General features: G+C 37.9%; 1 protein-coding gene across 1 annotated transcript; it reads right to left on the reverse strand.

Annotated features, from left to right (window-relative positions):
- Positions 1-34,254: 34,254 nt before the first annotated feature.
- dkk2 (dickkopf WNT signaling pathway inhibitor 2) lies at positions 34,255-140,816 on the reverse strand. The gene is made up of 4 exons (XM_039759215.1): positions 140,150-140,816; positions 81,359-81,509; positions 59,774-59,920; positions 34,255-36,792 (listed from the first exon to the last, which is right to left on the reverse strand). Exons 1-4 carry the CDS (start codon positions 140,363-140,365, stop codon positions 36,542-36,544), a joined length of 765 nt encoding a protein of 254 aa, XP_039615149.1. The 5' UTR covers positions 140,366-140,816; the 3' UTR covers positions 34,255-36,541.
- Positions 140,817-288,358: the final 147,542 nt, after the last annotated feature.

A 288,358-nucleotide genomic window follows, 5' to 3' on the forward strand; every position in this document is an offset into this window, starting at 1 on the left:
TATCATAAAAGATTTGTTTGTTAAGTAATAAGTTCCATCAGACAATTCCCAAATAGTACTGTGTATTGATTAGGGATAAATGTGATGTCAAGGTTGTTATATAAATAAATGAAAATTTTATTTCAGTAAAATCTAACCATGAGTCAGTTCCAAGACTTGTAACCCAGTGAGGCAGGTGCCTAATGACGTTGCACACAATTTTAAAATAAATACATTTTGAATCAAGTAAGTCAATAAAAATATGTACGAAATACAATTTTGAGTTACACTGATTATTATTTGAAAATCTCATTGAAAGGTCTTATTCACCACTTATCTTGTGGTGCACTCTTTTGAAAACACTCTTCAGTATACCTCTATCTTTATTCTACAGCAAAAAAAAAAAAGAATAAGTGTTCTTTTTTCTTTTTTTTTCTTTGCTCCTGTCAAAAGGTGTGGTTTTCTTTAAAGATTTGACAGTACTGATTCCAGAATTACCATTTCACCTCCAGTTTTGAAAAAATGAAGACATAAAATGAATACTGTTGCAGAGAAAAAAAAGTAACATTTATAAATGTATTATTTAAACTTTTTAAAACAATAATTCATTCCTAGTTTTTCCTCTTATAATCCTTGGAATGCGTTTCATGGTTGAATGACCTGTGCTAACACAGACTCACTCCATTATCTTCTATAACATCTCTCTATCTGGGTGAAATCCTGGTGGAACTTCTCCCCATGTTCATCACTGACTCCTCCCATGTTCTTTATTTTCTGTTTGCTTACCTGTTACTGCATAAGACAATGGATGGATCAATTTAACCGTGCATGCATCTGAAAAAAAGTCTAAACAACAACTTTCTCTCCTCTTGACAATAAAAAGGCATTTGAAGTTCCTGCCTATTTTGAAGGAATAAAAAGAGGAAATAACAAATTGATTGAGAGCACAAAATTGCAGAAATTACTTGATTTGGGGTTGTTTTCACTTTAACTAACTTTGAGAACAAGGCACACTGTCAGTTTCCAGCTCAATATCTTTATCTTTTCAGTCCCACATCAATAACATCTCCCTGTCTGCATATTTTCACTTGCTTAACATTAATCGTATTCTCCCCTCCCTCACTCCCCACACCACTGCTATCCTTGTTCATAGCCTTCTCGTCTTGATTATTGCAATTCCCTTTTCTTTGGTCTTTCTCACAAATCTCTTTATAAGCTTCAACTAGTCCATAATTCAGCTGCCTGCATCATTACTAGAACCCCCTCTATTCACCATATCACTCCCATTTTGCAGCAGCTTCACTGGCTTCCAGTTCAGTTCCGCATTCAATTCAAAATTCTTCTGTTAACTTTTAAGGCTATCCACAACCTTGCCCCTCCATATCTGTCTGACCTCCTCCATGTTGCCATTCCCTCCCGTACCCTCGGATCCTCTTCCTCCATCCACTTGACTGTCCCCTTCGTTCGTCTTACCACTATGGGGAGCAGAGCATTCAGTTGCTCTTCTCCCCAGCTCTAGAACTCACTACCATCTGAGCTTAGAAATATTGAATCATTTTCACTTTTCAAATCTAAACTTAAAACTCATTTGTTTAAGACTGCTTTTTCTGTTTGATTACAATTGCTCTGTCTGATTTTAATTTTTGTATTTTAGTTTTGTTTATAATGTATGTTTTATCTATTGTTCGGTATCCTTGAGTGTTTAGAAAGGCGCCTACAAATAAATAAAATGTATTATTATTATTATTATTGATATACACTTCAAATAATATTCTGAGCATGGAAATGCTTATACCAAAATGGAGTTTAATTGAATCTGGTAATTTGTTGGAGGAATTCAAATTTCAGAAATGGATTTAGATCACCTATATCTATAAAGTACTATGATTTCTTTTACGTGGAGAGATTTTGGTGCAGACCATTGTTGTCAGATTTCTTGGAGCAAAGTCTCTAACTGGCATATAGTGAAGAATTGTGTTGATGAAAGGTTACATTTGCGACACATCTTTTCAAAGATTGTTAATATACAAATCAAGAGTAAGTATAATCTACAGTATATGCTTAAACACTGTGTACTTCAGGGACGGTGAAAATGCTAGTCTGTTTTACCTAATTTAGTTCAGTTAATCAGGGTGAATTTTTAGTGTATCTTTTGCAGTTTGGTTGCAGATTATAAGGCTGGAGAAACCCTTTATTATTTTGCTAAATAATGAAAATCCAAAAAAAAGCAGGATAGAAAGATTGCAGGTTTTGCATTTGATTTGTCTGTTTGTTTTATGCTTTTATAATTCTCTTCTAAAAAAATAATATTAAAAAAAAAAAATTTGGACTGCTGATATTGCCTCCACTATCCTTTGATCATAAGCTGAAAATCATGTGTTGGAAATTCTTTTACTAAAATGAGGGATATGTTTTTTCAGACTGCCTAAATCTCACACTACTACTTCTTCTGCTAATCAACATTATGAAACAAAAGCAAGATTCCTGAATGATGTATCTGAAGTAACCTATATGGTCAGATATTCATTTGTAATTTCATTGGGAGTTGCTAAAGAACGAGAAACGATTTATCACCTGAGCCACTGAATGCAGTAAAGAAATGTGGGCATTCAGTCTTCATAACACTTCATTTGTCCAGAATACATATTTACCTTTTTCAGATGAAATTAGACAGCATGAAGTCAAAAGTAATTATCCTTAGATTTAGGAGTCTGTGACAGGGTATGTATTTAGACGCTACAGGAGGCATTTTGTAAACACAGCATCAAGGCTTTATTGGTAGTTGACTCAAACAAAAAGCAGACAACACAAAGACTTCAAAAGAAATAATAAATTCAGAGGCCCTACTTAGTATTATTTTGCTGATAATGTGTTCAATGAATCAGATGGGACATTAAAATACTAGGCAACTAGCAACGCTAATAGAAATCTGCAGCTCTTTAAGGACAGAGTAGATGTTTTTTGTTCATTGTTTGTACCACACTATGTTTTCAATTGTTTAGTTGTTATCTGTACAAAATAAATGTATAAAACAGTATAGTTATATTACAAAAATTGTAGAAAAAAATGTGCACTAATTAAATTAGTTACTTCATTTACTGTAGCAGATACAATTAACAGCAATATGATTACAACTAATTAAACAATTTACAATAAAGTACCTAACTTCTATCTAAAACAAGAATTTTTTTTTGTCGCTTAGAAGTGCACATTTATCTTGTGTCAGAAGACCCAGTTGGGGCTGCAAATGCAACTGTAAACTAATTTGGGTAATGCAGGACACACATGGGACCTTGAAAGCCCTGGTGATAGCTGCACTGGTAGTTACAACATTGCCTGTGACACCAGACAAATAATAGCCAGGAGGATGCCCCAAAATAATAATGAATGGTGCACAGGAGTTAATTATAATATGGCATAAATATGGTTGTAATATATAGTGGAACCAGAAAATGTAGTTAGGGATTGTCTAAGCCAGTAGGTGTCTTCATAATCTGCTCTGTGGCTTTAAAGGAGGTATGGGGTTCAGAATTCCAACGACATCTGAGTTTGCTGAAAAGAGCTATAGGAGGAATTTCCACAACTTTTGACCCAGGAGGTAGTCTAGAATCAGAATCAGAATATCTTTATTGTCATTGTAACAAATACAATGGAATTAGGTGCAGTCCCTGCGGTTTCAAAATATAAATAAATATAATTACAAAAGGATAGGAAAGGATAAGAGAAAATGAAGTAGAATACAAACATTCAACATAAGACCTTAATTGCACATGAAACACTATTGCACAAGATGTCATCTATTGCACAAGATGTCATCTATTGCACTGCTACATTGGAGGTGATTAGGTGGCATTCAGTGCCCTAATAGCAACAGGGTAGCTATTAGATGTTATTCAGTCTCTTAGTCTTTATTTTGATGCTCCTATATCTTTTGCCTGATGGCAACAGTTAGAACATGTCATTAGCGGAGTGTGAAGAGTTTTTTAAGATGTTTTCCACTTTCTTGAGGCAGCGGGAGCTGTGCAGTTCATCCAGACAGGGTAAACAGTCGATGATCTGCTGGGCACTCTTTACGATCTGCTGAAGTGTTTTCCTCTGTGCTGTTGTGCAGTTGGAAAACCACACACAGAGGCAGTAGCACAGGATACTCTCAATAGAACAGCGATAGAAAGACACCAGCAGTTTTTGGGAGATGTTATTTTTCCTGAGGACTCTCAGGAAATAAAGTCTCTGCTGAGCCTTCTTCGCCAGCTCAGCTGTGTTCACACCCCAGGACAGGTCTTCCATGATGTGGACTCCCAGGAAGCAGAAGTCTGACACCCTCTCCACACAGTCCACTCTGATGTTTCCTGAAGTTCACAACAAGCTCCTTGGTCTTAATTGTGTTCAGGAGCAGGTTGTTGTCAGTGCACCATGCTGTCAGCCACTCCACTTCATCCCTGTAGGCGGACTCATACTCCCCAGAGCTGAGCCCCACCACAGTGGTGTCGTCTGCAAATTTGACAATGGTGTTGCTGTGGTGTGCGGGGGCGCAGTCATGTGTGTACAGCATGAAGAGCAGTGGGCTCAGCACACAGCCCTGAGGAGAACCGGTGCTGATGCTGATAGCCGAGGAGATGTGAGGGCCAACCCTAACCCTTTGTGCGTGGTCTGTCAGGAAGTCTTTAATCCATACACAGGTGGAATACGGGAGTCCAAGGGCTAGCAGCTTGCACACCAATCTGTGAGGGAGGATGGTGTTAAAAGCAGAGCTAAAAAGCTCTTTATCAACAAAATTTTGCCGTCTGCATGGAAAAAATTAAGCAAGACTTGCATAGATGGTCAACCCTTCATCTTACTCTTGCTGGAAGAATTAACACTGTTAAAATGAATATTCTTCCTAAGCTCTTCTTTTTATTTCAAACATCCCAATATACATCAATAAATAATTTTTTAAGCAATTAGATTCAACAATAACCTCATTTATTTGGAACTCAAAACATCCACATATCCAAAGAGCGACCCTACAAAGACAAAAGGCAGAAGGTGGCATGGCTCTACCTAACTTCCAGTTTTATTACTGGGCAGCAAACATACAAGCTATAAAAACCTGGACACAAATAGAAGAACATACACAGGCTTGGTCCGCAATAGAAGTAAAATCCTGCAGTACTCCTTTATATTCCCTGCTCTGTGCCCCAATTAATGCAAGTTATCGGCAATATACTAATAACCCAATTGTGTTTCACTCACGTAGAATATGGAACCAATGTAGAAAGCATTTTAAGATGGAGAAGCTTTTATCTGTGGCACCTCTGCAAGAGAACCACCTCTTTCAACCTTCGCAAACATATGCAGTTTATAATATCTGGAAAAAATTTGGGATTAACTTGCTTAGAGATCTTTATATAGACAACGTCTTTGCATCCTATGAACAATTACATTCCAAATTTAACATTCCAGCTACACATTTCTTTCACTATCTTCAAATTAGGAACTTTGTTAAACAGAACTTTCCCGATTTTCCTCATCTTGCACCCTCATCCATGCTGGAAAAAATCTTGCTCAATCTCAAGGACTCAAACACCATTTCTGCAATACAGTAATCCCTCGCTATATCGCGCTTCGACTTTCGCGGCTTCACTCTATCGCGGATTTTAAATGTAAGCACATCTAAATATATATCACAGATTTTTGCTGGTTCGCGCTTTCTGGACAATGGGTCTTTAATTTAGGTTACATGCTTCCTCAGTTTGATTGCCCAGTTGATTTCATACAAGGGATGCTATTGGCGGTTGGCTTAGAAGCTACCCAATCAGAGCATGTATTACATATTAACTAAAACTCCTCAATGCTATAAGATATGCTTCCCGCGCGGTGCTTGTTTGCTTCTCTCTATCTTTCTCACTCTCTCTTCCTGACGGCGGGGGTGTGAGCAGAGGGGCTGTTTGCACAGAGGACACGGACGCTCCTCTACAAAATGCCGCTTTATCGCGGTGCTTCTGTATACTTAAAAGCACGTATTGATTTTTTGATTGTTTGCTTTTCTTAGTGAGCGCTCTCTCTGCCATTCTCTGCTCCTGACGGTGCACCTTTATGACGGAGCTCCTTTGAAGATAAGATATGTTTGCTTTCTTTTAATTGTGAGAAAGAACTGTCATCTCTGTCTTGTAATGGAGCACAGTTTAAACGTTTGACTAAAGGGTGTTATTTCATGTCTAGAGGGCTCTAATAATGTTAACAGGGTGGGAGAGTTTATAAGGGCTTAAAATATATAAAAATAACCATACAAACATATGGTTTCTACTTCGTGGATTTTCACCTATCGCGGGGGTTCTGGAGCATAACCCCGATCGAGAGGATTACTGTATATAAAATCATTTTACAGTCCCTCCCTTTCAAAGATCCAAGAGGACACTGGGAAAAGATCTCTCAATTAATATAACAGAAAAGGAGTGGAAAATAGCAATACAGAGAATTCACTCGAGCTCCATATGCGCAAAGCTTACAATTATTCAATTCAAATTATATATCGAGCACATCTGTCTCGCCTAAAACTCTCCAAAATGTTTCCAGGGCAAGATTCAACCTGTGAATGCTGCAATCAAGTCCCAGCCTCACTGGGTCACATGTTCTGGGCCTGCACCAAACTAATATCATTCTGGACCAAAATTTTTAATTACCTTTCAGACAGCCTTGGGGTCACAATCCCTCCTAACCCATTAACAGCTGTATTTGGGGTTCTTTCAGATGAGTTTAAAGTGGAGAAGGAAAAACAAACTGTGATTGCATTCACTACACTTTTGGCATGCAGACTTATTCTGCTAAACTGGAAGAATCCAAACTCTCCTCTTTTAAGTCAGTGGGAAACCGATGTTTTATACTATTTGAAATTGTGAAAAATCAAATACTCAGTTAGAGGATCTGTACAGATTTTTTTTCAAAACATGGCGCGATCTAATCAGTAATATTTTAAAATAAGCTCTTAAAGCACAGAGGAAGCAGTTATTTCTGTATTTCTTTTTCTTCTCCATTAATCTCTATTGACTTATCAAACTTATCAGTTTAGGTATGTTTACAAGCCTTAAATTTTACTCCGTTTGGCTTGCTCCCTCTCTCTCAGGGGTGGGGGTCAACTTGTTCTTAATTCTACTTTTTGTAAAAATTTATTGATTTGTATGGAATGATTGCAATAAAATTAATAAAATTAAAAAAAAAAAAAAAGCAGAGCTAAAATCAATAAAAAGGAGATGTGCGTAGCTCCCCTGGTGCTCTAGATGGGACAGGGTAGCATGTAGAGCAGCAGCAACAGCGTCTTCAGGCAGCTGTGAAAGTTTTTCCTGGATTCAAAAGCTCTTTCCAGTTACCAGACCAGTTAGTTTGGAGTCAGGAAGATTAAACTTGGCAAGAGCTTTGCTGGCAGGAAGCCAGTGTGCTGTGTCAGTAGAAACAGAGGCAGTTCTTAACTAGAAGACCTGGGGGATATTTTCCGTACGTCGCTTAAATCATCCGAGATCAGATGCCTCATCTTGGATGAGTTAATGCCGGTGAAGCTCATCCAGGATAAGTCGGTTTTTCAAACACAGCGGTGTAGTAGATTAGTCTAGCTGGATCTAATCATCTGTGATGAATGTGTGCACCTGCACTGATTGAAAAGCCCATGTATATTGAGTCTAGAAAACATGATCAGCAAGTCATTGATAGCCTGTAACAAAATTACGAAAGAACGGGAGCATTTTTTCCCCCACACAAGCGGAGCAAGACCTTTTATTCGAAGGATATGAAGAATTTCAAGGTTTAATATGCACAAGGGGTAATACTGCAAAAGCTGCCCAAACCAGAAAAGACGGCCCAAAAGTGACCGACAAATGAAATGTTAAGTAGTATGCATTGTAATTACTGGATGCAGCATTTCATTTCCTATGTGTCAGATTAATTATTATTTATTATGTCATAATTCCAGATCAAACGTGAGCACAAGGAGAACATAGGAACATATTAAAGTGAAGTACAAGAATATAATTTAAACTGGTAAATATTGGTATATAACTATTTAAAGAATTGTTCACATAAAGAATCATATATAATATAAAAAACATTAATTTCAAAGCTAATAAGAAGGCAGACATGCAAAAAAACAGGTGGAGGTCCACGCGGTCCAGACCTAACCCCTGCAGAAGAGTTGGCTCTCCAGCAAAATGCCAATCGCTCTGTTTCTGAGGGCATTTTCTTTGTTGGGTCAGTTGCAGGGAATGTCATATCCCTAAAACTTGTGTCTGACCAACGAGATATTGACGAAGGTCAACTATTTGATGAAGACACTGTGTCTGAATAATTATTCATCAGGAGGAGAGGTACATTTTCCAAATAATGTTTGATCAAACTCCACTATGATCAGTCCCATGTGCCCCAATCACATTTGGAAGTCCTGGGTAATGAGAATGTTAGGTTGATCGTGAGATTCTTTATGGAACTACGAGTGTTTTTGCCTGTGTACCTGCAATGGCATGAAACGCTTCCTTTATTGTCTTCACACGCAGGTGTCCAGGAAAAATTATGAAAACCCGAAGGAAATATTTCAGAGCCAAACAGACTTTACGAATTGCCTAGCAAACTGCACTTTTAGATAGATTTTCCGACGCCTACAGTATATAAAAAAGTGCCGCTTGCAAAAAACCTCAAGGCAATGCATACTGTCTGTGTGGTTGTGAGAGCCAAACTTCGTCTAGTTTGACTTCGAATATAAGGTGCTAATAAATCTTTGAGGTACAATATTCCCTCTCAGCTAAAACAGTATCTTTCGAAAATAATTTCCTCCAGGAGCAATAAAGGATCTTGCCGATTGCACAAAACCCTCTCTATGTGAAATTCACTTCTTATAATTTGCGCACCGATAGCAATTGGTCACTCATTCATGAACGGCGAAGCTATGACTGAATGAATTTCATGCATGGACACTGATTAAGTGTGTGAGCTAATCCTTGTTTACATAGAACAAACCTGCTCCAAGCAGGTTAGAGGATTTGGATGTGCTGCTATGACAACACATCCAGCAAGAGTTTCGAAAAACCGACAAATCCAGGATCATGCCAAATCGTCAACAATTACATCCAGCTAAACGAGTAATCCACGTACGAAAAATACCCCCCAGGAAATGAGACACAGTCAAAACACACGCTAGGATTGTAACTAGGAAAGTAAGGTTCACTTTCAGAGGAACCAAAAACACAAAGCAAAATTCAAAGTTACTACCAACCAAAAAGGAAATCAGAAGTTCAGTAGATGGTAAATAGTCTTTAGGAATTTATCTGCAATCTCGAATAGAAAATGGTCAAAAAAATTACTTTTTAACCCGTCTTTGTAATTGTCATCAAGGTTGTTACATGTGTGATCACTCCTATAACAACCAACTAGCATCATAATGATAAATTCATAAAATGGTACTTTTATGTCTAGGAAAGAGAGACGCTGACAGCTGGTAAGTGCAACAACTTCAAAACCTTTTTTTATTGTCCTCTCTCCTTTTCCTCTCTCAGACCAAAGCAATCAAGCTCATCTCACCAAACAACAGACCTACCGCACATGGCTGCATAATCGAACCCTGCAATTAATATCACAGTGCAGATATATAACAGGTACCAAAACGAATCTGAATATTGTAAAATAAATTTTGAAATGTTAAACAGAAGCCTGAAAAATGTAAAATGCCACTACAGGATGGCACAGAACAAGGATAAATCTCACAGAAAAGCTTCAGAAACGTGAAAGAGCCTCAAAGGTTTGAATGGACAGTTGGAATCATCTCCAGACCGATAGACGTCAGCACATGGCCAAAAGTAATGTATAATGGAACATGGCTGCAGGACACCAATAATAAGGTCACTTTGGGGAGTATACAGTCCTGAGCTGAAAGTACTATAAACATTTTTCTCTTTAATTTAAGGTACCATGGAAACTGCTTTGAGGTGAACACTTTTAAAAGGCATTGAAAGACTCAGGAGTGAAGGAACAATAGCAGTAGCATGGTCAAACTGAAGCAAAAACAGAATTACTCCAAATCATAGATTTGATGTTGGGTCCCAGGGAGGTGTATTATTGTTGCATCAAAAGTGAAGAGGTAAATGGGTGTACAATCAAAAAACAAGCTGGTGTGAAGAACTGACTGGCACGAAAAAGTAAAACCAAGTTTGAAAGTGAAAAAGCAAGATAGAGGGTGTCAAGAGGGTGTGTTGTGTGGTACTTTGAAGAAGGTGAGCCATCCCATATACATATTGGATCAGAATTTGTCTAGTCCAACCTATTTTAATTCTGTTTGACTTTCTATTTTCTTTACCCAGCCATCATTCATCGAAGCTCAAAGGATCATTTCTGCATTCAGAAGGAGGATAAAAAAGGTCTGAGTTGGTCAGAGAGGGAAGAATCAGAGGACTTAAAGGAAAGAGAAAGAAAAGAAAGAAAAATAAATCATTGAAAACACCGCTGAGAAGGGTGATAAATTGGGTCGGAGAACAAATGAAAGTTGAAGCAGATGAAGTGGTTGGGATGTCTCATGGGGAGCAAGAGGAAAAGCATTCCAGGGACAGACCAGTCCAACTGAGCTGTCGTTCTGCGGACACCAAGGCATTGTGGCAGGACAAAGGAGTAGGGCTCAGAGCATCCAAGCAGGTACTGATGGAGGTGGCTGTGACAGGAGTTAATTAATTTGCCAGTATCTCTGCCCTGATAAGCATGTGAGTGAGAAAGTGACAGGAGAAAAACACTGGGAGGATGAAGAAAGGATGTTTCTTTCTCTGTTGTTTCCTGGTTTGGATTTAAATATTAATTTTAACTTCCTCACAGTGACACTGTTTTTACAGATTATTTCTTAAGATCTTTTTACATTGCACTTTTATTTTGGACACAGTTTGCTTTTAATAAAAGCACTTTACACTTTTTACACCATACCTTGTTGTTTGCATCCTCATTCGCCCTTATCCATTCTCGTTTAAGATGTCCATAGACTACAGGACCCAAGGGAGTCACATTCCTGTGTTCATCTTTTCCTTGTATTGTTTATTTTAATAAAGACACATTTTTGTCAGCTTTATGGCATCTTATGAGTACTGAGGGTTGCCACACCATGTATTTAGAGAATATAGTATTAAATTACTTTTTTAATCTGTGAAATACAAAGCATCTGAAATATTCAATGAATATATTTTAGCCTGCTGGACCTGATATGAATTTTCAAAAACTATTTGACCAGTTGCATTTTGGAGCATTTTTTCACATTTTTAATAGACTGGCATAAAAATGCATGACTATCCCAAATATAGCATTGCAGCAAAATGAAGTACAGTTGGATAGATTGATGTGGAGGTGATATTTAACAAAATAATTAAGTATGAAGACTTAAAAAAAGATTTTAAAGTGTTGCATACTGTACATGTAGGGATATTCTCAACATGGATTTCCAAATGGTCGAAAAACCTGAAAACCTTGAAGCTGAGAGAACATTCACCAAGAGTTTGCATTCTGTTTTATGAGACGTTGGCAATAAAATGACACAACACACCCAAGGCTGTCTTGTAAAAAGTTATAGATTGGAGGAAATGAAGAAGTCCTGGCTGTTGATCCTATTTGACAAACATAACACATGATCTTACTTATGTAACAATGTGATGAGCAGTACTATGAGATATTAATTTCTTGAGATGTGAATGTTGTCACTCACGCGCGATTCGGAGTCAGCCAACAAGCCGAAAGGTAAGGCAAACATCGCGCGATAAGGGCTTGTTGAACGGTACTAACGCTTCTCTCCCTTTTTTCTCAGCCGGAAGGAAGAAAAATAGACTGCCCTTACCTGTTCCAGCACCCAAGATGGACACTTACTTTCCCTTTCCCGTTTTGATGACATCACTTCCTTTGTTTCCTTCGAAGGCATTGCTTCCTTTGTTTCAATTTCCTGTCCCCATTTTTGTTTGTATAAATAATCCCTGTGTTTCTGTAGCGGGTGTTAAATGTTTGTTTTGAACCTTTGTTTAAAACGTTTTTTTTTGTTTGGAGTGTTTAATTTTACCACAATTGGTGTAGTCATCAGGATATATTGTTCCAGTTATGACGAAGGAACAAGACCTAAACACCGTCCTGGGCACCATAGTGTCGGAGCTTGCAACGGAAAAAGACTCTGCTGGGAGAAACCAGGTCCCAGCTGGTGGAAGCAGAGGTTTGGGCGGCCATGGTAATAAGGTTGGAGACTGCTCGGTCTCTGCCTCCTCACTTATCTTACTGAGGGGGATGATGTGGAATCCTACTTCCTCATCTTTAAGTGCACTGCAAAGCGCAATGCAATGCTTGGCCAAGGTCAGAGTGGGCATATATCCTGGCGCCGTATCTGAAAGGGGTGGCGCAGAGGGCTTACTACGTCTCACCGAGGAGCCGGCAGCCGATTACCTCACCCTGAAGTCAGAGGTGTACAACCGCTATGGCATATCGGCGGCACAGCATGCGAGGAACTGCTGGGAGTGGCAGTTTGACCCAGAAAGGCCAATAAGATCACAGGCTTTCGAGGTCTGGGGAAAGCTGGGGCGCTGGCTAAGGCCGGATGTTAATACCACCCAGTAAGTAGTTGAACAGCTGGCCTGCGAGACCTTTTTCAATGCCCTCCCAGATAAACTCGCCCAGCAGGTCCGCAAACAAAGTTTCCTGAATATGGACACCCTGATCCAGGTGGTGGAGCGTCATTGGGCGGTCTGTAAATCAGGGGGATTGGAGGGGTCCACTCGTTACTCCAGACAGGTTCATGCTGTAGCCCCTGAGCCCACCCAACAATACTCAGAATCTCAGAACAGGTGGAAGGAGAATCTGGTCAATCCTCCCCGCTGTTTCAAGTGTGGGGGGATTGGGGATATGTTCCTGGCTCGCCCTGTCAAGCCCATGGATTGCTCCCACATCAAGGGAGAGAGGTACTGTGCCCTGACTAACCCTTTACCGCTCCCTTATAAAGGAGTTGTGTTATTAAATGTTCACTGGGTTATGGATATGCTTGATTCCGGGAGTAAAATATCTATTGTTGCTCGCTGTCTTGTCCTACCGTGCCAGTAGCTTGATTTTAAGACTAGTTTAAGGTGTATTCATGGGGACACCAGGTTCTACAAGTCCGACAGATGCATGGTTAAAGTGGACAGTTTTATGACCCAGTTGATCGTAGCGTTCCTGCCAAAGCCATCCTATCCATGTTACTTGGAAGGGACTGGTCGAACAGTGTAAGCGGTAAAGACAATGCTCCTGTACCAAGGCTGGTTGTTAATGGATTGGGAAAGCTTTGCTCCGGCTGCCTCCACGCCATGTATGATGGCTACTAGGACCCAGGAGTCAATTCAGGACCCCGCGGTGGGCTTGAAGTCATCAGTACAACTGACCCACTGGTGGACCCTGAAACCCCACCCCTTGAGGTCAGTCCAAAGCCTATCCAGGAACTGTCTTCGCAGTTCAAGCTGACACCGTCCTCCTTTAAACAGGAGCATTGGAATGACAAGTTCCTGAAACATGCTAGAAATGCAGTTGTCTCACTTAACAGACACTCGTCTTTGAATCCCAATCCACGAATGCCCTACTTTGTTAATATAAATGATCTCCTGTATCGAGTGGCGGAAAACGAGGGCGAGGTGAGGTCTTTATTGCTGATATCATAGGCCTACCACCGCCAGGTTTGTGAGTTGGCACATGCCCACCTACTCAGAGTCCATCTAGGGTCGGAGAAAACACGTCAGCGGATTAAACTCCAATTTTTTTGGCCAGGGATAAATGAGGAGGTCCGACGCTTCTGCATTTCGTACCTGGAATGTCAGTTGCGTCAGCTTCCTAGGAGGGACCAGGCTCCTCTTATTTCCATTCCATTAATTGACGTGCCCTTTGAATGGATCGGCATCAATCTCATTGGTCCACTTGAACCTTCAAACTGGGGCCATAAATATATGTTGATCATTCTGGATTATGCCACTCGGTTTCCCTTTGTGTTCAGTGACCTCAAAAAATATTGCACGGGATCTAATAGGGCTTTTCGCTTGTGTTGGGATCCCCAAAGAGGTTCTCACAGACCAATGGACTCCCTTCACTCTGGAGACGTTCAGGGAGGACGCTAAGTTACTGAAAATCAAGCATCTGAAGACATCAGTCTACCATCCCCAAACAGATGGTCTGGTGGAATAATTTAATCGGACCTTAAAGCAGGTGCTGTGCAAAGTAGTTAGTGAGGACGGGAGGACCTGGGATCAGTCACTCCCACTCATAATTTTCACCTATCGGGAAGTCCCTCAGACCTCCAAGAGGTGTTCTCCCTTTGAGTAATTGTACGGAAGACAACCAGAAGGTCTTCTGGATGTGCTTAAAGAAGGATTGAAGGAGGAGGTCCTCCACTCCTCTAACATATTAGAGTATATCGCACAGTTATGCGATAAGTTGGCCAAAATTTGACCAGTACATATAGAGCGTGCTCAAGCAGCGCAGGAGCGGTATTATAATAGAAACATGACCCTCCGGGAATTTCACCCTGGGGATCGGGTTATGGTGCTCATTCTTTTGTCATGTTCCAAATTGTTGGCCCATTGGAAAGGCCCATAAGAGATCAAGGAGTGAAAGGGCCTCATTGACTATTTGGTAAAAAAGCCGAATAGACGACCGAGTGAGCGTGTATATCATATAAACCTGCTGAAACCATGGAAGTACAGAGACGGAAGTCTTCCCTCCAGCCAGCCACGCTCCCTGTTTGTGGAATTTGGACCCAATCTGTCTTCAAAAGAGAAGCAGAAGCTGACCTATGCATCCGACACAGGTCTGGGTGCTGTGTTGAGCCAGTGCATTGATGGTGCTGCACCCCGTGATGTATCTAAGCCGGAAACTGCTGGACCGGGAGACCAGGTATGCAGCGGTGGAACGTGAGGCCTTGGCGATCAAATGGGTAGTGACGTACTTGAGGTATACCCGTTGGGGTGGGAGTTTACCTTGGTCACGGATCACGCTGCCTTGCATTGGATGGCCGTGCACCGGGAGTCCAACCCCCATGTCACCCAGTGGCTTTTCGACCTTGAACCTTATAGATTCACTGTCGTTTATCGCAGGGGTTCCTTACAGGCCAACGCTGATACTCGGATTCACAACCTCTCGGTGCAGATCACCTGACCCGATGGGTCTGGGCTGAGGGGGGGTCATGTCACGCACGTGCGATTCAGAGGCAGCCAACAAGCCCAAAGGTAAGGCAAACCGCGCGATGGGGGTTTGTTGAACTGTACTAACACTTCTATCCCTTTTTTCTCAGCCGGGAGGAAAAAAAATAGACTGCCCTTACCTGTTCCAGTACCCAAAATGGCCTCGGCTACACTTCCTTTCCCATCCCCGTTTTGATGATGTCACTTCCTTTGTTTCCTTTGAAGACATCACTTCCTTTATTTCAATTTCCTGTCCCCATTTTTGTTTGTATAAATAATTCCCGTGTTTCTGTAGCGGGTGTCAAATGTTTGTTTTGAACCTTTGTTTAAAATGTTTTTTTGTTGACCTTGTCCATCATTATTATACAGGGTATTTCCCCAACTCTGACACATTTGGAATGTTTCATTTTACCACAATGTGTTTAACCTACTTTAGACTAGTAATTAAAGAGAAAGTACAGAAACAGAATCATACAGTATTTCATCTCAACAGTGGAGGCATTCGCTGCACATTGCTGAGGTTTGGTACTTTGAAGCTGACTGGTAGGTATACGTCACAAATGAAGTCATACTAAATTAATTATCCTTTTACTCATGAATATTTTGAGTATATGACATACTTTATCAATCTTTTTCTAATGATTATGTCTGTTTAATTAATGAAATTTAATGTGTTTGATTAAAGCATATCATTCTCTGCCAATAAACTGTCATTTATGCAGCACTAGCAAAATACCGGCTCTTTGCAGCGGAGAAGTAGTGTGTTAAAGAAGTTATGAAAAAGAAAAGCAAACATTTTAAAAATAACGTTAAGATGATTGTTAATATAATTGTTTTGTCATTGATATGAGTGTTGTCATATCTATCTATTTATATATATATATATATATATATATCTGTATATATATATATATATATATATATATATATATATATATCTATACTAATAAAAGGCAAAGCCCTCACTCACTCACTCACTCACTCACTGACTCACTGACTCATCACTAATTCTCCAACTTCCCGTGTGGGTGGAAGGCTGAAATTTGGCAGGTTCAATCCTTACAGCTTCCTTACAAAAGTTGGGCAGGTTTTATATCGAAATTCTACGCGTAATGGTCATAACTGGAAGCAGTTTTTCTCCATTTACTGTAATGGAGATGAGCTTCAACGCCGTGAGGGCGGAGTTTCGTGTGACGTCATCACGCCTCCCACGTAATCACGCAGTACGTAAAAAACCAGGAAGAGGCCCAAAAAGCGCTGAAGAAAACATGCATTATATAATTGAGAAGGCAGCGAAACAATAAAAAAAATAGGAAAAATAATTCCTCCACTTCCGTGTTCCAAAATGGCCGCGATGACGTCACTTCCGGCCAACCATGATGACGTCACTTCCGGCTCCATCAATCCACCTCACTTCCGTCTCATCATGAAGACGTTGTTTCCGGTTCCTGTTTCCAACATTACTTCTTGCCAACCATTTCCTGTCCCATAATCCTTTTCTCTATAAAACCACCATTTTGACTGAAGAAAGTTGTTCACTGTTTTGATTTAAGACATTGAATCACTTAATTCTTTATTTGTCTGGACGACAATATATGGGGACGGTCCCCAAAACTTTGTTTTGTTTTGTGCAGTATTATTTAAAGAAGAATAATCTCCACAATATATATATACTAGCAAAATACCCGCGCTTCGCAGCGGAGAAGTAGTGTGTTAAAGAAGCAATGAAAAAGAAAAGGAAACATTTTGAAAATAACGTAACATGATTGTCAATGTAATTGTTTTGTGAGTGATGAGTGTTGCTGTCATATATATATATATAAATATATATATATATTTACACACACACACATAAACATATATATATACATATCTATACATATACACATATATACATACATATATATATCTACATATATACACATACATATACATACACACATACATACATACACACACATATATACACACAAATACATATATATATACATACACATACACATATATAAACATATATATACATATACATACATATCTACATATATACACACACAGCTATTTCGTATCAATGCAATACGCTGCTTGTTAAAACGGATAACTCCCGCTCTTACGTGCAAGTCTGCGTGGATATTATGAACTATCGTATTTGTTCAAGTTCTATTTAAATTTTAAATAGAAGGAATTTTTATTTAGTCGACAGAAATATCTTTGGTAGGAATGGTAAAAACAGACAGGAATATTATTCCTGAATAAATCAACTCAAACCTTAAACAACTTATAATATTTTGCTCTCCATAAAAATATATCCTGTCTAAATTATACAAGTTAGAAATAAAGTAAATGTTAAAAGAACAAACATTCAAATTTCTTTACTCTTATGTAATTTTATATAAAAATAAACTTTTAAATATCCCAAAAGATTTTGCTCTAAATAAAAATATATCCTGTCAAAATGATACAAATTCAAATATGAACATGCTGCATAACAAAACCTGGAAATATAAATAAAATGTGTTCCTTTCAGCAATAACAAATCAAATCATTCAGTTGTCTTTGCTCATATGTCATTTTAGAGCTGGACGCCTGGCATCTTTTTTTGGCAACAAGTTCGTTTATGTTTGGTGTGAGGTTCTGTGTTGTGGAGATTCTCAGGATGGATTGCAGGTGCTCATCAGTGAGGCGACTCCTGTGTGCTGTTTTGTTAGTCTTTATCACTGAGAAGAGCTTCTCACACAGATATGTGCTACCAAACATGCACAAGGTTCTTCAAAGTCACCAAAGCGGCGTGCAAACTCAGTGCGCTCAGTTTATCAGCAAAGTGCGTATTTTGGGAACACCGTAGTGACGATTTGGTTCAACATTACTTGGCAACAGGGAAAGTGGGGCAAGTTGCACTGGTGCATTTGTGTCTCCCATAAAAGCAGCTTCACTTGAAATCACTTTGTGATTGTGCACGGGTAAAAACGTCCGCTGAAGTGTCAGATTCTTATTTAATTCTTCTGCTTTCTGTATCTTGTGCATTGCATTCAGGTGTTTCAGGTTACCCTGATGTTTTGTCTCATAGTGCCGTCTTAGATTAAATTCTGTAATTACAGCCACATTAGCTCCACAAATGAGACACACGGGTTCAGTAAACATATACTCAGCCTCCCATCGGTTTTTAAAGGCTCTATTTTCAGAATCAACTTTTCTCTTCAGCATCGTGTGAGCTAGCTTCGCAATAACTTGCAGCATCATAAGCTAGACTTGATTAACGCGTAAGTGTTCGCAAGGCAGCTGAAGCTGCATTATGGGATCTGTAGTTTATTGTGTTACCAGCGCTTCATATTAATCGTATCGTATTAATAACAATAATATATAAAATGATCTCGGGCCGGATATAATTACACCCGGGCCGGATGTGGCCCGCCGCCCTTGAGTTTGACACATATGGACTAAATAGAACTTGAAAAGATATATTTTTTCAAATGTGATCGCAATTCAGATAGAGTTGACGCGACTACAGCCTGCATGCCTCAATAAGTCATCCTCCCTCGCTCTTACTTTTTACCGCTCATCTAATGAATACACTGAGTATGGCTTTACCAAAACAATCATTGATGGCGAATAAAGTATCCATTATTCGAGTATGTAGATCGGGTATATATATACATATATATATACCCGCGATCGCAGCGAGACGTAGTGTGTTAAAAAGCTATGAAAAGAAAAGGGAACATTTTAAAAATAACGTAACATGACTGTCAATATACAGTAATTGTTTTGTGAGTTTTACTGAGTGTTGCTGTCATCAAGGATTTGATTATCATTATTTCTTTCAATCAGGTTTGTATTTGTAGGATGTGTTGTGTTCAAGTTACATTCCGTGTTTGTCAATCGTTGTAAAGATGACAGGTTTCATTTATCGATTCGTTTCTTACTGCATCAATAAACAGCTCGTCTTCTTCTTTATCTGAGACCCAACACACTGCATGTACAGGTTTTTTTTTTTTACACTGTCTTCCTTTAGCGGGACATTGACTTTTTCCACCGTGTGCTTTGTTTCCACAGTAGCTGCATTTATGAATATGCTTGTATGTATCAGACGCTTCATATTTTTTGCTGCCTTTTCAATTGTGTAATTCGTTTTTTGTTCAGTGCTCTTTGGAACTGTTCCTTTTTGTCTGTGCACTGCGTCAGTTCACGTGAGCCGCTCGGTGTACATGCATCGAAGTTTCCCAGCTGTGCTGGTGCCATCTCGTGCTATGTCCATGGCTGTATCTAATGTTACCGAAGTCCCGGCACTTAAAACTTTCTCTCGCAGTTTCGCTGAGTTTGTGCCAAACACCACCCTGACCATCTCATCTTCCTCTGCATAAGCACAGTCCTTCATCCGTGAATATTTACCCATGGCAGTTTGCTATTGGCAGCCTGTCTATGAACTTAATTTAAAGTTTAGGTTTACATCGTGCTTTGTTTCCGAAGTAGCAGAACTCATGAATATGGTTGTATATGTCACTCGCTCGCTTCTTATTGTTTCGCTGCCTTCTCAATTATATAATGCATGTTTTCTTCAGCGCTTTTTGGGCCTCTTCCTGGTTTTTTACGTACTGCGTGATTACGTGGAAGGCGTGATGATGTCACATGAAACTCCGCCCCCACGGGTTTCAAGCTCATCTCCATTACAGTAAATGGAGAAAAACAGCTTCCAGTTATGACCATTACGTGTAGAATTTCGATATGAAACCTGGCCAACTTTTGTAAGGAAGCTGTAAGGAATAACCCTACCAAATTTCAGCCTTCTACCTACACGGGAAGTTGGAGAATTAGTGATGAGTCAGTCAGTCAGTCAGTGAGTGAGTCAGTGAGGGCTTTGCCGTTTATTAGTATATATATATATATATATATATATATATATAACATCGATATATATATCTATATATATCTATATCTCTCTCTCTATATATATACACATACATACTGTACATACATACACACACACACACATTATATATATATATCTATCTATCTATCTATATGTATATCTGTATATCTATATATATATATACACTCACCTAAAGGATTATTAGGAACACCTGTTCAATTTCTCATTAATGCAATTATCTAATCAACCAATCACATAGCAGTTGCTTCAATGCATTTAGGGGTGTGGTCCTGGTCAAGACAATCTCCTGAACTCCAAACTGAATGTCAGAATGGGAAAGAAAGGTGATTTAAGCAATTTTGAGCGTGGCATGGTTGTTGGTGCCAGACGGGCCAGTCTGAGTATTTCACAATCTGCTCAGTTACTGGGATTTTCACGCACAACCATTTCTAGGGTTTACAAAGAATGGTGTGAAAAGGGAAAAACATTCAGTATGTGGCAGTCCTGTGGGCGAAAATGCCTTTTTGATGCTAGAGGTCAGAGGAGAATGGGCCGACTGATTCAAGCTGATAGAAGAGCAACTTTGACTGAAATAACCACTCGTTACAACCGAGGTATGCAGCAAAGCATTTGTGAAGCCACAACACGCACAACCTTGAGGCGGATGGGCTACAACAGCAGAAGACCCCACCGGGTACCACTCCTCTCCACTACAAATAGGAAAAAGAGGCTACAATTTGCATGAGCTCACCAAAATTGGACAGTTGAAGACTGGAAAAATGTTGCCTGGTCTGATGAGTCTCGATTTCTGTTGAGACATTCAAATGATAGAGTCAGAATTTGGCGTAAACAGAATGGGAACATGGATCCATCATGCCTTGTTACCACTGTGCAGGCTGGTGGTGGTGGTGTAATGGTGTGGGGGATGTTTTCTTGGCACACTTTAGGCCCCTTGGTGCCAATTGGGCATCGTTTAAATGCAAGGCTACCTGAGCATTGTTTCTGACCATGTCCATCCCTTCATGACCACCATGTACCCATGCTCTGATGGCTACTTCCAGCAGGATAATGCACCATGTCACAAAGCTTGAATCATTTCAAATTGGTTTCTTGAACATGACAATGAGTTCAGTGTACTAAAATGGCCCCCACAGTCACCAGATCTCAACCCAATAGAGCATCTTTGGAATGTGGTGGAATGGGAGCTTCATGCCCTGGATGAAATCTCCATCAACTGCAAGATGCTATCCTATCAATATGGGCCAACATTTCTAAAGAATGCTTTCAGCACCTTGTTGAATCAATGCCACGTAGAATTAAGGCAGTTCTGAAGGTCGAAAGGGGGTCAAACACTGTATTAGTATGGTGTTCCTAATAATCCTTTAGGTGAGTGTATATATATATATATATATATATATATATATATATATACATACATACACACACACACATTATATCTATATCTTTATATATATATATATATATATATATATATATAGCAAAATACCAGCTTCGCAGCAGCGAAGTACTGCCTTAAAAGTTTTATTAATAAGAAAATTAAACCTTTTTAAACTGAGGGAAAATATACCAATAATTATTTGTTAAGGATCTCTTTGTATACCACATTGTAAGTTCGGCCCTCCGGTTGTAATATGACCAAGCTGTGCACTGAGCGTACTCTTGAGTATGCAACGTACAGTTGGCCATGTGAACAGTAATCTTGTTTCAAATCTCACAGCTTGGATTGCTGCTGTCATAATCGGTTTGAGTTTCATGGTTTGTTTCAATTACGACAGTATTTGTAGGACTTGTGTTGAAGAGACATTCGGCATCTGTCAAGCATTGTAAGTATACAACCAGTTTCATTGATAACTTCACATCCAGCTTTTGAGAGTTTAAACATTTCTAAACATCAATGTGTCCACTACTGAAATCGTCACCTGTGAATCTAAGATATTTAAGAGGCATTGGCGGTTGTCCAAAGGTGTAAAATATTTGGCCATTTCGGTACACTTGAAAGCGACAACCGAACAATTCAGCGGCAGCCATCAACTCACATGCAGAACCATAGGTGAAGGGCTTAAGCATTTCACTCTTATAGTGCTCCTGTGTAGTATAATTATCTCCTGTCCCAGTCATTCAATAAATAAGACACAATGTTCCTCCGGATATCAAGAATGAGCCTGATATGGCCGTGCAATATGTAACACAGAGAATGGAAAAGATAGGTGCCATCTCCGGGCATGGAAACCACTTGGTAAGTGACAATTCTTTGATCGATGGTGATCACCTCGATAGACATGTTAATGGGGGTACGGTTGGAATGATAAAGGAAATGGGTACCTGAACAATGTAAATTAAGTCTAAAATACCTACACAATAACTATAATCGTAATAAATGAACAATAAAACAGTGGAGAAGCCATGGATTAAATAAAAAGGCTGTAGTTATCAGCAGGGAGACGTGAATATCGTGGCGAAGCAAGAAAGGGAATGTAGAGACTGGAGCGACAGACGGCCTTATATAGGCAGGCAGCCAACAACGTGGGAGGCGTTGGGATGGGGGACCCAACGCCGCCTCACGTGACCGAGCTGCAGGCTATGGACGTATATATGTACGTAAGTAGGATTCAGTTAACATTTGGAACCCGCGTACCAAATTTCTTGAAGATGGGCCCATAAGTAACAAAGACCGTTGAAAAGTTGGCAGCCGACAGTGGCATCATACCACCGAAATAAGTACCAAATTTCAGCCTTCAACCTACACGGGAAGTTGGAGAATTAGTGACGTTGGAAAGTTCAATATGGCGGCTGACAGTGGCGTCGTACCATCGAAATAAGTACATAAATCGGTTTCGGTTAGCGCAGGGAAGCCGCCTACCAAATTTTGTGAAGATGGGGCCATAAATAAGAAAGTTCAACATGGCGGACGTTGTCGACCATTATCGACCCTTATGATCGTTACGTGTAGAATTTTGAAACGAAACCTGCTTAACTTTTGTAAGTGAGCTGTAAGGAATAAGCCTGCCAAATTTCAGCATTCTACCTACATGGGAAGTTGGAGAATTAGTGATGAGTCAGTGAGTGAGTGAGTCAGTGAGTCAGTCAGTGAGAGCTTTGCCTTTTATTAGTATAGATTAGTCTGTGTAACAAGTAAGAGTCCAAGATATAAAGTTTTGGCCAGCCACCCGTATATTGTTTTTCCCAGCTGCAAAGGGTTGAAGTAAGTAGCATGATGTGCATAGAAGAGTTTAAAACAGAACTGACTACAATAGACAAAGATGGAGGCTTTACAGGCCCATAGAGGAAATGACATAATTAAAAGGGCTGATGTGATGTCGTCTGGACTGGAAGTGATGTTAGCAAAGGGGCCGGCTTCAGAAGTGATGTCAGCAAAGGGGCCGGCTTTGGAAGTGATGTCAGCAAAGGGGCCGGCTCCGGAAGTGATGTCAGCAAAGGGGATGGCTCCGGAAGTGATGTCTTCTGAGGCACCAGAACCTTGCAGGATTTCCCGGGAAAGTTCTGTAGGGAACTGAGAAAGACGGTTAGCGCATTCCACCCTGGTTTGATGTTTTATTACAATTACTCAGACCCTTTAGCTGCCTCCTACTCACACATGTGTGACACCTGGTACTAGCAGTCTGTGATTAACAACAGAGAATGATATAATGCTTACTTCTTTTACAGTATATATTTACTTTAAAATTTGGTTGGCACACACTGGATTTAAATTGACCTGGTAGTTAAGTTTCCCTCCCACATACCAAAAGCGAGATGGCTGTCATTGGTCTGGTGTGAATGAGTGAATATGTGATTGTGGACATGTGCCTTGTAATGGACTAGTGGCTCATCCAGAAGTGGTTTCTGCGTTGTACCTACATCATCAGAAAATGCTCCTTCTCTTTCCAACCTTGGAATAGAATATGTTAATTTGAAATCTTAATAAATGGCTGAACAGACTCAAAGACATCTAACATTTTCAGTCTTTATTTAAAACTATCAGATAATTACGCAAACATTTTTCAAAGACAATACAAAAAGATGTGCTTTTTTATCTGTACATTATATATTGAAATGTACACAGACTGGGCCTAAATAACAAATACAGCTCATGTGCCTATGGACTATTAGAAGGGATAAAGCCATGGGTAGAAGTTGGTCATAAAAGAAACCAGAGAACAACATGTAGAGGATGGATAGATAGACAGCACTTACCTACGAGAGAGGCACAATTATGAAGCTAAAATCCATCAACCTTGATGTATGGCTCTGAAGGACTATTGGTCTAGACACAGATTGCTTCAAGGTGTTGAGGAGCAAAATGCATTTGTTACCTCAAACTCCATGTGAGCACAATAAGACTTGGGATCAGATGGAGTAGTGAACGTGGAAGAGTAGAGTGAAGCCAGGTTGAGCCATTGAATAATCCTTATGAAGGCCAAATTTCACTAATGTTACCTGGGTGCTAATCCATTATTCCATCTCCTACGATTCCCCCATACTGCCCCCAGCATCAACAGGGCATGGTGTGGACTAACATTTGTATTGCATTAGGAGCACATTTAATGTACGTTGGCCACATCCCCTTTATGCTTACCTGTTGCCATGGTACTGGGATTGTTTCATAGATCCATTTTTTCTGTTCACTTGTGAGAAGCAGTACACAGTTATTCTCAAATATTCTTAATCCAATTAAGGGTTCTGAAGGGCTGGAGCGTTTCCCAGGATAACTGGGATCAAGGTGGGATTCAGCTCTGGGCAAGGCATCAGCCCATCAAAGGTAGTCACACATACATACATCCACACTTACTCACCCACTCACTCTGCGGCCAATTCAGAGTCTCCAATTAACCAGAATGCCTGAGGGGCAGAATGATAAAATCTACATAAATAACATGTATTATCCAATCTGCCCTGTGCTTATTCATCTTTACATAAAATTTAAAAAGTATCCATCCAAACATAATGGATATACACAATATTCATTACATGCATAATTCCGTTTTAGGAGTTAGACAGAGAAAGGGCTATTCTGACAGTAGCGTTCACAAAGCAATAACTAAGCATAGACAAATCCATCACAAGAAACATTCACACACTAAGACAAGTTAGAGTCACAAAGTCATATGCCTTTGGGATATGGTTGTTAAACCATTTGAACAATGCAACACTATCTAGGGAGGTCATGATAAATCTACATAAACAAGTATTATGTCAGGATTCAAATCCTATCCTTTGTTTCTTGTTATTTTGCTGAAAATGGTCATTTAGGTTTCCTACATTACAGTTAATGTTGTTAATTAGGTATCCTTCAGCATGTCCAGATTGTAGGTATAGTTTTGAACAGCATGATGATACTGATACAAATGTGATGTGTTGGTTGAAATTTAGTTGAAATTTGTGATAACCATGCAGTTAAGTGTAAGCTTGATGTTATACAAGATAAAATGGTTTGGTGTGGCTCAGCCCATGGCTTCAGCTATTTGATCTTTTTGGTAGACCCCTCTGGCCTGAAACTACGTCAATTATGATGATTTGTTTATTAAGTCAATTATTTTGAGCTGTTTTAGGGAGCTCAGACCTCCTGCTCTTTTTCCTCCCCTCGTAAGTGTAAATAACAATCCATCTAAATTAAATTACTTAATAAATAACACAATGGACAATAAAAAGAGAGCCAATCCCTACTTACATTGCTTAAGAGTTTTTGTCTTGTGGACTCCAGGTTCAAAGCAAATTATCTCACCGCCTTATAGTATACCTGATGGAGTTTGGATCTTATTATGGTTTCTTCTGCATGTCAACAGTTCATTTCTTGATTTTTAAATTTATCAGCCTAAGCTTGGAAAACATTTTGCCAGCTGGTTGTAATTTCTAGGATTGTTCTAGTTTTAGAGATTTTGTATTCTTTTTTTTTTTGAGTTAGTGTTCTGTGTTCGTTCTCTTAGAGCAGGTTATCTCTTACTTTTGTTAAAGATTTCATTAATAATTATTTTTGAAGCCTATCATATTTTGTGCTTTTGAGAGTTGTAACTTTATTCAAGTAATCTAGTAACTAGTTTTTCCTTTTGTTATTCTTATCCCCAAAAAACAAAACAAAAATTTGCTTCTCTAAATAATCCCAGAGTCAGTAAACACTGGCATGTGCAAAAGTGAACTGGCAAGTGTTTCACATTTGGTTTGTGCTCTAAATCCTTGTAATTTCTTTAAGGAAAAAATCAGTTAAAAAATTAAGGGAATGAATGTTTGCTGTCTGTCTGGTTAAAAATGAAAATCTCATTGATTCTATATATGAATTCACATTTTATTTGATGAACATGTGTGATTTAAATTTAATAAATACAGTATATACATTGTCATGATCTGGCTTTAATTTTACATTTTATACAACTATTCCCTATTTTCTAAAAATATGTGAAACATTGTTTGAGGGTTTTTAGAGAACAAGGGACCTAATGGTTGTATTTTAGTGTTTTGTAACAATATTGAAAACATACTGTATTGCGTTCTACTATGGCACGATTTTGCTTTTCTTGTGGGTGCTGACATTTTGAGATGTTTTGTGTCATAGTTGCTATGTCATTGCTAGGTAGGACAAATGGGAGTGTGCAACAGGAGGTATCATTACAGTGACGGTACTGTATTTATGGTCAGCATAAATATCCAGGCTTGTGGATATGACCAAAAAACATAGTTATTACTGTTAAAAACAGATCTTTGCTACAAATCACTTTATGTCTTTTGAAAATAATTTGTATCCTTTGTTTATGCTTAGGTTACATTAACTATATTCCTTTATTATAATTTTTTCACATTGTATATTTTTTACCTAGATCTTTATGTTCCCAGTACTGACTGTTGCCTGTTAAGTACATGTATAAGTACACTGAGAATGATATTTTACTCTCTGGGTAGACAACCAATCTTAATGCAGTTTCAATAAGACCTTTGTTAATACTTTCTATTGTAATTTATCTACAGTACATTGCATTACCAGTATAAGAGGTCTTACGGACGTGTGCTCCACTTTGATCATGTCCATTTGTTGTTTCCTCATAGAATTCCAGCATGTTAGTAAAGCATGGCCTTCCTCTTCTGAACCTATGCTTACTGTTCAGTAAAACTCTTGTTCTTGTCATGTGTTGGTCAATCATTTCCTTAATAAATATTTCCATTAATTTACATGTGATTATAGGCCTATAGTTGCTTGGATCTGCCCAGTCACTCTTTTCCATACTAAGTAAGTTAGGAAAGTTAAAGGATCTTTGTAGCTGTAAAAATAAAAGCACAAGAAGAACAGAAAGACATTTATTTGAATAAAGGGTAGAAATGTGTCTTTTGTAATTAATGGCAAGGATGGACTGGCTTTGCCTGGCAGGAAGGCATATACATTGAATAGTTTCTAACTGAATGGATGGTTGGTTCTCCCTTTCCCAGTCAGAACAGCAAAGTGGAAGGACAGGGCTGTTTGACTGTCATGGCTAAATACTCCATCAAGGAGCTGTTGGTTGGGGTTGGGGTTGGGGTGTTGGGGTTTTGGGGGGGGGTTGGTGGAGGTCAGTGTCCCTTCACTGGAGAGTTCATGTGCATGCTCATCGGGTATACTGGGAATTGTAGTTTCATTTGGACAGCCCTGCTGGGTCCAAAAGTGGCTGCCCCTACCATGAATCACTTCAGCTTGATCCAGAAGTGCCTTCACCATGTAATGTTGTGGTTCCAGAAGCACTCCGGAGTCCAACATAAAAGGAACTGCCTCAAGAGAAGCTCATTTGGCAGAGGTTGATAATTAAGAAAGAGAAAGAAGAAGAAAAGGATGAAGATGAAGAATGCAGAGAAAGAATGAATTAAAAAAGCAAGTGTTGTGAAAATAATTTTCTGAAAATTAAAAATAATTTATTTGAACCCATGATTGTGTTGATATAGTTTGTGTCTAGAGTTTGAGGCTCTGTGACACACCTTACAGTCCATCATTTATATGTAGGCAAAATGTTTAATTAAGGCATTTATGTTTATAACAATAGGATAATATCATGTAAAGTAATTTAATTAAACTCAAAATGCTTAAGAAAGTAGCACATAAAAAGAAAATTAACCTCTAATTGACATTTTTACTGGTTTAAACTACCAAAGTAAAGTTAATATAAACATAGATATAATCCCATGTGTGTCTGAGCAAACTAAAACTGATGCTATGAGTCTGAAAAGTATTTTGGTTAATAATTAGTTCTTTAATCAAAAGTTATGTTCTACTTGGAAAAAAAAATAAGAGATTCATACAATATGATGCAGAAGTATTGTATTGATTTGTTCAGTGAAATAAAATAAGACATCAAAGACTATAATATTTTTGTTGGAGTTCAAAGTTGGTAGTTAGCAAGTTATACTTTCTGAAAATAATCAAGAAAGCAACTTCAGAGGACATCATATCTGATTGCTGTGCACAAGCCGTTCCAAACTCTTCTTTAGTTTTTGTACTGCAAAGATGAGTTGCAGATCTAAGGAGGAATGTAATATGGTCTCATCAGTATTGCTGCTAATTAATGTCCATGTGAATGTGTGGCAACAGCCCAAAGTAATGTACTGGCCAGAGTTTCTGGGTTTGATGATGCTATGGAGGCATATTTTTATTTCATGACCTGGGTTTATTTATTGCCTTACACATCAAGGCATATTATTATCTTGAATAATCATCTGGATTCTAAGCTAAATTAAAATAAACAGCGTAGTCAGCTATTCAGTTGCAGGACTTTATTAATGAGTATGACGGCTTTAAAGATGATTTGAAATGTAACAGAAAAATAATACCTGCAAATTTGGTGAGTTGTAATGAAATTGCAATTGATACATGCTGGTATACCTAAAAGAGTGTTTTAACAGAAGAACAACTCTAGATAGCATTGTATCGAGTATTGTATTGTATTGTATTGTATTGAGAGAGAAAAATACTAAAGACATTACAAAGCATGTGTGTAGGAAAGAGGTGCCTCTTGGTATCACTTTAGAATAGGGGCTACCTATAAATAAATCCTAACAATTGGTTTCTTTAGTTTAAATGGACTTACAACACACCACTGACAACGCTTCGGATGATAAGCTGTCTGTAGTGCATCTTTTAATTTCTTGCTACAATGTTACATTATCTTTAGAAAGGCTTTTAATTCTATATAGGTTAGTAACTGAGGGCCTGTTTCAAACTCTTATTCTATAATGTTAATGTTTTATTATAATCACTGCTTATTTGGCTGATGACTTTGCAGAAGGAGATATATGTTTAGGACACAGTACAGCTGTGCACTTATATTTTACATATTTTTCACTTACAGTATATTTGGAGCGCCGACAGGTTAAGTGACTTATTGAGTTTCAGACATGATTTGAACCAACAACTTTGAATTTTAAAGTCCAGTGTCATACCCACTTTACCTGGAGCTAAAATCTGAAAGTCCTTCACTCTATTCTGTACAATTGTGGAAGAAGGAGGAGTTTGACTTGATTGAGTATCAATTGTAGAAAGCTTTTTGTCCCCCAAGCTTGAACATTTTTGAGGCAGTCATGGATTCATCCAAATGGGAATTTCTTGCCCTGTTTTACTATGAAACATTCATATCTGTCTGATAGGCATAAGTGTCAGTGTTGAAGATATGAAAGCCAATTGTATACCCTTAATGTAATAAACTATAGGAAACTATTTTCATTTATAGAGAAAAGAGACTGAATACAACAAGAAATGTAAGAACTCATTCAGAATTTGCACATTTTGGTTAGTCCACAAAGATGATGTGATTAGTGATAAGGAAACCTCCATGGCTTCAAGTGTTCAAGTGTGGTGATACAACTTCAACAGTTAGCCATTAACTGAAGAAACATTCTAAGTATATATGGTGCTACATTCCTTCTGAACAGTTCCAGAGATTTGGCACAGTAGCACTATATGTCCTTCTTGGCTGCTGCAAGACTTAACATTCTTATTTTATTTCCCTTCCTTGCCCAACTACCTCCATATAGATGCCAGAAGAATTTATGAATGATGATTATGTTTAATTTAGTTTAACCAGCTATGCAGTGTAATGCCTACTGTGATTGAGCACTGGAGTATTGATGAATGTCACACTATTTTATTGCATAATAATCCATTTTCTGATGATTCTCATTAAATTTTTATGTAGATTAGTTAAATGAGTTATTAGAAAGACTGAAGAAGCCTAACCTTAACATCTGATGTGTCAGACATTGAAATCTTTACTCTGTCTTTTGTTATATGATTCTGCAAGGCCAGCAAGACATTTGATGACTATTTACCACCGGTTAATTTGTGTGTGACCCTGTATTCGGATTCAGCGGGTTAGACAATGGATGGATGGATGGATAATTTGTGATGGAATGCTCAGCTCCAGAACCCCTTAATTTTACTGTGCCTCAGGATATCCAGGTGAACTCTGGAACACCAAACTCTAAATAATATGAGACAGAGTATAGGGGTCAGGTGGATAAATTTAGTTCTTGATGTAGAAAGAACTGTCTTTCGATTAACATCAACAAAACCAGAGAACTGACTATTGACTTTCGCCACACCAAAGAGCATCTTTGTCCAGTCACTGTTCAGGGAATGGATGTAAAGATGGTGCAGTCCTACGAGTACTTGCAAATCCACATCAATGGCAGGCTGAACTGGTCTTGTAACACAGAGAAACTATATAAGAAAGGGCAAAGCCTGCTCTTTTTCCTTAAAAGACTGTGTTCCCTTAATGTGGGATGTGCCCTGGACCCCCTGGAGGTCATAACAAAGGAAAGAATTAAAACAAAACCGTGTGTCATTATGGACAATGCTGTGTATCCTCTGTCTGACACACTAACACTGAGTTCAGTTAATGAATTATTCAGAAGAAATATGTGAAGAAATGCTACTGGAGCACATTTATACCAACAGTAATACGTCTGCATAATGCCTCACTGTAACTATGACAGCCAAGTCAGAAGCTTTCTTTTTTTAATTTTCTTTTTTTTAGTCATTCTAACACTATCTATCTATCTATCTATCTATCTATCTATCTATCTATCTATCTATCTATCTATCTATCTAATGTTAACAGCACTGTGCCCCACTGGCCAAATTGCCATTATTGCCGTTACCCCCATTCCACCACCCCAAGATTTATACAAGGTTTTACTTCCTTCCAAGTGTCATACCCATTGCAGTTTCACAAACTAACATAAGATAAGGAGGCACTTGATGGAAGTGTTTCATATTTAAACAAAAATAATTTTTATTGTATTAACAAAGTTATTCACTAGAAACACAGATGTAGTATATATAGACAAGCTGTCTCACATTCTGTTGAATATCAGTTATATTATAAAATCTGTGTCCTTTCAGGGCAGCTTTTAATTTTGGGAATAGCCAGAAATCACAGGGAGCTAATTCAGGTGAATAGGCAGGATGATCTAATTGGTAATCACTTTTTTCACCAGAATGTCTCTCATAGTGAGCGCAGTGTGACTTGGTGCATTGTCATGATGAATGATGCACTTGTCAGGCCATAATTCGGGTCTTTTTCTTCAAACAAAATATCATAATCGCTTCAGTACCTCTAAATGGCATTGTTGGTTGATTGTTTGTTCATGTTCAATAATTTCTTGGTGGACTATTTTCTTGTGATCGAAGAAACACACCAGCATGGTCTTAAATTGTGAGTGTGACATGCATGCTTTTTAAGGGCGTGGCGAACCTGGGGATTTCCATTGCATGCTCTATCATATCTTCTTACCCATCTTTGAACCTCTTATGCCATTCAAACATACTCAACTTTTTCATAGCATCTTCATCATATGGCACTTGCAACAGTTGTAATGTTTCAGTAACGCATTTAGTGATTTTTACACAAAATGTAATAATAATACAATGCTCAAAATTTCGATCACCCATTTTTACGCTAAAGTGTGCACACAGATATCTATTACCTTCCCAATATCTAACTAACAACTGGCTCTATCAGCTTGCAATTTACGCAAATATTAGTTCAAACATGTTGAACATGTGATTTTGATACAATTGCGTCACGGCTGACACTAAGTGGCCTTTGCAGGAATTAAATTGTCACACCAGGTATACTGTATATATATATATATATATATATATATATATATGTGTATATATTGTGACAGATTGGGTCCGCTATCGCTCCCTTGAACCCTTTTCCAACACGTCAGACACCAGATAAAAGTCCAAATATTGACTTTATTAATATTGTACAGTGCACAAAGCACCCTTCTATCCACAATGCTCATCAAATACAATTCACTACAATAAATTAATCCTCCACTCCCAGATGCGTTGCCACCCTTCCACCCAGCTCAGCTCATTGTCTGGGAGTTCCCACAATCCTTTTATAGTCCGTGACCCAGAAGTGCTTCTGAACTCTCAGTTCTTGTGACTACTTAGCACTTCCGGGTTAGATCAAAAACTCTTCTTTTTCTTCACCCCGGAAGCACGTCATTCATCTTTGTCCATGTGACTCAGACGTACTTCCGGGGCATAAGGCAAATAATTGTTGTCCCTCCCTGCAGCGTCTCCTAGTGGCCCCCATGGTATCCAGCAGGGCTGTGAATAAAGACTCCAATGTCCATGATGCCCTGCTGTCCTTCGGGACATTTCCCTGCTGAAGGGAGTGCTCCACCTGGCAGTGTGGGAGTATTGGCCAGGATGAATGGCCGGCCATATATCACTCTATATATATATATATATATATATATATGTGTGTGTGTGTGTGTGTGTGTGTGTGTGCAACATACTGCCAAGAAGTGCATCATAATGCTGTGGAGAATTTTGTACCATAGTAATATTACAGGATCATTTGTTGAACAGGAATATATTTGAGCTGTGCAGGACTGAGTGGCATAATTTTAGCTTTTCTTGCTTTGTGCTTATAATTGTAGGTATGAGGGGTAATCACTAAATTATAAGCCTGAAACTGAAACAGTCATTCTACAATGCTGATTTCCTTAGTGGCCAAAGACTAAAATACATGAATTATGAAGCTTTTTGTTTCAGAACCAAGTCAATATGGATGCCGAAAAACACAAACTCAAATATTGTGATATCTTTACACATTTCTCACCGCCCTAATATGCCACAGTCAAGAGTTGGGCTACAGAATTACATGGAGATGGAAAATCTCTTAAAGATGACCCAAGGACTAGCCAGTCTTCAATATGAAAAAATGAAGCAAATTTTGCCTTCATAGAGTAAGTCATACTATGAGTAACAGTGTGTGAAATAGCAGACACTTGAGAGTTATGTATGGGTCGGCTGACTCACTCTTCATAATAAAATCCATGGTCTCTTCATGCAGGGTATCTAGAATATGACTCCAGAAATACAGCACCAAAAACTCCATGGACTATCTTGTGCTTACCAATTTCAACAATCAAACAATGAAATCATGGTAGTTCAGTATTCAAATCATTTGCACAAGTTTTTGTGATCTTGATGTTGTAGCCTATACTGATTAACTTTCTCATAAGGTACACATAACCGGTCAATATTAAACCTACTTCATATTGACAATTGTGGAAATCAATAAAGGGAAATCAGCGAACAAAGCTTCTTGGCAATGTTTCTGCTCACAATAAATGGGCTGCAAATCCTGCTTTGTGAAACTGTGGATCTGAAGAGATGTCACACTGATCCTATCTACTGACTTAGAGACTAAACTTCTAGACTTAGCCCTGTGTGACTACAGCCAGATTTCCAATCTGAAGGATCACTTGTTTAGGGCCTTCTATGATACAAATAAAGATATTATGTCAGCTACAGTAGAGTAGTTGCAGAAGCAGGACAAAACAGTTTATCTGACTGGCATATAAAAGCTTTGTGAAAATTAAAATAACAATGTTAATGGGATTAACATTGAAACTGGTGCTTCTTCTAATAGGGCAGGCTCAAAACATGGTGGTTACTCTTTGTATCTTATACAACCTTTTTATAAAAAAACTGTAGAAACTAGACTATATTAAACAGGCTCTAGGAAAAGCTTTATCTATGCTTTAATTGATTGTGAAAATCAAATTGATACGCATGCAGAATCTGTTTCTGTTATCTATTGTGAGGACCCTGAACATTTAATAAGGTTGCTCACCCCATTTAATCATACACACTGTTTGTATTACAATTGAAGGTCCATAGAAAGATCTGTTTAAAAGTAAATATAATATGTAATTGAAAGACAAAATAATGCATAAGACAGGCAGGAGTACAAAATAAGGAAACTTTTATTCAGTCTTAACAGAAGCAAATAAACAAAAATAAAATAATCATAAAATATTAACAGCTCTAGAGTTGGCGATTTCCTAACAAAATGCCAATAGTCAAAATAAAGGTGTTGGAGGGAATTTACAACTTTTCTATATACATGGCAATAGTTACATCCTTCCATATCCTTCTCTTGTGTATAAATACCAGTCCAGTTCTGATTGTGTATTTTCCAAACTGGTATTATTCAGCATGCTTTTTTGGTTTCCCTAATGAAAAATATGACCTATAAGAGCACAACATGCACAGAAGTGAAATGTGAGACATTAACTGATCACAAGAATTGGAGGCAGATTTGAAATTTTATTTCTATAAGTAATGAGCAGCATTCCATTTCAATGTGGAAGAGAAAATCTGAAAAGATTAAATTCAATTTGTAAATTATCATTAGTGTGAGTTCTTCCATATTCATATATTCGACAGGACTGCCTTTTCACCTTCATTAAGAAACACTGCACAAATGAAAGCAATCCACAGAGAAGGTATATACCAAACTTCATCAGCTCTCTCCAAGCAACAATAAAATGCAAGTGCAAATCTATACACAATATACTCTTTTTCCATAAATACACTGGCAATAGTGGACATTTTATTTACAATAAAAACACTTTCAATTTGAATAAGCCAGTTAAATTCCAACAAAGGCAGAAAGTAAATGAATGGTAATCTTTTCAACATATCATACAAAATAAATTTAACATTGTATATATAATATTTTTGTAAAAAAAATGCTGTTTTGTACAACAAAATCTTTGTTGCTTTTTGTAGGTTTCCATTTCAGCTGGGGAAAATAATGCCTCTACACTCAATGTATGACAGGTTAATGCAAGTAGTAAAATTGCAGAGAGAATGACTAAAAAGTACCACAGTATGGTAGAAATAATGTGGGAGCCGTGTAAGTTATGAAGAAGAATAAATTATTAAATGCTGCATGAGATCATTGTAAATATAAAATATTAGCATAAATCATATGTGCATTGCACAGTGTCATTAGTTTGTATGTAAAAGAATATTTTTCAATATAGCTCTGAAATTTCAAGGAAGTATTTAAAATGGCTAAGTTGAATATAGTGAACTATTCCATTTCTTTCTTTCTTTCTTTCTTTAAAAGAGTGATAGTGCTACATATTAATGTGTGGTATCAAATTAGATGTTTCCTCACGTATTACACCTTGCAGTAATGTATTAAAAAACCCACCAGCTTTATTTGCTAAATGAGTTCCTCAAAGTGGAATTCTTCTCAAGGTTATATGATGATGCCTGCTTAAATAAATTTCATTTTCCTTCAGATGCTTGCCAACATTCTTTATCCTTGCCCAAGAGGGTCACTTTTGCAATGTTAGTCATTCGTACCCTACCTGTCCTTTAATCTTTAAAATATTGCATCACTCAGTGCTCTTTATGTATCATTTAAGAAGCATTACCCAGCTTAAATATAATTTACAAAATTGTCTGGATAAAAAGTTAACATTAAAATTGGACATACTGTATATGTTGATATACATTTTTATTTAATTTAATTTGAAATATTGCAATGGTTATTTATTTTTGTTAATCTTTTTTATACCTTTTCTTTGTCATTGGAAAGCACTTTGTGCATATCACTTGAAAAGTACTCTATAAATAAATGAAATAAGTGAAATTCATCTTGTTTTTGCCCCTTAAACTGAATCATTTTTTAAATTATTGTAACAGATTACCCACAGTTTACATTAAAACAACTGACTCCATAGTTTCACTCTACAAAATGATAAATGAGCTTTCTGCTACCTTATGAAAATTGCAAACGGATTTCAGTTGTAGTGTTTTTATTTCATTTTAGTTTGTCTATTCTGCAATAATCTCTGGTGAATAACTAGGTGTCTCTATTAAATGTCAACACATAAGGAAAGACTAACAGTAAAAATGTATGAAAAACAACTGATTTACATAGTCAATGCGGTTATTTTCTCCTTTTCTGTAAGACAGAATTTGCATTTAAAAGTATTGTCTTACACCAAAGCAGCTACATTTATCCTCATTATAGATCATGTCACAATAAAAAAATGTCTTTTGAAAGGGTACCAAATCTACGTTACATTTATTAGTACACTTATTGCCACGTAGAGTAGACCATTTGGATTCCTTCTATTATCCATGTTCATACTTTAGTGTCACTGTAAAGTCCTTATAGGACTCTGTAAAGTAAATACTTGAATTTCACATTTTCAAAGCAGGATTTATCTTCTGTTATATTTTCTGACACACATGGAGTCTCGATTTGGAGGAAGAAGTGGCGTCTTTCCAGATTTTACAAGAAAGTCCCTTGGCGCAGTCACACCGCTGGAAAATCTCAAGACCATGTGACCCTTTTTTCCTTTGTTTTGTGCAGACCTCCCCCTGCTGAAGAACTGGTTTGCAGATCTTGGTCCAGAAATGGCGAGCGCAGCAGAAGCCTTCTGCACAGTCAGAGGAGCGAAGGCAAGAATCTCCTTCATGTCCTGTTAGGACACACAAAAAAAGCATCATGTTATTAACTATAAAATCTGAGGATTACCAATGATTAGATCTGAGTATGAGAAGATGGTGGAAAATTTAGTATCATCCGTGACTGAGAATTTCCGTGACATGACTTGCACCTCTGACAAATACTCAGGCGACTGACTGACGCCCACAAGCATTCTTCGGCTCAAACCTCATTTGAAGAGAGGTAAGCCTGGAAAAAAACTTATTCTTTCATCCTGTGGAGGCCTTCCTTATAGGTCATCATGTTTATAACCAGCACCTGGGTTCCCAGATTTTTTAAACATTATTCTGTAGACCTTAAGATAAGCTGTTTAAAAGTCATAAATTCATTGATGGTGTATCACTTGGTTTGAAAAATGTGCTAGTAGACTACTGAAAAGCCACATTTAAAACTATTCCTTACTACAGACAGTGCAGTCATAAACTAAATTCTTATTTCCTGTTTACAGAATAATCACTGTTGTGATGAAATGTCTTCCATTAAGGCCCATCAGAAAATAATGGACTAGACCTTTTGTTTGATGATACAGTATATTGCAATTATCAAGCAGCCAACCTGCAGGGATCTAAAATGCCAAAGAGGACAAAAAGGGAAAAAAAGACACAATAATTGTTTGGAATACTTAAAGTTTCATGCTGTGTAGGAGTCTTTGGGAATTTTCACAACAGGGGACTAAAAATAAAGCCCATTTAGTGATGGCTATTTTAGATCTTTTGGCAGCATATACTACTGAAATACTTTGCTAAAATAATAAAATCAGTAAAATAATATTATACTTTTTTTGAGACTGAATAAATTTAAAAGTGCCTTTCATTTGTCTTCCCCAATTCATGTGATAACTGTTTCTAAATATAGATGACCTCCTCGAGTGGCTAGGACATGCCAAATTTTTGACTACTTTAGATATGACTAAGGGGTACTGGCAGGTTCCCTTAACAGACTCAGCTAAGAAAAAGACAGCGTTCAGCACTCCTAGCAGTCACTGGCAGTATCGTGTCCTCCCATTTGGATTACATGGGGCACCTGCGACCTTCCAACATCTGGTGGATAAAGTGCTTCGTCCTCATAATTCATATAGTGCTGCCTACATGGATGACGTTGTCATCTATTCCAACACCTGGGAGGAACACATACTGCAGGTTGAAGCTGTATTGCGGACACTGGCAGAAGCTGGGCTTCGTATCAACCTGAAAAAATGTTATAAATATTTAGGCTATCTAGTGGGCCAGGGTATGGTGAGACCACAGTGTTCTTAAATAGATGCCATTGTAAATTGGCCCCGTCCGATAACCAAGAGGCAAGTTCAGGCATTTCTCGGCTTAGTGGGTTACTATCGACGGTTTGTACCCCGGTTTTCTGAGAGAGCTATGCCCTTGACAAACCTCACAAAGAAGGGTCGACCTAATCATGTGGTATGGGATGAGATATCAGAGGCTACATTCAGTGACTTGAAACTTGCCCTTACGGCAGCTCCTATATTAAAGGCACCAGATTTTTTTTTACCTTTCATTCTCTAGACGGACGCTTCGGACACAGGTCTTGGAGCCGTGCTGAGCCAGAGCGTCGAAGGAGTTGAACACCCCATTATGTACCTGAGCCGGAAACTGTTGGATCAGGAAACTAGGTATGCGGCAGTGGAGCGGGAGGCTATGGCTATTAAATGGGCGATTACTCAGCTAAGATACTACCTCTTGGGACGTGAATTCACTCTTGTGACGGACCATGCACCCTTACAGTGGATGGCCTTGCACAGGGAGTCCAATCCGCGGGTCACAAGGTGGTTTTTGGATCTACAGCCATATAAGTATTCAGTCGTTTTTCGCCGGGGTGTTCTGCAAGCCAATGTCGATGCCCTTTCCAGATGCCACGACGTCTCGGACCGGTACGCCCGACCCGATGGGTCTGGGCTGAGGGGGGGCTATTTCACACACGTGTGAATAGGAGGATGTTGTGTGGACCAAGTAAAGGTAATTCCACGCCAGGCCAGGGGAGGGCGGGGAGCATTAAACCTTCTCCTGCTATCTCTACAGACCAGCCGTGGGAAAACCTATCTGAATCAAGAACGTCACTTCCAGTTCCGGCACCTAGAAGAAAGTCACTACCAGTTCCGGCGCCCAGAAGATTGTCACTTCCGGTCCTGGCTCCCAGACTGATGTCAGAGAAACATCACTTCCAGTCAACCTATATCACTTCCTGTCGACATACATCACTTCCTGTCTGACCATTTAAAACCGCCATCTTTTCAAACCTTCACCAGTTCTGTTTTGGACTCCATACTGTCAACATCATTGACTAAACTTAAAAAAGAATCCTTTGCAGCTAGGAATATTATACGGGTGGCTGCCCCAACCTTTTCTACGTGTGTCGAGTTGTTTCTTTTTACAATGTTTATTTTATTTGTACTAGCATGACATAACATATGGTTTACATAAGGGTATGTCCTTCCAAGCTCATGTTATGGTGTAACACTGTTGGAGTCAATTATATGTGCAATGCTGCTGTCTGTGAACATAGCTGGTAGTTGATACAATTATTAATGTTCCTATGGTCTGAAAACATGGCCATATTTTGTGACTGCAGATTATTTGGTTGCTAACATCAGTTAAAAACTTTAATATGATCAGGGTTACAATTGTAAAGTTTGGAAATATGAAAACAAAAATATAAACAATGTTTGTTGCAAAATTAATTTTGTATATGATGTAACGGTAATGTTTCGATACATTATTATGGTTTGCAACCACTTTCCTAGTTATAGAGCAGAAAAATGCAGAGATAACAAAAAGAGTGCAGTATGAATAGAATAATTAGAAGAAGGTATCTGGTGTATTGTGTGACTGAAGAAGGTTAAAGATAAGGCAAAGGTTAAAAGGTGAGGCTTTTATGACAGGTGTAAGACCAGCAATGAAGTATGGAGCTGAAACATGGGCATTAAATGGAGCACAGGAGATGAAGTTAGATGTGTCAGAAATGAGAATGTTGGAATGACAAAAAAGGACAGAAAAGAAATAAGACAATCAGGAACCACCAAAGTGAGACAAATATCTAAAAAAGTACAGGAAGTAGGTTGAATAGGTATGGACATGTGATCAGGAGAGACAATGAATATGTGGGAAAAAGTGTGATGGGGACAGAAGTACAGGGGAAGAGAAAGCGAGGGGGACCAAAGCAGAGGTGGACTGACTGGGGAGGAGGTGCAGATGTGAGCTGGTGTGGAGAAGGTTGATCTAGCATCTCGACCCCATATAGAAGTGGAAAAAGATTAAGATGAAGGAGGAAAAGAAGACGGTTGAAATTTGGTTTGTGTCTAGAGTTTCTGGAAGATTTCTAGAAATATATGTGTAGTCTCGGAGTTTAGCAACTAAGTGTCTTGTAACATATTGTATTGTGTTTATAAGTGTATGTGAAACATGAAATTTGAAATGGGTTAAACAAACTGTTAACAAGCAGATAAATAACACGTGCTTTTATCTGGTTAGTTTTGTGCTGAAAGGTACTAAAAAAATAGTGCAATAATGTAGTGTATATATAAGAAAAAAAGAGAGGCCCACCAACATGGAATAAAGAAGATGATCATTTTAGCATGGGGTATGGTCTGATGTTGCTTCACTTTATTTCAGTGCACTCAATCCTACATTCAGCTTACAGGATCTGTTCCAGCATAGTTTGGTTGAAGAGCAAAATGCATGTCTGTTTTTCTCCAAATGGGATTTGGTTAACTGTTAAAAACACTATTGTCAAAATTAAAAATAAATCAAGCTGAGTGCAGTCTTTCATATTGTTTTTGTAAAGGACAGGGATGAAACACTTTACTGCTTATAAATACGACTTTTTAATATAACCTAATTCTGAGAGAGAAAACACTCCTTGTTAGATACAAATACACATGATAGGCTCTCTTATATTAAATATACAGTGGATTCAGAAAGTCTTCAGACCTCTTTACTTTCAGCACACTTATAAAATAGATAAATGTGCCATTTTTTCTAGTAAAGCTACACTCAATCATCCATAATGACAGAGTGAAAAAATATTTTAAGAAAGGTTTGCAAATTTATTAAAAATCAAAAACTGAAATCTGTCATTCATATAAGTATTCAGTACTTTGTAGAAGACCCTTTGGCAGTAATAAGAACTTCATGTCTTCTTCAGTAAGTCTCCACAAGCATTGAGCCACCTAGATTTGGGCAGTTCACCCCATTCTTTTCTGACAGATCCTTTACACTGGATGGGAAATTTCTGTAAACTGCCATCTTCAGGTCTCTCAACACATTTTGTATGAGATTTATGTTTAGGTTTTGGGCTGGGGGTTCAATGACAGTCAGATACTTGTCCTGAAGTTATTCTATCATTGTTTTGGCTATATGTATCAGGTCATTATAGTGCTACAAGATGAACTGTCATGTGAGTCTGAGGTTGTGTGCTTCTTAGAACAGGTTTTCTTCAAGGATATTTTTGTATTTGGCTGCATGCATTCTTCCTGCAATTCTGACAACCACTAAGAAGCATCCCCATAGCACAATTCTGCCACCATCATGTCTCACTGTATTAGTAAGGTGATGAGCAGGGCCACTGCCTTCACCAGACATAGTGCTTGGAGGTCTGCCCCAAAGAGTTAATTTTTTATCTCATCAGACCTAAGAGTCTTTTCCTCATGCTCAAATGTCTTTCACTCAATAATTGCTTCTCTTTCCTCACACTCAAATGCCTTTCACTCAATAATTGCTTATCTCTTTCCATTCTACCACAAACACCTGATTTATGGAGTGCTGCTGAAATGGCCGTAATTCCAACAGGTTTGCCCATCTTAGCAGTGGACTTCTGAAGCTCTGTTAAAATGACCATTGGGCTCATGGTCACCTCCCTGACCAAGGTCCTGCTTGCCTGGTTATTCAGTCTGGCTAGACGGTGAACTCTAGGCAGAATCCCAGTGAATTAAAACTCCTTCCATTTCATAATTATTAAGGCGACTTAGCTCCTGGGAACACTCAAAGCTTATACTCTTGTCCTAATCTATGCCTTACCATAATTTTATCATGGCTGTCTACAGAGAGTTCCTTGCAATTCATGGCTTTGTGGTTGTCCTGCCATCAAGTGGGATTTTAGACACACAGGTGAGAGCCTTACTAAACTATGCCCAATCAATTCAATTTGCCACAAGAGGAATCCAATTAAGTTCTAAACACATCTTAATGATAGTAAACAGGATTCATGTAACCACAATTTGGGTTACCACAAAGGGTTATATGGAGGATAAATTTCATTGTTAGACTTTTGATAGATTTGCAGACCTTTCTGAAAACATGTTTTCAGTTTGCTGTTATGGGTTACTGCATGTAGACAGATTAACAAAAGTGACAAAGATATCCATTTAAAACTAAATCTACAACACAATAAAGTGTGCAGAAAGTGAAGGGGTCTGCATACCTTGTGAATCCACCATTTGGGCAGAATGTAATACCCTCATGTTGTTCCTAAGGTCAGAGTTTAACATGTTCATTGTATTCATGCGGGAAAAGAATAAAGTGCTCAGTAAGCCAGTTTGAAGAATAATGGAACTCACAAGGGTTGGTCGTAGCAACACAAATTAAAGTGCTCTCTTTTGATGTCTTTCCACAAGTGGATGTCATTATACTACATGGTAGACACAAACAGTTTTACAGTGTATGGCTATTTGGAGATGCAAACAGACCTGCCAGAAAATTTCCTGAAAAACTGGAATCCTCTACAAGAAGTCATTTGCAAACACAAATAATCCAAACTATGCATCTGGTCATGAGACCTTGGGCCTAACTAGTAACATGGACCCACTGCCTAAAACATCACCTTTGAAAATTCTTTGAATTACCTAAGTTACCTTGGCATCTTCAATATATTTGCATGTGGTAGAGGGGTGTAAAGTAACTTCACTGTCTCATTAGAAAGTGAGAAGGTTGAAAGTGAGCCTAGAGACTGCATTTCATATGATTTTTATTCTGCTGGAATTTTAAGTTATTTATTTTGTATAGTCACTTTTTCATAATGCTGATATTAAATACTAACATTCCCCTTTTAATTAAATTAATCTATGGGGATATGTGAGGCACAGTTTGTAAAAATACACTGCTGGAAACTCAAATTATTGACATTTATTATTTTTTAGGTAACCCTTTAGGTATGGCAAAAATGCATCTATTACTTATTTACTCTTATAATAACGAGACCTTAAAAAAGTTTTTTTAAGTGTTCATAACACTTATAAAGAGTCAGTAAAGCAGTTATTCATTTGCGCAATGTGGCCTCCTAAAATAACTTCACTTTTGAGCAGCCAGAACTGGCTTGAGTGAGACATAGTGTCTCTTGATATTGCATACTTCAGTGTAAGACTTGTGAATCCTTCATATTCATAAGTGATTTTACTAGCATATCAAATGCTACATTGCACAAAGAAGAATAACTTATCTACTGATGCTTTGTAAGAGATATAAAGAGCAAAAGAAGCCTTTGTTAAGGTCTTGTTACATAACAGGAAATGAGTAATTGATGCATTTTTGCAGTACCTAAACTAAAGAGTTACCTTTTTTGATATGACATAACAGTCCAAAGCAGTGGACCTAAATACCTACTAAAGTTGTTAAGAGATACAACATGTCCTAGATGTGTCTCTGATCCAAGCTTCATTGAGCTGCTCTGAATACGTGGGGAAACAGCAAAGGAAATCACACTGCTTTGATGGAGCTAGACCAAGCGCTCATAAAGATACAGAGAGGAAATGCTGGCATGTGATATTCAAGGTGGAAGTGAGTTTAACAAGCTCTGGCGCCCCAGCAATCACAAATAGGAAAATATGAGTGTTGTAGACGGATGGCGAGAAACACTTGGACTGATTATTAGAGTTCTAATCAATGTCACAAGTTCAAGCTGAGCCTCACTAATAAGTGAGTTTCACAGCCTAAGATTTACATTGTTTAATGGCTGTTGGTGAAAGAAATGTATTCATATATTCACAAAAATGTCCTTATTAACAGAAAAGGACTGTAACTATCTATGGACATTCTGGTGGAATAATATATGCTGGATGTGTCAGACAATCCCATGCCTGACCTTACTGCAATTATACTTATTTTAATAATAATTATTGTATTGTATCATGGGATAACATATTATGGTGTCAATGTGATAGGCATTTTTTGAGGACAAACAGAATAAGGCGTTTTGGATATGTGAAGTGAAAGGCAGAGCATAATTGGGGGAGAAGGTGGATGTGAAGGGGATGAGGTCAAGAGGGAGGCAAATAAGACGGTTGGAGGGGGTGTAAAATGATATGAAAAGTGTAGGTCTAGTAACACAGAAAGCAGAGAAAAAAAATTAGAGGGCAGTGAACTAATGGAGTTAAAAATAGCCTTTAAACTGATGGGGATGATGATGATGATGATGATGATGATGATTATGGGGTAATACAGTGGAGCTATTAGCTCAAGAGATTTGGGTTTGATTTCCAACCTGGTTATAGTCTGTGTTTTTTATGCTTAATATGGGTCATGGGTTCCCCCATTCTAAAGACATGCATATCATATTTGGTAATTAGAGCTCTGTAAAGTTTAATTTAGGAGTCAGTGGATGTAAAGTTGGATTTTTCCTTGTGCTTCATTCTACCAGATCCTTGTGTTCCAATTGGAAAAAGGATTCTTAAGAAATTAATGGATAAGTGCAATGCTTAAGATAAGTAGGTGGTTACAATGTCTGTCATGTTTAGTTCTAAATAATCTGTACTGCAATTCTGTTTTCAGTAGACTGTTTAATATGCATAAATGAGCCTGGGTTTCTCTGGCATTCTCTTGTTATTTAATTTCTTTCTTTTTGTCAGAAATAAATGAAAACAACACTGAAACTTACCAGCCCCTGTTTTGAGGTAACAGGAAGTTTGCAGAAACATTAAGATAATCTTTTAAAACCTGCCTGGATTGTCATTGTGTCCTTGATCACTATTAAATTTGTATGGAATCTGTCAAACCCAAACAGTGACTTGACTGCGCCTCTCCTAATAACTCTGAGTAGCTCGTAGTGGTATAAAAAGCCCGCTGCCGGATTTGACTAATGTTTTCTTTGTCAATTAACTAATTATAACCTAGTTAAACATAACTTAATATTCCTGTCGGATGGCTTTCATTATCCTACCAAAGGTCATAATTAGGAAAGAAAATATTTATTAAAGAACAAAATCAGTCATGCTGCTTCTTAGAAACAAAATGGTACTTTGTCTTCCTTTGCCAGAGGCTAATTCACACACGAGACAGACGAGTGGGCCCGACCATTTTCATTACAACAACAAAAAAGAGATATCAGTTGAAAGCCCTGTGTTCTTATTATTCAGCTATCAAAAATGAGTCACACACTTTACATAGCAACTTCCACTTCTGATAAATAGCCCTTACTTTGGAAACCTATGACATGATTATTTTTGTCTTGTAAGAGAAAAAGAGTGGCAAACCAAAAAAGAAGAACTGTCAGATTTAATTTTGATGTCCAAGTATGGATGTGTTGCAAGTCCACCACAGCCAAAATGCTTGCAATTAATTTAACACACACGTAACTGGGATGAGCAAAAAAGAAAAATGGAATACACAGAGATAGGGAGACTGTGCAAACTCTAAACATACAATGAAGAATGTGGATTCAAACCCATGATGCAATGCTAACCACTGTGGCACTGTGGATTATACAATATATTTCACTGGTTAGCACTGTTGCATCTTGAAGTAGAAGCATTCTGGGATTGAATTCTGCACTTGACCATTAGATGCCCAGAATTTACATCGTCTGCATGGGTTTTTTTCTCTGTGTATGACAGTTTTCCTATCACATCTCAAAGAGTTACACGTTAGGGTGAATATCTCTTATGTGAACCTGTGAACCTTTCAACATACTGGCACCTCATCCAAGGTTGATTCTTGTATTTGCCCAGCACTGCCAGGACAGGCTTCAACAAATAAAGCAGAACTGGATTAAGAGGGTTTGATAATTTGATGTAACCTAATTTAAAGCGGACTGCAGTAAGTACACTCTAAGTTCTCATTTAAAGGGAATGTAATATAAATCTACATTTTTGAAACTATTGAGTCAGTCACTTTTAAATTACTGCATATAACATTAACTGACAGGAAAAAAAGATAATTCTGTTTATAAATGTCACTCTGTGAAAGCAGTGTGAGCTTCAAATAATTAGTGTAATCTCTGTTTTTTTTTTTAAACGAAAGTTTAAGGTGAAGGTTTAAGATGACTGATTAAGACTGGCTGATCACCTTCAATCAGAAACCCATTTAATTACACTCCAGCTATTTAAACCTAATACAGCTCTCTCTTCTAAGGGAGTTCCAGGCTATATGATGAAACAGATGGGATGCCAAAAAAAAAACACTAATGCATTTCAATTACACACCAAAACTGTAGCTCAAAATCTACAAAAATCGTATTTCAAATTTAGCTCATAAAGTTTACAGCTCCAGTTCTTACATTTTTGGTGTATCCATACAATCTGATCTTTTGTTTGTCTCCCTTTATTTTTCCTTTCAACAAATACAGAAGTTTATTTTCCTTTTAATTTCAGACAATCAAGTAAATAAACAAATGTAGCTTTTATATAATTTTTGCTTCTTCAGCTTTATGGATATTGTCACACACCTAGTTATATTTTGTTTACTTCAAATTGTATTCCTTTTATAAAAAGACTCAGTGAAAGTGTGTAAATGGATTTTATAAGAATGTTTCCACCCAGGCAATGAAAATCTCAGACACTGCTGATCGACACATTGAGCTCAGTAGACTTGTCACTCATTTTGAACTGCATGTAGGGAGATGGAATGTGCACTGTGGTGTAATCATGTCTCCCAAGGGGGTGACCTGTGTGACCTGTGACCAGCACCGCATGGAATTTGCACATTTTAAACATATTAACACAACATTCTCAAAAAGAATTAAAAAATGCAGAGAACTGGAGTTCATCCAAATAGCACTGGGCATAAGGTGGGAATCAACCCTGAATGGAGTGTTAGCCCATCAGAATTTTGAACATTATCTACAATTTGAAATCATATACTTGTAAAGAATATTGAAATTAAAATGAAAAGTAAAAAAAAAATGTATTAATGTGCATTTTCTGATTCTATATAAAAAAACTGAATTAATAAAGTGATTTAAAATTGTTAATGGGAGTTACGTAATATAAAAATAAACATTTTAAATGTAATAATGGCCGTCTAATGACTGTGACTGTGATTGCCAAGTCAGAAGTTCTCTTTTCTTTCATTTTAAATTTTTCTTTCTACATGGGTGTGTTCCTACCATAGTGTGCATGTGTTTATATATATAGTCACATACGTGCACATGAAAGACAGACTAAGGGCTTAACCGATGGCAGAAAATGAGGGCAAGGGTTGACGAAGTGCATTAACCTTTCTTCTCCTTCTTCTGCAGATTGCCTGAACAGAAACCCACATAAAGTTTCTCCAGTTCCTGCACTTCCTTCCTAGACACACCTCCTTCTGATCTTGAACCCTCACAGACCTGCCTCTTCCTCCCCAGGAAGTTCTCTGAAGCAATATTTTTGCTTGCAGTGTACACAATATACGTGGTGGATCCCCATATCTTGTTCCTGTCTTCTCTTGTGTTTTACAATATATATATATATATATATGGAAGAGAAGGTCTGTGATACGGTTTGCATATTAGCAGTTGGAGATCCACAAAGGGAGAAAATGAATCACGTATCATTAAGTGGTTTTTATTCCTGAGCTTTCAGACATACTACACCATACTACACCTAATATCACTCTGCCAAAAAACTCACTTTCATTTTAACGGCAAATACTATACTCAGAAAGAAGGCATGCCAATGGGATCGCTGTTATCAGGACTTCTAGCAGAACTGGTAATGCAACGATTTTAAAACATGGCTCTATCTCAGTTCACACCCAAAATCTGGATACGCTATGTGGATGACACATTCGTCATAATAAAAAATGATCAGCTGAATGAATTCTACAAGCACATCAACTCAATATTCCCGGCAATCCAATTCACAATGGAGAAAGAAATTAACCGACACATCAGCTTCCTAGACATCTACATTGAAAGAAGTAATGACGCCACCCTGACTACTAGTGTTTACCGTAAAGAATGCTATGCAGACAAGATATTACACTTCGCCAGCAACCACCCGATATCTCATAAACGGAGCTGTGTTAAAACTCTATTCAGAAGAGTCCACACCCATTGTAATACGAAGGAAACAAAAATGAAAGAGAGACGCTATCTCTTCCACCTTTTCACTTCAAATGGATACTCGAAAACATTCATTAATCGAAGCCTACACAGAAGACGCCAAAAAACTCAACAAACAATTGACTCGAATCATAACCCCCACCCAACCTGGCACTCACTCCCTTATCACCACAATGTGTCTGAAGGTGCTGCACGCATCCTAGCCAAGTCAGGTGTCAGAATAGCACACAAACCCATGAACAATCTGCGCACGGTCCTCTTTAATGCCAAAAACAAGAAACCGACAGCAGAAACACTAAACGCAGTATACAGCATTCCATGCAATTCGTGCTCAGCGGTATACATAGGACAAACTTCAAAAAGAATCGCAAAATACAGGAACACATAGCGCCGTCAGAAGAAAGGAACTGTCATTGATCTATAAGCATACTAAATCAACAGGACATACATTTAATTGGGACGATGTACAAGTAAAATTTAAAGCCAATAATAAAAGTGCTAGAGAGCTGGCTGAATCCTGGTTATCAAATGAGAACGCCATCAACAGACACTTGGACATAAATCCAGCATATACAAACTTAAGAAGAACTTATTCTTAATAAACAAGACTTTACTCCCAACAACCTCACCCCCACCCCCTCCTCCCCCTGTAAGGTATTGCTATATATTGCCTTTGATTCTTGTATGTCTAAGCATTATCCTCTGATGAAGACCCCTGGTAGGGGTTGAAAGCTCAGGAATAAAACCACTTTATGATAATGTAATTCATTTTCTCGCTTTGTGGATCTCCAACTGCTAATATATATATATATATATATATATATATATATATATATATATATATATATATATATATATATATTTATCTATATGACTGACAACTGCAATGTGGTGTTCAGTGGATGTTCAAACTGTTCTTTATACAGCCACCAGTTATTCCAAAATGCTGCTGTAAAAATTATTACAAGAACAAGAAAATATGAACACATAACTCCAGTTCTTAACTCCTTACACTGGCTCCTGGTTAAGTTTAGGGCAGATTTCAAAATCCTCCTTTTAACATATAAAGCATTAAATGGCCAAGGTCCAGCTTACTTGCCTGAACTTATCATGACTTACAAACCAGAGCGCACATTAAGATCTCAAGATGCCGGTCTGCTTATGATTCCAAGGATTAATTACATAACAGTGGGAGGTCGAGCTTTTAGTTACAGGGCCCATAAACTGTGGAATGGTCTGCCTGCTACTATAAGAGATGCCCCTTCGGTCTCAGCTTTTAAATCCCGGCTGTTGTTAGTCATTAGCACTAAAACATAAGTATCACGATAGTTATAATTGGATACTAACCCTCACCTATTCTGTTTCTCTTTTCGGTACTCAAATGTGGCCTTTGGTGCCATGGCCCACCTGCCAAGTTGTTTTGTCTGCCTAAGGTAAAGTCATCCCTGATGGAGGATCGCAGGAATCGTGGGGTAGAGGGGTCCTTTTATTGGATTGGCTGGCCCAGCACTGTTTCAGCTGTGGAATGGCCAAATGGGGGAGGCAGCTTGATGGATGAGGTCTCCAGGACTCTAAACAAATCCAAATCATATTATGTGATATCATCTACTGTTAAATCCTGCTCCATACTTGTAAAATGTTTATTTTTATACTGCATTGAGGATTTGTTCTGTTCTGTGTATTGTACTGTATTGACTGTATTTCTTTTTGACACCCACTGCATGCCCAACCCACATGGAAAGGGGTCTCTCTTTGAACTGCCTTTCCTAAGGTTTCTTCCATTTTTTCCCTACAAAGGTTTTTTTGGGAGTTTTTCCTTGTCTTCTTAGAGAGTCAAGGCTGGGGGGCTGTCAAGAGGCAGAGCCTGTTAAAGCCCTTTGCAGCACTTCTTGTGTGATTTTGGGCTATACAAAAAAATAAATTGCATTGTATTGTATTGTATCTATCTATCTATCTATCTATGTATTTATTTAAAGAGTTTCTGTAAAAACAAATTTCCCCCCATGGACAAATAATGAAGTTCTAACCCAGGCACAGGGAATGCACAAACCAGTGTGTTCCTTCGTGCCAGTCCCAAGCCCGGATAAATGGGAAGGGTTGCATCAGGAAGGGCATCCGGTGTAAAAACAACAATACAAATTTCCATACCGGATCAGTCGAGCCCCGGCTTAACAACAACCACCACCAGTACTTTTAGCCAACAGGGTGCTGGAGGAAATTGGGCTATGTTGGCCGAAGCAGAAGAAGGAGAAGAAGAGGGGGGAGATGTGTCCGAAGGCAGGAGGAGAGGAGGAAGGTAAAGAGAGTGGAACTGAGGATAGAAACTTTGAATGTTGGCAGTATGACTGGCAAGGGGAGAGAGTTAGCAGATATGATGGAGAGAAGGAAGGTTGATATATTGTACGTACAAGAGACTAAATGGAAAGGGAGTAAGGCCAGGTGGATCGGAGGTGGATTCAAATTGTTCTATCATGGTGTGGATAGGATGAGAAATGGGGTAGGGGTTATTCTTATGTCAAGAGTGTTTTAGAGGTGAAAAGCGTGTCTGATAGAGTAATGATTATGAAGCTGGAAATTGGATGTGTGATGATGAATGTTGTTAGTGTATATGCCCCGCAAGGTGGGTGTGCAATGGATGAGAAAGAATATTTTTGGAGTTATGAACAGTGTACCCAAAGAACAGAAAGTGGTGAAGGGAACAGAGAAGATGAGGAGGTGAAGGGTAAGTGTGGTGTTAAGGAGAGGAATGAAGAAAGTCAAAGGATAGTGGATTTTGCCAAAAGGATGGACATGGCTGTGGTGAATACGTATTTTAAGAAGAGGGAGGAACATAGGGTTACGCATAAGAGTGGAGGAAGATTACATCCTATGCAGAAGAGTCAATCTGAAGGAGATTGAAGACTGCAAAGTGGTGGCAGGGGAAAGTGTAATTAAGCAGCATAGGATCTGGTCTATAGGATGACTTTGGAGATCAAGAAGAGGAAGAGAGTGATGGCAGAGCCAATGATCAAATGGTGGAAGTTGAATAAAGAAGACTGCAAGGTTGAGTTTAGGGAGAAGGTGAGACAGGCACTGGGTGGCAGTGAAGAGTTACCAAACAGTTGGGAAACTACCACAGATGTAGTAAGGGTGACAGCAAGAAGAGTGCTTGGCATGAAATCTGGACAGGGGAAGGAGGAAAAGGAAACCTGGTGGGGAAATAGGAGAGTATACAAAGGAAGAGGATGGCAAAGAAGAAGTGGAACAGTCAGAGAGATGCAGAAAGTAGACAAGAGTACAAGGAGATAAGATGTAAGGTGAAGAGAGAGGTGGTGAAAGCTAAAGAAAAGGCATATGATGAGTTGTATTAGAGGTTGGACACTAAGGAGGGAGAAAAGGACCTGTACTGATTGGCTAGACAGAGGGACCGAGCTGGGAAAGATGTGCAGCACGTTAGGGTAATAAAGGATAAAGACGGAAACGCACTCACAAGCAAATAGAGTGTGTTGAGCAGATGGAAAGAGTACTTTGAGAGGCTGATGAATGAATAGAACGAGAGAGAGAAAAGGTTGGATGATGTGGAGATAGTGAATCAGGAAGTGCAACGGATCAGCAAGGAGGAAGTAGGACAGCTATGAAGAGGATGAAAAATGGAAAGGCCGTTGGTCCAGATGGCATACCTGTGGAAGCATGGAAGTGTTTAGGAGAAATGGCAGTGGAGTTTTTAACCAGATTGTTTAATAGAATCTTGGAAAGTGAGAGGATGCCTGAGGAGTGGAGAAGAAGTGTACTAGTGCCGATATTTAAGAATAAGGGGGATATGAAGGACTGTAGTAACTACAGGGGGATAAAATTGATAAGCCACAGCATGAAGTTATGGGAAAGAGTAGTGGAAGCTAGGTTAAGAAGTGAGGTGATGATTAGTGAGCAGCAGTGGTTTCATGCCAAGAGAGGGCACCACAGATGTGATGTTTGCTCTGAAGGTGTTGATGGAGAAGTATAGAGAAGGCCAGAAGGAGTTGCATTGCACCTTTGTGGACCTGGAGAAAGCATATGACAGGGTGCCTCGAGAGGAGCTGCAGCATTCTTGAATGAAGAAGTTGGGATGGGCCCAGAAGTACGTAAGAGTTGTACAGGATATGTATGAGGGAAGTGTGACCGTGGTGAGGTCTGCAGTATGAGTGACGGATACATTCAAGATGGAGGTGGGATTACATCAGGGATCGGCTCTGAGCCCTATCTTATTTGCAATGGTGATGGACAGATTGAAAGACAAACTAGACAGGAGTCCCTGTGGACTATGATGTTTGCTGATGACATTATGATCTGTAGAGATAGTATGGAGCAGGTTGAGGAGACCCTAGATAGGTGGAGATATGCTCAGAGAGGAGAGGAATGAAGGTCAGTAGGAACAAGACAGAATACATGTGTGTAAATGAGAGGAAGGTCAGTGGAATGATGAGGATGCAAGAAGTAGAGTTGGCGAAAGTGGATGAGTTTAAATACTTGGGATCAACAGTACAGAGTAATGGGGATTGTGGAGGAGAGGTGAAAAGGAGAGTGCAGGCAGGTTGGAATGATTGGAGAAGATTGTCAGGAGTAATCTGTGACAGACGGGTATTGGCAAGAGTGAAAGGGAAGGTCTACAGGACAGTAGTGAGACCAGCTATGTTATATGGGTTGAAGACGGTGGCACTGACCAGAAAGCAGGGAAAAGAGTGAGTAGCTAGGACAAATAATGAAGTTCTAACCCAGGCACAGGGAATGCACAAACCAGTGTGTTCCTTCGTGCCAGTCCCAAGCCCGGATAAATGGGAAGGGTTGCATCAGGAAGGGCATCCGGTGTAAAAACAACAATACAAATTTCCATACCGGATCAGTCGAGCCCCGGCTTAACAACAACCACCACCAGTACTTTTAGCCAACAGGGTGCTGGAGGAAATTGGGCTATGTTGGCCGAAGCAGAAGAAGGAGAAGAAGAGGGGGGAGATGTGTCCGAAGGCAGGAGGAGAGGAGGAAGGTAGAAACTTTGAATGTTGGCAGTATGACTGGCAAGGGAAGAGTTAGCAGATATGATGGAGAGAAGGAAGGTTGATATATTGTGCATACAAGAGACTAAATGGAAAGGGAGTAAGGCCAGGTGGATCGGAGGTGGATTCAAATTGTTCTATCATGGTGTGGATAGGATGAGAAATGGGGTAGGGGTTATTCTTATGTCAAGAGTGTTTTAGAGGTGAAAAGCGTGTCTGATAGAGTAATGATTATGAAGCTGGAAATTGGATGTGTGATGATGAATGTTGTTAGTGTATATGCCCCGCAAGGTGGTGTGCAATGGATGAGAAAGAATATTTTTGGAGTTATGAACAGTGTACCCAAAGAACAGAAAGTGGTGAAGGGAACAGAGAAGATGAGGAGGTGAAGGGTAAGTGTGGTGTTAAGGAGAGGAATGAAGAAAGTCAAAGGATAGTGGATTTTGCCAAAAGGATGGACATGGCTGTGGTGAATACGTATTTTAAGAAGAGGGAGGAACATAGGGTTACGTACAAGAGTGGAGGAAGATTACATCCTATGCAGAAGAGTCAATCTGAAGGAGATTGAAGACTGCAAAGTGGTGGCAGGGGAAAGTGTAATTAAGCAGCATAGGATCTGGTCTATAGGATGACTTTGGAGATCAAGAAGAGGAAGAGAGTGATGGCAGAGCCAATGATCAAATGGTGGAAGTTGAATAAAGAAGACTGCAAGGTTGAGTTTAGGGAGAAGGTGAGACAGGCACTGGGTGGCAGTGAAGAGTTACCAAACAGTTGGGAAACTACCACAGATGTAGTAAGGGTGACAGCAAGAAGAGTGCTTGGCATGAAATCTGGACAGGGGAAGGAGGAAAAGGAAACCTGGTGGGGAAATAGGAGAGTATACAAAGGAAGAGGATGGCAAAGAAGAAGTGGAACAGTCAGAGAGATGCAGAAAGTAGACAAGAGTACAAGGAGATAAGATGTAAGGTGAAGAGAGAGGTGGTGAAAGCTAAAGAAAAGGCATATGATGAGTTGTATTAGAGGTTGGACACTAAGGAGGGAGAAAAGGACCTGTACTGATTGGCTAGACAGAGGGACCGAGCTGGGAAAGATGTGCAGCACGTTAGGGTAATAAAGGATAAAGACGGAAACGTACTCACAAGCAAATAGAGTGTGTTGAGCAGATGGAAAGAGTACTTTGAGAGGCTGATGAATGAATAGAACGAGAGAGAGAAAAGGTTGGATGATGTGGAGATAGTGAATCAGGAAGTGCAACGGATCAGCAAGGAGGAAGTAGGGACAGCTATGAAGAGGATGAAAAATGGAAAGGCCGTTGGTCCAGATGGCATACCTGTGGAAGCATGGAAGTGTTTAGGAGAAATGGCAGTGGAGTTTTTAACCAGATTGTTTAATAGAATCTTGGAAAGTGAGAGGATGCCTGAGGAGTGGAGAAGAAGTGTACTAGTGCCGATATTTAAGAATAAGGGGGATATGAAGGACTGTAGTAACTACAGGGGGATAAAATTGATAAGCCACAGCATGAAGTTATGGGAAAGAGTAGTGGAAGCTAGGTTAAGAAGTGAGGTGATGATTAGTGAGCAGCAGTATGGTTTAATGCCAAGAAAGAGCACCACAGGTGTGATGTTTGCTCTGAAGGTGTTGATGGAGAAGTATAGAGAAGGCCAGAAGGAGTTGCATTGCACCTTTGTGGACCTGGAGAAAGCATATGACAGGGTGCCTCGAGAGGAGCTGCAGCATTCTTCGTAATGAAGAAGTTGGGATGGGCCCAGAAGTACGTAAGAGTTGTACAGGATATGTATGAGGGAAGTGTGACCGTGGTGAGGTCTGCAGTATGAGTGACGGATACATTCAAGATGGAGGTGGGATTACATCAGGGATCGGCTCTGAGCCCTATCTTATTTGCAATGGTGATGGACAGATTGAAAGACAAAACTAGACAGGAGTCCCTGTGGACTATGATGTTTGCTGATGACATTATGATCTGTAGAGATAGTATGGAGCAGGTTGAGGAGACCCTAGATAGGTGGAGATATGCTCTGGAGAGGAGAGGAATGAAGGTCAGTAGGAACAAGACAGAATACATGTGTGTAAATGAGAGGAAGGTCAGTGGAATGATGAGGATGCAAGAAGTAGAGTTGGCGAAAGTGGATGAGTTTAAATACTTGGGATCAACAGTACAGAGTAATGGGGATTGTGGAGGAGAGGTGAAAAGGAGAGTGCAGGCAGGTTGGAATGATTGGAGAAGATTGTCAGGAGTAATCTGTGACAGACGGGTATTGGCAAGAGTGAAAGGGAAGGTCTACAGGACAGTAGTGAGACCAGCTATGTTATATGGGTTGAAGACGGTGGCACTGACCAGAAAGCAGGAGACAGAGTTGGAAGTGGCATAGTTAAAGATGCTAAGATTTGCACTGGGTATGACAAGGATGGATAGGATTAGAAATGAGTACATTAGAGAGTCAGTTCAAGTTGGACAGTTGGAAGACAAAGTCAGAGAGGTGAGATTGCGTTAGTTTGGACATGTGCAGAGGAGAGATGCTGAGTGTATTAGTATATTGGGAGAAAGATGCTAAGGATAGAGCTGCCAGGTAAGAGGAAAAGGGAAGGTTTATGGATGTGGTGAGAGAGGACATGCAGGTGATGGGTGAAACAGAACAAGATGCAGAGGACAGAAAGATATGGAAGAAGATAATCTGCTGTGGCAACCCTTAATGGAAGCAGCAAAAAGAAGAAGAAGGACAAATAATAAAGTTCCATTTATTCTATTCTAATAGTTATATTGATTGTCAGCTCTATATTTAATTCAATTTATATAATTTCAATTTATCAATTTATATACTATATATATATAAATGTATGTATATTATATACATATATATATATATATATATATATATATATATATATATATATATATATATAGTTTTTGTGAGACAGGGTTATGATTAGTAAAAAAATACCTGCTTGCCTATCAAGTATGCTTTGAAAGTTTACAAATGCTCATAATTATGCTTCTGTATATAAACGTTTTTTTAAATTTGCACTTGTCGAGAATGAATGATTGCTTGTATTTTCAAATTACAGGCAAGTGTGCCTCTATATATGAATTTCTATGCTTCCTTTTTCTGTTTGGTTTCTTATTACAGATCACTGTTCTAAACTGGGATGTGACCAGTAAGCATCCTAATTTGTATCATATTCCATATAAATCTAGTGTCAGTTTTCAAACACTGATCCATGATTCATTATGGCTTTATGAAGTAGGCAATTACAGTACACGCATAGCGAGTCAATAATAACATGAAAGCTAAACTAAAGTGTCAAAAGAAGACAATGCTTTGGCAGAACTTCAGCACTATATAAATGTTTATGAAAGGAGAATCATAGCATTCAATGGTAAATTCATCATTATAGTGCACAACTTTACAATTGATCAAAATTGGATTTCTTTTCACCTATAATTTAAAGGTAAATGCACACAACCAGAAAAATACTGTCTGTATGTCTGATGTCTAAATTTATGAGCAGTAATTCTGTTAGCAAGCTTGCTTAATGTATATAGATACCTATAAAAAGAGAATCTGCCATTCCTTCATTTCTCTTGATATAATATAACATTGTATTTTGATAAAAACTCACTAGATGCTGAAATGACTAAAGCATTAAAGTTTAATAGGTTTTGTTTTCCATTTGCATGGTTACGTTGAGTAGTAAAAAGCTGCCTGGCAATGAATCACTCGACACGTCTGTGTTTAAAGAAATATAAAAATACCACCTGAAGTGCATTTTATAGATACAGGAGATACTTTGCAAAAACATTTTACTAAGGAAAAGATTAGATCATTAAATGTGCTATGTGATAAGAGCAAACTAAGTGGTTTTGCTTCCACCTCATGCAGTGCTCTCTGCTACAGGGATACCGGTATAACTGTAACTGTTAATTAATATTACGGTTCAGAGTTGATGTCAGTAGAATAATGTGCATTTATTTCAGTAAGAATGTGTGCAAGAAAATAATAAACCTATCACCTCTGTTTCTGTAGCACTTGCGCTAGTGAGAATCTAAATAATAAGAGGTCTATTAGTCTAAACTTTCCTCTACGTAGTATCAGACTCTAGGTTCTCCTGAGAGAATTTTTAGGCACTCCCGGGCCATCCAAGAGATATAATCTCTCCAGTGTGTGCTTGGTCTGCACTGGGTCTGGTCTCATTGAAGGTGCCCTTGGAATTTACCCATCATTTTTGGACAAGACTCCATACTGAAGTTATTTTAGTTCACAGCAACTACAGTTCCCTAGGTGGAAACTATGGACCTTAGATTGTGATTATCATCTTGACTGTTTAATAGTTGGTTGCAAACTGTGATAGTGTGTACTGGACAAAAAATGCAAAATCACCCACAAGCCAAAGAGGTGCAATCCTTTGGCCTCCAAACTGTATCGAATTTGTGCTATTTTTTTTTTTCTCTGAAAAAATCACAAAAATGGGAGGAAGACAAGGTGCACCCTTAGTCTACTTCTTTATCCAACATAAAGAAATTTAGTTAAATGCCAAGAATGTTGACCACTCCAGATCTGAAAATACAATACAGGACACAAATGGCTTGCAAAAATGAGGCGGAACTCTGAACTTTTTCAGCACAAGACTAGATACTTTGTATTACATGGTTACAGGCATTTTCCAAGTCAATAAAACATATGCAGACAAGATTAGAATCATCTCCCACATTGGAAACACAACCTCTCATCTTTCTTTTTGAAAATGAAGACTAATTTTCCAGTTTTCCACACCACATTAACTGTTGCAGTCTTTCACACGACATTGAAGTGGTGAATTAACCAAGACTCTTCAACAGCATGCATTGTAATAATCTCAGCCACAGTAATGGATCCAGCCCCACCAGCTGCTTCCAGAATGGCCACTTTTGAAGAGGGTGTTTCTTCTGGGTTCAGAAGTTCCTTATTTAGCTGTTTTCTCCCTTGAAATATCTTCCAGTCATTGAGAACATTTCCTTACACTTTGTAGACACTTTCCTACACTTGCAAACAAATAGCATGTGCAGTATGCAATTGCATACTTTTTGTAGTTTGCTCTGTGATTAGCTACAAGCTATTTAAATGTACCTGAAAGCCATTCACCAAGGAGACCCCAAAACAGTACCATAACTAGACAATCACGTTAACTATAAGTGGTGTCTCCTTGGCTGCCGGATCATCTGCTAAAAATGTCTGATTTGCCTCCAGCTTTCTATTGACTGTTCTGCAGTAGAAATGTCCTGGAAGTAATAACAATAAAAATAGTAATAACAAGAATAATTCTTTACATGCACTTCAACCACCACCAATATGCAGCATCCATGTGGATGATGTAAGGGCAGCAATTTTGTGTCTGTACATTCACTGCACATTAGCCATTAGGTGGTGAAGTGCTGAGAGAGATAGCCAATTAAAGATAGAGGATGGTCAGGGGTCCAGAATGACTAGGCCATGGTGGCAATTTAGCCTGAACATTGGGATACACCCTGATCTTTATAAAGGATGCCAGGGATCTTTTCTATATAATCATTTCTATAGCAGGTTTCCGACTCACTGCACTATGGGTATTGCCAACAGGGTAAGCACTCCCTGATGACCTCACCAACACCTCTTTCAGCAGCAACCCTAGCTTTTCCTAGATGATCTCCCATTCAAGCACTGGCTCGACCCACATATGCTTAGCTTTGAGTGGATTACCTGTTCTGAAATGCAAAAGTTATGGCTGCTTGCCATCAAATACAAGAAGAATTAATAAAAAACTGAAGCATATGTCAGGCAATCCTTGGACACCCTCACTAACTTTTAAGTGATCACTTGACAATTCAACATCTACCTTAAGCTGAGTGTCCAGAACAAATTTTGCTTCTGACCAGATAACACAATTACACAGTTATTCATTGACCTGCTATGATATTGGTGAACTTATAAGTAATATTTAAAATCCATTATGAGCACATCAATCCACTTTAGTTCAGACATGCTTTGAAGTCATGATTTCTGAAGTCTTGTTTTCACAAGAATCAAGAGAGTAGATGGTACATATTTGTACACGGCACCTTCAGTCTTTATCAGTGTTTTTTTACTGTGCCTCCACTGAGGTACCCACATAATGGTCTAAATATGTTTAGAGTAGAAATGAAACTGTTGTAATCACAATAAATCGGACTATATCTTACTGCTACTTTTCAACATTCTGTATTGGCTTTAGCTCCTCCTTTGCCATTTAAGTGACAATTAACTCCTGACAAAAACAGTTTTGTCTGCTTGAGCCTAGTCTGTCTATATATGTTACTTCATTTACCAGGCCTATAGAGGGGTAAAATTATTGATGAAATCAAACAAAAAACAGTTTACCCTATCATTTTGATAAACCATATCCTGATGTGGTTAACGTGGTCAAGTATAACACAATTCTAGAAAGAAACTTTACTCATACTATTGGCAAAACGCAGTTCAAATTATTTGGCATTTTGATTTTGGTGATGACATGGAGATTAAGTGGACAGAGATAAATTAAAGTTGAATTGAAAGTTTCATCAAAAATGAAAGAATAAGGACAATGCAATGGAAGAAATGATTTGAGTGTTATGAACAATATAAAGAAGACTGAGAGTATTAACAATGATATTTACACTAATTTTCTTAAACTCACCTTTTACGTGCGGTAACTTTGATTGTGTTTTTCCTATGTTTTGCCACCCCATATCTCTGGTGGTAAGCTGCCCATTCTTTTTGTTATGACCATCTATAACAGGAATGTGAGCAGTCAGAATACTTTCCGAATTTGCAATACAGATACCTGAAAGAAAAAAAAAAAAAGCAGCTATTACATAAAGCAGCAGAATGTAAAAAATAGACTAATGCTGTTTTTTTTATCAATATTTAAAATATAAATGCACATAGAATTTAAATGAAAACTACTCATTTTAGCATTCAATTTTAGTGAATTATCTTCATAGTTACTCAAGGTAGAGTGCTAGCTTCAGTTTTAATTAATTATCCTTTTTATAATAATCACCATAAACCTAAAGTGTATATGAAGGCAAGAGAAAGTGAGATATTACAATCCTAGAAGGTTTTGTCAGTCACATAAGAGTAATTGCAGGTGCACAGCAAAATCACCAATGTTAAATTTACATTTAATGTACATAAATGTTGACCATGTTTCCACATATATACTTGGAAGGGTTACTTTAAAACTCATAGGGTTAACATAATATTAGCAATTTTGCTGTGTGGATGATGGGTACAAAAAAGACATGAACTGTACTTTGTGTGGTTCCTCCATCCAGCATGTATCAATTACTGGACTCATTTAGATATTTTTTCTTCTTTCTAGCATGTGTTCTTACAGAAATCAGGCTGACCATTTCTCCCCTAAAAGCACTACAGACAACTTGTTTTTCTAGCAGAGTAGGGACCACTTCCTTAAGAATCAATTAATAGTGCAGTATTCCAATGTTGCTTTTTTTTTTTTTATTTTGGCATGCCAGTGGCATTTATCATTTATCTTATTATTTATTTTGATCAAAACAGTACTGAGATAAAGGGCATTTTTAAGAAGATCGGCTTGAAGTAAAACTAGAAGGTTACAAGAAGTTTTGATTTAAACTTTGCAGCTTCTGAAAATGTCATTTATTTTATTGAAATATTTCATTATTAGGTGGCACGGTGGCACAGTGGGTAGCGCTGCTGCCTCGCAGTTAGGAGACCCGGGTTCACTTCCCGGGTCCTCCCTGCGTGAAGTTTGCATGTTCTCTGCGTGGGTTTCCTCCCACAGTCCAAAGACATGCAGGTTAGGTGCATTGGCGATTCTAAATTGTCCCTAGTGTGTGTGAGTGTGCACCCTGCAGTGGGTTTGTTTCTTGCCTTGCGCACTGTGTTGGCTGGGATTGGCTTCAGCGTACCCCTGTGACCCTGTGGTTGGGATATAGCAGGTTGGATGATGGATTTCACTATTACACGATGTCCAACATAAAGTATACTTAATATTTAGTAAGTGTTATTATTAAATTGTTATTGTTTTAAAAATAAAATTACATATAATGCAGCAATAGAAATCCTATTTTTTTACCTCAAATAAATGTCCCCAACTATGCTCCAAATAATTATTATTACTTTGCTGTTTTTTGATTGGAAAATATTAAGCCTTTATTTTACAAGATGGTCTTTATGAATATATTGATAGTAGATATAAAAATTGGACTAACGCCCCATCCATGATCCTGACTTGAAAACAGAAGATTCACTTGCACCTACATTTTGTAACATTTATTACTAAAATAAAACAAAGTTTCTGTTTTAACAATGTGTTTACACAGATTACTGTAGAAACGGAACACACATGAAATGCATGTTTTCCAAATAGCGATCTATTATTTCCACTATAAAACTCCAGTAGTTGAGTCACTCCCAGATAATCAAATAAGGCATGAGCTGGGAAAACTTAGTGAACGTTCTGTGACGGTGGGGGATGGAATAGCCAGCTGCTTGCTGCTCGTCTTAATCGGCACATTTAGAAGACAAAGGACGCTGGCGGAGAGGTGAGAACGGTTTTAAGGTGGGCCGGATCTACGAGTTTTTTCATAGACTCTGGTAATTCTAGTGTTAACACTCTAAACCTGGCTTTGTTTGTTGTTTCAAAGTCACATCTTTCATACTAGTATCAAGGAAGTCAGCCATTGCATTCCTTAGTGACTACATTCCCATAGCACTCACTCCTAATATGATGAATTGTCTTGAGAGTTTTTTCAAGGTCCACATAACATCCAGGCTCTCTCCCATACCAGATCTGTTCCAGTCGGTTGACCGTCCTAATTCCTCCATCACTATAGGCATTGCAAACCATCTGATCCTGACACACCTGGAGGGTCAAGACATTTGTGTTCTGATGCCAATCCTTAAACTTCATCTCCACATTTAACTGTTTAGGGACTGAATATTTTTTCAAAAAATTCAAAAAAATTTTCGGAAAAGCACAGAAAGCAATGATTTCATACATAAATCAATATAAAACATCTGGTGTTGCAGTTGTCATCGGCGTCTGTTTGCTGTTTCTGGCAGCAGGAGCAGCACAATGGCCAGTAGAAATTAGAGGTGGGTTGCCTGGCTGGTTGTCTTCACCCGGTGGTGGCAGGACAAACGTTCTTGTAGGCACATCAGCTGGAGACCAATCAACTCATGCTAGTACCTCTCTTTCCTTTTTAATCTGCATCTCCAGATCACTTCCATCAAAATCGCAGTCCGATAAGTCAAGAGTGCGATTCAGTGATAATATGCAAAACGTTGTCCATGAAATATTGCACTTTGCATATTCGTTTTGGTCTTTTGCCAGATGTTGATGACATTTTAGAGGTTGTTTGCTCTTTGTCACTTACGCATGCGTAGGAAATTGAGGTCAAATCAAAAGGCTAAGTTTTCTTCTAGCAAAGAGAGTTGAACTAAAATGTAATGGCAAGTTTTGTCGCAGTTTACAGCTAATTACTTTTCTCTACCCCTCAAATTCAACAAATGTCAACATTCACCCTGAGAGAGTTATTATAATTATCTCTCAGCACCTCGTGGACAACCTTGCTCTGCAGGGTTTGGAAACTCATGACGCCCCCTTGACACCCCCCAAAATAGGATATTAGATGTCCTGACCAACAGACCCCAGTTATTCCCAGTTAGTAATACATGAAATACCATCCCTTTAAGCACTGGTGTTTCGCCCAAGGCTCTGTCTGGACTGCTCTAATCTTTACCTTGATAATCTATGACTGCACATCATTAAGTTCACAGACAACACAACAGTGACAGGTCTCATCAGTGGTATTGATAAGATGGCTTATAGAGAGGAGGTGAAACAAAGCGTGAATTGCTCTAAGAGCAAGAATGTGACCTTGAATGTTGATAAAACAAAGGAGATCACTGTCAACTATGAAGGACCATGCCATCCAACTTCTCCTCTCTGTCAACAACTCTACTATAAAGTCAGTCAGGAGCACAAAGTTCCTGGGACGGTTGATAACATGATCTCACCTGGGACCCAACACACCTCCTTCCCTATTCATGAAAGGACAGAGGTGACTGCATGTCCTGCAGCACATGGGAAGAGATTGCCTCCCCACTCCCATCCTCAGCATTTTCTACAGATGAAGCATGTATTGACTGCCTGCATCTCTGTCTGGTATCAGGAATGTAAACCCTTTGGCTGGATTTTACTACAGAAACTGGTGAAAGTAGCTGAGAAGCTCACTGGAACATCCCTTCCTAGTAAACAAAGAACTCTACAGCAAACATTGCGAAAACAGAGAGACCACACTTACCCCCAAAATGGACTGTTTGCTCTTCTGCCCACTAGCACACGGTATAAAAGTATATGGTGTAGAGCTGACATATTTCATAAAAATATTGTACCAAAGCCATTAGACTCTTAAATAATAACCATTTTGATAATACAGTTTTAATCTGTTAGTACAAAGCAATATATACAGTAACTCAATCTGTTGGTCATTATCTGCTGTTTAATGCTATTATTCTTGTTTATTTTTGCTGTCCATTCTTGCACATATGTGAACCAAGTGTAACAATATAGTTCTGCTGTGCACTTTTGTGATTGGTTTCGAATGACAAATAAGGTCAAGGAGGGATAGGTCTCTTCCAGGACCAGTTCTAGTTCCAGCAAGATAAGATGGCATGCATGCAATGTAATGTAAACCACTAATTTTTTATCATATTGCTCTTAGAGAATTAGGAATTATTGTTAAATAAAAGCTATCTGAAAGATAAGGGAACATTTTATTCAAATTATGTCTTAGGACGGGATACATTTTATAACCTAAACTTACTAGTATTAACTGAGAATGTTGAAAAGCACTCTAAAGATACATTAGTACATTTAAAACAGCAAAATAGAAAAAAAAAACATAATAACATTTGCAGAAACAAACATTGTCCATGCATTGAATCAACTGTCCCATTATGAATGTCATCATTTTAAGAATCTTAATCTTTAATGTTTAAAATTTTAAAATAAAAAAATTCTTGTCCTATTTTTGCATTTTCAAAATGCTTATATTAACTTTTTAATTTTTAGCATTTTCAGATATCCTGCATCCTGTGATTGTAGAGTATGTTCTGACATATAGTTCAGTGAATAAGTTAGATAAGGCCAAAGGAGGGCTGACAACTTTACAACAATGAGAAATTGACATTGACTCTAAACTTAAGTTTAAACTGAAATAATACAATTGTATACATTATTTTTCTGTTTTGATTTAACCAATTTTACTATTTAAGTTTTCTTTTACCTAGATTGTGTTATTGAAGCAATTCAGTTTTAAAGACAGTTAGTCTGAATCAGTCTATGAATGATATGAATCATTTTCCATGCACAGTTATAATCTTACTATGCAAGTTTCTAAGCCACTTAATCCAGATGAGTGTTTTTTGTCTGATGCGGGCTGGAGTCTATCCCAGCTAGCATAGGTCACAAAGCAGGGATAAACCCTGGACAGGGCGTCAGTCCATCATAGGTCCAGGATGATATTCAAGTTGAAATGTTTCAAAATTAAACTGATACTGTATGTCACAAATAACATTTAACTTAAACAAATCTCATGTTTTATGTACAGAAAAGGAAAATATTATATATATTTACACAATATATATACATTAAATAAAATAGACTAATGAGGCATAGTACTTACAGCAAGTCATTGTCCACAACCAAAACATGTAATTACAGGGTGTTTTAATGTGTGTATTTTAAAGAGGTTACACTCGGGCTACGTAACATACAGGTCTGGACCATACAAACAGAAGAATGTAACACATTTATAAAAGCAGATCAGACACGTAATCATAGATTTACTACAGGGGTTTTAATCTACAGTGAAGCAAATGAAGACCTGAAATGATGAAGGGAGTGAGTAAAGCTGACGTCAGCTTTTTACTTCAAATGTGTTATCTTTTCTTTGTTGACTTCACAGAAGTAATCAAATAATTCAAACTACTACTTACTGTAATATTGTTTTATTTGACTACTGCTGTTGTTTCAAGGGTGTTGGAGTATTGAAGAAATACTTGATCATATAGTATAATGAAAATGTTCCTGTAATGTGGGGGATCATGTGGCTCCTGAGGTTATCAGACATCATTCGACTCCTACCTAAATACGCCGAGAGGCTGCTGCTGCAAAGTCTGTGTTGCGACTGGAGGAGGGATTGCAGGAAATACAAACAGATGTGGTTTCAAAGAGGTTTAAATATTAAATGGTTGATTGTGCCTTGTCCTTCCTCCTGAACCCTCATTATTAAGGATCTGATTATTTTCTTTCACAACAAAGATTGGAAATATAAGAGACCAATTACCTAAAAAAGAAGCACCCTATTGGACCTTTTCATTTCAACACAAGGTGAACTTCTATATTGTTCTTTTTCCTATTCTTCTCTACCTAGACAAACGCAAATTTGAAGAACACATTTGTGCATCATTTTATATTTAGTGTGCATGTACAAGTTCAAATGTAGTGTACACACTATCAATAAATTATTAAGTTTATTGCACAGCACATTTTTCAATGACAGTTCTGACTGAATGTAGGCAATGTGTACATTTATAGATTGGTAGAATTAATATAAATCCATTCTCTGGAGGCTTATATGCTGTATCAGTGAAATGATGATTAGGAAAATGTGTCACATTGTTTCAGTAACCTTTTGCTTTCCTAACACTGAGCAAAAATAAAATAAAATCTGATGGATTACTTATTGTATGAAATGAGAAAATAATGAAACACTGAGATGGACTGGCGCCCTTGTCCAGGATTTGTTCTGCCTTGTGCCCTGTGCTACCTGGGATAGCCTCCAGCACCCCCTGTGACCCAGAGCTGGATTAAGTGGGTTAGAAAATGACATGACATGACTACTGAAATATCTCTGTGCAAAACTGAGGTAAAAATAAAGTTGTGTAGAGACTACTTGAATAAGCTAATCAGAGAGCTGTTATAACATTTCAAAGTGGAGAATGTGTTATTTCATCACATTACAGTTAGAGCTTGACATGACCTGAACTTATAGTTAGGATGTTTGAATTTTGGGAATAGTGAAGCAATATGTACAGCACTCTGTGGTTGCACTTAGTGAAGAGTGCTATACAAACTTAAAACAAATTGAACTGTTTATTAAGTTACCTTAACTTGTTAAGTCTCTATTGTAGGAATAAAGCTGGACAGTTTAACATCTGTAGCAGAGTGACGGGCACTCAGCAAACTCCTCTCAATCATGAAGAATCCACTGCATCCACTTAACAGTGTCATCTCCAGGCAGAGGAGTAGCTTCAGTGAAGACTTTTGTCACTGTCTTGCTCCACTGACAGACTGAGGTGATCGTTCCTCCCCTACACTATGCGACACTTCAATTCCACCCAGGGGAGTAAATGCTAACATTATTCAAAGTTATTGTCTGTTTTTACATGCATTTTTATTACTCTTTAATTTATTTTTTTTTTTGTATCAGTTGTGGTCCCCGGCCGGGGCTGGAGCCCGGCCAGGACGCCCAGGAGGACGTGAGGAGGGCTTGTGCCTTCTCCAGACCGTGAGGGGCGTCCGTCTTGGTGTGCCTCCTCAAGCAGGGGCCTCTTGGGTACAGGGCTTGGAAGCCCAGCCCTGTAGGGACCCGTGGCTACCGCCAGGTGGCGCCCCAGTGCCTGTTTATCCCAGGAGCCCGGCACTTCCGCCACACCAGGAAGTGCCGGGAGGAAGACGACCGGGGAGACACAGATGGCTTCCGGGTGCACGGCCGGCACTTCTGCCACACAGGGGTGTGGCCGCCGTTAAGTGCCGGGAAGCAGCTGGAGCCCATCCGGCTCCCCATAAAAGGGGCCCTCCCTCCAGTGATTGGTGGACGTCAGGAGGCAGTGTTGGCGAAGCTTGAGAGAGGACAGGAGGCGGCCAGGAAGGCACAAGAGACGGTGGGCCTGGACATTGGGGAAATCGGTGCGAGAAGGCACTGGGGGTGCACGTGAGCATAAAAAACTGTACATAGTGTAAACGGTGTGATGGGTGAAAACATGTTGTCTGTCTGTCTGTGGCGGGGCCAGCGTTCACACAGTATGATGCTGCTGGATTATATGAATTTCCCCTTGGGATTAATAAAGTATCTATCTATCTATCTATCTATCTATCTATCTATCTATCTATCTATCTATCTATCTATCTATCTATCTATCTATCTGTTTTTGTAATAGTAAGTAAACAGCATGAAGGGGGCACACTCTGGAGTGAATTTTATCATTTGTGGATGCACATAATAAATACTTTATGTTGTATTTCTTTATTTTTTTTCTTTTAACTTTTATGTCTATTGTTACATTTTTTCATCTACTAAACAAACAAAGCCCAGTTTATTGTATTCCTTATAAATAGGCCTTTCCAAATAAAATTAAATGTGGCTATTATACCAGTAAGAATTTATTAACTTCGAGCTCATGGAGTGATGAAGACAATGCTTATTAATGCATTTCAAATCTGCATTTAAATAACAGTATATTCAGTTTGTGCTCAGATTAATTTTGTAAACAGTATTTTTTTCCATTCTGTGTAAGTGATTGACATTTGCAAACAAAGCAAAAAGAGAACAGCCATTAACTATTGGCAAAAGTCAAGTTCAGCCATTTTCAGATTTGAGTTAAATTCATTGAACTAAATTAAATTAACCTTCCAAAAACAATACTATTGAAGTTAATAGCACAGTGAGTCAAAGCAAGTTAGAAATTATGCAATGGGATTGTACAATAGTACAGTTAAAGCGCAAGACAAAATAAGATTGGGCAGCATAGATCTTTAAAAGATCCTGCAAGGGATTTGCATCCAGTATCCTAGGTTTACATTTCATATCAGGTTGCTCTCTGTGTACTTGTGCTCTGAACATTTTTCCTGAATATGTGACATTTTCACTTTCCAGTGATATCTTAAAGAGATAGTAATGTAGTTAAATGGCAAATTAAATGAGCCCTGAGAAAGTGGGTGTGTGGGCGAGTGCTCCCTGCAGTAGACTGGCTCACCCTCTCAGTGGTGCAACACAATTGGTCCTGCCAGCTATCGGTTTCAGACCATGTGACCATGAATGGGATGAAGCATGTTTTAAAATGTTACGTTATGCATATTATATATTGTATTCAGAAGTAAAAATGATTAATTATTATAAAATATGCCACATGTACAGTATTCATTCAGTAGTTTGTTTAAGGATATATCACATTGATTGGTGTGTATTTTGAATAGAATGCACTACTATTCTGCTAAAGGAATGTGAACTGCTTTTGTCCAGCTTATGTTCAGTTCTCCTTTTATGGTGCAACGTCTTCACAAATCATGGAGAAGAACTTAATTTCACTATTTTATGTCACTTATTTCAGTGACATAGCCTTAAAAACAATCTATTTAGTTGTGAATGAATATATCAATACCCTAAGTTAAATGATAAAACAGAGCACTGCACTTAATACTGTATCACCACCTCACAGCACTTCAGTTCTGGTTTATAAATTGGATTTTGGTTTTCTTGTTCTTAGACTATAAATGATTTCTTCACTAAACTGAGACTTCTTCATAATAGGCAAGACATGGATTTTTCTAGCACTAAACTAGAAGATTATTTTCACTTTGTGAGAGACTAATAAGACATATAAAAATAAAAAGCAATATGTGGAGTTTTTAAGAAGAGTGATTTAGTAGGTTAATGAATCCTTTAAGAAACAATTTGTCAATACAAGCAAGCAACATTTTCCCTAATGAGCTTGTATGCATTATGTTCTTAACAGTGACCAAAGTTAATTACCACTATTTAGGTTTGAAAATGATGCAGCTTTTCTGGATGCACTTATGGACAACTACAAACACATTGAGATCATTCAACAAATATGGTATACAATGCTGGAAATTGGCCCAGTATCTAATAAAGTTACCTTTTTCTTTTCTGGCCAAGGATTATCTGCTTTGTTCAGCATTTCTGTGGCTTGACTTCAGGATTGAAATTTGTGTTTAAAATGCTTACAGACGAGACAAAAAAGAACTGCCTTTTAATCATCACTAATTACTGATGAGAGAAGCTATTTTTAGCACTGATGGAGGTCAATTGCTAGAAAAAGGCACTCATACCACAATAACCATGTTTGGCTCTCATGTGGTCATTGCAGATGCTGTCCATCTTCTGCTGTGCAACTATGAATTCAGTTTTGTTATGCAACACATTGCTCAGGTGAGGGGCATCCTCCATAAAAATAAGATGTTTTCGATATTATATGCTCTGAGGTTTATTGGATACAGTAAATATACAATAGACATGCATTCATATGTTATAAAGTAACATAAAGTATTAATATTTCTACATACGCTAACATTTTATACTTTTGAAGCATGACATTGGACAGTGGTGGCATGTTGCATGTTGATTAGCACATGCAAGTAAGAATTTCACTCTACTCTGTACACATGACAGTGATAATTATCAATAACACTGATGATTAATTTGGATATAAAATTTAGATTACAGGTTGTTTTTTTGTTGCTGTTATTGTTTGTTTTGATGTTTGCAGAGCTTAGTCTACTGTGCACTAATAATGTAGCTTCTGTGCTCTCAGTGGATGTGTATCTAATGAGGTTCTAGATAGACAGATAGAACTTTATTTGTCCCCAGTGGGAAATTTGTCTTTTTACAGAAGCTCTTTAAATAAATAAATTACAAAAATAAATAGATTAATCCGTGTGTATATATATATATATATATATATATATATATATATATAGTCAGATAGTATATATATATATAGTCAGATAGGGGGCGCTATCGCTCCCTTGAACCCTTGTCAAAGACGTCAGACACCAGATAAAAGTCCAAATATTGACTTTATTAATACTGCACAGTGCACAAAGCACCCTCCTCTCCACAATACTCATTAAATCACTACAATAATCACTAATAAACAATCCTCCACTCCCAGATGCGTTGCCACCCTTCCACCCAGCTCAGCTCGCCGTCTGGGGATTTCCCATATTCTTTTATAGTCCCTGACCCGGAAGTGTTTCCCATCCTTCAGTCCATGATTCCTTATCACTTCCGGGTCAGATAAAAAAGTCCTCTTCCTCATCCTGGAAGTACATCACTTCCACTGTCGCTTTGCCTATGATGCACTTCTAGGTTATAGGACACATGTGACTCTCTGGGCCTCCTCTGTTGGTCACTGGGGTATCCAGCAGGTTTGTAAGGGAAAACTCCATAGTCCATGATTTCCTGCTGGTATCCAGGGGCCTCATGTACTGTATAAACGGTGCGTACGCACAGAAATGTTGCATAAGAACTTTTCCACGTTCAAATCGCGATGTATAAAACCTACACTTGGCGTAAAGCCACGCACTTTTCCATGGTACCTCATGCCTTGTCGTACGCAAGTTCTCCGCTCGGTTTTGCAAACTGGCGGCACCCAGCGTCAAAGCAATGGTACTGTTCTTGTGTGATTACTCATTATTTTCATGACGCGGCTTTATAAATACACAGAAACTAACCACATATTGTTTATTAGTGTAATGCATCTGATTGTAATTAACTCGTAACAATATAATGGTCCAGGGAACAGCCATAGTATTCCAAATACCATAACTGCTTTAGCGTTGTTACTCTCACTTCTTCTTCTTCTTCTTCTTTCAGCTCCTCCCGTTAGGAGTTGCCACAGCGGATCATCTTTTTCCATATTACTCTCACTGCACAACTCGGAGTATTTATATCACTGTATCTGAGTGTGAATCACAGCAGCAGCTGATTGGAAAGAGAATTATCGGTATACAGCTTCAAGGACACGCTGTCTCAGCCACTGCAAAACGTTTTAAAGCCTTTCCTGTACGGACCTCGTGGTTCAGAAACAGTTTAATCCCAAGAACTTTAAATGCACTCAATCAATTGCTCCTTGTAGAACTGTTTGTACTTATAAGTACAATCACCCCACTGTAAACTTGCACTACAGTTATAATATCTCACAACCTGAGCCACTTTATAAAGCGTATTTACATATGATGACGATATCATTTTTAAGGTGAAATGCAGCAAAATATGTTTGTTAAATTATACACATAAAACTTTAACTTCATTTAAATAATCTATATTCTTCACTGGGAGTGTCGTGAAGGATAGAATAATTAAACATGTACTACGAAGATATTTCAATGTTCTTTAAACGTTTTGAAGAATCGGCGCTAAGCTTACAGATGGCTTAACGTCTATTACAGAGCTGATTGTGTGGCAATCGGTTACTTGGGGAAAGAAAAGCAAGGACTCTTGGGGCGGCAATATATATTGAATATAAAACAGAAAGAGAAAATAACAACACAGCAGCGACAAATTTCGACAAAAGATAAATGCTTGTCATGAGCACGAGGCTCATGAAACACATGTTTAATAATGTGCTTTAGCTCCTATCATCATGAAAATGACATCACGTATACATCTCAGTATTTTAGTTATTCAGAGAGCTGTAATATCACAAATGTAATGGACTCTGTGTCCAGTTGGAGGAAGAGAGCCAGTTTAAGAAGCAAGTAGTGATTCACACACATAGATCACATAAGTAGAAGATCAAATACAAAACAAAGCATTTAACGTGCTACTTTAATTACGATGTAATTTTGAGAAACTGGTTAATTAAACGATTTTAAGATGAAGTTTATAATGTTCTACTAAATGACAAAATAAACTACGTGATTAAAGTGGAAAATTCGAGATTAAAGTTGACATTTCATGCTTTTTCCCCACTGTGTGCCTTTTTTCTCTGTACCCTAATAAGCTTTCATATGACACTCAGACAGTGGGCTTACAACTCTTCTTTTCACGGCAACTTTGATATGTGACTTCTTTTTTATTTCCGGCACTGTGCGATTTTGTGAATGTGAGCTTTCAAGTTTCTCCAACACGCTATGTCACTCGATCAACTTCATTTTGTTGATTATACCACGGTTTATTTGAACAAATAGTATTTTTTCCTTTGCCTCCACTTGGTGTTCGCTGAAATTCTTATATTTTCCCCATGCTTTTCCCATTGTCTTTTCACAGAAGGCTGCGCTTAAGGGCAATTTATATTGATTTGCATATTCAAAAGGCGTAATTCTGGGAGGATTTGGGCGTTACAAAATGCGCGTGCACGAGCGTTAGTTTTCACGCTGATCGGGATTTATGTAACGAAAGAACGTGGAAGTTGGAGTACGCACAGATTCCTGCATCTGGATTTTTCTGTGCGTAAGCACATTTCGGCTTTTGTGCTTACGCCATGTTATAGTGCAAGTTCTACGCACGGCATTATACATGAGGCCCCAGGTCACCTCCATGCTGCAGGGAGAGCTCCATCTGGCGGCCTGGGGGTATTGACTGGGATGACAAACTGGCCATAGACCACTATATATATATATATATATATATATATATATACACACACCAGCCACTTTATTGGGTACACCTGTTCAGCTGCTTGTTAATGCAAATATCTAATCAGCTAATCACATGGCAGCACTCAATGCATTTAGGCATGTGGACATTATCAATATGACCTGTTAAAGATCAAACTAAGCATTAGAATGAGGAAGTAAGGTGATTTAAGTGACTTTGAATGTGGCATGATTGTTGGTGCCAGATGGGCTGGTCTGAGAATTAAATAAACTGCTGATCTGCTGGGATTTTCACACAGAACCATCTCTAGGGTTTACAGAGAATGGTCTGAAAAAGAGAAATTATCTAGTGAGCAGCAGTTCTCTGAGTGAAAATGCCTTGTTGATGTCTGTGGTCAGAGGAGAATGGCCAGACTAGTTCGACTGATAGAAAGGTAACAGTAACTCAAATAACCACCACTCATTATAACTGAGGTATACAGAAGAGCGTCTCTGAATGCAAAACATGTGAAACCTTGAAGTGGATGGGCTACAACAGCAGGAGACCACATTGGGTGCCACTTCTGTCAGCTAAAAACAGGCAACTGAGGCTACAATCCACACAAGCTCACTAAAATTGGACAATAGAAGATTGGAAAAACATTGCCTGGTCTGATGAGTCTCAATTTCTGCAGTGACTTTCAGACAGTAGGTTCAGAATTTGGTGCCAACAACATGAAGGCATGGATCCATCTTGCCTTGTATAAACGGCTCAGGCTGCTGGTGGTGGTGTAACGTTGTGGGATATTTTCTTGGAACACTTTGTGCCCCTTAGTACCAACTGAGCATTGTTTAAATGCCACGGCCTACCTGAGTATCGTTGCAGACCATGTCCATCATTTTATGACCGCAGTGTACCCATCTTCTGATGGCTACTTTCAGTGGAATAACACGCCATGCCACAAAATTCTAATCATCTCAAACTGATTTCTTGAAAATGACAATGCGTTCTCTGTACTCAGATGGCCTCCATGGTCACCAGATCTCAATCCAGCAGAGCTCTTTTGGGATGTGATGGATCAGGGGATTCACATCATGGATGTGCAGCCAACAAATCTGCAGCAACTGCGTGTTACTAGTATGTCAATATGAATCAATATCACCGAGGAATGCTTCCAGCATTTTGTTGAATCTATGCCATGATGAATTATGGCAGTTCTGAAGGCAAAAGGGGATCCAACCTGGTACTAGCAAAGTGTACCTAATAATGTGACCAGCGAGTTCAATATCTTAATCAATACTTTATTTAAATCAGTTAACATTTCATACTATGAGTGGGTAGGATAACCACCATATCATCTTTAAAAGCCTGATGGGCTTCTTTTGATAAAAAGCGCAGCTTTTCTTTGGGGTGAAGTTTAAAAATCCATATGAACAACACACCTACTTCAGCACTAAGGGTGAGTAAAGCATTTTAAAAACTTAAGAAAAAGAAAAACAAAAGTAGATCTCTGCCCTCCTCCATCTAGTGTTTCAATTCATGTCATTTCTATCAGCGGAAGCACAGAAATAAAAAAAATTTGGTTAACATATTTTGCAACTTTTGTTTTTTTATTTTTCTGTGTTTTTATTTCATTGTTTAAGGACATTAAGTTAAATTCTTCTTTTACCTGGATGTAATTAAACCTGTTAGATTTTTTATTTTTTAGTAATGGTACACTACCTCATTAATTTAAACATTTAAACACATAACATAGACTTTGAGTTCAGCGATGCTATGTGAATGATAATAACCAGATCACAATTTCTAAATTATGGTCCACATGCAAATAAACTGCTGCTCCTATAAAACTATACAACATTAAGATGTAAAATCTGAGACAGTCTGTGGGTGCCACTACGTTTTCAACAATGTGTGTACTGTGTGCATCCATCATAAATTATGCTGTTCTTTCTTAACCTATCAATTATTTAATTACAGAAGTGATGTACTGTATTTGATTAATGCTATTTTTTCACACTGTAATTACATATTTATATTTACACAGGTTAATCTATCCATGTGTTCCTACGTAAACCAATCTCAAGATTGTTGGCCCAACGTCTGTCCTGTTAACATTACATATAACTATATGAGCCAACCCTGACAAGACCCAAGTTCTTTACTTTCACACTCATACACTCATAAGAACTCAAAAAGGTTGACAAATAAGGGGAGACCATTCAGTCCATCAAGCTTGTTTGTTTAGCTAACAGCTAATATGTCCCAATATATTATCCAGATTTTTCTTGAAGGTGGTGAAGGTTTCTGCTTTAACTACATGTCTCGGTGGTTTGTTCCAGAGTTCCACAACTCTTTGCACGAAGAAATACTTAGTAGTTTCTGTTTTAAACGCACTTCTTCTTACTTTCCACTTGAACAGAAACAATGTTTATGGATGTACTTTATCAATGCCTTTGAGGATTTTAAATATGTGGATTAGGTCCCCTTGCAGTCTCCTCTGCTCGAGACTAAACAGATTTAATTCTCTGAGTCTGTCACAGAAGGGCATGTCCTTAAGGCCTGTGGTGTACTTGGCTATTTTCCTCTGCACAACTTCAAGTGCTGCTGTGTTTTTCTTGTGTCCGTGTGACCAGAACTACACACAATACTCCATATGCAGTCTTACTAGTGCATCATATAGTTTGAGCAATAAGTTCCTTGACTTATATTCAACAGTTTTTATAACATAACCTAAAATTTTATTCAGGCATTGCTTCCTATATGACAGTGTCTCCCATCTTGTATTTGTAATGGATGTTCTTTTAGGCAACATCTAGCACTTTGTACTTTTCTATTTTAAACTGCATTTTTTAGGTGTTCGTCCAGTATTGAAGGTTTTCCAGGTCTTTTTGATTTTTTTAAGGATTGCTGCTTGCTTAGTGTCTGCAGTCATTTCAGTTTTAGTGTCATTTGTGAATTTGACTAGTTTACTAACTATACCAGAATCAATGGCATCAATTTAAATCAGAAAAAGTAATGGTCCAAGAATATACCCCTGAGAGACTCCAATGGCAACCATGCTCCATTAGCACAATTTGTATGTGCTAAAATGACAATTAACAGTATGTGGACATTTATTAGTTACTTGTCTTTCACCCAAAATTTATTTTATATATACTTTTTATAGATCACACCAATATGACATATTTTCTAAACAGAGAATACACTTCTAAGGTAATCTGCAATCCCTGGCTGATCATCAGGGACCAATACAATCACAAATCAGTATGGTTACTCAAGATCCAGTGTGTCATAGGAGTGGATTAATCCTTTTGTGGTAGTTCAGGTTCCCCATCCCATCAGGGACAATGCGTTGTAGTCTCAGTAGGGTACATAGAAGGACAATCAGTCTGGTCCTGTCCAGTACACTTCAGCAGGAAGGAAAATTTACAAGGACCCCAAGTGCCACTAGGGCGGTTCTGCCTATATGAAATCAGGGATTAATAGTCTTCCAGGGTGTATGAAGTAGTATGGGGCATAATTTAAGAATAGCTCACTTCCCTTGGTCCTGTTAATTGGGAGGTTGCTGGTGATGAGGGTGCAGCTGGGCAAAGGAAGGAAGGAAAGCCAGAGTGTTAGAAAGTGGGCAGGGAGAACACTAATGATAGATTAGCCCTGTATTACTGCTTTTTGGTTAGGCCCAGCAGTTGGAGAGGTTTCTTACTTTTCTTTTTTGTTGTACTTTGCTCTTCTCTGCCATTGCTTATTCCTTGTCCTTGTAATAAAATCACTATGCGTTACAATTTTGGATTCCTGTGTTGATGTTTGGGTTTTTTGAGGGGTTTAGGAACAGTCCATATATATATATAGACCAATTCGGGGTTCTCCAGGGTCTCAGACTCCAGACACAAGTACACTGATTCAAGAACAATTACAATCACACAAAAAATTTTCTTCCACCAGTCTCCTCCAGGCCTTTCATTATACTGCCCCCCTGGTTGGGTAAGAGTCTTCTCTCCAACCCCGCTGAAATGCCAGTCCACCCATGTTGGCACAAGTTGGATCAATGCCACCCATCACAATATATATCTCTCTATTATAAGGAGACTAGGGAGACGAGATGTAACCTTCTCGGAAGACAATTTGACGTGCTGCAAGAAACACTTTAACATCACATGAAGACAATTTGACGTCCTGCGAGAGACACTTTAACGTCACGTGAGACAAGGCAGTGAGACAACATTTAAAACAAGTTCACAGACATCTAACCAAGCAGTTGATGGAATGCTTTTGGCAGACAAACATACATGTGCTCCTAGCTCTTAAAACAACGACGAGCGACAAGCAGAACACACAGATTGCCAGCAGTAGGAAGCCAACAGATGATCCGACTGCTTCTCCTTAGAGTGGGTTCAGCACCCCCAAACCAATTGGCAGAGAAGCGAAGTGGCAAAAAGACAGCTGCTGTACAGGCTTTGATATGATCGATGCAAAGCGCAACAAGCAGAAAACGCAGCTCGCCAGCAGATGATCTGACTGCAACTCCTTAGCATGTGTTCAGCCCCCCCTTCACAACGTGAGCGGCAGAGATACAAGGTGGGAAAAGGACAACTGCTGTACAGGCTTTAAAATGATCAACATGCAGTGCGAAAAAAAGAACACGCAATTCGCCAGCACCAGAAAGACAATAGATGATCGGACGTCATCTCCTTAGCGTATGTTCAGCCCCCCCCAACCCTTCACAACACAACCAGCGTTATACGTCCTGCGAGAAAGATTTAACCATTCCCGGGGCTGGAAATAAAGGACAAGTATTGTTTTTACAAAATTTTTTAAGTAAAAGTGAAAAAAATGCATTAAAGGTATTATTAAAAAGATACAAAGGTAATATATGAGTACAGTGTATGAGTAGCATATCTTTGAAATAAACACACATACTAAGACAGGATATACAGTATGTCCTTGACTTTCTAAAAGAATGGCTCACCTTTCTGTCTGCTTGAGAAAATCCATTAATTAAACTGCACTCCCACTCACCACTCTCCCTCTGTTCATCTATCTTATGTTGGACCGTTGCTCTAGCTCACTTCTAGAGTCTTTACAACTGTGGCAAAAAGCAGTTTTTTTAACAGAATCAGAATAGCATATTTTGATGCCCATGTTATACCTCTGTTTTCTTATAGTCATTTACTAATATGGTTATCATTTCACTTATCTCAGATGCCAACCACTTGTCACCACTTCACATCACTGTGCCTCACTTGTAGTTTCAGCACCCCAAGCATTTCTCATTAGCCCCAACTAGTATTTGTAAATGTGTGTTGAATGACTCCTGCTTTGCCTATTCCTGTTAATGTGTTATTCTCAAACTCATTCTGCTTATGGAAACATATTGCTAGCTGGGAAACTCATTACAATATATATGCACTGTTATTGCTGCAACAAATAGATTTCCTGATTTAAATACTGCATTCAACTATTTGGTGAGACAGGGATGATACTATGAAAGATTTTGAAAATAAATTCTTTTCTAATGCTGATAAAAACTGAAAGTAGATGCATACTAAGTCATTTAGTTTCAGAATCAAATTATTTTTTGCAGAACAGAGTTAATTCTTCTGGTTCTTCATTTAGTGCAAAGTAATAGCACTTTGTAAAGCAGTGGCTTATCCTGCCAATAGTGCTAAAATTACTTTATTGACTTGACTAATAAACCAGTCTTTCGCTTTTAAAAATCCCTGGAGACCTTTTAAAGTTTTTATTCATTTTTTTGCCATTGTATGTGTCTACACTGAAAATAAATATTTTTAGTGAAGATATTGCTTTCAGTTCCCTGCTGTGTGCAGTTTCTTTTTTGTGAGATTATGTACTTTGATGTATGTTTAATTATATTTAAATCTGTGTAGACTTCTTATGTTACAGTAATATTTCTCTGGCTGGAATTTCACTTTCAAGGACTGTAAATTACCTTAATGATACTGCTTTTAAATATTTTTATTATAGCCATTTACATTTCTCATTCAAACAAAAGCCAAGATAAGCTGAAGGTGAGATATTATGCACATTAATATTATATATTCAAATTTTAGTGCCAATGTTTGAAGTTTTCAAGTTTCCTTAACTTTATTTATCCCTGGCATAATGTTTTAAAATGATATTGCCAAATGGGCATTTGTGGGCCTTTAAGTAAGGTCTTGAAAGTCATTTTATCTTGCATTTTGTCTTAATATATTCATTAATCTGTGGTGGGCTGGCGCCCTGCCCAGGACTTGTTCCTGCCTTGCACCCTGTGTTGGCTGGGATTGGCTCCCGCAGACCTCTATGACCCTGTGTTAGGATATAGCGGGTTGGACAATGACTGACTGACTGACTATTCATTAATGTTTACAATTTTGTCAAACTGGGCCTTCTTCTGTGAATATTTTCTACTAGGTTCCATTTTTAAAATATATCTCTTTCATAGATAGAACAATTGACATGTCTATGTGAATCATTCCATTATTTTGGTGGAGTCTGCTCATTCACATTTATCAGAATGATGCGCTAATTCTCCAGGTCTATGATGTTCATTTACAGTATTACTGCATAACTGATCTGTAAGTGTCACTTAACTACTTTTTATTTTAATGTCTTCATCTTATTTATAGTGATACTATAATACTGCTTTGCTCTCACAACATTTGCACAGAGTCTTTACATTTCTCAGCTATAGTGCCTGCCTGTTTAAACAGAGCAGTACTACTAATTATGACTTTCTATACATAAACTATAATTTCAATACCTGCTTAAACTAATTCATCTATCCGTCTATTTTTTAAAACCCTATTAAAGTTCAGGGCCATGAGGAGCTAGTATCTATCCTGGTAGCATAGGGCACAAGATAAGAACCCCCCATTAATAAACTCATTACAGGTCAAAATATGTAAACTCCCCACAAGCAGTGCCTGAGCATGCATCCTAACCTGGGATTCTGGGGCTGTTAGGCAGCATTGCTGATCATTAAAGTAATGCAATTTCTGTTTTATCTAGTTTATGGCACTCTCTTCTTTTTACTAACAGATGGATCACCTACTGTATGTTTTTGAATTATATCAGCATGATATACTTTATGAATGCAACATGTCTACATATACTGTAGTGGATGTATTGTTCATAATCAGGTCAAAATGACCTGGCATTAAAACAAAACTTTTCATATTACATTTTTTATTAACTAAAATAATAAAACAAAGGAAGAAAATCAAACTTTCAAAAGATTCAAACTGTACAAAACTAAAGTGTAAATATTTAAACATATAAAAAAGCTATGAATTAAAAAAAGAGAAAACAAAAGCAAAACAGAATAAAGTAAACCAAAAGTCCACAATTCAAGGAGAAGCATAAACAGGAGCCAAAGACCCAGCTAAATGAGAAAAATGTCACAGCTTTGAGGCTTATGCTGTAGGTGGGACATATAGAACTACCAAGTAACCCGAGTGTCCACTGCACCTAAAGGGTCCTGATTGCCAATGAGTGTTGACTTTTACAGAGAAACGACATAACTGGAACTAAGGCACTGATGCAAAATGACAAACACAAGAAAAGGAAAAAAAGGAAACTGAGCAGCAATAAGGGAGCGTGGATAAATTGTATAAATTATAAAAAATGAGAGCAGCAGAAAGAAATGAAAACCTAAAACTAAAAATAATCTAAACAGGAAACATTTTAGTTGTCCTGTGTAATAAAATTTCTGAATAATCAAAATAACCATCATAATATAATACAAAATAATTAAGTAACATCATTTTGTAATTGCATTTTTCTTCTTCACTGCCATTAGAACATATTTAAAATTTATTTTTAATTCTAAAAGAAAATTGCAGAATGTGCTTAAAGAGGACTCTTCAAAATTATGGCCACAAAAACTACAGGTTCCCCTTCTCCCACAATGGAGGCTGTGACTTTTTTCAAGAAGGGAAATTGAATGTCTTTTTAAATTCAAATTAAACTAGTTTATTAATATTCTTTTTAAATGTCATATCTTTGCTGTGCAGAGATTTTGTTTTACATTCATGATGCTGTGCTTTGGGGCACAAAGCTGAAATATACTGTGTACACTTTGAGGTTCTTGTCCAACAACAACAAAAAAAAAATATCAAGGTAATTTATTCAGTATTGAGGGAACTATAACTTTAAGCTATAAAATAAGAAACTGAGTGCAGCAGTCCGTCCTAGAACTAGACAGAACAAACTGTCAATATAACAAGAACAACATTAGCTAAGACAAAAGGTCACCAGAGGAGAGCAATGAAATGTAAAGCTTAAGTAGTCCTGAGGTGCATTATGAGAGCATGCATCTAAATACGAGGAACATATAAATACTGCACCTCACTTGAAAAGATTATATAAAGGAACAAAACAAAATCTTATTTGTTGTACTAGACTAAACGATATGGGGTTTGAGTCTGCATTATTTACTTGGCTGCCCTGCCCCAGTTATCGCAGATTCTCACTTCTGTTATTTTTGAGAAGAGCTGCGTTACTTCTCTGCCAGGAAGCCAAGTCTTCTCACAAATTCACCTAGTGACTCTAGAATTAATGAGCATTTTCTTTAGGAATAGCCATTCAAACAAACTTCTTGGGACTGTGTGGGATACTTTGAAAAAATTATTAGTAGAGTATCCCATTGAAACACTAACCGAAAGATGACAATAACAACAATGTGAATTTCCTCTTGGGATTAATAAAGTATCTATCTATCTATCTATCTATCTATCTATCTATCTATCTATCTATCTATCTATCTATCTATCTATCTATCTATCTATCTATCTAATAGCATTTTTTATCAATGCTTAAGTCAAAATTGATAACAGAATGAATACCATTGCTGCAGTGATTTCCTGGGCAGCACATGCTGTTTCTGTTGCAACGTTTCTTCTTTCTCCTGCAAGCCAAGCATCTGGTGGGACCCTTCTGAGGACTGTGGCAAAAGCTTCCAATGCTGCATTCCTTATCATTGCTACAGGGATACACCTATAGAATACAAAGAAAAAGAAGACAAAACAAAGGACACTTTAGTCTTGTGGGGCAAACCATATTAAAAATGCAACATATCTCTGTTCTAAATGAAGAATTGTCAATTCTTCTTTTAGCAGCTTTTTGCATGACTGATTAATGCTGAATGATTGGTCTCTTTTAACATCACTGCACTTATCCTATACATCCAGAAGTGGGCTTTATCTATAAGTTAGTTTCACACATGTATCCACTTACATTATTTTGAATTCTCTTTTTCTTTCAGGTTTACTTTTTATTTACTTTAATTACATATTAATAGTGTATGTGAAAGTAATGTAAGGCAAGACATCAAATACAATTTTGTGGATGTCTTTCTAACAATTTTTTTAATTTTTTCTGCACGAAAATACTTTTTTACTTGATTTGTGCTTAACATATGCAGTTACTGTATTTCATAATTCCAATGTAGTATATCACTTTAAATACACTGTAGATAGACAAACATATTTACTGACCATGCTTCGTGGATTCATCATCCTGAGTTCCCTCATCTCCTGATCCCTGACAGATCTTGAGCAGCTTTGCCCAGATGAATGTAGAAAAATTGTATGGATTTAGACTACTGCTAAAAATCCATGTCCGAGTATGACTATTTTTGTAAGCTACAAAATTTTACATCTTGAGCACATTTTACAAGTGCAAATTACATTTTAAGCACATTTCACAAGCAAAAGTTACATTTCGAGCATATTTGTAGAGTTACATTTTAAGTGTGAGTGATCATGTGATTTTTGGTCGTGTTCTTGTGCGGTATCACTACCAAAGTTATCTGAGAGTGAAAGCACCAAGACAAGGGCAGAACTTTGTTCTTCTGGCTAATGGGAGTACTCAATGCTAACCAGCCAATCACGAGGCACACCTCTTTGCCCTCCAAAAGGGAACATGCATAGTTTACTCAATAACTTGGAACTAAACTATAAGTATGGCATTTCTTTGTTGGTTTGCTGCAGGTGTTGTATCCATTTCGGTACCCCCTGTTCCCCATGGCAAAAATGTCAATCAAACCTTAAAATCAGTGGTGTTTCACGGCCCTTCTCTACACATCATTGCAAGGACAAAATTCTATTCTTTAAAAAAGCAAAATTCCTGTTGCTTTCGCTCTCAGATAATTTTGGCAGTGATACCACTCAAAAACAATGCCAAAAATCACATGACCATAAAACATTCACGCTCAAAATGTAACTCAAAATGTACTGAAAATGTCACTTGTGCTGACAAAATAAGTGGTACTTGGACACAGACTCCATAAAATTGTAATGTCTTTTTTGTATAGATATTTTTTCCAGTATGTATGTAATTTCTAACATCATTCATGTGTTTATTATATTAGAAAAACCGCCTGTACATTTGGTGACAGCAATGTAAACTACACACAAACACTGGCCAGGCAATGAATCAAACTCATGCCTGTGGAGTGGGGAGGTAGAGGGCTAATCACAAAAGAAGTGTGATGTTTTGCCAGCTCTGAATATACCACATTGAAAAGCATTAGTCAGTTTATGAAGTCAAACATAATCATATCTAGCCTGGCACAATGGTAGCTGTTGTTAACACTGCTTCCTCACAGTTACTTTACACCTTCATAATTTTGGGTTTGAATCGTATGCCCAGTTGTTGTCAGTGTAAAATTTGAATGTTCTTCCTGTGTCTGCATAGATGTTTTCTCCCACATCCCAGTAACCATACTGTTAGCTTAATTGACAGAATTGTGCATGTGTGCCAGGCCCTTGCATACTTGAACTTAAATAAGTGGGTCTGTTAGATGAAAAATCATGTGAAGTGATTTACAAGAGATATTCTTAATGGCAGTGGAGAGGAGGAAACTAACACTGCAGCAGATAAACAAATCCATCTGTGTGTACAGTTGTGACAGCGCCAAGCCAGTAGGCTACCCAGTCCTTGCCATTTAACCATCCCACAGACAAATTTATTCAAGCAGGTGTGCAGGACTATCAAATGACAATAAATAAGAATGTGACAGAAAAACATGCGGTATAGCTCATGTCTTAAAATGTTTTCAATTTTTCTGATTATTGGTATGTGGTTTCACAAGGAGAAAGCATGAATTAGCTCCTGCCTCACTTCTTATTAGAAAGTAAAATAGTAAACTGATGAAACTTTCCATAACTTTTTGGCTGCTTTTTATTTTCTCTGTGTTACGGAGTGGTATTCTCTACAAATCAGATTTCCCTGCCCAGAAAGATGCTGTTAGATTAAGCTAAGTGAGGCTGTGTCTGACAAATTGCTTCTAATATTATCTTTGGCAATGGTTTGTGAGATAAACACTAACCTAATATGTATATTTACTTTTGTTAAAGTGTATACTTATTATAAAGAATATTTATTTCGTTAATACTTTAAAAAAAATCAAAAGGAAATCCTTATACATATCTGCATTTGAAGCAGGTGCTAACACCACTGCCTCATGTATATCACATTCTGCATTTGAATGCCTCATTCTGGCATTGTCCGTGTGGAATTTGCCATGACCAAGTGGGTTCTTACCCAGGTAGCCCAGTTTTCTTCCCATATACCCAAAACAGTTGTGATGGGGTCAATTAGTAACTGTGAGGCTAAGTGTGGGTGTCGCATGAATAGGCCCCAGTTTGAAATGATTATCTGCCCAGAGTTGGTTCTTGACTTGATGTTGCGGGGGGAGGCTTCACTCCTTGACCACAAAGTAGCTAAATTAAGTATATTTAAAGGTGTTATATGTTCTGAAGCACTCAGCAGTTATGTGGTTTGCTCAGTACTGGCTGCAGAGTACATTTCTTTGTCCTATTTTGTTCAATGTCCTGGGGAACTCCGGATATCCAGGCCATATATAAACCCAATACATTGCTCATATAATCAAATTTTTAAACCAATACATACCAGTTTAAATTTACACCCCAACCTTCAATGTTGTGATACCTATCTGTAGTGCTGTGATGTTTTTTTTTGTCTGAAAAACAGTGTTGACTGCCTTTGGCTTTGATTTCACCATCCTAGCAATTCACATAATATTAATCAAATAATACAAATAATAATAAACCAGTTCAAGTTGTGTGTAGCCAAATGGTGGTACCTTATCGTATTTTTTTTAATTTGCCAAATGTGCAAATATGTTAAAGACTTTTAATCTGATCAGTGGATTTTGCAAGGGTTTCCTCTCACATTCACACTGATGTGGTGTCAGGAAGACTTAAAAACTTTCAGGCAATTGACTTGGTTTTACTTGTGTGTTCCACCATTCCCTTCAGGGCACCTTCTTGATCAGCGCTGGTTGCTACAAAGATGGCCAGTGGCTGGGTATTTGTAATCAGCATCCTAAAACACTCAATTCAGTGTCAAAACACTTCAAATCTTACTTCCCAGGAGTATCAAGTGTAAATCTTGGTGGTGGTATCAGTCCATGGCAGGATCCACACACACACTTGCACTCGGTTACACAGCAGTCAACTCTGAGACACCAATGAATGTAATGTACATGTTACTAGAAGAACGGGCAATGCGCATATAAAATGGGTGTGAACATTGGAAAAACGCACATATTTTACAAATCCATAAACAGTGCTCTTGGGATGGGAGGAGTAGTATTAACTACTGCTGTGTTGATGGAGAAAATTGAATTAGAGGGGAAATTATTGTCACATTTATTTTTTTTTTATTGACATGTGAATTGACATCCCATTTATAATTCTGATTATTAAAAAATAATTGGATCGATGAACATTAAATAATGAAAACTCAGTTCTTGTTTATTTGATAATAAGAGTCTCTTATATGCTATAGTTCAGACAACATTGATGCAATTATTTAATTGTTATGCGTAAAATGTTATCTTATGTATTCCAAAGCTAATTGGTATTTAAAAAGTGTAATTTGATTAATTGTGAGCAACAAAGGGGAATTTAATTGTGCCTTTTATTCACTTCTGAGATGGTGATTTCCATTCCTTACTGTGAGTTAGGCTCTTGGGGGTAAACAGAGGTAATGGAAAGGTGAGGCAAAGCAAGTGATGCTAAAGACATTTATTACAGCAGGATTTATGTTATTTAGAATCTTCTAAAATATGAGCAATGTTAATGGCTGAATGGATGACTGGTAGACTAATGAAGCTGCTTAGTAAAAGTAAACAAGAGGCATAGCCAAAGACAAGCCATACAGTTAAGTCAGGGATAAAGATACAGCAACAGGCAAAGAGTTTGTAGAGCGCATCAGTAAGGCCTTTGGAAAAGGTTACGGTGGATAAACAAACATTTAACACTGAAGCTTGCATTGTAAGAATGCACTCATTTTAGTTACTAAAAAATTAAAGTGTGCTACTACTGCTGATAAGAATTCTGCACAAGAGCCATTTATTCAAGTGAAAGCAGTCGCAATCCAATAATCTGACACAAACACACAGCATTTACTGATAAAAAAGATACAGTTGAATGCTTAAATAGATTGCTCAGAATTTTTCCAAGTCTTACTTGTCTATCCAGGATTAATAACAATTGTAACATAAGCCATGTGGTTTAGACATTTTGCTGGTGGTCTCACATATAGAGGCTTGCATTTAGTAAACACAAAAAGATAGATAGATAGATAGATAGATAGATAGATAGATAGATAGATAGATAGATAGATAGATAGATAGATAGATAGATAGATAGATAGATAGATAGATAGATACTGCCCAAGTTTCCTCAATCTCTATGTGTTAAATGTTCATTAAGTACAGGGAGGACCACTAAAAGGGGAGCTGAGAACTGCCTCAGAGCATGCTTTGCTTTATTGTTAGGAAGTAACCAGAAGTGCAGAATCCAAGATATGGAGAGCCAGAATGCCCCAAGAATATCAGGTAGGAGGCTAAGAAATCACTCCTTATATTTAAAACCTTATGAGGGGGTGTTATAATAGGAGGAATGACGAAGATAAAGAAAATATTGCTATCATTTTCAAGAGATGGAACGCTTCCTGAGAGGCTGTTCAAGGCAACCCAAAATGGACTTCAAAATACATACTTGCAGATTTCTTAGATAATGATGCTGTTACCTTACTTACTGTGTATTAAAAAAACATCACCAGGCAGTAGGATTTAAAGAATCTCTTTTGGAGCCTCGTCTCTTGATTTACTTAGAGCCCTCAAGAAGCCATAATTGATTGATTGATTGATACGTGTGTACTGTATATACTGTATATTAATGCAATACATACTGTATAGAAAGTTATTCTTCAACATATTTAAATCAATTAGGGTTATGGGATAGATATAATTTTATAGATGTGTCATAATAAGATCCTTAATAACAAGGAAGATGAAGTTTCTACAATTCAGGCAATCAGTGGTGCAGATATTTTACAGGTGATTGAAAAAAGAGTGCTCAAAAATGTTAGGATTACAGATATTAAAAAAGCAAGTGATCAAATAAGATCTAAACAAACTCGTAATCACAAATTAGGCATAAAGCCTAAACCAAACTGAAATTACTTGAGAAAGTAAAGTAGTTTTCCCTAGCTGACCAAACTTTCCTTTATTTAGAATGAAGTGCTGACAGTTAGTAACAACACACTTTGACATTATAGACATATAGCATATGAGACACATCTCCTAGTGAGCAACCAGTTCTAAAGTGGTGATGCTCAATGATGCCATCAAAATGCAAGTTAATTACAGGATAAAGTAAAACATAATATTAAGATTTACAATGTTATTTTGACAATGTTTATACTTGTTATTGCATGTGTTTATTTATGTTGTGTTACATCATTTGTGAAGAATGTGTGTTCTGGTGTACAAGGTGCATGGTGAGGGAGTTGAGGGTTGCACATCAGCTAAATATTCTTTACCTTCACCCTTGGCCAAGAGGACCTTGTCTGGTCAGATGAAGTCTGATGTAATCAAAGTCCCGCCTCCCCCATTCTTTTAGCCATTTAAACAACCCAGCAGTAGTAAGGCATCATCATTTTGAACCAGGCACAGGAAAAAGACACATCTGTGTAAACCCTGCCGAAGTTCTAAGGATGGATGATTTCTTCATTCGTCCGTACCTGGGTTAGTCCATGGTGCCCCAAACATTGTTGATGTTTTGCTTTATTTTTCTTCACTGTTCTAAAGAATATATATATATATATATATATATATATATATATATATATATATATATATAAATATATATATATATATATATATATGCCCTTTAGTCTATTGTTAATTTCATTTGCTTTTTTATATAGACTAGCCGTCCTCGCGGCTCTGCCTGCATAGTAGTGGAACAGGACAGTGAAAAGGGCCCTGCCTCCCCACTCCTGACGTCACGCTTCCTTCTCCCCTAGGCCCACAGCCTCTGTCTCGGATTAGCACAAATATCACTCCTGCAAGCAAACTATGATTGTTAGTGCAATTAGAGAAGTCACAAAATCAACCAGAATGTTCAAGCAAATTATAGAAAAAAAACAATCTAAATCCATTAAGTTGTTCTCTTGTTCACTAGCTAAGCAGAGGTAAGACATACTCCATGAGGCCAGTGTATGTGAGTTAGGAGGGCCCCTACTCCCTCCCATTAGCTTGTTGTGTCTCTCGGATGTGTGCAAATAAATCAGCACCGCAAGTGAACTATGATATCTGAGAAAGAAGTCGCAAAATCGACCGGAATGTTCAAGAAAATGATTGAAAAAACCAAATCTAAATTTGTTAAGTCAGTGGTTCTCAATCTGTGGGGCAGGCCCCCCTAGGGGCGCACGGAGATGTGAAAAAAAGAAAACAAGATTTAAAAAATATAAAAAAAACATTTGTTGAAACAAAAACAAATTAACTTAAATGACATTCTGATACTAGAACAATAAATATAGAGTTAGATAAATGTCGATAAAAGTTAAGTAGGTATAATAAAATATGCATCTACATTTCAAAAAAATGCTAGGTGGGGCGCGATTAAAACTGTTATGAAAACTCGGGCCACAAATACTTAAAGGTTGAGAAACGCTGTGTTAAGTAGTTCTCTCATGAAAAGTTGACAGACAGACGTTGGATTTTATATATAGAGGGATAAGTATTAATTTTCAATGCTCACTTTCTTTGGTTTATCTTAGCACAAGAGGTTAGCCAACCAGACTGTGGAGGAGCCAGTTCTGAACAGGATATCAACCTATGACAGGGTTACTGCATTACTGCATTGGGCCAATTTAGAGTAGCCAGTCATACTAATTGCATGTCTTTGGGCTTGGGGAGGAAACTGACTTATCATGAGGAAAACCATACACAGAGGTAGAGACCATACAAACTCCACAGAGAGGGCACCTCAGCAAAAAACTAAAATAAAATGTTGTGTGCCCCCTTTACACATAAAAAGCAAAATGTCTGACAATTCGGTATGTGATATAATGACAAATGCAGATATTTACAAACTATATACTGATTGACCAAAACACTGAACAATGTTAATTAATAATTGCATTACTCTTGTTTGTTATTTTCCAACAACTCTTATATCCGTACCAAGCAATTTTTTTTGCCCTACTGTGCAAGTATGTATGTCACTTAATTTTTTGTAAAAATAAGAAAATTCAATTTTACACTGATTTACAATACACAGGATATAATAAAGATTATGTTTTGTATAGACAGCCAACAACTAAAGCAATAAGATGGCTATCACATTTGAAATTAGCCTACCATTTCCATTGGCTTACATAACATGTAATGTGATTCTAAATAAAACAAAAAAATCAGTTGCCCAAATGTAAGTGAATTACTGTATATGCCAAGAGCAAATAGATTGTGGAAGTGACTGAAAACTATCAGATCTATTTGGAAGGATAAACAAAGAACAGAATATTGTTATATTTTGTCTTGCAAAAAATGTCATTATGTGTTGAAAAATACTTTGAACAGTAAAGTTCTTTGCAAATCAGTTTTGCACTTTAATAAAATAATATTGCCAGTGTGGTATGCAAAGAAAAGTGTGTTGTCTTTCATTTTTCTCTTTCTGTAAACACTCTACTTATACATTAAGCAAATCTTTTGAAACAAATTGTATGTTGCAGAAGATCAGAGTTGCTGGGGAGGAGCAGGAATAGAAGTACAAGCACATTAAAACAATCATCCATCAGCAACTACTGCTGATTGGCATGTGGCTCATCATACTTTATTCTTGGCAGGAAAAGTCCACCTAATTAGCAACAATTCTCTCTTTCTATGTAATTAGGTGAAAAAAAAAATTCAGAACAGTGGAGATGTCCCAAGTCAAAAAACACATAAACTCGGTAACCTGATCGTTGTTTACTTACGTCCCTTGTGCCCCATGGCATCGTTTTCTACGAAGATTAAATTCAACCAGATGGTGACTCCTCCATGTAGCAGAAAAGCATGCTTTTATTCTGAGTGTTTAGAGAGCAATGCCCCTTCCGAGCACAATAGTAAGGTTTATGGTCACAGGAGCAACTTTGCATTGGAATCGTAGTTATTGAATTAGGTGGTAATTACTAAATCTGATCCCAGAATTTACGGCTGGCGTATGTTGCCCACTGTTTTATTTGGGCGCCTGTGGTATTTTTATTAGCGGTATTTCCTTATGGAAGCAATTAAATCAAGGTAGAGTAAGGTCATTACATTATTTACTTGTTTCAGGGAATTTTGTTCCAAATCTGACATCTACCTATTACATTAGTGTTTGGATCCCGATCAATTGTAAACAGAAAAACCGACATTTAAATATATAGGGATATTTCTATTTATTTAATTTTTAAGCGTGACAAAATATGTTTATCAAGCAATAAAATGCTTGACAGATGCTGCATTTTCTGATCAGATACAGCAGGTTCATTTGTAGTTTTGCCTTTGCACCAACAATTCATTCTATTAGAAATCTTTTGTTGCATCATTTCATTGAAGTATCCATCCATACATCTACTAAATTTAAACATCACCAGGAATTTAAGTTTATCTTGGCAGCATTACAACTCCTGGATAAGATGAAAGAGATGAGTGTTGACTTTAGAAAGGCCAATGCTGTGTTCACCCCACTGCACATCAATGGCTCTGTAGAGAAATTGGTTAACAACACCAAACTGCACCTGGCAGTTGACCTTATTTGGCCAATTAGCATCACCTCAATAGCCAAAAAGTTGCAGCTGCATCTCCATTTTGATGTGCAGTAGAGGAAGGCAAGCAAACCTCCTCACATTATCACCACATTCTACAGGGGCACCATCACCTTCTGGTATGAGGACTGAAGTGTCTCTGACTGCAAGGACCTACAACAGATAGTACATACAGCAGAAAAGATCATTGGGACTGGTCTACCTTCCATTAATGACATCTTTATTAAGCACTGCATCCAAAAATTCCAGAGAATTCAACCCTTCCTATGATCTTTTTGTCCTACTTTCATCTGGCAGAAGGTACCATAGCATCCAACCCATTTCTGACAGGTTCTACAACAGCTTCTACCCCTTGGCTGTCCAGACTTAAACTCTGTGGTTGTACACTGCCCTCAGATCTGCTCCTAGTAGTTTATCTATAAGCAGAACATTTATTATTACAGTTGTTTTTATTATTATTAGTTGTTATTATTTATTTATTACTATCTATTTCAATGTATTTCCTATTATTAATGTATCTATTGTTCATTTATAGTATAGTATAGTATAGTATAGTATAGTATAGTATAGTATAGTATAGTATAGTGGTGCAGTTGTAGCATTGCTGTTTCACAGTAAGGAGACCAGGCTTCATGTCCTGGGTTCTCCCTGAATGGAGTTTGCATGTTCTTTCTGTGTCCTAGTATGCAGAGGAAACTCAGATAGATTTGGGCGGAACATGTAACTACTACACAAACCACTGAGTCTTTAGGTCAATGTGACTAAATGTATTTTCTGTAATTCTGACCAATACTGACATGCACAATTTGGTTCTCATACTTCAGAATTTTGGGTGTAAGAGTCTGGAGCAATGAAGGAAACTGTTAAACCAAATGGAGTATATACATTTATAAAGTCTGAAAAGAGGAGCAAGTTATGCTAAGCATAGACAGGCTTCTTTTTTATCAATACAACATCTAAAAGTCGGTAAAAACTATTGTGTGCCTTGCAGTATTTCATATATTTTTATTTACCTTATTTAACAACAAGATAAGCATTTCAGTCTGGGACAGGTGGACATCATTATCACTCAGTTTTTAAAAAGCTTTAGGGAGTTTGTTTATTGATTACCAATCATCATATCATTTAGTTTTAATAAATGCCACTAAACACAGTTTTACTTACAGCACATGTTGGACAAAAATGAGCACCTAAGGACTGATTGAAATTTGAAGCTTTTACTTAGCCAAAGTTTAGGAGACCACTTGATGGCAGGAAACATCAACTTAATATTAAATACTGCAGATGCTGGATTATGGGCAACAGTGGTCACTTGTGGTTTTTTGTGAGAAGAAATAATAACACGCCAAACTTTAACAGCAATTCAGTTATTAAATTTCTCTGGCCAAAAATTCTGGCTTGTAGAATTAAGTAGCTAAAACAATATCAGTTTTAACTTTAAACTCAACTTTATTTGTCCTCCATAACTCCACACGAAACCTGCTGCTGTAAACTTTATTTGTTCCCCATAACTCCACATGAGACCTGCTGCCGTAAAAATTCCATAGAATATTAGGGATACATTTTTCTAAATAGTAACATAATGTTAGAACCCATCTATTAATGTCTGCATTCAATGTTTATTAGCCTTTGCAACATCTCCTTTATATACAATCTTGTATTGCCTGTATTAGATTTCGTCTCTTGCATGTATTAGATTAGACTGGCCTTTTTTCTTTCAGAGATTGACTATCCTACTACAGCTGTCAATGCCCTGTTTACAGTTTACAACTGTGGCAAATTAGCAATCAGACAATCAGATATTTTACTCAGGCCAGGTGTAACCAACCATGCATTGTCAAAACCATACTGACAGGTATACTGCCAATCCTGGGCAATGTGCCAGTCATTTGTATTGCACACTAATGAACAAATGCAGACTTGCATACTGTAACAGACCAGTCAACTGCACCCCTAATATGCATTTGTCTTTGTTGAAGATAAGATAAAAATCAGGGTCCCTGTAGAAAACATGCACAGACATCTAGAAAAAGGAAACAAACCTGGTTGTCAATCCATTCTTGTGGAGCAGTAAGGCAACAGTGCTAAGCATTACATTATAGCGATGTCTTAAACACCATCAGATACACCTTTTTTAAACTAAAGTCTTAATTAAGTTTAGATCAGAATATTTGGTTATTTAAGAATATGATTGTGCTTTCACCAGTTTTTCTAAAGTTCAAATATTTTTGTTGTTTGGCTTGTCACCTCCAACCTTAAATCCCAGGCAGAAGAAAGTATGCTACCACCTCTTGCAACAAAATGAAGGTTTTCATGGACATAAAGTAAAATAAAATTAAAGTGGACACACACACACCAAGCACACACTTGGGACAATGTAGAACTGCCAATCTACCTAACCTGCATGTCTTTGGACTGTGGGAGGAAACCGGAGTACCCGGCTGAAACCCACGCAGACATGGGAAGAAAATGCAAACTCCATACAGGGAGGACCCGGGAATTGAACCTGGGTCTCCTAACTGCGAGGCAGCAGCGCTACCACTGCGCCACCGTACCACCCCATAGGAAAAAATAGCATACTGAATTTAAGGACATTTAAGGAAACATTTTACTTTGAATAAATGCACATTCTGTGATCAAACACACAACTGTTACAGTTAAACTTCCGTATTGCACATTTTCAGGTACATTCTCAGCAATTATACAAAAACTCATTCTATACTAGGGAGCAGAGAAATACAATAGTAATTATGATAGACTATGCTGAGACACTATACTACCAAAACTACAGATGCAGAGCAGTAATTTCACAATCTCTGAAGCATAGGAGGGTCAGAAACACTATAACAAGAAGATAGATTGATATCCCTTAGTACTTATGGTTGCCAGTTCTTTCACTATATAATGTTAGTGCTTATGAGTGTAGTGCATCTGCCCACACCCACTGAATGAATGATCAGTTAATTACATCTACCACCTATCACTTAGCTCCTCCATTTTTCCTCAGAACAGCCTGAATACATTGCCACTTTGGCTCAATAAGCTATCAAAAGAGTGGCACAGGGATTTTCAAGCATATCAACACACACATTTATTATAATAAATGAACCGGTGGAGGATCCATATTTTGAATACCTCATTTCATGTCATCCTGTCGTAGAATTGAAATCTGAAGGAGCCCTGAAAGAAGCTGTTCCAGGACCTACCTAGGCTTGTGTTATGGGATATTATTCTACATTGAAAGGAGTGCACCTAATCAGCAACAATGAGTCAATATCCATTAGTATTCAAACACTGCTCTTCTTGTATTATGAGTTCTACAATTTTATATGCCTTACTGTTGGCTAGTTATGTAATGTATGTTTATCATTCATGTTCAACAATATAGAAGAGATACTATTCCTAATACATTCATACTGACGTTTTGGACTTGCACTGCATTGCACTGTTGGTAGTACTGATCCTACCTACCTGCTTTAAATACCACTGTCTGGCCATAAAATGTTGTCAGTGATTTAAACTGTCAGCTACATGGCTAGAAGAGGTGCCCCAAATAAAAGATGCCACTCAGTGTACACACAGCCTCCAGCTGTGCTGTTCAAACCCTTCACTATTTTAAAACCTTGTTCTTCTCAGTTTTTAGGAAAAAAAGACAATGATTTGCCCTTTACTGTTTGATATGCAGAATATTTATGGAAGGATTCCCAGCCATCTTAGTCTATGAAATCTTTATAGGCCATTAGCATTCAGTACATACATCATGCACTATACACTCTGTGGTCTGTTGTAGGGCTCCCCTGAGATGTCCCTGCAATACCCTAAAAAGAAAAACTCTTTCATTAACATAAATAAACATACAGAGATAGGTAATACAGAAGGTGGATTAATAAAACACAAAACAATGATGGTTCTCAAGTCCTAACAAAATACACAGGATTCCCACGTAGCCAGGTAGGTGGCTCCTTCACTCTCAACTATAAAAATACACAAAAACCAAAGCACTACTTCCAGCCTTCTCTTTGTTATCCTTCTATCACACTGGCCCCTCTTCCTCTGCCTGGTAAGCCGCTGCAAACTACTTCGCTCCTGACTCTTGGTTCAAATAGTCAACAGCCTACAGTGTCTTTTAGCCTTTTGGCCAGAGACTATTTCTGGGGCAGGTCTGAAAATCACTTCTGTGTTCAGGATTTGCCCTGGCAACTCCTGTGGCCTTCCTCCTACAACTCACTTCAGTGACCCCAGGTGTCCATGCAATCCTCAATGCCATATTTGCCTTAAAGGGTCAGGCCAGGAAACTTGGACATTACAAAGGTCAGATAGGAGACACCTAAACTTGTAACTTCTCTAGTGCTGGAAACGTACTTCATACTTCAGGGTATCCTTCCATTATTTATCAATTTGGAATCTCTTCTGGGACCCATACAAATGGACATTGATTCCAGGATGCTGCCTGACATATTCTGACAATAGTTACACTTGCAACGTTTTTATCTGCACCCTGTGTTGGCCATTTATATTTACCATCTAAAAAAAGCATAAATAAAAAAATATATTTTTTTTTAAATATTGTATGTTCCATACATATTTTACCATTTAGTTGCTTTTTTGTTATTGTGGCCCCTCCTTCCATCCTGCAACTTTTCTTAAATTATACTCAGGTTTATACAAAACTTTGTATAACATGTTAAAAGATGGTGGAAATTTTCCTTGGTAGGTCAATCATCACTGTCTAAATGTGTGCTTTTCACTACAGTGTGTATTACCACATTTTACAAATCAAAGATACCTTTATTAAATCCCACCAAAATCAGCAAAACTCAGAATTAATTCTTTCATTGAACAGTACTTGTAAATATTAAAATGTTCAGAGTTTGTAAATTTTGAACTAATAAAATAAGAACACTTCTAAGGGGTGAATATTGAGCAGATCCAATCATAAGTTTAAAACTTTCTTTCTTTCTTATTATTGAAAAGAGATTATTGTGAGATTGCTTATGTAATTTTATATAAGTTGCAATACTGAGAAGGGAAATCTTTTAGAGGAAGTACTAGGACTTGTTTTATTTAGGTGACAAGCTATATACAGTAGAGGTGAGTAAATTATGACAGTAGGTTTTGGGAGATATGTAGACAGTAAGTTTGAGCAGCTATCCTAACTTTCTGTATTTATGTTGTACTCATGAAAGCAAAAAATAAGGCACAATAACAATTGACTTGATGTAAAGACATTTAGTAAAGAAGAGGAGGACAGGTACAGGTCTGAGAAGAAGGATTGGGGTACGTGCAATGGAAATTAAAGATCAAGCAAGAAGCAAAGTATGAAGGAAGAGCTGGAATATGGGGGCAGAAAGGACAAGAAGAAGCCAAGTGGAAGACAGAAGGGCCTTGATAAAAGTGGAGCAATAAAATTGTAAAGAATGGCTCTCACCCAAAAAGAGGACATAGGAGGGTAGAAGAAAAGATATTGTAAGATATTGTAATATAACATGTAAAACAGTCACAATGCGTTATATTAATTTAATATTCACAGAAAAAAACATTAATATTGCATTATTTTCATTTGATTTAATTTTTATTTGATACATATTATACAGAGTCCTGAAGCAACTAGCAAGATGTCTTTTGCAAAATAATTGGCTTCTTGCTGATCTTTGTAAAAAACAAGTAATGGCAAATACTGTATACTATCTATCAACACAGATTAAAACTTCTGCCCATGACACATTGCATACTGACAGATTTAATTTATTATTTTCACAATGATAAAACTCTTTAGACCACACGCAAATAGACCTATATTTAAAAACATAACAAAAAACACAATAAAACAATGGCATATGAATTAAAGAGTCTAAAAGAGATCAGTCCAAAGAAAAAAGAGCATAATTATTGAGTTGAGGTATTGATCACTGAAAACTAACTGAATCACCCAAAATCACAACTTTTTCACAAAATGTGATAACCACATATCTAATTACAGCATTAAGTCAGCTTAATAAGAAATATTTACCTGTGAATCCTGTTTTGGCCACAACTAAGCTTGTGGCTACTCTAAAGATAGTTTTCATATGTAATTGAGAGGGGTATCTATCTTCTTACGGAAATTGTTCTCTACCATCAAGACAGTCTCCTACTCTATTAAAGGCACAATGGAAAATTGCAATAATCTGCTTCACCCCTTGTACAATAATACCTCAGTACAGAATCTAAGCGGTTTGAAAAACTGTTTCTCTGTAGTTGCATAAATACTGCATATGATCTATGAGTCACAGTCCTTTTAAATTATAATAGTTTATTCATCATTATAAAGCTTTTGCCTCTGATTTTTAACTGTATTTTTACAGAATATAGATCTTGCTTTTATAAATTCAATGTATTCAAATACAAAGTACTACATGAGTTCATGCTTGTGTTCATATTGTAGCCATTCTTCTGTGATAAGTCTCTAACTGTATACACAATATTCGAGTAAATTTTGTTAGTGCTAGAAAGCAGTAAATGCAATCTCATGTAGTCCATTTAGCTAGCTGCCTTTAAATATGAGACTTAAAAATGAATTTTGTTATGTTTATCTCTGATTTTTTTTAGTGTTGCATGCAGATTTTGCATAGGTAAAATTATGTCTGAATTTAGCCTATAGCTGGTAAGAACTATTTTAACAACAGTTCCATTAAAACAGTTATCCACAGAATTGACTACAAAGCATCTGGCTCATCTTGAATTGCAGGCAGATGTGACACTTAATCTCTTGACCTGTGCTGATTGATGTCATGTTAGTAGCTGTAAGATAGACATGCCCTCAAAGTTAATGTTAGCCATGTTTTCTACTGCTGTAAATACAGGCATCATAAAGTGATCAATAGGTTTCAGTTGCTGCATGCAAGAAAATAATTTTCTCATATCATTTTTAAACTTTCCTCTTTTTTTAAACAACAGTGTTGTTTGCTTTAATAGTCTTAGAATTAGTTTAAACGTTATATCCACATAAATACTATACCAGGTAGTATCCTGATCCATTAGCCATCTACTCCTATGATGATCAAATACAGTAACGCTTTGATTGAATGTACACACACAATAACTGTCACAATATGTTCACCTGACTTAGCATCATGAAGATCAACCATTTAACCCAATTTCAATTTCAGCTTTGAGCAGTAAACATAGTAGCAACTATACTGCTTGGACTTCAGAATAGGTCATCCACCTGAAGCTAAACATGTTTGGGCCCAGCCAGTACTTGGATAGTAGATCATCTAGTACAAACTTGGGCTGCTGTTGGAAAACGTGTTGGTGAGATCATCAGGGGGGTGCTTACCCTGTGGTCTGTGTGTTGAATTGAATGCTCCAGTGGAGTGAAAGAGACTCTTTGTTGTAAAAATTGCTGCCACCATTCAGATGAGACATAAAACCAAGTAGTGATAGTAGTGATAAAAGATCCCTGGACATCTTTCAAAAAGAGACTGGTGTTTCCATTGTCCTGTCTAAATTGCCCACAATAGCCTTGTCTATTCCAGCATCTAATTGTCCTCTGTCCCTTCCTGGCTAACTATCTCTCTCACCCAGTGGCATTATGAGGTTTGGTGTCACCCACTGTGGTAACCAAGGCCCCCGGATGACTTGATGAATAGAGAGTTGATCCTACATTAAGCATTGCAGCGTGTGGACATCCAACTGATTAATTCAGCTCTCTTATTCCCACTATTAATATGCTTGCATTTATTTGTGAACAATGTACAATGTTTAACTGAATTATACTGTAGCAGGTTTTAACACAAAGTGAAGAGAAATACATTTTCTAAATAGCTGAGATCCATTGCTTATCTGAAATTCACATACGATGATCCTTTTGTATTTGTCCCCTGAGATCATCTAGGGGTACATTCTTAAAATTCCTTGTTAAAACTTGGATATACTATGCCTATCTTCATCAAAACTAGCAAGTATTGTTTCAAGAATAGAAAATGGTGGAGGGGTGGTTAATCCTTATTATTTTTCACTAAATTTCTAATTTTTATGTTGAAAAAAATAACATGTTGCTGGGATATTGTATTTATGAGATAGTAATTTCAAAAGATATATAAATATCTGTATAAAGATCTGTAAAGAGAAGAGACAATATTTAGAATATATGGAGCTCCTTTATACAACATGCCTTTATAATGTTTTACAGTGCCCTCTTATCATTAGTCAAAAGGTTTTTTTTTCCACTTTTTAGTAACTCTTGTTTGTGTTTGAGGAGGTTGTTGTTGTTATTTTTATAATATTTCTGTATTCCTTTAGCGTTCGTAAATGTTAAATTTCTCCCTAGGACATTTCTCTCATAAATCTATCTATCTATCTATCTATCTATCTATCTATCTATCTATCTATCTATCTATCTATCTATCTATCTAATAGTGCACCTGGTAAGAACATCCCTACAGAAATGCTACAGTGTTATGGTATCTTAAGTGAATGGTGGAAAATACCCAAGCACACTCAGGATAGTCAAGAGATATAAATTGTCCAACATGTCCTGAGTCTGTAAATTGGTATTTTCATCAGTCATGGCAGGTACCCAAGATCATTCGAATTACAGTGCATTCGGAAAGTATTCACAGCGCATCACTTTTTCCACATTTTGTTATGTTACAGCCTTATCCTAAAATGGATTAAATTCATTTTTTTCCTCAGAATTCTACACACAACACCTCATAATGACACTGTGAAAAAAGTTTACTTGAGGTTTTAGCAAATTTATTAAAAATAAAAAAACGGAGAAATCACATGTACATAAGTATTCACAGCCTTTGCTCAATACTTTGTCGATGCATATTGGCAGCAATTATAGCCTCAAGACTTTTTGAATATGACGCCACAAGCTTGGCACACCTATCCTTGGCCAGTTTTGCCCATTCCTCTCTGCAGCACCTCTCAAGCTCCGTCAGGTTGGATGGGAAGCGTCGGTGCACAGCCATTTTAAGATCTCTCCAGGGATGTTCAATCGGATTCAAGTCTGGGCTCTGGCTGGGCCAATCAAGGACATTCACAGAGTTGTCCTGAAGCCACTCCTTTGATATCTTGGCTGTGTGCTTAGGGTTGTTGTCTTGCTGAAAGATGAACCGTCGCCCCAGTCTGAGGTCAAGAGCGCTCTGGAGCAGGTTTTCATCCAGGATGTCTCTGTACATTGCTGCAGTCATCTTTCCCTTTACCCAGACTAGTTTCCCAGTTCCTGCTGCTGAAAAACATCCCCAGAGAGTTCAATCTTTGTCTCATCAGACCAGAGAATTTTGTTTCTCATGGTCTGAGAGTCCTTCAGGTGCCTTTTGGCAAACTCCAGGTGGGCTGCCATGTGCCTTTTACTAAGGAGTGGCTTCCGTCTGGCCACTCTACCATACAGGCCTGATTGGTGGATTGCTGCAAAGATGGTTGTCCTTCTGGAAGGTTCTCCTCTCTCCACAGAGGACCTCTGGAGCTCTGATAGAGTGACCATCGGGTTCTTGGTCACCTCTCTGACTAAGGCCATTCTCCACTCAGTTTAGACGGCCGGCCAGCTCTAGGAAGAGTCCTGGTGGTTTCGAACTTCTTCCACTTATGGATGATGGAGGCCACTGTGCTCATTGGGACCTTCAAAGCAGCAGAAATTTTTCTGTAACCTTCCCCAGATTTGTGCCTCGAAACATTCCTGTCTAGGAGGTCTACAGACAATTCATTTGACTTCATGCTTGGTTTGTGCTCTGACATGAACTGTCAACTGTGGGACCTTGTATAGACAGGTGTGTGCCTTTCCAAATCATGTCTAATCAACTGAGTTTACCACAGGTGGACTCCAATTAAGCTGCAGAAACATCTCAAGGATGATCGGGGAAAAACTGGATGCACCTGAGCTCAATTTTGAGCTTCATGGCAAAGGCTGTGAATACTTATGTACATGTGCTTTCTCAATTTTTTTTTATTTTTAATAAATTTGCAAAAATCTCAAGTACACTTTTTTCACGTTGTCATTGTGGGGTGTTGTGTATAGAATTCTGAGGAAAAAATGAATTTAATCCATTTTGGAATAAGGCTGTAACATAACAAAATGTGGAAAAAGTGATGCGCTGTGAATACTTTCTGGATGCATTGTAATTACATAAATAGCCTCAACTTCCTCCTCTTTGTCTGGAGGAGAAGCAGCAGTGCTACCTTGAAGTTCTCTTGCATTGCCAAGCTCTTCATCCTGTCTTAGATGATGAGCAACACTGAGGAGAAAACTTATTTTGACTGCTTGTTCTAATGGTCTGATTCTTTCTTTCTTTCTTTCTTTCTTTCTTTCTTTCTTTCTTTCTTTCTTTCTTTCTATCTTGGTCAATACCTAAAACACATGACCATAGTGAAGACTGGGATGCAGACCGACTGCTAAGTTGATAGTGTGTGGACAATATTTTCTCATGACTCTATGCAACTAAATAAACATATAAATCAGAGAAAAAATCCACAGTTACAAATGTTCAACAATCAAGTATCTGACAAATATTAATCTTTATCATTTTGTGAAGGCAGCTGAAAATTTATGCACACAGTAATTTTTAAAAGCAAATTAGTTGAGTTTGTATCTCTTATGTCTAAACTGTTATACGAGGGCTTTTTCAGATTGAACACACTCTATGTCTCTGATATATACATAATCAGTCTAAAAATGTTTAAATATAGTTTTCAGACTTAAAGGTATTAGAACAATTAAATTCCTTATTAGAAAATTCCTTTGTTTGTTTCTATAAAATGTTATTTAACTGACACCAATGACATATTACAACTACGTCTTTTCTAACACCTTGCTTTTGACAGTCAACTTTTGGCTATTCAACTGCTCTGCTATGTAATATTCACTTAGCACATCTGTCTGTGACACTCTTGACACTGGAGGCTAAATGCCCTTCTAATGAATTGAGAAGAATATATCCCATCACACATGTACTCAAAAAAATTCATAGTGTTGGTTTTCATATTCCTGCATTCACATTTGTTTGAGATTTAACTACAATGTAGACTAGTGCTGACTTAATTTTACCATTTATTGTCTATTAAGACCAATTGATTTCTATATAATCAAGACTCTGTCTTATAATTCTACGTGGTTACTAGGATGTTTATGATCTGTACAGTTTTTAAAAAGTTAGGAACAAACAGTAAAAAATTCTATACAAAAAAAAGAAACCTTAGAAAATTTACAGACATAGTGACCCCTTGCCATTTTGCTTAGTCAATAGCTAAATTCTCCCAAAACCACAATATCTAACTTAGGCACTATATAAAACCTGTAAGTTTCCCATTTACAAAACTTGTTTGTTGTTCCTAATTCATACTATCTTTTTCTGTGATGAATTGCTCTATGCTTTTCATTTTGAGGGGAGTCTTCTTCCGATTGAAAACTGTTTCCTCTGCCTCCTGTTCTCATTTGACCATCCCCTCGCAGGAAATGTGCGTTTATACCCCAATCTAGGGACTATTTCTGGCTTAATGCCTTAATTAGATCTGGAGTTCAGAGATTCTATGAAACTCCAATGATATACAGTCAGTACTTCTTCCTTTCTGTCACTTGGGACATTCCTGCATTCATCTTTTGATACTCATAAGTACTAGGAAACAGGCCAAGGGCTAACTGCATAAAGAAGGACTATTACTAAAAATCAGGGGACCTACACGTGCCTCCTACTGGGGGCCTCAAGTCTGGAAAATCATACTTGAAACTAAAAAACGAAACATTTATTTACATATTCTTTTGAGCTTAGTATATAACTCACCAAGAACACAATTCCCAGCATAGGCAAGTTCGAAATCTAGGCATTGTGTTTCTGTTACTCAGCTGCATCAAATGTGAGAACTCCAATGATTGTTATTGATGCACTTTATATCATATTCTAATAATGATTAAAATAGTCATAAAGATGGTTTACTGTATTACTTACCAACTTACCTGCACTAGTGAAATCTTAAAAACCTAATCATTTTAGCGTTTCTAGGCACAATCAGCAAAAGAAATAAAAAACAGAGAAAATGACAGCAAAATTGACATTCTAATGTAAAATATTGCAGTGGCAGCTCCAGTGAGCTAATGTGACAAATCAACTTGCAAGTCACTCTGACAGACATTCACAATGGGTATTTTCTAATGGTATAGTAACACTAAATCAGGGCTGTAAACTTTCACACACAATTATTGTGACTGGCCTCCCACAGAGGATTTCCTGTCCGCTCCAGACTTGGTCTCGTACCCCCATGACCCCACTAAATCTTGGCAACTGTTGGTGGGCAATCTGGACTCATACTTCACCTTCACCTCAGCTGCTTCTTGCAGAGATATTGACTACTTCAAACCCAATACAGGATCCAACTCTGTATGTGTTGCCAGTCCACACTCACAGCCAAATCATTCAAACTAGATAGATAGATAGATAGATAGATAGATAGATAGATAGATAGATAGATAGATAGATAGATAGATAGATAGATAGATAGATAGATAGATAGATACTTCATTAATCCCCAAGGGGAAATTCACATACTCCAGCAGCAGCATGCTGATAAAAACAATATTAATTAAAGAGTGATAAAAACGCAATGCAAGTTAAAACAATGCAAGGAGAGAGTGCGAGGCAGGTATAACAGGAAACTAAGGTAGTTAAGGTAGGCTGTAGGTATAACTAGGTAAATACAGAGTCGCCAAAAAATGTAGCAAGTGCAAAATTGGAATGTTACAGGGATTTGGAATAGCAATTAGGAATTACCTAAAGGTAAATGCACTAATAAATAGTGGAAACACTCAGCTCCCTCATGGCTATACTTGAAACTTTCTTTTTTTACATGAATGAGTTTCCCTGAAATGGACTGTCATCCTATTAAGTCTTAGCTCCAGACTTGTGCCTGGTATTACTGGCCTCCTGTATTACTGTTGTGGAATAAATAGGTTCAGAAAATATATTGATAAATAAAAGTGCAAAGTCTCAAAAGTGTTGTATTAATGCAGCTAAAAAACACATATAGAACCTTAGTATTTTGTGCCTCGAAGTGTTAGATGTATCCCTGTAAGATATGAGCAAAACCACCAGCTTTTCACATACATAATTAAAACAAGTGTAATTTTTCAGTGGTTAGGCAAAGTCATGTAGCCCTTAATAGATTTAAATTGAACAATACACAGTATATGGCCATCTGCTGATTCAGAATCTTAACAGTCCAAGCAACTTAGCTTTTAAAGACTAACACAAATACCACATATTCAAGTTACCTTTTCCAATTTCTGCCCTCACTAGCCACAGAATGCTTAGTTAATGTTAGTTTTTTATGTCATTTTGAGAAAGAACCATAAACTTCCTATCCATTTATCCATATACTGTACCTGCTTATCCAGTAGGTTACTGTGGGGAATTGAAAGTAATAAATGGAACACCAGTCCACTTAAATGAAATAAGAAACATGTTTCAAGAATAACTGGTTCATGACTTTCAAAAAATACACTTGATTGGACTTTTCTTGCTTCTCTTATTCCAAAATATCAAATCGATTAATTAAATATTAAGTGGAAAAATCTTTACTGAGTAATACTATGTAATTCACTGAGAAAAAAACGAAAATTTTGGAAACCAAAATCATTAACTCACTGAGGGCTGGATTCAACATCACACCAAAAATCAGCATCAAAAATTTAAATCACAGGCAGATCCAACTTGTGTGAATTTCATCATGTGACTCAGTATTGTGTATGGCCCCACACGTGCCCATATGAACTCACAACAACATTCGGGCATACTTCTAATGAGATGGTAGAGAAGTGTATGCCTCCCCAGACCATCACTGACCCAACATCAAACCAGTCACACAGGATGATGTTGCATAACGTTCACCACGGCATCTCCAGACTCTTTCATGTCTGTCACATGGGTTTAGTGTGAACCTGCTCTCATTTGTGAAGAGAACGGGGTGCCAATGGTGGAGCTGCCAATTGTGATATTCTATGGCAAATGCCAATTGAACTGCACAGTAATGGGCTGTGTGCATAGGTACCGCTAGGGGATGTCAGGCCCAATATCACCATCATAGAGTATATTTCTGACAGTTTGGTCAGAAATATTCACACCAGTAGCCAGCTGGAGGTCATTTTGCAGGGCTCTGGCAGTGCTCCTTCTGTCCCTCCTTGCAAAAAGGAGCAGATACCAGTCCTGCTGCTGGGTTGATGCCCTTTGATGACCCTGTCCAGTTATCCTCTTGCAATGGCCCATCTCCTGGTATCTCCTCCATGTTCTTGAGACTGTGCTGGAAGACACAGCAAACTTTCTTGAAGTGGCACATATAGATGTGCCATCCTAGTGCAGCTGGACTACCTGTGCAACCTGAATTGGCTGCAGGTACCACCTCATGCTACCAGTAGTGACAAGGACACTAGCAAAACGCAAAACTAGAAAAGAATATGGAAGGATAAGGAGAGTGCAATTGTCTGTGGCCACCACCTGCAAAACCATTCCCTTTCTGGATGTTGCCTTTCATTTGCCTCTCTAGTGCAACTGTTGTTACTTTCATTTGTAACAAAGCAGATGAAGTTCTTAGAAGTGATGATTAAGTGCCTTAAACGTTTCCTATTCAGCCATCATGAGTGACTGGCTGGTGAGACTGTGACTTTAACAGAGCTTCAGATGAAGATGAATGAAAACAAGTGTTTGATGCATTTGTAATTAATTTTGGATTAAAGCAAGAAATTTGCAAATATAAATTAGGATTGGGCAGCACGGTGGTGCAGTGGTAGCAGTGCTGCCTTGCAGTTAGGAGACCCGGGTTCGCTTCCCAGGTCCTCCCTGCGTGGAGTTTGCATATTCTCCCCGTTTCTGCGTGGGTTTCCTCCGGGCGCTCCGGTTTCCTTCCACAGTCCAAAGACATGCACGTTAGGTGGATTGGTGATTCTAAATTGGCCCAAGTGTGTGCTTGGGGTGTGTTTGTGTGTGTCCTGCGGTGGGTTGCCACCCTGCCCAGGATTGGTTCCTGCCTTGTGCCCTGTGTTGGCTGGGATTGGCTCCAGCAGACCCCCATGACCCTGTGTTTGGATTCAGTGGGTTGGAAAATGGATGGATGGAAATTAGGATTGCTTATTATTTTGCAGTCATAGATGTGTGATTTTAAAATATTCTTATTATATTATGCCATGAAAGGTTCTATACATTTTGATATGTTTTTACAATGGTACAGTATATTGTCATTATATGATTCCTTCACTTAGCATCAACCTTGAATCAAAATGCAGTAGCCAAGGAATCATGAAATATTACTGTTTTTTAATACAGAAATATAAGGATACTTAGTAAAACAGAGAAAAACACATATTGTTAGAATAAATGCCTTCCTGTTTTTCTTGTGTTTTCTTAAATCTTTTAATTCTAGGACACTTCAGGTGACTTACTTGGTGTACATTATTCAAACACTACAATGTTTTCGTTCTTCCCTGTCTTATACTATATTTACTTTACCCCAAACCACACTTGCCCTTGCCAGGAAGTTTTTTGCACATTCCCTAGGCATTGGGTGTTTATATCATGAAATTGGCCACTATTCACGCTTAACATTCTGTAGCCTCCAGGTATACTGACACCTAGTGGTCCCTAGGGATATTGCACCACTCACTCTGCAGATATTGCTGATTATCAGTTCTGTGCAATGAGTTATCACTATTGTTGGATTGCTCCTTGTTACAATGCTTTCTTTCTACTGCAGTTACTGGGAACCTTAGTGTTTTGTTGACCTGATTCTTTTCTAGTGGGTGGCACATGGAAAAGTAGCCTGCAATTCATAGAGTAAATACAGAAATGACCTTTGTAACACACTCCTCAGTTATGATAATCGTCTCATTAACTTCTGGGGACTGTTTTCTGTACAATCCACAATGTTGGCAACAATTCCTGGGGTATGGACGAACTGCTCTCTGAAGTAGCAGTATGCTGCTTATTCACTAATTGCTGATTTGTGTGTTTCACTAATTGCTGGACTATGCAGGCAACTGCATATTATTCCAAAATTCCTTCATTTGTCAACTTGAAAGAGCCTCTAATAAGGCCATTTTGTTCACACGATCAAAATACAGTATTTCAAGAAATATGGCAAGTCTGCTGTCCAACAAACAAACAAATTAAAGACTTAACAAAACTAAGCAAAACTTGCAGAGGGACTTCACGTCAACTTCACCAGTTGTGGCACTCCTTACCATGCACATGGCTACCTTTTCATGTGCCACCCAGTGCTGTTCTATGGGATCTATTAAGTGGAAGCCAAACTTTGAATTTCTGTCATGCCTGCAGGGCAGGATATCCCATAGCAATATGTGGCTTTGCATTCCTACATTTTTCCAAACACTAAACAGGTCACAAAAACTGGACAGAAAGAAGAAAATTTAGTGCATATTGTACAGTTGTTTAAAGAGAAGGGATTAAAAAAACATTATATATGGTCAATGCTGCATTGGTCCAGGGGCCTGGATTTGAGTAATATTTTGGTCACTATTGGAAATTGTGAAAGAAACAGTTACAATAAAACTGTAAAATAAATTTTGTCTAATAAACTGTTTTAATTAATCCATTTTGTTTATATTGTATTCTCTGTACCTCACTACATACAGCTCATGTAATTAAATTATTTTATAGATAACAATAAATAGCAAAGCACCAAAGTAAAAAAAAAATTAAAACACGTACATTTCTATTTTTCAGCTTTTGTGAAATATCCTTGGAGGAAGAGAGAGGATGGGAAAAAATATGCACTGAAGTTTGTGTGGGCAGTGCCTGAAAAATTGCTAACTGAAAGGTCAGAGAAAGTCTATATAATCCACATAAGTACTTTGGGAAGCACAATTTACTTAAGCCACAAATTACAGAAGGCATCTAACAGCAATTAAGCACATTTTATATTGCTAGTGGTATGCCTGACTCTTTACAATTGCACAGTTCTTCTGCACAACCAGTGAAACCAATTTGCATCGGTCTTCAGCAGTAAGCATTAAATCCCACTGTACATATATCATTACATCATAATGTTTACTTATTTTTCACTATTTGCCAGACAAAGAACAAAACCGAGAATGGATAGTTTACATTTTGATACAATTTTAAAAGTCAAAACACTATGCATTTTTGCAGATTTTCATTCTCTCAGATTACTTGGCATGGGTAGATACAAGATTATTCGGTCATACAGTCATGAAAGATACACATCTATAACTAACGTCCATGCCAGACTGAAATTCGGAAGCCACAACACTCTGAATACAATCACAGTAACAAGTTTATTCAAACATTTCCTTTTGCTGATAAAATGATCTTTAATCTTAAATGAGCCACAGAAATAACTGTATCCCCTGAGAATTAGCCAGATTCCAGTCTGTACATTTTCACTTCTGCTTTATTACACTGACGCACACATTTACAATAGGCTTGTCTCCTGAACAGCAAACACACACATTCATCCCAAAGACATATATATTATAGACATACATATACTGTACATACACAAACAGTACATGGGGTATGTTTTAAGCCTAAACCTAAATGGGCTATCCTACTGTTCTGATGTTGTAGGTGGCTCCTGCATTCTAAAATACAGTATGTCAATGACAATTTTATTTCATTTGTGGCTTATAGTGCACATTTCCTGTTTCAGAACCAATCAACATAAATGGTGAAAACTGAAAAATCAATTGGTGTGTTAACATTGGCAGTGATGTATGAAGTCCTGGTGTATGCTGACTAGGCAAGAATGAGTGCAAAGTTTATTTTTGTCAAGTAAGAAATTCAATGAAAGCATAACACTTATGGTTTTTGGCATCCATGTTTCCACGTTGACTGACCAGAAACAATCACAAACAAACTTTAAGCAACAGGGTGGTGCAGTTTTTAGCATCTCTCAATACAATACTTATCAATAGCACCTGATGACTCCGACTCTTTCGATTCACTAACACAATGTCTTACTGGTATTTCTGAATGGATGAATAGTACTTTTCTCAAACTAAATAAAGAGAAAACTGAAATTTTAGTAATTGGAAACAATGGATTCAATGAGGTTATCAGAAAAAAAACTTGATGCACTAGGATTGTAAGTTAAGATGGAAGTAAAAAACTTAGGGGTAACCGTTGATTGTAATCTGAATTTTAAATCGCATATTCATCAGACCACTAGGACAGCATTTTTTCACTTAAGAAACATAGCAAAAGTTAGACCTCTTATATCATTGAAAGATGCTGAAAAATTAATTCACGCTTTTGTTTTCAATAGACTAGATTACTGTAACGCACTCCTCTCAGGACTACCCAAAAAAGACATAAATCACTTGCAACGAGTGCAGAATGCAGCTGCTAGAATCCTAACTGGGAAAAGAAAATCCGAACACATTTCTCCAGTTTTGATGTCACTACATTGGTTGCCTGTGTCATTCAGGATTGACTTTAAAATACTGCTTATGGTTTATAAATCCTTAAATAATCACACTCCATCTTATATATCGGAATGCCTGACACATTATATTCCAAATCGCAACCTTAGATCTTCAAATGAGTGTCTCCTTATAATTCCAAAAGCTAAACTTAAAAGAAGTGGTGAGGCGGCCTTCTGCTGTTATGCACCAAAAATCTGGATTAGCCTGCCAATAGGAATTCGCCAGGCAAATACAGTAGAGCACTTTAAAACACATTACTTTAACATGGCCTTTTTATAACTTCACTTTAACTTAATACTGATATTCTGTATGTTCAATTCTTCATAATAACTATTCACAGTGGCTCCAAAATCCATACTGACCCCTACTCTCTCTTCTGTTTCTTTTTCCGGTTTCTTTGTGGTGGCGGCCTGCCACCACCACCTACTCAAAGCATCATGATGCACCAACATTGATGGACTGAAAGCCAGAAGTCTACGTGACCATCATCATCAGGTCCTTCCATGAAAACCCTAAATACAAAGAGGACTGTTTGACTTATGTTAGGTAGATTGCCCAGAGGGGACTGGGCGGTCTCGTGGTCTGGAACCCCTACAGATTTTATTTTTTTTCTCCAGCTTTTGGAGTTTTTTTGTTTTTCTGTCCACCCTGGCCATCGGACCTTACTTATTCTATGTTAATTAATGTTGACTTATGTTTATTTTTTATTGTGTCTTCTATTTTTCTATTCATTTTGTAAAGCACTTTGAGCTACATTTTTTTGTATGAATATGTGCTATATAAATAAATGTTGATTGATTGATTGAATACAAAAAAATAACTACAACACAAAAGATTGATACAATTACGCTGTCATTTTTAAAAAAACTCTTTATGAATTAATGCTTAGATTAAGCTGTTTCACATGATTGCACTCCTCACTCCATTAGTGCATCACGGAACGTTCACTTTTGCCTTTTCCCAATGTTGCACATACTATAGTGTAAAGTGGGAATTTGGATTAGGAGGTCTGCTAGCTTTATAAAAGTATCACTTTCTCAAATAATACTGTGCTCTAGTTATTAATACTTGGAATTATCATTTTGCCCATCTCCATCACTTGTCTGATGCATACCTTGTGATTACAGGATACCATGCTGTCTCTCCAGAAACCTTGGATCAGACAGCTAGTAACTCATACCCGAACAGTATGGATCAGTGGCCACTCTATAATCTTTAAATTTAATGCCTTTTTTGGCAAAAAACAAACATATATATTTACATATGCGCACATTCAGTTTCCTAATTTACACTTGACAGAACTTAGAAGTGTACCTTTTAACTTTTCATATTCTACAGAGTAGAAGTAACAAAATACACAAAACAAGTAAAAACCTATATGCATTGTGGTACTTCAAGGAACACTTAGAAAACTTTTCATCTAAATGCAGAAACTTTCAAATAATCTGTAGATATTTGGAAACAGAGGCACCAGTTTTAGTGGTTAACCTAATCATACCAGTCCTGTACAATGAATCTACTACATGTATTGTCACACACAGAGCATTTCATATGAAGAAATGCATGCCGTTAGTTTGTGAAGTGTGCATACATAAATGGAGCGAACACAAAATGGAACAAAAAACTCTCTTCCCTTTGATGTGAAAAGGAATTTTTCTTTTGGTTAAAAATGTTTCATTATTTTCCAAACAGATGGATAGAGTGTAAATGGATATCAAGCTGAGCTTTATTAGAAACAAAATTAAAAACATAAAATGATTACAATCGGTATCTAAGACAACAATGATAGGAAATCAAGAAAGAAATAAATGAAGAAAGTGTTAAAATACAGCAAAAACCTTAACTACGACCAATTTGTCATATGCTTGGCCACGTAATTAGACACATCTGCCCTTCTAGAGTAATTGAGTACCCAATTAGTGGCAGGACTGTATGTCATACACTGTTCATATTCACATACTGATCATGTTAGAGAGGGTGTGGTTGTGTACGTTTATAAATTAAAGACAGTAGAATTAAGTGGATTTGAATACAGGATTATAATAAGCATCAGATGTGTTGGAATGAGTGGATCAGGACCAATAACCTTGCTGAATAAGGGAACAAGAACCAGTACTTGAAGTGGATTGGTACCCAATACCTAGGGATACTTGAAGCTTCATGGGGAGAAGAAGCTCTTTGATTGTTATGTTATTTTATCATGGGGTTCAAACAGTCACTGGGGACTCCGCCTCCTCTCTTAAATTGGATATTATTGCATCGTGGCACAAAATACCACAAACAATTTGTCTTTACTTCAAGCACTAACAAGAACAGAACGAAAAGCCTATGACTCCATAGATCCATCCAACCAGGAGTCAATGATCTAAGCTGAGCAACACTTAAATGCCCAAGATATCTGAACATCAGTCCAGGTTAGGTGCATGTCTTTATGACACATTAATATTCTCATCTGCCAATGGACGTCCGCAGCAAGATGATGCTCTACACCACATGACTATGAAAGTCCTGGAATGTTTCCATGAGCATTCTGCCAGAATCACAAACAAGCTGGGAATGAACCCTGAATTGGCTCCAGCCTACTGCAGGGAATAGTCAAATACAAAATTTTAAATGTCCGATTGCAAAGTATAATTTAAATTATCCTTCAGTATTAGATTAAAACTCGTTTCTGGTGAAGTTCATTAAATCACTTTTGCATGAAAGTTAAGACAAACAACAGCCTCTTAAGTAACCAGAATGCACAAGCAGTACAAAGTTGAAAATGTTGGTGAGCTTGTCGTATAAGCTGAAATTGACTTTATACAGAGAATACGACTAAGTTAACAGGTTTTATATGACAGGCCTTTCATTGTTTCAATATGTACATTAAAAATCCATATTGTACCTGGTTGCATAGGAAGATACAGTATATGGCATGCTATTTCAGAATTACAGTAATATCAGAATAAATAATGCTGATCAGTTTTTAATTAGTGTGGCACGCAGCTAGCGTGGTACCCAGCCGAGACGGCCAGGAGGACCGGAGGAGGGCTTGCGCCTCCTCCAGACCACGAGGGGGTGACCGTCCTGGTTGCTTTGGGGGCCACGGGTGCAGAGCTTTGAAGCTCAACCCTGTAGGGTCCCATGGTCACCGCCATGATGCGCCCCAATGCCCAAAGAGCCCTGGACCTCAGCACTTCCGCCACATCAGTAGGTGCTGGGGGGAAGAGGAGCAGGGACACCCGGAGTGCTTCCGGGGATACGGCCGGCACTTCCACAACACTGGGGCGTGTCGGTGGAAGATTGCCGTAGCACACCTGGAGCACATCCGGGGGGACATAAAAGGGGTTGCCTCCCTTCATTCAGGGCTACAGTCAGGTGGAAGAGGACAAGGTCTTGGGGGAGAGAGAAGGAGGCGGCCTGAAGAAGAGGCATAGTGTGGTGTTGGCCTGGACTTTGGGGGAGTCTGTGGGTTATGTGGCACTTTATTAATTGTAAATAAACGTGTGGTGGTGATTTACAACATGTCTGCCTGTCTGTGTCCGGGGCTTGTTCCACATTAGCAAATATAGTATACTAGAATTCAGGGTTATGCAAACTAGCTGTCGGTTCAAAACATGAGTGACATCAATAATAAGCAGAGAAGCAGACATCAGGCATCTCATTGACTTATGTTACTAATAGAAAGCAGACAAGAATAGAGAGCTTTCACTTGTAAAATTCGATTTACACTGAACCGTGGTTAATGTTTTAAAGGGGCAGGTGTCAGGTCAAAAATTGAAGGCTGTTTTTTTTATGGGTCTAATGAGAATAGAGCAATTCACCTTTAAAGGATTTTTTTTTTGTTTGTTGTTATTGTTTGCAGGCAGGTCTAATTATATCTAAATGCTATTAAAAGCTTTACAGATTGACATGCACCTAAAACTGAAAAGTAACCAATAACACAGACTGAATAAATATCTTTAATAGCTTTCCACCACAACTAAAACATTTGTGGTCCTGGAAACAGATCAAAATGCAGTATCTAACAGCATAAATGCTTAATTTTTCACATTTGGTACACTTTCAAATAATTTCTTCACAGCAGTGGTTCATCTATTTTTCTGTTCATGTCTTCTGGATTACACTGGGTGGTCCACACAAAGTTTTTTTTTCTTTCCACAAATTTTCTTTTGCACTTAACCCTTGGAATATATTTAAAGAACTCTAAATCTCATTGGTTAATTCAAGACTGTCACTTTGTCTGACTTGAACTAGATACCAAGACACAGATGCTTTAACAATACAAGGACCACACAGCACATTGTAACCAGGAAGGTGGCCACATACTTACCCTAGCTCAGTAACATAACAACACTTGATTAACCAACACTCAGATAACATGTGGTGTGAGGTGTTCTGCCACTAGATTGGTAAGCAATTAATACTTATATGATGTGTTATAGCCCCTTAAGCATGGAAGGTATATTTAAGACAAAAAAAACTCCATTCTGCTCCTTTATTCTATTGGCATCTAACTCAATTTCTAGAAAACATTTCATATAAACATGGGAGGCACAGTGGTTAACCTTGCGGCCTGCCAGATGTACTGTCCTAGGTTTGTATCCTGGGCTGACACGATGTTCTCACACATCCCTAAAGACAGGTTAAGTTAATTGTGGACTCTAAAAAGGCCTCATGTGAGTGGGGATGCACTGTATGCTTCAGCAGTACATGCAATGGGCTGGCGCTCTCACCAGTTCTGATTCCTACTTTATGCCCAGTGTTGCTGGGTTAGGCAATCTCATCTCAGTCATTGTCAGAGCCAGGAGCACCAGTTTTCATCCTAAAGATTTGCATGCCAGGTTAATTAGAGAATTTAAAATGGGCTAATGTGGATGAAGGTATTCCTGTATTGTTCCTCATGCTGCTGTGATAGAATGAATGGTTATATTTACAGGTTGTGGCCCCCGGCCGGGGCTGGAGCCCGGCCGGGACGCCCAGGAGGACGTGAGGAGGGCTTGTGCCTCCTCCAGACCGCGAGGGGGCGTCCGTCCTGGTTTTGTTGGGAGCCACGGGTTGAGGGCATGGAAGCCCTACCCTGTAGGGGCCCGTGGTTACCGCCAGGCGGCGCCCGATGCCGTTGATCCCATGCAGTCGCCGGCGGAGCTGGAGCCCGGCCGGGACGCCTTGGAGGACGAGAGGAGGGCTTGTGCCTCCTCCACACCGCGAGGGGGCGTCCGTCCTGGTTCTGTTGGGGACCACGGGTACAGGGCATGGAAGCCCAGCCCTGTAGCGGCCCGTGGTCACCGCCAGGCAGCGCTCCGATGCCGGTTTATCCCGTACGGTCCGTGGCTGGGGCTGGAGCCCGGCCGGGACGCTTGAGGACCGGAGGAGGGCGAGTGCCTCCTCCAGACAGAGTGGGGCGTCCGTCCTGGTTAGGCAGGGGCCTCGGGTACAGGGCATGGAAGCCCAGCCCTGCAGGGACCCGTGGCCAACGCCAGGCGGCGCCCAGTGCCTACTATCCCGGAGCCGACACTTCCGCCACACCAGGAAGTGCCGGGGGGAGGACTTTGTGTGGCACCCGGAGAGCTGCCAGAAAGACAGCCGACACTTCCGCCACGCTTGGGCGTGGCTAAGGGCGGAACACCTGGGGCTCATCCGGGAGCCTTATTTAAGGGGCCGCCTCCCTCCAGTCAGAGGTGGAAGTCGGGAGGAAGGAGACGGAACTGGAGAGTGAGGACGGGAGGCGGCCAGGAAGGCACAAGAGACTGTGGGCCTGGACTTTGGGGAAACGTGTGAGTGTGCACTAGGACTTTTATATTGTAAATAGTGTGTCAATAAACAGTGTGTTGGGTGAAACGATGTTGTCCGTCTGTCTGTGCCGGGGCCAGCGGTCACAAGGTACACTGTATATTATATACATACAGTATATACTGAATCTATATTGAACCTTACAAGGACTAACGTGAATAAAACACTGGGGAAAGATACTGAGGGAACTAACTAACCCACTAACCAACCTCCTTCTTTCTCTACAGCTGCAACAAACATGACCCAGAAGAATTCCTGAGATTCCTCTGAAGAATTCCTGGGATGCAAACCACACTGTCACTGACCCCCCAAAATATAAAGTCCAGAAGAAACAACACTATTTCTTTAGATATGACCAACGATTTTTAGAGGCACACTGGTGTTCCTACAGCACAAGCTCTCATTTAAAACATTTTTATTTTGGTTTCCAGCAACTAATGTCATTAAACAAGGTTTGCCCCTCTTGAACTCCTAACTATTATTGGGTCTTTGTGTGATTTTCTTATTATTCATGCATATACAAAGAGCTGTCAGTTTATTAGGTATACCCCAGTACCTTCACAACAGTTCTACATTTCAATATGTCACATAGCAAATGGTAATGATATGAGATACAAAATCAGGCAGATGAACATTTTTAACATTAGTTAGTGTTGAAAGTTGTGATGAGCAAAACAAGTGACCTTAGCAGCTCCAAATATGGCATTTTTTGATGCTAGGCACAGTGATTGTAGATCTCCTAAATGGCAGTCATCATGGGTTTTTCATATGTAATCATTTCAAGGATTTAACAAGACTGATGTGAAAAGCAAAAAAGTACCAGTGAGAAGAGATCCGGTGTAAAGAAAAAGTTTTGACAATCGTTCAAACAAACACATGGGCCATGACCAGGCAAATCACATCCAATTTCAACACTAATGTACAGAATATCATCTGAGAACAAAACCCTTAGTGGACTTTGTCTCAAATGGCCTACAACAGCCGATGCTGTCAGTGAAAAACAAAAAAATATGTTTCTAGTTGGTACAGAAGCATTAAAACTGGACCATTAAGTAGTTTGATAAAAGTTGCTTGGTCAGACTAATCCAGTTTCCTTTTACAACATGTTAATGGAAGGATCAGATTTGCAATAAGTAATATAAGTCCATGGATTGATTCTGTTTAATGTTAATGGTATAGGCCAGTCAGAGCATGAGAGGGAATGTTTGCCTGCCACAAATTAGGACTCCTGATACCCACTGAACAATGTTTGAATAGCAAGGTTTATCCAAACATTGATACCAATAAAATTAATTTTTTCATGTCTACACCTTATCCATACTTGGATGTACACATCCAGTATGTTAATACATCATGTCACAAGGCAAGTAGCATCACCAAATGGCTCAGAAAACATGACAGTGAGTTTCCATAACTTTGAACAGTGCTTTGAACAGTCCCTGAATCTTTTAATTTTAAATACTTTGATCATATCATTTCTTAATCTCTTTTTGCTTAAACTGAAAATGTTCAACTGGTTCACTCTCTCCTCATGGCCCACAACTCTGCACACTATATCTGCACAAAGTACTCCAGATGAGGGCTCACTTTTGTATTATGCAACTTAAACATAACCTCCCTTTACTTTTACTCCACACATTATAATATATAACAACTTCCTTTTGGCATTTTTGATTGTGTCTATACATAGTCTTGATGTACAGTAGATAGTGATGAGCCCACTATGATTCCTAGATTAATTACTTTCTTACTAGATATTTTACTTTGCTATGTGTAATACCTTACATTTACTTACATTAAATTGCATCTGTCACAAATTTGCCCAAGAATATATACTGTCCCCATCCCCCTGTAACAATACAGTCGATTCTACATTATCTTCCCTTCCATCTATGTTGGTATTATCTTCAAATTTAACTGGCTTGTATTCTTATCCAGACTCTTTATGTATATAAACCCTATTGAGGCTATCAGCTCTATGAAGTATCATTGATAATTTGAAAGGGCTGTCTGCAGAACGACTGTGCAGGCATCTGATTTGCGGCAATGGCACAATGCAATTGTTCCCCAATGGTACAATGCATCTATTTTGTTGTGGAATAAATGTCCAGTTGAATTTATGATGCTCTAAAGGCCAAAGGAGACCATTAAATAGATGTACGTAACAAATGGGCAGCTAATAAATAAACAAATATATATACCAGAAGTGGATGAAGTGCTTGTAGGTAAGCCAGAATGTTACATATCTATTTGTTTACCCTCATTACCTAATAACAAATGACCTGGATAAAGAAATCTGAACTTGACCTCTTTCTGTCATAGATGTAGGTTTTTAAAAAACCCTCAGCATTTTACTCCTTTTTCACGATCTTGTAGGTGCTTCTGACTACCAGGGACCTTGCCCCACCGGGACGCCTGGAGAAGGGAAAAACCGGGAGAGGGGCAATATCTTCCCCGGGGTGCAAGATGGCAGCCCCCTGGATTACATCAGGGTCACAGATGGAGAGCTTGGAAGTTCAACCCAGTTGGGGTCTGTGGCCACCACCAGGGGGCGCCTGGACGATCCTGGAGCCCTGGTTGGCAGCACTTTCACCACACCAGGAAGTGCTGCCGGAAGAGGAACCAAGTGCACCTGGAGTGCTTCCAAATGCCCTTCGTCCTCACCAGGAAGTGCTGCGGGAGGTTCATTGGGGTGCACCTGAAACACATCCGGGTGCAACATAAAAGGGGCCACCTCACTTCATTCGAGGAGCCGGAGTCGGGTGGAAGAGGACAGAGCTTTTGAGGAGTGGAGTAGAGGCGGCAATAGAGAGAGAAGAAAAGAAAGGACTTAGCTTTACTGCTGATTTGTGTATTTGATGCTGTGTGCAGGAGTAGAAATAAAAGTGTGTGTTTTGGGACTTCTGGTCTGTGTCTGGGCTTCTTTCACTATATACAAAGTATATATATATCTTGTCACACACGTGCGCATGGGAGGCAGCTAAAGGGCTCGGGTAAGGACAGTTCTGAGACATACCAGGATGTGGCAGAGTGCACTGACTCTTTTTCTTCCTTGTCTGCAGGCCATTCCCGGGAGATTCCGCCTGGTTCTTCTGACATCACTTCCGGGACCGAGCCCATCGAAGGAGACCTTGCCGGCTCCGGCCCCTGTGATGTCACGTCTGGGCTCGAACCAATGGCTGAGGACCTCAATGAGCCCGACCCCTATGAATCTCACTTCCTGTCTTTCCCTTTAAAACCTCCTCCTTTTCCATAATGCCCTCAGTTCTATATTGGACTCGGTTTTGTGCACAGCAGTGCTATCATTTGTAAAGAACGCTTTGCAGCCAGGAAACCAAATTATACGGGTGGCTGCCCCAAACCTTGCTTTGTCTCATCGTGGCTTTTGCGACAATATATATATATATATGTGCCATATATAGGGCTCGAAAGATGAATTACCATAGTACCAAATACCACCAAGACAGACTCTTGGGAGATGACCCTAAATATAAATAAGTGGGTCTGATGATGAAAGGATCTTATAATATTAGCATAATTTTATCATAAATCTGAACCTCTTAAAAAATAATGTTCTTTTAAGTAACTAATTTTAAATTGCATATTTATCAGATCACTAGGACAGGATTTTTTCACTTAAGAAACACAGCAAAAGTTAGACCTCTTATATCATTGAAAGATGCTGAGAAATTAGTTTACGCATTTATTTTCAGTCGACTAGATTACTGTAACGCACTCCTCTCAGGACAACCCAAAAAAGACATAAATCATTTGCAACTTGTGCAGAATGCAGCTGCTAGAATCCTAACTAGAAAAATAAAAGCTGAGCACATCTCTCCAGTTTTGATGTCACTACACTGGTTGCCTGTGTCATTCAGGATTGACTTTAAAATTCTGCTTATGGTTTATAAAGCCTTAAATAATCTCGCCCCATCTTATATATCGGAATGTCTGACACCTTATATTCCAAATCGTAACCTCAGATCCTCAAATGAGTGTCTCCTTAAAATTCCAAGAACAAAACTTAAAAGAAGTGGTGAGGCGGCCTTCTGCTGTTATGCACCTAAAATCTGGATTATCCTGCCAATAGGAATTCGCCAGACTAGTACAGTAGAGCACTTTAAAACACTGCTGAAAACACATTACTTTAACATGGCCTTCTCATAACTTCACTGTAATTAAAATCCTGATACTCTGTATATCCAACTCATTATAATAACTATTCATGGTGGCTCTAAAATCTGTACTAACCCCTAGTGTCTCTTCTGTTTCCTTTTCCGGTGTCCTTTAACTACTCAAAGCACCGTGATGTTCCAACAATGATGGATGGATTAAAAGCCAGAAGTCTGTATGACCATCAACATCAAGTGACTCCGTGAGAACCCTAAATACAGAGAGGACTATTTCATTTATGTTAGGTAGAATGCCCAGAGGGGACTGGGCAGTCCCATGGTCTGGAACCCCTGCAGATTTTATTTTTTTCTCCAGCCGTCTGGAGTTTTCTTTTGTTTTTTCTGTCCACCCTGGCCATCAGACCTTACTCCTTTTCTATGTTAACGAATGTTGTCTTATTTTAATTTCTTACTTTGTCTTTTATTTTTCTTTTCTTCATTATGTAAAGCACTTTGAGCTACTTTTTGTATGAAAATGTGCTATATAAATAAATGTTGTTGTTGTAAGTAAACATACATTACATAACTTTCAGGTTTCTATACTCTTTGAATCTCTCTTTCCAGGCATCTTCTTTTCGAATTACCGAGATATGAGAAGGCATCAGGCACAAGGCAAAAAGAAATCCTAATTGGTACATATACACCCACACTCACTATGAAAGGGTTAAATTACCAACTAACTAAAAACCAACATCTTTAGATTAAACATGGACAAAGATTATAAAAGAAAATTTATATACACTAACTTCTGTTAGAGAGTTACAAGACAGGGAAGTAATTCTGGGTATTTCTGTGTAATACTGTATGTACACATAATAATAAATTGGAATTGACTTGACTTGACCTTAAGTACCACTCTGTACTTTTAGTTTGAATTTATTTGAAAAACTAAGCATGTTTTTTACCTGTACATCAGTATCAATTAGTGGGTTTTCAGAGATTTCCCTTCACAAAACAGAAAGGAAAACTATAGTCTGAAGTGCCTGTTTGGACTGTCAACATCTGTATTCATTAATAAAATAAAGAAAAATTTAGATTTCTGCACATCATCTCAGAAGTACTTTGAATTTGCATTTTTTATTCCAATAGATATTTTTCGTTTATATGGTATATTTTTATTTTTTCAGATTAGATGAGTTGAAAGCTTAAATCTCACTACTCAATGCTTACAGAAGTGTAACAAGAGAACAATTAAATATAACCTAAAAAACCTTTGAACTAAGTTACTATAATGTATTAGGATGTTAATTTCACAAAAACTCATTCACTTTTGAATTCTACTGTATTCAGCTTTCCATTTGACACCATGAATAGCTCAGAATTTACACAGTTTCAGTGTACTTTATGCCATATTAAAGGGACTTTTGCAAAGCTATTTAGGTTTACTTTTTAGTTGCCTTTAATTATGCAGTGGCATTAGCAAAGACAGCACAAAGACATTTTATACAAAAAAGGCATTATTTAAGACAGCCTAATGAAAAAGGACAGCACAGCAGCATTCATATATTTCATGGTGAAGCATGTTTCACTTTTAGACACTTCAAAATAGAAAAAGCACAAACTCCCCTTTCTAACAGCATGGAGGTTTCAGATAAAGAACAGTCTGTTTCAAGATGTCAAACAAAAATCTTTTCATTGAAATCAAGGCAGTATGATGTCACCGGCTGAAAAACTTTTATTTTTATAGTGGTAAAAGCACAGAATAAAACAGAGCTTTAGAATCAAAGAATTCACATTAAAAGGGCTTTTCTAGCAATCATTTTTGGTTATTTCCTAATTGTAAAAAAGAAAAAAATCTTACAAACATCTCTTCCTGTTGGGCTGAACTCTATTATGTTTAGCCAAAATTAATGGAAAGGTTTATTTGCTCGTGCAAACAATACTTGCAAAAATCCTTTGGACCACCTGCCAGCTAGTGGTCTGAGCCCAAATTCCCATGGGTCCATTTATTTAAAAAATAAATAAATAAAAAAGCCATCATGATTTATTATAGCAATGGCAAGTTTGCCAGCCTTCGATCAACACTGCCCTAGCAATGATTAAGCATGCAAAATTCATTATCCTTCTATACTACACGCTTGCTCATAAAGATACAGATTTACCACACTGGCTCAGCCTAGTGGAAGTTTAGAGCTTGTTGCAAATTAACTCTGTGACTGCCATTTCAGAACATGACTGCTACAGTGCTAGTGACTTGCATAGCTGTTAATTCAATACCCCATACTACCTGTTTTCATTGCACACCATGTATTGACCTGTCAGATTCCTGAAATGTACTAATCTAGTCTTTTTACAATAAGAAATGCATTCTAGACAACTCTTTGAGAATGTTCTTTAAGCTTAAAGATATTACTTTTTAAAGCTCTCTGCCTATGCAGCTTCATAAGTTTTAGCATTCAACTCACACCTTTTTTCCTCTTAAGCCATCTATACTTGTGTTAGAGTGGCATAGTGGTGCAGACCTTAGAACTATACCTGGTAGTTCAACATCTGGCTTCAAATCCTGGCCTGGTGTCTGTTTAAGTGCCATTTTTCTTGGGTCGTCTGTGAGGTTTTCTCCAGATGCTCTGGTCTTTATTCCACACTCATGTGGATAAAGTTTATTAGTAACTTTAAATTGGGCTCAATTCAGGTAAGAGTAGCTATGTACAGTATGTATGTGTGGGCCCTGTGACTGACTGACATCCCCATCCAGGAATGGTTCCTTCTTGACATCACTGCTACCAGAACAGGCTCTAGCTTCCCATGACCCTGAATCAGTTTAAGAAGTGTCAAAAATGTATACATGGATAAACATGTGCTTATTTTATTCTCATTACTATGCTACTATTTAGAAGTATATCAGATGTTCCAGAAAATCAGGAGCATAAAATGACAAAAAGAAGATCTGGCATGAATTAAATTATCTAAAATGTTGTAATTTAGCAATTAACCTGAGAAAGGGGAACAATATACAACAGCAAAAAACCTCAAGGGATTCACAACACATGGATGAGCTGTATGGTGTGACAATGATCCAATGTTACAATAAAGAAAAATCTAATTCGTATTAAAAGAATCTGGCTTGGCAAACTGATTACCGCTCTTACTTTTTGGATCCAGTGCTGTAGTTTTGACATTCTCCCTATGTGCGCGTGGACTTTTTCTCCAGGTAATCTGGTTTACTTCAGACATCTCTAAGATATGTTTGAATTGACTGAGTGTGAGTGTAGGTGAGCGTGTTGGCCCTGCAGTGTATTGCGTCATTATGCTAGTTTGCTTTCCATTTTATGGACAACTAGCAAAATACCCATGCTTCGCAGCAGAGAAGTAGTGTGTAAAGAAAAGGAAACATTTTAATAATAACGTAACATGATTGTCAATGTAATTGTTTTGTCACTGTTGTGAGTGATGAGTGTTGCTGTCATATATATATATATATATATATATATATATATATACATACATACACACACATATAAACATATATATACATATCCATACATATATACATATACACATATATATGCACACACACATATACATATATATACATACATCCACATATATATAAATATATATATATATATACATATCTACATATACACACACACACACACACACACACACATATATATATATATATATATATATATATATATATATATATACAGTCTTTGGGGTGCGAGCAACTGTTGCTGGGGGTGCCAGAATCCATCAAGGAAGAAAAATGAAAAACATTATTTGTACAAAATCTTAATTTATTTATCCATTCCTAAATAATTAAATGGGCAGGCTATTTTGTATCAGTGCAATACGCTGTTTGTTAAAATGGATGACTCCCGCTCTTACGTGCAAGTCTGTGTGGATATTATGAACTATCGTATTTGTTCAAGTTCTATTTAAATTTTAAATAGAATGAATTTTTATTTAGTCGGCAGAAATATCTTTGGTAGGAATGTAAGTTAAATGTGTGCATCATTGCATAAATTTTTCTTCACCATACAAATATAAAGATTAAATTCGCCTTACATTCCAACTAAAGATATTTGTGTTGACTAAATAAAACTTGAAAAGATATATTTTTTCGAATGTGATCGCGCAATTCAGATCGAGTTGACTCGCACCAACACATCGAGCCCGCATGCTATTGTGGTTTCGCCTGTGTGCCTCAATAAGTCACCCTCCCCTCGCTCTTACTTTTTTACTGTTCATCTAATGAATACACTGAGTATGGCTTTACCAAAACAATCATTGATGGCGAATAAAGTATCCATTATTCATAAAGCTTCAATTGGTGATCTGTCTTTCTGCGTTAACCGCATATTTTTTCATACGTCTCAAACCAAGGGGATGCGAGGGTAAAATGAATCGGGAAGCGCGCGTACATACTCAGTGCACCCCCTCTCGAGAATCGAACCTCGGCGAAGCCTCTACCATTGCGCCACGGCGTGTGGTTTGTCTATTTGAGAGTATGTAGATCGGGGTATATATATAAATATATATATACCCGCGCTTCGCAGCGGAGAAGTAGTGTGTTAAAGAAGTTATGAAAAAGAAAAGGGAACATTTTAAAAATAACATAACATGATTGTCAATATACAGTAATTGTTTTGTGAGTGTTATGAGTGTTGCTGTCATCAAGGATTTGGTTATCATTATTTCTTTCAATCAGGTTTGTATTTGTAGGATGTGTTGTGTTCAAGTTACATTCCGCGTTTGTCAATCGTTGTAAAGATAACAGGTTTCATTCATCGATTCATTTCTTACTGCATCAATAAACAGCTCGTCTTCCTCTTTATCTGAGACGAGACACACTGCATGCACGGGTTTTTTTTTACACCGTCTTCCTTTAGCGGGACATTGACTTTTTCTACCGTGTGCTTTGTTTCCGCAGTAGCTGCACTTATGAATATGCTTGTATGTATCACACGCTTCATATTTTTTTGCTGCCTTCTCAATTGTGTAATTTGGTTTTTGTTCAGCACTCTTTGGAACTGTTGCTTTTGTCTGTGCACTGCGCCAGTTCACGTGAGCCGCTCGGTGTACATGCATCGAAGGTTCCCAGCTGTGCTGGTGCCATCTCGTGCGATGTCCATGGCTGTATTTAATGTTAGCTAAGACCCGGCACTTAAAAGTTTCTCTTGCAGTTTCGCTGAGTTTGTGCCAAAAACCACCCACTCTGCATAAGCACAGTCCTTCACCTGTGAATATTTAGTGGCAGTGTTTCTATTGGATTGCCGCTGATGGACGGCCTTATATGGGCAGGCACTAAATTACATGGGAGGCGTAACTCTGCCTCCCACGGGCATCGAGCAGAAGTCTGTTATAGTATATGGATGAAAAAATAGGTTCCAGTTATGACCATTACGTGTAGAATTTGGAAATGAAACCTGTCCAACTTTTGTAAGTAAGCTGTAAGGAATGAGCCTGCCAAATTTCAGCCTTCTACCTACACGGGAAGTTGGAGAATTAGTGATGAGTCAGTGAGTGAGTGAGTGAGTCAGTGAGGGCTTTGCCTTTTATTAGTATAGATACTAATAGGATATGACCCTGAATTGAAATAAGTGGAACTGAGAATGTTATGCTAGGCACATTGTTATAACTATGGAACTCAGCAATATAACAATTGGATTTCATTTGCTACTCTTATTAAAGTATTTAATATGCAAAATAAAAAAGATCTACAACAATTAAAGAGTACATTTTAACAGCTCTGAGGCAGGAAATGGTCTTCTACCACCTTGGATCATCCTTACTCTTCTGCTTTACACAGAAGGGAAGAGAACCCTAATCACACTGTACAGAAATTTGGTTGACTTTTTTGCATTCAGAGTTGGTTCCCTTCATTTTGAATATCATAGGAGTTAGCTGGTGCAAACCAGTACCAGAAAAGTACTGAACTACCACATTTTTAAAAAAGCTACTATACCAGCATTATGCAAAATTCAGTAATCTTACTACCTGGGCTTGTAGTGGTCTGGAACACTGTACTGCCATTTTTCTGTATAGGGTGGTCCAGATCTAATTATGCAATTTTCATTACACTATAACTTATTAAGTTTATTACATAGAAAATCACCCAAAAAATCCTGAACCATCGAGAAGTGTGCGAGCTGACAACATGAAGAATCGTCTTCATGCCGAACTGGAATCGTCCCTGCATAAATCAAAGTCATCCAGATGATCTGGATCTGCATAATTAGATCTGGACCACCCTGTATTAGTGTCAGAGCACCAGCAGTTAATGGTTGAATACAAGCAACAAATTCTTGAAACTCCAAAGGGATTGAACCCTTTCTTCAATATAATATAAAAATGACATGTGCTCTCAAAGCTCTGAGGGAGAAAGTTTAATTAAGAAATTGTGTAAATTATGTAACGCATCTCAAGGAGGACCAAGAAGCAGAGTATCTGCAACTTTTTGTTTCCACTTCAAGCACTGTTAACAACATGAAAATGTGACTGAACTATTATATGCTGCCTTTATTGAAAATTAAGCTGTGTGCCTTTAAGAAAAGTCATGTAGAGCATAAACATGGCAGTCAAAGTGAGCTATACTTTTCTTATGAAAAATTTGAACCTGAAGATACTAAAATTCCTGCTTTCAAACAGCGTTACAAGCCTCATGTCACCAAAGGAGGCAACACATCGATTGTTTCCAAGCTTTTATCCCATGTTCATCCCAATGCCTTCCAGGGGCACAGAACTCAACAAGTGTGAAATGGTATTTACAGTTAAAATAAGAAAAGTTAAGATTATTGTATTTTGATATGTTAACAAGTGCAGCATTTTCACTCAGCAAAAGTTCACAAAGAAGCTTGTTCCCAAGTTTGTTAGGTGAACTGACACAAACACAAACTAGTTCAAGCTTATTCACTGTGATTCTGTAAAGGGTGATAAAAAACATCAAATCAACTTGGGTTACCACAACGTAGTTTATGCATTGCACACACTGTTTTAAATTAAAGCACATTTACTAATAACGTTTTAATGACTCTGGATCTCAGATCTCATTGTCTCTCACTGCAGAAAGGATTGCAAATCCAGAATTGTGAGAAACACTTTATTACACATCTCCCTGTTAGCATGGCCACTAACGGTCTATGGATGAACTGGGGGAGAGAGTGGAAGCCAGGCTGCTTTTAACCTTGTGTGACCAGAGTTTGGGCAGGGGGATTCAGGCAAACTATTATGTGCTTAGGTATAATTTTGGTATTGATAGTATTGTGTGAAAGCTGGTATTTGTAAATTATATTATTGATCCAACACAAATGTGAGCTACATCCATTGATCTCAGGTCTTATTTCTACTTAATAGTTTTGGAAGATGTAGGATATGATTATTTAATCAGTTTGATGATTTTTATAAGTTTTAGGATTGTTTTTATTATCTTGGCTCATTGCCATTTTGTTTTGTCAAAGGTGTAGCCATTTTGTTTACCACTATTAACTGCTCTGCCTATTGTAACGGAGGCAGAAAGTTATGAGGAGGCTAGAAAATGAGAAGTAATCATAGGTGTGACACAAAGCTAAGATTTGTTGCAAAAAATCAGTTGTATCTATCACCAATGCCCAATATAATAAACTATATTGTAGTCAAAATGTCTTAGGTCAAAATTTTGTAAATGTTAAATGAAAGAAGAAAATGCACGTGATTAAAATACTGTTACTTGCAATTTCAGATAACTAGGATGAGTTCAGCTCTCTGTGCTTAGCAGTATTGTAGCTATGGGACTACGGTCGCAGCACCAATAACTAAACAAAAATGGAGTCACAAAAACCATGAAAATATTTTAACTTCCTTAAATAAATTTTCTACAAGAATATAAATGGCAGAATTGAAATTGTCATGTTTTTAAAACCTATGTATAAAGGAAAATACAGTATAAAAAATATAAAATAAGATCAGGAAAAATTTAAAGGCAACAAAGATTGGAACACTAACATGGCTGTGACCTTGTGAGTCCCAGAAGTCATGTGATGTTCCTATGGTGACAATATAAAAGTCATTACCTCCTATTTCAAAGTTGTCCAAGACAGTAGATAAAAAAAATTTTTTTTTGCAGTGCTTAGGAGTTTTTTTAAAACATATTTTGGGTCTTAGACTTTCACAGGTTTCTCTGGCTTTGACTTTTGGTTTAGTAATTGATATATTCCTGCTCTCTTTGTTGACTCTTTGCTTCCTTTTTTTAACTATGATTTTGTCTTCTCCATCTCCTGATTCTTTTTCTTTTGTTAATCCTCCTTAAGTCCGTTACAGGTAGGCCACAAAGTTTCAACCCAAGTAAAGACCAATAAACTGGGCCATATCAGACCAATCCTGCAAGTCTACAAGTGGAAGATGAAGTTTATCAAAGCCTTACTACTGAAGATGGAGGATGACTTGAATTTTGAAAAATAAGTTACTGTAGAAACTATACTGCTCAAAAGAATTAAAGGAACACTTTTTCATCAGAGTATAGCATAAAGTCAATGAAACTTATGGGATATTAATCTGGTCAGTTAAGTAGCAGAGGGGGTTGTTAATCAGTTTCAGCTGCTGTGGTGTTAATGAAATTAACAACAGATGCACTAGAGAGGCAACAATGAGATGACCCCCAAAACAGGAATGGTTTAACAGGTGGAGGCCACTGACATTTTTCCCTCCTCATCTTTTCTGACTGTTTCTTCACTAGTTTTGCATTTGGCTACAGTCAGTGTCACTACTGGTAGCATGAGGTGATACCTGGACCCTACAGAGGTTGCACAGGTAGTCCAACTTCTCCAGGATGGCACATCAATACGTGTCATTGCCAGAAGGTTTGCTGTGTCTCCCTGCACAGTCTCAAGGGCATGGAGGAGATTCTAGGAGACAAGCAGTTACTCTAGGAGAGCTGGAGAGGGCCATAGAAGGTCCATAACCCATCAGCAGGACCAGTATCTTCTCCTTTGGGCAAGGAGGAACAGGATGAGCACTGCCAGAGCCCTACAAAATGACCTCCAGCAGGCCACTGGTGTGACTGTCTCTGACCAAACAATCAGAAACAGACTTCATGAGGGTGATCCAAGGGCCCCATGTCCTCTAATGGGCCCTGAGCACACTGCCCAGCAGCATGCACCTCGATTGGCATTTGCCATAGAATACCAGATTTGGCAGGTCCACCACTGCCGTCCTGTGCTTTTCACAGATGAGAGCAGGTTCACCCTGAGTATATGTGAAAGACGTGAAAGGGTCAGGAGAAGCCGTGGAGAATATTATGCTGCCTGTAACATCGTTTAGCATGACTGGTTTGGTGGTGGGTCAGTGATGATCTTGGAGGCATATCCATGGAGCGACTCACAGACCTCTACAGGCTAGACAACGGCATCTTGACTGCCATTAGGTATCAGGATGAAATCCTTGGACCCATTGTCAGACCCTACGCTGGTGCAGTAGGTCCTGGTTTCCTCCTAATGCACAACAATGCCCGGCCTCATGTGGCAAAAGTATGCAGGCAGTACCTGGAGAATGAAGGACTTGAAACAATTGAATGGCCTTCACGATCCCTGACTTAAACCCAATAGAACATCTGTGGGACATTATGTTTCGGTCCATTAGGCGCCAGGTTGCTCCTCAGACTGCACAACAGCTCAGGGATGCCCTCATACAGATCTGGGAGGAAATGCCACAAGACACCATCCGTCGTCTCATTAGGAGCATGCCCCGACGTTGTCAAGCATGCATACAAGCTCGTGGGGGTCACACAAGATACTGAAAAGCATTTTGAGTAGCAGAAATTAAGTTTTTGAAAAAATGGACTAGCCTGCCACATCTTCATTTCACTCTGATTTTAGGGTGTCTACACAATTGAGCCCTCTGTAGGCAGAAAACTTTTATTTCCATTAAAAGACTTGGCATCCTTTTGTTCCTAAGACATTGCCCTGTCGTTATTTGTATAGATATCCAACTTCATATTGAGATCTGATGTATCTAATGTGTTTCTTTAAAGTGTTCCTTTAATTTTTGTGAGCAGTGTATATAGTTGCCATTCACAAAAAATACTTTATAACCTAAAAAGATGTATTGGCCTCCTAAATTGATATTCTCTGCTGCTTTTGTTACAATTTCCTTATCTCACTGACTTTGTACATTTCAAGTTCCTGCTTAGTTGACTTATGCATACATTTTAAGAAAAAAAGTACAATCATAACTACTGAAGTTGGGTTACTAAGGCAAGTCAAATAATGACAGTAGAGTAGCTGTCAGCATGTCTACGGTACAGTAAATGAATACGAAAATGGATGAATAACTAGAAATATAGGGAAAAGGACAGAATGAGCAGAAATCTGCAAACTACCATATAGGAAGTGTGATCCTACTGGTCTTCAAGAAGGATGAAGGTCTTTAATAAATAAACTCACCCCCTTGTCGCTGCGATACTAAAGACTATAAAGAAAATGTGCCTTCAAAAAGTATGATTTACTGTAGTGCCATTTCACTTTGAGACAAGCTCACTCAAGAATCGGTGGCCCCACTTACTCTTAATAATATATAAATCAAATTACAGCCAAATCTCAGATTTTTAGTGTGCTTATCTATCTCTACAGCATTGAACCCAAGCAGGAACCAATCTTGAATGGGAGGCCAGTTCATTACAAGGCTCACCAATGTGCATACCCACACTCGCTCTTGGGAGGGAAATGGAGTAGCAAGGAAAGCAAGCAAACTCCAAAAAAAGAGCCAGGATTTGAGCAGGATAAGAAACTGTTCCACCATGCTATTCTAATTACAATTATACTGCTTTTCATGTTTTAGTTTAAGACTTTATTCCAGTTAAATATCTTTGTGCTATTCAGCATTTGAAAACTATTCCTTATTTTGTTTCCTGCACTTTACTAGTCATGTAATATTATCTTGGAATAATAAAGCTGAAAACAAGAACAAAGCAAAAGCATGCAGATGTTGGAGCTTGTTAACTTTTTTTTGTGCAGTTTTAGGAAATGTTATGTTGCTGAATCCTGATAAATTCCACATTTCAACAATGTGCCAAACCTCACCTTATGGAAGCAGAAAGTCATTTAACTCATTAAAGAATAGCCCCATACTGTATTTTACATGTGTTACAGACATGGAAAGTTTTGACCGAAAATATTCTTTAGAAATACAGTGCCTAACTCTTCGGATGTACGGGAGTAAAAGCTGGGATCATGGTATGAGGAAAAATAAGAAAGAAAACAGTAAAAAAAAATCCCAAGTACACTTTATATCTTCATTTTAAATTCTTATGTTCAAAATGAGTGACAGTGGGAGTTTAAAGCTTTCAGTAACGGAGTTAATGTGTTTACATATAATTAAAATTAGGAACCAAATTGTTATATCTCTATCCATTATTATCAAACCTACTTCATCCTATACCAGCATCACTGAATGCCATGCAGCAACCAGCACTGGACTGGGTGCTAATCCATCATAGAGTACACTTATGAAAAACCCCAGATTTGCTCAAATGGGGCCTATTTGGAGTTGCTTTTTAAGCAAACAAACATGTTTCTGGAATGTGAGAGTTAAACCTGAGAAACCCCCAAGAAATCCACACAGACTCAGAGAGAAACTGCAAGCACCACATAGACACAGACTTGTGGAGGTCTAGGATATCAGGCCTAACCACTGGGACATATATTGTTATATATTATTTTCCGTTTCTTTTCATATTCAGAAAATTCTTTGTTTAAAAAAATCACCTCTTTAGACCAGTAAGTTTCAATTACATTTGAAAAGAGAAGACAATTATAAATGAACTCTACATTTATCATTGTTTATTGCAGAACAACTGAGAGTAAACTATAATAACTATAATTATGAAGAATAAAAACTCTGCCTTTTAAAAGAAAGAATTTTGACAGACCATTCATCCTTGCAGTAAAGCAACACTTAGAAAGTCCCTCTTGCTGATTATACATTGGATTTGAAATGTTCAGACCAGTTTTGCCCATTTTGTTTTACTTTATCTAATGATTTCATCAACTTAGCTAAACACAGTAGCTCTAGACTGGATACATTATATAGTTTAGGCATGCTGACAGTGGTAGCTGGCCTGATGATATTGTTCCTACAATAAGTCAGTAGAAAAACATCAAAGTACTAGATGTTGCTTAAAAAGGCTAATATGAAGATAGGATGCTAGCCAAAGCTTCACCCATGCTCTTTGAAATGTACATACCACACCATTCTCAAGCATGCATTATAGATTTCAGGTTTGTAGAGGGCTATACCAGTAACATTGAGAACAAAGCAGGAGCCAACTCTGGATGACCCACCAGTTGATGACCTGATCCACTCATGCAGACACCCATTCTCATTCACATACGGTCATTTTAGAATCATTAATTGACTTTTAGAGGATATGAATATGAATAATGAATGTGTGATATCCCAACTCATCTCAGCATACATATAGTTACGCTTCCATATACAGTAATTGCATAGAAAGTAAGGTTTAAGAGACATGAAAGATCTTTAAGCAAGCTTTTCTTTAAACTTTCTCACAGGTTTCTGTAAACATTATGAGACTAAGGAAAAACTTCCTTTAATTGGGCCAACCTATGGAGCCACATTTTAAATCAATGCCTAAGACTTACTAAAAGAAGAAAGGTGCTCACATGATGGAATTTAGACATTAAAATAAAATTCATACTGTAGAGACTGTTGACTCCAGTAGGACGTAATAAAAGACAGGACAAAGAAGTAGAAATATGGAAGGGGACTATTGCTCAACATATGTGTTGCATGTTATTTAAGAACACAGTGCTTTATGAGCCTTAGAAGCACAAACATTATATGTAATCCATCACTGGACAGTATTCCATTCCATGACAACACCCACTTATGCACACACTGAGTCAAGTTGAAGCACCAATTAACCTAACCAATATTTCTATGGGGATGTGGATAGAACTCTGCAGATAATGCAGGAAACCAAAATGAACATTGGGGGAAACTACATATATCACATCGACAATGACTTGGTGTAGGATTTAAAGCCAGGATGCTGGATCCATCAACCAACCACTTTGCCAACTTACCACCCACAAAAAACGTATAGGTGCCAATAGAGTTATATGTCTGAGCAAATATTCTGGCAGTTGATATTCATTGGCTGGTCAACCTTAGGAATTTCTAACATTCTTTCATAATATCTTACATTGACTGTAATAAGCAATGGTTGTGTAATGCATTGGCTGTGAGGAGAAATTTCAAACACAGAGTCTATTCCCACTTGGACAACGCTGATACCACAGCTAGGATGATTTTCTTTGATATTTCCAGTGCTTTTAACATTATTCTGCTTCATCGACCAGGTCAAAAGCTCAAGGTTTTGAATCATGATGCCCCCACAATCTCCTGGATCATGGACTACGTGACCAATAGACAGCAGTTTGTGAGGCTGAGGGACTATGTGTCGGAAATGATGGTGTGTAATACTGGAACAACTCAGAGAACTGTTCTGTCTCCCTTCTTGTTTACCCTCTACAAAGCAGACTTCTTGCCTAATACTAGCGTTTGCCATCTACAGGAATGTTCAGATGACTCTTCTATCATAGGCTGCATTAATAATGGAGATGAGTTGGAGCACAGGAAGGTTAAGGAGAACTTTGTCTTGTGGTGCAGGGAGAACAACTTGCAAATCACTGGATATGTGTCTTACTGAAGCTCCCAGAATTTCATTTAGAAAATTTTAAAACTACTTGACAGGAATCAAAGGGCAGCCAGAATAGGAATCTGAGTGGAGAGAGTATTGTGCCATTTAGTTTGGCTATTTACATGTATTAGACTACATTAAAATTTGTAATAAAGGAATACTCTACCCAAACATTAGAATTTTTGTATTTGTATCTCACCTGGCATTGTTTGTAGCGAAGGCCAAGAAAGATTTTTAAATACATTTTTTCATAGAGGGAAAAAAGAAAATTCCTGATACAATGGATTTCAACCATACTGGATATCAGCAAATGATATTAAAACATCCATTAAAGAATCTCAAAATGCTGGTGTTGCTTAATCATATGCTCAAAACATCCTAAATATATTTATTTTTCATAAAGTAATATTATATATGCTATTGCTGGAAAATCCACCTGCATATGATAATAAAATGTGCTTAAATGAGATTGAACCTTTGAATCGTCATTGGTTATTACATTTATGTTCGTTTTGGTAGGATATTTGGGTTATTTAACAACAGTATCTGAAACTAAACAGATGAATTGACTTTCTAGTTGTTGAAACACTTTGGGTATGCAGAACAGTCTTTTCCACTTTTCCATCTGTTTTAGTCATTTGTTTAACATTTAATCTCTAATGGTACTCCTCTCCTAGACAGCACTAGGCAATTTTGATAACACGTGAAGTGTCACGATAGCCAGTGAAAGAGCTACTACTGGGCACAGAATGGGGGAGTAGAGGTGAACCTTCAGTTCAGACACTTTATCCTGTTTGAGCGTGCTCCTCTCTCTCTGTCCCGTGAATGAGAGCATATTCAAGAAGTGGTTTAATTAACAATAGTTTGGCCAAATTTCATGTGTTTGAGATGTTGAAAACATATGACTAGATATTTCACAGGTGGATTATGCAACCTGAGTAATTTGAGATTTTTTTTCAAGGATGTTTTGATGTTGTTTACTATTCTTGAATTTGGATCATCACTGAAGCCCAGTGTCTCAGAAACTTTGTGATGTCCATTTTCCATATAAACATTAGATTCAATTTTTTTTTCCTGGCTACCACTACAAAGAACACAAAGCAAGTAATACACACAAAAACAGTCATTTTTGGGTATCCCTTTAACTGATAACTTTCTTTTAAACTTTTCACAAAGGTTTATACTTCTCATAACTTCCGTGTTGTTCTATTTTGAAATGTTTTTTGCATGATACCTTTGAAAGTTTCTCTTTGTTTTTTGATATTTATATCACCACTTAGAACAGTATAAACTGAAATCTTCATGTATTCTCACCACCCTTTGAGGTGGTGACAGCGTAAACAGATTGTCTTGAAAAGCATCTTGCAGCAGCTTTGGGGAAAGCTTCTGAAATGCACACTAACTCTTCTCACAAATGCAGCATGTTATGAAAAGCCACCCAAGCTGACTTTTCTTTCCTGTGGTTCATCAAGCAGTGTGGTCTACTGGAACCTTGCCAATTTAATCCCTACCACTGACTCACTGTGTGAACCTCAACAAGTCATTTAACACACTAGAGGCTACAATTGGATATATACAAAAACAGCACAGCTATTTGTATGTTGCTTTGCATAAACATTTAAATAAATGGCTATACTTACTTGACAAAACATTCATCCATTCCTTTGCTTTGATTGTTAGCCATTAATCTAAAAGTGAAACTTGACCGGCAAATTAACTCAGTCTTTGTTGTTTACTAGAAAAATGAAAGTGTTAACATGTTAGGCAATAAAAAAAAAATGTGTGGCATATCAGTAACCAGTGACATCATAGGTATTTTCACTATGCTAGTCTAGTGAGTACATAAACAAATGTGCCAGACTATTCAAGAAAGAAATCCAGTGTAAGCCCTTCAAAGATAATTTTACTCATAAACGTGTTACTCAAGATCATCCTTCCCCATCTTCACAGGGCCATTTACTGATATAGTACAGTTTTAGAAAAGGACTGGAAAGAATTATCCTAAACTCCAGCAAAGGTCATTTTTGGCCCATGTCATTTCTTATGTTTATTTTTTGTTTTTCTAATTTTTGTAATCTATAGACCATAAATCCAATTATGGGTTTAAGACAGAACATTGTTTAAGAAGGACTTATGGAGGAGCATAAACATACAATAAACACAGTCATTGAACTTTTTTTCTCTGCACTTTGTTTCTCTCTGCAAAAAAAGCTCTGCCTTGAAACATTTGTTTCTGTTAAAATGAATTTTACAGTGACGATGGAACCCTGAACAGTGCTTCTTCCATCATTAATCTATTTTTTTAAAACCTGCTAAATCCAAGTTAAGCTGAGTCACAGCAGCAATGGGTGCAAGACAAAAACCAATGCTGCCAGTCCATCATGGGGCATATGCTCTCACTTACATTGGGCCAATTTAAAACCATCAATTAACTTTTCACATATTTCATTCCTATTATTATTTGGCTGACAACTTGAAGGATGGTAACTTGCAAGTTTAGATTAATTACAGCTGTTCATGTTACCACGGCAGTGTAAATGATTTGCTCGGGGTCACACACTGAGCTGGAGGCAGGATTTGAACCAAAAGCTTGGGTGTTCAACTCATGTGTATTAGCCAGTACATAACAATACCTCCCAGGTAAAACATAAAAAGTTAAACCATAAAACTGCACTTGCTGTGAATTTAAGAAAGTGGACAGTAAATCATAGCAATGTGACAAGAAACTGGAGTACTTGCAGAAAACCCCATGTAAATGTTGAAAAAGAATAACTGGGCCCATTGTCCTGGATCTGTGGGGCAGCAGCATTAAATACGTTCCAACTGTTCTGCCCATTGTTATTACTAGTAGAAATACTCTCCATGTGACAGTGACAAAGATAAACAGTTGTTAAAATTGCTGTACGGATAATATGTAATTGACCTTTCACTTTGTTCTATCACCAAACTGAATATTGCATTCAATAATCCAGAAATACTCAACTACTCAGGATCACGTGCTGCTAATCCCCATTGTCCAAACAGCTTCTAAAAATGTATAATACTTGTCAGCTCATCAAAATTATTATCAATCTACTCTGATTAAATAAGAAACAAGCATATTCAATCATGTTGTGTTACTTATTACTACACCTGTGAGACATAATAGTTAACAAAGATGAGACTGTTCACATTCATTCAACTGTTCTTATAAGGACTAGTAAGAAAGGAATTACCAAACCAGACTATTTTCTCCACAGCTTCAACATCATTGATGTAGATGACGATGACTTACCCTAGTCTGACTCCATCCATCCCCTCACCCCTATTCACAACTACAGAAACTCTACTTTAAAAGGACTGTAAAGAACACACTCGAATGGTCAAAAGACACCATCAAAAAGCACCACATTATGCAGTGTTGTAATCAGCTGCTGTCATGTTTGCTACTTTATATTCCATTACCATTCTGTTTATATCATAGTACATTATTATTACCATTTATTACAAGTAACACACCACTGTTATGGATTTCTTTACCCAGCAAACACTAGGCCACACTCTTTCTAATTTGATGGTGCTGGTTAAAACCTCTCTTAGTTGAACATGGTCTCATATCTATAGTTCAAAAGAATTCCTCCTTTATTCCATTTCTGAAAGGTTTTCAATAAAAATATTCATATTCTACTATTTTGCATTAATTCATACAATGGAATCAAATTTAAATTTTAAATTAGGTAACAAAATTGTTGAAATATTGACAAAGAAAAAAGTATCGGACTGAACAGTAATTCCATATTTGGAAAATCTTTCAGGTCCATAGATAGATACATACAAAATAAAAGGTATGGAGTAGCAGTTCCCACTATTTAAACACTACAACAAATCCACTCTGAATTTAACAGAAATTAATACAATAAAATAATCTAAGTAAAATGTACATGTTCAAATGGCATAACCACTAATCAAGGGTTATTTCATAGTAGCTAATGGTAGCTGGCAACAACCACCTCAGATAATGCTCCGTGGAGCATCATGATTAGATAAGTATTGTGTTGAAGGTTCTCTTCAGGCTGAGCAGGGTGCCATGCAGAGGATATGAGACATTAATCAAAATAGCCAGCAGCTTAGCTAACATTCTGCTCTCTGCTGCCGCTTCAAGACAGATTAGGCAAGTGCCCAGAACCAAGAACATTGACTCTAAATCAAACAGATTTGGTGTCAACTCTAAGTCTTAAATGATTTTTATGTATATATGTGTATTTGTGTACTCCATATTTTTATTTTAATACAGAGTATATAGTATTAAGGTTACTTTGTAAGTAAGTACAAGTTAGAGGTTATTAACACAAAACAAATTAATATCCAATCAAATTCAGAACCTGCATCTCTTACTTTATTTCCTTTGTTTGAAGCACTGGGCATAAGACAGGAGCCAAACATGAACAGGGAGACCGTCCATATAGTGCACAATTATGTACTCATCAACTCTTATTCTTCAATTAAGGATTATCTTATTTTACCTTATATCTAAGGTGATCACATAAGTATAACATGTTTTTGGCTTTTTCATAGAAAAATAAACCAGTGCTTTATATGACAGTTGTTTGCTGGAGAAGTAACTGTAACCCATCTCTCTCTCTCTCTCTCTCTCTCTCTCTCTCTCTCTCTCTCTCTCTCTCTCTCTCTCTATATATATATATATATATATATATATATATATATATATCTCCTTTATTATGCTAATAGTAAAGGTAAAAGGTATTCATGGTAACATGCTACCCTGATTATTAATCTTTTACAGTTTCAACTTAAAAACCTTACACATTTATTGTAAGCATTTCTGTTTTCCCTTAAAACTGCATTCTTCTGCTTAGAATTCATGTTCTGCTCAATAAAGTCTGTTACACATTACTATATATTACATTACCAAAAAGGCATTTTCAGTATGATTTAAAGAGTGCAGCTTGGTACACAAACAAATTGTTTAATTTTTCCAAATGCTTTGTTTGAATACTTGTGGGTTCTAAACCCGCACCTTGTGGCTATTGGAACAGAAGACCTTCATGATCTATATCTGCTTTCCCAATTCCTTCAAATCCTAGCAAGCTGTAGCTAATTTTCTCACAAGCAGGAGTCTAAACTTCAAGTTATTTGTGTAAAAAGCATTTCAAATGGGAAGAAAACCAAATTGCTTAGGGGGAATAAAAACTGCTTGTTGTTTAATATCCACAAATGTCATGAAAATATTTATATGGCTATGAAATTAGCTTATCCCACTGTATATTACTTTTTAGACAGGAGTGTTCTTCTGAAAAATTAACTTTAAAAATAAAGTTATTTAAAAATGCAATTAATTTTAATTCAGTTCAAATTATTTCAGTATTTTCTAATTAAATACTTCCAATTTTAAATCTGGCATATTATATAAAGACAGTATAATTAAATTTGTTACGACGCAAACACAAAACATGACATTGAAAAATATATCCTGACATAGTGCAAAGTAGTCGTACATTCATATATATACATTAAGTATTCCATATTAAATTAAATGTATTTGTGCCTGATTAAATTTTTTAAAAGTTGTACATTTTATATTGTTTTTTTTATTCTTAATCAAACATATATAAACAATAAGAAAAATTTCTGATTATTGGAGTCCAAGATAAAATTGAAACTACAGGCAGTTATATTTTAGTATAGCTGAAAACCATGCACAATATATTAATTAGCTAAATGTCTTCCTAAATGTACCTCCTGCATAATTCAGTTTAAACAAGTAAAACCTCTAAATTTAATTCAATTCAAAATTCATTTTGATTATTCTAACTTAAATTTAAGCAGAGACAGAGAAAACTATATACACAGGTAGAACATGCAAACTCCACACACAAGAGGGCTTGGATTCAAGCCTAGGTGGAGCAGTGGTGCTAACCAATGTGCATCTGCTGGTCATTATTTTACTATCTATACTCTTAAAAATAAAGATGCCAGACTGGTTCTTCCAAGAGATGCCACTATAAATCTACTTAACTAAAAGTAAATCAGTATTTGCAAAATGTATGTGGCGTTTTTGTTCCTTGTCCATATATTTTTGGAACCTCTGGTTTCCATTAACAGGGACCAAATGAGCATGAGGCATAAAGCAGTTCTGGAAGAGACACAAGTCCATTATAGGAAATACTGAGACGTTCGTCTAGAATAATTTAACCTACATGTCTTTCACATGTAGAAGAAAACTGACATACACATAGGCAGCCAACAGGAAACACTTCATTCTCAGTCTAATTAAGCTGGCTAGTGGCTTATACAACAACAACACTTCCACCACTAACACAAGATTAAGGTGTGGAACATGTAGTAATACTTTAATTCCCGCCATTTAAAATGTAGCCCTGTTTCTGCATTTATTACAAAGTTGAGGAGACTATTCCAACAGCATCATGCAATATCCATCACTGCAACACTTAACTATTGCTAATGAGTTTTGTATTAAAAGAACAGAGTAGTTCACAGAGAAATACAATGCAGAGTTATGAAGCAACAGTGCCAACCATTACGCCACTTACACTAGAAAATGTCAAGATCAGAATACTGCTGATAGTTAACAGGAAGGAAAAAACTGAACCTATGAAGATTAACGGAGTGTTCCTCAGTTTACTGGACAGGGTGATGTAAATAAAAAAATGTATTTACTGTTTACTTCCTAAATGGTAATCAAGTAGTATCATATCTATCTATCTATCTATCTATCTATCTATCTATCTATCTATCTATCTATCTATCTATCTATCATTACAATGCCGTTTCAAACGTGTATACTGCCCTACTGAAAACAAGAATAACAGGTGTTACCATCATATTAAGTGTGTTTCATTACTGTGATCAAGTTTGTTAAAATATGAACACAAGTGTCATTCACTAAATTGCTAAAAAAAAAGGTTATATAATCAGTTACTTGGTCAATTACACTTTGACACTATGTGTGATACAAAAGTAATTAATAGATAATTGTATTGGCACCCAATGTTTGTTTTCAGAAGTAATTACCAGTCATTAAGCCCGAAGTGAAATGTACCATATCACTGTAATATTCCACCTAATAACATTTTCAGATAGCTGTGAAAAGTCAAGGCGCACCAATACAACAAATCACAGAGCTGCGATTTTCCATCAGACGCGTATCCAGTTATGTACAGTATATAATCAATGGATTTATATGGGATCTATGTATAAGGTGTTATCTTAGAATAGCTCGTAATTAATTTCGAAAGAATACTACATTCAAACACGCTTAGTAGCAAAACTTTGGTATGTAGAGCTGCATGTTAAAAGGCATTTTACCCGTAAGCTTAAAAGCTCCTTATTACTGCATGGTTATATGAAAGAAAGAAAACTTTCCAATTTCCAATATTCTGCGCAATATCTGTTAATCACACTAAATTCTCCCAACGTCTGCAAAGCGCAGGTAGCTGCCATCTACGGATGATAAACTGTCAGCCTCTCAGCTAAACCCCTTGATTCTTACCTGCCCAACAGCGACGCCTTTCTTGCTATGAAACGCTGAGTGAAACACAGCGGAGCGGTTGTTGCTGGCCTGAGTCGGATCCTGACTTGTCAGACTTGACTTGATAGCGTTCACCTTCGATCTGGAGTCGTCAGAGTTTTGAAGACTTCCCAGTCTCAGCACCGCCGCCAGCAGGAGCCACAGGCAGAACAGGCGCGTGCACGTCGGGAGCAACATTTCAAATCAGCTGAATCGTAGAAACACTGAATAAAAATGCAAGAAAATTCTGATTGTTCCTGATGTTACCTTTCAAAGGTAAAAACAGATTTTGCACCCTCACTGAACGGTGAGGTGAGAATCTAAACTGACAATTTTATATCAGACTCCTGTCTGTGGTTATAAAGAAGAATACTCCTAAATCTTTTTACATTAACTCAAGTGAGGACTGAAGCTGCAAGAAATATGTAAAGTGAAGTTTTTCGCGAACTTTTTTTAAGTTGCCATTCAACCAGTTTATGCTTGCATGCCCAGTTGCATCAAAGTACTGATGTGCCCCGTCTGTCCGTGCATACGATCAGAAAGCAGAAAGGCTCACTCAGTCTGGTATTTTATGATGTCAGTGCCTTTCTTTTTATAGGTTCCACAATGGGTTTGTTTCCGCCGCCGCCCCCATTGAGAGCCGACAAAGAGTGAAACTGATCTCAAATGCGTCTCGCAGGCCAGCTGAACAGGGGAGTCTGAACGCCCTCGTCCGTGCGCTGACATCTGAAACCTGGGGGAAGCTATAGGATGAGGGTGAGAAAGAAAGAAAGAAAGAAAGAAAGAAAGAAAGAAACTTGCCAACTTAGTTTGATTTGTAACTAATGTTAAAGTCTGTCAGTAAGGTATGGTATAAGGTAATTTGCATAGGTTTATTCAAGCCATCAGACTTGAAGAAAGAAAGAAAGAAAAAAGAAATTCCTTTGTGCTTAAAATCTCGCTGTAGCGTTTCTAAGATTATGTACTTACTTGATGATAGAGTTACTTAGAAATAGATCTGAATATACCGTATGTATATATATGCTACTCCTAGCTGCAGAGTCTAACCCATATATTGCATAAAACTTCAGCCCTCATTTTGTTTAAATATATATGGTTACTTAATAATACCAAGTGATACGAAAATAGTTTAAACTCCACTTGTAACACGTGTGCCCTGTGATAAAGTGACTTTATTCTGGTAATAAGCTGTATATATATAGAAAGAAAGAAAGAAAGAAAGAAAGAAAGAAAGAAAGTGACAGACATACCATGATTTACAAACACACAAAGTGATGTAAAAAATCTGTAATACTTTTTTTTTATTGAGCATTGCGCTTTCACCCATCAGGTAGCAAGTCAGTTGAAATAACGCGGGTTTACCCTTCACTAATATAGAACTCGGTGATCTTGTGATAAGCCGCGACTGTAAAGTGACTTGTCAGTTTAGTCCCACGTGTCAAATTCTGTGTTTTTGACAGCATGAGGTCATAGACAGCAAGGCGCGAGTCTTGCACTGTTAATTACACTGACTTTTGTAAAGATGGAAAATTGTCTTATCTGATAGAACTTTACATTTCTGAAAAAAGAAAAAGAAAAACGGAAGCAGTAAAAGTCTCGAGCAATCCTTTATCGGTACTCCTTATCGGATTCATCTGCATGTTTCTTTCTAAAAAGACAATTTGCTGCGTGCTCAGTACCAGGAGCATTATTCATAGGGGAGAGACGTATTATCAATTGATCGCAGAGATAGTCAAGGATTAAAAACGTCGCTCTTGCCATTAAACAAAGATCTTAAAATCTTAAGTTTATAGTTTTTATGTTTGTTTGTTTTTATAAATTTCACCATCACATTGAATCATCGAAGGAAATTCTTATCTAGAAGAGACAATTCAATATTAGCGCATAACAATCATATCGCCTTTATAACGTTTACTTTACATACTGTAGATAAACCTATAGTAAAAGTGTTGTGAACAAATGTCATGTTAATTATGAAAATTATGACGACTTTATTATTCTCTGGTGTTTACGTGTTTGTTGAACAAAAGTGCAACGTTTTGTATGTGCGGTCGGATTCCGGATGAATGAGTGTTACCAATTGAAGGACCAAATCTCTATTCGTCAACAGAAGAGTAACAGGTTTTCTGAGAGCACTGAATATTGGAATACATCTATTGACGTTGGTAACTTTTAAATCAACTGCCTTCTCGTCTCAGACTGAAACATGCACGCTTAGAAACGGCAGGTGAGAATGCAAGTGTAAGGTACATGTTTACAGCGCTCGAAATACGGAGTTACCACGAGAGAAGGTACATCTGAGCTCCGTTTCCTACAATTACCTAAGTCTACTTTATTCTGTAATTGCTTCGATACAAGTATCAGAATTATCGGATTTCTTTTTTCTGCGCCTTTTCAGCTTGTTTTTTTTAAATGTCTGTCTAAACAGACTGTGTTCATTTAGCCTTCAGAAAAGGTACCTATTTGTTTTATAACAGAGATACGGGAGTGTCAAATTTCATTTTAAGTGATCATTGTAGACAGAGGAAATTATCACTTTAATATATGTAAAATTGATTTGATAAAGTGTATTTATTAGATATTACAAATTATTTTTACCCGTTGCCAAAACTGGTGTGATAGATAGATAGATAGATAGATAGATAGATAGATAGATAGAATGGCTTCATTTAATTTGCGTAATTGATTTATCTAGAAATTATAGCTGTTTATTAATACAAGAAAAGAAATATAGTGTAAAACACACTGCACAAAATAGTGCAATGATGTGAGGACTGTTAATGTTAAAGTCCAGATAAACTACTTTCTTGCTAAACAAAATGAAACTAGCAAAAGTTACACAAAACATTGGTGATGTTAACTTAATCATAATAACTCAATAGACTTTATCTATTATACATCAATTTTTAGTACAGTTGATTTTAAACGCCACACATTTTGCACTAGAAAAACAACAAAATATATAATATTTACAAAATATTACTTCACTTTATGAGAGCATTATTTTAAAAATGATAGGAAAATGAATTCTAAAGGTAGAATGAAATAGGAATTTGTGTATTTTACGTGCTAGTATGCTTTTCCTTTTGAAAGTTGCGATTTTGAAAAACATTTGTGAGTTCTTGACAAAAATTGATCACACTCCAAAAGTATATTCCCAAGACCATTAATCAACAACCTGTGTGCAAATGTAAGCTGAAAAATATAAATTTGAAAAAATGCGAAACAAAGCTGAAACAAAAGTCATTTTAGAATTGCTCTTCCCAGTTCAGAACAGATTTTTGATGCTAGTGGAGCAGTTCTCATGCAGCTTGATGCTGCTGCTTTAAAGAAATATTAGATATGCTTTTTGCTACTTTTTTCTCAAGATTTTATAGTACATATACAGTAGATCTCTTATGCATTCAGCTGAATGGGTGGCAGTGCATGCTAGACAATATAATATTGTGCTTTAGATTTATAAGACTTAAACTTTCTCTCAGTGCAAGTAAATGTCAGAGAGATTTTTTTTTTAAATTTAGAGCTGAAAATAAAACAGTTTCTCACAAATGCCAAATCAGTAAAAATAACCATTAAGGGTTATGCTGACTATTGTTTTCAAATAAATGTCAAGGTTATCTTTTGTACTGTTTTAGTTCATACATGGCTGCTGTATGTCAAAAGTCATAAAAGACACAAAAAAGAAAAGAAACAGAAAATGGAAGAAAAAGAAAAATCAGCAGGGTGCTGAAGCAGCTGGGAAACTAACATGCTGCAAAATGGGTCATGGCGAGCCTTTACAGCTGCAAAAATGCTTTCGTGCATACTGTTCAGTTATAATATGTTGTAGCAGATGGCATCTATGGTTAGTGCTGAAATGAATTATTGTTATTATAGTAATTATGACATAAAGATGAAAATATACAGTACATATTTTGCATGTATGGCATGTCAATTACATTATATATGTGTAGCACAATGATACTTTTAATTATTGAAGACAGTAAAATGTGGGAATTTAATTTAACTTATGTTTACTTTTCTAATGTAGGAGAACTTACTATTTGAAAAACTTCTACATAAACAAATATATACTTTTTCATTTGTTGACTTACGCATTATATGCTCGAGTTTTGTGTAAGGCTTGGAAATTAAATTTACTGAAAAATGATCTGGACCTCATCAATAAGAAAGATAAAAGCAAGCAGTACCTAGCTTATAATTAAGTTACTGGTAAGTTAAATGTACATTTTTTTCATAATGTCATTTTGAATGAATTCCAGTTCACTATCTGAAGTTTTTAAATGTTTTTGTTTTAATGTTTTTTAAATAATATTCCACAGATCCCTCAAATCTGATTAAGAAAGAACAAAGCACCTCATCAAGTTATGGCTTTGAGTGCATTTGTTTTTTCAGATCTGCTGCTGCAATGCTATCGTTAGCTTCTGACTGAACCCAAAATTTTTTTGTTTATTTTGTGGCGGTCTATTAATTACATAAAATAGACTCACAATAAAATCCTGCAGGTTTTGGTCACATTTGAGTAACACTGGATTAATGTCACAATTAACAAGACATGTCATTATCTAACCTGCTTAATCCAGACCAGAGTCACAGGGGGCTGGAGCCTATCCCAGCGAGGCAGGAGCAAGCCACGGGCAGGATGCCAGTCCATCTTAGGGTGAGCACACACTCATTTAACATTGCCACTTCACCTAACCAGCATGTCTTTGGAGAGTGGCAAGAGATTGCAGCGCCTGGAATAAACCCACAGACACAAACAGAACATGCAAACTCCATGCAGGGAAGACCCGGGACATGATCCCTAGTCTCCTTATAGTGAGGCAGCAGCATTACCCACTGCGCCACAACAAAACATCAGAGATGTAAATTCTCAAACTCATATACTATTCTATTTAAGTGTCACAGGGAGCTCATTGATCCTGTTACAGAAACATCCCACATAAGGCAGGAATTAATGATTGATGAGGCTAAAATCTGTTATACTTATATGTTATATAAAATGATGTAAAATGAAATAATAAAGTTACCAACCTGATATGCAGATATTCATTTTACTAGTAAAATATTAGTCTAATACAGCCTGTGTTACTACATGTGTTCTGTGTTAATGTACTTTATCATATCATATAATTATGATATTCACATCATGAAAATAACACAACATTCTCAATTCTCAACCCATAATGTTAAGGTTACGGTGTGATTATCCTGGCAGCATCACGTACAAGGCCAGTCCATTACATTGCCCACTCATACAGGCACACACAAATCCAATTTAAAATCACCAGGTAATGTAAAATGAATGTCTTTAGGATGCGGATGAAAAATTGTAATATCTTGGGGAAAAAGCCATACAAACATGGAGAGTGCATGTAAACACCACACAAGCAGTGCACAAGATTCAGACCTAGGAATCGGAATCTGTGAAACAGCAGCAGCGCAGACCACATACATGTTCTGAATGGTGAACCTCACTGAAAGCACTGGGCAAAAGTCCCGAAACCAAAAACCACTGCCAATTTTTCTATCTGAGACGTTGATAGCCCTCTTGTGGAAGTTTTACTTATTTCGGTTTCTGGGGTAAGGAGATTTCCTGCAGGTATGTAAAAGATTAAGTGTATTGATTTTGTTTCAAATTTCTCGCTAGCAATGATTAAAACACATGAAGTTGAGGTTGAAGTAGAATGTTTTTCAACAAGTCCATATTCATATACTAATAAACAGTGAAACACCAAAGAAAAAATGGTCTGCCTACAAAGGATTAAACTTTCACTTCTTGTCTTCTTGAAAGTTTTTTATCGACATGTGGTGATTGTGGGACTTTTATGTTTTCAGTCTCTTTTAACTTGGCACTCAGTTTACCTTGTTGTGGGCAGGTAAGTGAATTACCAGTTGCTTCACTGTTCTAATTAAACATTGCTGCTGAAACGTTCACATGTTAATGAGAGGAGGTCCTGCTTAAGATCCATGTCTGCACACCTTCTCTGACAGGCCTTACCATCACCCTAAACAGCCTAAATTCATTTGCTGCTATAAGGCAGTCTCAACCAACTATTTTTAGAGATTGTGAAAGTCTCTTTAATTTTTGTGTAATATTTTTAAAGATTGGGAATGTGTATTTAATTTTTCAAAGTTTTTGGTTAAACAATATTAATTAATTAGACAAGTAACTTTAAATAAAGGAATATGAAAGTCTATTCCAACAGGAAATTATTTTCAAATAATATAATACAAAGCTGTAGTTGTTAACAGTTTCCCTGCTTTCATTACCAAACATAATTAAGTTTTCCCATTAATCAAGGATTATGTTTCTACTAAAATAAAAAGACTTGACCAGTTTGATGTCTATCACTAATATGACTGAACTGCCATTTGCTTTAGTTTCCTTTTCAGTATTTATGGACAACTTTTGATTTGATATACTGTACTGTAAGCTATGGAAAATAATAAGTTGAAGTAGTAATTTTGTCAATGACCAAATCATATTTTGCTAGGATTATTTTCATTTACCATCCATTCATCCATCCTCTTCTGCTTATCCAAGATCGGGTTGTGGGGGCAGCAGCTTGAGCAGACTTCCCTCTTCCCAGCCACTTCTAGTTCTTCCGGGAGAATCCCGTGGCGACAAAGGGCAGCCCTGGCAGAGTCCAACTCTAAACGGAAACGGGTTCGACCTACTGCTGGCAATGTGGACCAAGCTCTGACACTGGTTGTACAGGGACCAAACAGCCCTTATCAGGGGGTCCTTTACCCTATACTCTCAGAGCACCCCCCACAGGATTCCCCGAGGGACACGGTCGAACGCCTTTTCCAAGTCCACAAAACATATGTAGACTGGTTGGGCAGACTCCCATGCACCCTCCAGGACCCTGCCAATGGTGTAGAGCTGGTCCACTGTTCCGCGACCAGGACGAAAACCACACTGTTCCTCCTGAATCCGAGGTTCGACTATCCGACGGACCCTCCTCTCCAGAACCCCCGAATAGACTTTTCCAGGGAGGCTGAGGAGTGTGATCCCTCTATAGTTGGAACACACCCTCCAGTCCCCCTTCTTAAAGAGGGGGAGCATCACCCCGGTGGGAGAATCCAGAGGCACTGTTTCCGGTGTACATGCGATGTTGCAGAGGCGTGTCAACCAGGACAGTCCTACAACATCCAGAGCCTTGAGGAACTCCGGGAATATCTAATCCACCCCCAAGGCCCTGCCACCAGGGAGTTTTTTGACCACCTCGGTGACTTCAGTCCCAGAGATGGGGGAGCCCACCTCTGAGTCCCCAGGCTCTGCTTCCTCATTGGAAGGCATGTTAATGGGATTAAGGAGATCTTCGAAGTACTCCCCCCACCAACCCACAACGTCCCAAGTCAAGGTCAGCAATGCACTATCCCCACCATATACAGTGTTGACACTGCACTGCTTCCCCCTCTTGAGATGCCGGATAGCGGACCAGAATCTCCTCGGAGCTGTTCGAAAGTCGTTCTCCATGGCCTCCCCAAACTCCTCCCACGCCTGAGTTTTTGCCTCAGCAACCACCGAAGCCACATTCCGCTTGGCCTGCTGGTACCTATCAGCTGCCTACAGAGTCCCACAGGACAAAAGGGTCCTGTAGGACTCCTGCTTCAGCTTGATGGCATCCCTCACCGCCGGTGTGCACCAACGGGTTCGGGGATTGCAGCCATGACAGGCACCAACCACTGTACGGCTACAGCTCCGGTCAGCCGCCTCAACAATAGAGGCACGAAACATGGCCTATTTGGACCTCCCTCGGGACGTGGTCGAAGTTCTGCCGGAGGTGAGAGTTGAAGCTACTTCTGACAGGGCAACTCCAGAGTGGTAGAGAGTCCAGCAGCTCTCAAGGAGATTGGTTTCAGAGTCCAAGCTGTGCGTTGAGGTGAGCCCAACTATATCTAGCTGGAACCTCCCGACCTCGCGCACCAGCTCAGGCTCCTTCCCCATCAGAGAGGTGACATTCCACGTCCCAAGAGCCAGCTTCTGTAGCTGAGGATCGGACCGCCAAAGTCCCCGCCTTCGGCCACCACCCAACTCACACTGCACCCAACCTCTTTGGCCCCTCCCATAGGTGGTGAGCACATGGGAAGGGGACCCACGTTGCCTCTTTGGGCTGTGCCCGGCCAAGCCCCATGGGTGCAGGCCTGGCCACCAGGTGCTTGCCATCGAGCCCCACCTCCAGGCCTGACTCAAGAGGGGGGCCCTGGTGACCCACGTCAGGGCGAGGGAAAACGCTATCCAAATTTTTTGTTCTGCATAGGAGGTTATGTTGAACCGCTCTTTGTCTCATTCCTCACCTAGGACCAGTTTGCCTTGGGTGACCCTACCAGGGGCATAAAGCCCCGGACAACAGAGTTTCTAGGATCATTAGGACACACATAACCCTCCACCACAATAATGTGCCAGTTTGAGGAAGGGATTTTCATTTACCTGTACTTTGATACATTTATGGAGGTCCTAAAGAAACACTAGCTGATTGATAACCCAGGGCAGGCAGAACATATTTAGATTATTTCATGTCTTAGTGTAATATATTTATACTATGGCATTTATCCTTCCATGCACTCTGACTTGTGGTTTAGCATGGCAGGGCCTGGTGCGATACCTGACCTGGACTTCACTCTAGATGGACAGCAAGTTCACACATACTGACACTCATTCACTGTGGGCCAATTTAGAGTTAACAGTTAGACTACCCACATTTTTGGATTGTGGGTAGCAAACTAAAGTATCTGAAGAAAAGACTGTAGTGACACTGGGAATATGCAAACTGAACACTGGTGCCAGACCAGGATTTAAATGAGGTGGTAGTCAGCAGCATGCTCTGCAGTCTCTTCTCCTGAGTCAGTGAGACATATACAACATTGACGTTGTCAGCTTTGCTGTTCTTTTCATTTTCTAAAAGGCATGTCTGCTGTTTTCTGTAATCTGGAATTCAATACAAACAATTACCTTGTATTTACTGCAATGATGTAAAACTGATGTCTACATAGTTCAGCATCTTATACAACTTCACTAGTTCATAACAAGAATCCTCATTGGATGCTCCAAACCTCTTTTAGGACATTTCTTCAACTTGCAACAATTTTAGTGTCTTTCTGTTGCTTCCTTCCTATAATTTGAATCTGACAAAGAAGAAGCCATCAGACACCACAATTCCTCTCCAGAGTCTTTGCTTCTTTTAACCACATCAGCAAGATATCTTTTCACCCAACTTTAATAGTAAGGAAAACTGTGTTCTTTCATACCTTCACCAAAGCTGGGAGTGTAAGAGACTTTGATATAGAAGTTGAAAAGGAGTCATGGCCATATAGATCTGTTCATAAAATGGTGTCAAGCCACAGTGTTTATATATTGAGAGTGGTTAAGATGTTTAAGAATGGCAAGCTGAATAAAGTCAACTAAGAGTAAGGGTCAGGGCAAATAGAACTGGAACTGAATAAAGCAACTAAAAGAAAAAGCAGATATATATTACTTGGGGTTGGGGGGCTTCAACTTGAAGTTTTGTGTTTTAGTTAATTGCTAATGTTAATTGAAAAAATATTATTATATGTCTGTTTTTTTCTCTTTCTTTTTGAGGCTTATTATGTTACTTAACCTTAACGTTGATGGATTTTTGTTCAATGTTCTTAACAAAGCTTTGGTCACAAATATACACATATAGTAAAGTCTATCCTTCTTAATAAAATTCTGATTAGCTTCTTATGTGAAGGCCATATGTTTATGAAATGGCTTCGGAGAGGACCGTTGCATGCCGAACAACTTAAGTGATAATAAGAAGATCAATGGCACACTACGCTCATGAACAAAGCATAAGCAAAAGTTGGAAAAAAATAATGTCTTAATAACTACCAACCAATAAGTGAAAATAAAAATATGAAAATAACACAACAATCCTAGAATATCTGCCGGCAAATCTAGTCGTCAAGAGGGCTTCACTGTCACACCATTCATAAACACAGTCATTTGAAAAAGTTTGGGAACCCCTCTTAATTCTTTGGATTTTTGTTTATTATTGGCTGAGCTTTAAAAGTAGCAACTTCATTTTAATATATGACATGCCTTATGGAAACAGTAGTATTTCAGCAGTGACATTAAGTTTATTGGATTAATAGAACATATGAAATATTCATCATAACAAAATTAGACAGGTGAATTAATTTGGGCACCCCAACAGAGATATGACAGCTATGAGGTAGCCTTTGATGAGTGTCTGGATTCTGGATGGAGGTATTTTTCACCATTCTTCCATACAAAATTTCTCCAGTTCAGTTAAATTTGATGGCTGCCGAGCATGTACAGCCTGCTTCAAATCATCCCATGGATTCTCTATGATATTCAAGTTAGGGGACTCTGATGGCTATTCCAGAACATGAATGCCTTTGTAGATTTCGAACTGTGTTTTGGGTCATTGTCTTGTTGGAATATCCAACTCCTGCATAACTTCAACTTTGTGACTAATGGTTGAGCATTATCCTGAAGAATTTGTTGGTATTGGATTGAATTCATCCACCCCTCGACTTTAACAAGTTCAGTCCCTGAACTAGCCACACAGCCCCACAGCATGATGGAACCTCCACCAAATTTGACAGTAGGTAGCAGGTGTTTTTCTTAAAATGCTGTGTTCTCCTTCCACCATGCAAAGCACTTTTTGTTTTGACCAAATTACTCAATTTTTGTCTCCAAAGCACTTTGATCCAAAATTAATCTGGTTTGTCTAAATGAGCATTTGCATACAACAAGGGACTCTGTTTGTGGCATGAATGCAGAAAGGGCTTCTTTCTCATCACCCTGCCGTACAGATGTTGTTTGTGCAAATTGCCCTGAATTGTAAAGCGATGTACAGATACACCATCTGCAAGATGTTCTTGCAGGTCTTTGGAGGTGATCTGTGGGTTGTCTGTAACTATTCTAACAATCCTGTGCATATGCTGCTCCTGAATTTTTCTTGGCTTGCCAGACCTGGGTTACTACTACTTGCAATTGACCACCTTAAATACCCTTTCTCATGATTGGACACACCTATCTATGAAGTTCAAGGCTTAACGTGCTAATCCAACCAATTTGGTGTTGCAAGTAATCAGTATTGAGCAGTTACATGCATTCAAATCAGCAAAATTACAAGGGTACCCAAATTTTTGCACAGCCAGTTTTTCACATTTGATTTAATTTCATACAGCTAAATACTGCTTCACTTAAAATCTTTGTTTGGAAAACACCCCAGTACTCAGATGTTCCTAAGAAATGAAAGACATACCACTGTTATCTTTTTTGTTGAAAGTTGAGTAAATTATTAAGCAGGTTGAGATAGGTTCCCAGACTTTTTCATATGACTGTACCTTGGTGCTTTATACAGTGGTAGGAAATTACATTTCCCAGGACTACAGTGCAATATTTAGACAATAAATAGAACAATATAACAATAAAGAGGAATGGGTTTACATAAGGGAATGTAAAACAAAGAACAATATCTGTAGATATCAACGCCATAGTGATAAACGTCAGTCAGTGATGATAAGAGATGTACAAGGGGCAAGGAATGCATTGTGGAGTCAGAAATACACATGCACTTGAGTAAAGGCTGAACATTAAAGCCATCATTATTACATGTACATTTTAATCATGACAGCTCTTTTTAAAGCAGTCTCTTATGAAGAGATGGAATTTTCTCATTATATAAAAAAAAACTTTGACCTGACTTGTGGGAGATTGCACAATAATCCACATTTCCTAGTAAGAGACTAAAAGTAGCTGTGTCCAATGTGAAACAGACTCTAGCTCCTTCTATTCTGCATATTGATAAGGACTGAAGCATCAGTCAAGAATAAAGAACCTTCCGTTATGTTATTTCAATCAAGTTATATAACACTAGCCGACGCCCGCCGTAGCATATGGCGGCGTAAGAATAGGAATGGAAAACAGTGAAAAAAGGAATTCAGAAATAAGGAAGAAATAAATACTTCTTGAAAGACGCAGTTGTGAATAGGTGTTTTGGTGGAGACGACAGATAATGAGTCGAAAGATCTAACCCTAGAAATGCCACGTACAACTGACTGTGGCTGAAGACTGGTTGTTATAATTATTGTGAAGAGTAAACAGTATGTGGGTATGAGGAAGGCCGCGTTTCTGAAATTCGATTACATAAATATAATCAATAACAACCCCAAAAAGATGTTGTTGTAGAATGTCTCTAAGTAATTCCTGCAGCTTAATCCAAAAGACTCGTACTACAATATCAGGTCTGTGCTCTGGTCTTTGGGTATCCGACAGTGCATGTACAATTTCCGGCCAAGCAGGATTACATGTGAAAGTGATAAAAAAAAATGAGGCTGTCTGAATTTATGTACTAGGGCCATGGCATCCTGATAGTTTTGTTGCATGTATCATGGACTTTATGGAAATGTGGATGGTAATATGATCATTTTGCCTGCACGTACGTTGTTATTTTTAGCGTTTGCTTGCAGTGTGTCTGACAGTCCTTTGTATTGTTCCACATGCAGATCTTGTTGATCTAAAAGTTGAGATGTGCGCCCTCTGTTTTAACATACAGATCTACGATGTACTGTTGGAATAGTGCAAAAGTTTGCTGATGACACTGCTATTGTGGGCTGCATCAGGAGTGGGCAGGAGGAGGAGTACAGAAAGTTAATCAAAGACTTTGTTAAATGGTGCGACTCAAACCACTTACACCTTAACACCAGCAAGACCAAGGAGCTGGTTGTGGATTTTAGGAGGCCCAGGCCCCTCATGGACCCTGTGAACATCAGAGGTGACTGTGTGCAGAGGGTGCATACCTATAAATATCTGGGAGTGCAGCTGGATGACAAATTGGACTGGACTGCCAATACTGATGCTCTATGTAAGAAAGCTCAGGGCAGAATATTCTTTCTGAGAAGGTTGGCATCCTTCAACATCTGCAGTAAGATGCTGCAGATGTTCTACCAGACGGTTGTGGCGAGTGCCCTCTTCTACGCGGTGGTGTGCTGGGGTGGCAGCATAAAGATGAAAGATGCCTCACGCCTGGACAAACTTGTTAAGAAGGCAGGCTCCATTGTAGGATTAAAATTGGACAGTTTAACATCTGTGGCAGAGCGACAGGCACTAAGCAAACTCCTGTCAATCATGAAGAATCCACTGCATCCACTTAACAGTGTCATCTCCAGACAGAGGAGCAGCTTCAGTGACAGACTTTTGTCACTGTCCTGTTCCACTGACAGACTAAAGAGATCGTTCCTCCCCCACACTATGCGACTCTTCAATTCCACCCGGGGGAGTAAATGCGAACATTAATTTTATTTTAATTCTTTTCATTTTTATTACTATTTAATTTAATATTGTTTCTTTGTATCAGTATACTGCTGCTGGATTATGTGAATTTCCCCTTGGGATTAATAAAGTATCTATCTATCTATCTATCTATCTATCTATCTAGTTCGCCGCTGGAGTGCAAAATACTAAATGTATTCCTCATTGCTAATCTGTATGCGTAAAATTGGCATTGAGTAAGCCTTATTCACTTGGTGGTTCTTTTATCGGGAACATGTTATAAATCTTTGTGCCAGCCAATGTCTCCGTAAGGGAATAAAAGTGGGTAAACCATAGGATCGCAATTCATATTGAGCGTGGAAATCTGTTTACAGCAGTTGCCTATGGGATAGATGCAAATGTCCCTTTCAGCAGGTGGTTCGCCATTTTCTCCGACGAAAATCGCTGCAACATTGGTGTGACAGGTCGGGGCATTGTACTTTGTATCATCGTAAATCCTGCCTAGGGTTTTCCCAGAAAAGCATTCACACAGATGCTGTTGGATTGGACTGAGGGATTTCATGCATGTGTTTGTATGATTTAGCGAAGGGTTTGATGGTTCTGAGCATGGAATCTAGCCGGAGAAGTAAATTTTTGCTGCATGCAGAGTTTGCTTTATTTTGTAAGTGTACTTCAGAAGCTTGGTGAGAAATGCCATGTCGGCTGCATGTAGGCAGGACCAGTTTGGAGGTGGAAGCAGGACGAACCAGAAAAGAAATATATATAAGAGATAATATAAAATATCTATCTAAAATATAAATAATTTCTCACATATACATACACACACAAACATATATTTAACGTGTATGCACACACACTCACACAACCCCCCAAAAAAGTCACATTGTTGTTTATTTCTCTCACCTTTGTAAGTTTCCTTTTTTCAAATATGAGCAGGTTATGTATGGTTGGAAACATATCTCAGCTATAAAATGTATAAATCTTGCGATGGTATGACCAACTGAGCCAGAGCAACCCGATCAGAAAGATTGCTGATGCAAAGCGGGCATACCCTGCTGCTCTTTAACAGTGAATATCTCGCTTATGCTTCATCCCACAGTGAGCTTGGGCTAGGTTTATTCAGCAGAGGCTGCTGTAAATTTTGATCGCTATATATGTCTGTTTTTGCTGCTGCTTTTTGATGTTATATGTGACAACACACGAAAATCATGCTCAAAAATCGAGTTCAATGAATCATTGAGTAATGTCAGGGCAAGCCCATCGTTTACACATAGCCATATTTGGTGTCTTTGTAAACATTATAGTCTCAGCTATCCAAAGGTGTGTGCTCTGCGGTTTAAAAGCCACACCACCACCAGAATCACCAGATGGTTTAATCCCATGATTGCCACTATGTGTATGGATTATGTTGATTTCTCAAGGGTCCTTCATCACAGATACTGTATATGTGTGAGGGATTGTTTTCCTCAGCAGTACATGCTGTTAGTGTTGCTTGCATATTTTTGCTGTTGTTTTGTGTAATTATATGTGAGAGCATGTAAAAATGCATGCACAAGGTGAAACCATTTATCCACTGTCTGAGATATGGTTGCCGTTTGCTTAGTCATAGGTGGGGTTCAAGGCATCGGTTGAAATCTACTGCTTAAGACCATTCAATTGATGAATAACACCTGGGTATGCCTTGTACAGAAAAAATACTAGGCTGGTTTTAAAATTTTTCTTTATGACATTGTGTGAGGCATCATACGTATGATTTCATGCCAGATTAAAAGTCAACTGTACATTCTGTAACAATGTGATTACTATGAGTGCATAGTAGGCACCTGTGTATTTTAAGGTATTGTTTGTGACTGTGTGTGGCGTAGTTCGTCAGTATGATGCAGCGAAAAGTGTTTTAAAACATTTTTTGAACCCTTGTTGACCTAGTACCGGGCCACTTCGGGTTTAATGTTGTAATTATTTGTTTCTTAAGCATTCTTTGATATACTTCTTTTGACAGCTGTATAAAATAAAATATATGGCATGAGGAATAGGTCAATTAGTAAGTTGAAAAAGCAATACAAAAGATTACAAATAGAATAAACAGACATCTTGAAAGTGGAATGTATCAAATCCTATGTGTAAATACAAAGCATTTTGCAAGATTAAAGTAATCTACAATTACCTTTCTATTTAATTGTGTTATTTCCTAAGTGACATATATTGTTTATAACATTCATAATTTGTTTTTTTTTTTACTTTTGCATTTCTTTCAACTTTTGGCTTTAATAATACAGACTGTGATCTTAGTGTATGGGTGCAGGTTAGGGAATGTTAAAGGTCTGAATCATAAATTAAAGAGAAAGAAAGTATTCTCTCACCTAGCAGGTTTAAATGCTAAAAGAGTATTTTTACAGGAGACCCACTTATTAAGAAAGGATCAATTTTGGCTGCACAGAGACTAGACTGGCCAAATATTCCATTCCAGCTTTACCAAGAAAACTAGAGGTGTGGGAATTCTTATACATAGAACAATCTCATTTGTAGTATCAGATGCAGCATCTGATCCTGAAGGGAGATATGTGATTGTCATCAGTAATTTATTTAACTCTAAAGTGATTTTGATAAATATCTACGCACACAATGTGGATGATAGGGGCTTAATCCAAAATGTATTTGCATCCGTTCCCAATGTGAACACTCATAAAATTTTAATGTCTGGGGACTTTAATTGTGTTTTAAATCCAGACCTAGACAGGTCTCCTTTCACAGGGGCAATGACAGCTAACACTGCAAAAACAATTACACAGTTTGTAACTGATCACAACTTATCAGACCCCAGGAGGTTTCTAAACCCAAACTCAAGAGCATATTCCTTCTACTCACCAGTGCATCATTGCTACTGAAGAATCTAATATTTTTTTATAGATAAAAATTTCTTGCCTACGATCATATCTTGTAAGTAACGCTATTGTTATCTCCAACTATGACCCTTTGATCATGGAGCTAAAATCTCTATGCCCCACATCTCGCAGCTGGTGTCTTTATTAACAGACAACAACAGTACAGAATTTATATCCAAGCAAATGTATTTTTTTTAGAGACAAATACATCCTTGGAGGTTTCTGCAGGAATCATATCTTTCCCACAAACATAAATTGGAAACCAAGAAGGTATCAGAACTAATCAGTGAAATTACCAGAACAGATCAAGAACATGACAGATGTCCAAATGAAGCACTTCATAGGAAAAGACAGGCTCTGCATTCAGAACTTCACCTCTTGACAACTAAAGAAACAGAACAACTAATTTTTAAATCAAGACATCATTATTATGAACACGGAGAGAAAGCTAATCAGATCTTACCTCAACAAATCTACAAGCAGGAATTTCACAATGCAATCCCAGCAATTACCAACACAGACAAAATCATTAACCATAAAAATATAATGCACACATTTAGAGACTACTATAAGGCCTTATATTCTATGGAGTTTAAGGAAGACACAGCACAGCCAAATGTGTTTCCAGATGCATTACAGATGCCACAACTAGATACTCTCAGTGCAGAGGAATTGGCTATCAGAATTAATAGATACTATAAACTCACTTCAGAGTGGGAAAGCAGCAGGCCCTGATGGCTACCCTGCTGAATTTTTTAAAAAAGTTCTCAATTAGGCTAGCTCCTCTTTTATTAGCAACATTTACCAAAGCTAGAGACAATCAAATTCTACCTCAAACTTTTCGTCAAGTTTTAATTATCGTCTTTCCTAAGCAAAATAAAGACTTATTACATTGTGCTTCATACAGACCAATCTCACTTTTGAATAATGATGCTAAGATACTCTGCAAAGTCCTAGCTAGAAGGACTGAGAAAGTATTTTCTTCGGTAATATCACAAGACCAAACTGGATTTATTAAAGGCAGACACTTAGCTGCCAATCTTCAACACCTGTTTAATGTAATATATTCACCAACAAAAGGAGGCTTGCCTGATAAGTTAGAGTGTTTTAACATGGAGAATAATTTGGCACATTGAAAGTAATTGTAGAAAGCCTTTGAAAATTATTAACACCTTTATTTCCAAAATTACAATGCTCTTTTGTTTTTGAAATCAGTTACTATTTGCATCTGAAAATTCTAGTGGTGGACCCTGTGGAGGTCAAGACCAGTGTTGTCATAAACGTGCCAATATAAATAGTTTTCATTTTGAACTTAACACTGCCCAACTTGGTGGATTCCTCAGAGACTTTAAATTTATGCATGTGAAATATGTAGTCATAATGTTAGTAGTTATGCATCTCCAATGGTCACATAGCATTGAAGAGAAATTGGAAGCTGTAGAAGGACTTTATGACAGTTGAACACAAGACATTATAGTTAGTGTGTATTTACCCCTTAAGGACAGACAAAAAGCAAGGAAAAGTTTAAAAAGACTTTGATGTAAATCTCAAGCAAAAGCATAAGTACACAAAGCTCTGTAATCAAGAATAAGTGAAATTTTTATTTTTGAAATGACATAAAATTTTTATGTTATATGTTCAAGAGTCCCAAAGCATGTAAGTCCCAAGAACTTCCAAAAACACCCACTAGAGGGGAATATCACTGTCAAACTCTGCCTACTAATAAGAACAAACACATAATCTTAAAAGATTTATTTTCCAAATGTCACTGTTAAACAGTGAATCTCTGTGGAGCATAAATAGACAAAAAGGAATTGCCAGCAAAGGCAATCCAAGGTGAACAAGGTGCTAATACAAAATCCAAAGAACAGCCAAAATAAACAGCACGGGGTGAACAATCCAGTAAATGATAAAGCATAAGTAAATTACAAAGCACAAGAAACTCACTACTCCCAAGTGCATTTAAATGCCCCACAAGGAACTGTGAATTTGAAACCCAACCAGAGAAGGGCTCAGCATGAGGGACTTTTAAGACATTTCAGTACACTTTCCTTAGTCCTAATGAAATAATCCCTGAAAATCTTGCATTAAACAGGCCATGCTTCACTGTGGTATCAAACCAAACGGCTTATGAGTGCAACAACTGAAAAAGGAATAAATCATAACAGACAAATCAAAACAAGAATGCAGCATTGATGAGATGAAATGGTGTTTGGTTCAGATAAGTTTCACAAAGATGGCACAGATTAGAGTATAGTTTTCCAAAGGAGACAGGACCACATTGAAAAAGTGTAATATTAATGTAAGTTATATATATATATATATACTAGCAAAATACCCGTGCTTCGCAGTGGAGAAGTAGTGTGTTAAAGAAGTAATGAAAAAGAAAAGGAAACATTTTATTAATAATGTAACATGATTGACATTGTCATTGTCATGAGTGTTGCTGTCATATATATATATATATATATACATATATATACACACACACACAAACATATATACATATACATCCACATATATATACATATATATGCATACATATATATGTGTATGTGTATATGTATATATATACACATATATATACATTCACACATATATATATATATGCATATACATATGTACATATATACAAATATATATATATATATATACTGTATACATATCCACATATATATATATATATATATATATTGTGAAGGACAGCCGGGTCCGTGCCCGGCAGGGACACCCCTGCTGCTTATGTTCTGGGGGAGCTGCCATGGGCAGTTCAATACCCAGGGACGCTTGGTGGCAGTCTCCCTGGCCGACGGTGATTCCCCAACTGCCCGCAGGGCTCCATGGGAGATGGAGTCCTCCACAGCTGGGTTGGGGTAGGGGTGGCCGCTAGGGGGGGCTGTCTGCTTCCCACAGCCCGGCTGGACAAGTCTTCAGCCCCACCCGGAACTGCAATTAGGACCAGGTGGTTAATCACCTGGAACACTTCCGGGTGGGCTATAAAAGGGCCCAGCCACCACCACTCGAGGAGCGGAAGTTGGGTGGAAGAGAGACGGAGCTGGAGAGAGTACTGGAGGCGGCCAGGAGAGAGAGGCATTGAAACTGCGAGGCCTGGACATTGGGGAAACGGTGCGGGAGGCACTGGGGTTTGAGGTGCACGTGATTGTAAATATTTGTAAATAAACAGTGTGTGGTGGATCCAACGATGTCCGTCTGTCTGTGTCCGGGTTCAAGTCCACAATATATATATATATATTAGGGGTGGGACTCGATTAAAAAAAATTAATCTAATTAATTAGAGGCTTTGTAATTAATTAATCTTGATTCATCGCATATAATCGCACACATAAATGTTTCTTTTAATTTAAAAGGATTTTAGTGGGCGACAGAATCAAATAATAGACATGGACATGAATATTGTAAACTCAAGCTCTTTAATTTCTGAAAAAAAAAAAATGCATTTAAACTGCATTTCAATTCAAATCAGAATCATCAACCCTGGCAAAAATTGGGCAGACTTAAAAATAAAGTGGTATTTTAAGTACTTTAAGTACATGTTTAGAATGGTATTGTCTTTAAATAATAATAAGAAAATTTTCAACATAAATTGAAGTTTTTCATCTTAAAAAAATAAGGCAGAAAAATAAAATTTAATTTGACCAGCTTCACCTTTAAACTCTGAGTAACCTTAGCCAAAATTATTTTGTACATTAGGCTAAAACAGTGTGATCATTAAACATTTTGTAATTAGATGTAATTAAAATTACTAACGGTCACGGAAGTCCAATGATCCCCAATAAGAGCCAAAAAGTCAGCTTTCTGTAATGCATCTAATTTTGTTTGCTTTTCAGTGTCATAAAGCTGTTGAATTTTGCTTGAAATAGTCTCTCGGCACGGCAGTTGAAAAGTTGGATGACCTGACGCTAACTGTAGCACATTTTCTAACCCCCTGTCCTCCAGCACTGTTAGTGGTCTACAGTCCAAAGCAATCCATTTTGTGAGAGAATTTGTAAGTTTGACCGATGTTGACTTACTAATTTTGGTCCTGAAGCCAGTCATTTCATCAGTTTTGGGCTGCCGACACCTTTTGTTGGTACTCAAGCTCGTACTGCTAGTGCTAACAGCATACACAGTTTCTGTGTTCACTGTAACATGTTTTGCATTTAGATGGTACCGTAAGGTTGAAGTGCCTCTGTGTTATACAAACTCCTTTTTGCACAAAACCACGCTTTTATCAAGGCTTCCGTCGGGTAGTCTTTTGAAATGAAATTTTCCTCCAATCAGTCCTAGCAACGCACTTTCTTCCGACTCTTATATTTTTGTAGCTCTGATGTGTGCATCAATGTAATCGGTGTACCAGGAAATCATGCATTGAGAGAAGTTCCCCTTTGCTTGGAATGCAAAGTGTGATTAAATGCGTTATTTTTTAACGCGTAATGGAGCACATGCATCGAAGCTTCTCAGCTGTGCTTGTGCTAAGAAAAGGAAACATTTTAAAAATAACGTAACATGATTGTCAATGTAACCTTTTGTAAGTAGTGCCTGGAGGATTCAGAGCGTGGAGAAACTCTAGAGACATGCGTCACTGTGCATGACAAAAGGCAGTGGGAGCGTGTCTATAAACTTAATTTAAACTTACGGTTTACACCGTGCTTTGTTTCCGCAGTAGCTGCACTTATGAATATGCTTGTATGTGTCACTCGCTCGCTTATTGTTTCGCTGCCTTCTCAATTGTATAATGCATGTTTTCTTCAGCGCTTTTTGGAGCTCTTGTTTTCTACGTACTGCGCTCACAGTCAGTTCACGTGATTATGTGGGAGGCGTGATGATGTCACATGAAACTCCGCTCCCCACGGCCATCGCGCTGAACTCCATTACAGTATATGGAGAAAAATAGGTTCCAGTTATGACCATTACGCGTAGAATTTCAAAATGAAACCTGCCCAACTTTTGTAAGTAAGCTGTAAGGAATGAGCCTGCCAAATTTCAGCCTTCTACCTACACAAGAAGTTGGAGAATTAGTGATGAGTGAGTCAGTGAGTGAGTGAGGGCTTTGCCTTTTATTAGTATATATATATATATATATATATATATATATATATATATATATATATATATATATATATATATATATACATATATATATATATTCTGTTATGAGGTTTTGATACGTGAAGAATCCATTTCCAGCATTTTATCTTGAAATTTACAAGTTGATTTTTATTAACATCTTAATTTTCTCCATGTGACCTCGATCATCAATGACATAAACGAAGTTATGCTATAAATGGCAGTGATTCTATTATGTATTATCTATTGGTGGATTCAAGAACTCTTTTACTAGCTATGACCCATTTCTGAATCTGACTTTCAATTTTGTTTTGCATTTTGGCTTCTGGCTAATTCTGGCATGTTCGTCTCCTTTGCTATTTTGATGCTTATTTGTCTTTTGGCCATGACTTCTCTTTTCTTAATCATCTGCTAGTTATTTAGTGCTTACAATAATCATTGGACACTCTGTAATACAAAGAAAGAGTACCTGTAAATGACAACTCAGTTTGCCCAGGCCTTCAGATATGTCAATATGGATGCTGCTCAGTAACATTCTGGCAGACTAAAAGGGAGTTCCATCTCTGAGAAACATTGCAGGCTTAGTCTGTATGGCATTCACAACATGGATATCAGTTAACCTACAGAAGCTGTGAGTGACTTAAAATCTTATTTAGAGGTATTAAATTGGGCTGTGGCTTAGTGAACTTTGGTAATTTTTCAGGTTTTGTAAGCGACAGGAGCAACAATATAGATAGCAAAGACAAAAATGGAAATATTACTCATCTAAACACAATACAAAATGCATTGCCAATGTTGTGTTATAAAAGGAAAGTCAAATTTAAAATATGACATTTGATGATTATTATACATTGGTATGCAGTTGCAATCTTATCCATCCCACTTCAGAAATCTGGCATGAACTTTGACTCATGCACACACACATCATATTTGACCACTAAACCAAAGCCCATCTCTGATGTCATCTTCCCCATGTATCATTGGCAGGCCCTTTCAGAAGATGTATGCAGGCATTTGTTTAGGGATGAGTGCTGAGCCTTTAATAATTATTGTCACAGTTCTGTGACACGTTGTGGCTTGTCACAGAATGGTCGAGTGAACAAAAAGTTAGTCCTGATGTTGTGTGGCACACCCTTGACATCCGTCAGACTACTAAATCAATAATGTTTCCTGTTTACTGGAATTGGAGCCATAAAAGCTGCTGAAGACCCACTGTGTCACAGAAAACTTCTGTTTTAATTTTAAAACATTCAGCTTTCAGAAAACATCTGTTTGCTAATACTTTTCCAATGTACATTAATCTACAAAACAACACATGCGTGCATATGTTGTGCATTTTATTAATGAGCCATAAAGGCACTGAGCCATTAGACAATTTCCCTACAAATTTACTACAAAGCTTGCTTTGCTCCTAAGTACATTCTGAATCTGTTAGTCAAGTTGTCTGTTGAGAAGGTGTCATTATAAATGTGGTGAGATACATTGTATCAGGGTTTCATATTTATAAACCGGCGATTTAATGGGTTGTTGAAAACATTCTTCAAGCATATGAACAGCCTAATCCTTTCCATGCCACAGGAGGTGATGAATGTGCACAGGTTGAACAAGTAAGTTTTTCTTACAATGGAATCTTTTCTTCTTCCATATGCTAGAAGTGTATGATATATTTAATCTTGGTAGTCTTTCTTTTTTACTGCTACAGCAGGTCCCCTTCACACTACATGATGTTTCCAATGATTTTCAATCATAGCCTTTATTTACACTATGTCAGCAAATTTTGGACAGTCGCCTGTGACAGCCAGTTGGGTAGTATGATGCCCTCAATAACTTCATCCTAGTGCTCTACAACTACGAACAGGTTTGATTTTGTCTCAAGTCACAGGAGAGATTTTCCTGTGTGTACAAAAGCTGGCAACCAATGATCGCTCAGATGGAAGTAAAATGCATTGAGGCAGGCGGCAAGGACCCTTACCTGGCTGGGATGCCTCTACAATAGAAGGACCTGGGGAGAGAGTTTATTCAGGGCATTACCTCCCCCACAGCGCCATGTGGCAGCCCCCCTGGGTTGCAGTGGTCTCTTGGACACCCTCAGGGATCCATGGGAATTGAAGTTTGGTGCAGCCCTGTTAGGTTACGTGGGTGCCGCAAGGAGGTGCTACAGGTACTGTTGAGCCCAGTGTGGCAGCAATTCTGCCAAACCCGGAGGTGCTGCCAGTAGAAGGTCACTGGCCACCTGGATCATTTCTGGATGCACTATTATTATAAGCTGCCAGGAGACAGGGCTAGGAGGAAGGGAGACGAAGCTTTCCAGGAGTGGAGGCAGACAGATAGGAACAGAAAGAGAAAGGAAAAGAAGAAGAAAAGAGCATTTGTGCTATGTTTTAGAGGTATAAACTGTACTATACAGGTGGGAAATGGAGGAAGGTGTTTCTGATGGGAAAAAAATTAAATCTTGTACTGAACTTGAGTCCTGTGTATGTCTGTGTCAGGTTTGGCCGGCAGGAGCGCCTCCTGCAGACCTCAGCATACAACAACTAGAAAAACAGAACAGTCAAATGAAATCCACAAGGAAAAAAAAAGAAAATAGGAAATTTGAAACTAAGTCGCAAAAAAGTCCCCTACAGTTCTGAACTGTGAAATCTGACATCCACAGGGCAATAAGATGCAGCAGCCACAGTTGTTAAGTGTGATGAGCACTGAGACTGAAAGTCACTTGGTGTGAAGCTGGCCTTACTTTTCAAAATTTAGCCCATTGATCACATTTTATGGGATTATTATAAAAAAAAGTGTGTTTATTTATTATATGAAATACTGTACGTTGCATATTCTGTGTTTGTTATGCACTCTTTTCATCCTACTTTGTGTCAATAAATCACCTTTTATTTTATATAGCACCATTGTTAGTATACACCATCACTTGGTGTGTTACATGGCAAACAAAGATACTTGCTGTAATCTACTGCCTGTACTCTGCTTACCACTGTTGGTGTTGCAGGCTGCAAGGTTCAATCTTCTCTGCCAATGACACAAATTGCCCTTACATAAAAAATTCTAACCTACTCCCTGAAGCACTGAAATGGATTTAGTCAGGGAAATGTTTCTTGGTGATTACCCAGTGGAATAATTTAGATCATCTTTACATCTTTTTCATCTTTGTCTAAATTTAGGGTCAGATCGAGCTATAAGGTCACCCTGCATGAAGCAGCACCCAAACACTGCCTGCAAGGAGTATCTGATCAGGTCCTACATTGATGTGAACAATTCCATGATGAACATACACATTTTAAAAGCCAATAACCTAACAGCTCAACAATGTCTCACTGCATCTCTGAATACCATGAGATACAGGAAGGAGTTCTATCTACCTCATTGCCACATTAATTCATTTTAATGATATTTAACACATTTTCTTACTAACGTAATTAAGCTTTGTTTCATATATATATTTTTTTGATTGCAAGTTGCCCGAAGAAGGGGCCTAAGCTGTCTCAAAAGTTTGCATATTGTAATCTATTCAGTTAGCCAGTAAAATGTGTCATTTTGCTTGAATTTCCATTGTATCCATTATGGACTACAACCTTCATATTTAAAAAGATCCTGCATTTTAAGGTAACGTCTATATTTTTGACTTTTTATGAACATGTGCAAAATTCTGCTGCATTATGTCATGCAAAGCTGCACAAAATGACCACGTAATCCATCAACAGTGTCAACCATTACACTTTTCCTTCATTTTTATTTCATAATTATCTTCAAGCATGTTCCGCCCAGCAGCAAATGCCAAGCATAACTAGAATACTTCATAACAACATTTTGTAATACAAAAGCCAGTGTTACAACTGAGACCCTCTGAGTCCTGCTTTCTCACTCTTGCAAAAAAAACAAAAAACATGCTTTACTTTATAAGGTGACTTTCTGTAATGTATGCCACATACTGGGGATTTGTAAATGCAGAGCTACTGTATAATTGTTGACTTTTTTTCCAGTTGGAGCCTTGGTAGTGTCACACACATGTGCTTGGGAGGCAGTCGAAGGGTTCGAATGATGGTGATGACATGCCAGACCAGGAGTTAGCGCTGAGTACTAATACCTCTCACTTCTGCCTCTTCTTGACCTCACTTCTGGCCCTTTCTGATGACCTCATGCTATTTCCTGCCCTTCCTGCTCTCTTGCTATAAAATCATCCAGTTCAGCTATTCACCCCATCCAGATTGACAACCAGTATCAGTCTTTAAGACTACTTAAATAAAAATATATGCGGTGGATCCCCACATCTTTTTCTTGTGTTTTGTGCTTCTTTTACAGCAGATAATGTGGAAGATGCCAGTAGCACATCCTTGGAGCGACGGTTCTGGGAATATTTAATCAGTTTTGTGGCAATCACTCTGTGTACCTTTTCTCTGTAAGTTTTTCACTTTTGTACAGTATATATTTGTAAAATATTGTGTTTATTTGATATGATGATTAATATGACTAAAGAAATGATTATGCAGAAATAAAACACAGCTAGCTATCTTTGCATTAACCATTTAGGGTTAGGAAAATATTTTGTAATAAGTAATGAATTCATAAGCAGAAACTTATCCATGCCAATGGAATGCACACCTACCCAGCCTGCCTTGGACTTCCATTAATTATGTTTATATTAAATTTAGAAGTACATGCTGTTCTCAATTAAGAAGATAGCATATTTTGGTGTAATTTCTCTAGGGGTGAACTGGAGTAGGAGGCTAGGAGTGGGTGCCTTTAGGAAGTGAATGTAAAGATAGGGTGGAAACACCTCCTGCACCGTACAGTTTCACAACAATTCTCTGTAGAGTCTTTAATATTTCCGGTTTACCTTCTTGAAAATACTATGTACAAGTGCAGTGTTGTTGCTTCATCCTGGGCAAAAAAAACAAAAAAAAAAAATATACAGGCTCTTCCAACATTTAAAATCATTGTATTGCATATAGATTTTTGAAAAACTACAAAACCCATTTTTCAGAAGTCAGCTTTAGTATATTTTAGCATCCTGACATTTGAATCAGACAAAGGGCATCTCAATATCAGTCTTGCCTGAGTGCAATGATTTCAAATTGGAATAACTAAAAGACATTGGTATTAAACATGTCAGGCAAAAAGAAACTGCAGTCTAGGAGTGTGATGGTCTGGATTGACTCCACATTGCCTTGTTGCTTCTGGGACCCTCTTCAACCCATAACCGTCGATAGTCATGTACAAAGATGAGCTGGGCAAATGAGGACACACACATTCTGTAAGAAGCTGGTACAAAAAGTGTCAGTGCTTTTATTAAAACCAAACAGAATGTGCAAATAGTGCAGTGCATAACTTTGTCCCAATAAATAAATAATCCATAAAATCTGTCAATGTGAGGTTTAAAGTCATTAAATAAATACTCCAATTAAACAAGTTTAAAATCACAACCAGGAAGCAGTTCTTTAAAATCTCATTCATCTTATAATCAGATGTCTCTGCTGCTCACTCATCAGGGTCTACTCAAACCCTAGAGACATCTGCCAACAAGTACAATCATCCTTTAAACCAGATTTATGTTCTAGTTTGCAGGAATCCACAAGCCCTACTCCATCTCCTGTCATGCCGTCAACACGCAACCTTTAACCTTGGTTACTCCTTCTCTCAGGCTACTCATCAGGAACAGCCCTCAGCCCTATCTTGGGCATCAGCCACATGCTGCTTCTGCTGTGGCTCATTTCACCAACTGCCTGCCTTTCCTCTACATCACACCAGCCCCTCTCCCAATCCTGCCATCTCTTATCATTTCTTCTTTTAACCTTAGTGTCTTTCTGTCCTCTCTTTTTTCTGTCTTTCCCTGCCCTTCCTCTGTTGTGCAGACTTCTCTTTATACGGCTTTATTGAGCTCAGGTGTGGTGCTTTGCCCATTCTGAGGTGTGAACGAGGCACCTGACCAGTCCAGTTGCATGTGCATGTGTACGCATGATCAGCTAAACACCCCAATCAACCCTGGAGTGATGTGAGCTTGTACACACCCATTCCCAATCAGAGCCTGCACTGCTCAAATAAGTGCAATTATTTATTTAAAAATAGTACTTTGCCACGGGCTCTCATCACAAGGAGTCTGCTTTTTCCAGTTATGAATGCTTCTGTCCACTTGGTATTATGTGAAAAAGGAACCAGCATGGCTTATTCAAACAACCTAAAAGACAATGTCTTTAGGATAAACAGAGCTATACGAAGGTTGACCCTGTAAGGACTTGTTTTGCTCTTCTGAATGTATGATGGTAGCAATAGTACCTGACTACAAAAACTAGTTTTTAATTAGAAGAAAAAACACATGTTGAAAACAAAACTATCAGTAAACTTATGCACAAAAGTTTCAAAAACAATATACCAAAATGAAACTACTATGAAATTAATGAAGCTTAAACTTCCAGGTCCCTAATCCTGGAAGGGCCCCAAAAGTGAATTTAATACACATAAGAAACGTCTTGTAAACAGTAATAAATCTTTCGTTGTTATTATTATTATTATTTTGTAGAGTCTCCCATGTTTGCCTGGCGGATTTGGGGGGAGGGGGGGGGAGGTTTTCCACAGTGTTGTCGGGCTCCTTCAAAGTTTGGTTTTTATCTCCACGTGGCTAATTATGTATGCATAGGGCACACCTTCTTCTGTTATACTGGAACTCGAAGATTAACCTGTGCATTTGGCGACAAGCAGGAATAACTAGTTATTTATGCTGTATATGATTCATAATAATAAAATTTTGAGAACCTACATTATTTATTTATCTGTTCTACCACTAACTGACATAGAGTCTGTAATGCAAATTATCAGTATTATATACTCGGTGGGGGGGGGATACCATTCAATGTTGGATGTTGCAGCTCTGGTAAAAGTTGCATTGGCTTTGCAAACCATTATGGGGTGCTGGGGAAAAAAGTTCTCCTAAATTGTCCAAATTATCAATTCGACAAACAAGGGCGAACGTGAATGTAGGCAGTTCGCAGCGAGTAACGCTTTGGTGAAATTCGCTAATCAACACTAATGCTCATATTTAGTTTGATTCTTTGGCTCCTGACTGTAGTTTGTCTTTTGAACTACATTAAACTTTCACCCTCTTCCCAGTCTTTTCTACTCCTGCTTGCTATCTGTGCTGCAGTCAGTATAGTTACAGACATTAACAAGGCATGAAGAAGAAAAGCATCAGAGGAGAGTAAAATGGAATAATTTTGTTTTATTTAACTTTATTCAAAAAATGGCCATCAGTAAGTCAGTCATTTTCTAACCAACTTAATCCCGAAAAGAGTTGTTGCTGGAACCTAACCTAGCTAGCATAATGGGCAGGGCAGAAGCAAACCTAGACCGGGTGCCAGTCTATCACAGGGCAAACACACATACACACTCTCACAACAAACACACACTTTAAAAATTGTAATGTTGCCAGTCCACCTAACCTGCATGTCTTTGGGCTGTGGAAGGAAACAGGAGCACCCGAATGAAAACCATGCGGACACAGGGAGAACAAGCAAACTCCACACTGGGAGGACCCAGTATGTGAACCCAGGTCTCCTTACTGTGAGGCAGCAGTACTACCACTGCCTCACTATGCTACCCGAATTGTTAAAAAAAATGGGGAGTTGTTCTCGTCCGTTACGGGAGATGGACATCTGAAGCGGAGCTCCATTAGCAGTGGCTTATTTTTTCTCTTATTTCTTATTATCCCGAGGTATCCTGTATTTACCGAACCCGAGGAGTTTCTACTACAGTATATAAATATGAGTAACAAGAAAGGCGGTCAGAAAGAAATGGAAAAAAGTTATACCCCAGCCTAGACAGGCATCAGGCACCAGTATAAGGTACAGCCTTTCAGAGACTGACCTGGAACACGCAGGCAAAAGCACAGACTTCCCAGAAACCTGCTTGACTTTAATTTTTTCAGTCGAGAGCGAAAATGGGAGCGAAGGTGCAAGTGATGCAGGTCATGATAGCTCGCCAATTCCAGAAGATCATTTGAAACTAGAGATGGCCTTTCAGTCCACGCATTCATCTAATCCTCGCAAGCCGGAAGCATAGGCTGTAGCGGAGTTTGCCACTTCACCCGCGGAGAACGAATGCAAAAACAATTTGTCCGAACTGAATGAAATGATCGCAACATTGGCCACGGCAAAGAGTGAGCTCAAGAAAGACATTAAGAAAAATCTGAAGAAAGAAATGATTGGTTTGCTCAAGACAAATGAGAAGCTGTGGCTGGAGCTGCAAGAGATGCGGCGGGAACATAAAGACTTGGAAAAACATATATAATCGTTTTGATGCAGTCTTTAAAGATATGCTTTGAAAAATTGAGGAACACATTCAGGAAAATACATCTAAACTGAGAGAACTTGCTGGAAGAAATTAAGCAGACATTCACGGCTTGAATTGAAACAGCGGAATATTTGGCATCTAATGCCAATGGAAAAGCTACAGCTGCTAATTCCGAATGCAAAAAACCTCAGAAATAGACTTGTGGCTCTGGAAGATGGAAGCAGAAGGAATAATATTAGAATCTACAATCTACCTGAGAATCGTGAAAGTCCAAACCCAGTGAAATTCGTAGCTGAACTATTCTCAAAAATAATTGGAGAGGACTTGAAATCAGATACCGAGATAGCAGCAGCCTATCGCATACGTGGATCAAATACTTTTAAACCTAGGTCTTTAATTGTCTGCTTTGAGAAATTACAATTTAAGCTTGATGTGATAGCACTTCTTAGACACAAATGATTATATTTTATGCTTATAGTCTGTTAATGATTATATTTTATACTTATAGTATTTAGACTTTATCGGCAATAGATATCTCTACTTTTTAATCCCCAAATGCCGCTACTGGGAGGCTTGATTTGTTTTGGATGTGCTCTGTCTCTAGGTATGTCAGAGGACCAAAACTTTGTGAAGTGGGGTCCAGCCTCTCGTGGGGAGGCAAAATGGGGAGGGGGTGGGGGGATAAGTGGGGAGATAAAGAGAGCAAACTATATCTAATCTATTATTTTAATCTTTATAATGATAACTACCAACATAACAAAAAGCTGCACAGCAATAACTTGTGGGAAAATTGGAAATTAAGGTTAAAGCTGTCTCACTTCCAGTTAAGACTACAAAATGACATCAAAAATTCAGAATCAATGTCTCCATGATGGAACAGTTAACTTTGTGAGTTGGAATGTTAAAGGCCTGAATCACAAATTAAAGAGAAAGAAAGTATTCTCTCACCTAACAGATTTAAATGCTAAGATAGTATTTTTACAGGAGACCCACTTACTAAGCAAGGATCAGTTCCGGCTGCAAAAAGACTGGACTGGCCAAATGTTCCATTCCAGGTTTACGAAGAAAACTAGAGGTGTGGGAATTCTCATACATAGAACAGTCTCATTTGTGGTATCAGATGTAGTATCTGATCCTGAAGGGAGATATGTGATTGTCATGGGCAATTTATTGAACTGTAAAGTGATTTTGATAAATCTTTAAGCACCTAGTGTCGATGATAGAGAATTCATGCAAAATGCATTTACATCCATTCCCAATGTGAACACTCATAAAATTATAATGGCTGGGGACTTTAATTGTGTTTTAAATCCACTCTTGGATAGGACTCCTGTCACAGGGGTGATGACATCTGACAATTACACAGTTTTTAACTGACCACAACCTATCAGACCCCTGGAGATTTCTAAACCTAAACTCAAGAACATATTCCTTCTACTCACCAGTGCATCATTAATACTCAAGAATTGATTATTTCATTATAGATAATAGTTTCTTGCCTACGATTAAATCTAGCAAGTACGACACTATTTTTATTTCTGACCATGCCCCTTTGATCTTGGAGCTAAAATCATTAGGCCCCACACACTCATCTCGCAGATGGCATCTTAACCCACTTCTATTAGCAGATGAGAACTTTACAGAATTTATATCCAAACCAAATCAGTTTCTTCCCAGAGACAAATACATTCTCAGAGGTCTCTGCAGGAATACTCTGGGAAACTGTAAAGGCCTTCTTAAGAGGACAGATTATTTCATATTTCCCACAGAAATAAATTAGAAACCAATAAGGTATCAGAGCTAACCAGCAAAATTACTAGAATAGACAAAGAGCATGCCAGGTGTCCAAGTGAGGCTCTTCATAGGAAAAGGCAGGCTCTGCATTCAGAGCTCAGCCTCTTACCAACCAAAGGAACTGAACAATTCATTTTTAAATCAAGACATCATTACTATGAACACGGAGAGAAAGCTAATAAGCTCTTAGCTCAACAAATCCACAAGCAAGAAGTTCGCAATGCAATCCCAGCAATCACCAACATGAACAGAGATAGAATCATTGACCATAAAAATATAATGCACACATTCAAAGACTACTATAAATCCTTATATTCTACTGAGTTTAAAGAAGACAACACACAATCTAATGCATTTCTAGATATATTACAGATACCACAAATAGATACTTTTAGTGCAGAGGAACTGGATAAACCTTTGGCACTGTTCAGAATTATTAGATGCTATAAAGTCACTTCAAAACGGGAAAGCAGCAGGCCCTGATGTCTACCGTGTAGAATTTTATAAGAAATTCTCCACTCAGCTTGCTCCCTTCTTATTAGCAACATTTACAGAAGCTAGAGACAATCAAATTCTACCTCAAACATTTCACCAAGCATTAATCACTGTTTTTCCTAAACAAAATAAGGACTTATACAATGTGCATCATACAAACCAATTTCAATTCTGAATAATGTTACGATACTATCCAAAGTCTTAGCTAGAAGGATGGATAAAGTGCTGCCTTCGGTAATATCACAAGATCAAACTGGATTTATTAAAGGCCGACACTTAGCTTCCAATCTTCAATGCCTGTTTAATGTAATATATTCACCAACAAAGTCAAACACCCCAGAGATATTATTATCGTTGGATACAGAAAAAGCATTCGACATGATTGAATGGAACTAACTTTTTACTACATTAGAGAAATTTGGGTTTGCCCCGAATATTTGTGCATAGATTAAACTACTGTATGCCAATCCAAAAGCTTCAGTTTGTATTAACAACATTTGTTCAGACTACTTTAAACTAGAACATGGTACCAGACAAGGATGCCCCTTGTCACCACTGCTATTTGCAATCGCCATTGAACCACTGGCAGTTCACTGTCGAAATGCTTATCAGATAAAGGGGATTATTAGAGAACGACTGGAACAGAAAATAATAATATATGCAGATGATATGGTACTGTATATATCAGACCCACAACATACTGTGCCTGCAGTCTTAACAGCAGTTACAGAATTTCAAAAGATCTCTGGTCTCAGAATTAATTTGAATAAAAGTGTGCTCTTTCCAGTGAATTCTCAAGCATACAATATTAGATTGGACACCTTCCCTTTTATCATTGCAGATCAGTTTAAATACCTAGGATTACATATCTCAAGTAAATATAAAGCTCTTTATCAACAAAATGTCGCCGTCTGTATGGAAAAAATTAAGCAAGACTTGCATAGATGGCCAACACTTCATCTCACTCTAGCTGGAAGAATTAACACTGTTAAGATGAATATCCTTCCTAAGCTTCTCTTTTTATTTCAAAGCATTCCAATATACATCAATAAATCATTTTTTAAGCACTTAGATTCAACCATTCAACCTCATTTATTTGGAACTCAAAACATCCACGTATTCAAAGAGTGACCCTACAAAGACCTAAGGCAGAAGGTGGCATGGCTCTACCTAACTTTCAGTTTTATTACTGGCCAGCAAACATACAAGTTATAAAAATCTGGACACAATTAGATGACATACACAGGCTTGGTGTGCAATACAAATAAACTCCTGCAGTATTTCTTTATATTCCCTGCTTTGTGCCCCAGTAAATGCAAGTTATCGCCAATATACTAATAACCCAATTGTGCTTCACTCACGCAGAATATGGAACCAATGTAGGAAGCATTTTAATACAAGGAATTTATATCATGCCTCTGCATGAGAACCACCTTTTTCAACCCTCGCAAACATATGCAGTTTTTAATATCTGGAAAACATTTGGGATTACATTTCTTAGAGATCTTTATTTAGACATCTTTGCATCCTATGAACAATTACATTACAAATGTAACTTTCCAGCAACACATTTCTTTCACTATCTTCAAATTAGAAACTTTGTCAAACAGAACCTATCCGATTTCCCTCATCTCACACCTTCCTCTATGCTGGAAAAAATATTGCTAAGTTTGGAGGATTCAGGCAGCATTTCTGCAATATATAAAATTATTTTACAGTTCCTCCCTTTCAGAGATCCAAGAGGAAAATGGGAAAAAGATCTATCACTCAACATATCAGAAAAGGAGTGGAACGTAGCAATGCAGAGAATTCACTCAAGGTCCATATGCGCAAATCATACAATTATTCAACTTAAAATTATATATCGAGCACATATGTCTCGATTAAAACTGTCCAAAATGTTTCCAGGGCAAGATCCAACCTGCGAACGCTGCAATCAAGTCCCAGCCTTACTGGGTCACATGTTCTGGACCTGCACCAAATTAACACCATTCTGGACAAAATTTTTTAAGAGCCTTTCAGACAGCCTTGGTGTCACAATCCCTCCTAACCCATTAACAGCTGTGTTTGGTGTTCTTCCAGATGGGCTTAAAGCGGAGAAGGACAAACAAACTGTGATTGCCTTTACTGCACTATTGGCATGTAGACTTATCTTGGTAAACTGGAAGAATCCTAACTCTCCTCTTTTAAGTCAGTGGGTAACTGATGTTTTATACTATTTGAAATTGGAAAAAAATCAATTCTCAGTTAGAGGATCTGTGCAGAACTTTTTCAAAACCCAGCAGGATCTAATTAATAATATTTTAGAATAAGCTCTTAAAGCACTGAGGATATAGATTCTCTTCGCATTTCTTTTTTTACCCACCTATTAAACTCATCAATTTATGTATTTTAACAAACTTTAAGTTTTACTTCGATGGCCATGCTCTCTTTCTCAGGGATGGGGGTTGGCTTGATTTGTTTTCAATCCTATATTTTGTAAAAATTGATCTATCTGTATGGAATGATTACAATAAAATCAATAAAATAAAATAAAAAAAAATGTTCAGTCCAGCAAATGGTAATATACAAAAGAAAACATATTTTAAAAAGCATAAGATAAAATTATAACGTTAAAGCTGACAAAAAGCCATACAGCAAACAGGCAAAAACAAAAAAAAATCTAAAGGCAGTACAGAAATTCATGGGCTTAGCAGAGGAATAAGTTTTTAATTCTCAAGCAAAGTCTATAGCAGAGCTCCCTCATTTTATTTTTCCTGTGTATTCCATCGTGTGTTGTGTATTAAGACAAAGATAAATTATTCAGACAACTTGTAGTATTTAGACAAAGGAGAGGCTGTGGATGAAGACCAGACAAAATGACTCCAACTCCTTAAATAGATCATGTATAAAAGTAGATATTTGCCATATAAATATTGCATTTTTTCTTCATGCTAATTTTGAGCTTTCGCTATATTATATATGTAAATGTGTAAAAACAACAAACTCTGACCTTGTAAATAGAAGTGCACTACCTAATACTACATTTAATTGAAATAAATATTGTGAGTAAGCCAGAATTCGGATATATGCACTTTCCATAAATCGGAAGAGTTAGGCTGAGATTATATAAAATATTGAAATAATATTATGGCTACCACACTGGTAAAATTCTTTTGACAAAAACTTTTTTTCACTTCAATTTTAGGAGTAAAATGGAGGACGCGCAGGAAAATCATAATCTTTTTCGGCTTACAAAATTGTGGATGAGAGGGGAATCGGGAGCAGTTTTTAAAATCTTGATGTGTGTAACTAAACCAAAACATTACAAACTCATGATGCAGCTAATGAAGGCTATATATACAGCTGATGCTTTGTTTCTCTGGCCCTTTTTAATTTTTTTTCATGATAGAATTTGCCTATTTTTAACTCATCCAGATGCATGTAGGGGTAACCCTTTATTAATGACAAAATTTGAAGTATTTCCCTCATAGTGCACAAGAAATGGAAAAGTAATGGTTAGTCATATTCAGAGAGATTCTTATTAAACCATTGAATTAACGACCATACTGTAACCCTTGCTTTAAGATTTACCTGGTGCTGTGTTTAACACCTTTGGTTTTCTCCTTAACTTTAGTTTTGTAAGACAAAACCTACAAGCAGTAGTTGACCTGTCACCTAAATGTGACCAAATGTTTTTGTTATATAAACTGATTTTTTGTTAATTTTACATAATGTTTTTTGCTTTTAAAACCGCTTTTCCATAAAGCTTACTATAACTCTTCATAAAGAAATAAAATTGTTAATTCATTTTTGTGATGTGGTTACTGTTAATGTTTTTTGTTACTGAAGTACAAAAAACAAGAGGACAAATAATAATATGAAAAAAGAATTTCTGCTTTAAGGATGCCATGCGATCGTCTTCTAGGCTCACCTAAGGTATGTAGAAAGTAGCCCAGGATGAGAGGGATTGCTGTTGCTAACAATTTTGTTTCCTTTTTCACTTAGAGGCTCAGGCCAAAGAAGCTCCGTCCCTTCTGGTCCATCTGGTATAAAAGGGAGATGTTCCTGGAAGGTGGCATCTCATTTAGACCTGACCATGCTAGACAAAAAAATACTTAAGAAGGCAACCACAGTGGATTAGAAGGCATCAAGCCAACAATTGTAGTGCCATTGAGTTTGTGTTTTTGTTTTGATCTTTTTTTTTTTTTTGTTCAAATTAAACTGGATTTTGCCTGGTTGGTACCCCAGTTATTTGTGGATTCACCCTGCCTCCACATTTACTCCACTTACTAATCCTTAAGATAACTACAGTTCCGAGATTAGGTAGCATTAATAATAATAATAATAGTATATTTAATCTCAACATAATGAAACCACGTTTGAGTGATAAGAGCATACTGTACTTCTACACAACGGATACAGCACTCTTTTCATGAGAATGTTTAGAAACAGACTGTCCATGCATATGAGTTACCTGACATGTGTTTGCCTCATTGTTTAAAAACATCTTTTGGGGGTCTCATGTGATATTTCCCATGGGTGGATACCTTAGTAAACATTTTCAAAACATCCAGATAAAACTGAGTTTAAGAAGAAAAAGATATTCAAAGTACAGAGAAGAGAGAAAAACCTTGAATCTAAAACTGAGAAAAGGGCAGAAGTATTCTGTTCAAAATAAAAAAATCTAGAATTTTATATCATGCTCTATGTTGTCTCCATATTATAATATTATAAATGCATTTTAACAAAATAAATTCACTCAAGATGCCCAGATGGTTATAATACAAAAAGATCACTTTACTGTAACACAGCCCACAAAGAGCTCAAGGAAAAAATGAACAAGTATTTGAATTTGTGATATGCCCATAGTGTTGTATCAAATTTTATTTTTCCCTTTGAGACATAATATGAAAAAGTGTTAGACAGCTGGAAGTACCAGTAAGTTCAATTTATGCCAATGAAGACTTGCATAGGATTTCTACAAGTAACTGACAAGGCAAACTGATATTCTATGCTTTCCCAGTGGGAGGGGAGAGGCAAGCCACATTTCAAAGGTTTTTAAAACTTGACTGAGCCACCCCTATTGATGTGGGGGAATGCAATGGCTGCAACATGAAGTACACTGGGGAATGGCAGTCTAATGGTAGGACTAATGCATATGAATTTAGTTACAGAGGGTTCCCATAGCTTTATAGAATCAATGAATGTAAGCAGTGAATAAGAAGACCTGACATGTTTGACGTCTAGCTGATAAACATCTGTGACATACACTTCTTATGAATAAGGAAAACTCACATTCTCTTGAAATTAGCACAAAATTCTAGAGCGTTTGAAATGTTCATAATAATTAAGGTGCATGGTAGTTAAGGAAAAAGCAAAATGCCTTGATTTTATTTTTATGTTGTTCACTAAGCTATGTTACCACTTGTTATTGCTAACAATCTCTGTAAAGACATTACACCTGAAGATGATGAAAAGTAAAAAAAAGAGACCTATGGTGGTATAATAGTGAATTTAGCACTTAGTGATTTTGGTAGCCTTGGAGCAGTACATGGCAGGACTGTGGAATAAAGGGAACTCTATTCCTGCACCCCGTGGTATTTAAAAATATATAGCGTTTTCAATTTAGTGAGTTTAATGTCACAAAGGAACATATAAAAGAATGACAAAGAGCTAATACTTTCTGAAATGCTAATATATAATTTTTTTGAAACAACAGATGTAGTTTTCTAAAATAACATTATGACAAAGTAACTTCACTTTCAATTTTGAAGTAAGCACATCAATTTCAGTCTTCGGGTGCTATATTTAGAATAATTCATTAGCTTTAAAATCAAAACATCAACATAAGTATAAATTTTGCTTTGCTATAATAAATGTTATTTTTTAACCTAATACAAAGAAAATATCTGTTGTTTCAGGAGAAATATTTTTAATGTGTTCATAACATACTTTGTGGCAGCAATAATATAATTGACCAAATTACCTTCTCAAGCAAATAAATTGAAGAGGTTTGGTCCTTGCAGCATTCTTCATCATTACCTCTTTCTTTTTCCCCTCCTCTTTTTTCTCTCACAGGTTAAGTCTTAGTCATTAGGGACAACTACTGAAAATCCCAGGAGAGGAGGTCAGACACTGATAGGATGGATCATTTCACTGAGGAGAGCACAGAAACAGCAGTACGATTTCCAACCAAAGGTTATTATTCTTAACACTAGAATTTCCAGAGCCTACAAAAAAACTCATACATCCGGCTCAACTTAAATCCATTTGCACCATGATTAAGACAAGCCACAAGCAACCTGCTATTCCATCCCCCACCACCGCAGAATGTGCACAAAGTTCTCCTAGCTCATGCCTTGATTATCTGGGAGTGAAGTGCTGGAGTTTTAGAGTGGAAATAATAGATCATTATTTGGAACACATGCATTTCATGTGTGTCCCGTTTCTACAATAATCTGTATAAACACATTGTTAAAACAGAAACATTTTTCATATTTTAGTAGTAAATGACAACATGTTGGCATAAACTATACAATGTGTAAAGCCTGAAGTCCAAATATCAAATAAACACTTTCACAAAAGGTTCAAGGATAAGACAACAGTTTCCGTGGCGTAGCGGTAAGATTTGCTGACTTGTAATCAAAAAATAAGGTAACGTTTACAAGTACTATAAATGTACACCGTCTGTTACAGATGCAAACCAAATGTATGTGTGTACTATATAATATTAACAATAAGAGCAGCTCACTACTGAAAATGGCAAATATAGGAGGCAGTTGGGATTGAACTGGGGACTCTTGATTACAGGCCAGCAAATCTTACCGCTAATCGTTAATGGGCAAAAAGTCGCTGAGGGAGAGGTGCGAATGGATTTAAGGTGGGCCAGATCAACGAGTTTTTTCATAGGCTCTGGTAATTCTAGTGTTAATAAAAACACTAACAAGCTTTAAAAGTATTTTATTAATATAAAAACAAAGGTAAGTGAAAAACAAAACATAAACTTAAGTTAAAGTTTCATACTGAAAGTCTAATTGCAATAAAATTAAAATGTACACAAAAAATAGAGCCACCACAATGGCTTAGCAGGACCTCACTGTTGCCGTGGAGTCATTTATATGGTAGGACATTTGTTGCAGGATTGTTGTGTGGAGTGGTGGTGGATGGAAATAATGGTGAGATTATAAAATAGCCACCTAACAGGCCTGCACAGTTGTTGCTAACTCAATCAGTGCCTAGCATCTCGGTTGTTGAGATCACCATCCATGTCCTTTAATTCTTAGTTTCTGGTTTTTACAACTAACTGTTCAAAAGACCCTTTGAGTGCTACATTTGCTTCCTCCCTCTTCTGCTTCCTTTCTTTGTTTTATCACACCCAATGCAGTAATTTGCCCCCATCTCTGTTTACGCTCTCCACTTTTCCAAAAGGCAACTTTTTTTTATCAACTCTTCAGTTAGGCTGCATTTCACATCACCTTTTAGTTTGCATTTGGTTGCATACTTAGTGTGGGATGAATGTCCCTTCAGTTTAAAATAATGCATAGTTTCTCCCACCAATCTAAGATTTCATCTTTTGTTAAAATAAGAGCTGTGTGTGTTGTTTCATTAAAAAATTTAAACATGTATGCATTCAAATTTGTATGCATGTGTGAACAGAGATTGTAATTTACAGGTTAGGAGTTTGGCAGTACAGGGGTCTGTAAACCACGGGCAGTGGGTGACTCTTTGCCCACCTTTGAGATGACTCATGGTGGAAATTAAATTGTGCTGCTTTCTTTTCTTTTAAGTATTGCCAATAGCCACCTGTTGACAGTCACTCCTTTTTGCTAAATGCAAGAAATTTTGATAAGCATCTACTGTATGCATTCTGATGAAAAAATACAGTGGAACCTCTAGATACGATCACCTCTGTATAGAAGAAATTCAAGATAAGAGGAAAGTATGAGCGAAAAATTCGGATCTAAATACGAGCATTGGCTCGCATAACGAGCCACGAGCCAGGCTGTGGTTATGCGTGGACGCGCTTCCCAATCCGCCTCGACTCGGGATTCACCCAAGCTGACGCTGCCAGCCCGTTAGCTCACTCAGTGTTCCTTGTTCTCCCGTAGCGTTAGGATCTATGCGTTTGTGCGCTTGTGATTTCATTGTTTCGCTGTAGCAGTTCGCCATATAAGCGTATCCAAAAATATCGCGGAAACGCAGACGGAGAATAGGAGACGATTGCCCTCAAGAGGAGTACTAGGGTGTTGTACCGTGTTAGCCATTATGAATGTAGAGAAAAGCCAAGCAAAATGACACCTTTTATTGGCTAACTGAAAAGATTACAATATGCAAGCTTTGATTACATCTTGCCTGAAAAAGGGGTCTGAGTTGCCTCAAAAGCTTGCATATTGTAATCTTTTTAGTTAGCCAATAAAAGGTGTCACTTTGCTTTGCTTTTCTCTACCCTCAAGAGGAGAAAGAGAGAGGCGAGGGAACAAGAGAGATAAGGAGAGAAGGGGGGGGCTAGCGAGAGAGCAAGAGAGATAAGGAGAGAGAGAGGGGGGCACACGAGCGAGCAAGAAAGATAAGGAGAGGGAGACACGCACGAGAGAGAAGAACCATCAGTTCAGTTATGATCACATGATGCTCAGCAGACAAAGTGTATCCACACTTATTTATCAGTGTTATTTGTTAGGGAAATTGATTTTTATGTTGATATTTTTGGGGGTGCGGAACGGATTAACTGGATTTGCATTATTTTCAATGGGGAAGTTTTGTTCTAGATACAAGAAATTCGCTATACAAGCTCAGTGCTGGAACGAATTAAACTCGTATCTAGAAGTTCCACTGTACTGCACAATAAGTAAACTTTTAGCTTGGTACATGTTGAACTAAATATCTCACGTTAGGCGTAAAGTTTATGCAATGAAGACAATGGATATCATTCACAATAAACCCTAACCATTCTAATCACTGTTTTGTCCTGAAAGTTTATTTATATTACAGTAAGTCCTAAAACTGCACTGAGATTGTGGCACCATTCACAGTTGACCACTTTAAGGGCTCATTTATACTTCACGCTCAGAACGCGTACATGCCCGCATCATGGCTGCCACGCGTTCCCAGCATTCATTTCATGCGTACTCTGAGCAGGTCCTCAGAAATTAACACGACCCGTGCACGAGTTGCAGTACGAGCAAAAAGTCAGGGGGCGCAGTGTGCTAAAAGTCGGAATGTGACGTCAGAGTCTCTATTTACTATCTACATGTGACAGAAAGTCTCTATGCAAATCCTACGGGGATCGATGTGCGTGCTTCACAGTTTGATGAATGGTTCGATGTGATGAAGCAAAATGACAACATAAAGATACATTCATGGTGCTTTGATATTCAAGCATCACATATTCCTGATCAAAATGACACGATACATTTTAAAAGTCTCATATACCATCTTTTGTGCCGTCTTTTTTTCTGCAACTTCACAACAGCAACATAATGCATAGCACTGTATTTGAGCCACTGAGAAAAAAATAAAGGACACGGTGAAATCGTGTATTTTGTGATTAAAGTGGAAGTTTCGGCTTTAATCTCGAAATGTCCACTTTAACCTCGTAGTTTACTTTATAATTAAAGCTGACCATCGTAAACGTCATCACAGTTTTTAATCGCTACGAGCTTTTTGGACCTGACAGCAGCGGCAAGCAGCAATAGATCACCACACAGAACAAATTAAATGTATGATATTCCAACTCTCTGCACATTTAGAATCCTTCGATTTATACTTTATGTCACTTTCATGATGAAATGCATTAAAGTGTGTATGTGTGTATGAGCGTCAATGGAGGAAGACTAAACTTACTATCCACCACGAAATATTAAAAGTCAAAATAACAGAATACAATCACACTGTCCGTCTTGAGAGACGCTGCTATTTCTCCAAGATTATAAATAACAATGCTAGTAATCCTAGAGTCTTATTTTCAACAATTGATCGCCTACTAAACCCAGGTAGCTCAAAGGAATGCCTCCTAAGTGCTTCCAGTGAAACCTGTGAGGCTGTCGCTGTATTTTCAATCAAAAAATTAATGATATTAGAAATAACATAGTATATCTCCCCAACACTAAGGATCCCACTAAACCCCAACATCCTGTTATAAACAAATTAAACTCTTTCACTAGGATAGATTTACCTGATTTACAAAAATAATATCTCAATTAAAACCCCTCCACCTGCGTCCTTGACCCGATACCAACAAGGTTTTTCAAAGAAGTATCAGGCGTGCTAATTGATAATGTTCTTGACATAGTAAATTCGTCACTAGATACGGGGTCTTCCCAGACTGTCTTAAGACTGCTGTAGTTAAACCCCTACTTAAGAAACATAATCTTGACCCCTCGGCTCTTGAAAATTTTAGACCCATCTCTAACCTGCCCTTCTTAAGTAAAGTTCTAGAGAAGGCAGTCATTATGCAGTTAAATGACCACCTAAATAAACATGCTATTCTTGATAAATTTCAGTCAGGTTTCAGAACACAGCACAGAAACTGCACTCGTTAAAGTAGTAAATGACTTGCGGGTAAATGCAGACAGAGGCCATTTATCTGTTCTCATCCTCTTAGATCTGAGTGCTGCATTTGACACCATTGATCACAACATTCTTAGAAATCGCCTTAGTCAATGGGTGGGCCTCTCTGGCAGTGTCTTAAATTGGTTTGAATCCTACCTGACAGGGAGAAAATATTTTGTTAGTTGTGGGAATTACAACTCAAGACACATGATATCCAATATGGTGTTCCACAAGGCTCTATCCTGGGTCCGCTGTTATTCTCAATCTACATGCTTCCGTTAGGTCAGATTATCTCAGGGCACAACGTGAGCTACCACAGCTATGCTGATGACACACAGCTGTACTTATCAATAGCACCTGATGACCCGATTCTATTGATTCACTAACACAATGTCTGACTAGTATCTCAGAATGGATGAATAGTAATTTTCTCAAGTTAAATAAAGAGAAAACTGAAATTTTAGTGATCAGCAATAATGGATACAATGAGGCTATTAGAAATAAACTGGATACATTAGGATTAAAAGTCAAGACGGAGGTAAAAAGCTTAGGGGTGATTGTTGACTGTAATCTGAATTTTAAATCACATATTAATCAGATCATTAGGACAGCATTTTTCACTTAAGAAACATAAGTAAAGTTAGACCTCTTATATCACTGAAAGATGCTGAGAAATTAGTTCACGCGCTTGTTTTCAGTCGACTAGATTACTGTAATGCACTCCTCTCTGGACTACCCAAAAAAGATATAAATCGTTTGCAACTAGTGCAGAATGCAGCTGCTAGAATCCTAACTAGGAAAAGAAAATCAGAACACATCACACCAGTCTTAGCGTCACTACACTGGTTACCTGTGTCATTCAGAATTGACTTTAAAATTCTGCTTATGGTTTATAAAGCCTTAAATAATCTCGCCCCATCTTATATATCGGAATGTCTGACACCTTATATTCCAAATCGTAACCTCAGATCCTCAAATGAGTGTCTCCTTAGAATTCCAAGAACAAAACTTAAAAGAAGTGGTGAGGCGGCCTTCTGCTGTTATGCACCTAAAATCTGGAATAGCCTGCCAATAGGAATTCGCCAGGCTGATACAGTAGAGCACTTTAAAACACTGCTGAAAACACATTACTTTAACATGGCCTTTCTATAACTTCATTTTAATCTTAATTTAACTTAATCCTGATACTCTGTATGTTCAATTCATCATAACAACTATTCATGGTGGCTCTAAAATCGGTACTGACCCCTACTCTCTTTTCTGTTTCTTTTTCCGTTTTTTGTGGTGGTGGCCTGCCACCACCACCTACTCAAAGCTTCATGATGCTCCAACAATGATGGACGGATTAAAAGGAAGAAGTCTACGTGACCATCATCATCATCAAGCCCTTCCGTGAGAATCCTAAATCCAAAGAGGACTGTTTCATTTATGTTAGGTAGAATGCCCAGAGGGGACTGGGCGGTATCATGGTCTGGAATCCCTACAGATTTTTTTTTCTCCAGCCGTCTGGAGTTTTTGTTTTTCTGTCCCCTGGCCATTGAACCTTACTCTTATTCGATGTTAATGTTGATTTATTTTTTATAATTATGTCTTTCATTTTTCTATTCTTTAATATGTAAAGCACTTTGAGCTACTGTTTGTATGAAAATGTGCTATATAAATAAATGTTGTTGTTGTTGTTGTTGATGTTACATTTTACACATAATTTCGTTTAAATAATGAATACTCTGCGGTGGGTTGGCACCCTGCCCAGGATTGATTCCTGCCTTGTGCCCTATGTTGGCTGGGATTGGCTCCAGCAGACCCCCGTGACCCTGTGTTTGGATTCAGCGGGTTGGAAAATGGATGGATGGATAATGAATACTGTTAATAATTACACACATGGGGTTGACACGGTGGAGGAGCGGTAGCACTGCTGTCTCGCAGGGAGTTATGTTGCTGGTATTTCCTGCTTGTATTCCACACTGTGCTCTGGTTTTCCTCCAAAGATATGTAGATTTGGGGACTTTGTGCCGCTAAAATGATGCTAGTGTATGTGTGTGCTTGTATTCAACTTGCGATGAGCTGAGGCCTCGTCCAGGGATTGTTTCTCACTTGTGCCCAATGCTTGCTGGAATGGACACATCCCTGGATTGATGTATTTAATCAATAAACATCCTTTTTAGAGATATTGCGGTAAGGTGTCATCGGAATTTAATAGATGTTCTAGGCAATTCACAACACAAAGAAGCTGAACCTGTTCTCACCGTGATAATATCTCGCACTGCCACCTGGTGGATTCCTCCAGATTTACGTAAATTATGTGCGCATCGCGTGAAGTATAACTCCGGCCTTACTCCTTACCTTAACATCTCTCATATGTTATAAAACCGCACTAACTGTGCTGTGGCTCTGCCAATATGCGACACTGGAATTTTTGGTCTGTTCAAACTTCTGTGACAAACTCTCAGCTACAGTAAGTAGCTGTGTTAATCACAGCACGTAATTTAAAAGGAAATTCTACCTACAAGAGGAGTTTTTACATCTTGCTTTGCATTTCTCAACAGCTGGCAAGGAAAGAGCTACATTCAAACAACTGGGGAAGATTCAGTGAGGTCATCATAGAACAAAAACTCTGCAGTAAGGCTAAAACATGAATTTTGCTTTAATTTATTGAATTGGAAAACAGTTAAATCATTATAACAGGAATATATCACAGTTGAATACATACTCCAATCATAATAAAATTCTTTCCAAAGTCTGCATTTTTCATTTACTAGTTGAAATACCCAGCGTTGCCCGGGAGGAAAATAAAGTGTTTTTTTTTAATTGTTTGAGGAAATATAATTAAAAAAACACAACTTTAAAAATAAAAATAAATTAACGAACAATGAAGGCTCACTAATGTGCTTGTCTTACGGTCTTGTATGTACTGTATGTTATCTTCCAGTTGATGCTCAGAACTGGCCAACTATATTTAATCTCAAAAGCAACAGGGGTGTGGTTGGTGCTCAAACATAAAGAATGCTGGAAGTCACCTCCAGTGTCCCCTCATGATAACATGCATACACGATCATAAGATCACCACCACGCCCAACCCTACCCAGAATGGTGTGGGTTAGGGTTGATTTCACCATACAATATTTTTTAGTCGACCAATGAGAAACATGTGTACCAAGTTTCATGAAAATCGCTCCAGCCATTCGGAAGTGATGCTGGAACGTACATACATACACACGTACATACATTGACTTTTACATATATACAGTAGATTAACATTAGGTTGGCAGTGAGTCTAATACTATATGCAAAATACAGTATTTCTTGTGAATGGTAGAGATTATGTAAAGACACACGTTCATTTTCATTGTAATTTAAGTAAGGGTCTGTAAACAAGGCAGCAAAACAAGAACAAAAAAATTCTGTCAAATTGTAAAGGCAGCAACAAAAAATTAATTCAAAAGCTGACACATTAAATTATTTAGTTCATTATTGAATATGCATAGGTTTTATGCAGATATTGGTCCTTCCCTAAAAACAAAGTTTAGATAACCTTCTAATGTACATTATAGTTTTCTCCTAAATAAAATGGCTGCTGCTATGTTATTTGCAGGCATGAACAGTTACTGGTATGGCAGTGATAAACAGTAACTGATGTGTAACATTCACAGAACAAAACATACTCTTCTTTTCATAGAAATACATTCCATTAATTTTATTCTCTGAGTGCTAGAGGTTGCAATCACTGAAATAGAAAGTAGAACCAAAAGGGAAGTGGGCTTGATTAATAAGACAAACTTTCATAAAGGGTCATGATTAATTTTAATGTTTTTTTTTTTCAGAGCTTTTGTTATTTGTAGCCATGATGTTTGTGCCCTCCGGGAATTTTGACACTTGTTAAAATTGTATAGTGATTTTTGATTTAAAACATTATCTGAGGTGTTACTATTTTGTGTTGTTTTCACAGGCGTTGACATTTCAGAGTATTTGATTCATTGTTGCCTAGGTAACAGACAGAAGAGCCCAGGGTGTGATGTCATCGCAGTGACAGGTTAAAAGGTCAGCATTGATGTCTCTTCCCCATCCAAGACTACGGATTAAACTTTGACTCCGCATGTAATTGTTAATGAATCTTGTTAAAAATACTATTAATTTTGTTTTTCTTGTCTGTGATTTTAGGTTACGGTTTTGGTGACTAGTTTCAAACTTTGCTTTTGTTTTCTGACTTTACTTCATTCTTTGGTCACTTCTTCTCTTTTCATGTTAGCTCTTTTACCTTGCACATAATAGTCAGGAATTTGCAAATAATTTTTCTTTTTCTTATAAAAATTCAGGCAAGAAACATACTGTACTGTATATACTTACGTATAAATTGGGTCTTGAAACTTGAAAAATCGATCATAAAATCAGACCCCATCTTATACGCCCATTCAAATATACGACACTTACCCCTTGCAAAAAAATCAATCATAAAATCAGACTCCGACTTATACACCCATTCAAAAATATGACACTTCATTTTGTTTTATTTTTTTTACATCTTCTTGCTTCCTCCATTCTTGCACCAGTTTCTCAGACACATCGAATTTTATTGCAGCAGTGCAGTTACCAATTTGTTTTGCCACTTCAATGACTTTTAATTTAAAACCATCTTCATATTTCGGACGCTCCATTGTGATTAAGGGATTCTCTTACGATAAAGGTGTATGAGGGTGTGAGATACAAAAAACACAAAACAGTGCAATCGTCACTTTGGAATAGTTTGGGTATTACCATGTGGTCACATAGGGTGTTAGCATATCATAATCTTTTGGAGCAATAGCGTGATTTTTTCGCATTTGACTTATACTATTGACATTATAAAATACCAGAAATTATACGGTAAAATCAAACCTGACTTCTCCACGGGAGAACTGAAACGTAGTGCTGGGTGGTATGACCAAAATTCTATATCACAATATTTTTCAAAATTATACCGGTTTCATGGTATTCAACGGTATTTTTTCCCCATTCATAAGTTAACCACATTTTCCGCTGCAATTACTGCAGTAGACTGCCTAAGAATAACCTATTCCACTGTCATGAGAATTGTACATTGTACAAAAATTTTTTTAATGTGCACGCAAGTATTAATACAGGTTTGTATGGCCCCATAAAGTGATAGTTTTCAAGTGGGTGGCACTAATGAAGAGAAGGAATCACATTTCTTGACAGTTGCAGTCAAAATATAGAACCTTTTTATTGAACAAATTTTGCAAAAAACTTAAACAAAAATTTTGACAACATATTTGCAACCATCCAAAGAGGCATTTAGACTTAGTAAAATATCCAGAGGTGCTTGTCAAATTTGTATTGCACTGAACATGTCTTAGAAAAGGAATAAATATTAAATATTTTTTGTAAACCAACTACACTTTCTGTTAATGTTAACAATCTCTGTCCACTGACACGTTAAAGTGGCTTTTTAAGCAACTTCACCATCATTAAACTGCATAATATTTAAACTAATAAATTATAACAATAAAATAAATAATAGTGCAACTTCCAGTAATAATACTATTACTTGACTTCAAGCCCAGGTGCATTACACAGTATTCATCAAATAAAAATAAAATAAAAAAGTGCAGCTTGGTGGTGACATCTTTACCAACTGAACCATCATTAAGGTAAATTGCATTAATATAGACCTTGCTTCAAGCTAAGCTATATACAAAATAATAAAACTGCAACTTGCATTTATGATGCTATTTGTGGTATAACCCTATGGAAGCGTATTAGGGCCACGGTGAAGAAGAAAAAATACGGACACAGGGAAGAAAAAACATGTTGACTTTATTCTTGACATTACCACTTTAATCTCGACACTTATATCGAGATTAAAGTTGACATTTCCACTTTATTCTCATAGTTTATTTTGTAGTTAAAGTAGATTGTTGTAAACTAAACTTCATTCCAAAATCAATGTGTAATTTACTAGATTTTCTGAAACTCTGTGCCTCCTCTTAGTGCAAGAGGAAGTCAGTTTAAGAAGCACGTAGCCATTAACATGGCTCCGGGAACACTTAACAAAAAGCATTTAATCTGGTACATAACTTATGACAGGGTTTGAGAAAATCTAGTAAATTAAATATTCATTTTAAGATGAAGTTTAGTTTACGATGTTCTACTTTTATAACAAATTACGAGAATGAAGTCAACATGTCGACTTTAATCTCGACAAACAGCAAGAATAAAGTAGAAATGTCGAGAATAAAATCAACATTTCGACTTTATTCTAATCATAAGCGTCGAGATTAAAGTGGAAACATCGAGAATAAAGTCAACATGTCAACTTTATTCTCGTCATAAGCATCGAGATTAAAGTGGAAATGACGAGAATAAAGTCAACATGCCATCATTACACAGTACCCAGGTACATTACACAGTTTTGAAAAAAATAAAACAAGTACAACTTGCAGTATTATCCAGTAGTATAGAAACAGTATTCACACATTTGAACATAATGGTCCACATCCGACCTTTTAAATCCAAAGTATCTCCAGACAACAGACACGGCTCCTTTTTCCAGCAAAAGTTCTTCTGTGTCATCATGTTTAACTTTAGCGTCTGCTACAGCTGTAGTTTCGGAATGTTCTTTGTTCCTTTTCACTGCACAATACCTCCACTACTGCATGTACTCCGTTGCATGCCTGTTTAGCAGTGTAGCAGTGAAAAAGAGCCCCCCCTTAAACAGTTTCCCGCTGCGCTACATTCCGATCATTGTTTAGGCAATTTAAACTGGTGTTGCAGAATGAGAAAAATCCATATCATAACAAAAATAAAAAACGGTTTTCGGTATGAACTGGTATACTGCCCAACACTACTTAAACGCGAGTATATGAGGTATATCCATCCATCCATTCTCCAACCCGCTGAATCCTAGCACAGGGTCACGGGGATCTGCTGGAGCCAATCCCAGAAAACACAGGGCGCAAGGCAGGAACCAATCCCAGACAGGGTGCCAACCCACCGCAGTATATGAGGTATATACACTAGAAACTTGTCTTACACATGCAATGAATTTACAGCACAGTGGTTAGTATACATTTAGCAACTGATAGAACAACTTGGATGAAAAATCATGGAAAAGGTAATGAGAAAAAATAGATTTTTTTTTCAAGGTAAAACTCATTTTTCATAAACAGCATGCATGAAGAATACCCCCTTAAACCCAAGAAAAACCTGATAGTACTTTCCATCCATTACATAAAATTGTATATGGCCCAAATAACTAATCTTCTAACTCCTTACATGGAAGCTTCATCCTAAAATCTCCGGTGGAAAGACGGATTTAGCTAGACTCTTTGTCCTACTTGGCAAAATGGGTTAAGTCAAGAGATATTTTCCTGTATCTCTGGATTTCTCCAGATTTTCGTGTACATTAGCCCAAAACCTATTTAAACTTAGCATTCACTGGTTAACAGCTGTCAAAGGTTCTCAGTTATAATTAACACAAAAGCTTTGTAAAAACAACAATAAAAGTGTCTTAAGCGCAAGAAGAATCTGAAAATAAACAGAATAGTAAAAATGCATTTCTACTTATAAAGTAAGCGAAGTGGAAATATAACACACAGAAGATATTAATTTTTGCTAGGACTAAACATTTTTAATAGACAATTTAATAATATTTCTGTATGTTTTTTCTTGTAGCCAAAATACAGACTCACTTTCAAGTAAATGCAGTAGTGTTCGGATAAAATAACATCTAAGTATAAATTCCACTGACAAACACAATTTATAAACAGAACTGTAATAACAAAGAATCTCAACACAAGCAATAATAGAAAACACATCTTCTTCTTCTTCTTTCGTCTGCTCCCATTAGGGGTTGCCACAGCAGATCATCTTTTTCCATATCTTCCTGTCCTCTGCATCTTGCTCGGTCACACCCATCACCTGCATGTCCTCTCTCACCACATCTATAAACCTTCTCTTAGGCCTTCATCTTTTCCTTTATCCTGGCAGCTTTATACTTAGCATCCCTTTCTCAATATACTCGGCATCTCTCTTCTGCACATGTTCAAACTGATGCAACCTCGCCTCTTTGACTTTGTCTCCCAACTGTTCAATCTAAGCCAACCCTCATATGTACTTGTTTCTAATCCTGTCTTTCCTCGTCACACCCAGTGCAAATCTTAGCATCTTTAACTCTGCCACCTTCAGCTCTATCTCCTGTTTTTTGGTCAGTGCCACCATCTGCAACCCATATAACAAAGTTGGTCTGACTACAACAACATCAACAACATTTATTTATATAGCACATTTTCATACAATGTAGCTCAAAGTGCTTTATATGATGAAGAAAAAGAAAAAAGACAAAATATATAATTAAAATTAGGGAACAATAGTTAACATAGAATAAAAGTAAGGTCCGATGACCAGGGATGACAGAAAAAACAAACAAGAAAAAAAAAAAACTCCGGACTGGAGAAAAAAAAATCTGCAGGGGTTCCAGGCCACGAGAACACCCAGCCCCGTAACATAAATCACATCAATCAGTCCTCATTGTATTCAGGGTTCTCATGGATGAATTTGATGATGATGGTCATGTGGACTTCTGGCCTTTAATCCATCAATGTAGGGACATCACGGAGCTTTGATTAGGTGGTGGTGGCACAGATCGCCACCTCAGAAAATCAGAAAAAGAACAGAAGAGAAAGTAGGGGTTAGTATGGATTTTTAAGCCACCATGAATGATAATGATAATTAATTGAATATACAGAACATCAGGATTTAACTAAGATGAAGCTATCAGAAAGCCATTTTACAGTAATGTTTTCAGCAGTGTTTTAAAGTGCTCCACTGTATTAGCCTGGCGAATTCCTATTGGCAAGCTATTCCAGATTTTAGTTGCATAACAGCAGAAGGCCGCCTCACCACTTCTTTTAAATTTAGCTCTTGGAATTCTAAGTAGACACTCATTTGAAGATCTAAGGTTATGATTTGGAGTGTAAGATGTGAGACATTCCAAAATATAAGATAGAGTGAGATTATTTAAGGCTTTGTAAACCATAAGCATTATTTTAAAGTCAATTCTTAATGACACAGGTAACCAATGTAGTGGCATCAGAACTGGAGAGATGTGCTCAGATTTTCTTTTCCTATTTAAGATTCTAGCAGCTGCATTCTGCATTAGTTGGCAATGGATTTATGTCTTTTTTGGGTAGCCCTGAGAGGGGTGAATTAGAAGTCAATTCTAAATGACACAGGTAACCAGTGGCCTGTAGATCTTCCCTTTCACTCTTGCTGACAACTGTCTGTTACAGATTATTCCTGACACTCTTCTCTACCCATTCCACCCTGCCTGCACTCTCTTTTTCACCTCTCTTCCACAATCCCTGTTACTCTGTACTATTGATCCCAAGTGTTTAAATTCATCCACCTTCGCCAGCTCTACTCCTTGCATCCTCACCATTCCACTGACCTTCCTCTCATTTACACACATGTATTCTGTTTTATTCCTACTGACCTTCATTCCCTTCCTCTCCAGAGCATATCTCCACCTCTCCAGGGTCTCCTCAACCTGCTCCCTAGTATTGCTACAGATCACAATGTCATCAGCAAACATCATAGTCCACGTGCACTCCTGCCTCGTCTGTCAACCTGTCAGTCTATCATATGCTTTCTCCAGGTCCACAAAGACGCAATGTAACTCCTTCTGACCTTCTCTATACTTCTCCATCAACATCCTCAGAGCAAACATCGCATCTTTCTTGGCATGAAACCATACTGCTGCTCACTAATCACCTAACTTCTTAAACTAGCTTCCACTTACTCTTTCCCATAACTACATGACTCATCAATTTTATCCCCCTGTAGTTACTACAGTTCTGCACATCCCCCTTTTTTTTAAATATTGGCACCAGTACACTTCTTCTCCACTCCTCAGGCATCCTCTCACTTTCCAAGATTCCATTGAAAAATTTGGTTAAAAACTCCACTGCCATCTCTCCTTAACACCTCCATGCTTCCATAGGTATGTCATCTGGACCAACTGCCTTTCCATTTTTCATCCTCTTCATAGCTGTCCTTACTTCCTCCTTGCTAATTCATTGCACTTCCTGATTCACTATCTCCACATCATCCAAACTCTTCTCTCTCTCAATCTCTTCATTCATCAGCCTCTCAAAGTACTCTTTCCGTCTGCTCCATACACTCTCCTCGCTTGTGAGTACATTTCCATCTTTATCCTTTATCACCCTAACCTGCTGCACATTTTTCCCAGCTCAGCCCCTCTGTCTAGCCAATCGGTACAGGTCCTTTTCTCCCTCCTTTGAGTCTAACCTCTCATACAACTCATCATACACCTTTTCTTTAGGCTTCACCACCTCTCTCTTCACCTTGCACCTTATGTCCTTGTACTCTTGTCTACTTTCTACATCTCTCTGACTATCCCACTTCTTCACCACCCTCTTCCTCTGTATACTCTCATGTATTTCCCCATTCCACCACCAGGTTTCCTTTTCCTCCTTCCTTTGTTCAGATGTCACACCAAGTACCCTTCTTGCTGTCACCCTTACTACATCTGCTGTAGTTTCCCAACTGTCTGGTAACTCTTCACTGCCACCCAGTGCCTGTACCTATTCTTTTTTCAACTGCCACCATTTGATCCTTGATCTGCCCTCACACTCTTCCTCTTCTTGATCTCCAGCGTCATCCTACAAACCACCATCCTATGCTGCTTAACTACACTTTCTCATGCCACCACTTTACAGTCTTCAATATCCTTCCTTTCACCCTATCACCTATACCTATCACCCTATTTAATCCAAAATAAAATTTAGCCAGTTAGTGTTTCAAAACATCCACATTCTCAATTTATGTGGGTCCTATAGTTTAGCTCATAAACCTTTGAAGCACAAGTTAAATCCCTAATGATATGAATCATGAACTGCGTTAATAGAATCGCGTAATCGCAGAAATACCCAGCTAGCAAGGCTGCTAAAACAGAATATTTAATTGCTGAAATCAAATCAGCAAAAGCTATGTTTATGTTGTTTATTGTGTTTTCAATTTAAACTAATGTTCATTACTATAACAACTAGAATGTGTCAAATGTGGTGAAAACACAAATGATTAAGGAGCAAATGCGACACACTTATAAGTAATTATTACCATCCAGTTCAGCTTCAAATTCTGGATTATTATACACGCCCAAACAATAGAAAAGTCTTATTTCTTATGAGAGAAACCTCAGAACAAAGGCTGCCATACAGGAATTCTAAAATAATAGTCTTAAATTGACAAGTTTGATTTAATAATTATACTACATTTTATGCATGTTGCAAAAAGTAGTTTTAAAGTTGTTTTTTTCATGCATTTTTTTCCTTTAGCCTCTTGTAAAGGACTTTGAGCTACATTCCATGACTGAAAATGTGCTATAAAAATAATTTGTTGTTGTTGTAAAGAGTTTTTGTAAATGAAAACATCCTGAATTATTCTGTAATTGGCTAATAAATATGAAGCTAACTGTATAATGTTTGAATGTGGCGGCATGGTAGTGCAGTGGGTAGCGCTGCTGCCTCGCAGTTAGGAGACCCAGGTTCTCCTTCCGTGGAGTTTTCATGTTCTCCCTGTGTCTGTGTGGGTTTCCTCCGGGTACTCCGGTTTCCTCCCACAGTCCAAAGACATGCAGGTGCATTGGCGATTCTAAATTGTCCACAATGTGTGCTTGGTGTGTGTGTGTGCACACCCTGTGGTGAGCTGGTGCCCTGCCCGGGGTTTGTTTCCTACCTTGCGCCCTGTGTTGGCTGGGATTGGCTCCAGCAGACCCCCGTGACCCTGTAGTTAGGATATAGCGGGCTGAATAATGGATGCATGTTTGAATGTTTTAGTATTGGTTTTGATCAGTGTTTATATTTCAATTAACAGAAAGAAACTGTAATTAGATGCATTTATTACTTGCACATGGTATAATAAATCAGATGGACTAAGATGCTCATATAATCATTTATTAATCATACTGTTACAAAATGAGTCTTGGGCATGACGAAGTTGGTTTAAGGCCTCAAAAAAGACCCACAAAAGCAGGCCAGGACTTTCATCAGCCTACCTAGAGAAGGCTCATGCCTCTGACTACTACCTGCAGGTTTTGGTCTAGCAGGCCATAAATGGGAAGCTGGCACTGAACGTCCAAAAAGTCAACACAAGCTTCAAAAATTCACAAAAATGCCCAACAAAGGAAATGGGAGCCATAAAACTTAAAAGTCAAAAACGAATAGGCAAGAGGTCAAGCAATAAAAGAAACATGTAGATCACATGCAAAAAATAGTAGTTTTTGTCCAACCTTGGAATGACTTCATTGACCTCTATACTGGGAAGTCACTACCACACCATTCCAAAGCATTGTGGGATTGATTTCAATGGAAAAAGGTGATGCAAACACTCCAAAATAGTTGTGCTCTTCAGCAAAACAAAATAGTTGTGGAGACTGCCATTAAAAATTAATAAACTTTTAAATAACATTTTCATGCAAGAAATTAATGTGAAAAATACATAAAAAAACTCACAGAGAACCCAGGAAAAATTCCAGTCATGAATCAGAATGTAAAGTGGAAAGCGGTTCCTCAGGTGTGATGTTTTGGTGGCACCTCCACCGAACTCCTGTACTCGAGAATGATGTGAAGCATGCTTATCTGTTTTCTCTGAATATTGACAGCATATCATGTATATCTGAGCCGTAAGGCAAAGCTCTCAATTTACCAGTCGATCTACTGCATGTTTCTACGGTTCACTGACAAAAGCGCGATAGACATATGAGCGCTGACAAAACCGCGACGGACAAATGAGCGCCGACAAACCCACTAACTGGTTTTCGACAAATGCGCGCCGACAAAATTACGAGAGAGGCCAAGAGAGTGGGACGCGTACGTGCACATATGTACACATTATGTGCTAGGTTATAACTGTTATAACTGTTGGTGGCATGCCATGAACAAATAACTCAGTCGAGGGTTGGCATAACGCGTCGTATACAAAGCGGAATTACCAGCCGTCAGGCAGCCAGCAAGTCTAAATACGCTCAACTATCAAGACATCTTGCTGCAATTCTTCCTACATATGCAGGGCTTGATCTTAAGGACTATCTGCGTGCCGTGCTGATGACATGCCGCGTCTCATAATATTGACTTCTAAAATAAACATTATTATATATGCTTTAAACTAGTAATTCATATTTAATGAAACTTTCGTGATTTTGTCGGTGCAATTTTGTCAGCGCGTTTTAATTGGCGCTATTTTGTCGGCGCTCATATGTCTATCGCGCAGATGTCGGGTCACAGTTTCTACCCTCACCTATGGTCATGAGCTATGGGTAGTGACTGAAAGAACGAGATCGCAAATACAAGCAGCTGAAATGAGTTTCCTCCGCAGGGTGTCTGGGCTTTCCCTTAAAGATAGGGTAAGAAGCTCAGTCATCCGGGAGGGGCTCAGAGTAGAGCCGCTGCTCCTCCGCATCGAGAGGAGTCAGATGAGGTGGCTCGGGCATCTGATCAGGATGCCTCCTGGTGAGGTGTTTCGGGCACGCAAAACTAGGAGGAGGAGGCCCCAGGGAAGACCCAGGACACGCTGGAGTGACTATGTCTTCCGGCTGGCCTGGGAACACCTTGGGATTCTCCCAGAAGAGCAAGAAGAAGTGGCCAGGGAAAGGGAAGTCTGGGCCTCTCTGCTCAAGCTGCTGCTCCCGCGACCTGACCTCGGATAAGCAGAAGAAGATGGATGGATGGATATCATGTATATCATAGTAGTGATCATTTTAAACTCCCAGCAAATACATCTGTTCTAATATGTATTTTGTATACTGTAGATGTTGTGATATTGTCTTGGGTTTAACCTGATTTGATAATGACAAATGTGTTATGAGATAGAAGTTTCGAGGTATGGTAGGTGTATTCAGTAATTATGGCACTGGAGACGTACAAGATTAGCCCATGCAATTAAAAACTTTACTGTGCTCTGTACATGTGACAATAATGACCCTGGAAAACTGAAGCCTTTTGTCATCAGTCCAATTTACATTTCAAAGAATGTGACAGACTGGTATGAGAAGTAACAATGTAAACAGAAAAGTAATGATAGTAACAGTCAGTCATCATTCATCCCGCTATATCCTAACACAGGGTCACGGGGGTCTGCTGGAGCCAATCCCAGCCAGCACTGGTCGCAAGTCAGGAACAAAGCCCAGGCAGGGTGCCAGCCCACCACAGGGCACACACACACACATCAAGCACACACTAGGGACAATTTAGGATCACCAATGCACCTAACCTGCATGTCTTTGGACCATGGGAGGAAACCGGAACACCCAGAGGAAACTCATGTAGACACGGGGAGAACAAGCAAACTCCACCAGGGAGGACCCTAGAAGCAAACCCAGGTCTCCTTACTGCGAGGCAGCAGCGCTACCACTGCACCACTGTACCACCTGATAGTAACAGTTCTGTAGAAATTCCTTGTAATAACCATTATATACAGAATATCTACCCAATCTATTGTCCTTACAAGAAGTATGGGTAGATAGCTGGCTCAGTCCTCAATAAACATAGCATTTAATTAAAGCGCAGAATCATTATCTAATTGAAATGAATTCATAATGTAACTACAGTTTACAATACGCATGATATCACTAACAATACGCTCAGTGAAGGACATCATTCTTGACATGACCTTTCCAAGGTGTTTGTCATGTGTATGAGTAAAATGCATTGCATTTTCTACATCCATTCCAGGCTGCACTGGGACTATACAGTATAAAAAAGGGCAGATCAGGTTCTTTTGTCTTAAGAGACTGTGTTCCTTTAATGCAAGTAGTGACATCCTTCACTTCTTCTATGACTCTGTTATGACAAGACAAAGCAATTAAAAGGGCAGGCTCAGTTATGGGATGCACTGTGTACCCCTTGGATGTAATAGCAAAAGAGAGAATTAAAACAAAACTCAGTGCCATTATGAACAATGCTGCACATCTTCTCTCTACTACACTAACATGGAGTACTTTCAGCTAACTAACTATTCAGCAGAAGTGTGTCATAAAACTCTACTGGGGCTCCTTTGCACCAACAGCAATATGTCTTTATAATGCCTCATTAGGACTGTGACAGCCAAGTCAGAAGTTATTCTCTCTTTTTAATTTTTTCCTTTGTAGTCATTCTGGTGTGTATCAGACTGTGTGTATACATAGAGGGTATATATTGGGGAGCTAGAGTTCCCCCTGGTGTTCAGTATATGTATATACATACTGCTCAAAAAATTAAAGGAACACTTTTTAATCAGAGTATAGCATCAAATCAATGAAACTTCTGAGATGTTGATCTAGTCAGTTAAGTAGCAGAGGGTGTTGATAATCATTTTCAACTACTTTGGTGTTAATGAAATTAACAACAGATGCACTAGAGGGGGAACAATGAGACAACCTCCAAAACAGGAATGGTTTAACAGGTGAAGGCTACTGACACTTTTCCTTCCCCATTTTTGCTGACTGTTTTTTCACTAGTTTTGCATTTGGTAGCATGAGGCGGTACCTGGACCATACAGAAGTAGCACAGGTAGTCCAACTTCTCCAGGATGGCACATCAATACGTGCCATTGCCAGTAGGTTTGTTGTGTCTTCCAACACAGTCTCAAGGGCATGGAGGAGATTCCAGGAGACAGGCAGTTACTCTAGGAGAGCGGGACAGGGTTGTAGAAGGTCCTTAACCATCAGGACCGGTATCTGCTCCTTTGGGCAAGGAGGAACAGGATGAGCACTGCCAAAGCCCTACAAAGTGACATTCAGCAAGACACTGGTGTGAATGTCTCTGACCAAACAATGAGAAACAGACTTCATGAGGGAGGCCTGAGGGCTCGGCATCCTCTAGTGGGCCCTGTGCTCACTGCCTGGCACAGTGGAGCTCAATTGGCATTTGCTATTGAATACCAGAATTGGCAGGTCCACCAATGGTGCCCTGTGCTTTTTACAGGTGAGAGCAGGTTCACCCTGAAAACTCCCAGATGAGGTTGAAGCCCTAGGAAATTTTAAACAGAAAAAATATTAGGAAATAAAAATGTTGATAAAGGAAGTACTAATCCCATTAGACCACATTGACTGTCTTACAGAGGGTAGAAGTTGATGGTTTGACCATGGGGGTTTCAAACTCAGGTTGCAGGAGGCTAGCATGCCCTCTTTATTGCTGATAATAGAATTTAGTTATTTACACAATTTATTCCTGCCCTGTTTTGGCTACATAAATGAGGACAGATGATCAGAATGTTTAATCCTCTCAAATGAGATTAGTACTCCTTTTATCATTCTTTTTAATTCCCTGTGCTTATGTTTGTGATGTACCAACTGTTATAATGAAAAGGGAATGTATTTAATTACTACATGCATTACAAAATACATTCCAGTACAACAACAACATTTATTTATATAGCACATTTTCATACAAAAAATGTAGCTCAAAGTGCTTTACATAATGAATAAAAAAATAAAAGACACATTAAGAAAAAAAAAAATAAGTCAACATTTATTAGCATAGAATAAGAGTAAGGTCCGATGGCCAGGGTGGACAGAAAAAACAAAAAAAAAACTCCAGACGGCCAGAGAAAAAAAATAAAATCTGCAGGGATTCCAGACCATTAGACCGGCCAGTCCCATCTGGGCATTCTACCTAACATAAATGAAACAGTCCTCTTTGTATTTAGGGTTCTCACGGAAGGACTTGATGATGATGGTCACATTTACTTCTGGCTTTTAGTCCATCAATGTTGGAGCATCATGGTGCTTTGAGTAGGTGGTGGTGGCGCAGGCCATCACCACAAAGAAACTGGAAAAAGAAACAGAAGAGAGAGTAGGGGTCAGCACGGATTTTAGAGCCACCATGAATAGTTATGATGAATTGAACATACAGAGTATCAGGATTAAGTTAAAGTGAAATTATGAGAAGGCCATGTTAAAGTAATGTGTTTTTAGCAGTTTTTTTAAAGTGCTCCACTGTATTTGCCTGGCGAATTCCTATTGGCAGGCTATTCCAGATTTGAGGTGCATAACAGCAGAAGGCCACCTCACCACTTCTTTTAAGTTTAGCTTTTGGAATTGTCTCATTTGAAGATCTAAGGTTACGATTTGGAATATAATGTGTCAGGCATTCCGATATATAAGATGGAGCGAGATTATTTAAGGCTTTATAAACCATAAGCAGAATTTTAAAGTCAATTCTGAAAGACACAGGTAACCACTGTAGTGACATCAAAACTGGAGAAATGTGTTCAGATTTTCTTTTCCCAGTTAGGATTCTAGCAGCTGCATTCTGCACTCGTTGCAAATGATTTATGTCTTTTTTGGGTAGTCCTGAGAGGAGTGCGTTACAGTAATCTAGGCGACTGAAAACAGAAGCATTAATTAATTTCTCAGCATCTTTCAATGATATAAGAGGTCTAACTTTTGCTATGTTTCTTAAGTGAAAATATGCTGTCCTAATGGTCTGATAAATATGCGATTTAAAATTCAGGTTGCAGTCAACAGTTACCCCTAAGTTTTTTACTTCCGTCTTAACTTTAAATCCTAATACATCACGTTTATTTCTGATAACCTCATTGAATCCATTTTTGCCAATCACTAAAATTTCAGTTTTCTCTTTATTTAGCTAGAAAATTACTATTCATCCATTCAGAAATACCAGTAAGACATTGTGTTAGTGAATCGAGAGAGTCAGTGTCATCAGGTGCTATTGATAAGTACAGCAGTGTGTCATCAGCATAGCTGTGGTAGCTCACGTTGTAACCTGAGATAATCTGACCTAACGGAAGCATGTAGATTGAGAAGAGCAGTGGACCCAGGATAGAGCCTTGTGGAACACCATATAGGATATCATGTGTCTTTGAGATCTGATTACCACAACTAACAAAGTATTTTCTCCCTGCCAGGTAGGATTCAAACCAATTTAAGACACTGCCTGAGAGGCCCACCCATTGACTAAGGCGATTTCTAAGAATATTGTGATCAATGGTGTCAAATGCGGCACTCAGATCGAGGAGGATGAGAACAGATAAATGGCCTCTGTCTGCATTTACCCGCAAGTCATTTACTACATTAACAAGTGCAGTTTCTGTGCTTTGATTTGTTCTAAAATCTGACTGAAATTTATCAAGAATAGCATGTTTATTGAGGTGGTCATTTAACTGCATAATGACTGCCTTCTCTAGAATTTTACTTAAGAAAGGCAGGTTTGAGATGGGTCTAAAATTTTCAAAAGCAGAGGGGTCAAGATTATTTTTCTTGAGTAGAGGTTTAACTACAGCAGTCTTAAGACAGTCTGGGAAGATCCCCGAATTTAATGACGAATTTACTATGTCAAGAATATTATCAATTAGTACGCCTGATACTTCCTTGAAAAACCTTGTTGGTATTGGGTCAAGGATGCAGGTGGAGGGTTTCATTTGAGAAGTTCAGTAGATACTGTATCGTAAATGCTGAAAAAACCCAACACAGTACAACTGCTGGACGGATACAAATTGGCTTATGTTATATAAATTATTAAAAATACAAATAATTCTAAAAAGCTAAACTTACATTTTGTATCTTCCTTATACTAAAGGCAGATTTGATCGTTATCAAATAGCATAGTTCTTCTTGTAGAAAAAATCTTCAGAACAAAACAAACATTTTATATTGAGTTTTCATTTTCTCAGTTTCAGCTACTTATGGAGAACCGTCTCACAAATACAAAATAAATTTTCACCTCCCACATTACCTCTCCTTCTTTTTCTTCTCCAATATCCAGTCCCACTTTTGCCAGAGAACTCAATCATTTAGTGTAATGTGGTGCCAGATGAAATGCACTTTGATAGCCCTGAATGTCCTTACACTCCTGAGATTGTAAATGAAATTCCTGTTAAAGTGCTTAGCATCCCAGCTTGCCAGCCAGCCATAGCTCATGTCCCATTAGGTTTCTTGTGACAATCTTTGCTTCTAAGGAGTGCACCTTTACAATGAACTTCTTATTGTACTCTGTCACCTGCAGCCTAAGCTGTGTGCCACCAGCGATAAGTGGGACTGAAATTCACTGCAACAACCCACCATTTAGAACAGCAACAGAGGATTTCCCATTTCTATCCTCTCTTGGTCATCTTTCTCTCATCTACCCTCCAGACAAGTTTCTTAATTGTTTCTTAACTCACACAAGATGTAAACATAATTTTGCCTTTGCTTTACCTTGCTGTAAGTTACTAGTTTGAACATTTCAACATTTACAAGTTTGAGCTGTGACCCTTTTCTGATCTGATTTATTCTGCTTTGCATTTAACTTTACGTCAAAGGATTGTTCTTTTCTAATAGCCCATATAGACCTACAGATGCGTGACAGCAGAACACCTATGGACAATAGCTGTTCCAAATCTTATGCACTGATGCAGTTTATTTATTTATAGTGTACAGCATATTGTTAAATGCTACCAATCATTTTCTACAAGTATCAAACAGCTTTGAACATTAGAATGTTTTTCAGCCTGAATTCAATTGAATATCTATACTGTTATATTCTACACATTAGTTTTTAATTAGTAGGATTATTTGTTGTTTTAAACTTGTTCTTTAAAGGATTCCTACAGTTTAGAATTTCTTTTCTCTGTGTTTTAAAATTATTTTAGTTCCTCCTGTTATTTGTTTAGATGATGTGGTTGTTGCATCATATAACTGTGCAACATCACCAGGGTTTTGGTTTAAATATGGCACCAAATATATTCTAGTCACGCTAATCTCTTGGAGAAAAATCAAAATAAAACTTTGATTGAAGAATGAAGTTTGTTTCTGTTTCAAAATCCGTTTATGTCTTGAATTAGATTTTGTTTTGCCCCTTTATTCTTGTTGGTCTTGCTTTAATTATTGAGCTATTGGTTTTGTCTCGTGCCTTGCACTTACTACGATTTTTTTCTGCATGTACATCTCTCGGACTTCTCGTTACTCACAATAATCCCTAGAGATCTGTCTCACAACATATACCTATTACAAAGTGCATGGTTACTGCCACTGCCACACTGTTGAAAGAGACAGTTTGAATCCTGGGTCTGGTCACATTCTGTGGACAGTTTAATCATTCACCCAATGCCTTGTACAGGATTTTCTTCAGATAATTTGTTTTATGATCCATATTCCAAATTGGTGACTCTACGTTTTCTTTTTTTAAGTCAGTATATGTGTGAACATATGTCCCTTAATGGACTGGCACCCTGCCCAGGGACAGTTTCTGCCTTGGCTTCTGATGCTAGCAGGACAGACACTGTCTTCTTTGACCTGGAATTGATCAAAATGGATTTGGATAATTGATGGATGGATAAATGGATGAATGCCAAAAAAAATCAAATAGGACTAACACGTAAAAAAATATTTTAAAAACATACACAACTGGAAAAACATACTTCAATGTGGTAGCATTTTACAGAATAAATTTCTCTTTTCATTTTATCGCTTTGATTAACTATTTTTTGCAATTATTAATATTATTAATTAGTCATGTTAAGATCTGGCCTCTGGCCTGTTACTATATAAGTTATGAGGTGAAGCCAAGCTAAAGTTACAAAATGGGATTTATAAGAAGATGGAACGGACCTTAACAAAACTGATAATGACATTTCTCAATGTAGTCTCCACCCTTCTCAATGCGCTTGCGATCCCCTGCCTGGACGTGCCTGGATTACAGCAGAATAAAAGGTTTTGTCTTGTCCTTGCAAACCACTCGTACTCTCTTGTTATTGTCGAACACTACAGGGGTACTACAGTACTACAGTCACTAGTGCAAGTTGCTGTGATTTGCTTCAGACCAATGTGAAGCCTGCTATTCGATCCAACCAGCAGGGCATGCTGTCTTAAGGAGTGCTTTTGCTGCAAGACAATGCCTGCCCACCCACATACTGCTAAAAACACCAAGGCTTGTCTGGAAAATCTGAAGTATGAGGTATTGCCACATCCTCCTTATTTGGCAGATTTGGAACCATGTGATTTCCATCTTTTTTGGACCGCTAAAAAAACATCTGGGTGGTCGTCGATTCAAGACAGATGATGACATGAAGAAAGCAGTGCACGAGTGGTTGCGAGGAAAAGACAAAACCTTTTATTCTGGTGGAATGCAGGTGGCACAAGTGGATTGAGAAGGGAGGAGACTACATTAATAAATTACAATATCAGTTTTGTTAAGGTTCATTCCATTTTTTGATAAATCCCACTTTCAAACTTTACTTTGATTCCCATTCATACAATAATTTTTTAATGAATTTTAAGTTAGATTTAAAATTGAAGATATGCTGCTTGCAGGGCCAAGCTTTAGGCCTGCCTCGACTACCTTTTGGATAAGTTGCAAACTTAACACGTCACAGGGTGAGCATTGAGGATCTAGAGCAAGAGTTCCCCAACTTTTTTCAGCCGCAGACCCCTTTACCAATAATTTTTAAAACCATCGACCCTCTAGTCATTTACTTTACTTACTCATATTAACAAATTTGTACAGTACTCGATATAAAATATTTCACTAGATATCAAACTTTTCATTTTAATCACTTGTAATTAATGATTGAAAAATATAAAATGACTACGGATAATATTTAACATTATTTTTTTTTACATTTTTGACATTTATGAAATAAAGAACAAAATACCCGCGCTTCACAGCGGAGAAGTTGTGTGTTAAAGAAGTTATGAAAAAGAAAAGCAAATATTTTAAAAATAACGTAACATGATTATCAATGTAATTGTTTTGTCACTGTTATGAGTGTTGCTGCCATATATATATGTATACACACACACACACATATAAACATATATACATATAAACATATCCACATATACACATATCTACACATACACATATCTATATATATATACATATACACATCTACATATATATACACATATCAACATATATACACACACATACATATACATACATACATACACACACACATATATACATATATATACAGATCTACATATATATATATATATATACACATACATACATACATATATATATATATACTGTATATAGCAAAATCCCCACGCTTCACAGCGACGAAGAATTGCTTTTAAATTTTTATTAAGAAGAAAAGAAAACCTTTTTAAACTGAGGGAAAATATACCAATAACTATCTGTTAAGGATCTCTCTGTATACCACGTTGCCAGGAATACATTCAGAGTGTGGCGCTCTGCTGTTTTTTTGTGTAGCTGTCTTCATACAGCTTCTTCGCTGCGTTATAAATGAACGCCATATAAGGCCATCGTTTCTCCTTGCTTCGCGGTTCTGTACTGTTTTATTGTTCGTTTATTATGATTTTTATAGTTATTGTGTAGCTATTCGAGACTTACTTTACTGTTCAGGTACCCATTTCGTTTATTTAATCCGCGGCTTGTACATTATTTTTTGTTCGTTTATTACGATTATAGATATTTATTGATTCCCTTCTTTAGCTAACTGCCTGCTCATATAAGAAGCTCCGCTGGTTTTTTGTGAAACAGCCTTTACACAGCTTCTCCGCTGTTTTATAAATGAACAACATATAAAGCCATCACCTTGTCAATTGTGTAATGCATTTTTTGAACAGGTTTGATGCATGGAAGTGATCACTTGTAATGCGTTCAGTCAGTTCATATGAGCTGCTCTCTTGTGTGATGTTGCGATGTCCATGGCTTTATTTAATGTTAGCTAAGACCCGGCACTTAAAAGTTTCTGGCTGCACTCCGGTTGTAATATGACGAAGCTGCGCAAGCTCACTCTTGAGAATGCAACGTATAGTTGTCCAGTAGAAAAGCAATCTTGCCTGAAATCAATGGCATCGTTTTGTAGGGTCTGTCCCTGAGACTTATTACTTGTCATCGCGGAGCAGAGCCTTACTGGAAATTGGAGGCATCTAAATTGAAATGGGAGATCAGAGGGTATAAAGGGGATGCGATGAATACATTGAGAGTGGAGAAACTCTAGAGACAGCGTGTGTATTAACTTGTGGATTTTTCTGTGAGTATTTGGTGGCAGCGTGACGAAGTTGCTTCCGCAAGACCACGTAAGTGTGGAGCTCAACTCGGAGCATATTCTTTTCCTACCTTGTCAATTGTGTAAAGCATTTTTTGAACAGGTTTGATGCATGGAAGTGATCACTCGTACTGCGTTCAGTCAGTTCACATGACCTGCTCTCTTGTGTGATGTTGCGATGTCCACGGCTTTATTTAATGTTAGCTAAGACCCGGCACTTAAAAGTTTCTCGCTACAGCAATTTTAACTCCGTTACAAAGTGATCCAAAGTCTCGTTTATACCTCGTGTCTTCTCATTAAACTTGTATCTCGCGAATAAAGTATTTGGTGTTTTTCTTCAGCGCTCTTTGGGAGCTCTTCCTTCTTTTCTACGTACTATGGTCACAGTCAGTTAACGTGATTACGTGGGAGGCGGGATGATGTCACACGCAGCTCCACCCCCCACGGCCGTCGAGCTAACGTCCATTACAGTATATGGAGAAAAATAGGTTCCAGTTATGACCATTACGCGTAGAATTTCGAAATGAAACCTGCCCAACTTTTGTAAGTAAGCTGTAAGGAATGAGCCTGCCAAATTTCAGCCTTCTACCTACACGGGAAGTTGGAGAATGAGTGATGAGTGAGTGAGTCAGTCAGTCAGTGAGGGCTTTGCCTTTTATTAGTATAGATATGTAAATTCAAAATAAGTACAAATAGTCCAAGCTGTACTGTCTGCATTTCTTTTTTGGTTCAGTCACATTATTTTCTAAAGAAATAAAAACTTTTATTAACAAAAATTTCGACAGCCCCGTGATAAAAAATAAACCAATAAAGTATGTACTTATTTGAAACAGAAGATTTTTGTTCAAACTCAAATAAATAAACTGTGTCCTCTGATTTTCTTTTTTGTAGTACTACTCTTCAATGAATAATTATGCTCAAAGTTCAAATCACAAATTAGTATGTGTCACATCAAACAAACCAATTTATAGTGTTTTATGAAAGCATGACTGTACAAGACTGATAGATTCTGCTAATATCGAATATCCGTCGTCTCTTCCCACTGCGAGCAAGTGCGGACATGCAACGGTTTTTCATGTCTGCACTTGCTTTGATACGTTCGATAAGACACTGCACGGACATGTTTGTGCTACATGTATTTTCATACATTCTTACTTTTGACTCTTTTAATGATACATTTTACCTTTGCGTTCGCAAGTTTAGTATGTAATATGTTTTTATCAAAAAAGTGTTTTTTTTAATTATTTTACTTCTTAATTAGGTACCTATTGGAATCATAGATATTTTGAAGAAACAAACAAATAGCAGAAGTAAAGGGGTCTATTTTTGCTGTTGTCAACCCCCAAATTTTTTTTATTGAAACTATCGACCCTTAGAAAGTTCAAATCGACCCCAGGGGGTTGATATCAACCACTTTGGGAACCAATGATCTAGAGGGAACCTTACACGTACAACCTCTGAGAATATAAGAGATTCTGAGGATTGTAAAGCAGGATATATTAAATATCCATGTACTCAGCTTGTAGCACTGTGATCACTACTGCCAAAGGAGCTATCTTGCACCCTATCAGAGGAATAGCTTGTCCAGGGATGGCAAGGGTGAAGATCTGGAGTGAAGATTAAAGTGGAAAGCAGTTAAAACTGGCCAACCTCCATATAACAAATGATAAATCATTTTTAGGTTGAAATAACTGTCACATCTAAGGGCGAGTTATGACAAAATTTTGGTACCATGGCATTTTTGTCGCTAACCAATGTATGCCAGCGTAAATCTCCTATATTAGATGCTATTTAATGTTAAATGTGTTTCCTGATATGATCGGACAGAGTGGAAAAACAGGGAGGGGGTCTGGAGATTCATATAAGAAATTTTAGAAGCAAGCACTTTACAGTTAATTCTGATATGTGTAATCCAGACTTTCAGTTGCTACCTGTTACAGCATCCTGTTGATGTTTATTTTTAGACTCAACAGCAGAAGTGATTCACTCTGTAATGAATACTGTAAAGATGAGCCATTTTGAATGCTGGTGTCTTCAGATAGGTAGTTTTAGATGGAACTAAACTTCTAACAGCATATTCCTCTCGTGGACACAACAATGCCTTTAAATGTACATCTGGACAGGTCTGACCATTTTACTGTCACCTAAAAGACTGTTATTGACAGCAGCAGCTCTCCAGTATCCAGGCCAGAAGTTCTTATGTGTGTTTGAGGGAAAGGGTATTGTTGGTTTTTGTTATATTTAATCATATATTTATTTTTTTCCTTTTTTGAGATATATATCTGTCTTACATTTTCTGATATATTAACTCTGTATGTCCAAGCAAATTATTTTGCTTCATTAATAATTGTAACTGCGTTTATCAAGAGCCATAATAGTTCCAAATACAAAAGGTGCTGCAAGGAGACCAGAGTTCATATCCTGGAGTTTGCATATTCTCTCTTTGTTTGTGTGGATTTCCTATGGATGCTCCAGCTTCCTCCCACAGTCCAAAGAAAGAGATGCAGGTTATGTGAAATGGTGATGCTAATTTGGTTCTAGTGTGTAAGTGTGTTCACCCCATCATTGACTGGTACCCTGTCCAGAGGTTGTTCCTGCTTTGCACCCTATACTTGCCGAGGATTACTCTTAGAAATTGGTATAGTATGGTTTCAAATACATCTACTTAAAAGGTTCAAGAGTTACATGTGACACAAATATAAGAAAGTTAAACAGTCCACATGTCTTTGTTTTAAAGTTTTTGTGAAATTCAAAATAAACAGTTCACACCAGAACTAAAGGAAAAAATTTATAATGCAGAAAAAGAGAAAAAAATTTTGGTTATGATATTTCTGTTTAAGGATTTTTAGTTACATTTTTTCAAGTTTTAATATGTTATAACTAGTGATGTGTAAACCTCAAGGAGTTTGCTTCGCCATAAGTTTGGTGAAATCATGGAAATGTGCAGGATCTTCACCAACCTCTGCAAAATGCATTTAATCCAATGAGGAATGAGGAACTGAACTAGATGAATAAAACTAGTGGATAAAACAGAATCTTCATTATCTATATAACTATGTGAAACATTAAAGTGAATTTACCATTAACATTAACTTACCAGGTTTGGCTGTAACAATATTTTTGTGTGCAGCGTAGGCTAACAGACATTCTTGTCTATTTTGTTTTGGGAAAATGCGTCAAGTGACAAATTAAAAATTTTATTTTCTGTACTGCTATTTCCCAATAAGAATGCAAAAGTGTAAATGCAACATTTACACAGCTTTGAGGCCATTTCTAACATATTAGCCAATGGCAGTTTTCTAAATAACCTTAATTTAGCAATTTGCCTGAAACAATAGCTTAAAAGCACTATCAGTAGTATACCATTACTTCTACTAACAATATTATTTATGTTATCAGTGATGTATGGTAGCATTAAGAATTGTGATTTTCATACAGGAACACTTTACTATATTCTTTTTCATTGTTTTTTAAACTCCAATAACAACGATGGGGAATGTCATAACATTTAAGAAACTTACATTTGCATTGCTTTGTGGATGTAAGAAAGACTTGGCAAGCTGTGAATTATATAATATAGACGACTGACGTTTCACATCTGGATGTGGAATGGCAAATATTCCTTAGAACTAATTATTAATATTTGTTGTAGAAAGTGTGTCAAAGAAAACATGTTGATTTCCAAAAACAATTAAGAATGTCACAGTACAAGATTAATGAAGTTGTTTATTGAAGGTGTACAACATATGAGCAAATATGGCAAGGAAGATTTAACTTTAATTGCTAAAATGTCATCCTAAACTTCAATTAAACAGGCTTAGAGAAAGGATGGATGGTTTCATTTAACATTGGACATAACCCTTTTAAATGCATTCCAAAAATAAACTAAAACAATAATAAAAAAATGATAAATAATGTAATAGTTGGTGAATAGTGTTGGAGGGTCAGCTTGCCCAAATTATTAAATTATCAGGTATATTGTAGAGTCACAATAGCTCAAAGGCCCTTTTCCATTTATGTGCATTTCCAGTGTCTGTATCATGTCCCAGAAGAAATCCCATTTTACCATCACTGTGCAAAAATCAAATCAGTTACTTCTGCTGGTTGTTTGTATGCATACAGAAAACTGATTTGCATTAAGAGTTTTGCTACATGTCACTCTACTGTTTCTGGCTGCCTTTGAATATAGTTGCAATTTTACCATGAGTTGTTTTACACTTGCCATTCAATGTCAACCAGTGCTATCTGATCGCAATCAGAGACGCAGAAATGCAGCCAAGAAAATTAGAAAACTAAAAAAAACAATTTAATGGTAGGTGTAAACATGGCCAATAAGACATTACCCCATCCAGAATACAGCTTGTAATTTTCTCTGGCTAGTCTCTCTTACCTCACTTACCTCTACTTTCAGTGGTGAATTTCTCTTTGCAGTTACACAGTAATTATATGTTAGTTAAGAAACTATACTGGGTTTCTTTAAGTTTCCTTTATATACTGATACCTCATGTATTCAATCCCAAAGTACTAGAAAGGGCAATTTTCTGAGTTTTAAAAACCATCAGTTATAGTAAATGATGGAACAGTTAAAGTGTGTTTGTTTTTAACATTTCACCAAATCCACAAATATCAAGGATCTCAAAATTAAGTTCAGATTTATTGTCATGTATACATAGCACAATGAACTTCATACTTGTATATCTCTCACAGACTAGTAATTATAGTAGAGACAATGAAAACAACTCTCTAAAGAAAATCCACTATCAAACAATACAGTATATGTAGGAAACACATGGATAAAAACTGTTTCTAACAGATATGTGTTATAATTGGACTTTTGTATAATATTTATGTGCTTCTACCTATCATTTTAGGAGGTTCGATGTCTATTTTGGAAGTTTTGCTAGAAATTCTTCCTCATCCAATCTGAGATATTTCAAATACCCTTAATGCTTTTCAAAAAAAAATTTTTTTTTTTTACTATGATTATTTCCATCGTGCCTGATTTTTTTATTTCAGTTTCTTTCTTATGCTTTAGTTTTGGTAACTGTGTGGCTGCCTTTCCAATCATAACCTTTTTGGCTTCGTGACTATGTTACTTCTTTCCGATCACGTCTCAAAACTTTCATTGTTTTTAATGTTACTAGCATAACAATATGTAAGTGCTAATAGTCCACTTGGAGAACAAATGGAGGAGTAGAAATGTACAACTAAGTGGGGTGAAAACAATAAGTCGGGATGCATGCTGTAACAAGAACACAAAGGTGATTGGACTGACCTCAAGTCATAGAAGGTCAGGCTGGGCAGCAAAAGGAAGACTAGAAAACCAGACAGGATGGCAAAGGCTACAAATTGGAAGCCCACGCAATACAAGGTACAGGTTGGGGAGATTAATAATTGTTGCAACACAGACTGAAAGTGGGGGCTCTTTAAATATGATAACACATATCAAAGAGGGTGAGTCAAACAAACTGATAAAAGCAAGTTCTTGAGGTAGGAGACTAAAAGAAAAGAAACAGATACTATGACTGGCAGTTCCATAAGTATAGAAGCACATAGTGCATAGTTTCTTCTTGCCGGCTTTTCTGTAGCTCAGAGTTGTGAATCATACTTTTATTCAATGGGAAAGGGTCACGTATGGTTTGGGAAGTGTCTTGTGGGTTGACAGTTTAAGCAATCGACATTAAGCTATGACTGTCAGTGGCAATTCACCAATGGGGAATCCCTCACTATAACTGTCAGCGATGATTCTCCAATCTGATGGTTGTCCTGGACTAGGTTTCAGAGACACTAAGGCCGGGTTTATACTTCACGCAATGTGACATATGCTCCAGCAGACACTGCTGCTATGCAAACGTTGTACTGTTTATACTTGCACATGTTCTTTACGTAAATCTGGAAGATTCCACTAGGTGGCAGTGCAAGATATCATCACTGTGAGAAAACATTCGGCTTGGTTGTGTTGTGAATAGCCTGAAACATCCATTAAATTACGAGGACAAAGGATGTTTAATGATTAAATCCATCAATCCAGGAATGCGCCCATTCCAGCAAGCATCAGGTGCGAGACAGAAACAATCCCTGAATGGGACATCAGCTCATCGCACGCTGAACACAACCATACCCATACACTAGCATCATTTTAGCATCACCAAATTCCCAAACCTTCATGTCTTTGGAAGGAAACCGGAGCACACTGTGGAAACCCACCAGGAAAACATACAAACTCCAGGCAGGGAACACCAGAGATGTGAGTCCCTGTGAGGCAGCAGTGCTACTGCTCTGGCCCCATGCTGCCCTCACATATGTAATTATTAAAAGTATTCATTATTTATGAAGTTAACAACTTATCTGTAAAATGTAACATACATGTTTTAATGCATTTCATCATGAAAGTGATATCAAGTATAAAAATAAGGATTCTAAATGTGCAGAGAGCTGGAATATCATAAATGTAATGTGTTCTGTGTGGTGATCTATTGCTGCTGTTAGTTCAGGAGGAAGCCCCAGAAGCACATAGCGATTGATAACTGGGTCGGTTTTAAGATGACCTTTACGATAGTCTTCTTTAATGATGAAGTAAACTACGAGGTTGAAGTGGACATTTAGAGGTTAAAGCCGAAATTTCCACTTTAATCACTAAATAGACCTTTTCACTATGTCCATAATTTTTTTCTCTGTGGTCCAAATATGCTGACGTACATTCTGATGCTGTTGCGCAGGTGCAAAACAAAAAAAAAAAAAAAGGCACAGAAAATAGTATGCGAGACTTATAAAATGTATCATGTCATTACGTTGGGGAATATACAATGCTTGAATATAAAAGCACCACAAATGCATTTGTAGTTTAACATTTTGCTTCGCAACATAGAACCATTCGACAAACATCAAAGCATGCTCATCAATCCTGGAGGATCCTCAAAGTGGCTTTCTGTCACATGTAGATAGTAAACAGAGACTCTGATGTCACATTCTGACTTTTATCACACTGTGCCCCCCAACTTTGTTCTGGTACTGCAACTTGTGCATGCATCACATTAATTTCTGAGGACATGCTCAGAGGACGCGTCAAATGAATGCTGGGAACATGAGGCAGCCATGATGCATGTGTGTACATGTTCTGAGCTTGAAGTATAATCCTGGCCTAAGAATGGCAAGATTGTGTTGCAAGAAAAAGAAAAAATGTTTTACATTGACATAATGGATTAGGTGGCTCAGTGCAGGGTAAAGCAAACCTAGATGTTAGTGATTCAAAGGTGCAACATCAGAGCAAGTGGCCAAAAAGCTAGAGTTGTTTTTTTTCTTTTAAAGGTAGGAATCTTTTTATTAAATAGAGATGGAAAAAAACAAACAAGTCGTCTGCGTTTACGTGTATTTTATTTACTAATAAATGCAATGAATTAAAGCACTTTTACATTTTGTCATGAAAGAAAAGATTTTTCTCATTTTCCAACAAAGACTGACTGATTACCAATTCAGTGTACAAACATTATTGTGAAATTTACAGGCAACACAAACATACTAGGATCAATCTCTGATAATGACAAGACCAGCTACTGGAAAGAGGTACAAATGGTGTGCAGAAAACAATTTCTCACTCAATGTGCAAAAAAAAAAAAAAAATTAAAGAAGACAGATATGACAAAGAAAACATCCCTCATAAATAAACAAAGGACATGGTGTAGCAGCACTAGTGATGAACTGGCAACCCGTTCAGGGATTGTTCCTGCCTTGCACTGTATGCTTGCTGGGAATGGCGCAACCCCGGATGGATAGATGGATGGAATAATTAAACACGTACTACGAAGATATTTTGGCATTCTAAGTTTACAGATGGCTTGACATCTATTACAGAGCTGATTGTGTGGTGATTAGTTACTTGGAGAAAGAAAAGTAAGGACAGGAATCGGGGGTTAGTATGTTTGAAAGAGACAGTGCTGCTGCAATAAATTATTTCATTGAAGGTTTCACACGGCACAGCAAGCATTTTGCAGGAGGCAGGAACAATCTGTGGACGGGGCGCAACTTTATCACTATCACTGCGCCACCACGTCCCCATGTTTAATAACATGCTTTAATCCCTATCATTATGAAAATATCAAGTATACATCTTAGTATTTAAATTATTCAGAGAGCTGTAATATCACGAATGTAATGAATTCTGTGTCCTGTCAGAGGAAGAGAAAGCCTGTTTAAGAAGCATGTAGTGATTCACACATATAGAGCACATAGAAGAACACATAAAAAACAAAGCATTTAACGCGCTACTTTAGTTACGATTGGATTTAGGAAAGTAGTACATTAAACGATTGTAAGATTAAGTTTATGACATTCTACTTTAATGACAAAATAAACTAAATGATTAAAGTGGAGATTTCAAGCTTTTTTCCCACTGTATCCCTATTTTTTTCTTTTCTCTGTACCCTAATAAGCTTCCATATGACCCTCAGACAGTGGGCTACAACACTTTCATATCTGGGCACTTTTTTTTTTTTTCGGGCACTGTTCGACTCCAACACTCTATGACACTTGATCAACTACCTTTTGTTGTTTATACCACGGTTTAAACCAACAAATAATAAGTTTTTCCTTGCCTCCACTTGGTATTCCCTGAAATTCTTGTATTTTCCCCTGTGATTTTGCCATTGTCTTTTCACAGAACATTGATCTTAAGGGATATTTATATTGATTTGCATAGTCAAAGAGGCGTAATGCTGCAAGGAGTTGGGGCGTGGTGGCAGGCGCGTGCACATGCGTTACTTTTCACGCTGACTGGGATTTATGTACTGGAAGAACCTGGAAGTTGGCGTACGCATAGATTCATACATCTGGATTGTTTTGTGCATAAGCACATTTACGCTTTTGTCCGTATGCCAAGTTTTAGTGTGAATTCTATGCACACCATTATGCATGAGGCCCCTGGTCCCTAAACATCACACACCTTTTGAAGAATGTCCAACAAGGCAAATTCTTTTTAAGATGAGTGAAAAGAGCCAGTCTACCACAACAACTTTTGAAACATTTTTATTGTAGCACATGTCACACATGCGCATCAGAGAATCTCCTTACGGGCTCTGTCAAGGTATGTAATAAATAACCTGCCAGGACAAGAGGGGGTGCTTTCTCTAATGTTGTCTTCTCCTTCTCTCCTCGCAGCACAGAGAAATCACCCAGTGAGGTCACCAGACTCCAACCCTTCTGGTCACTCCCAGATTCCCGGATATAGGCATCATTTGATACAATGACAAACCACTAGACAGAGCACCTAATAGAAATTGACCTCTCAAGACAAGTATTGTTTTTATTGTTTGTCTAAATTCATTAAGCAGTTCTCTTGAGAAAAGTGGACAGGCATACAAACAGACAGACGTTGGATTTTATATATATATATATATATATATATATAGAGTTAGAGAGAGAGAGAGATGTGCAAATTCTACTTTGAATGGCAATCTTTGTTCTCTTTTAATTTACATACCTGTCTAGTTCTATACATGTAGTAGTACAGTATATTGTATTGTATATTACTATTATATTGTAGTGTCGATTTTAATCTTGTGGATTATTTCAGTTTTAAAGTTGAAATGTCAATAACGTGTTAAGGGTCTTTCCTGCATGCAGTTTGCATGATCTCCTAATGTCTGTGTAGGTTTCCTCCCACAGTACAAAGACATACTGTACAAGCTAGGTAAATTGCAGTTGCTAAATTGGTCCTAATGTGTGTGTGTATCTGTGTGAGAGAGAGAGCGTGTTCATTCTGGCACTGTATCCAGGAATGTTCCTGCATTGTACCTGTTGCTTGCTGAGATGAGCTGCAGCACCCCAGCGACCCTGCTCGGAATTAATAAGTTTTGAAAATGTATGGCTGAAATAATTAAACTTGTATAATGACGATTTTTCTGTATTCCTTAAATGGGAGTTGGTATTTTTGGATAGAGGCAGTATGGCGGCTGCAATTAATAAAGCCTACCTAGATGAACCTCCATCGAATTTTGTATTTGTGTCTCCAACCACCATCTCACAAACTCAGCACTTAAACATTATTTAAATTAAACCAGTGGCATACAGCCAGCCCCTTGGAGTCTTTAACACCTGCCATTAAGGTTCTCTGCAAGGAACATACAAAAGAATTTGTAATCACTAAGGACTTTTTACAGATATTGTGGCACTGTGCCTTTTAGCACCAACAATCACTTCATCTGAACCAAGTCAACAGTGTGTCAAAAGGCCAGGAGCATTGGATTTAGTGGCGGATCACTACTGTGTGATACTTGATATTCCCTTCATGAACATCTGTTGAAATGGTAGAACACCAGGGGCCTCATGTATAAACAGTGCGTACGCACAGAAATGTTGCGTAAGAACTTTTCCACGTTCAAATCGTGATGTATAAAACCTAAACTTGGCGTAAAGCCACGCACTTTTCCACGGTACCTTATACCTTGTCGTACGCAAGTTCTCCACTCGGTTTTGCAGACTGGCAGCACCCAGCGTCAAAGCAGTGCTACTGTTCCTGTGTGGTTATCCTTTCTTTTCCTGATGCGGCTTTATAAATACACTGAAACTAACCACATATTGTTTATTAGTGTAATGCATCTGATTGTAATTAACTTGTAACAATATAATGGTCCAGGGAATAGCCATAGTATTTTAAATACCATAACTGTTTAGCGTTGTTACTCTCACTGCACTATCTTCTTCTTCGTTCAGCTGCTCCCGTTAGGAGTTGCCACAGTGGATCATCTTTTTCTATATTACTCTCACTGCACCACTTGGAGTATTTATATAACTGTATCTGAGTGTGAATCACAGCAGCAGCTGATCGGAAAGAGAATTATCGGTATACAGTATCAAGCACACGCTGTCTCAGCCACGGCAAAACGTTTCAAAGCCTTTCCTGTATGGACCTTGCGGTTCAGAAACAGTTTGATCCCAAGAACTTTAAACACACTCAATCAAGTGTTCCTTGTACTGTTTGTATTTATAATTACAATTGCCTCACTGTAAACTTGCACTACAGTTATAATATTACACAACCTGCAGCACTTTTTAAAGCACATATTTACATATGATGACGATATCATTTTTAAGATGAAATGCAGCAAAATATGTTTATTATATTATACAGATAAAACTTTAACTTCATTTTAATAATCTATATTCTTCACTGGGACTGGCGTGAAGGATAGAATAATTAAACATGTACTACGAAGGTATTTCAATGTTACTTAAACGTTTTGAAGAATCGGTGCCCTAAGCTTACAGATGGCTTAACGTCTATTACAGAGCTGATTGTGTGGCGATCGGTTACTTGGAGAAAGAAAAGCAAGGACTGCAGGGGCGGCCACGCCAATATATATTAAATACTAGCAAAATACCCGCGCTTCGCAGCGGAGAAGTAGTGTGTTAAAGAAGCAATGAAAAAGAAAAGGAAACATTTTGAAAATAACGTAACATGATTGTCAATGTAATTGTTTTGTCACTGTTGTGAGTGATGAGTGTTGTTGTCATATATATATATATATATATATATTTACACACACATACATAAACATATATATATATATATATACATATCTATACATATACACATATATATATACATATATATATATCTACATATATACACATACATATACACACACACATAAATACATACACACATACATACATACATACATACATACACACACAAATACATATATATATATATATACATACACACACACATATATAAACATATATATACATATACATACATATCTACATATATACACACACAGCTATTTCGTATCAGTGCAATACGCTGCTTGTTAAAACGGATGACTCCGCCTTACGCAAGTCTGCGTGGATATTATGAACTATCGATTTGTTCAAGTTCTATTTAAATTTTAAATAGAAGGAATTTTTATTTAGTCGACAGAAATATCTTTGGTAGGAATGGTAAAACAGACAGGAATATTATTCGTGAATAAATCAACTCAAACCTTAAACAACTTATAATATTTTGCTCTCCATAAAAATTTATCCTGTCTAAATTATACAAGTTAGAAATAAAGTAAACGTTAAAAGAACAAACATTCACATTTCTTTACTCTTATGTAATTTTATATAAAAAATAAACTTAGATTTTAAATATCCCAAAAGATTTTGCTCTCCATAAAAATATATCCTGTCAAAATGATACAAATTCAAATATGAACATGCTGCATAACAAAACCTAGAAATATAAATGAAATGTGTTCTTTCAGCAATAACAAATCAAATCATTCAGTTTCTTTGCTCATATGTCATTTTAGAGCTGGACGCCTGGCATCTTTTTTTGGCCACAGGTTCGTTTATGTTTGGTGTGAGGTTCTGTGTTGTGGAGATTCTCAGGATGGATTGCAGGTGCTCATCAGTGAGGCGACTCCTGTGTGCTGTTTTGTTAGTCTTTATCACTGAGAAGAGCTTCTCACACAGATATGTGCTACCAAACATGCACAAGGTTCGAGCCGCATGTAGACGGACTTTTTGTTCTTCAAAGTCACCAAAGCGCCGTGCAAACTCAGTGCGCCAGTTTATCAGCAAAGTGCGATTTGGGAACACCGTAGTGACGACTTGGTTTAACATTACTTGGCAACAGGGAAAGTGAGGCAAGGTGCACTGGTGCATTTGTGTCTCCCATAAAAGCAGCTTCACTTGAAATCACTTTGTGATTGTGCACGGGTTAAAACGTCCGCTGAAGTGTCAGATTCTTATTTAATTATGCTGCTTTCTGTATCTTCTGCATTGCATTCAGGTTAACCTGATGTTTTGTCTCATAGTGCCGCCTTAGATTAAATTCTGTAATTACAGCCACATTAGCTCCACAAATGAGACACACGGGTTTAGTAAACATATACTCAGCCTCCCATCGGTTTTTAAAGGCTCTATTTTCAGAATCAACTTTTCTCTTCAGCATCGTGTGAGCTAGCTTCGCAATAACTTGATTAACTCGGTAAGTGTTGGCAAGGCAGCTGAAGCGCTGCATTATGGGATCTGTAGTTTATTGTGTTACCAGCGCTTCATATACCCGGCTTTAATAACAATAATACAGTATATAAAATGATCTCGCGGGCGGATATAATTACGCCGGGCGGATGTGGCCCGCCCTTGAGTTTGACACATATGGACTAAATAGAACTTGAAAAGATATATTTTTCAAATGTGATCGCAATTCAGATAGAGTTGACGCACTACAGCCTGCATGCCTCAATAAGTCATCCTTCCCTCGCTCTTACTTTTTACCGCTCATCTAATGAAAACACTGAGTATGGCTTTACCAAAACAATCATTGATGGCTAATAAAGTATCCATTATTCGAGTATGTAGATCGGGTTATATATATATACATATATATATATATATATACCAGCGTATCGCGATCGGAGAAGTAGTGTGTTAAAAAGCTATGAAAAGAAAAGGGAACATTTTAAAAATAACGTAACATGACTGTCAATATACAGTATTTGTTTTGTGAGTGTTACTGAGTGTTGCTGTCATCAAGGATTTGATTATCATTATTTCTTTCAATCAGGTTCGTATTTGTAGGATGTGTTGTGTTCAAGTTACATTCCGTGTTTGTCAATCGCTGTAAAGATGACAGGTTTCATTCATCGATTCGTTTCTTACTGCATCAATAAACAGCTCGTCTTCTTCTTTATCTGAGACCTGACACACTGCATGCACGGTTTTTTACACTGTCTTCCTTTAGCCGGACATTGACTTTTTCCAACGTGCTTTGTTTTGGATTTATGAATATGCTTGTATGTATCAAATGCTTCATATTTTTTGCTGCCTTTTCAATTGTGTAATTCGGTTTTGTTCAGCCTTTGGAACTGTTGCTTTTATCTGTGCACTGCGCCAGTTCACGTGAGCCGCGGTGTACATGCATCGAAGTTTCCCAGCTGTGCTGGTGCCATCTCGTGCTATGTCCATGGCTGTATTTAATGTTACCTTAGTCCTGGCACTTAAAACTTTCTCTCGCAGTTTCGCTGAGTTTGTACCAAACACCACCCTGACCATCTCATCTTCCTCTGCATAAGCACAGTCCTTAACCCGTGAATATTTAGTGGGAGTTTGCTATTGGATTGCCGCTGACGGACGGCCTTATATGGGCAGGCACTAAATTACAAACGCCAGCGGCAGCCTGTCTATGAACTTAATTTAAAGTGTAGGTTTACATCGTGCTTTGTTTCCGAAGTAGCAGAAGTCATGAATATGGTTGTATATGTCACTTGCTCGCTTCTTATTGTTTCGCTGCCTTCTCAATTATATAATGCATGTTTTCTTCAGCGCTTTTTTAGGTCTTCCTGGTTTTCTATGTACTGCGTGATTACGGGAGGCGTGATGATGTCACACGAAACTCCCCCCACGGCGTTGAAGCTCATCTCCATTACAGTAAATGGAGAAAACTGCTTCCAGTTATGACCATTACGCGTAGAATTTCGATATAAAACCTGCCCAACTTTTGTAAGGAAGCTGTAAGGAATGAACCTGCCAAATTTCAGCCTTCCACCCACACGGGAAGTTGGAGAATTAGTGAGTCAGTGAGTGAGTGAGTGAGTGAGTGAGTGAGTGAGTGAGTGAGTGAGTGAGGGCTTTGCCTTTTATTAGTATAGATTAAACAGAAAGAGAAAATAACGACACAGCTAAAAATGCAGCTGCAAATTTCGACAAAAGTTAAACGCTTGAGTCATGAGCACGAAGCGGCTATGCAGTGTCCGCAACGGACGTGGCCATCTGTCGTGCATAAGATACCATATTGACATTGACGGGGCCACTGATTTTTTCACTACCCAGGGCCGCCACAAACCTAGAGCCGCCCATGAGTATTGCTGCAATAAATAATTTTATCGAAGGTTGCACACAATCACTGTGCCGTGAAACCCATGTTTAATAACGTGCTTTAACTCCTATCATCATGAAAATGATATCACGCATGCATCTCAGTATTTTAGTTATTCAGAGAGCTGTAATATCACAAATGTAATGGATCTGTGTCCAGTCGGAGGAAGAAAGCCTGCTAAAGAAGCAAGTAGTGATTTACACACATAGAGCATATAGAATATCACATACAAAACAAAGCATTTAACGTGCTACTTTAATTACGATGTGATTTGAGGAACTGGTTAATTAAACGATTTTAAAATGATGTTTATGATGTTCTGCTTTAATGACAAAATAAACTACATGATTAAAGTGGAAACTTTGAGATTGAAATTGACATTTCGTGCTTTTTTCCCACTGTGTGCCTATTTTATTTTTGTCTGTACCCTAATAAGCTTTCATATGACACTCAGACGGTGGGCTATGACTTGCCTTTTCATGGCGACTTTGATATCTGAGCTTTCAAGTTTCTCAAACACGCTATGTCACTCGATCAACTTCCTTTTGTTGATTATACCTCAGTTTAATTAAACAAATAGTATGTTTTTCCTTTGCCTCCACTTGGTATTTGCTGAAATTCTTATATTTTCCCCCGTGCTTTTCCCATTGTCTTTTCACAGAAGGCTGAACCGAAGGGCGATTTATATCGATTTGCATATTCAAAGAGGCGTAATTCTGGGAAGAGTTGGGCGGGACGTAATGCACGTGCACAAGCGTTAGTTTTCACGCTGACCGGGATTTATGTAGCAGAAGAACGTGGAAGTTGGAGTACGCACAGATTCCTGCATCTGGATTTTTCTGTGCATAAGCACATTTCAGCTTTTGTGCTTACGCCATGTTATAGTGTGAATTCTACTCACGGCGTTATACATGAGGCCCCAGGTATAGACACAGCTAATTTATATTGAAAATATGATTCATAAATGGTCATTATTCCCTATGTATTTGAGAAGTAAACACACTGTGCACTGTCCAAAGGAGAGTAGACATTTTCAATACATTATGGACTACGGTATTTATTTAAGGGTTCACAAAGACACTGTGTGTCTGAAAGAAAGTAAAATAGGTTGTGATGTACAGGATTATTCTCTCTATTGTGCCATTTCCATCCATCCATCCATTTTCTAAACCGGTTTATCTAGGGTAAGGTTGTGAGGAGGTAGGAGAAATCCCTGGAAGGGCACCGGTTAATTGAAGGGTTATTACACACACAAACACACATACCCACACCCACACAGGCTTATTTAATGACACCAATTCACCTAATTGCATGTGTTCTGTACATTTCAGCTTTGTTTGTACATTCACATTTCCACCTTGAGCTGAAAATTCAGATGTTTTTGCATTTTAACTCAAACCCACATACACACATTTTTAATCTTTTTTATTTCTAAATTGTAAAGGACTATTGCTGCTGTAAACTATGATTTCTTAGACCTCGAAAATTTTTATAACAGAGTTCCTCTGAGAACAGTGGGTCTTCTGGAAGCCCTGGCTTTGATTGAGAAACAAAAGGTATGTGGTTACAATTACATTGGAGAAACTAAACAGGTCAGAGCTAAACTTTGTGGACAAAAATGTTTCCATAATGATCAGTGCTGGATTTCTTGAAATTCTGAGAGAGGCAAAGGATCTTTTTCCCCGGTGTTGTCACAAGCATTAAGGCTATGAATTAGAATTTATGCAGGATTTATCATATAACAATTGGCTTTATCCATTACACTGTAAGACTAGTAAAGCTGAGTTTCTACCTTGCCACAAAACAAATAAATATTCAGATGGTGATACCAGTTCCAGTGATCTTAAAGATTGTACCAAGTCCAATCAGAATACTACTGAGGACTGTGACCCTTAGGATGTGCCTGATGCTTTCATAGTTTCTGATCATAACCAGGTCTGTCTGAATCACTCATTCGCTACAGACTACCATTACATCCATCATCAGCTGATAGAGGAAAATTCAATTTTTTACCAAATTTAAGTGATGCATCATCAAGTAATGTGTCCGCTCTTGAAATTATATTTGGCCCGTGTACAGATGTTAAAGTGGAACTTACTACACAGAGACTTACGAGACTGAATCAAATGGAAACATGGAACAGTCCAAAATAATAACTATGCACTATGCACTATGCAGACTGGCTCAGTGACATGACTGAAGCTTTTTTTGACCCAGAGACTGACCAGGCTACTGGCACTGAACCACCAAACAGATAAGTCTCTAGATGCTGGTTGTGGAACAAGGCTTATTAAAGATGTCTACTGTTCTCTCTGGCAGGAGTTCTATTTACAACTGAAACAACTCACAATGTACCATTCATCAGACATTATTTTAAGGCTGACACTTGGAAAGCTATTGACCAAATTGTCTGGAGAGGATACAAAGACTGAAAATACATGCCAATCTAGCTTGCACTCCCTTTTCTAGAAAATTTGCTATTTGGAAAAGTTGACAGTGATGTAATTGAAAACGTTTTGCAGTTTATAAATGTCCAACAGTGAGAAGTCCTCAAACAAGCTTTAAAGGATTTCTCCTCTGTTTAGCTTGATGACATTTTGGAAATTCTGGATACTTGTGACTGTAGAAAGAGTATTGTATTCACGTGTCATCATTCTGGAAGTTCTGATGGAGATTAAACATTAAGTACTTGTACAGTGATAGAGAGCTTGGGGGACATTAACCAGCAGCAGACTGTACTAAATTATGATCAGCTGAGCAAAACATACACTAACCTTAAACCAAACAAAAAAATGTCAAAACTGATGAAACTCCCAGGGAACATGACACTAAAAGAGAAAGCATTTGCACATAATCTCAGAAAGTATACAGTATCAGGAAAGTAAATGAAGCAAAACTTAAGAGGTTTTGTACAAGCTTAGAATGGTACCAGATAATGTCACTGCTTAGTTTGTGCCTATATCATCTTTCACAAGGTGGCCAATAGGGCACACATGCAGGGTGATTCTGCAGCTATATGAAAATTAAGAGAGATTCATGCTGCATTCAATTAGGTCCTGAAAAGTAACAAAAACCTTTGTGAAACCAGCAGTTTTCATAAATATTCCATGTAAGGAACTTGTGCAGAACTGATGTTTGTGACTGACATTTGGAGAGACATAACCGAAAAACAGAATGCACTGAATTAGGACCAGACATCCAAGACATATATAAACTGATCTCAAACTAAAACCAAAAATAAAAGCTTTGGCTGTTGAAATTCCTAAACAGAACATAAGAACAAAACAGAGCAAGACCAAGCATAATTTCAGAATGTATACCAAGCAACATTTGTTTTGAACAGGCGCAGATTTGATTTTGGTAGATAATACAACTGTTGTGTCTGCATTGGGATTTAATCACACTGAGTATGTTGTACATGTGAGATAATCAAACAGCTAGGAGATCTTCAACTATTTTGTTACCATACTTTTGTCAAACCTTTGAGTTTTTGTCAAAACTTTTGAAAATGTTCAAGGCTGCATACTTAACTCTTCACATACTATAAAAAGGAATTATGTGATTGAAGTAAGTTTTGACTAATCAGAAAATATATGTGTTTTTTTTCTTTAAAGTTTCTAAATTTGTCTTCTTTTTTCCCACCCTTTGGCCCTAACATACTTCCATAGTTTAACAATTTTTGAATCAAAATCTTTATAAAAAAAAATACCAATGGACAAAGAGAAACAAGAACACCTTTTTAAAATTAGGAAGATCATCCCTTGCTCATTTATTTGTTTAATTCAGAATTATAAAGAACCTCTACAGTTTACTTAAATAGCCTTCTAAATTTAATTATTTTGCATGAAGAAAAACACTTATATTAGTGAGCTTTTCTGATGCTAAGTAGACTAGATTAAATCTTACAGATGGGAGACGGGTGAGAGAAGACACAATGAAGTTGTGATTGCAGATGTACATGAGATGTGACTTAATTCACACCATTAAACACTGCATGAGTTAACAAATGGTTACTGTACCTTCTGACTGGATTGAAGAAAGGCTTTAGTCTCGGAAGGACATTCTATAGACTTGGATGGAGTAAGTCCAAAAAAAGGATAACACAAGATTCTTTGGAGACATTTTCACAGTCTTTTGCACCAGAAAAAAGGCCACCTCAGCAAACAAGCGAAGAAAGGAACAGAACAACAATTCAAAAACAGTTACGTAACTAAAGCATACTCTATGTCAATATTTGCAGTCATGAATGACTTGAAATTGTTTGTACCCTCAACATTTTATATCTGAAGTCTGGCCTCACTAAGAGTCTGCAATACTGCTTCTACCTGTTGTTGGTGTTCTGTCCACATGCTAGAATAGAGGACCACATCATCCAGGTAGGCAGCACTGTATGAGTTATGAGGCCTGAGCACTTTGTCCACCAGATTCTGGAAGCTTGTTGGAGCCCTGTGTAACCCAAATGGAAGGACAAGATACAGCCAGTGTCCGGTAGGGGAGCTAAACATGGTCTTAACCTTCGTGGAGTCTATTAAAGGAACCTGCCAGTACCCATCATGTCCAGCGTGATCAAATACTGAGCTTGTCCAAGCCTCTCGAGGAGGTCGTCCACTTGTGGCATTGGATAAGCATCAATTTGGGAGACTTGATTAAATCGACAGAAGTCATTGTAAAACCTGCAACTCCCTTCAGGCTTAGCGACCAATACAATGGGACTGGACCAGGGACTATAACTTTCCTCGATCACTTCTAATTCCAGCATGTGTTTGATCTCAAGCTCCACTTCAGCTGTGTTTGCCTCAGGAAGACAATACAAATGTTCTTGGACTATAACCCCAGGTTCTATCACAATGTCATGCTCAATCAGATAGGTCCTCCCGGGGTTTTCACTAACTACCTCCAGGACAGACAGGATAACTGTTTCCAGCTCCCATCATTGTCTGGGACTTAAATCTGCACCAAAGTTAAGGCTAGCAGTGTGAGCAAAGAGTGAGTGTGGCTGACTGGAGTAGGGATCAGGATTACCGTCATTCCACGGTTTCAGTAGATTTACATGATAAACCCACTCCCTTGGCTGAAGATTGGGTTGACTCACCAAATAGTCATCGAGTTCTTTCATCTCCTTAACTTCATATGGACCTTCCCAATGGGCAAGTATCTTAGAGAGGGGGATATAGGTACTAGGACCATGACCCATTCCCCCAAACAGAACTTCTGGAGAGACCTACCACGGTCGTAATATTGGACCTGTGCTGCTTGTGCCTCTTCCATGTGACTTTTAAGGAGGGGCAGAATTTTACCAAATCTATCGTGCAATTGTGTAATATATTCCAATATATTTGTAGAGGGAAGAGCCTCTTCTTCCCATCCTTCCTTTAAAATATCTAATATGCCGATACAATAATTCAAAAGGAGGAACCCCATGGAGGCTTGTATGACTCCCCGATAGGCAGAAAGGATGAGTGGGAGGAGCTGAGCCCAGTACCTTCCATCCTCGTTGACCACCTTACGAAGCATTTGTTTGAGAGTCTGATTGAATCTCTCTACCAAATCCTCAGTTTGAGGATAATATACCGCAGTCTTTAGATACTTTATTTTAAGTAACTTGGCAGTCTCCTTGAACGTCTCAGAGGTAAAAGGCATCCGTTGGTCTGTCAGGACTTCATTAGGGATGCTGACTCGCGCAAAGACCGATACCAACTTCCATGTGATGGCTTTAGAAGTAGCTGAGCATAGCTTTGGGGTATTTGGTAGTATAATCTACGAGGACTAAAATGTACTTGTGTCCTCAGGCTGAGAGTTCTAGGGGTCCGACTAAATCGACCCCAATTCTGTGAATTGGGACATCAATTAGGGGAATAGGAATGAGAGGAGCACGGTTCTTCCTAGGAATTTGTCGCAATTGACACTTCGGACAGGAAATGCAAAAGCGACGAACCTCCTGGCCAATAAAAGCGGAGCTTGATCTACTCCAGGGTTTCCTTAGTTTCCAAATGGCCACCTAGGAGGTGGGCATGTGCTAACTCACAGACCTGCCGCTGGAAGGTCCGCAGGATTAGAAGTAGCCTTCTCTCCCGTCCTTCATGCTCTGCTACGTGATACAGAAGGTAATTTTCCAGAACAAAGTGAGGACCCTGGGGCATCGACTGGTGAGTGCGCTGACCATTGACCAGGACCACTGCATTTTTGGCAAATTTAAGGGAATCATCATTCCACTGCTCCCTTTTAAAAGAAGCCAGCGTCTCTCTAAATTGAAACTGCAAAATGGAGAGAGGGTCCAGGCTGACCTCAAGGGGCGAGGTTTCCTCCTGTTCCATCTCAGTGCTGGTGGATGATGTATCGGCTCGTGATGGTCCGGGAGTTGCCACGTAACTCAAGGAGGCCGCTTCATCTCTCTCTGCCAGCTGGTTACATGGCGTGGAGGCAGCTTGAAATGGTTCATCCCTGTTTACAATTAAGCCTAAGTTAAAAACAGGAGTGGTATGTGTCTCACCGCTTTTGATTTTAGACTAGTCCCGCCCCAGTATCACCGGATGCGGTGGATTTGGGAGGACCGCCACAGTTAATTTTATTACCGATCCTTAGCAACTAATGATTCAGGTGACGGACCGGAATAAGCAGAATTCTCCATGGACACAGTTGATACTGGTCTTAATCTTTAACCACTGTCACGGTAGCACAAACCAGCGGGCTACAATGGTGATGTTGCTGCCAGAATTGAATAAGGGTTTGGTCTTAAAGCCGTTTACGATCACCACTCCTGTATGTGGGACCGCTAAGCGCGTACCTCGTCTCTCAAAACCATGGGGCACCCACCCTGCCTGAAAACTCGGCCACGGTACGTTCCCACCTGGGTATGTTGCAGGACCTGTCCCCTTCTCTTTCAGACTCCAACCATCCTACTGACTACGCCAATGTCAGAAACTCCACACAGAGTCATAGCAAGGTTTAGGGCAGCCATCCATATATTTGGTATCCTGGCTGCAAAGTCGCAAAATGATACAGCACTGATGTGCACAAAACCGTGTCCAAAACAGAACTGAGGGAATAAGGAAAAGGTGGAGGCTTTTAAAGGGGAAGACAGGAACTGAAGTCAGAGGGGTCAGGCTCATAAAGGTCTTCAGCCATAAGCTCGAGCCCGGACGTGACATCAAAGGGACTGGAGCCGATAAGGTCTTTCTCCATAGGCTCGGACCCGAAAGTGAGGTAAAAGGGCCAGGTGGAATCTCCCATGGATGGTCTGCAGGAAAGCGGGAAAAAGAATCAGTGCACTCTGCCACATCCCGGTCTGACTCTGACTGATTGTGGCAGATGGCCTGCATCTGGCTGCACTTCCGGGTGTGGCTGTATTGCTGCCCAGACGAGCTCAGGAAGCTGCGCAGCTCTCTCTGTCAGGCTGAGCTCCGAAGTCCCATGTCTGTGGCCCTGACCATAGGATTGTATGTAAATACAATTAATCCATTCCAGACCGTACGAACTGTATGTAAATATATTTTTTTTTTGTTTTTAAGCACAAATATAGTTAATTATACCATAGAATGCACAGCGTAATAGTAAACTAAACGTAAAAACATTGAATAACACTGAGAAAACCAACACTGAAATAGTTTGCGCTATAGTGCTAGGAACTGCTCGCTAAAAACACTTTTTTTTAATGAGTTTTAAGCACAGGGAAAAAAATGAACATTTGAAAAATCCGTAATTTAATAAACCACCAAGAAAAGTAACATTGCCACAATGCACGCTATGAACCAATCGTTGTAAACAGAACTGAAAACAAAACAAGCCTTTTTTACCTTATGCGTCCAGCCCTCTCTCGCTTGCTTGCTCACTCGCTCTCTCTCTCTTTCGTGTGTGCGTGTGTCTCTTTCACGAGCCTGGAGCGCCTGTGTGTGTGTCTCTCTGTCTTGCGCGCCTGTGTGTGTGTGTGCCTCTGTCTGTGTGTGTGTGTGTGTGTGTGTGTGTGTCTCTCACGCGCGCCTGGTGTGTGTGTGTCGTGCTCTCTCTCTCTCTTGCTCGCTCGCTGCACAGGAAATGCACAGGGAGAGACTGAACATTTACAAACCTAAAGGGAAACTGGCTTGTTCATATACTGAGTGTGTGGTCGTGAACTGAGGCAAAAGTTTGGCAAACTTTTTGGTCGTAAACCGAGTTGTATGTGTACCGAGACGTTCATGAACCGAGGTTCCACTGTATGTAGCTATATACGTACATATATACCTTATTGCTAGTTTGAGGCCATGTGTTGTATTTGGTTTGTGGTCATTCTTCCATCTGCGTATTTTGTTGTTTGAGGCACAGCTCCTCACAGCTCAGGCCACATTTTTGCAAGTCCAGCATAGCTGACAGATGCTTCTCTAGCCCCAAGGGGCAATTAAAACACCATTTCACTATGATAAGCCACTGAAAACAAACTATTTTACCTTATTCTTATCAACTTCAATGCATTTTGAGGAGTTCATCAAAATTCCTAAACATTTTCATGATTTTGCTAAACTTGCAGCAAAGTGAACTCCATAGGGTTTGTTCATTACTACCTAAGACTTCTGTCTTATATTTATTTAATTTAAAAACATTATTTTTTTCATTGACTTAACTATGTTGGATAAACAATGTCCAAGATGACTTATATCACTGGCATTAACTGATATGAAAGATATGCCATAATTATAAATGTGCATAATCAGCATAGCCATGAAAGCTGATGGCAAGGGTCCTGACAACCTGGCCCAATGTCAGCATATACAAGGAAAACAAGAGAAGATGAGTCTTACTATGCCCTTTTGATACCTTGTTGCTAAAACCTACAACATAAATATGTGGAAAATCACTTTGAGACAGGTCCAGAAAGACCAATCCATTTTTCAAACCTATTAAGGAGTATTTTATGATCTTCAGTATTGAGTTCTGCATTTAGGCACTATCATTTATTACTTTCATTTGAACATGTTTACCATTCTACCAGTTCTAAAATCAAACCGGCATTTCTCAGAAAATACTGTCTGGATTCAGAAAGTCATTAAGCTGTTTCAATACAACGGTTTCTAGTATCTTACATAAAAGGTAACATTAGATATTGATCTAAAATTGCTTAGGATTGCAGGATGCAGGTTATGTTTTTTTAGCAAAGATTTAACTACAGCAGTTTTAACAGCACCTGGAAAAATACAGTATTCGTTTCTAATAGCTACTTACAAATTCTATGCCACTATCAATAAATCTTACTTATGTATTCTATTAAACAATGCAAGAAATCTCTTGGATATGTAATGAAAAAGAACCTGACTCATTATCCATATTAATACTTGATCAAATGTCAGTTGTCATATTAGAAAACATCACAAATTACTCATACTACAATAAGGAGTGCACAGAAAGACTACTGTCCCAATTGGGGGAGGGGGATTGAATAATTAGAACACTCTAGACGAGAACAGACCATTCAGCCCAACAAAGCTCGCCAGTCCTATCCACTTATTTCTCCCAAAAAAACATCAAGTCGAGTTTTGAAAGTCTCTAAAGTCTTAATGTCTACCACACTACTTTGTGGCTTATTCCAAGTGTCTGTTGTTCTTTGTGTAAAGAAAAACTTCTTAATGTTTGTGCAAAATTTACCCTTAACAAGTTTCCAACTGTGTCCCTGTGTTCTTAATCTTCTTTTGCTCAAAGTGTATATGCTCAGCTCTTTTAATCTTTCCTCATAATTCAACCCCTGTAGCCCTGGAATCAGCCTAGTCACTCTTCTCTGGACCTTTTCTAGTGTTGCTATGTCCTTTTTGTAGCCTGGAGACCAAAACTGCACACAGTACTCTAGATGAGGCCTTACTAGAGCATTATAAAGGTTGAGCATAACCTCCTTGTACTCTACTCATCTTGCTATATAACCTAACATTCTGTTAGCCTTCTTAATGGCTTCTAAACACTGTCGGGAAGTCAACAGCTTAGAGTCCACTATGGCTCCTAAATCCCTCTTATAAGGTGCACTCTCGATTTTCTGACCGCCCATTATGTATGCAAACCTAACATTTTTACTTCCTATGTGTAATAGTTTACATTTACTGACATTAAATTTCATCTGTCACAAATCTGCCCAAGCCTGTATGCTATCTAAGTCCTTCTGTAATGATATAACAGATTCTAAATAATCTGCTAATCCACCTATCTTGGTATTATCTGCAAACTTAACCAGCGTGTTACTTATATTTCTCAATGATCTCAATCATTTATATATATATTAAAAATAGCAGCTGCCCTAGCACTGAACCCTGTGGAACATCACTCTTAACATTGGCCAATTCTGAATAGGTTCCTTGCACCATCACCCTCTGCTTCCTGTGTCTGAGCCAATTCTGCACCCATCTAAAAACATCACCGTGAACTCCCACTTCTTTTAACTTGATGCCCAACCTCTCATGTGGCACCTTATCAAATGCTTTCTGAAAGTCAAGATAAATAATATCATATGCTCCACTTTGATCGTATCACTCAAACACGACCTCCCTCTTCTGAGCCCATGTTGACTGTTCAGAAAATTTCCTGTCCTTGCCAGGTGTTGCTCAATCTTATCCTTAATAATTCCTTCCATTAATTTTCCTGTGATGCATGTTAAGCTTACTGGCCTATAGTTGCTTGGATCTGTCCTGTCATCCTTTTCATATAATGGGATAATATTTGCCATTTTCCAGTCCTTCGGAATCTCTCGAGTTCACAGTGATTTCCTAAATATATGTGCTAGGGTTGTTCCTATCATCATTTATTGATTCACACAAATACAATTTCTTCTTTGCACTGTCATGGTTTAACCACTTCTCTGTCCCTGTTTTTTTTTTTTTTATTTGTTTACTTTTTTGTTTCTTAGGTACTCTGTTACTGATTATGTTTTAGGCTTCTTCCTTTTTGAATGCTATTGTTTTTAATAAGTACTTTCTTTTTCATTAGTCATTGTATATTGTCTTCTTATATTAACTTTGTTAATTACTGTCTTTCTGTTTAATATGTTGAGCCAGATTGGGTCAGTTTCCCAGTGTAGTGCTCCCTTCAGTGCAACTCCCCGCAATTCTGCGAGGATTGATTTTGTCCTATACAATGCCAATAGCTACTGGTTGTGTTTTTTGACTCACCTTTCTTGGATTGCCTTATGTATATTTGTAAGTTCTAAATATTCTTTTTGATTGTGGTTATCTGCTCTTGCTTCTTGTATTAATTTTGGAATTTGTTCATTTTCATATCACCTCCTATATGGCTATCTTTTGTAGTAAATATTTGTACCCTTCTCTCTCTCTCTATATATATATATATATATATATATATATATATATTGTGATAAGGTTTCTTTTGAAAAGAATAATACTGCAACAAAGAAAAAGTTTTGGGGACCGTCCCCATATATTGTCGTCCAGACAATCAAAGAAAACACGATTCAAAGTCTTAAAATAAAACAATGATCAATCTTCTTGAGAAAAATGGCGACTTTATAGAGGGAAGGATTATGGGACAGGAAATGGTAGGCAGTAAGTGACGTCTTGAAACTTCCGGTTCGTCATCAGGATGGGACGGAGGTGATGTGAATTGATGGAGCCGGAAGTGACGTCATCATGGTGGAACCGGAAGTGACATTGTCGCGGCCATTTTGGAATCCGGAAGTGGAGGAGTTATTTTTCTTCCAGTTTTCTGTCGGGCAAAAGAGATTTAGGTAAGTACCACGTGGCAACCCTCTATCTCGCGATGTTTCACTCACCTTTAGGCTCTTTGACTGCCTCCTAATCGCACATGTGTGACAATATATATATATATTGTCAGGGATGCCAGGGGTAGCGACCCGGCCGTGATGCCATGAAGGACCGGAAGAGGGCGTGTGCCCACCTGGGATCACATGGGGGCCGCCACCCTGGTTGCTTTGGGGGCCATGGGTAGAGGGCTTGGAAGCCCAACCCTGTAGGGGCCCGTGGTCACCACCAGGGGGCACCCTGATGCCTTTGGAGCCCTGGACCTCAGCACTTCCACCACACCAGGAAGTGCTGGGGGGAAGAGAAGCAGGGAAACCCAGAGTGCTTCCGGGAGTACAACCAGTACTTCCGTCACACTGGGGCGTGTCGGCGGGTGATTGCCGGGGAGCACCTGGAACACATCCGGGTGTGGATAAAAGGGGCCGCCTCCCTTCATTCGAGGCTGAAGTCGGGTGGAAGCAGGACGAAGCAGAAGAAGAGAGTGTGGAGGCGGCCCTAAAAAGAAGGCATTGTGTGGCCAGGACTTTGTGTGTGCACTGATTTTTGTAAATAGACATTGTAAATAAACGTGTCTTGGTGGAAAAACATGTCTGCCTGTCTGTGCCCGGGAAATGTTCACATATATATATATATATATATATATATATATATATATATATATATATATATATATATAATTGTAGAGATTGTTCTGGTCCAAAATAAATCTTCACAAACAAAAACAAAGTTTTGGGGACCGTCCCCATATATTGTCATCCAGACAAATAAAGAAATAAATGATTCAGAGTCTTAATCAAACAATGAACAGTTTACTTTCAGAAAAATGGCGGATTTATAGTGAAAAGGATGATGGGACAGGTAATGGTTGGCATGAAGTGATGTTGTAACAGGAACCGGAACCAACATCATAATGATGAGACGGAAGTGAGGTGTTTTGATGGAGCCAGAAGTGACGTCATCAGGGTTGGCCGGAAGTGACGTCATCGCGGCCATTTTGGAACCCAGAAGTGGAGGAATTATTTTTCTTCAGGTTTTCTGTTGACCAAAAGAGATTAAGGTAAGTACCACGTGACAACCCTCTATCTCGCGATGTTTCACTCACCTTTAGGCTCTTTGACTGCCTCCTAATCGCACATGTGTGACATGACCCCCCCCTCAGCCCAGACCCATCGGGTCGGGCGACCTGCACCGAGAGATCGTGGACACGAGAGAGAGCATCTGCGTTGGCCTGTAAGGAACCCCTACGATAAATGACACTGAAACGATAAGGCTGAAGATCCAAAAACCACCTAGTGATGCGAGGGTTAGACTCCCGATGAAGGGACATCCACTGTAAAGCGGCATGATCCGTCACCAGAGTAAACTCCCGCCCCAATAGGTAGTACCTTAAAGACGTGATAGCCCACTTAATCACCAAGGCTTCTCGCTCCACCGCAGCATACTTGGTCTCCCAGTCCAGCAGTTTCCGGCTAAGGTACATAACAGGGTGTTCAGCACCATCAACGCACTGGCTCAGCACGGCACCCAATCCTGTGGCCGCGCGTCGGTCTGGAGGATGAAAGGAATAGAAAAATTAGGAGATCTTAAAACAGGTGCTGACGTAAGGGCCAATTTTAAGTCACTGAATGCTTTATCCACCAAATCATCCCATACCACTTTTAAAGGTGCTCGTTTCTTTGTTAAATTAGATAAGGGCGTAGCAATTTCCGAGAAATGCGGAACAAAACGGCGATAGTAACCCGCCAATCCCAAAAATGCTTGTACCTGCCACTTATTTATCAGACGGAGCCAATTCAAAATGGCATCAATTTTAGAGCATTGTGGTTTAACAACACCCCCTCCTACTATTTAGCCTAAATATTTGGCTTCTCTCAACCCATAAAAACATTTCTTTGGATTAATACGAAGACCTGCTGACGCTAGCTTGGAGAGTATTGTTTGAACCTGCCATACATGATCCTTCCATGTGCTGGAATAAATGACATCATCTAGGTAGGCAGCACTATATGAATTGTGGGGCCGTAGCAGTGTGTCTACCAGACGTTGGAAAGTAGCTGGTGCCCCGTGCAAGCCAAAAGGAAGAACCCTGTATTGCCAATATCCACTGGGTGTACTAAAAGCATTTTTTTCTTTGGCGGAGTCCGTTAAAGGAATTTGCCAATACCCTTTCGTCATGTCAAGAGTAGTTAGGAATTGTGCGTTCCCTAACCGATTAAGTAAATCATCCACCGCTGCATGGGATAATGATCAAATTTAGAGACCTGATTAAGTCGTCGAAAGTCATTACAGAACCTCCATGACCCATCAGGTTTAGAAACTAAGACAATTGGACTAGACCAAGGGCTATAGCTTTCCTCAATAACCCCCAGTTCTAGCATTCGTCTAATTTCCAACTCTACTTCTGCTTTCTTTGCCTCCGGGAGCCTATAAGGTCTTTCTCTGACAATCACTCCAGGGTTAGTAATAATGTCGTGAACAATCAACGCAGTACGTCCAGGTATCTCGTCTACAATTTTGGGGACAGACAAGATAGCCGCCTCGAGATCTTGTCGTTATTCAGATGTCAATTCGGAGCCAAAATTAAGGTGGGCACATGACATAAAAAGAGAAGAGGCTGATTGGACGAGGGATCAGGTTCCCTGTCCTTCCATGGTTTCAGCAAATTAATATGATACACTCGTTCACTCGGTCGACGATTAGGTTGTTTAACCAAATAATCAACGAGTCCTTTTCTCTCCTTAATTTCATAAGGGCCTTGCCAATGTGCTAACAACTTTGAATGAGAAGTTGGGACGAGTACAATCACACGATCACCTGGGACAAATTCCCGAATGGTGGTGTTTCAGTTATAATAACGGGACTGCGCTGCTTGTGCTTTTTCCAAATTTTCTTTTAGAATAGGCCTGATTTTCTCTAGTCTATCGCGTAATTGCGCGATATATTCAAGAATATTTGAAGTAGGGAGGACCTCTTCTTCCCATCCTTCTTTTAGCATATCCAAAAGTCCTCTGGGTTGTCTTCCATATAACAATTCAAAAGGAGAAAAACCAGTAGAGGTCTGAGGGACTTCCTGATAAGCAAACAAAACGAGAGGAAGCAACTGATCCCAGTTTCTTCCATCCTCGTTAACTACCTTACGTAACATCTGTTTTAATGTTTGATTGAAACGCTCCACCAACCCGTCAGTTTGGGGATGATAGACAGACGTTTTCAGATGTTTTATTCGGAGTAATTTGGCTACTTCCCTGAACGCTCTCGAAGTGAAAGGAGTCCCTTGGTCCGTTAAAACCTCTTTGGGGATCCCAACACGAGCGAATATCCTTACTAATTCCCATGCGATGTTTTTTGTATTGGCTGAGTGCAACGGAACAGCTTCCGGAAAACGAGTGGCATAATCTACTAGTACCAAAATATATTTAAAGCCTTTTAACGAGGGCTCCAGTGGTCCTACGAGATCGACTCCGACTCGTTCAAAAGGGATATCTATAAGGGGAAGAGGAACTAGAGGAGCTCGAGTCCTTCTTGAAATCTGGCGAAGTTGACACTCTGGACAGGAAGTGCAAAATCGCCGGACCTCCTCATTAATTCCTGGCCAATAGAATCGGAGTTTTATTCTCTCCAACGTTTTTTCGGAGCCTAAGTGGGCTCCTAGAAGGTGAGCATGCACTAATTCACACACCTTTCGCCGAAAAGTGCGTGGAATTAACAACAATGATCGCACTTCTCCCTCGTGTTCTGCCACTCTATATAATAATTTGTTTTTAAGTGCAAAGAACGGCATCGGTGGCATGGGATCTAGGGTTGTATAACCCTCGGTAGATACTACTGCATTCCTAATAAATTTTAAGGAATCATCGTTCCATTGTTCTCGTTTAAAAGATGATGGTGTTAATAGGAATTGGGCAGTTAAGTCTTGTATTGGGTCCTGTGCGACCTTAAAAGGCGGGGCATCTGTCGCCACGTCCTCCACATTAACTGTACTAGTTACCGCAGAGGTCGATGGAACATCGATTTCTTCACATTGGGTACCCGTATGGGTCCGTGCTACTGTGGGACATGGCGTGGAGGCAGTCGGAGCAGTATTCTCCATCACTAAGCCTAAATATTTGTTAGGTACAGTTACGTTATTACCGCTGGTAATTTTATTCCAGTCTCTACCTAGTATAACTGGAAAAGGGGGATCCGGTAATACAGCTATGGCCATGCTCGTTAGATTATGATTCACCGAAATCACACATCTGGCAGTTTTATAATATCGGATATCCCCATGAATACATTTTAGACTAGCTTTTATCCTAGTCCACTGTTGCGGTAAAACGAAATGGGCAGCAACAATGGAAATGTTACTCCCGGAATGAAACATTGCTCTTACCTTCCTGCCATTTATAATAACTGCACCTGTATATGGAAGAGATAAAGGCTTAGTCACTGTGGCACAATACCTTCCTCCCCTTACTAATGAGCAATCCATGGGCTCAATGGGACAGTTGGGGGACAGATGTCCAATCTCCCCACACTTGAAACAGCGGGGAAGACTAGCAAATCTGTCCCGTTTACGGACGGCAGGCTCCGGAGCTTGTCGGGTGGGCTCAGGAGCTACCCCATGTGCCTGTTGGGTTCGGCGCGAGAACCGTTCTGATCGCCCCGATTTACAAGCCGCCAAGTGGCGCTCCGTGATTTGGATTAGGGTATCCATATCTTGGAAATTGTGTTTCCGGACTTGCTGGGCTATGTTTTCAGGGAGGGCATGCACAAAAGTCTCACACACTAATAGCTCAGCCATCTTGTGCAAATTATTAATGTCGGGCCATAGCCAGCGACATACTTTTCCCCATGCTTCAAAGCCCTGGGTTCTGATCGGTCTCTCTGGATCGAATTGCCACTCCCTCCATTCTCTCGCCTGCTGTTCCGGGGATACGCCGTAGCGCTTGAACACCTCTGCTTTCAGAGCGCCATAATTAGCGGCCTGCTCCTCAGTTAGATCATAGTAGGCCCTCTGCGCCGTTCCCTTCAGGTAGAGAGGCAGTTGGTACACCCATTCTGACCTCGGCCATGCGTTCCGCTTAGCGGTATGCTCAAAAATCAAAAAATATGTTTCAATGTCGTCTTTCTCCGTCAGTGTAGTTAGTGTAATAGGCGGTGACCGAGCAACCTCCATCCGTACTCCTGCAGCAGCACGAGCGTTGGCCTCTGCTACTTGGGTCCTTGTTTCCCCCATCTGTAATTTCAAGGTCTGTAAATCGCCCATGATGGTATTTAGGACGGTGTTCAGGTCCTGTTCCTCCGACATCTTGCAAAAATAGACGAAAACCAATCCTGTCGACTACGCCAATTGTGGAGATTGTTCTGGTCCAAAATAAATCTTCACAAACAAAAACAAAGTTTTGGGGACCGTCCCCATATATTGTCATCCAGACAAATAAAGAAATAAATGATTCAGAGTCTTAATCAAACAATGAACAGTTTACTTTCAGAAAAATGGCGGATTTATAGTGAAAAGGATGATGGGACAGGAAATGGTTGGCATGAAGTGATGTTGTAACAGGAACCGGAACCAACATCATAATGATGAGACGGAAGTGAGGTGTTTTGATGGAGCCAGAAGTGACGTCATCAGGGTTGGCCGGAAGTGACGTCATCGCGGCCATTTTGGAACCCAGAAGTGGAGGAATTATTTTTCTTCAGGTTTTCTGTTGACCAAAAGAGATTAAGGTAAGTACCACGTGACAACCCTCTATCTCGCGATGTTTCACTCACCTTTAGGCTCTTTGACTGCCTACTAATCGCACATGTGTGACAATATATATATATATATATATACAGTATATATATATATATATATATATATATATATATATATATAAATATTTATATACAGAGCCAGAGAGAAAAGAAGCTAACACAGGAAAAGGTTTGGAGCAAGTCCATGACACCACATAATGGAAATAAATCACAGCAATATAATCCTTTTTCCAAAGGTTAAAATGACATTTTGGGAGTCCAATACAGAACTGTTTTAAAAGGGCTGAACGTTTGGTCATATGGATTCCAGACAGGAAGGGATGGGTCCAAGTGGGCAAACATTAAAAGTGATGTCATCGTTGGAATGGCCGTCAGTCGCCTGCAATGCAGAAGACAACGCCAGCCTGTGGTTCAGCATGTAATGTGATGTAGAGCCCTTAACTGCCTCCTTTTTCATCAAGATACTATTAAATTGATTTGAATATACAGCCAAGATATTACCAGTGTTGCTAATGGGTATTTCTGCTTGAAATGGCTGATTTTTAATTTCTTATTTACATATGACTACAAAGCAAAGCCCTGATGATGTCTTTTCCTGTCCTGGCCTCAATGACGCCAATTCAGGTGTCACGGTTGATATCACTTCTGGTCCTGGGCCCAATGACATCACATCCTGTTCATGCTGTATTGATGGCATCACTTCCGCCCCAAAGACACTACTTCCAGTTCTAGCCCTACTAATGGCATCACTTCCTCTGCCCTCCCTTAAAGACGCCATCTTTGTAACAAGCAGATCAGATTTGATCAAGACTGCAACCTGTACACTTCTGTACAATTATTCATTTAATTTTGTAGGCAGGAAACAATATATACGGGTGAATGTCCCAAACCTTTTTGTGGCTTTTGTTGAGTTTGTGACAACTGGTGTAGTCGACAGGATGGTGGACTTCCTGTAGGGCTAGGAACTGGACCTGACATATGTCCAGGTGGGAAAGTACCATGGCCAAATTTCTGAGTTGGGGGTTTGTCCATTGGTTCAAGAAGACCCGGTGCAGGCTCCACTCCCAGTCCACTTAACCAGGCAAAAACGCGGAGTGTGGGGGAGGGGCTAACAGGATTGAGCTGGTCCAGATGAGGGAGACAAAGGGGGCTTATTATGCTCTCTCTGAGGACAGTGCTCTCCTCCCTACCAAGGCAGTGCACTTGGATAAATGTGGGGGTGCCCCAGATCAGCAGGTGAGAAAAGTAAGTTTGACCTAGAGTGGCCAACCAACAAACAGGGTTTCTCCCTGTGGGCAAAGGTAGGGCACTGGCTAAGGTCAGAAGAGAACAATGCCTAAAAATAGTGGAGCAGGTGGCCTGCTACCTGCTCCTAAATAATCTACCAGAGTGCTTCACCCAGCCGGTCTGGGGACAACAATTCTGGAACATGGCAGAGCTCATGGAGCTTGTGGAAGCATATTGGACGGCCGCACAATCTGGGAGGGCAGAAGTATCCCTTAGTCAGACCCAGAAGGATTATATCCCAAACATTTGGCCCCACCGATACAAACCAGATTCGCGGGCACTCAATCCACTTGGGGACAAGGAGGAATGCAGATGGACTAGGAGGGAAGGGCGATTCCATATACGGGAGTGGTGATTATAAATGAATTTAAAACGGAGGCCTTATTCAATTCTGGAGGCAACATTTCCATTGTTGTTCACTGATATGTGCTACCACGACAGTGGCTAAAAATTAAGACTAGTATAACCTGCATCCACAAAGAAACCCACTGGTACAGGTCCACCTCCATCAATTGCGAAGGGTCACTAAAAAAGCTATAGACAGGGATGATCTGTTTCAAGCTGTCTCCATGTCGTGTAACCAGCTGGCGGGGAGAGTAACGATGTGGCCACTCAGTGTGACGTGGCAATTCCTGGGCCATCACGAGCAGAAACATCATCAGCCAACGCTGTGATGGAACGAGAGGAAACCTGGCCCCTTTAGGTCGGTCCTGACCCGCTCTCCATATTACAGTATCATTTTAGAGAAACACTGGCTTCTTTTAAAAGGGATCAGTTAAAATGACGATTCCCTTAAATTTGCAAAACATGCAGTTGTTCTTGTCAATGGTCAATACACTCATCAGCCCATGCCACAGGGTCCTCACTTTGTTTTAGAAAATGATCTTTTGTATTGGGTAGCAGAACATGAGGGGGAGGTGCGGAAGTTGCTGCTAATACCACAAACCTTCTGGTGGCAGGTTTGTGAATTAGGACACACCCACCTCTTAGCAGGCTGTTTGGGCACCGAAAAAACATTGGAGCAGATTAATGACAATGGGTATCAATAAGGAGGTTCGTCACTTTTGTACATCCTGCCTGGAGTGTCAATTGCAACAAATTCCTAGGAAGGATCATGCTCCCATTCCCCTGATTGGACACAAATATATTTTAGTCTTCGTGGATTATGCTACTCGATATCCTGAAGCTGTTCCATTACGCTCAGTCACTTGCCAAAAAGCTTAAGATTTCATATAAAGGTGTCCATTACAGTCTTGAGAGAGGAGAGCAGTTGGTTTCTTCCTTAAATACACTGCAGATATCAGTGTCATCTGAAACAGTAAAAGGACCGTGCTGTAATTCTGGCCTAAGAGATAGAGTTTCAACAAAAAAAGACAAATCTGAAACCAGCAAATAAAGAGAAAAGATTAAAATGGGCAAAAGAATATAGACAATGAATAAAAGATTATTGGAAAGGCGTATTATGGTTAGCATCCTTGCATCCAGTAAAACTGTGCAAATTCCCTAAAGCTGATGGCCCATAGCTGGTGATTGCAAATTCTGACTGACACTTTTCAGTCTGGATTTGGCATTGTTCAATGATAACTGTAGTCCCTTGACTCTTGTAGAATGCAGCAAGTTTTCCTTCAGGATTTTCCTTTTCTTTACATATAAATTTTAATTTTCATCACTCTTCAAGGATCTGTCACAGAAAAGCAAGCAATAACTTATTTAGTTTCTTCTATTCTAGTCAGAGAACATAATTTCATTAGAACTGCCATACGCTCTTGATGGTCTCTCTGACTAGCACTAGAGTTGAATTTTTAAGGGAATTATTCTTCACTGAAATTTAGCTTAATTTTATGTTTTTTTTTTTTTGGGGACTGATCTTAAAAACAATAGCTTTAATGGTAATGCATGATCAGTCAAATAGTATGTCTTTCTCATATATTCCCCTTCTTGTTCTTTTTACAGAAATAACGTCAGACTGAATGCAACCAGTAAAATGTGCACGTCTTGCTTACAAACTCCATTTTTGCAGCCTGTATCATTGTACACAGATTTATATGTTTTGCTATATTTCACAATTGATAGGGATGTGCACAAGGGACAATATACTCTATAACCCTTTGAAATGTTTTGCTATTATCCTCCGATTGTTTTTATTTTTTACCAGTCTTACCTTGCCTTCATTTTGCATATTCTCATTTTCTTTTTTATGTGGTTTTTATAAGTAATCACACTATCACTGTGAAAATAAGCATGCTTAAACAGAACTCATGAAATACCGTAATTGCCTACATGTGGATTCAATTCAGCTGATTAAGTGACTTGCAAAAACAATTGGTTACACCAGGCCCAGTTTAGGTCTGCCAGAATGAGTAACTACTTAAGCAATGACTAATTCTTTTCTTTTTAAAATTTTCAATCTATCCTGAAGGCTCTGAAAAAATTTGTTTTTTCTTTAAGATTATAATTTTTTATGTTAGTCCATTGCCATATTGCTATATCACTCTGAAAAGAAAGAAAAATATCACAGCTTTTCCTATCCAGTAGTTAATATTCAGTTGATCAGGTCTTTATTTCTGATCACTTAATACCATTCCCCCAGTTTCTCTTCATATACTTACATATTTTTTCAGAAACTAAAATTCCTCCCCTCCAACCATTATCAAACCTGCTTACTCCAGCTGAACATTGGAAAGGTTTGAGCTTATCTCTGCAGAACAGGAGGAACCAACCCTAGATTGGACACTAATCTATTATAGTACATCACTAAACCACTTATTTTTAGGCAACTATAAATGTCAAGGACATACTGAATATTATAAGGAATAAGATTTCTGAATACAATATTCTCTCTCCATCATCCACATACTTTTTTGTGAGACAGAATAAAAGTTTTAATCAACAAAATTTGCAAAGTCTAATACATACTCTATGGTAACATACAATAAGTTAATGAAATCTATTTTAGACATGGAAAAACATACATAGATGGGCATCAATCTCATTTGAACATTGGAGAGCCACAGATTGAGAATTATCTTTTAGGAGCTATTTGTGACTGTCATCAATCATTGTAGCTAAAGTGCCATTAATGTTTGTAATCTCTCTTATAGTAATATTCTATGGCATCACTCAATTATCCAGTCATCCCTCCAGGTTCAAACCCCCATCATGCAATTATAGAGTCTTAAGAGGCAGCATTTCAAAACTAGACTAACCCAGTTCAATTAGTTATTAGTTATGCTTGCATGCAGTATAATCATAAACTTATCAAGTTCAATTTCCAAATTTGTTGTTACAGGTACAGTTTGTGCTGTATGGCCGGCCGTTTTTTCCGGCCAATACCCCCAAGCCGCCAGGTGGAGCTCTCCTTGCAGCATGGAGGTGCCCCGAAGACCAGCAGGGCATCATGGACATTGGAGTCTGTATCCACAGCCCTGCTGGATACCATGGGGGCCACTAGGGGACGCTGCAGGGAGGAACAATGCTTATTTACCCTATGCCCCGGAAGTACGTCCGAGTCACATGGACAAGGGGAATGACGTGTTTCCGGGGTGAAGAAAAGGAATTTTTATCTCACCCAGAAGTGATAAGGAACCACGTGGACTGGGGATTGGAACACTTCTGGGTCAGGGACTATAAAAGGACTGTGACAGCTCCCAGATGGAGAGGTGAGCTGGGTGGAAGGGTGACAACGTGTCTGGGAGTGTGGAGGATTGATTTATTGTATTTGTGATTAATTTAATGAGTATAGTGGAGAGGAAGGTACTTTGTGCACTGTTGTGTATAAATAAAGTCAACATTTGGACTTTTACTTGGTGTCTGATGTTTGATCGGAGGGTTCAAGGGAGTGATGGCGCCCCCTATCTGTCAAAAGTGGTACAGGTACAGAGCATAGTGAAGAAAACTGACAGTTGTCAGCTGTCAAGACAAAATTTAAGCTTTAATGTAATCAAGGTCACAGTGACACTAAAGTGTTGTTCTGAATTGGTAATCAAAGTGGCCATGTGTCTTAGGTTGAAATAGGAAAATATGAAAAAGAAACCATACTAAAAATACTGTGATCACTTTTCTTTTATATTTCATTATGTACTGTACAGTATGCAATTGTTGTAGATGAGCTACTCTTCACCATTAAAAACTATACTAGTTGTAATTACAAACTCTTATATCAAAGAGTTTTTTATTGCACATTGAACAACCCTTTTACTTGTCATGCTGCCAAAGTAAAATTTATTATAAAAAGAATATGAGTAAGTTTGATTTGCTGCTAGTTTGTCGAAATCATGAAAATGTGTGGAAACTTAGCCAAACTCCACAAAATGCTTTGAAATTAATAGAAAAGGTGGAACTTATTATAATTGTGCAATGGTGTTTTAATTGTCCCTGAGGGCTGAGGAAGTATCTGACAACTTTGTTGGACTAATTATTGTGGTCAAAAATGTGATTTGAGCTGTTAGGCAGCAGTTCTAACCACTATGGAATGACAACAAGAAACAAAATACAACAAATGGTCACAAAATAGAAATAAGTGATATTATATATATATATATATATATATATATATATGCACTCACAGAGTTTCAATCATGGGGCATATATTGGCTGTGCTACAGAGTGGCAGCATGGAATTGGCTCATTCCATTGTTTAAACTTGTGGCTTGGGGCACAGCTGGTATGTCTTTTTTCTTTCTGACCTATCTGTTCAGACACTTTGAACTTTTTTCTTCAGCCATGTAAAGAGAAACATCTTGTAAAAAGTAATACACTTTTGTTATTATTATTTTACAGGGTGTTTTTTGACTAGGAAAGTAGGAGGCCTCATTTAAAGCTTGTTTTGAACGATTATCATTTAAGCTAGAGGTGATGGCACTCCTCAGAAACAAGGAAGATATTATATATGAAAATAACCACATTCGTATCTTCTCTGACTTCTCTCCAGCAACATCTACTAAACACGCAGCCTTCCACAACATTAAACAGTGGTTATGGCAAGCCAGCATCAAATACAGCCTCTTGTATCCGGCAAAACTGAAAGTGGAATGGCAGGGTCAATTCTATGTCTTCACTAGCAAGGAAGAAGCAGAAAAGGAATTAAGAAAGCTGATCTCGGGACTATTCTGATACATAATAGTGAGTCATGGCGGTTAATGATAAAGCAAGGATTAATAATCTACTGTCTATTCGTTTTAAAATATGGGTTTTTATCAGCATATATTCTCATTATTACTTAGTATTACTAGGGCGCTATCTGTTTATGTTTTATTGTGCTTAATTACTTTTTCTTTTTTCTCTTTTTTTTTTTCTAATTATTTCATCTCTACCCTAAACGAGACTGTTCAATATCATACCCTTGGTTTATTGTTATTGCTATTACTAGACTTGTTATCCTTATTCTGGACACAGTTTTAACACCATCACCCGGGTTTATTATCTGGGTGTATCATCTTAATGCACTAAAATTGCTGAAGACTATATATATATATTTAAGTGCAAAACTCCTTTTTTTTTTTTTTTTAAAGACTATACTGGTAAAAGATATCTCTATCTTTTAACCCTAAAACGCTGCTGCATTGGGGCTTGTTTTGCTTTGGACGTGCTCTGTCTCTGGGTATGTCAGAGGGCTGGGACTGTGTGAAGTGGGTTTTAACCTCACTTGGGGAGGTAAAAAGGGAGGGTGGGGGGTTAAGTGGGGAAGTGAAAGAGAGCAGGCTTGATCTATGCCTAATCTATCCTATTAATTTTTATAATTATAACTACCAACATAATAATAAGCTGCATGGCAACAACTCTGGGGGAAATAGGACATTAATTCCGAAGCTGTCTCACTTCCAATTAAGACTATAAAATGACATTAAAAACTCAGAATCAGTGTATCCATGATGGGACAGTTAACTTCGTAAGCTGGAACGTTAAAGGCCTGAATCATGAATTAAAGAGAAAGAAAGTACTCTCTCACCTAACAGGTTTAAATGTTAAAATAGTATTTTTACAGGAGACCCACTTACTAAGCAAGGATCAGTTCCGGCTGCAAAACGACTGGACTGGCCAAATGTTCCATTCTAGTTTTACGAAAAAAACTAGAGGTGTGGGAATTCTTATACATAGAACAGTCTCATTTGTAGCATCAGATGTAGTATTGGATCCTGAAGGGAGATATTTAATGGTCATGGGAGACTTATCTAACTGTAAAATGATTTTGATAAATGTTTATGCACCTAATGTTGATGATAAGGAATTTATACAAAATTTATTTGCATCCATTCCCAATCTGAATACTCATAAAGTTATAATGGCTGGGGACTTTAATTGTGTTCTAAATCCACTTTTAGATAGGACTTCTAGAAATATTATTATCATTGGATGCAGAAAAAGCATTCGACATGATTGAATGGAAATACCTTTTTACTATATTGGAGAAGTTTGAGTTTGGCCCGAACATTTGTGCATGGATTAAATTACTGTACACTAACCTAGAAGCTTCAGTTTGCATCAACAACATTTGCTCAGACTACTTTAAACTAGAACGTGGCACTAGACAAGGATGCCCCTTGTCACCGCTGCTGTTTGCGATTGCCATTGAACCACTGCTGGATACCTCCGGGCCGCAAGAGCGACGGGCTTCCGGGGTGAAGAAAAGAACTTTTACCTGACCCGGAAGTGATTGAGGATCACAAGTAAACAAAGCTCTATATCAGCCAAATTTCACCGTCTGCATGGAAAAAATTAAACGACTTGCATAGATGGTCAACCCTTCATCTCACACTAGCTGGAAGAATTAACACTGTTAAGATGAATTTTCTTCCTAAGCTCCTTTTTTATTTCAAAACATTCCAATATACATTAATAAATCATTCTTTAGGCAATTAGATTTAACAATAACCTCATTTATTTGGAATTCAAAACATCCACGCATCAAAAGTGAGACCCTACAAAGACAAAAGGCAGAAGGCAGCATGGCTCTACCTAACTTCCAGTTTTATTACTGGGCAGCAAATATACAGTCGATAAGAACCTGGACACAACTAGAAGAACATATACAGGCCTGGACCGCAATAGAAGTAAAATCTTGCAGTACTTCTTTGTATTCCTTGCTCTGTGCTCCAATAAATATACATTATCGGCAATATACAAATAACCCAATTGTGATCCACTCACTTAGATTCTGGCACCAATGTAGAAAGCATTTTAAGATGGAGAAGCTTCTATCTGTGGCACCTCTGCAAGAGAACCATTTCTTTTAACCTTCACAAACATATGCAGTTTTTAATTCCTGGAAAAAATTTTGAATTAACTTGCTTAGAGATCTTTATATAGACAATGTCTTTGCATCCTATGAACATTACATTCCAAATTTAACATTCCAGCTGCACATTTCTTTAACTATTTTCAAATCAGGAACTTTGTTAAACAGAACCTTCCAGATTTTCCTCATCTTGCACCCTCATCAATGCCGGAAAAAATATTGCTCAATCTCAAAGACTTAGACTCCATCTCTACAATATATAAAATCATTTTACAATCCCTCCCTTTCAAAGATCCAAGAGGACACTGGGAAAAAGATCTCTCAATTAATATATCAGAAAAGGAGTGGAAAGTAGCAATGCAGAGAATTCACTCGAGCTCCATATGCACAAAGCATACAATTATACAACTTAAAATTATATATCGAGCACATCTGTCTCGACTAAAACTCTCCAAAATGTTCCCAGGGCATGATCCAACCTGCGAACTTGCAACCAAGTCCCAGCCTCACTGAGTCACATGTTCTGGGCCTGCACCAAATTAACATTATTCTGGACAAAAATTTTTAATTACCTCTCAGACAGCCTTGGTCTTACAATCCCTCCCAACCCATTAACAGCTGTGTTTGGGGTTCTTCCAGATGGGTTTAAGGTGGAGAAAGACAAACAAATTGTGATTGCATTCACTACACATTTGGCACGCAGACTTATTCTGATAAACTGGAAGAACCCAAACTCTCCTCTTTTAAGTCAGTGGGAAACCGATGTGTTATGTAATTTGAAATTGGAAAAAATCAAATACTCAGAGGATCCGTACAGACTTTCTTCAAAACATGGCAGGATCTAATCAGTAATATTTTAAAATAAGTTCATGAAGCACAGAGAACTTATTAATTTAGGTATGTATACAAGCCTTAAATTTTACGCCGTTTGGCTTGCTCTCTCTCTCAGGGGTGGGGATCGATCTGTTCTTTAACTCAATTTTTCTTTTTTTAAAAACTTGATGGCTTTGTATGGATTGCAATGAAATTAATAAAATAAAAAATAAATAAAGTTTGTTTTGAGTTGTTGCTGTGTCACATGGCCAATTATGTATGCATAATTAGCTATGTGGAGCTGCGAGATGGCAAGTGATCAGTGTTATATTTTCTGTGGCAGTACTTATAATATTCTTATTAAGTCAGGTAATGTACCATATAAATGATGATAATACTAAATTTTTTGAATGTATGTGGAGTGCAAAAGCTGCATGAGGTCATGACATTAGATAGATAGATAGATAGATAGATACTTTATTAATTCCAAGACAAAATTCACATAATCCAGCAGCAGTATACTGATACAAAATACAATATTAAATTAAAGAGTAATAAAAATGCATGTAAAAACAGACAATAACTTTAAATAATGTTAGCGTTTACCAAGGGTGGAATTGAAGAGTTGAATAGTGTGGGGGAGGAACGATCTCCTCAGTCTGTCAGTGGAGCAGGACATTGACAGCAGTCTGTCACTGAAGCTACTCCTCTGCCGGGAGATGACACTGTTCAGTGGATGCAGTGGATTCTCCATGATTGACAGGAGCTTGCTTAGCGCCCGTCGCTCTGCCACAGATGTTAAGCTGTCCAGCTTCATTCCTACAACAGAGCCTGCCTTCCTAACAAGTTTGTCCAGGTGTGAGGCATCCTTCATCTTTATGCTGCCTCCCCAGCACACCACCACGTAGAAGAGGGCACTCGCCACAACTGTCTGATAGAACATCTGCAGCGTTTTTTTGCAGATGTTGAAGAACGCCAACCTTCTAAGGAAGTATAGTTGGCTCTGACCTTTCTTACACAGAGCATCAGTATTGGCAGTCCAGTCCAATTTATCATCCAGCTTCACTACCAAGTATTTATAGATCTGCACCCTCTGCATACAGTCTCCTCTGATGATCACAGGGTCCATGAAGGGCCTGGGCCTCCTAAAATCCACTACCAGTTCCTTGGTCTTGCTGGTGTTCAGGTGTAAGTGGTTTGAGTCACACCATTTAACAAAGTCTTTGATTAGATTCCTATACTCCTCCTCCTGCCCACTCCTGATGCAGCCCACAATAGCAGTGTCATCAGCAAACTTTTGCATGTGGCAGGACTCCAAGTTATATTGGAAGTCTGATGTATATAGGCTGAACAGGACCGGAGAAAGTACAGTCCCTTGCGGTGCTCCTGTGTTGCTGACCACAATGTCAGACCTGCAGTTCCCAAGACGCACATATTGAGGTCTGTCTGTAAGATAGTCCATGATCCATGCCACCAGGTGTGAATCTACTCCCATCTCTGTCAGCTTGTCCCTAAGGAGCAGAGGTTGGATGGTTTTGAAGGCACTAGAGAAGTCCAGAAACATAATTGTAACAGCACCACTGCCTCTGTCCAAGTCGGAGAGGGATCGGTGTAGCATATAGATGATGGCATCCTCCGCTCCCACCTTCTCTTGGTATGCGAACTGCAGAGGATTGAGGGCATGGTGGACCTGTGGCCTCAGGTGGTGAAGCAGCAGCCGCTCCATTGTCTTCATCACATGTGACGTCAGAGCAACAGGCCGGTAGTCATTCAGCTCACTAGGACGTGATACATTTGGGATTGGGGTGATACAAGCTGTTTTCCAAAGCCTTGGGACTCTCTCCTGTTCTAGGCTTGGGTTGAAGATGCGCTGTGGAGGACTCCCCAGTTCCAGCACACAGGCCTTCAGCAGTCGTGGCAATACTCCATCTGGACCCGCTGCTTTGCTGGCATGAAGTCTCCTCAGCTCTCTGCGCACCTGCACTTCTGTAATTGTGGGTGGGGATGTCTCTACTATGCTGGTATCAGCAGAAGGATGGTTGGAGGATGCAGTACTCCGAGGTGAGAGTGGGTTAGGGTGGTCAAACCTATTAAAGAAGTTGTTCATTTGGTTTGCTCTCTCCACGTCTCTCTCGTTGGTGGCACCCCTCTTCGAGCTGCAGCCAGTGATGATCTTCATCCCATCCCACAGTTCCTTCATGCTGTTATTCTGCAACTTCTGCTGCAGCTTTCTCCTGTACTGCTCCTTCACCACCCTGAGCTGGACTCGGAGTTCCTTTTGCACATGCTTGAGCTCATGCTGATCACTGCCTTTAAAAGCCCTTTTCTTCTAGTTAAAATGGCCCTTGATGTCACTTGTAATCCATGTCTTGTTGTTAGCATAGCAGAGTACTGTTCTTACTGGAACTACAATGTCCATACAGAAGTTGATGTAATCAGTTGTGCAGTCAACAGCCTCTTCAATATTCTCACTATGTGACCCCTGCAGGATATCCCAGTCAGTGGTTCCAAAGCAGTCTCTCAGAGTCTGCTCTGCCTCAGGGGACCACTTCCTGAATGAGTGTGTGGTTGTAGGTAGTGCCTTCACTCTTGGTTTGTAGTGCGGCTGAAGCAGAACCAGGTTATGATCTGCTTTCCCAAGCGCAGGCAGCGGGGTGACGCTGTATGCATCTTTAACGTTTGCATACAGTAGGTCAATAGTCCTATTTCCCCGGGTGTTATAGTCCACATACTGGGAGAAGGCAGGTAATGTTTTGTCCAGCATCACTTGGTTAAAGTCTCCAGCAATTAGCACAAGTGCCTCGGGGTGCTTCGTTTGTAATTTAGCAACTGCAGAATGGATGACGTCACATTATGCATGCAGGAAGCAGATTAAGCAGCTGTTTTACAATATGCATTCATGAAAGTTCTGGGCATGGCTGTTGATGTCATGCTGGTCACGCCAAGCATCATGGGGAGCTGGGAAAAAAATTTCAACAAAAATATTTGGCCAACAAGCCACTGGTAAACACCGCATATTTGCTGAAAAAAACACTTGGGTGAATTTTGTCTGTAATCCCTACAGGGGTCACTATGAATTTGAGTCTTTACAGGAAACTGTCTTCAATCAGTTTTTTTCCAAATGCAGTGGAACCTTGGGTAACAAACGTCTTGGAACACATACAAATCGGGTTACGACCAAAAAGTTCACCAAACTTTTGCATCTGTTCATGACCACACACTCGGGTGACAAACAAGCCAGTTTCCCTTCCGGTTTGTACGTGCCGATGATTTCCGCATGTGTTCAGTCTCTCCCTGTGCATTCGCTCTGAACTCTTTGTGCTCTATTTTGTTTCCCTTCTGGTTCGTTCGTGCCGGTAATTTATACACGTGTTCGTTCTCTCCCTGTACAGTACATTGTTCTCGGTGAGAAGTGCATTGTGCAGAGGGACTTTACCTCAAAACTGTAATCTCCTCTCCACCCAGTTCCTCCTCACCTCCTTCATGCCAGAACTCGATTCCTGCAAGGTTAGTTTTCTTGGTTGTTTATGGTTAGTTTTTGTATAAATTACAGATTTTTCAAATGATCAATTTTTCCCTGTGCTTAAAACTCATTAAAAAAAGTGTTTACAGCGATCAGTTCGTAAGGCTATAGCGTGAACTCTTGCAATGTTAGTTTTCTCTGTTCAAGGTTTTCTCAGTGTTATTTAATGTTTTAACATTTAGTTTACTATTACACTTTGCATTCTATGGTATAATTAACTATTTTTGTGTTTAAAAATCTTTTAAAAATATATATTTACATACAGCTCGTACGGTCCGAAATGGATTAATTGTATTTGCATACAATCCTATGGGGGAAATTACTTCGGGTCAGGTTGCGACCAGAGATTTGGAACGAATTATGGTCGTGACCCGAGGTTCCACTGTGGTTGGTTGACTGTGACGACTCTGCTTGCACAGTTGCAATCGTGAACATTAATGCTAATCATGAACATAGATTTTCAAATATTATTAGTACTAGGGTGTTGTACCATGTTAGCCATTATGAATGTAGAGAAAAGCCAAGCAAAATTTAGGATATTACTCAGCTAATGTTAAATTTATCTGAGTAGATATTGCTACCGTCATTTTTTTCAAAATGTTTGACCATGACTTTCTTTACGTTTACAACTCAGAAATTATATCATAGAATCATGACATATCACTGTTAAGGCATTACTGAAATGAAATGACTGAATTTTGAGATACCCACTAATGCAATTTCATCATATAAAATGTCAAAAATATCATATATAAAAATGTGTAAATCTGAGATTAAGCTTGGCACTGATTTATATATATAAAGGTTTTAAAGATGACAGAGTCGAGAAATCTCAATGTTTGGATGCCAATTGTACAAGCACAAACCCTGGCTAGATTCTGAGTTGGTCACAAATGTTACAAAAAAAATTCTAATATCCTAACGTGACTTCATTATGAACAGTAATATTATTTGGAGTCTAAAAGGGTTGTAACCAGAGCTGTGGAGTCAAAGTTGGACTTGGAGTGAAAGCCATAACATTTCTACGCTTTAATCTCAAGCTTTTAATATGTAGGACCATATCTCAAACTGTGATATCTTTCAGTTTTTTAGTGGCTAACAGAATGGTTAAAGCACAGCAAAACTTCACATGCAAATTGAAAATATAATTGGGTTTGAATCACATGCTGATACCTGCAGAAAGCTAGGTGGAAGTAGCTGAATGGTTACATAGTGGATGGCATGTGATTGCAGCTATGCAGCAAAAGAAAGACAAGCAGAACAAAAAAGATAATGAATGACTGCGTGCCAGAGCAGTGTACTACGCGAGGTAGTATATTATATGCACATTTAAGCTTTGCACAGCACTCATTTATAATCATTTTCATGCGGATTCTATAACTGCTTCTGTTTGTTACACCTTCTCCTAACAAACTCAGCCCATGCCCTCTACTTACATAATAAATAAAAGTAATTAAAAACTTGCTAGCAGACTACTGCATTGCACATTCATGTCAATGAAGTACTGGGCAAGCAGCACAAAGCCTTTCCTGAATGACGAATGTCTTCACCCACAAGTTCAATACAAGTTGCTACTTTTTTCTTGCTTAATGCAATAAAAAACTGCTTCAAATTTATGACTTCTCTTTCTTTCTTACTGTGCTATACTGGGTAGTTTAGATCGTTTTTCTCCAGCTTCAATGCTCACTTCATTTTCTCTATATGCTTTGAATATCTGGTGCTTGGAAATTACAGAATTATGACAGAATTAATATAATATAAAGGTTTTTGTTCATATGTAAAGCAATGTCATTTTTAGCAGGTTTTATTTCAGTTGATAGGCAATTTGTTTTCCTACATTTCTCATCTTTTCCTGTAGGGTCCTAGTCAGTTTGCACACATTTATCTAATCAGGGATGGAGCTACTATTAACACATTCAAGGATCAAGCATCCGCAATTCAAAATAACCAAGTGGGGTTCCTGCCCCATGAGAGTGATGAAGCAATTGAGTCTCATGCCAAAATCAAGAGTGAGAAATGCCATGCTGTTTTAAATGACCAGCAGATCACATTGTTAAAAGTATGACCAACTCTCTGTTAAGGAGCTAAATTACCTAGGAGCCTGTGGGAGTCTTAATACAGACTTGAATCTCTTAATTTGCTGTATAGAAAATGTCTATAATGTACATATTTTTATTATTTATAATTGACTTCGCTGAAAAACACTTTCTTCACCAAACTGAGATTTTCCTGATAAAATACCCTACCGAATCAATGTTAATTACATTTATGTTTTATGACTTTGATCTTTACTGTTCACCTTGATGAGCATATTGGTTTTGATGTTGAGTGAGATCAGTTCTATGATCTTTTTAATTTCTTCAAATACTTATACCCTCCCTGATTAGACCGTAGAAATGCTAGTTACTAGATACAACGTGGAAATATTGGGCAAAAAAAAGAGGCTGAGCAGGCTGCTTGTATGATCAGGTTTAAGCAGCGGGCATCACTGTAAACTAGAAGTTTAACAGCTTAGTGTCTGCTTCCTTTGAATTTGTTTCTAACTTCTCCAATTGGGCATTGTCACATATTGAGCACTAAATAAATAAACTAAATTATTATTGTTATTATTATTATTCATTTTTGTCATTCCTGAAACTGATCACTGCTAGTTTCTGTTTAAATGTTAATCGCTTGATTCTTTTCACTTGCCTTATAGCCTGACAGTTTTCACCTTTTAGTAGAACAGTAGCAAGAAAATTAAAAGACATTTCCAAGTTAGAAGTAACAATCACTATGTAATAATTTAGGACTGAAAAGACAATGTAAAAAAGGAGAGAGAAACTAAATAATAAAAAAAAAATCATTCAATTAAATTATTAAATTAAATAAGGATCTAAAAAGAACACACTACAATGGTAAAAAAATATTGAAAATACAAAAATTAAATTAAAAAGAAAGTCCAAATCAAAACAAAGTTCTAATAACAAAGCCAAAAAATCAAAAATCATTGTAAGGGATAACAAATTTTGAAATTTAATACAGCACTCGGACGACAGCCATGGCTGAAATAATCAGAGTGACTCAAACATACAGTATACAGTGTGAATGCATGTGCTTACGTATACTGTATATAAGCTTCTTCTTGTACACATGTAACGTTATCATTTGTTCACATGTTCCAAAACACACACCGTTTATGTATTTGTCATTTGTGTTAATAAAACCATGAAAGTTTTAAACTTGTCTGTGGGCCACTCAAATTGACATCGCTGTCATTTCTGTTAACAAAATCACAAAGATTGTAAATTTGTGCTTGGGCCGACACAAATTGACGTCACGGGCCACATATGGCCCGGAGGCCATAGTTTGCCCTTCCTTGGGGTAAACCATAAAACACTGTGAGATATTAATAATATTTACAAGCAATGTCAAAAGCAATTTTCCATTTATCTCTTTTTGTAATTCTAATGTGACTTTATGCACTTCTTACATGCAAATTAACTGAATGGGTGTATTTATTTGATTCAAAACAGATAACATAAGAGGTAAGAAGTAAATAATAAGTATTTTTTTATTATTTTATTTAATTCTCTATACAGTATAAGATGTAAGAGACCTGTTCTTTTTTCCCTTTTTCAAAAAAAAAATCCTCCAATAAAAATTTAGATGTTTAATAAACTCCAATGTCCTCTAATCTATTTTTTCTATGGCCTTGCTCTCTGCACCAGAAAAAAGGATAATTATGTAATATGGAGCACCTGATAAGAGATCAACAGCACAGTCATGGTGATGGCGAGGTGGTTACTGAAAAAGCTTTTCCTTGCTGAAAAGATGAACAAAACCTGAATATTTAACAGATGCAGTATATACCGAACAATTCAAGTGAGGGTGTGGTTTTTGGTTCTTAGAAATATAATTTTAAAAGTTTCATCCCTAGGACTCTAACCAAAAGATATTGTTGCAGTGTGGAACTACAGTACAACTAAAGACATAACTACTGTAGAATCATGTAGGACCCAAAGAATCATTTATTACAGATGAATTTATTTTCTCTGTGATTTATTAAAGAAGCATTTTTAAAGGTATGGTTATCCTTTTATGTAAACCAACAGATCTCCATTCATGAAAACTTAAAAAGGTGTTTCTTTTTTTGTTTATCAGTTCCTCTGGAGACTCTAAATCTTTACTTTCTCTTGGAGGTTGGTATGCTTCCATTCAAGTTTGTTTCTAGTTAAAGTTAAGGAAATAATTCTTCTTGTGTGTTCCCCACACAATAACTTACCATTTTGCCTTTTTGGTCCTTAGATATCCCATTACTAAATACTGGTATCAGGACATTATCATTAAACCCTGAGTTAACTGAAAGCGTTTCGTTTTGTGCTTTATTGTATATCATAAGACTTTTTAGTGTATTATTGCAGTAACAATATTTTTTTTTACTGGTAAATCAAAAATGGAGATAAATTAAGAGCAACACTCTCTACATTATTGAAGCATGGATTGCCTCAATCCCATGTGACAGTGGTCTACTGCTAAGTTGTATTCACAAAAACAAATATTATAAAAGAAACCTCAATTTCTTTATGTGGTTAAGACAGCTTGTTGCATATTAAAAATTAACTTACACTCATTCAAAAACACCCTAAAGCTTCTTGGGTGCTCTGAATAAGGGATCTGTCATAAATCAACTACTGTTGTTTGTGCACCAGCAGCTATGTAAGCCTAAAATTATGCTGAAATAAAGATATCTTTACTACTAATTGTTTTATGGTAGTGTTTAAGAACTGACACTTGCTCTTGCAAATTACGCGTTTTACTTTGTAATGTAGCAGCTTTTTGAATCTCCAAATCTTTGCATTGCTACTTTTTTAAGAGGGTGACCATTTTGATCTCTTAATAAACACATTAAGACAGATTTGAAGAGAAAATGGGAAATAAATAAAAATACAACAAAACTAACAAACAGTAGTTTTTTCAGTATTTATAAGTAATTGAGCAACAATAACAAAATGTAGATGACCAGCAATACACTATGAAATAGCACAAAACTGATTGGTACTGCAGGTGCATACATAGCACAGTTTTGATTACAGTCATGCAATTTCAATCAATGTTATAATTTGATCCTTTCTATATTTTCTCCTGGTTGTGGTTATTATTGTCCCTGCCTCCTGGCACTTGCTTTCCCTGACCAAGACTTTAAGCCTAATGGCAAGCTGACAATTGCATGGGAACTAATAGATTAGTAACAAGTGGGTGAGTCTGGTGACTTGACAAAAATATTCCTTTCTGAATGACAGAGAAAGTGACAGCGAAAGTGACTGAATTGTGTGGGTTGTGGCAGGATTGAAAATATTTTCTTCGTGCAACTCATCCTGTCAATATCCTTTATGAATGGAAGCATTTCTTCTGTGATTAACTGGTCCATTTTAACCACCTGTTGCTGGCATGTTAGTTATTCCACACAATTTCCAGTAATATCAATTACCACTTGACAACTGCCAGGTTTATTGAAGTCAAAAATTTGCTCCAATTTGTTTTATTGATGTTGAAGATACAAAAGAACAGACAAAAAGGTCATAAAGGTTTGGGGCACCAAAGTGATCTGTATGCATTACAATGATGTCTGTAATGAAAAAAGGACAAAACAAGTTTTTCTCAGAAGGTTGTTGTCCAGCTGTCCCAAGTTGGTGGTTTATAAGGGAAATTTGATGAAAAGGCAGGTTCGGTAGACCAGAAACCAGAAGCCAGTACATCAAATTCTCTTTTCGATATTAGAGGCAGATAGAAGAGTTGTATTAGAAAACAGGACCAACCCTTGCCAGGCAGGGTAATCAAATTAGCCCCTGAGGTTGTCTCCCATTCACACATGTGTGACAAAGGACAGATTTGGTAGTCATTAGCAAACTTGATGATAGAGTCTGTGTTATGTCTGTGTTATGAGTGATAACACAATCTTGCATAAGAAGTAAAATCAGTAAAGGGGTGAACACTCAGCCCTAGGATTCCTTGGAGCTAAAAGTGATGTTTGTTTCTGAAGCCCAATACATAAGGTGGAGTTTGGGTCTAGGGTCTTTAGCTTCAATGCTACCTTCACAGTAAAGACACTGTTGAATCCTAAGGATCAATCAAGAAAGTCACTTTAGAAAAGCTAAAGTAATAAAAAAAAACATGGAACAGACATGAAGCAATGGATTAAACACATGATGTGAACATAGAGTGGTTGTTTCATATAGTGATATAATTTCTGTATTTTTTTCTAAACTACTGAAGTCAATCTGTGATCCCAAAAAAGACTTTTGTAGACTTAACATGGTACTGTTACTTCCATATAGTGTTTTACCAGCGTATAACTTCAATAATTATATTTCCAATTACTGAATCTTGTTCTGATCTTTAGTACTAGATTAATTAATGGTGCACTCCAGGTATCATGTTATTAATACTTTCCTTGATTTGTTTTTCCAAAATTAATACACAGTTCTTCTCTGTGCCTTATCAATTTTTGATTCTGAGAAGGCATTCTAAATTTGTATTAACGAGCATTATTATGGCTAGGTACTGTATAGCTTCCATGTGTTCGTTTTCCCAAAGAATTGCATAATTTCCATTAAGCTTCTGCAATGTACTGTATTTTTTTTATTTGCGTTGATACAGTATACAGTGTATACTGATTATTTTTGTTTGTGTGTGCAGTGCCATGTAATTAAAGGGAAGAGTGCTATGTAAAATGCTAAAGATTCACTCACTTCTGCTGTCTTTCTGTTTCTATCCAAGCCTCCGGATACATTTTGCTTGGAGGTAAGATTCCTGATTATCTAAAGCATCCATCCATCCATCCATTATCCAACCCACTATATCCTAACTACAGGGTCATGGGAGTGGTTCCAAAACTCGGCCCTGGGGTCCAACTGCGGCTGCATTTTTTTGTTCCAACCAACTTCTGTTTTTCATTTTACTCTTAGCCTAATTAAGTGAGTCATTATTTCCCAGTTTCTGTGTTTTGGAGTCAATGAAGAAATTACAAAACTAAGTTTGGTAGATTTTTATTAAAATGTAATAAGCAGTTATATGGGGAATATGTAGTTTTTTAAAGTCATTAACCATATTTTCAATCTAATTTTCATTCTGCTTTTCCAAGTGTTCTGGTTCTGGACAGATAACTGGGCTGCAAGAGTTATATTATGGTTTCTTTTTTTTTTATCTTACACCTCAGTGTGTTGTTCACAGGAAAGAAGTTGATTGAATGTCAATAATTATGGTCAAAAGGAATTAGAGTTTGGGTTTCACATAACCATTTGGGCAAGACAGGCGATAGAACCCCATAACATGTACACTTATATGGCAGCAAAGGACCTGGGCCTGCTGGATAGAGATTTAGTTAATTGTCTTTGATATCAATGATGGTTACTTCAGACCTCAAACTTGTTTTAGAGTTTCTCCTGGATGTAAACCTGGGGTTAGGAATAAAAACCAATTTGCACCAGAGCACCTTGATCCTAGTGTCAACTGGAGAGTTAGAATAAGTGTTCATTACTGTGAAGAAAAAGACACTGAGGTCAAGAAAGAGAGAGAGGGTGAAAGAAAGTGCAATTGGAAAGAAAGATGGTCATAGGAATATCCACCACAGCACATTTATAGGGGGTTAAAATCTGTGTACGGGAAAACCAGAAAGGTATTAGGTTTTACTTTGCAATTGGAATCATGGATCCATCATTACTGTAACCAGAACAAAACCGTTGAAAACACAAGGATGTTAAAATTACACTAAAACAATGACTGGGCATTTACTCATATCCAGTGTCACTGAGCTGTGAGAAAGCACTTCAAACGACCTCATTCCTGTGCCACCATATTATGATAAGGCTAGATAACTGGACAAGAAACAAAAAAGATACTTCTGAAAAAGCTATAAGTAGGTACTGTCACTTCCATCAACACCACGTTTGCTATAACCATGAAATGAGTATATTTTTATTTAGTTGGGCTCACAGAAATGTCATGTGCTGCTGCAACAATTCAATGGAGGTTTGCTATCAAGTGCCATGATCTTTACGTAAACCAAATGTTGTGGTCCTTTTTATTTAATTATGACTTGCACATGGTTTTGTCTCCCTCAGAGTGCTAAGATGGCATCCCCTCTGGGTTGTGGCATTGCCATAGATTCCACAGGGCATCATCGGACTTGGAGTTTGTTGGCTCAGCCCTGTAGGGTTCCACAGGTGCTGCCAGGAGGTGTTGTGGGTACTGGGGAACCCTACTTTGTGGGGCTCTAGCCTTACCTTGTAGTGCTCCATGGCCAAACCTTTGGAACACTGGAAGTACTTCCAGGGATAATATGAAAGGAGCTGCCTGCCATAGTAAGTGAAAGGCGGAGGAAGAAGACAAAGCTGGCAAAAAGGAGTGTAGGAGGCAGTGATTGAGGTAAAGAGTAAAAGTTGTAGAAAAAAAAGACAAAGTATAGCTATGTGCTATTATTGTGTTTTGTACTGAGGCTGTGGCATAAAAAAAAAATTATAAAGCAAGAGTTTCCATAATAATTCCGTGCAGAGTGTTTATAAACAGTGTGACAGATAGGGGGCGCTCTCGCTCCCTTGAACCCTTGTCCACGACTCCAGACACCAGGTAAAAGTCCACAAGTTGACTTTATTTATCTTCCACAGTGCACAAAGCACCCTCTCCTCCACTATACTCATACACTAATACAATAAACCAATCACAAATACAGTGTATTTAAAAGGACTATGGGAGCTCCCAGACGCGTTGCCACCCTTCCACCCAGCTCAGCTCGCCGTCTGGGAGCTCCCATAGTCCTTTAAATTAACTGACCCGGAAGTGTTCTCAATCCCCAGTCCATGTGATCTTGTATCACTTCCGGGTCAGGTAAAATGTTCTTTTCTTCACTCCGGAAGCCTGTCGGTCTTCCTTTGATGAACTTCTGGGTTAAAGGGCACAAAGAAGTCTTCAGTCTTCCCTGCAGCTCCCTCTTGCGGCCTCTGTGGTATCCAGCAGGGTATTGTATAAAAACTACATGTCCCATGACTCCCTGCTGGTCTTTGGGGTACCTCCATACTGCAGGGAGGGCTCCATCTGGCGGCCTGGAGGTATTGCCCGGGATGACAAGCCGGCCACATCTCACAACAGTTAAGCCAAAGGAGAACATTGGCTAAAGTAGTTTTCCGATTATTAGTGTATTTCTTCTTCACATCAGTATAATTACATTTAATGTATTAATTCAAAATATGTACAGTATGTGTAATATTTCTTGTGGTGTTCCGTCTAACGTTGAGTCCAGTCTTCCCTAAGACTAGAGATTCCACAACCTAGTAATGGACTGAACAGATTTTGAAAATGGATGGATTGATGTAGCCAAATTTGGTATTATTTTTGATAAGTTATGTCCAATACCCCGCAACCCTAAAAAATGAGTAGGTTTTGAAATATACAGATGAATAGACATGTCCAATCTTAAGCAATAAAGTTGTACTGATATGTGAAGTGTAAACATTTCATACATTTTGAGCTTAGAATCAAAATGAGAAAATGGTTTATAGGGTCATTATGGTTATATACAGAGTAATGTGAAACTTTTGCCTGCATCTGCACAGTCATGAACATCATGTAACTTACCTGGTACAGTTTCAAGCACCAGGAGAATTGAACTGGTCTGACAGAGGTTGACATAATACAATACAATACAGTTTATTTTTATATAGCCCAAAATCACACAAGAAGTGCCCAATGGGCTTTAACGGGCCCTGCCTTTTGACTGCCCCCCATCATTGACTCTCTAAGAAGACAAGGAAAACCTCCCAGAAAAACCTTTGTAGGGAAAAAATGGAAGAAACCTTGGGAAAGGCAGTTCAAAGACAGACCCCTTTCCAGGTAGGCTGGGTGTGCAGTGGGTGGCAAAAAAAATATTGTTCCTATGTTTTAAGATTTAAGACAAGTTCACAAATTCATCAAGACTACATTGGAAGCTTCAGAAATTGTACAAGGCGTTATATTTGAAATATTCTGATGAAAATAAAAATTTCCTAATAAATGAAGAAATGAAGAATAAGCATGCCAAATTTCAACAAAATTGGTCCACAGTGTTTATCACAGTCAGTCAGACAGTCAAACAGACAGTAAGACTTAAATCATGAAAGCAGGTGCTAAAAACCTTAAGCCCCACATAATTCCATCTTATGTATTATTTTGATTTGTTAGAACAATAGTAAGACTGCATATTAGTGCCCTCACTTAATGCTAATCTCTCTTGTCTCTTTTAGAGATACCACAACCATTTCAGGAATGTATTTGCACCATGGCAAGTTCCTGACCTATAGTGTTTACACTTGAATCACAAAAAAAAAAATGTGCAACAAAATATATTAGCTAAGTGTTGAATTTGTTGAAGCATTTTATTTAATAATCTTGTTGTATAATTTACATGAAATACTCTGGTGGACCAGAGTCCACCATAAAGATGATTACTGTCTTGTCCCCAGTGATGTTGGAATAGGCTACAGTTCCCTGCAATGATGAATTTTATTAAGTTCAGAGAATGTTACATGTTGTCATGTTACTTAAATAAAACATTTAAGACATAAATGATTATTTTTGTTTGAAAACTGAAACTGAGCGATCAAGTAGGAGAAGGTATGCACCTGCATTTTTCATTGTTCCAGAAAGATGACATAAGCTGAGTTTCCCAGAGAAAATTGTGTGCCCCATTTATCTCAGCTTCATTGCTGCAGCTACTGGAGCATGTCATTCCCTTCACTGGTGGCAAATGAAGCCTATGAAATAGATGCACAGTTGTGCACAGTTGTATCTAACAGTAAGCGGACTTAATAATTTTGTCTTTGGTTTTGATTGAAAGGATTTCCCCTGTTTTAAAATCGGCCTCATTTCCAGAAACTTTTCAAAAAACTAACATAAAAGAGCAATATTCAGCTCAACAATTGAATAAGAGTTTAAGTCATCTTTGCCCAAGGGTGTTGGAATCAGTTACTTTCAGTGAACATCAGCACATAATAAATGAAAATGCCATAATGCTTTTGTGCTTTTCCCAGTATTTTACTGGCTTTGCTCACTCATATGCCAACCCAGGAACTTCTGGGAATTATGCTAAATTTCAACCAAGATAATTACCAGGTTGACTTTCCTGGGATTCTTGACATGACTTTGTTCACACATGCACTTAACTCGGGAATTAACTAGTAAGTTCCTGGGTTATGCTGCATTTTTGAATGTGGATACTGTTAACAAACCACCACTTAATTTTTCTTGTCATACTGACCACCTCTCAATACTTTGTACTTTATACAGTGCTTGAAAAGCTTTCACACAGGCTCTTCCAGTATCAGGACTCATGTGAGTAATTATTTTGTTTGGAGATCGTAAAATGATTTAATGGTTCCTGATAGCACTTTATGATAATTTATATTAATTTTTAAACAATTCTGCTTAATATATTTTATATGCATGCTTAGTGTGTGAGCTTTTTTGTTTTGAATGAAATTACATAACTAATCTTTACATAATTGATTTTGGATTCAAATAGATGAGAAAAGCTGTTCAGAGCAATAAAATTATTTAAATGATTAAAAAATGAATGTGAGGCTTATGTAGTACAGTACAGTACTTTTGCTGTTTTTTTATTATATTGTTATATTTTTTAATTCTTTGACAAAGTAAAGCAAAACCATAGTTTCCTGATGATAGAAATAAGAATGTTCTCTTGCACTACATTTTACAGGAGGTATAGACTGACACATCTGCGCTCCCCCAAAGTGAATGGCACTCCATAAATAACTTTAAAAAAGTGGGTCATTTGGCACTTCTTATTTTACTTCATCTACTCTGTGTGCTACCAGGAAAATATAAATTAGCCTGAGAGAAAATAGAAAGTGAGATGGAGAGCTTATTTTTAATGCAAAATTCACATTTCCAAAGTGCTGTTGTGAAAACAACATTAATGTTGGACTCAGCTGGTCAAAATGCAAAACTGTACAAAGCACAATCAAGCCGGGTTAATTTGTAGTTGTTTATAAAGTTCAAATTAGGAAATTAAATGATGTAAACCAGTGCTTCCCAAACTCGATTATGGGGACCCACTGTGGCTGCAGGTTTTTGTTCCAACCAGCTTCTGTTTTTAATCAGACTCCTGGGCTAATTAAGTGAATGGTTATTTCCCAAGTTCTGTGTTTTGGGAACAATATAGAAATTAGAAAACTAAGTTTGGTAAATATATATATATATATATATATATATATATATATATATATATATATATATATATATATATATATATATATATATATATATATATAAAATGTACCAAGGAGTTATTTGGGAATAATGTATTTTTTTCTTTTCTTTTCATTCTACTTTTCCAGGTGTTCTAATTGTTTAATTAATCCATTACTTACTAATTAGTGGGACTGACGCTAAAGTAGTTGTAGACTTTGATTATTCAGTGTTGATTTCCTGGGTGTCTGCTCTGCTTGTTTTAATTTGTCATTAATAAGATACAACAAAGAAAACTGCACAGTGAAAGGGAAAAATATAATCAAATCAACAAAAGAGGGTTAAGCATTTAAAACTATAGTAAAAGGAGAAATATTTCTAAATGTCTTATAAATGTAAAACTCATTATTCTGTGCTTTTCTGAATGTAGAATAAAAGAAAAAAATACCAGCTAATTAAATGAGATCAGTGTTATCAGGTGATGATACTGATTATGAATCTAGTTGGAACAAAAACCTGCAGCCAAAGTGGGTGCCCAGGACCGAGTTTGGGAAGCACTGATGTAAACCATTATTACACAGCTATGACAGGGAATATCATGCTCATATCTATCTCTCTCTCTATATATAATATCCAACGTCTGTCTGTGTTTCTGTATGTCTGTCCGCGTTTCTGTATGTCTGTCCGCTTTTCACGAGAGACCTACTACTTAACGGATTTAGATTGGGGTTTTTTCTATAAGTTGCTTGAACATTCTGGTTGATTTTGCAACCTATCTCATCGAGCTAAGTATCATAGTTTCCTTGTGGTACCGATTTATTTGTGCTGCAGGCCAAGGGAAAGGAGTGGAGAGCCAAGCATGGCCCTCCTCGCTGGCCTGTTTCACCTTTACGTGGGTAGAGCCGCAGAAGATGGCTAGTTTATTATAAGAGGATGGTACAATAATGCTGTAGAGCAAGGGCACTCAACTCAAGTCCCAGAGGCCAGTCGTGGGTACATGTTTTCATTCCAGCCAGTTTTGCAATGAGAAGCCAGGCTGAGCAGATAACAAAACTTGGTATTTTGTAACGATTAATTCCGCTACACTTCACTAAGTTTACAGTGAAAATTGTACTGATGATTGCAGGTCAACCCCAAACTGCCTTCAGCCCCTTCCCACAGCGCAGAAAAATGACTTATACTAATAAAAGTAGTATTTACAAAACCACACAGAGAAAAGATACAAAAAAAATGTAATTAATACATTTTTACAATCCCCTAAAACTTCCCCTCTTCCCATATATACAATAATCAAAAGGCATAAATTTATATATCCAAGAATATTCCCCACCGATTTTTTTTTATTTTTTTTATCCAATTATTATATTTCCCCATAGTCCAGTTTCTTAGACATGCCAATCCCAGAATAAAAGATTTACGGCTCACACTGCTTCCGATCCCTTTCACGGTAAAGTTCACTTCCCTCAGCATATCCGGAATCTTCAAGATTGCCACCTCAGACTGCGATGAACTTGTTTGTGCTCCCTGAAAACAATCTTTCTAGGACTCAGATGGGTCATGTCTTTTTCCTCCACTATAAAAACTCAGGCTGTCTTTTCTTCCTCCTCTTCCTGCCTTTTCGCACCCCTAGTTAAATAGTGCATCTATTTCCATGGCACTCCTAGAAATCGTAATGATTGCTCCATACCTTCCATAAGGTCCTCTCTATATAACCCACACATTTTATGCTACCGTATTCTCAAATGGCAACGGGATTTTACATAGAGAGAAATAAAACAAACCATATACAAATTTATGTGGTAATGATATAATATAATTATATGGCTTGTCAGTGCTTTCATTGTTCCAAGACAAATCTTTATCACATTGTTGATTTTTCATTTTCTGAAAACAGATACAGGTTTAAATGGAAGTGTGTTACCTGGAGAGCTGCTGCTTCATTGGTCCATTTGAACCTCATTATTAACTGATAACTCTTTAAGAAAATAGTCAACAATTAAAACGTTAATGCAGCTGTTTAAAATTAAAATAGGTAATTAAGGGTACTAAAATGTAACAAACAAGTTAACTAAAACTAAGCCCAAAATATTTGGCTTTAGTGGTAAATCAATGGGTTCTAATTAAGAAACTAGTTAAGCAAAAAGCTATAGCCAATGTGGATTTCCAGGACATTAGTTGAGTTCTCATGCTGTACAGTTAGTCGTCTCACAGTTCAGGGATCTGGATTTGAAGTGTTCTCATTGGTTTTCTCCATTTAAATGGACTCAAAATGACTGGATGTGATGTGATGGAATAGCATCTCATCTATGAGTTTTATTCAATTCTATATTATGCCAGTGCTATCAGGGCAGGCTCTGGCTCCTCATTTTTATAATGGATAAAAATGTTATTAAAATGCATGGGTGAAAATTAGAGAAGAAACAACATGTATCTCTGGGTTATTTATGCTACAGCCTGGTTTTCTGGAGTCACACTTTATAACCAATAATACATGAAAAGTGAAAATAGCATAAAAAACTTACAGCTAATATTGATATTTTTTTTAAGTTTTTACATAATCAAGTTTTAGTATGTGCTTCAGTTCAATCTATCATTTCACAATAATTTTTCTTTTACAGCCTATTATAATTCATCCCAGATTTTAAAATATTCCCTTTCAAATTATTAAAAGTAATTATTCTTGTCTGCAGCATCAGTCTGAAATGGCAGCGTACAGTTTGTGAATGGGTGCCTGACTAACAAAATCACTATTAGTTTGGCATAGAAAATACTGAATTCTTTGAAAAGCCTCTTGAGGCTCTGAGCCTCAGAGGCAGAGCCATACAAGCCTCGGACATGCCGGTGTGAGACAATAGAGGTTGCTAGTGTTATGAGATATTTTTTCTTTATGTGTATGCTATGTTTTGTTGTCAGTTTTGAATTGTCATTTTTTTAATGTCAAGTGTGTTTAGAATTGGTCAACAGTATATTGTTTAAGATTGCCTATGTTCCTTGTTCTTTTTGGGTGGAGCCCCAGGAGGCAGGGCCACCCTGACATCACCACTCTAGAGTCCTCCTCTATCTGCAGTATTTAAACAAGAGCTGAGAAGGCTCAGGAGTAGGAGATTAGGTTGTGAGTATTGCTTTTTTTCTGGTTTTGCCAACTTCTGGTCAAGGTTAAAAATTCTGGATCGCATATTGCAGCTTGTTCACTCTAGGATTGCATGTAAGGCAACTCCTTTTTCCTATTTTTGCTCTTTTGAGAATTTTCTTGTGATTTTTCTATTTTTTTGTTGCAAAAAATCCTAATTTATAAGGATTCCCTGTTTGCCCTTGCACACTGTGGGTTTATGGTCATCCTCCCTCTTTTGATGGGCGTTTGCTTTATTTTGGGACAATTCTAGTGCCTTTTCCAGCTCTCCTTGTTTGGGGTTTTCTAGTCCAATAGTTAACATTTGATTGTTCTTTGTAAGCTGACCTGTTTTAGCCTCTTCTGGTCTGGACATTTATTTTACCATGTTTAAGACTTTATCTCAAAACAGCTAGGTGTTTTGTTTGGCATTAGGCAGTTCCTGAAAAACAGAGAGAGAGAGAGAGAGAGAAATCCAGCCTCTGGCTGAAAAGAGAATGAGACAATGGAAGAAATGCTATAGATGGTAAAGCTTCTAAATTGTAAGTGGGCACATGGTCCCTGAAGAGAGTATGTGGGTCTGCACTGTTCCCCATATTAAGCAGGCAACTGTTAAACTGCCCAGGAAACTGATCCCTTTATGGGCAGCTAAAAGCATAGAGGTTTGGGAGCTGGTGGAGCTTGTTGTAGACTGCTGTCTCTGGAGTAAATGTAGGGTCGCCCCTAATCCAGAAGTGATTTTAGTACTTGGTCAAAAGAAACCTTGGAATTTATTTTAAAACTGCCTCAAGGTACGGACTTCTCATTGAATACAGAGTCAAGAAGTGATTATAAATGTACACATTTAACTGACAGGAAGGATGGGAAGATCAACACTGAAAGAGACTGAAAAAGTTTTCTACCAGGTGATTAAACCAGCAGCATTTTTAAATACAGGGACCAGGAGAAGAGATGTTATCCAAATCCAGGGCCAAGTTCAACTGCCAGGAATTAAAAATGACCTAGCAACAAGTCCAAAATGAAATCCTAAACTGAAATAGTAACAGGAAGCAAAAAGCTAATTTTTGGGAGAACTAATACTAAGAGTAATCACACACCAACTTTTTAAGATGTTTTTCCGCAAAACTTGGATACTAGGATGACCTTTATAGCAATGTATCCCTGACATCACCCACTGTTTTACTTCCAATATAATTCTTTAATGACATTGTGGCAATTGTACCACAAAATGGCTGCACCGATACAAAACAAAATGTCATAGTGACACAAATATATTACAACTAGCAGAATACCCGCGCTTCGCAGCGGAGAAGTAGTGTGTTAAAGAAGTTATGAAAAAGAAAAGGAAAAATTTCAAAAATAACGTAACATGATTTGTCATTGATATGAATGTTGTTGTCATATCTATATATATATTATATTATATATAATATATATATATATATTTTATACTCAGCAAAAAAAGAAACGTCCTCTGACTTTCAACTATTTTGACTTTCAGTAAACTTAATGTGTAAATATTTGTATGAACACTAAAAGAGTCAACACCATAAGACATAAACTAAAAATGTTTCACAATGTGTCCCTGAATGAAGGGAGGCTCAAAATCAAAAGTACCAGTCAGTATCTGGTGTGGCCACCAGCTGCTTGAAGTACTGCAGTGCATCTCCTCCTCATGGACTGGACCAGATTTGTCAGTTCTTGCTGTGAGATGTTACCCCACTCTTCCACCACGGCACCTGCAAGTTCCTGGACATTTCTGGGGGGAATGGCCCTAGCCCTCACCCTGCGATCCAACAGGGATTGAGATCCGGGCTCTTCCACTGCGAGGATGATCAGCTGTCCTTCCAGTCTCCCTTTAGCGCTGTCTTAGGCGTCTCACAGTGCGGACATGGCAATTTATTGCCCTAGCCACATCAGCAGTCCTCATGCCTCCCTGTAGCATGCCTAATGCACGTTCACGCAGATGAGCAGGGACCCTGGGCATCTTTCTTTGGGTGTTTTTCACAGTCGGTAGACAAGTCTCTTTAGTGTCCTGCATTTTTAGAACTGTGACCTTAAATGCCTACTTTCTGTAAGCTGTTAAGGTCTTAACAACCATTCCACAGGTGCATGTTAATTAATTGATTATGGTTAATTGAACATGCATGGAAAACATTGTTTAAACCCTTTACAATGAAGATCTGTAAAGTTATTTGGATTTTTAAAACATTATTGTTGAAATACACAGTCCTGGAAAAAGGAACATTTCTTTTTTTGCTGAGTATATATTTCTATATATATCTATATATATATCTATATATATAAATATATATATATATATATCAAAATACCAGCTTGGCAGCGGAGAAGTAAAAAGAAAAGGAAACATTTTAATAATAAAGTAACATGATTGACAATGTAATTGTTTTGGCATTGTCATGAGTGTTACTGGCATATATATATATATATATATATATATATATATATACACACACACACAGACACACACACATATAGACATATATACATATACATATATACACATACACATATCTACACATACACATATCTATATATATATATATAGATATATATATATATATATATATATATATATACACATACATGTGTACATATATACACACACACACATACTATGGGGTGCAAAACAGGCAAATACATTGATTTTGTGAATATATAAAGTCGGCGTCAGAATATATAAAGTCAAAACTTGAATATATAAAGTCAGTGCTGGAATATATAAAGTCAAAACTTGAATGTATAAAGTCATTCCCGAATATATAAAGTCAAAACTAAAATATATAAAGTCAGCGTCGATACATATAAAGTCAAACTTGTTTCTGAATATATAAAGTCAAAAGTTGAATATACAAAGTCATCGCTGGAATATAGAAAGTCAGCTCTGGAATATATAAAGTCAGCGTCAGAATTTATAAAGTCATTCCTGATTATAAAAAGTCAACATTGGAGTATATAAACTCACTCCTGAATGTATAAAGTGAAAGTCAAAATCTATTGATTGAAACAACTATGAACTGAACTAAGTTAACAAAAACGTATTCAGAAAAATAAATTAGAAAAACACTGTTCGGTTAATGTTTTGAAAATGATGCATGTGCCCTGCCCAGGATTGGTTCCTGCCTTGTGCCCTGTGTTGGCTGGGATTGGCTCCAGCAGACGCCCGTGACCCTGTATTCGGATTCAGCGGGTTAGAAAATGGATGGATGGATGGATGACTTTCTATATTTAAGTTTTGACTTTATATATTCCAGCGCTTACTTTATATATTCAAGTTTTGACTTTATTTATTCCGACAGTGACTTTATATAATCAAGTTTTGACTTTATATATTCGGGAATGACTTTATATATACAAGTTTTGACTTTATATAGTTAAATTTAGTCATCATTGCATAACTTTTTCTTTACCATAGAAATTTAAAGACTAAATTCAACTTCCATTCCTAACAAAGATATTTCTGGCGACTAAATAGAGCCTACTTATATCCAAATTCGAGCTTTTGAGCTGTCGCCAACCTGTCTGAATAAGTCACCCTCGCTTCGCTCTTACTTTTTTACCGTTCATTTAATCATGGCTAGTGGCGGAAAAATGATAAAATGGAAGGAGGATTACACTGAGTATGGCTTTACCAAAACAATTATTGACGGCGAATCGATTATTCATAAAGCTTCAATTGGTGATCTGTTTTTGTGTGTTAACCTCATATTTTTTCATACTTCTTCTCAAACCAAGGGGTGCGAGGGTAAAATGAATCGAAGCTGATCAATGTAATCGGTGTACCAGGAAATCATGCATTGACAGAAGTTCCCCTTTGCTTGTAATGCAAAGTGTGATTAAATGCATTATTTTTTAACGCGTTATGGAGCACATGCATTGAAGCTTCTCAGCTGTGCTTATGCTAAGAAAAGGAAACATTTTAAAAATAACGTAACACGATTGTCAATGTAACCTTTTGTAAGTAGTGCCTGGAGAATTCAGTGTGGAGAAACTGTAGAGACAGCGTGTGTATTAACTTGTGGATTTTTCTGTGAGTATTTGGTGGCAGCGTCACAAAGTCGCTTCCGTAACACTGCGTGCGTTAGCTGCGGAGCTCAGCTCAGAGCGAAATGAGGTGAATGGGAGGGGAGATGATGACGTGACTCCCCCACCCGCCTTAACTGTCAATCCCCCACAAACACAGTCTCTCAGAATTTGCATAAACACAGCCCTTCACCTGCAATTTTAACTTAGTTACAAAGTGATCAAAACTCTCGTTTATATCCTGCGTCCTCTCATTAAACTTGTATCCCGCATTACCCGTGGGCATCACAAACGCCAGCGGCAGCCTGTCTATGAACTTAATTTAAACTTTAGGTTTACACCGTGCTTTGTTTCCGACGTAGCTGCACTCATGAATATGGTTGTATATGTCACTCGCTCGCTTCTTATTGTTTCGCTGCCTTCTCAATTATATAATGCATGTTTTCTTTAGCGCTTTTTGGAGCTCTTCCTGGTTTTCTACGTACTGCGTTGACAGTAAGTTCACGTGATTACGTGGGAGGCGTGATGATGTCGAGCTCAACTCCATTAAAGTAAATGGAGAAAAATAGGTTCCAGTTATGACCATTACGCATAGAATTTCGAAATGAAACCTGCCCAACTTTTGTAAGGAAGCTGTAAGGAATGAGCCTGCCAAATTTCAGCCTTCTACCTACACGGGAAGTTGGAGAATTAGTGATGAGTCAGTGAGTGAGTGAGTCAGTGAGGGCTTTGCCTTTTATTAGTATAGATGATTTTAATTTACATGTTTAAGCCAAAAATTATTTTTTATTTAAAAGCTGCATATTTAAAAAATATAGGAGAAAAAATACAAAACAAAGTCAAGAAAATTTCAAAATAAACCCATTTCATAACACACAGAGAGAAAAATGGTAGATGAGAAGGGCTGTACTTACTTGAACCTTTAAAGTGAAAAATTGTGTTTAACCACCACACTTGGATACACACAAAGATCTGTATACTAAAGTCCAGAAGGGCAGCAGTTTGGTGTTAGTTCTGTGTTTTTTAATAATTTGTGTTCCCCTATGATCATTTTAGATGCTTTTACATATAATGTGAGAAGCACCTGTTGGTACAGCCATGCCTGTCTGTCTGTCTGTCTGCATGAAACAACTCTGCTTCAAGTGGATTAATTCTGTTGAAAGGTGACACACTTATTCTTCAAATAAATTTTCATTGAAATATCTTAAATAGAGCATTCTGTACAAATTTTTGAAATTTAAAAATCTCCTACTAAAAATTCATTAATTTCCTAACTTATCCATCTAAAAATGAAGAAACATTCTTTGCAACTTCAATTTCAAATTAGTTTCATGTTTAAATATTACCCTGAGAGAGGCCTCTTATATATTTTGTATATTTTCTTCTTTTACTCATCTGACAGTTGCTCAGATCTCCAGTACAATTTTATCCAAACTGCAGAAGGCATGCATGCAAAGAAAAAAAGGTCACCTTTTTGGAAATGAATGGAAGAGGTAAGAAAAAATTTATTTTTCTGTAAGCATAGACTGAACTAACATGTCCTCATTGTTTACAATAAAGTATAAAATACCTCACAGCTGCATTATCTGCATATTATTAGTGCAAAGAATATAGATTATCAGCCTGTAGCTAAAAGGCGTTTGAACCAATTAATCACATATGTGTAACATTTACAGTATGTCACTATGATCTGTAAAGTTTATTTCATTGTATCTGATTTTACGCATATAAGCAGAAACCAGGGAGACAAGAAACCAGACACATGTAGGAAAGCCAGCTGATAGAAAAGTCAGTTAGACGAGTTGGCTGATGGGGAGGTGGGCATGGCATGATGGTTGTTCTATTTGTTGCATGACCAATTTAAGTTTGAATTCCATGGGGCAGTGATTTGTAATGATGAAGTTTGCTTCAAAGCCATGCAATTCACCAGAAAGAAAGACTGCCAAAGAGATGGACAAATGACAGCTGGAAGGCAGGTTAGAGAGATGTGGTGAGAACAGGTGAAGATATTAATAACCAGACAGTTTGTCTGGTAGTTGCCCTTATTTGATAAGAATTTTATGAATATGTAAATATTTGAGTGTTTATAATGACAAGGATCCAGCACATAGTCAAAAGCATCTTCACTATGCCGTCAACATTCATCTGTGTGTCAACATTCTTCCACTTAGCTGTGATGTCCCTTGGCTTCTCTCTGGCTTGAATATGTATGTTTGCAGGATTATGCTCTTTATTCTGGGACTGAATGTGATTTTTTAATGCAAGTTAAATATATACATTATATGTCTTTTTATACCATGTCTCTCTCTCGTAATTATTTCTTCCATGGGTACAAAAGGGATGGTATTGGTTTTAGCCAGTTCTACATCAAGAAACACATCCAAGAAGAGAAAGTGTGCTCCATGTTAGATACAATATGAAGGTGCAGCTCCCCTACGTAGCTCCCCTGATGTCAAGATAGGGAGCTGCAGTTGATCTCTGTACAAAAGATCAGCGCTGTGGGGCATATAGTAAGGTACAAACTGTGGTGTTAATACAGCAAAACTATAGTTTGTGCAATGCTAAAACAGTTGCATAGTGGTACAACTAAGACAAAGAGTTAAGGTTAGAGCTTGAGGAGCCATTTTTCTATCTGTGTATTTTTAGACTGAAATTAAACTCTTTAAGATAAATATCACCTTTGGTATTCCCATTATACAATGAATTAGTTCCTTTCCAAATTTAAACTAACATTAATAGGCAGAATGGGAACTTATTTTTAGGTACTTTTCCTCTTTTATCTTATAACTATTAATTGTGCATTAATCATTTTCCTAATTATAGTTATTTTTCTTTGGGTAATTTCATTTTATTGTTGGCATTTAGTATATAACTAAGTGGTGTGGTATTATTAATAAGGTTGAGAAAAAGAGGATTGTATTTAATGCATTAGATACCTCTTAGGTTGTTACTGATTATTTACTTTTTTGACATCCCATTTGTTATATAAAAAAATAATTAGTCACAGACCTTCCAAAGCTATTAACAGCACCATCCATCAATGATATTTTCACATTTATTGAACTGGAATCCTCTGTGTATGCTAGCTATTGAGTAACCATAACTGTGTTTATGCTCAATACTTAAGTACATGATATTATAAAGTACTGTTAAAAAGTGTGTGTTTAATGTAGTCTACTTGCACATGTAATTCCATTCAAATACCACTCTAATTTTTAAATGTCTCATTATTACAAAAATATTTAGTAAAAAATGTGATAACTGAGTCTTTGATGAAGTAACCAAAAAATGTAAAATGGTCCAACTTTCACATCATTTAACTTAGTCCTGAGGCACACTTGAATATTTCACCATGCATACATTTACTAACAAGTTTATACTTATTAATGGTACCATTTTTGTTTAACTTTGGTTATTTGAGCATTATTCTGGAAGGTGAAATGGCGAAGAGAGTGTTCTTTCTATTACAGAATAAACAGTGTTAACATCATAGAGCTTATTTTACTATTAAATGTGCTGTGTTTCTATTGCTTTATCCCTGCCTTGTGTCTTGTGCTTTGTGCAGGTATGATTCTCTTGCACAGTGTGTAGTAGAATCTGGGGATTTGAAAGTGAAATTTACACACGCTCTGTTTAATATCCTTTTCCATAACTGCCTACTAGTTTATACTACATTATTTCCCAACTGAAGATTACTAGCCTGTAAATAATGATTCATACCTCAATAGGTATAGATTATAATTCTGTCTACTTAGGCAAGGAGAAATTTGGGAAATTCAAAGTTAGACTAAGCTACTTTAATTGCCATGTTATTTATAAGATAATCATCCTCTCAGTCTTGTTTTGCACCATCATTTTCATATTTGCTCTTGGAAAGATCTCAGTTTTTAATAGCACTCCCAGAAGTAAGTTGTTTAAAAAATGAATTGATGAAATGTCATGAATATCTTAAAATGTACTGCAACCTCATAAATCTGAATAGCCTCAGGGGAGAACAGAGTGAGCTGAGCCAATGGGTAAGATGAGGCAATAATTCACATAATTAACAATGTGATTAAAGAGGAATGGTTTATTTCACTAAATCTTTTTGCCTGCAGCTGAAATTTTCCCTTGGACCCGGGAAATCAACAGTCATGTTATAAGGATGTGCTGAGTAATGAGGACACACAGACAATAAGAAATTGTGTATCAGAGTGCAGTTATTTTAAGGTGTTTATTCATAAGTGTTCAAAAAGTGCAGTGCAGAATCAATAAATAAATCAATAAATAATCCATAAAATAGTGTTTGTTAGAGGTTAAAATGTAAATAAATAATCTAAAAACAGATAAAATTGAGAGTTAAAAACACAGTTGTTAATCACAGATCTGTCCTTTAAAATTCCTCTTCAGTCTCTGTGCTTCCATGTAAAAACCGATGTCTCCTCAGCAAAAGGAGACATCCTCTGATAGGCTTAGTCAACCCTTTGTTCTGGCTCATACCCCACCACAATCCCTTGGTGCCTGCGAGGACCCTGCAAGCCCTGCTTCCTTCTCCTGACACAATCTCTTGGTTTCTGCAGAAATCTCTTGGAGAGGTTAGTCACTCCTGCTGATCTGGGATGCTCTGCAGTAGAGACCCTAGCCCAGATCCCCACGACTCTACACTGTATTCCCAATTGCTTGCCTCCTCTCCATAGCAGCACTGGCTCATGTCTTTTCTTTTTCATTCTCTCGATCTATCCTGCACAGGTTCCTTTTATACCCGTTAATGACGAAGTTGGCTGAACTGCACATGTCTGCATGTGAATACATGCTCCATAAATTCCCTCATAAACTCCTTCTCTACCCTGCTACCATGCACACCTGTGCCCCTCCAAGCCTGGGAGTACTATATTTAATAAAAACATCCACTGCCACAAACCTCTATCTCACCAGAAGGACAGGGAAAAACATTTAAGGAACACAGAAGTAAAATGAGATTTTTATCATGCCAGGTGAATTATTCATGATTAAGATGTTATCTGTTTTGTATTTAAATGAAAATAGATAGGTTTGGGACACCATTACCATATTCAATGTAAGCTTTATAAAGCTTATGACAATATGAAGTCATAAAAGGACCATAACTGTGGATCTGAGTTGGTATATGGTGTACTTTTCTGAAAATGGTGGAGGTGGAGTGAAATGTTTTAGAAGCCTTGACAATGATTCAACTTACCCGATTCAGAATCACTTAGGACTTAAACCATACATGAATTCAAAAGGAGACATTAGTGTACTAGAGTAATACAACATATTGTAAGTTAATTATGTCATATGTAACAAATTCTTCCAAATTACTCTGAAAAGCAATGTAAAAACTTTTCCAAGATGCAATTAGCTTACTCATTCAGGCCATTTGACTCCAATTGGTACTCCAAAATCAAATTAGGCTTACACAACAGAAAAACTGCCCAAGATGTGAAGCAAACTGTGGTCCTGTCTCAGAAATGATAGATCTTGGGAAGCCATGAAGCTGAAAAATTTCTTCCCTAAGAATGAGAGTCAATTTTCATGGTGTAGAGAATATCTTCAATAACACAAAAAGGAAAAGTGATCTAGCACAACAAAATAGTGATATAATGTAGGGATTGTGGTAGATCATGCAGATAGTATCCCATGGTCTAGAAGAAAGGAAACAGGGGGAAACAATCTCTTGGGCAGTCTTTGATACGACTTTGCTCTAAAGCAAACATCACAGGCCAATACAATATTCCAAATGTTCTGATATGTCTTCCCCCCCAAAAATGCATTTTCATTAGTACTTGAGTTTGTAAAATAGCAGGATGACAAAAGACTTTACACATGTGTGCCAATTGTAATACTCTAAAATTGAGTGGTATATAACTTTCCCCATTAGTAACATTATTGGGAACTTTGTAAAACAGGAGAGATCAGGAGATCTTAGAAATTGATTTATTTGGGTCATTCAGAATTATACCAGCAAGAATAGTTTCATCAGGTTCATGGAGTCCCACAGGGCATCTGCCTTACAGTTCTTTATTCCTGATCTATACAAAATCACAAAACAAAACAGAGTCCATCTTACTTGACTTGAATATAGCCTTTTGACAGTCTTTAGATAAACAAAATTCTTGGGTTTAGAGTAAATGAGTAAAGGAAAGTTGAGCCAATGATGCCTATTCTTCCAAGGCTAAAATTATTACAGTGTTAATATGGGTTTTGTTAATAATCTTTTTGTGTGCTTTTACTGATTTGTTTGCATGATTATAAACTACTTTTGGGAGTTTTCTTAGCCAAATAATTTATTTCCAGTGCTTATTTTTCCCTTTTCCTAATACTGTAGGAGTTGTGTAATTTTTTAAACCATTTTGTCTGCCATGTTACTAGCCCTTCACTAGGACCATGTCCCATGTTGTCAGAGTCATGGCTGTGAGATGATGACCTGTAGGTGAACATGCTTGATGGGTTAAAAGGTTGGATGTAGGTGCACTTCCTCATACAATCTGTGGATTTAAACTCTTAATAAATCCCTGATTAAAAGAATTTCATTACTGCTTTTTCTGTTCCACCTTATTTGCTGTGAAATGCATGCATTGGTTTAATTGCTGTTCTCTTGATCTCCCAGTTTTGACCCCTTGCTGTTTGATTGCGCATCCCTTGGTTGGTAACCATTGCACTAACAGAAGAATTGGTAGTGAATCCTGGCCGACAGTATCCTAGTTTTGTTTGGTAGATTTATTTTTTGGGATAAAGAAACATAGGTGAGTCACTTCTGTGTGAGGTGTTTTTTAGGATAATACTGCACCTACTCCGTTACTTAAGGTGTCTACTTCTTTCTCAAACTGTAAAGATGGATCTGGGTGACCTAATTTATAAGCCAATGTAAAACATTTTCTAAAATTTTCAAAAGATTTTTAAGCTTCAGGGTTAGTTAATTTTTCTGCTAAGGAAGTCATATGTGAAATTAAAGACCTTGGCATTATCCATGCTTAAACCTGTCTCTAAGATTGCATACACTAAAAAGATCAGAGATTTTATAAAATTTAGATTCTAAAACGTTTATCTCAAAGTCTCAATAGCATTTCTCTCCAGTGTTTTACAATGTAAATCCAAAATATTAGCAAAGATAAAATGTTATTGATATACACAAAATCACAGATTCCTAAAATATGTCAAAAAATATCATTAACTAAATTCTGAAATTTCATGTGTATTGGTTAACCCATAAGGAATGACCTACTTGTAGTGCCCAGTGGACATATTAAATACAGTTTTTCACTCACCCCCTTCTCTTATTCAGATAAAGTTATAGGCACTATAACTATAAGCACTGTTTGGTGAATATAATGGAAAATTGATTTGTAAACGAGGAAATAAGATGAAGTGGATACCATTTTTATTGTTATTAATACCTGGGTGAAGGGTTCCGTCTTTTTTTAGACAAAGAAAACTCATCCACCAGCTGGGCTGCTTAATGGTCTAATGAAGTCATTTGTTAGACTTCCCTGAAGATACTTGTCCATTGCAAGTGACTGAAGTCAAGATAATGCAGATAGTCTACCCCTAAAGTAAGTGTGCTCCAGGCAACAGCTTACTAAAACAATCAAAATACAGCGAGGAGGAAACTCATCAAACTTAGATAAATTTAAAAGCAGCTTGAAATTGTCATAATAACTGGACAAATTTTCATTAGAAATGTAGGTAACAGTAGATGGTGTAATCTGTAAACAGTGGGTAAAACAATAGAAACTCCAATAGCTTTAGTATCATTTCCAATCATCATATTACCAGATCACTAACAACTACATAAACCTTTTCCCTCTGAGATGTAGTCAGTTTGTGTTTCATATTCAAATACAATTAATTTTATTAGATGAACCTTAATCTGGAAAAATAACAAAATAGGGTCCTTTCATAGTTTTAATAACAGTTCAGTTAAACTTGAAATTCCTTAACTTTTATCTGTAAACTCTAAATAAACAGTGCACTTGCTCCTTTAATGGCGTGTTTTTCTCTCATAGCTTAAACATATAGCTGCCATGTATTCTTGATACTATACTACAAGAGCATTTTTGGTTGTTTGGCCATAAACCACTAATATGTCCATTTAGTGATAGATTTAACCAGTAAAGGTCATCTAGCATAAAACGTTTCACTAATGCAAAAGTATTTCCTGGAGTTTGTTATTTCGGGTTAGCTTTCCCCGCATATAACTCTCCGCTACATGAGTCATTCGCATTAGTAAGTTAGCACACATATGCAAATATATATTCATACAAAAAACAACTCTTACGAACTCACATCATTTTACCAACATGTTCAAAATATCTCATTGACAACATTTTCTGCTTTTAAAGCCTATGATGTGCACACCATTTATGGCAGCTTCACTAACCTGTGGTAAAGAACAGAGAGAGCACACACATTGAGCTGGTGCCAGATTAACACAAGTGGATTTATTCTCCCTCTGTTTGCTGTACTCTGCTCTATACTGCCTGCGCAAGGAGAGCCCATCTTAAGACTTGGAGGTGGAATAGCACTTGACTCATTAAGACTGCAATGAAATCAAATGAGTGATTAAATCCTTCAAATAAGTAAACAAGATGAATAAGGGTGTTACGTTTCTTTTCTTTACCCTTTTAAGTCTCTTTTACCCCCCAACCTTTACTTAATTTATTTCTGAGTTTACTTTTTTTTTTCAACTATCTGCAAGTTCTGTCTTCCAAGATTGAAAAGAGTCCTGTTTAATCAGTACATTAGATATACCCCTCCTTCAAGGTTGTGCACAGCATTGTTCAGGTTGCATATCAAGAACAAGTTGAACAGAACTAGAGCAAGTACACAGCTCTACTTCACACCAATGGAGATCTTGAAGGGCTGTGACATGTCACCGCTGTAGAAGACAAGGCCCTGAATACCATTATGGAATACATGGATAAGCTGGATACATTTCCTGGGAGCTGAGCTTTGTAAGGATTGTCCAGAGACCTTCCTTCTTAAACTGTGTCAAAGGTCTTGATAAGATCAATTGAGACATCTTAGAGGTTCTTATTCTGCTCAATGCAACTTTCCTTTCCCTGTCTCATCATAAAGAGCATTTTAACAGCTTATATCCTGGTCTAAAGACCAAGTGAGTTTCTGTCATCATTTCTTTTGACCAGTCAATTGAAAATGACTTGTGCAAGAACTTTAACAGCAATGGACAGCAGGGATATACAGTTTTTTGCCTATGTTTTTAAACAGGGAGACAATGATGGAATCTACTAAAGACTGAAGATAGCATCCTATGACACATTCAATCATTTAATGCTTTTCCAATAAATTACCTGTTTGAGTGTATAGGTCTAAGATATGTCTAGCCAGCTGGATAGATATCAGGATTGTCAGGATTGAACCCCCCCTCAAATATATTTTATGACTGATAGGTCATAGACAGAATCATGATTTATGTACTTTCTCATTCCCCAAATGTAATTTCTGGCTACACCCCTGTCTATAATGTAGCTTCGAATCTAGCTACTCTATTCAGATTCTTATGTTTTAGCTTTTAATAATAATCTTGCTTGACAGCCTAAATAACATAAAAAATAAATAATTTCTGGACCACCCTGGTTAATATCCTGAAAATGAGATCCCTTGTATTTACTTTAGCAATGTTGGCAAGCACTGCGGTATATTGTTATTAAACAAAAAATGACACTTTGCCAGTGTGACTGTGAGCTGTTGAGTTTAGCATGTTTAGCAAATTAACTCATTTGAATAATTATAAGGCATAGTTTCCTTACTAATGCACAGAGGAATTACTTTTTGTTCAACATATTTGACCAGAAATGTTTTCAGTCTTTTTGACATGCACCAGTAAATTAAGAGACAGTTTCTATCTACAGCCTTACAGCTTACCAAACATCCAGTCATAATAACTGTACGTGTTCCTCTCATAAAAACATATATACTGTAATAACTTCTTGCATGTATATATAGCATATAATTATATGCAGTGGATTCAAAAAATATTCACATCCTGTCACTTTCTGTACACATTATTGGGTGGTGGATTTATTTCTAAATTGGTAAATTTGCCATTTTTGCATCACAATCTTCACTCAGTAATCCAAAATGACAAAGTAGAAATATGTTTTCAGAAAAATTTGTAAGTTAATTAAAAATCAGGATCATTCATATATGCATTCAAACCTTCAATTCAGTACTTTGTAGAAGCCTCTCTGGTAACAATTACAGTTTCAAGTCTTCTTTGGTAAGTCTTCTACAAGCTGTGCACACTTGGATTTGGGAAGCATCTGTAAGCTGCGATCTTCAGGTCACTCCACTGTGTGCTTCATACTCACTGTCATAGTGTGCTCTGGCACACTCCCCTTATCACAATCTTTTGTGCACTCCCATTTCTCAGCCCCTTCTCCTATGCTGAACATCATGTAAGGCAGGTGCTACGAAATACTTAGAAATACTAAGAAAATACTGGGAGGTATAGGACAGTATTTAGGAGTAGCCTAGGTCCCTGCCACTGCAAAAAAATAAATGTAAATAATTACAAGAAACTGTCAAATCAATAACTAGAGCTAAAACAATAAGCAAAAATATTGTAAACCCTGTTATTCTGGTTTATTTTCCTCTGACCAACACTACAAAGTTTATATTTGTCTAAGAGAATCCAGAACTCCGATGGGAAAAGCATGATGATAAAACACACCATATGACTTCTTTCTTATGTTACTAGCAACAGGCATAACAACTGTAAATAACTTGGGCACAAATACTGCAAAAATTCTGTAAAACAATAGGCCAAAGTAATGTCAAATAACACATGTGCAATATCCATGCAAGATAATTATAAAAACAATAATCTTAAACAGGTGTTTTGAGGCAAGTGCACAATTAAAAAAACAGCATATGAATGTAAGAATAAAAAATGAAGAAAAATAATAATTGTTTCAATTATTTACATTATCCATTATATCACCTATGATATTGAACACAATTTAAGGGCTGGCATGAAAATGAGAACTTTTATATTTACAGTTATACCTTCCTGGACCACCTTACTGTAGAGTCCTCAATAACATCATCATATGAAATATGGCCAGCAATCATATGGCTGATAGCTATTACAGCCTGCTTAGGCAGTAGGATTCATTATTATGACATTACAGTAACCTCAGGCTAAATATGCCATCTTTTCCATAAAACCTTTCTGATCACTACAGAAGTTGGTCTGTGATGTCTACATAGCATTGTAACGCTCAAGTGGAAACTTACATTTGTCCTTGACCTAAGGCATTGTTTGGGGCTCCCCGTAGGTGTTCTGAAGGAACGACTGAAAAAGTGGTATGTAATGTCAAAGCTTAGTAGTGGCCTAAACTCGAACAGGGCAACACAAGACAGCATCTGATAATAAGTATAAAACAGGTGTGTGAATAGCAGCAAAAAAACACAAAACAGCATCTGAAATTAAGAGTGATACAGAGGGAGAGGCACAGAGTATGCAATGCCAAAGCTTAGAATTGTACGTGACAGCCATCAGAACACAGTATGCCATATCAAATATCAAAAACATAGACAATCCAACACATCAGCTACTTTGAGAGAGAGGGGTTCAGAAAAGGAGAGATGGAAGGAAAATATTTAAAAACATTATTCTGGCACTTAGTTATTTTCAGCATAGCAGGTATTTTTAGCTGTTAAGATTAAACAAAGAAAAACATAAAAACAAAAGTAAAAATATACTAAAAAAATAAATTTAAATAAATAATAACACATCAGCAGGTTTAGTTTTTCACCAGTTTTCTGATTCTGGACACTTTTGCCCAGCTACCAATAAACTTCACCAGTTGTTCAGTATACAAACAACGTTCTGGTCATGTATGTAAAGTATAGGGAAGGATATTATTTTCGAAAAGGATTTCTCACTACTGTGTAAACACTGTGTGACAGGCAAACTGACAACAAAATGAGTTATTAAGTATGCTCTATATTCTTTCTATGTCCTGCAATGACACTTGACTCTGTGTCCGTCAAATTATTGTTTCATCAACAGTGACATCTCCATTGTCAGACCAACATGATACTCATTTTTAGGTGAATTTACATATAACACACGAAGCACTAATGTGATAGTCATGTCTGTCTGTCCGCATGAAACAATTTGGCCCCCCACCTGTGGACTAGTTTTGTTTAAATGTCTCATACTTATTTTCAAAGAAAATTTCTAGATAGTTCAATTTTGGTTGACGTATCATGAACAGCTCGAGCTGTACACAGTTTTAAAATTTCAAAATCTCCAATCAAAGTTGACTATATTAAAATGGAGAAACGTTCTGTTTGACTTAAATTACAAATTCGTTTACTGTTTCAATTTTAGCTTGAAAGCAGCTACACCAACTTGTGTATTTTATATATTTAACTCTTTTTCTCACCCCTGACAGCTGCTACTGATGGCAAAAAGATCCCCAGTACAAGTTATTGCAACAGACTACATGTATGTCTGGATTGCAATCCTATATTGGCAAGTCCAGCTAGGTGTAGGTGGAGATACCTCTGCATTATCAACTTGTTTCTGCTTTATGAAAGTTTCCTGTTGCCTTGAGCACAAACAGAAGAAAACCAGTGCATCACTGTCCTACTACTCCCAATGTTTTGGGTCTCACAAGTAAAATGATCTTCCTAATTAATAAAGTATAAAATGCAAGACTGAAGTACCATGTGCCGTTTAAGCAGTTGAGCAAATACACATTTCCGCAGTATTCACCTTACACTTAATCAGCCTAACAGTTATACATTATCTGCAGATTATAATGATTCAGCTTTACTATTGTGATCAGATATCCCAGGGACAGATATTTCAGGCTATGCATCCTGATAAATAACTGAAGAATATCAAAATGTTTTAATAGGCTGCAAATCTAATAAAATATTGATACGTCATAACAAAAATCCTCACAATATAGTTAAAATTGCACATACGAAACTCCAAGTGGGACCTTCCCGCCCATACACCCACACACCTTCTCCGATGTAATATATGTATAATAGAGTGGTCAAAATGGGGAGAGCTTGATTAAAAACCTGTGTGAAATTTGAACAGCACTGCAAGGAGAACCAAGAAGCAGACAAAAACAGAGAGTACTGACATTTATTTGTTGCCACATCAATGAGTTTATTGTGAAAGTGTTTTTTTCTGTGTCCTGATGACAAACCAGGGAGTAAACAAATGAGGATGGGCTTTATGATTGGGCATACATGCTACACAATTGTCCATGTTTTTGGACTGTAAAAATTTGGTCACCCTGTAATTTATCATCACAGTGCCCCATTCATCTGGTATCCATAACTGTCAGTCACTTTAATATGGTTTGCCTTTCACTTCTGTTATTTCCTAACATCTGTCATAACTGAACAGCTATGCAAGTCCCTTTTCATAAAAATTACAACAAGCCAGACATGCTAAAGCCAAAAAGGAATCAATACATTTTTTTTAATATTATTTAGGTCATGTTAGTTGGCAATTGAAAATTGTCACTGTGGGTGAATGTGGGGTATGTGAGTGAGAGTAGTCCCTGTGACAGACAAGAGTACTCTCCAAGTCTGTTTTCAGATTTATATCCAATCCTAGTGAGATAATCTTTCACCTCTGCAATCCTGAAATGGATTGAGAAGGTTCTAGAACCTACCTACTAAACTTAGTCCTGCACAGTACTCAAACGCATCTTAATGTTATGCCATGCATAAAGTTTCTAACTTGTTAGTCATTGCCATTTGTATTTTTTCAAATGGGCAGAAACAGCTGCGGACCAGTTTCTTATACTGCCCTTTAACTTTAAAACACCTGATCATGAACCTTATAATGTTTAGATTATCAGTTCCTTTTTTCCATGTGTGTCAAATCCAAGGAGGATACTTGAAGGTTGACTTACTCTTAACTACCAAATGAACTCACAAGTTGATGGATTTTTAAACATGTCTGAGGGGTTCATAGTTGTCAATTTACTACATAGAAGGGATTAATTATTTTCTGTATAGAATTGTTCAGTATGTACTGTATAAGTAGTGCAGTATCAGCTTTTACATACAGAAACAAACATTTCTGGTTGAAAAAACAAAAGAAGGGGAAAGAAACAGAGCTAAGCCAGAGTATTACCATAAACCCAACAGATGCCTTATCACACCCTGTTTATTACGTTAAGAACGTAGAAAACTCTGAAAATAACAACAAAGACAACTGCACTCAGCAAGGAGACCATTTGGAATGATAAATCAAGGAGTAAATATTAAAAAAAAAGTTCTGACTGGGGGTGGCACTGTGGCGCAGTGGTAGCGCTGCTGCCTTGCAGTTAGGAGACTCGGGTTCACTTCCCGTGTCCTCCCTGCGTGGAGTTTGCATATTCTCCTCGTGTCTGCATGGGTTTCTTCCGGGTACTCCGGTTTCCTCCCACACTCCAGAGACATGCAGGTTAGGTGGATTGGCGATTCTAAATTGTTCTGCGGTGGGTTGGCACCCTGCCCAGGATTGGTTCCTGCCTTGCGCCCTGTGTTGGCTGGGATTGGCTCTAGCGGACCCCCGTGACCCTGTGTTCGGATTCAACGGGTTGGAAAATGGATGGATGTTCTGACTGGTTTCTAGTTCATAACAGCAACCAGGATGTAAGTTACTGAATTTACTTTGTCCATCTGCAAGCCAAAATCTAAAATGTCAAATGAATTATGTAAGTGTAATGAATCCTGTTAAGAAACTTTTCAACTAGACAAAGTTGACTGAGGTAAGCAGTACCATTCTATGGACAAAAGGGGGTGCAGTCAATAACAGTATCCAGTTCTTTCTCCATTGCCCAAGGGACACGCCCAGTGAAGGCACTCCAGCCCGCCTGTGACTTCCAGAGCAAGTCCCGCCACTTCTGGTTAATCCACCATATCAACTGACATCATGGAAAGGTGTTGTCTTTAAGCAAATCTGGACCTGATTCCACTAAAAGCCAGAGACACCAACCAGAGAGAGAGCAGAGAGCGAGAAAACCTGCAAGACTGACCTTAAGACATCGGTTTCTTTTCAGTTTAGTTTAATTTAGTTTAGTTGCTTAACACCCGTTTTTGCCTTTTTATTTTTGTATAATTGAACAGTGTTACCAGGGTGGTAGCCCAACATTTTCTCCCTGCTTTAAACTGCTTCCTCACCCCTGGCCATAGCATGTGTAAATGGTACATAGTGAAAGTGTCCATTTTATGCATACATTTACATTAACTGAATGATGATGACTGGCCCCTTAAATGGGAACCCGGATGGGCTCCAGCTGCTTCCCGGCATTCCTCTGTAGCCACGTCCCAGTGTGGCGGAAGTGCCGGCTGCGCACCCGGAAGCCGTCCGGGTGTCCCCTGTCATCTTCCCCCCAGCACTTCCTGGTGTGGCGGAAGTGCTGGGCTCCTGGGATATTCAGGCACTGGGGCGCCGCCTGGCGGTGGCCACGGGTCCCTACCGGGCTGGGCTTCCAAGCCCTTACCCGAGGCCCCCAACATAACCAGGGCGGACGCCCCCTCGCGGTCTGGAGGAGACACACGCCCTCCTCCGGTCCTCCTGGGCGTCCCGGCCGGGGACCACAATATATAAATATCACATTTATTTCAAGATGGTTTGATTTATATTGAAGCACTATGCCTGTCAATTTAAGCCTTCCATCCTATTATTAAACCTGCTTAATCCAATTTTCGGTTTTCATTTAATAGAATCTGAAATTATTTTGAGCCTTCTGGAAATCTATTAGTCCTGATTATTACATATTTTATATATGAGATGTACAAAAGTGATCCTCAGTTTCTTTGGACATTTTAACAGCCCAATTATACCTAAGACAGGTTCAATTAACTTTCACAAAAATTTGAAATTTGTGAACTTAAAAGTACATTTTTTTATATTTACTAAAATTGTTTAGTGACATTTCTTATAGTTAATCATTTTAGTTAATCATTATTCATTAGGTTTTAGGTTGATAAAAGAGGAATTGAAGTTAATACTGCTGCATCAAGGCTCCACGTCCTCTTTGTTTTATGATTTTTTTTTCTCATATTTCCAAACTGTTCATGTTACAGTAGGCCACTGGCAATTGTAAATTAGCTTGGCATGAGTAGGTATGCGTGAGTTGTCCTGCTGGCGTCTTGTGCAGGTCTGGCTCCTTCTTTATACTTGGTGTTGCCAGGATAGTCTAACTCCCAAAGACCTTCTTGTAGAATACAAAGGTATAGAAAATGAATGGATGAATGCATATAATTAAAATTCTTTACACTTGTTATTTTTAAGATATCTATTCTATAGTAAAAATTGTATATTGGAAACATATGTTTCAGCTCCAGCTTCAAAACGTCTGTGTTTTCTCATCTCATTTTTCTTAAATAAGAGAAAAAGAATTCTATTAAAGTTAAGTTGAATTGCATGTGCTTCACTTATATTAGAAATGCTTCTGTATTTTATTAATGTGATATTATAGGGTCCAATCCACTGCCCAGTTTCCCTTATGAGTCCTTTAAAGTAAGCTGTAAGTTTGTATTAGTCTCTCTTTACAGAGTTCTGCCCTCTATCATGCTAAGTATCATATATAAAAACGAAAGTAAATTGTTGCTTCATCTAAATTAGATCACTTATAGTGACATGATCATTCAGTCAAATGTTAATGTAGCTTGCTAAGCAAAAGAGCACAGAAATCAAGACTCTGTCTCTCATTTAAGGAAACATCACTGATTAGTATAATGTTTTATGCTTGCTGTCCAACTGACTGAATGGTTTTGTCAATCTTTATTAGTAAGATAAAATCATTAAATGCATTAATAGCGTTAATTAATTTTTAAATTTGTAATATTAAACTGCCTCATTACTGCAGGTATCTGGGTACTAATCAAGTCTGAATTACAAACTGCATGCTATCCCTAAATCTGCCTAAATCTGCCCACTTCTCAAAGACGTTCATGTTAGATTAACCAATCCAATGTGAGTATGAGTTGCTGTGTGTCACCCTCAAAGAACACCTTAATAACACTGTCGAGATAAGCTTCATCTCTCTCTTGGATTTAATAAATGGATAGGTAGATTTTTTTTTTCTTTTGTTTTGTTTTTCTAAAATATCTGTGTGAAAATGTGAATCTTTGTTATTAACATGGGCATTAAAAATCTTACCTAGAATATGAGTACGTTGACTTTTTAAATTATTGAGTTAAAAACAAATGATTTTATTAAGTTCAAAGCCATTTTCATATCACATTTCAAGTAACTGCTGTAAAATAAAATTTGGCACACACACAGCACAGTGCATCATTTTAAACAATAAACAATGGAACTACAAATGCACTTTTAACACATTGCACCTTATATTGTGAAAGCAAGAGAACAAAGAATATCAGAACAGAAAAACATGATCTCTCTCAATTATATATATTATATGTTTAATTGATTTATTAAAATATTTTAGAGTAAATGGGATTACATTTTTACCTACAGAGCATTATTATTTTAGTTTCAGCCTTACAAATTTACCTCAATCACCTTTCCAGAAGAAGTATGCCATTTTGAAGAGGGATGGAAGACACAGCTCTGAAAGTGCTGCCTTTAACCTTTTGCTTTCCAAAAATATTCAGTCTCTTTGCACAACGCTACAAGGTAAACAGGATTTTCCCAACAGGAAGCCCAATTGTATTTTGGTTAACTTGTCTCAGTCTTATAGCTGATATACTGAGAACATAAAAGCTCCATCCAGATAGTGTCACACACGTATGTTTAGGAGGCAGTCAAAAAACCTAAAAGTGAGTGAAACATCGCAAGACAAGGGGTTGTCACGTGGTACTTACCAAAATCTCTTAATCTCCCAAAAGGAAAACCGAAGAAAAATAAGACCCTCCAATTCCGGGTTCCAAAATGCCCGCCAAGACATCACTTCTGGCGCTGTCCATGACGTCACTTCCAGCCACAACTAATGACTTCACTTCCGGTTCCATTAAAGATGACGTCGCTTCCGGCTGCTTTCGACATCATTTCCTGCCAACCACTTCCTGTCCTCATTACAATATACTGTATATACAGTAAATGCCATTTTGTTTCATTTAAATTGTCACATGCTACAATTACAAGTACTTTTGATCATTGTAACTGTTTTTCTTGCTTCATTTTTGTCCATTGGACAATATATGGGGACAATCCCCAAAACTTTTTTTTGTAGAGCTGCTTTTTCTTTCATACACAAAGTACTTTCACAATTTGCGCAGCTGGCAGGATTTTTTTTTTGTTCGAGTATAACTGAAGAACAGGATCTGAACACTTTA

This window comes from Polypterus senegalus, chromosome 7 (assembly GCF_016835505.1).
Source record: "Polypterus senegalus isolate Bchr_013 chromosome 7, ASM1683550v1, whole genome shotgun sequence".
Taxonomy (NCBI): Eukaryota; Metazoa; Chordata; class Cladistia; order Polypteriformes; family Polypteridae; genus Polypterus; species Polypterus senegalus.

Bases quoted from the DNA above. Each gene is read 5' to 3' on its own strand.
- dkk2 (XM_039759215.1), bottom strand. From the start codon at position 140,365: ATGTTGCTCCCGACGTGCACGCGCCTGTTCTGCCTGTGGCTCCTGCTG. The intron at 59,921-81,358 runs GTATTCATTCTG...TTTTTCTTTCAG, and splicing joins AGGAAATCACTGCAGCAATG to GTATCTGTATTGCAAATTCG. The intron at 36,793-59,773 runs GTGAGTTTAAGA...GTGTCCTAACAG, and splicing joins AAAGTTACCGCACGTAAAAG to GACATGAAGGAGATTCTTGC.